The sequence below is a fragment of the Argiope bruennichi genome, chromosome 9 (assembly GCF_947563725.1).
Source record: "Argiope bruennichi chromosome 9, qqArgBrue1.1, whole genome shotgun sequence".
NCBI lineage: Eukaryota > Metazoa > Arthropoda > Arachnida > Araneae > Araneidae > Argiope > Argiope bruennichi.
The window spans coordinates 74,021,313-74,227,751 of NC_079159.1; the positions used below are offsets into that span (position 1 = coordinate 74,021,313).

The 206,439-nt window shown below is 28.2% G+C and overlaps 4 protein-coding genes across 12 annotated transcripts; 3 read left to right on the top strand and 1 right to left on the bottom strand.

Moving 5' to 3' along the window:
* The first annotated feature begins 16,815 nt into the window (after positions 1–16,815).
* On the top strand, positions 16,816–102,760 carry LOC129983811 (formin-binding protein 1-like). 4 transcript variants are annotated; one of them, XM_056093456.1, is made up of 15 exons: positions 16,816–17,114; positions 83,479–83,594; positions 84,437–84,487; positions 85,359–85,506; positions 86,397–86,459; positions 86,925–87,029; positions 88,237–88,365; positions 88,496–88,642; positions 88,803–89,006; positions 93,948–94,066; positions 95,474–95,606; positions 95,922–96,088; positions 99,254–99,411; positions 100,536–100,713; positions 101,672–102,760. In XM_056093456.1, the coding sequence occupies exons 1-14, from the start codon at positions 17,091–17,093 to the stop codon at positions 100,691–100,693; spliced, it is 1,722 nt and encodes a 573-aa protein (XP_055949431.1). In that variant the 5' UTR covers positions 16,816–17,090; the 3' UTR covers positions 100,694–100,713; positions 101,672–102,760. The 4 variants fall into 4 exon arrangements, with proteins under 4 accessions (XP_055949431.1, XP_055949429.1, XP_055949430.1 ...); XM_056093454.1 differs by lacking the exon at positions 16,816–17,114 and adding an exon at positions 25,002–25,103; XM_056093455.1 differs by lacking the exon at positions 16,816–17,114 and adding an exon at positions 25,002–25,103 and having other exon boundaries at positions 93,969–94,066.
* Positions 102,761–108,408: 5,648 nt separating this feature from the next.
* Positions 108,409–172,017, top strand: LOC129985161 (uncharacterized). 2 transcript variants are annotated; one of them, XM_056095086.1, is made up of 8 exons: positions 108,409–108,817; positions 159,765–159,953; positions 161,074–161,160; positions 161,263–161,326; positions 161,788–161,914; positions 165,479–165,716; positions 168,898–169,043; positions 170,562–172,017. In XM_056095086.1, the coding sequence occupies exons 1-8, from the start codon at positions 108,769–108,771 to the stop codon at positions 170,730–170,732; spliced, it is 1,071 nt and encodes a 356-aa protein (XP_055951061.1). In that variant the 5' UTR covers positions 108,409–108,768; the 3' UTR covers positions 170,733–172,017. The 2 variants fall into 2 exon arrangements, with proteins under 2 accessions (XP_055951061.1, XP_055951062.1); XM_056095087.1 differs by lacking the exon at positions 108,409–108,817 and adding an exon at positions 133,379–133,507.
* Positions 172,018–173,648: 1,631 nt separating this feature from the next.
* On the bottom strand, positions 173,649–178,721 carry LOC129984258 (N-alpha-acetyltransferase 20-like). Its single transcript, XM_056094102.1, has 6 exons — positions 178,324–178,721; positions 177,816–177,840; positions 177,008–177,098; positions 175,679–175,808; positions 173,996–174,132; positions 173,649–173,894 (listed from the first exon to the last, which is right to left on the bottom strand). The coding sequence occupies exons 1-6, from the start codon at positions 178,374–178,376 to the stop codon at positions 173,809–173,811; spliced, it is 522 nt and encodes a 173-aa protein (XP_055950077.1). The 5' UTR covers positions 178,377–178,721; the 3' UTR covers positions 173,649–173,808.
* LOC129984256 (tyrosyl-DNA phosphodiesterase 1-like) lies at positions 178,641–199,477 on the top strand. Of its 5 annotated transcripts, none has more exons than XM_056094097.1 (17): positions 178,779–178,887; positions 180,016–180,141; positions 181,511–182,029; positions 184,031–184,189; positions 185,819–185,862; positions 186,511–186,566; positions 187,403–187,499; positions 187,718–187,752; positions 188,024–188,116; positions 189,576–189,743; positions 190,267–190,345; positions 191,309–191,491; positions 191,856–191,971; positions 194,502–194,609; positions 196,114–196,216; positions 197,148–197,247; positions 199,282–199,477. In XM_056094097.1, the coding sequence occupies exons 3-17, from the start codon at positions 181,528–181,530 to the stop codon at positions 199,353–199,355; spliced, it is 1,917 nt and encodes a 638-aa protein (XP_055950072.1). In that variant the 5' UTR covers positions 178,779–178,887; positions 180,016–180,141; positions 181,511–181,527; the 3' UTR covers positions 199,356–199,477. The 5 variants fall into 5 exon arrangements, with proteins under 5 accessions (XP_055950076.1, XP_055950072.1, XP_055950073.1 ...); XM_056094100.1 differs by having other exon boundaries at positions 178,832–178,850; XM_056094099.1 differs by lacking the exon at positions 178,779–178,887 and adding an exon at positions 179,269–179,325.
* Positions 199,478–206,439: the final 6,962 nt, after the last annotated feature.

Sequence of the window (206,439 nt, forward strand, 5' to 3'; positions counted from 1 at the left end):
TTTCTAATTTACTTCATTCACATTTGATGAAATTTCTGATAATTTTGAATATGCTTAGAAGGTTTTAAAATGTTTTCATAAATATTACATGGCATTTTTTTTACAAAATCTTATCTAAATTTAATTAACGTAAGTAAACAAACTCCTATTGCAAAAATAACAACTGCTATAATGCTAAACTTAGGTGGAAGTGAATATTACTAGCTTTCTAATTACATTTGCAGATTTGTGATGGATTCAAAGTGCATTTATATCAAACATCTTTTCTATTGTTCAAAATGAAATGTCAATAGTTTATTGTATTTAAACTGAAATTCACTGTTATCATAATATCCTGTTATAACACTGTGCACCTCAGTGATTTCTGTTGTAATAAATAAAGGTCTTTTCATTGAAAATCAATTTCCATATCAGCATTTATTATATAATTTTTATTCCCAACTTCATTGCTACATGCATGTTTCACTTTTTTTTTTTTTTTTTTTTTTTTCTATTTCTTTAACATATCAATTTTGAATTATAAAATTCTGTGAAAGCATAAAAGTGTTTCTTTCAACTCCTCTTTATACCCTATTTAACTTCTCTCTCTATATATATGTATATATATCATGACCTTATTGTTGTTTATTAAATTTACTCTATTATATGTTTTTGCTTTATTTTATGATATTCCTTCAATTTAATTTTTATCAATGTAACTTTAGCATTTAAAAAAATTTCATAAATGTTCTGCTTTAAAAGTATACTGTTCAACATTATGTTTTTATAAGTGATAAAAAAAACTGTTCTTTAGTATCTAGGATGTTTCTGTTGAATAAAATTGATTTCGTCATTTACATTGACATTCTTGTCATACTGTGTTTATATTATTTCTAAGTGTCTAGAAAAATAAATGTTGATAAATAGTTAATAGTTTTTTGTATTAGTGAGTACATTGAAACATACATTGGATCATATTTTTTCAAATAATTATCACATATATTTTATATATCTCTCTCTCTTATATATATATATATATATATATATATATATATATATATATATATATATATATTTGTAATATGTAAATAAAAATTATGCAAGCTTGATTTTGTTTGTTTTCCTTTAATGATTTCTACAAATTAAAATGAAATTATTTATTCATAAGTTGCATAGATTTAAAAAAAGGTATCCATACCTTTTATATTTCCTAATTTGAAATTGTAAACATAATTTATTCAATATATACTAATTTGAGTTTCATGTTCTTTCTTTTAAGCAAACTGAAAACATCAAATAACTAACTCTCAATATTTATAAAAGTAATTACATAAGAAAAAAAAATACAATAATTTCATTAGTAAGCTTTAAAATATTAACTTATCTAAGAGTAATAATTATTTTTAAAAAGAACTAACTGGGGGAACTATATTCATAAAATTCAACATTCAATACTATTTAAATAATATGTAAAAAAGAACATATGTAATTTTTCAAAAACACTGCCATAGTCATTTGTCAAAATGTATCCTTCGGATGAAAAAATGGGGGTGGGGGGATATGGGAAAGGAAAGAATAAAGCAGCACCAGACGAATTAAAAAGCGATGTTAGTTAATTTTGCATAAACAATAATTCTATTGAAAATATTAATTAAAATTTTAATATAAGAAATAAAAATATATAACTAAGAAAATTTGGAGAAAATAATTCAAAATAATATCTTTAAAAAAAAATCAGAAGTTTTTAATAATTGATCGGCTAGCTTAATATTTACTAAACAATGTCAACAGCAATGTAAACAGTGTGAACGTTATCGGCAGACATCACGACATGCGCAGAACGGTTGAAAATTGAACAGAAACGGTTTGTTTGGTACGTGACCGTGAATTGACCCCATTGTTCTAGCAAAGCATTTTAGATTTTAGCGTGTTGATTTTTTTCTGATTTTCAATCACCTTCTTTCTACAATGACTTTTTTGATCATTCAAACAAATAAGTATGCCTCAATATTTCTAAGTGGCAAATATTTGTTGAATAAAAAACTGATTTTTACCAACAATTTCAACTGTTAATACTGTTTCAACTGTTAAGAATAATAAACTGATGTGTTGCAGAAAAGTATATGATTAATTTAAAACTGTTAATAAAATTATTTTTACTTCAACAGAAACTACTTGTAGATTAGGAAAATTTAAATACATATTATATTTATAAATATTGTAATATGAATTTAACGTTATTTCACATGTAATGAAAACCATGAAAAAAAATGCAGAATGCAAATTTTTTTAAGAGAATTACTTCTTTTTGATAAATTTATCAAAAAAGTGTGTTAAGTTATTTTGCTGCGGCAGTATTCACCAACACGAGTTAACCTTGACTTGCAAGTTAAAAGAGGTTAACTCGCAAATTTGTTATTCTCTTCGCCAAAAGAGCGGTTTAATTGTCAGAAGTTGACTCCGTTGACAAATATCTGACCCGCCCGAATTTGGTGTGTCAGACATTGACTCGCAAATTTTCGCTCTCAGTACAATAGAAATCATTTTAGTGGAATATTTTGGATTTTAGCGCGCTTCAATTTAGTGTATTTTTCAATGAAATTCTTCCCACTACGACATTTTTGATCATTCAAACAAATAATTTTTGATTAAGAGTCGTGGCCGAAGACAGAAAAAACACTTTGAATTTTTAAGTTCATTTTATTTCCATCCTGGGAGGCACAACAGCGCGGACAAAATAAGTCCGCTCACAGCTAGGCACAAAAGCCGAAGAGCGTAAAAGAAAGAGAGAGAATAATTTTCTCAGTGCTATATATACTATGGGACTCTGATAGGTATTTCTTAATGTGTCGATTCTGATAAAGGAAACAGAGGGATCTTTTAAAAAGAATGTGTTGGTGGAAAATTTTTATCAATTCACTCGCAGCGTGTGAAAATGCAACTTTAAGCATTTTCACGGCGCTTCTGTTGAATTAATTAAATAGAAAAAGTGGAATGGGGTCAGGAAATAAGAAAACATTTTAGAATGAATTTAAAATTGGCTGAATTAGATAAAACTTTTGGAATTAATTAGGGTATAAATTAGATTTAAAAATATCATTACACATTATATATATATATATTATGCTATACAAAGTCAAGACTTTTTACTTTTAAAGTAGGGATGACGAATATTTTACGAGCGTTTATTACGTAACCAATATCAAAAAGTCACAAATACCAGTGATCAATACTTTTCAAAGAGGAGTGTGATTCAAATCCTTGATACGATCTTACTTGTGATATTTCGATTACAGGTTTTGGATTACGATAGAAAGTAACAATCGATACGATATCACTGAAATTTACCGGAGCGGTGACTTCACTGGAAAGTAACAATCGATACTATCTGTCCAATGGAAGCTCTCGAACGGAAATCTGTGAATGGAAAGTGAACGGACCGGTTATTGGAATTGTATCGTTGAATTGCATGTCACTGAAATTTATCGGAGCGGTGACTTCACTGGAAAGTGTGACGTCGCAGCTCCACTTCATGAGAGTAACTTTGACTTCCCGATATTCGCATTTGATGATGCACTATTCCATACAAATCCTTTTTAATTGTGACTTAACTTTGCATATAATTTGTTTACTGCTGGCGCCATCTATTGATAGAATATAGAACTAAAGTAAACAATTTAAAGAAATTATATATTTAATTCAAATTTTTCAGAAAATGGTTTACTCCAATAAAGAAATTAAATAAACAATTTTGAAAAAAATAAAATTTAAGAAGTAAGCTGAAATAGATAAATTAATTCAATCACACGTTATTTAAATTAGTAAATTAAGCATTAATTACAATTAATAAATTTTATATTTAATATCAAGTAATAATTTTTAATTAATAATATAATTATAATAACAGATATTTTGAACAAATATTTAAAAATAACAATAGCAAAATTATTTGTTATTCAAAAAATCGTGGATTATGCATATCTATTTTAAAGTCAAGTTTCTTTACTTTTAAATATATGAAATATACAAGCAATGAAAAAAATATTATAGTTGTCAAAAAATATGAATAAATTTTAACGAATCTCCATTTTTAATATCTTATCGAAAAATGCATTGTCTATCTGCCTGTCTATGAAAAAGAGAACTCGAAATTGCTTTCAGCTAACCAGATGAAATTTGGACTAAATTATTTAAGCTAAATTCATAGATTTCCGTCAAATTTGGAGCGAAATCGTTTCGCAGGAAGTGTGTCTCTCTGTCGAAATACAAGTGAACACAACTATAAACCACAAAAACATAAAACAATGAAATGTAGAATGCAGTTTTAGCGTCTAAAGTATGGATTTGTATCAAATCTGATAAAGGGCATCTGTAGTTCTGTACATTCCCATGCATGTAAACACTTATTTCAAAATACATCCACTTAAGTTAAATTTGATATGTGATCTTGTTACTGTTCTGGCTTTGCATTAAGTTTTCATTTGAATCGAAGCTCAGGATCATAACATGTTTTCTTCACATTTTTTTTCTCCCGCTATATGAAGAGCAAAACGCAGTGCGTTGCACTCTGAAAATAAAAGTTTGAGCATTCATGGCATTCACTACTTTGCCCAAGGTCAATAATTTTTATACACTTAGAGGAGAGATAACAATATTTTTGGATAGTACGGGAGAAAATTTTTGGGAGACCATTCTTGCTGGTTTAAATTTATTTCAAATTTGAAAATTGTGAATTTACTGAAAACTATAGCTTATATTATTGCAGCTTATGACACTTGTCGTAGACAACAGTGGTATAGTCTGGACTTTGTGACTATGACAGGTTTTTGGCACCACACTTGCATCACCCGGCGGGGTTCGAGCTCGCAACCCTAAGGATGCGAATGCAACGCCCTACCAACCGGGCAATATTTAAACATTTATAAGCTTTTCTGTTCCTTAAGAATCTTAAAGTACTGTATGACATTAGATATTTTTCTGCAGTCATGTATTGTGCAAATATGTATAATATTTCGGTGAAACTGATGAAAAATTTTACTAATAACTGTAAACTAGAAATTTTAAAAGCTAAACTTAACTAGAAACTAGAAAACTATTTTAAACTTAAGTACCAACTAGAAATTTTAAAAGCTAAGCTTAATAAGCGAAATATTTTTTAAATTATCCTTAAACATCTTAAATAAAAAATAAGAATAAAAATAATAAATCAATAAAAATTAAAAAATAATTAAATAAAAAAAGTACCGTAAATACCTTAAATAAAATGTAGCCTCGAATCCTCCCCTCTTGAGTACCTTTATTAGACTTATTATTATTATGTTGTTTCTTTTTTCTGTTGCGTAACTCCGAAAAACTGTTGATAACACTGCAGGGCATATTTTTCAATTTTAGGTAAATTCTTTTTTAAATCATGGAAAGTTTATAATTTTAATCATAAATATCTTCGCCAATTTTACAGATTACTCCATGAAACTTTTTCCTATGTTTTTATTACGACATAGCATATATTTTACTAATTAGTTTTTTTTTAAAGATCTTAATTTTTTTTTCCTTGTTCAGTCGCTGAGGGCTCAATAACTTGTCTCAATAAATTCAGCATAGTCACGTTACTTCCCTGGATGTACGAGATGTTGCTTTAAATTTGTAGAGCTTAAAAGGATTTTACTGATCACCCGGTATATCTATGCAACTTATCTCTTAATTTAATTTAAATTTTGATTAATTTCTTAATTTTTTTTCTTAAATTATTTCATGTTCTATTATTTCTTACTTCAAATCCGAATTTTTATACAACTTTTTCTAACGTCGGCTCTAAACATTGTTGTATGTGGACTTCCCAAAATGATAATATTCCCTAACGCCTGCGGCATTTTTTCAGAGATATCAACGATTTCTTTTCCTAAATCGATATGTGTCAAAAAAATTCCAGAATCTCTAAAAGCTCTAAAGTTAAAATTAAAAACAACTTTCCCTTCTGATCTCGTGAGAGTGGATTCATTTCCTCTTTGTCCTTATGTATAAATCATGCCCACCCGTGGGAAAATAAACCGAAGCTAAATTCCAAAAGTGTCTTCTCTTCGGCCACCCATCTGCAAAATTATGTTGCATATATATATATATATATATATATATATATATATATATATATAATGATATTATAATGATATTTTAAACTCTTAATTTAATCCAAATTAATTTCCAAAATTTTATCTTAATTTAGCCCATAGTTAAATATTCTCTTATTTTCTGATCTCATTTCAACTTATGAAGCTGTGTAAAAATTACTGCACTATCAGTTTACGTCTCAAATGAAAGTGATCCCTTCTGTGCCCTTGCAAGGTATCAAAGGTCAACACGTGTGCGCGTGGCCGGAAATCCTATGTCATATAAGACTAGTGATCATTTGTTTCGCGTTTTCAATCTAATTTAAATCTTACTTAATTTAATTATATTCATCTTAATTAAGTCCATATTAACATCATTCTAAAATGTTCTTTTATTTTCTGATCCATTTCTCACTTTTTAATTATTCTATACACGCTCTCTAGAAAATTGATTACTACAGAATTTTCTAACGTTCCGAGTTAAGGGATGAAAATCCGTAATTCTTACAACATTCTTTTAAGGATGCCTAAGATTCCCTTTTCTAAGTCGACACTTGTAAAAGAAATCCCTATCAAAATCTCATAGTAAAATCACTGGTGTGAAAATTTTTTGTTTGCTCTTGTGCGGTGTAGACTAATGTATCTTTTATGGCTTTTCTCTATATAAATTATGCCTCCCCGGATGAAATAAGTAGAAGTTAATATTTCGAAAGTTTCTTCTTTTCGGCCAAACAACTTTAAAATATGTTTACATATATATGTAGGACGACGTCTAGGTGTAAAGTGAATTTTTTGAAAAAATGAATAATAATATCGAATTAACAAACATTTATTAAGACTATATATAATAAAGCATTTCAATATTTAGATTATGTACAGTTATGGGAATAAGTGTTAATTAGGAGCAGGATTCACCTGAGAGATTAGGACGCCAAACATGGTCAAGCCCAAAAAGGAGACGCAAAAGGAGCACGTTAACAACGTCAAACCTCACTCGTCCATCGCTGCTGGAAGAATCGAGTGTTACCTGTTTTGATGCCTAGACGCCCCGACGTCACATGCGCGCAAGTCTCTCCTACTGGATACCAAAACCCAACCAGATCCGACTTAACATGATTGGCGTCTCCATCTCTTACAATCGAAACCAACTAAATACTTCAGTTTATCACCAACCCTGAAGCAAGTTTACAATCAATATCACTTCTTGCATACTTATGCACATATGCTAGACTAGCTGCAAATAAAAACTTTTTAATATGAACATAGTAAACTCTAGAATGATAAAAGCTGACATTTTCATTTTCGCAGCACACCTCACATTGTCATTCAATAAAATTCAGCGATATTTATAAAGAATTTTAACAAGCTGTTTTTATCACGCTCGTCTTTAGTTTATTGAGCTGATTATAAACACCCTCCTAACAAGTCTCGCAGTCTACTCTTCTCATCCGCGTAACTAGGTTTAATTACATTAACGTCACGTTTTTAAAGCAACATTAGGGTTATTTTTGGAGGGACCTTGTAAGTTTGAACCGCGGTCAGGTGACGAGGATGACACCTGAACTGGCACCCCCTCTCCAAGTTCCCAACCCCACCAGCGGGAAGACTTTAAGCCCTGACTAATTTAAGATGCGCCAGACTCGCTTACATGGTGGTTCTTCGGGTTTGGAACATGAAAACTTCCAACTCCGTGGTCAAAACCTTACCACCAGGCCACTGCGGACTACTGCGAAACTAAGACAATTGACGTAGGATATATGAGCGGGGCATCATCACAAAAAAATTCTAATTTTCCTAAAATTTCGAAATTTTTCACTTTCATTTTTATCTGTAAGTGCTTAGAAAATTTTAAAACGGTTTCAATCAAATTTGTGAAAAATTGATGCATGCAATCTCTTCATTACAGAATGATCTTGGATTCTGGCAGGATTATTTCAAGATGACTTTTTTCAATTCAAATTTATTTTTTGTCTAAGTTTGTCTCTCTATCGAAATACAAGTGAGTACAACTATAAATCACAAAAACATAAATCAATGAAATGTAGTACGTAGTTTTGCGTCTAAAGTATGGATTTGCATCAAATCTGATAAAGATTTGAGCATCTGTTGTTCTGTACATTCCCATGTATGTTGACACTAATTCCAAAATGCATCTACTTAGGTTAAATTTGATATGTAATCTTGTTACTGTTGTAGCTTCGTATTAAATTTTCATTTGTATCGAAATTCAGGTTCAACAGGATCATAACAGAAGTTTTCTTCGCATTTCTTCCTTCCGCTCTATGAAATTCAAAACGCAGTCAGCTTCATTCTGAAAATAAGGACCTGGGCATTCATGGCATTCACTTCTTTGCCCAAGGTCAATAATTTTTATGCACTTAGAGGTGAGATAACACCATTGCTGGGTAGTATGTGAGAAAATTTTTGGGAGATCATTCTTGCTGGTTTAAATTTATTCCAAATTTGAAAAGTGTGACTTTACTGAAAACCAAAGCTACTGTAGTTGCTTATGACATTTCTCATAGACAAGCCCACTGATTAAGTAAGCGGTTTTAAATCGAGTTTTAGCTTCTGTTGTTTCATTAGCGCCATTCAGGAAAAGGTGTGTGAATTAAGTATTCATGTGTCACAAAACTTTTCAAGGGGCGGACTTCATTTGTACATTTCATTCACAGATCGTAATTTAGACTTTAATCAGAGAATGATCACCTCTGATCCTGTGCCTTCAGTGGTATTGTCTGGACATGGAGGAATTTGTGACAATCACAGATTTATACATGCACCGGCCGAAAGGTACAGGGAGAATCTTCGGCCGGCGGGTTTCGAGCTCACAACGTTAGGGATGAAAATCCAACACCCTACCAACCAGGTTATCCCGGCCTCTAAAGCTACTAACTAACATTATTTCCAAATGGACATGGAGCCTATGGAGGCTTGACTGAAAATTACAATTCAATTTTAAGAATATTGTTTTTTTTTATTTCTTACATCTATTTACAAGCGTGATTCTACTCCACCAAAAAAATATTAGATATATTTATTTTGTGAGTAAATATTGTACTTAGAATGAAATTTTTGTTAAAAGTGATTTAAATCTCTAGTCCAAAATATCACAGAATAATGAGGTTTTAGGCTTATTCGTCTAACATATTATTTTAAAATCTATTCAAAGTCGAAACAGCAGCGATAACGTGCATACAAAAAAATATTATAAAAGTCTAGAGCTAATGTTAAAAATAAATCCATTAGCATTATTCAAACAATGAAACAACAAAATTCAAACCAAACAATGGAAAATATTTTTGCAAAATATTTTCAAGAATATTTTTTCAAAAAAATATTCAAATTTTATTTTAAAAAATTGCTTTAAAATGAATAATTGAAAAGATTTTTTTTTTTTTTTCAGATTTTACAATGTCATTTAAATGACATCTACGTAAAAATATGCGTCAAAGGAAAAATCTCAAAACTTCCATTAATTTTTAATAAAGAAATCCAATTAAAATTTGTAAAACTCTTTCCTGGTGAGTATCTAATGCACACAAACGTAATTAAGAAGAAATCGATTTTAGTAACCTTATGTTCAATGGATTGCCCTGCAAAAGTTTCAAATGATAGCTATTATTATTTTAATTTCTTCAGTTTTTATAAGGGAAAGAAAATTAAAGAAATTCGAAACTTTGTAAAATAACAATGTAATGTAAAAATGTTTTCGATATGATTTATTAATCTTTATAATATTTAAAAAATACTACTTCTTAATTACAGTAGCGATGACGCACAAACAAAAAACATATTTCATATAGTCTGAAAGAGCGTGTCTATAAATGGAATAACAAAGCAACGAAAAAGTACCGTTTTAAAATATACCTAAAATATATAAAAAAAATAACTCATGGAAATTAAATTTACATTATTGAAAATCTAAGATTTTTGTTCTTAAAAGGACAGAAAATTCCTTTTTATGGGATAATATTCTAAGGAATTATTGAGGAAAGATATCAAAACGTAATTACTTTTTTTATTGAAAATCTGATTAAAATTTTGTAAAAAAAACTTTCTTAGTGAGCATTTATTGACAAGAACCCTAACGTTGCAAGTCCGAACCTCAAAACTTGCACATTGGTGACCCTGGTTCTGAACAACCGCATCCTTCGTTCAGCTGTCGTGGCTCCATCTACCGGCAGCAACCACTCATACACGCTCGCCGTCGACCACCATAACACTTGGCGCGATAAGAACGTTCGTCTCCCGCCATAACGTTTGGCGCGATAATCTCGTTCATCGCTCGCCATTACTGGTGCGATAAACTCCACCGACTCACTTGTGGGGGAGTATTGTGGTGGTAACTTCATAAGCCAGATAACAACCTCCAGGAAAGAGTATACACTTTTATCTAGTGGCTTTGTTACTCGGCTTTGAACCCTAACGTTGCGAGTTCGAACCTCAAAACTTGCACAAACAGGGGAAATCAAATTTAAGCAGCTAATCCTCTTTTTTATTATATCGTGACACAGGATTTGTTTATTATGGTTCATAGTTTTGCCATCATCACTGTCGACATCAATAAGTTTTGCAATATCAACCAACACTGGTGAATGAAACCAAATCATATCAAATGGAAATGCTTACTTAAATTATACTTTTGAAATAAGCGCAAACTATGTTAGCTTATGTTAGCTATGTCTGCAAAGTAGAGAAATTAAAGATGAAAAAATCGGTAAATCAATTTAGTTTGTTGTAAGCTGTGTAAAGATTTATTTTGCAATATCTCTCAGAAATGGAAAGAGACAGGCGATCATTGATGGTGTATCTAAGCGCTGAGAATGGCCGTCTGAAATTAAAATTGCCGATATCGATTCAATAGTTAAGGCTGGGACTAAGCTATTCTGCTGTGGTTTTTTTTTTCCTACTGAGAATGCACAATGAAGTAGTGCTTTTGGTGAGGGAGGACGACCATTGTTGATTTATCTAGAAGTCATGAATTTTCATGTAAAATAAAAATTTGAGAAATCAGATCAGCGGTTGAGACTGTAATACTAAGGTTTTTATTTCCCTATATAGATGCTAAAACAAACCGTAAATAAAAAATGGAATTTGGAAAATAGTCAAAGGAATTTTTATACTATTTGGGAAAATTTGCTTGACTAATGAACGTGTACAATCATTTTTATAACGTAGTAAGGAGTTCAGGATGCATTTAGATACTACATTCAGATAGCTACAAATTTCACGAAGATGATGGATCAATTTATCTTGTGCTGTTTAATAGGGGAGATTTGAATTACAAAAATCTTTGTTCGCTAAATCCGTGAATCTAAAAAAAAAAAGATCGAGTTAGTAAATTACAGCATCGGCCATGTGTTTTTTCTCTTGAGAATATATATTCCCCATAGGGAATGAGATTTTTTTTCTTGGTGAGTAAGAATAATAAGTCTCGTGGGATAGTGACGAAGTACAAACGCCACCAGAGTTACTGCACTTGGATTTTCACCAGCATGCGAGCGAAGCAAACACATGGAAAGAAATGGAGTTAAACGGTAAGTCACCTCCAAAGTATCGAAAACTAATCTAAGTTCTCAGCGTTCCATTCCAGATGGAGCCTTTTCCTGCCCCCCCTTTTTCTCTTGAATATTTCGGTGTTTATGTGTCGGTTTAATAAAGATTAATAAGGTTTATCATTGTATAAGATGGGGGTGGGTCTTTACCCTCAGGAATTACTACACCCTCTTTCCGTGGAAAGGCGGACATGGCATCATCATCATCATTATATAAGATTAAGACTACAGTAAAAATTTATTATATATATATATATATATATATATATATATATATATATATATATATATATATATATATATATATATATATATATATATATATATATATATATATATATATATTCCTCTCGATTCCAGGGGGGCGGTTTGAGAATTTACCCTATGACATCCACGTGGGTCGGTTTGGGGCGGCTGTTAGCCGTTTTAGGGGAGATGGGTATTAAAAGAGGCTACTCTACTGAACACTCCAGGAGGTCCTCGTTATCTTCGACAATCGCGGCTTTTTCACAGTAGTTTCCCCTTTGCCTTAGGGCGGTAGGGGTTGAGGAGGAATTCACGAAATAGGTTGTTGGCGTACATTTTGTATTTTGAAAGGGTTTTAGTTTCTATTTTCACGTGTTGTTAGCTCAAAATTGGAAAGATTTTATGGCCATTTATAAAAGAAATTTTCCACTGAAGTTCTCTGGTAACGATGAATGATATATAAGGATACCGACACGTTGTTTATTTTTCGGACAAGCATCAGAAGCCCTTTTCAGTAGTAAGACTATTGTAATGATATAAAGACAAACCATTGCATTGTGAATGCGGCCTATTCACATCGTAGTTTTCTCACAAAATGGGTAGCGACACTTGTTACTATGAAAGGAAGTCGTTTTACACTCCAAGCATCTTATTCTTTCATCAAAGGACTGTTGGATATTCTGAGGCCGTGTACAAATTACCGCTTTTAAAATAGAATAAAAAAAAAAGATTGGGAGTATTTTTTATCGCTCTCTTCAAAGAGTGAGATAAGTTATATAAATACTGAGTTCCTTTTTAGAATGCCATTCTGAAAATTTCTCTTCAGTTGTGAATTTCTACTCTTTATTTTATGTACTGTGAATCGGGTGTTTGGATTATCAGAGTAATTTTTCTGTTGAAACGCTTATTATTTCTTCATTATGAGTAAAAGAAATCGGGAACACACTGAAGAAGAAATTAAATCAATTTTACTTGATTCTGATGAAAGTGACAGTGATCTATCGGCGAAGATGATGGTTGGCCAAAAAATGATACTTTAGCTGATCTCTCATTTATTCTAAGCAAAGAAGCAGGAGATGAAACTAACGAGTGTCAGGTGAACGAGAGAGATAGAGATTAGGAGTAAAAAAATGTTATATAATGTATATATTATCAAAAATTTGCAAATGATTCCCTCGTGTGTAAATTTGTGGAAGTTTAATATGAAGCTTTCGTTCAAAAATTTATCTTGTCTTAGCAATACTATAGAAAACTTCACATAACATTTTAAAATCAGAAATTCAGCTTGAAAAATTCAACATGACAGTTCATACTAAAAAAGTAATATTTATGATTAATGCAATTTTAAATGTGTTAAATCTTCATATTTAGTTTATGAAGAATGTAATGTTTTAGTAAAATGTCCAGGCTGAAAACTGAAGGAATGTATTTTTGAAATATATTTCGCTGAGTAATTTTCCCCCCGAATTTTATTTCATAAATTTTTGTATTTCATTATTAAATGAAGTTTTAAAAATATGTTATCTCATCTATCAAAACAATTCGATAGATGAGATATATAACGTTTGACGTAATATATTCCCTTGGTTAGAAAAATTTTTTTAATAGTTATATTTTAAAAGATTAGTAAAAATGAGTGGCAAAATAAAAATATTTTTGGAATTTATATTTACCCTACATTTTTTTTCGATTATTTAATGTAAAAGCAAGAATGCGTAAGGTTTTGGGGAAAAAAATGTGAAAACTTCTTTAAAAATTTAATTAAAGTTCTAAAACTTTTCTCTTAGTATCACTATCGAAAATGAAAAATAATATTTTATATTTAAAAATTCTATAAAGATAATCGTTTATACTCAAAAAAAAATGCTAAAGACAATAAAAGAAAAAATCTTAGCTGAGTGTTGAAAGAACATATTATTTTCGAAACATCTTTCAAAAAGAGCAAGAACATTTTTTTTTATCCAACGATTGTTTTTATTTCGGTATTAAATGAAGATTTAAAACATTATCTTGTTTATCACTGAAAAGCATTGACATCTATACTATGTAAAAAAATCTACTAATTGCATTGATATATGTATAATGTATGTTTTACATTACTATGTAAAAAATTTTTACATGGTAATATATGACATATTATTTAATTTTGGCAACAAAAAAATGTAAAAGCCTATTGAGAATTAAATGAAACATAAAGATGTTTTTGAAATTGCTAGTAAAGCCAGTTTTTATTTAAATGGTTTGGAAGCCTAACATGAATATTTACAAAAAAAAAAAAAAAAAAACTATTTTCTAAATTATAGAATAAATTTCAAATTTTTTGTAAAAAAAAAAAAAAAATACCCCACAAAGATGATGAGCGAAACACTTCACACTAAAAAATATAAATACATTAGAATAAAACTCTTAAGCTGATGGAAAATGAATCTCGTTGCCGAAAACCGCAAGGCAATTATTCAAGGTAGAGCGTCGACAGTTTTATTACTTCAGAGTGCGGGGGTAACTGCCCCTCAGCTAGGAAGAGTCCATGTCTTTCAGAGACACGCTGAGAAAGTCTGGATGTTAAAGGGAGTACCACTTGAAAAATGCTTGGATGTTAAAGATAGAATTTTTAGCAATTCAAATTTTTCTTCATATAAGGTAAAATACTGTTACGAATCTGTGATGCGGCTTCCCAGCATAGTTGGTTCCATCATAAGAAAGAATGTTTACAGTCATCTGCATTGCACTGAGTACGGGTGTCGCGTCGGAGGTCTCGGAGCTTGGGGACCATTTGGCGACGAATTCGGCGACTTTGGCGCCAAAATAGATTATACCCGAAACATCAAGAATTTTCCCGATCCGTCCAGTAGGAGCCGAGATACGCCTCGAACGTTCCTGATTGGTTGAGAGGCTTATAGTCCCGCCTCCTGAGACCTATAAAAGGAGGCAGAGGCGGCTGACAGAGTAGTCGTGGTCGGAATCGACAGAGAAGAGTAGTCGGAATCGACAGTGAAGAACTGGTCTCCCAGGGATTAGCAGAGCAGCGACGGAGTCAAGCTAGTGCTGAAGTAAGCTGTGCGCTACTGTCTGCAGTAGAGTCTTATTGTATACTGTTGTATGCTGCACGTCTCGGCTGAAGATAATCGTCTTCTGTGTTGTATATAGTTGTCGTCTTTGTGCTGTCCTGTGTGTCTTCATGTAAAAAAACGTCGTTGTTTTTTTTCTACTGCCGCCTGCTGATTGAGCGTTCTCCACACCATATAACTTTTACTATCCAAACGAACCCCGGAAATTTCGTAACAATACGAATGAAAAAATTTACCGTCTATACAATAATGAAAAAATCATGGCAATATTAGCAGAAATAATGCAAGGAATAAATAGATAGAAAATCTACAAACTCTCCACCACTATTCTAACCAAAATAAATAATTTTTAAAGTAAATTAATGAAATCGATGGAAAACAAATTTTTTTGGAAGAATAAGAATCCTTATGTACTAAAAAAAACAACAATAACACCAATTCAGTAAAAAAAAAAAAAAACATTTTCTTTTATATTTGAAAAGTATTTTAATTACTAAACGTTCTGCCTTTGATCTTTAAAGTCGTTCGAATGATTTTAATATTTCCAGCATTTTCGAAATCTTTAGAAAAATGACTTAATGCATTAAAGATGGCTTTCAGTCCTATTCAAAGAAGCATAGTCAATATTTCTCTTTTCTTTAGGAGACAGACTTGGCATAAGTGATTTTATAAACAAGTAAAACGCTGTACATCAAAAACTATTTTAAAGAAAAACTCCATCAGATCTCTTATTATTCATAAAAATAAGTTGTATCCTGATAGAATTTTTTCTGCTTATAACATTAATGTATTCTTTTTAATTTGTTATCAATATAGTGCTAAACAATATAATTTCATAATTTTTAATTACAATTATACTTAATCGAAATTATATTATTCTTCACAGTTGAGCACGTTTATTAATTAAACAACTTTAATTTTTTTTACTTTAAGACCCCAATGTTCACCAGTAGGTCATTAGGTATTGTTATAATATTCATAGCGAAGCATATAGTTCTTTCATTCTCTGTGGCTATATTATTCACCGACAAATGAGATGCTCTTTCCGCCTTCGAACACGATGCTTAAAACCATTCCCAACTAAAAAATAGAAAAAGATCCTGGACCATTTTAAATTTATGGTTTTTCTTCATCTCCTTTCAGTTCCAGCACTTCTGATATAAAAAGGAGAATGTCAAAGTAGTTCAAAAGATCCATCTATGATGATAGCTTTATTTGCTATTTTTTTTGTCTTGCTGTTATCTGGATAATTATGCATTTGATGATATGTTTGAAATATTAATAATAATAATAAATAAATAAATATAATTTAAATAAAACAGAGAATTCTATTCTTGCAATTTCACGATGCATACACCATATTAAAAAAGGAACACGCTAAGATCAAATTGAGAGAAACTGATGTTCGCTTTTGTGGGGATAATTAGCTGCACTTAGTTTTCATAATTTTTTTAATAATTTCACCGATCAATTTTTGTTTGCCATGATAAATCTATGATTCTTTTCATTCTTTCTACTTCTTATTCACTGTTATCCATGATTATGACAGAAGGGCGTTTTAGTAGTAATATAACTCGATATATATGATGCAGTGAATAAATTCGATACTTCTAAAAGAAAATAACAAATTTTTATTCCATGTAGATCTACATATATAAAAGTTTCGTGTAGTTTAATTACAAACTCGTTTAACAATCCAACTGAATAGAAATTCAAGCATTCCGAAATTCTTGAAAGTCAGGTGTTGACGTAGGAAGAAAATTGTCCAATGAAAATTTGGATCTGTTCAGACCTTAATGCACAAAAGTTCGGCTAAGAATGTTTACTTTTTTCGACCCATAGATGTCGCTTCGCTTTTCAGTGGATTGCCGTGCGATTTGTCAGTCTAGACCTGTATGTAATTCATTTCATGTCATTATTCGAATCGAGTGATTATTCGAACTTCGGCATTAAAAATCTTGTAATTGTTGATTCTTTTAACATTCCTGCAGTGTAAATAAAGACTTTTGCAGAAGGAATTCTGATTGGATTTAATACGTGTTTTTGAACTGTCATGTGAATTTACATTAGTGCTGTGAACATTCATTCTGCATTTTAATAGAACGTTGAATGTACATATAGGATACCTGTTAGAAATGAGTTGGGGAACAGAGCTTTGGGTAAGATTTTACGTAATTATTTTTTTTCACGACTTCGATATAACGCTGTATATAATTCTTTCCATTATTTTTCTAGATTTTGGATTTATTAAGATCGATTGTTGTGTAATAATATTTGTTTTATGATAAGGAAATTTTGAACGTGCATGTGCGGGGGGTGTTCGTTTGGAAATTATATCGCACCTTTTCCTCTGTTGTGTTACCACGAGAATCATTGTAAGAAAAAAAGTTATTTATTGTTAAGCTTGCGTAGTTTTTAAAGTTTTCTGGTTATCTGAGTGTATTTGAGAATGCAATCCGATTTCTTTAAAAGTGCAGTCGCGAATTATATTTTATTGTAATTTTTTTCTAAATCCAAGTTAAGCAATTTTATCTTTATTATATACGTATTTCATTTATCTTATTTTTTGGAGGTATTGACAGTATTACTATTGTTTATTATCAGAACGTGTAGATATTTAAAAGTATACTATAAAACTTTTTGTATGATTATTTTATAAACGGATCTAATTATTTTAAAATAATGAGTATTTAAAGTAAGTTAATCCAGTCGCTTTTTCATTTCTTCACAAACTTTTTCACAATTTTACGGTTTTAAGATAAACTATGAGAGGAATCGTTAATACGTCTTATATTTAGCTAAGAATTAAGCTGTTATAGACATGATATTTTGATTTACTTTTTGTGATAATAGATTTTATGTAGAATGCAAATAGAATGTAAATAGGTTAGATCAGCATTAATAGTTTGAAATAGAATGCGCGATCGACAAAAACATTTTATACTGTGCAATTTAAAAAAAAATTACTAAAGGTAGTTTGAAGAGCAAATCATTTTTAATTTCAGTTGAAGACTATAAGTGTCATTTGTAAATGGTTTTGTTTATAAACAAAGTTTCAACTGAATTTAATGAGCTATTTTCTTGAGTTTATGAATAAATTTATATTTATAAAAGGTAAATATTCTACTTCTTTCCTGAAAAATTTATTATTCTATATTCTTTCCTTTTTAATATGGGAAAAAAACTTGCATTGTTTTTGGAAATTTTGAAATTAAATTGCATACCTAAAGAGTATTTATTGGATATGTCATTTGATGCTTTTTATGAATCTGAAGCATGTGTGTGTTCGGGGGGGGGCATCTGAAGTAACCAAACTTTCGTATTGTTAGGATTTTAATGTTTCAAAATAGTATTTATCATGTTTTTTGTTAGAAGTAGAGAATGATTACTTTTATGTTGTGAAAATAAATTTGTATATATTAGATTTTATAAATGAGCTTATAAAATCCTTTTATATAAGTACATTATAAAGTGCATCCAGTGAGATAAAATATAAAATTCTTTATCTATTATTAATATAGGATATTCATTATTTTCTAAACAAATTAAAGGCAGTTTTTTTTATAAGTGGCTATATATTTGGGATTAAATTGTATTTTGTTAAAGGAAAGGAAAAAGGAATAAGCTAATATTGTGTGTATAATTCTGATATCAAATTAAATTTTTATTAGTACAATCCTAAAAATGTACTATAAGGAATTTTAAAAATCAATTTTATTATTTTCTATTGTGTAGATCGATTTTTATGAATTTGCTGTGTTCTAGAATTAAGTGACTATTTTCAGGATTTTTTAATAAAATTCCCTGTGATCTTTTTTTTTTTTCTCTTTTGTAATCATTTTGCACTTTCTTTCTTTCTTTTTTTTCTGATTTCTTTTTAAGTACATAACATAAACTAACAATAAATATGCATAAAAAATATCTAAAATAAACATTATCAATTATCAATTTTACCCTTGATTTTAAAAGAAATTTTATTTTCTCTTAATTTCACTGATTCAACAATGCTTTAATTCTATTCAAGCAAATAAGTTATATCAAAATATTAAATTATCACTCTAAGCAAACCCTTGTACCTTTCACAATTTTAGAAGAAATACAATATTTACAATTAGAAAATAAATTGGATTACTCTTTGCAAAATATATATTGACTTAAAATACTAAATACTTCCTTAAGGAATTTAGTATTTTAATATTGTCCCTGAAGAATTTTGTATAAATTAGGTGTAAATAAATAGGTAGAAAAAATGGTTAACAGTTAGAGAAGAGGTATCTGTTAAAAATTCAATTTAAGTGTATCTCATAATAAGAATAACCTAATATTTGAAGACAGTAAAAATTTTATTTATGAAATATGTAGCATAAAAGAAGATAAGAAATGGGTATATAATAATGATATTAATTTTGATTTGCAAAAGTTGAATATGGCTCATTAAAATTGAATATATGTTCTGTATTTTTTTAACCAATGAATATTTAGTTGCTAAATAGATATAATTTATAAAGTAGATTGTTAATGGTAATGTTTAAGTAAGTTTACAAAGGAAGTATGCAAATTGTTCTACAAATCATTGATTGGTTAGTGAATTTGTTTTCTATTATTGAATAATACTATTACTTTGTTATGTAATGCATTAAATAGATTTGGATTAGAAAATCAGAATTTTTGAATCAAAACTGTTTGAAGGATTGAAATATTATTGATACATGTGTACACATTGTATCCTTGTGTGAAATGCTATCATTTTTATTTCTCTTAGAAATATCCATAACTCTGTTGTGAACAACTTTTGAAGTATTGCACATTTAATGACATAATAACAAAATTAATATAAATAGAATCATTAATGATAGGTATTTATGGGGGCAATACTTCACTTCAATCCATGAATCATCATTTTTTTGAAACATATTGTTGAATTAGTATTTAGATAATATGTTTATTAGAAAGTTTAACTAGTTAAGAAATCTTTTAATAGTTTTTAACTTTTTCTTAAAATATGTTGTATTTCTGTGGTATTAAATATGAGCATTAAAATGAAGCAAGAGATAGAAAAATGAAGAAAAAAATCAGCTTTTATTGATCATTTAGCTCAAATGAGTGAAAGTGAGGGAATTTAAAGTAAATAAGAAAGTTTAAGTATTTTCTCTTTCATTGATATGTCATAATTTAGTTATAATTTTTCTTAGAAGTTAGTAATGCAGTTTGCTGCTAAAATAAATAAATAAAAAAAACTGGTATATAATTTTTTAATTATTTTCTTAGCAGAATCCGACATGAATGATATTTTTGATGTCTAAGTATTGGTATTTAGATTAAACTTATATACATAGTATTAATTAAAACTAAAATTTGAAGAAAAAGTAGAATTGCTTTAATTTTCATTTATGAATTAATGGGTCTGTTCCGTTCTAAAAATTTACAAATTTTTTTTTATTAGATATGTTTTATTAAATTAATATGAACATTTAAATTAAGGCATTTTTGCTTCATTTTTATTTTGCAAATTTTATTAAATAAAAAATATTCTTGATTTTTTTTTAAACTGGAGAATTGTAAAAATATATTTAAAGAAGAAATTTTATTTGGATAAGAATGTTTTTAATGCTTGATATGAGGAAGAATATTAATTTCTAAAAATATAGGTAATGGATTTACTAATTTTATGTTGTAGTACGTCCATGGAACATTTTGTTTACAGGTATAATAGTTTATTAGTATATGAAGATTTACTTCATGATCATTTTATTTTTTACTTTTCAAGTTAAAAAAATCAGTTATTTAAAATTTCTGATTTACTTAAAATTTGTTCTACAGCAAATTCAAAATCAATTAGGGAAGAAAATTGCATTAGAAATTATTTTTATATGTTAGAAACTTCAGGTGAAAGCGGAAGTTGACTAAGAAAGCGTCTTAACTTTGGAATTTCTTTTTATATTAAATTGAAGGGTATTATTAGAAATAAGTAATGAGTCCTTTAAAATCTTCTTTATATTATAATCTATAATAGAATTGGTCAGTGAAATCTGTAACACTGGGTGGTGTAAAAAATATATCTATCATAATTGGATACACAAATCACAAATTCCTTTTTTGGCATCATCATCAGATAGTTTTTTTTTTAAAGTTTAAATTGATAAATTTATTGGCATGCAAATAAACCTAAGTAAGAATATAAATTAGTTATGGGATTATGAATTTTGTATTTTATTTACATTTTTTTTTTAAATGCTGGATTGTATTACAAGTCAATGAATTGAGGTCTGTTCTTCTTATTATTTTATATGTACTTATTCATTGAAGGTTATATTTTTTATTAGTATTATTTTTATTTTGTTTTAGGCACTATATTTTTTCATTAGTAGATCATTATTTATTTCAGTTCGATTTTATTGATTAGTTCTGATTCGAGTATTTGAGAACATTATGAAGACTCTTCTAATGTGCATGAGATTTTTTATTACAACTTTTGTTTTATAATCTTTGACAATAATATATGAAATATTGTTAACAGAATAACAGGTGGGCATAGCTTCTATTTATTACATTTTAATCGCAGTGGTTGATTACTAATATATTAAATTTGATTACTAATTTATTAATTTTTGGTTACTAATATATTAATATTTGATTACTAATATAGTAATATTTTTAAATTAACTTTCCAATTTATTTCTTTATTCTTTTCCATTTATTCATTTAATCTTTTCCTCCTTCTCTCATTTTATGTAGGGAAAAGAAATAACTGCAGTTTATGAGAATATATCGATTAATGGAAAATTTCGTTTTCTTTCTGTTAATTGGCAGAAATTATTTGTATCTCTCAATCTTTGCTACTTTCATGATCTTTGAAATGACATGTGGATGTTTTTAAAACCTTTTCTTTGATGTTTAAACTCTTAACAACTTTATTCTCACTTTGGTAGTGTGGTAATTACGTCTGCAGATGAAACAAAGTTAGACAAGTGAATAATTACAGAAGGAATTTGATTATTCTTTTCCTTCATAACATGGTATTGTCTGTGCCATTGTTTCAATCAGCCGGTTGCCGATTTGTTTGCTGATAACGGCACGCATTTTTAAACAAAGAATTGTTTGTGTATCCACAGCAGTGCAAGCTCTGCTGACTGTGTATGAGAAAGTTTTTGCTTTATTGTCTCTTAGACGAGAAGAAAGCGAACTCCATAGTTGATTTCAATGCTTAAGATTTTAATATTAACTTATTTTATCTTTAAAATAATTAGAATGAAATTTAATATTGACTAATATTTATACCAAACAGAAACAGCCTAAAAAGCAGGACCTAAAAATTAAATTTTAAGCGATTAAGATAATATATAATTTATTTTTGAGTTATTGAAAAAGTTTTTTTTTCAATGATGAATTAATTTAGTGGATTTTTAAATTTGAAATCTGTGAATTAATTAACATTTTACTAAACCTATTCTGAGTAGCATTTTGTAATTGAAGTCCTGCTGATTGCTCTCCTTTTTCTATCAAATTGTATTCTTTATTTATAGTGAAAATTGATTCAAATGTCAAATCAGAATGGAATCATTGTTAGCATAATTATCGTTGGTGGCAGGATTTCGATATCGAACCTCTAGTTCGAAACATTATGACAATAATTAAAGCTTGATTCGTCTGTCTTTTTATTTTTATTTTATTTTTAATATTTATTTGTGATTATATAACAACGATAATGGCCACGAAAATGTATATTCCCTTTGTCTTATAACAGTAGCAGCAATTGATGAATTTATCTTTTAATAATAGTTGCGAAAGAAAGAAAACATAGATCTCAACATTTATGAAAAAATTAGATAGAATTAAACAATGAATCAAAAATATTACTTCTAATTTTTTTTCTTCAGTATTCAGATAATTTTTGGGTTTTCCAACAGTTTCGTTCATGCATTTTGAACATATAGGTAGAATTTTTGGCTGCGAAACTTTGCTTACTTACTCTTTTCTGTGATAGATTGTTTGATGGTACTTGAAATTCGTTTTGGAGGTTTTCTTTTCTTCCAAATTTGGAATAATGCAAATTTGAAAACTTCAATGGCAATAATAAACTGCTGATCTTAAGGTGTCTTTTCTTCGAAGAGGAATGCATTCAAGTCTTTTTTCCTGATCTTTCATTTACGTCCACAATTTTGTTTTTTACAAAGAATCCACATTAGCGTAAGATTCACCTTGACAATTATTTTCGTAAGCACCTTCCAGATTTTCATTCTGTTGCACTTAAATTGGTTTGTAGCTAATGTAATCCCAACTTTCGGAGCTTTTCTTTTTATGCAGTAACAATTGGGCAATGTTAATTCAGTATTTGCTTGAAAATTCTTTTTTCATCTTATTTTTACAATGGGTTGATATTCAACAGAATAAAATAATTCCTTTCGATCACTGGGTGAAATTAGAATAATAGTTATGATTCCTAAAATTATGTTAACATAAAAATTGAAAAATGTAAAAATAAATAATAAATGTCTTGGATTGAAGGTCTCATTGGAATGGAATTTGTAATTTTATGGCGCAAAAGCCAACACCCCAACAAGTGGTATGTATATATTCCTCGTAAAATTCATTAACTAGTAAAACAAAGTTTCCTCCAAATTAAAATATAATAAATAAATTTATGCCTGCGTAAACAATAAAATTGAATTATAAAATATGAAAGAAATCTCAGAATGTGCTAAGGAAAAAAAAAAAAAAAAAAAACTACAAATATACTATGCCTAAAACTGTGAGATCAGCTTTGCAATCTGAATACTTCAGTGCCTTCTCGCTAAACAAAAAGGTTTAATAATTTGTAATAGCATAACTTACATTTATTATAATTCCTATTTAAGTATGCACTTGCTACTACTGCTATGGAACATAGAGAGTATTTAATATTGTCGGGCTGTGCATACACCCACTAAAAAATGAATGATTTTAATTTTTAAAGATTTTAAAGTCAAAGAGAAAAAAATGTGCGGAAATAAAATTTGTATCACTAAAAAGTTTATTTTTTGAATTTTAAGCTGGCATAGAAATTTTTGTGCAGTCATATGTAACCGAAATAATTGCTAAAAAACGTTAACATTTTGATTAATTTTTAACTAAAAATCTATTTAAAATTTTGAAAACAAAATATTTTCTCATTGCACACCTGATGCTGAAAAAGATAATAAATGTTCGAAATTTCATAGTTCTATCTATCTGCTTGCCATTTTGAATGATTTTTACATCATGTGTGGCGCTTGACGGCAACTACAGCTATATGCTTCCTCATAAACTTTATAATGGTGAAAACATCATTTCATAGTTTACAAGGTTCTTTAGAATCCAAATAGAAAGTATTTATAAAGTTAAATTTCTTCAAAAAATTTTTTTTATTGATGTTTAAATAAATTATTTGTTCATTTTTTTCTGAAGAAAAGTTGGGAGGGGGGGGGACTGTATTGAACACTTTTAACTATACTTTTTAGTTCAGAATTTATATTGTATGAATCGGAATTACTGAGTAAACACCTGATGTATGTTGTTTGTATTTCAAACCTTTTGTTATCAAAAGTTTTCAAATCTAAATTTCTGTTGTCATCGCATTGAAACTTTATATTAGGAAGTCTAAGCCTTAAAAAAGTAATCAACATAAAATTATTTGTATTTGGGATACAGTGAGTTACTTGGTTCTTTTTCCAGTTCATTAGAGCAGGCTCAGCTTATCGACAATAAAGGACAAAAAAAAAAAAAGTGTTTGTCTATTTCACAATTTATATTCTTAAGCTCTCTTTTTTTAATATTTCGCTAAAGAAACCGAAATCTCTAAGAAATAGTCGCGCTTTGTAATTTTGAATGTTGAAGGCCATCGCTGACCGTTTTTCAGACCGGTTTTCGAAATGTTCGTTTACTCTTTCTTATTTACCATCATCCCTTTGAGAAGGAAATTCAAATTTTTCTTCATATCTTTTCCCCGTACTGAGCCAAGAACCGCTCTGATAAGCGATATTTAGAAATGCTCTGAAAATTTTCTCACATTCTCTGCGAGATTTTCGTTTTCAACCAGGTGTCTTCACGTTTTATTCAGTTCGTTAAGTAGCGTAATGAAAGTTGTGAACAGTGTGACAGCGTTTTTGAGGATCTTGTTTTCCAATAAAAAGGTAAAGATCAAATAGTTATTTTTAAATTTTCATTTAGATGCAATTTTAATTTTCTTTAAGATTGTTGGAAAATTTACTTTTGAATTTAGGAAAATTACTTGGTTTTGATTGGTTTGTGTTGTAAAATTATTTGGATATAAAGAGAAAATAGAGTTTTTAAAAAACTTGATTATATTGTTCACATTATTTATTCGTATAAAATTTTCGTCGTCCCCAAAATTTTGCCATTTATTTTTGTGAATAATTAAAAAAAAAATAGTGACGGCTTATGTTTTTTTTTTTTTTTTTTTTACAATAATTGGAAATTGGTGTAATAATTGGAATACTGTCCCCAATGTAATGTATCATAGTTTCGGGGTGGAGTGGGGGTAGGGGAAGATACCAATCTATTAGATAAAATCAAAAGTTATTTTGTGTAGTAAACTAAAAATATTCAATAAATTTTAAATATCTAATAAGAATTTTTGAGGAATCGTTTGCAATTTTAATTTACAGTATTGTTGAGTTGTATTTGCATTTATTTAATGCATTTTATTAAAAGAACGAAAGTAAACTGGATTAAAATCTAATAAAATTTCGCTTTCTGTCTGTAAAACACTAAGATAAGACAGCCCTAGAGCATGACTTTTCGGCTCTTAATCATGAGTCATCTAGCAAAGGTAAATAGCACCTAAAGCATGGTATTATTATTTTTTTTCCCTTTTTACCAGATTTGACTTTAATAAAATAACATAAGCGCACTAATATTTTGTCTGCATCTGCCCATAGCATCGTTATTTCTTTTGTGCATCCTTTCGTTATGTCACTGCTCCATGCTGATGTATTTTAAGTAAATAAATAAATAAAAAATAAATAAATAAAAAAAATCAGAAATAAAATTAATTTTTGATACGGGTCTATTGTCTTCATAGGTGATTTTCATTTGTTAAAGATCAAATTTAATTTTTAAAAACGAATTTTCGAAATAGGAAGGAGAGCTGCTGAATTTAAATATCATCCAAATTAATAAAACTTAATTTTCCGAATTGAGGAGAGAGATGCCAAATTTGGATCGTCGCCTTTATTAGACGGTGTCGTAACCACAGTTTATAAATAAAATTTACAAATATAAATTATGACAAAAAATATTTATTTTTACGTATTTCTGCCCATAAAACAGAGAATTTATTTCGAAAAGAATGTAAATGCTGTTTGTTATCAAATTATGTGTTTTGGACTAATTATTAGAAAATATGTTTATGGAATAATTTGTTAGAGAAAGCAGTTCGTGTTTGCAGTTTGACAACAATTGTTTACATTTATTAAAAATTAGCCACGGCTCTGCCTGCGTTTATTTATTCTATGTATGTGTGTGTGTAAGAAAAATCAAAATGCATATAATTTTACGTCATAAATTTTCGAATCTTTTTATTCAACTTCTAAAAGCGTTTTAGAAATTGAGTATAAGGATTTTGGATAAACGAACACTCTTAGTCTTTGTTTGTCTCATATATGTATATAAAACTTGGGAGTTCCTGCTCTAGAACTTGACAATACATATTTGACCATTTGAGAAATATGTAGTTTCTAAGCTCATGCTGGCAACTTTAAGAAATTAAATTTTAGCTTAAGAAAATATCAATTTTAAGAGAAGAGAGCTTAAATACTTAATACCTTGATTTAGTGCTTAATATAATAATACATGTAAATTTTATAAATAATTTTAATTGCAATTGAAAACAGAATTCCAATTATTACAAAATTCAAATATGACGCATGAAAATACTTAAAAAAATATTTCCGTTATGTTTATTTTTGGTTTACCGTAGAAATATGTATCTTTGGTTTCGAGCAGATTTTATAGCCTGCATTCATACTGTTTTCAAATCTTCCTTAATGTTTAATCAAATATTTGCAATCCAGTATTTGAATTTAAGCCCTCAACATATGACATATTAACAAGAATGAGGGGGAAATGGCTAAATTCCAGATACTACGAAGTTAAAAGGAGACCAAAAAATGTGTAGTTTATCAAAGTTAGAAAAAAGTATCTGTTGATATTTTTTTAAAAAAATTTTAAAATCTTCGTGATAAAAAATATATAATAATTCTATAAAAACTGACAAACTTGTCGAGAAAAATTAGCGAGGAAATTCATTGAGCTCAAGTTAAAAAAACAGCCGAGAAGAAGACGGTCGAGAATGGTATACCAAAATGGGACTAAATTACTGTGTTCATATATTAAATGATATAAGGAATTAAAAACAAAAATAAAGAAAAAGAAAAACTAGAAGGAAGAAAGAAGAAAAAGAACAAAATTTAGAAAAATTAAATGGAAAAAAAATAACCTATATAGTGATCTCTTTGGATAGATTCTTATATTTTCAATGTTGATCGTTATAAATTGAACTGGTCGAATTTCATCTTTATCTTTAATCAATAGAGAAAAAATTTAGTACTTCAAATATTTATGTTTTGATTGTTAAATAGTAGGTAAGTCAGCCATCTGACTCTCCGACCCGCCACGAAGGCACACGGATTTAAACCATAAAAACTGAATGACCGGACCGCCGCAACAGCAACATTGGCGGGAACTGTAGTTGAGTCCTAACGGCCATCACCGGCCACGGTACAATCCTCCCCGAAGGAAGTACGTCCCGTCATCGATGGGAGGAGTCAGATCCCCCCCTCCATTTGTGTACCCTCCAGGGTGGCGAGATCCAACCACCATGCCGGAAGCATCTCATCCTCATTTCGATGCGCCCCTCAGGGGTTTAAATAGTAGATAAATAATAACGGCAATTAAATAGCTATTTAAAAAAAATTGACGATATTATTTTTTTCTCATAATCCCAAACACATTACATTCTCAAATGACAATGCTGATGTAAGTGAGTTCTAGGGAGTCGACACAGTGACGACATTTAAGCATAGAATCAAGTAGGAAGTGTTATTATGCAACAGTTTGTAATTTTTAACAGTTTATAATAATTTGCTGAATAAGTAACTAATTTCGAATTTCGTGAAACGGTAAAAGAAACTGAAAAAATCCCTCCCCCCTTGTTTTAAATGTACGAAACTTTCAGTATTTAGTTAATGCGTATAAGCACTTTGGAATAAGGAACGAAGTTAGTATGGTATTTAGTGCTTTTGCATTGTAAATGCGTCAGTATTAGCTCTGAGAAGCAGCTGAGTACATAGAACGGAGCTATTCGCATAAAATACTGTACGATAAATCTGTAGAGATTTAAAAATTGCACTTACTTATTCGACGCATTGTTGAATCAGAAATTACTCGCAATTAGTTCAATTAAATAACTATAGTTGCAATTATATTGGGTGTCATTTTATCTTGATTTATGTGTCGTAAAATACTGCTTATTAGCCATCACTACTACCATTTTATTCGAGTTAAAAAGAATAAGGAAATGCTTTAACAGAGGAACTGCACCTTGTTTGTATCAAAGTCCTACTTCTCACGGCTATTGACATCTACTACAGTGAAAGCATAGAAGATAAGTAATAATGTTACTTTTAATCCTATCTTTAGATCGGCATACGCATAGGTTATTTGAGCTTGCTAGGTGCGTGCATTGTCGACACAGATTTGTTAAAAAGAACCATTCTGTTTCCTTGATGATTTCTTCAAGTACAAAATAGAAAAGCTGAAATGTAGTTTTCGTGTAAAGCTGTTATACTTTTTTTTTTCTTTTCATCTTTCAGAGCAGAATCTTTTTAATAAAATGTATTGTTAATTATAGTAGACTGACTTTATTATGAATTTACAGTTTTAGTGAAAATAAAGTGTCTTTTCTATTGAATTGATGTTTATAATTATCAATGACAGTTAGTTGTAACATCCATTTTGAGCTCCAAATTCAAAAGCTTTCTAATTTTGAAACTAAAGGTATTTTTAATTTAGTTGTGTTAATTGAATCTGACCGGATCCCACAGTTTTGTTCTCAAAGGCACTCAGAACCGATATGGAGAATAAAAATGATGGTTTACATGCGTTTACTATTAATTTTCTATATAAAATTGAAGAGAATCACCGATTTCGGGGGCGAAAGTTTTAATTTTATATTTTAATATATTAATGCATATATAATTAATTCATATATTTGAAAAAATAATTTTCAAAATTCATTTTCTGATTTCTAAATATATGCAACTTTTGTAAGTTTATAAAAATTGTTATTCCCATAAATTTACTAGCAGTGTATTGACAAGGTTATGACAGTGTGTCGGTTTAGAAAGTTATTTATTGATTTCAATTATCTTTTTAATTCTAAATATTTATATAAAACTGAAAATTGAAATTGTTATTCCCATAAATTTACTAGCAGTGTATTGACAAGGTTATGACAGTGTGCCGGTTTAGAAAGTTATTTATTGATTGCAATTACCTTTTCAATTCTAAATATTTCTATAAAACTGAAAATTGAATTTCTTTAATTAAGAAAATGGACAGTATTTTTGTAATAAAATGTTTAACATTAAAAAAATTTTTTTTAGCTCCTTTGATCTTTACGAAAATGAATTTCGCTTAGATTTTTTTCATAATCTGAGAAAATTCAGCTATTTGTTGTTAAAATTCTATTCATACGTAGCAACATTTACATTTAAGTACTGTAGAAATTTTACTTCGTAGTTGGTCAATGGCATTAAGACATGTTGATTGGTAGGGTAGTTGTGCAATGCAGATATAGATGTCCCAGGAATCAATCGTTTGAGACATCATCAATTCAGAATATTTCTATATTTATTTATCTATTTAAAGGCTTTATAACAAAGGGCGAAAAAAAAATTCTTTGTCTTCGGTTTGCTATCTGACCTTACTACATCATAGTAAGCTGCAATAAAAATTTAAAGTAATATTGATTCTTTCTCCTCTCTTGTAGAAAATAGTCTATTTATTATTTTCAAAATCAAGAAAAAACTTGATATGAATCATTTTCATGGAAGTCTATTCTAATTTTTCATAAAGTCTAGTATTAAGGTATTATTACGGAAACCAATTTTTCTAACATAACAAAAGATGTCTTGTAAATATTGACTCGACATAATTGTGTCTGTAGGGAAAACGACTCCAGTCTCAATGGATTTTACTTTCACTTTGTTATGGTTCTTGATTTTTCATATTTCACGAGAACAATCTTTGCTTTCTTCCCGAAAATATATAATTTCTCGCTACATAAGAGGATCATCTCGTAATCCATTTTAGTAGTCATTTTGAAAGGGAAAAGTGACCGTTTAACATCAGTAAGCTTCTTAGTGCCGACTAATATGGTTTCCATTGCAAACCTAGTTACTTTCCATTTAGGTTGACTCCATTACCACGCTTCGTTTATTTTCTCGTAAAAAGAAATACTGAGAATCGTCCAACTTATTTGAATTCAGCTTGTATTTCATTTCAAATAACATAATTTGTGTCTGGGCGATTGTTTTTGTTCTTGAAGAGCTTTATCTAGCGCTCGAGAAAGATTTAGTCCACTTATTTTAAAAGGACTTTATACTTTTTATTTTTTATTTTTCTTCTAGGAAAGGAAAATTTTAAAAAGAATCATCTGTATCTATGTATCTATTGGTATTGATATTCGCAGTAGAGTTCAAAAGCATTTTAGATGTGTATTCTGTTACAGAAGTGCTGGCATTTAAATTTTATGACTTGACTATTTAAAGACTATTTCTTTATAATTAACAACAGTTACAAATTATTAAATTTTGTTGACAATTATTAAATTTGTCAACTAAAGATATATTCAGACTTATAAGTAATAACTGAAATACATAGAAGATAATATAAAGCTAGGTGAAAGCGTTTCACATGACATATTAAACTTATAGCCTGCTACTCATACTGTATCACAAATATTATTTAGAAATATTCTTGATTGTGCCATCTCTAGTTCTAGCGTAATATAAACCAATCCTTGCAAGAATAAAAATGCAGTAAGAATGAGTTATTAAATTTTTAGTGAAATAAATATATTTTAAAACTATAAGATGTCACTAGAAAAGTTGGTTTTTAGTAACGGCGTTGATCATACGTGAAAATATCAAATAGGTATTAAATCTAAAGCTCACAACGAATTTGTAGTCATCTTTACTCTCTTCGGACAGTCTGGTTTATGGAAGAATTACCAAGTTTTATCTGACTAAACCTCTCCTAAAGTTTTATTTTAATAATTGCTTTATTACCGTGAATTATGTTTTCGCTATTTTTAAGAGTATTAGTTAACCACTATATTCGTTTTATCTAAATCCATGCGATTTCTAATTATAAGGCTACTTGAAAAATGCGATGGACAAAATTCTAGAATGCGTATGGAACTGAGGTAAATCATCAGTTATGAATGTGCAACTGTATCGTTACTGATTGGTGTGAATCGTTTCTACCAATTTTGTACTTCGTTTGCTCTTTATCATCTGATGTGGACGGTGAATATTTCAAAAACATTGTCTTGCGATTTTCAGTGAGATTTTTTGTACATTTTGTTGTTGATTTATAAAATTTAAGCTATCATTATTTCATGACTAGATATTAGATATTCATGGCTTACTGAAAGTAAAATGGATGGGATATATTTTGTACTATTTTGATTTGAAAATGGTTGCAAATTAACTTTTGTAACGCCGTTCCGTAATTGAAAAATGATTTTAGGAAGTACTATATCAGAATGATGCTATACAAATCACAAAGCTCAGTCAATTTTGATTGTAGACGTGCAGAATTTATTTAGTTTAAAATATTATTGCGGCTAGAATGTTTTACTAAATACTGAGAAAATGGGAAAACTGTTTAAGAATTTAGATTTCTGAATATTTTATCAGTGCATGTATTGACTTAAACAGCATAATATGTATATGTGTCATTTAGAGCATTTTGCTAACGGTAAATATGCTTTTCCTCTAACGTTTAAGAAATTAGCTGTAAAGTAATTAAGTTGAATATCCCACTAAAAAGTAATTGAATTTTCAGAATTAAGTACGCATTTTCTACATCTCTTGAAATTATCTCAGCATTTCCATTTTTAGAGGATTCTTATCTTGCTATTCAAGCATTTTGTCAGCTAGGTATCTCTATCAGTACTGACAGCATTATTATATCTTCAAACCAAGTTGTTTGCATTACCAAGGACAACGAGTTTTACTTTTTGAATAGGTTTCTTCGTGTAAATAAAGCAAACGTTGATAAAAAACTTCCAAATTTATTAAAGCTATTTTGTACAAGTGCCTGCTTTTCAGTATCCGGTTACATGCAAATAGTATCCAATAAGATTTTTTAAACCTTCAAAGTTTTGTGATCTTAAAAATAATTCTTACAAACTTTAAAGCATTATGTGGATTCCATACTGTTTAAAAATATGTAGTGATAATGGGTGGTTTCAAGTTAATGAAAAAAAGGGAGGATTCGAATTTATATCAGTAAATAAGAACATTAATGAGATTTATAGAATTTTTTTAAAAAATCAGCTATTCAGCGCGGTCTTTTGCTATTCAGCCTTAAGATCTTATGCAATTAGTTTCATTTGATGCGCAAGGCCTTTACCCATTTGCATTTATTCTGAAATTCAATGGTTAAGACGAAACCGAGGTCAGGTGAGTTGCATATGTTTTCTTTTTACAATTTCTGATAATTTTTATTACATTGAAATCAAAACGCATGTAGGTATTGAATTATAAATCTGTTTCTAATTAAATACATTGCATTAGATTTTAAGTTAAATCTGCTTCGTCATGTCACTCTCATTTCAACGAAATTGTAATTGGTTTCCAATAATCATTTGGTTGAATTGGCAATTGTAAACTAACTAAAACTTATCTTTTCCTCCAGCAATGTATCTGTATCAATTGTTTGAAATTTGTACTTTTGTCAACGTATCTTATAAGGATAATTATTTAAAATGAATATTATTCACTATATTCTGAATTCACACTGTTGTATTCTGTCGTGTTTAGCCTATCATCATACAGATTCAAGTTGACCCCCTCCCCCCAAATAACAAATTTATAAACCTGGCATAAGAAATATATTATTCTTGTAAAGTTTTTTAGCAAAACGAGCTATTTTGAAAGACACACAATTGTGTTTTTACTACTTAGTAGAACTTTAAATAAAGCTGACATGGATCGAAATTGCAGAGAGAATATCCCCTGCAAACTAAATATTTTGAACTATTATCAAAAATTCAAAAGTAGTGGTGGAGGAAGCTTAATACTGTTACAATCCATCAAATACTAGTCTTTTTTCCCGAAAATTGCAAACGCTCTTAAATATAGACAGTTTAACTAAATTTATCATATCACAAAATTCATTTCCAAATCCAAAGATTAGTTATTTATTTTAGATAATCGGATATTACATTCTTTTTGTCGAGAATCCCTTGAAATCCTTATAAATAAACAGGGGTGTTTGTGCTTCGGGGAAACCCCGGAATTCCGGGGATTTTGAACTTCGATACCCGGAAATTCCGGGGATCGTCGTTCAAAAGGAAGTAGGAATAATAATGAATTATTTATTTTGATCTGGGCGATTTTGTTTGCTTTGAAAGCAGAAAACGCAAGGTCAGTGTGTGTGGTGAAAACTTTTCCTTTCTTTCTCCAAAGGCAGTGATAATGCGTGAAAAGGGGGAAAAAACTTCTTTTTTGTTCTTTCCTTATTGCGAGTTATGACTCATTCCCCCGTTTCTCGGACATTCTCTTCTGGATTCTTTTCGGCAAGTAGGCGCGGCAGAAAAAAAAGGGAGAGACTTCGCGACCAGATGTGCGATCACGTGACTCTGGGTTCAAAGGTCTTATCTCTCCGGGCGTGGCGCCAATAAGTAGAGAAGGGGGATTTTTCGCCGTATTAGCTATTTGTCATTGATCGCTTCGCAACTTTTTTTTCTCCGCTGTGTAAAATTTTCGTTTAATTTATTGATGCACGTGTAAATTTTTCGTTTCTCTTATTGAAATATTTTTTTATTTATGTACGCAAGAGAATTTCACTTTGAAATTTCAGCATATGAAACAGAAATTACCCCTTAAAAATTCATATCTAATTAGTTTTACAGCATTAGATTCAGAGCTAAGAGGTAAAACTAGTACAATATTAGCTTTTGAAAAATTATCATCTTTTATGTCCCATATTTTTAGTGATAATGAAAAATGAAAAGTCAAAAGTAGAAGCTGAAATAAGCTTATACCAGAGTGATATTGATATCACCAAAGAAATGCTCTACACATCTGATGAAAGTGGAAATCAAGTCAAGTGTACAATTGATAAATATTGGTCTAAAGTTTTTAATTTAAAAGATGATTTCACAAATGATTATAAGTATCCTACATTGGCTAAATTGGTCAAAGCCTGCCTTAGCTGCTTCCATGGCCCATTAGTGGAAAGTGCATTCAACTTAATGGATACACTTGTCACTGACTATAGAACCTCTCTTAAGATTGATTCCCTAGATGCAGTGCAGACTATTAAATATGATTTAATGGCTTCTAAAGAAACCTCATGGGAAAAATATGGCTCAAAAAATCCAATGACTGATCCAATTCACAAAGATCTCTTACTGAATATGAACAGAAGTTGGAAAACATATCAAGAGGACTTAAAAACATGTATTTCAGATGAGTCACCTATAAAAGTCTCTGAAAAACCTTATACATTAGCAGAAAAGCAAGCTGCTTCTACCTCTGCATGTGCTGTTCTCGAGGAAATTTCTTCAACTGTAAATGAGGAAAATAAAAGTCAATCTTCCTGCAATTATGAAGTTCACCACAAAAGAAAGACAAGCCCACAAACATCAGAAAATAAAAAAAAGCAGCAGAAATTAGATAATTTTTTTCAAGAATTAATTCAGGTAATTTAAAATATTTGCATAAAATGTAGTAGTTTATATGTTTGAAAATTTATGGTTATTAATTTTGCAAAAAAAGTAATTCATTGAACTTTTATAATTAGGTCATTCAATATTTCATAATTGTAATTTTTCATTTCTCTCCCCCCCCCCTTCTCGAAACTCCAAAATGCCGGTAGTAAGTCCGTAAAAGTTTCAGGGGATTTTTTGGGGTCCCACAAACACCCCTGAATAAATAATTGGTCGAATTTACATGCTTTAATTTTTTATTTTACATTTAATTTTTTCTTTTACAATCACATTTATAGCAACAGTATATTTGTGTTTTTACACATTAAAATAAATACGCAAAATAAAACTATACATATATTAAAAATGTTTAACGCTTCAATCAATTTACGTTTACTAAACCATTCTATTCCATTTGCTTGCGACATGAAGCTTGTATGAAAAATACGGAACTTAGTGTTACAGCTCTTAAAACTTATGCATTTTCATCAAGAGATAGCATTAATTTCCACTTAAGAGCAAAATAGCATGGAAAGGACAATCAAAAAAGAAAATAAATTGTTTGAAGTGGAAAAAAACATGAAATAAAAAATCGTTAGAAGCTCTCTTCTACCCTATTACTACGTTGTTATTGTAATTGTATCGTTAGATAAGTGTTTTGTTAAGAATCCCAGCTGCGTCTATGCAAATTCGAGGCCAAACGGTGGCATTCGTTTGAATGCCTCGCTTGTTGGATTTATGTCCATCATTTTAAGATGAATATTTTCAGAGATTGTTTGTATCGATTAAGTTCTCTATTTCCATTGGATTCTTAAACATTTGTTATTCCTTACGTAATCGTAGGGAAGCAAATTTAAGTCGTTGTTACTATAAAATCTTTCAACCAAAAACTTTAAAAAAATATGCTATCAATTCTTGTTCAAGCGTTTTGTAAGAATTCATAAGAAAAGAATAAAAAATATCTGCTTCACATTAACATTTTATAAAGAATATTGAATAGAATATACAGGGACCATTTGGAGTGAAAATGGTTATCACGCACGCACGCACACACACACACGCACACGAAATTTTTCTCACTGATTTTTGAGCTATATCTTTTCATATTTATTAAAAAAAAATAAAACAAACTTCCATCAAAATGTTTATCTATCTGAGTTTCGGAAGTAATCAATCGTGGAATATTAATGAGTCTGCCTCAAAAAAAAAAAAAAAAAAAAAAATAATCTTTTCCTGAATTGACAAAAATAAATAAACCCTTTTTTGATAAGTAAAAAAGCATCTTTTCCTTATCATGACATTGTCTATATTTTATTTAAAAAATTCCGAATATATATATATATATATATTTCTATTTTGGTACTTGCTATTTGTAGACTACGCGTGTGGGAAATAAAATCTAGGTAATTATAGAGCTGAGCAAGTTGAAGTTAAACAGATATAATTTACATCAAAAAAATGTCTCTGCCATGAATGTCATTTTCATGTGTTTTCTTTAGTACATACCATTTTTTTTTTTTTTTTTTTTTTTTTACATATATAAATTTATAAATTGAAACTAAGATTTCATCCAACTCTAGATTCCTCTATACATGTAGTAATATTTATTCTAAATTTCTACTATTATGTTCCCACATGTATTATGACTAAAGTTGTCCTGGGATAAACAACTAATATAAAAAACATTAAAAACAATAATTTAATTCATTTATCATAAGAAGATTTATAATTTTTATTGGCCGAAAGTAAGTGGAGGTATGTAGTACATTCTGTTTGTTTTATTGTTCCATATACAGAGATACCTTATAAAGTCCACTGTCAACTTTTCAAAGGCCTTTTCACCAAAAATGAAATAAAATAATTAAAAATTAAACAAGTTTTAAGTGTTTTTCAGCTTTGTCTTCCGAAAATATTATCCAGCAAAAATTATTTATACAGTGTCTAAAAACTTTAAAAAGGTGTTTTTAATGATTCTAATTTTATTTTTCGTAAAATACTTTTCTCAAATGTTTATAAATTTTTGAAATTTAATTTGATACACAAACCATAACAATTAATTTATTATTATGATGGAATTCAAATTAATTTCGTTGTCCCATTAAACCATTTAGTTTTAAGTCCATCAAACCATTTTTTTAATCATATTTTTGCCATTCTCAAAATTATAAAAAATATATATAATGTTTTCTTTGGGCATTTAACTCGGAAGGATTTTCACATCCGCATTTATTTCATAATATATGCACTTTTAAATTTGCTATTGCTGTAATTTATGTAGATTATTTTCATTAAATTCATCTTTTCTGTCTTATGACATAACAAGGTGAAATTTTAAATAATTGTATTCCATAGTAATAGTTTAACAGTCTGGAAAGTTAATACCCCGAGCTAACAAGCTGATCGCTTAAGGCGGTCTGTTTACTATAAAATAACCCATTTCTTGCAGTTCATTCATCTGGGTTTTTTTTTTACATTACGCTAAATATTGAGAAAAAAATTTACGTCAGGAAAATGCAGTCAATGGAATTCATTTGTCTTCCGATACATCGGAAGTTCCCCGTACTTTCCCTGTTTCTACAACGGACGTTATTTCACCATTCACGGAATAATTTGCTGTAATTTGAGTAATGCGCTGAAATGTTGCTTAATAAAATATGCGTCAAAATTATTTTTGAACTCGAACTATACTTTAGAAATAGTTTCCCATCATTTTGAAATAGTCAGTCTTTGTTTTGACTATTAGTTTACTAGCCATTAGTTCCAGTCTTTTGACGTTTATTTTGATTTACCGTCTCTAGAAGCTGCAGTTATATAAAATTCACTTAATTTTTTTCGTATGAACTGCAATCATTTTATTATTTTAAGCTTTGTGCCATTTGATTGATTTTTCATTCTTCTTGTAACATTTAGTTTTTTTTTTTGGCCGAATAGATTATGGTTTAATAAACAAGGAAAATATATTTAAAATTTTCCTCGTGCTGACAGAGTCATGAAGGTGAGTTATATTTCTCGTATTATTTTTTTTCTTTTATTCTCATCATGTATTTATGTGTGGTGGATAGAAACTTTTTATTAATTATTTTTACTTTGCCAATTGAAATGGATTAAATGTATGAAAACTATAATGTCCTGTATATAATTATATATTGAGCTTTAGGATCATTTCCGCATTGTTTCTGTAAAAGCTTTAACGGAGCTGCTTTGACTGAGAGCCGACGCAAGTGATTAAAATTGTTTGCATTTAAAATTTGTATAATTGCTGTTAATAAGTAGGAAATCAGAAAAACGAATTCACATTTGTCACTTGAACGAATTTTGATTGAGTTAATAAAATATGTAAATTCGGAGTGATATCTAAAACAACAAATTTAACAAAGCAGATGTGAATGTTTGTAAGAAGTAAAGTCAAAGCGGCTTATAACTTTTTTGTGTGTTTTGTTTAAGGTGAAGGTGGGAAGAAAATTATTCATAGAAAGTCTTTAAATTGTTTGTTTAAAAGAACTTGATATTTTTCCATGATTATAAATTTTTGACTGAAAATTGTATTTTGTAACAAATATATAAAATCAATTTTTATTTTCATTTTAATTAGCACATTAAATTTATAAACCTTTGGTGTACTATCCGTGATGTTAATTGAAGACAACGTTTAAAGATGGAAATAACTTTAAACGTGTAAAGAGAAATGCTGTTTTTTTTAATAATGAATTATTGCTAATACTAACGAAATTTATGACGTTGACTAATTGTAGACTTTCTTTAATGAATGAAGAATATAGAAACCCTCTGAATATCATTATGGTTCGATTCGAGACCAGAGGAAGCGGTTGAAAAGTATTCAGATTATGAAAGAAGCAAAGAATATGGACTTGGTCTGATTATTATATTTAAAAATAAATGAATGTGTTTTGCTTATTCGGAAGTTGAGAGACAATTTTCTATGATGATTGTAATTAAGTGTAACAATTATTGCACCGCATATAGATTTACAAAAAGAATTTTATTAAAAATTGATTTTACTCTCTTCTTCCTTAATAGTAAATTTTTTTTGTAAAATTCAGAACTACGGATGACGCACTTCCTTTGCTGTCTTGAGAAGTTTGCTGTATTGCCTGTATATATTAAAAATAAAAGCTCATCGGCACGTATTTTTTGATTGCCGTGAAAATGAATATATTCGCACTGCTTTCAGTAAACTTAAATGCATACTATCTGTTTGAGCACCGTCCTATTTTGCGACTTCTGTGTAACCTACTACTTTCTCCTACTCGTAAATACTTTTCAAATTTTTTAGAACATCAAGGCTTTTTAACACCTGACTTTATCAGATTAAGAACTATCAACATCCGATTGAGGTCGATTCTGCGCGAAATGAATTCCCGGAGATTCATGTTTCTACCTCGCATTATTATTATAGGGCGCGGTCACCATGTGGTCTGTCTCCCTGAACATTCTTGAGTAGGCTTTCCTCAGCCGTGCATTGACTTCTGTTGGCTCCGTTATCGGCCTGAAGCACCAGCGTGCGCCACTGCACGTGGGAATGAAATGCTTTTCTGACCATGCCGGCCGCCAACGCGATCTCGTTTGCTCTTGTTTCTGTTTTTCAACCTCCCACCTTTAAATGCAGGGCAATTTCACTTGCTTCATGCCCTTTTCTGATTATCCTCAACAGACGCAGCCCGCAAAAGGGAAATGGGTTTTCACCGGGCAATTTTTCTTTTTGGTTCCGTGCATCTTCGGTAGTCGTTGTATTAAGAGGGACTACTTGCTTCGTCAGTTCTCCAAAATGGTTGGCAAGTTTTATGTTTAGAACACATAAATCATGAAAAATACGTTGGTGGTTGTCACACTGAAATCCAGTTGTTGATGATGGCGTGGACGTTCTGGTTGTGAAGGCCGTTCTGAAACATAACGAAGAAATTTGCGTGAACATAAGGTTAAAAAAAATTTATTCTTAAAAAGAGAAATTTCAAGCTTCAAACATTAATTTACTGAAACGTTTTGATAAAATATTTTCGAATGACTTGTTTTATTTGTTATTAATATTGTGTTACCAAAGTTGGGATTGTGAAGAAGTGTTAGTCGAATTATTGTGCGCTGTGCATTCGATTTGTTTTTCTGCTTATCTCCAATTTATGAACATATTGGTTTTTTTTTTTTTATGGAATCGATGTTCTTTTAAAATTATTGTTGAAGAATTTTTATTGTTTACATTTTTGCGAATTGATAAAATTAATAGTCCAATATAGTTTCGTACATGTCTTCTCTTGCTGTGAACATTTATTTATTTATTTTTGAGGGAGTAAAAGTTATTATGCTGTTTTCGGTTTTCTTGTTCAGTTTATATAGTTAAGCTAGATCGGTGATCAGGTGCTATCCTAACGGGTGATCAGGTACGTGGATGATTGGCTAGTGGTGACTTTCTATAATTTGGTTTACCGAAAAATATGCTTTTGTCATATTGGATCATATGAACTTGTGAAAATGGTCAAATTTCTAATATGCGAAATTTTATTAGAATTAATCTCTTACTTATTCTCTTTTACATGTATACCGCCGGTAGATCGCATTGAAGTGATGCATCAGACTATATCTGTCACCAGTGACTCAAAGTTTCAAATCAATTCTATCCATATTTCGATTATTAAAAATATTAGAAAGTAAAAAAAAAATACCTATTTTTATAAATTTATTTATTTTTTTGAAACAATATTAATTGACAATCTCTTTCTCAATAACGAATCAAGAGAGCTCCCATGTGGAAAGGGCCGTTCATTACTTTTGCTCCTTCTGCTTTTTAAAGAATACTCTTGGAGCTATGTCAAAATTTCTGGAACATTTTGTATAGGGTTTATAATTATATTTGTTAGAATATTACTTATGGAGCCGCAAACAACAATTTTAATTTTAAACTATGCATATTACAGTGTTAAAAAAAAGTAAATTATAATTATAATTGTGAAATATAGGTGATGATAAACATTTTTACCTATAAATTATAATTCAGATTTTTTATTTTAGTGTATTGAACTTGAATGAATAATAAATTTTAAAAAAACACATCTTTCATAATAAATAAGAACAGTGTATAGTTTCTGATACTGAATCTGTCGGGAAAGTTTGTCAAAATTCAATGAATATGATTTTGCTTTCATTTTCAAACAAATCGTAAACTTTTCTGCTGATATTTAAGAAAATTCGTATTTGAAAGCATCTGTTTGTAAAAATATAAGTGCGAAAATCGGCATTTTCTAAATGCACAAGTTTTTAATTGGAAATAAGAATCGGTTAAATTGTTCGAAGTACAAAAACAACTTGATTTTACATTTTGAGAGTTTTTTTTTTTTATATCTCTCTTTAGTAAAGTTAGATTTCTGCCTCTTTAAAAGGATTTAGAGCTTTACAAGAATAGTGTGTCTAACTCTAAATTTTAATAAAATATTTTAAAAATCATTTTTTAAACTTAAAATTACATTTTATTTTATTATTCCAATATTTGCTAAGACACATTCACACTTATACACTATAATCACCACAGGTTACCCAACCTTGGATTATAGAATTGATTAATTTATTTAGGGTTTTTGTTGATTATAGTTGAATGAAATTATCTTATGTTTTTCAAGTATTGCACGCTTTGCCGATTACAGTGCGATTTCATAATGATTAATCAGTTAATAGTGATTCTTGGGGTTAATTATGAGATTTCTTAACTGTTTTGAATTAGTTTGCGAAAAAATTCATCTGAACATATTACAGCATTATACTTAACTGAATTCATTTTCATAATATTATTTTGCGTTCGTTTCTCAACGACGCCATATCCATCGTCATATCCTCTTGCATTTTATCAACTGTTTTAGCTAATGCATAATTAAGATGGCACACATCTAAGTATTTGTAATAAGATCATATTTTATTTCTTTTTAAAAAAATTTAGATTCATATTGCGTAGTGTGTCAAGTTGCAGACTTTCATCAATTTGAATTTTAAAAAAGCTAAGCCTCGACACACATACAGTGAAGGAAAATTTAACAGGATATAAGTGTCCATTTTTTAAAGACTTTTTAAAGACATATTTAAATATTCATGCATTTTTCTGTAATGAGAAAAGAAGATACCCAGTTTCGAAGTGAAAATTTAGCATGTAATATCTCTAATGAAAATAAAAACGAATGTGTATGTGTTGCATATATGTATGTTTCTGTAATGAAAAGCAGTGGACTTAGAGCAACTAGATTTTGTTCAAATTTAACATGAAAGTTTGAAATGTGTACTTCGGTTTTTTAACATTTAACTAAAAAAATTAATCAATTAAAAATTAAATTTCAAGCGTTTTCCCGCAGTAAGTTTTCGAAAATATTTGCCCATAATAAGGGTTTTTACATCATTTTAAAATTTAAAAATAGCATATTATTTACTTCAGTTTAATTATCGAAATTAAGAAGGAAAATTTGTCATTTTTAAAAAAAAATATCTGCTTGTATAATTTGCAACAATACTTTTCTTAGTGCAGTGAAATTTAAACTGTTTCCATTGTTTTTGCAAATATTTCATCGCGATTTCTTTTCAGTTGTTGAAAACTGAGGAATAAAGACTTTTTTTTTTTTTTCATATTTTTTTGTGATGTGTTAATGAACTTTATTCCATCTCGTTTCATCAAACTCTGTGGTATCTATGAACAAAGTCTTTTAAGATATTAAGTAATAAAATCGATATGTTGAAAACTGATGATTGCTGTTTTCTTTATTTCTTTTTATTAGCATGTTTCACTATAGATAAGTTAGTCATGCTGATATAATGTACATAGTGTGTGCCATACCTGTGTTATTTTGGAATCAACTGTACATTTTACAAGAAGAATTAGAAAATTGCAACACCTCTGAAGACAATGCGCGGTTAGAGTGTAGTATGACGCGTCAGTTACCTTTTCCATGCAATTGTGACGAAATGTGACCGACTCCATTAGGGTCCGCAAAAAACAGAATAGATGTTGTTTACTAAATAACATTGTATAAATATCTATTACAATTTAGTAATATACATTTATACAATAAGTAAAGTATATAAATAATTTAGTTGGTGAAATGATAAGTAAAAAATTATGCATTAGAGTTTGAATCGAGTTAAATACAATTTTTCGATGAACTAGCTAGTCACTCAAGGCATCTTGTGTAATGTAAACACAAAAATTTCTTCTTTTTTCATGATTATTCAATTTTTTAAAGAACAGTGTTTGAATGTCATTAATATTTAGAAGCTTGTGAATGCTTACTATTCAAAATAAGTGCTGTATATTTCGGCGACGTCAATCAAAATTTTAACAAATTAGAACATCCATACCGAATGCCGATAGTAAAAAGTATGTTAAAAATAATATATTCGTTGCATTGAATTTGACATAATTAACTTATTTACTGAGAATTTTAATTAAGATCATTCTATTTTAAGGAATTTCATATTAATTTAAACGAAATTTAAACAAAATGCTTTTGATTCTGCTATTTATTTAATAAAAGTTAAATAAAAGAATTTATAGATTGTAGCATTAGTTCGTCCCGAAAAATCTTAGAAAATATTTTTTCTTTCACATATTTTGACATGTAAAAACAATTTTGACTGAAATAATTTCATTATACAGCGTTAACGAAATCTTAAACAACAGTTCATATTTTTAAAAGCATGTTTTTGTATTTGATTTATTTTCCAGTTATGGAGCGCTAAATTTTTTTTTAGTTCAGAAAAAAAAAAAAATTGCGAGATTAAATTGAGGAAAGAAATCCCAATTTAGCGGTGTGGTACTTAATTTATTTTCTGCATTATACTTTTAGTTTTATTTTTGAATAATTTAACTGACTGAAATGTATTGTCCTTCGCAACGTTCTTGATCAGCTGTCATAGTTTTATTTGTTTGAAGAGCCTTTTTTGTATTCTTATACTTGTAATTGAACAGCCTCAGCGACAAATTTTATGACATAAAAAAATGTATGCCGTCTCATTTATATCGAAATGTTATTCTAATGAGACTTGTTGGAAGGCAAGCGGTAAGTTGCTGCGTTGGAGGCGGCCATCTGTGATAACGATTAAGAACTCATTAATATGTATTTTTCCTCCTCTTGCAAATGCTGTTGTGTGGTTTTGGATTCGGAGATGTTGAGTACTGTCACTGAAGTAGAAAATAATTAGTATTTAATCTAATGATTCGCTTTTTATTTTTGAATCATTTTTACCTGTCTGGTTTTACTGACTCAGGATTTAATTTATTTTAATTTATAAGCTTTCGTTTTTCTTAATATTTCTTAGAAAATCTGTTATGAACTTAAAACCGTGAATCATCAGATATGTGACTTTTTATTTCAAGAAAATTTCAATTGTCTTCTATTTTTAAATTTTTTTTAGGTAGTGTTCTTTTGTGAAAAGTTTAAGAATAATATGTCATTTGAAGATGGTTAATGCAGCATTACTAATAATTGAACTAATTTTTTATATAGATCAGCATAAAATTTTTATGCATATGCCTATAAAATCAATTAAAATATTTTATATGTTCAGTTGAATCAGTAATACAATAGACGACTTTATCAGTTAATCCATTTTATAGAACTCCAGTCTAAGCATTCATCTTATCTTTTCGTATTAGGTCCGATCATTAAGTTCAAACTAGCTTTGAAGCGAAAATATATGTAGCGATTTTTAAATTAGGTTGTATATTTCTAGAATGGACGAATGGGAAAGCAGTTTTAGTAACCATTCCATAAAAGAAGACTCTCATTTTTGATGAATGCCTAAAACGAGCATGATTAAAGTATTGATGTATTTCATGTTCTCAGAGTAACCTCTGGTTATAATAGATAGGGGAGGGCGACTTCATTAAACACTAAGATCTTTAGAGTATTTTAATATAAATTTGAAGATTCATCAAAATTTGTGTATTTTCGTTCATAATTGTAAATTATTAGAGAAATTTTCAGCAAGTCCTAATTATTTTAATGTCATAAGAAATGTTTGTTTGAATATTAATATGAAACTATCATTTTGAAAGTAAAGTAGTGCAATGTGAAATTCAGCATCGAATTAATTTGAGTTCTCTGGGCTTTGATGGGGGGAAAAATCGCCTATTTATATTTCCCCCTGAAAATACTAGATTTGGTTCCGTACATTCCTTTCCCTACTGCTTCTTTATTTTTGAAAAAGAAATAATAATAATTTTTAGCTGAAGTTTATAGTATCATATAAAATATAAAATTGCTGCAGAAATTTAAAAAAAATTAAAATTTGTACTGTATTCTGGTAATTGTAATGTAATTTGTACTGTATTCATATTGTCTGGTAAATTTACGAATATATATATGTAATATTATCAGTGCTCATTCAACTGCCAATACGAATTGTAAAAGATTTACAAGTCCAATCAGATATGAAATCTTGACTATCGTCTCCTACAGGTCTTATAATTTATTCTCACCGTTTTTAATGACCTCGCGTTTTCTTGACATATAGTAAGATTCCTCGCCTTTATTTTCAAAATAAAATTCTTCGATTTCTTCTTTTTCAACCATTCGTTCGTTCCAGGGCATGACCGCGTGCCGCAGTTGAGAATTATTTTAGAATTCCTCTACAGCAGGAGACCATCTAGCACGCGATGTTGTGCATCATACTTATTCTCACCTTCACAGGTCATTAACTTATTAATTTACGAATAAATTTTAAAGAGAAAGTGTTAAATGTGCACCACTTAATTTGCCTAATGAATCAAATTTGTCTCCTGATGTGTTAAGTTCGTATTTCTTAAGGATTGTCGCCTGTTTTAACTGGAGAGTTTATTTCGAGTCGTCTTGTTTCTTTTTCCGGGCAAAATTTTCGACCTCACACGTACTTCCTTCTTCCGGAGTTCGACCTGGGTTTTGGAGCGAGCAGCCAAAAACGAGGGAAGTTTAGGAAAAACCTTGAACGCGAGCGTTGTTTCATTAATGAAATCTTTCTCGTTTCCTTTGGCATTGACATGATTGGGTTTTGATCATTGTAGTTGGTGTTGGTTAATCGGCTCGTTTGGGTTTCGTTTTGTTTTTCCAGAGCGGATGTTTTGGAATGGAGGCATTTAATTGAGGCCTTTGTAATTTGAAGTGACTATTTTTATTAAATTTTCAATCTGTTTCGAAATGTTTTTTAAGTTTTAAATTTTTTAAATTTCAGTTATCCACCTTCGCCAACTAATTGTTCCTCCACCATATTAATATTTATTTAATCTTGTCAACAAATTTTGATGTATTGTATTTCACTATATCTAATTTTTTTTAAAAAAAATTTAGTTGCACAATAAACTTTATGCATTATGATTGATTAGTTATGCTTGAAAAGTGATGAAATTAATTGACAAATAAAATTGGTGAAATCGGTTCAGTTTTTGATAGGCTGGGGGCTCTGCCAAAGTTTTATTTTTTGATATCTCATAAGCGGTGAACGGGGAGAGTAGGCCACCATTGATAATTATTTAAGAGTCTTGAGTTTTTACATGACATAATAATTGGCAAAATCGGTGCAGTGGATATGGCTAAAGGACTTTGTTAAAGCTTTTTCTCTATTGAGAAAGTGTAGCGAAGCAATGCTTTTGAGATTTTATTTATTAGTTTTATATGAGCTTTCATATAAAACTAATGAAATTTGACCAGAGGTTGGGGATATGGAATTGGTTCTTTTTAATTGATTATTTTAAATATAAAAATAAATTTATTTTCATTGTCTTTTTTTTTTTTTTTTTACTTTATCTAACAGCAATTGAGACGAACCGACAGACGGTTGATACGGTTAACATGGTTCAAACTTTTATATAGAGTTACAGTTCTGATGGTAAAATCATATTCTAAATTTCAATTCACTAGCTTATTGCATGTTTAAGTTATTGCGTCCATATGTGCACAATGGATGGATATAGATTTATCGTAAATGGATTTCGTCCAACATTTGACATACAATTTTTGGTGTAAAGATAACAGATTTCATCTTTAACTTTTTGCTTTTTTGATTCAGTGTGTTTACAGACAAACATAATTCTTCAAATCGGTCTTATATTTGATCCGTGGCTAACTAAAAAGTGAAAATTCACCAAAAAAAAAATCGAGATCGAATTTTTTTTTTTAATGATTGTAAATTTGTGTACTATGTTTGTTAAATTCTGTATACAGTATGTGAAATTTCTCTTCTTTCCATTCTTTACAAAATAGATTATTCTTAGTGAATGTTCTCCCCTTTATAACGATGAATTACTGATGATATAAGTATTTTGCAGTGCATAATGACAATTTTTTTTTATTATTTAAAATGTTTAAACAGAAAATAAGACAAGCAAAATTCATGCCATTTTTTGCATTTGAACCTATTGTATGGAAAGAAAAGTGAGCCTTAATGAAGCTTTGATAATTGATATGAAAATTCTAGAAGATGGGATCTGTGATCTGAAAACTTTGCGATTCAATTCGAGACCACCATGACCTAGTATAGTCTCAGTCTCAGAGTTAGAGGACTTCATATTCGAAACCCGATTCCACTAAAGATCCGTCCGTCATGTATACAGTATGATATCTGCTATACTTTAATCCTTTAAATTGCCATTTTTTTCTAGTCATATTATGTTAAAATATTTTTAATCTTGAAATTAGAATAAGAAAAGGGATTCATTTAGCTTATTAGATAAATTTAATTTGATTAATTAATTTGGTTAATTAATAATTAAGTGACAAACCAAGATACATCATTTTGTGTGAGATAAAGAACTAAAGCATCCAAGTTTCTGTCTTTCTAAAAAAAAATTGCCAGAACTTATGCCAACCTACATAATTTCATACAAAGATTGATAAATTTGGTGGGAAGCATACTTCCCACGGCCTTAGAAAGGGTTAAATCTGGCGTCCATCTCCTCCTATTAATGTGGTGTGAAATTTCGGAGTGAGAGCTAAGTTTGTGGGCTTCGTCATTTTCTGGGGTTGAAAATTATGAGGAGCTTCCAAAATAGCCTTAATATTGCTTTCAAACGGTGTGTTAATATAACTAAACTAAACTAAACTAGCAAATAAAATTTCCGGTTTTGGGTAAAATCTTGACACCATATCACATCTTGGAAAAAGAAGTGTCAAGATGTAGTTCAGAATCCATCTGTTCAGTATATCGAATAATTGCATTCGTTTTACTGAATAGGTTGTTTCGTCATTCAAAATTATGTAACAACAATAACAAGCTTAATATTATTTGTATTTAGATACCAATTAATTATGGTGACGAATATTTAAAAAATGAAACGAAAATATTTAAAACTAAGTACGAAAAAAAGATTAATTTGCATTTGTAAACTAATTGAACATAAGTCAAATAGAACATGATTCAAATAGCAGTATTTAACGCTTTTATCATACCCACTATCTGAGAAGGATTTAGAAATTTTGTAGTCTTAATCAGTGAATAATATGAAACCGTAACTTAAACTTGTCAATTCAATTCCACACTTCATTACATTTTAAGCTTTAGCTCTATGTTAATTATTTGTTTTGGATAACCTTTTTATTTTAGTAACTTTGAGAAAATATATTTACTTTTTACTATGAATCATGTCTCTATATTTGTACACAATTTTATATACACAGATGCTCGGTATTTATAAATACTAAAATAATTTATCTAATATAATGAAATTTGATAGAAAAGTCAATTATATTTGATAAATTGTTAGTACTGCATTACTATTTTATAATTCATAGTGTATTTTTCAGAAATTTATTTATTTTACAAATAAACTATTAAAATGTTTTTAATCGACCTGCTTGCTCCATAGGCCCAGGTTTGCTCCATTTCCAGCTATAACCAGCTGTCTCGAAAATCATCTGGAAACTTAGTAAATATATATTGAAACAGGAATACTTTGTTGGATATTGTCATAAGTTGCAATTATATTTTACGTTAAATTCCATTTGCATTTCCTTCCTCATAATACTGCAAATGTGTAATCAAGAATTCGTCTAATTCGTGTTTTGGGATTTAATATCCCATCAGTAAATTCTTCATGGTTTTTTTTATTTATTATTATTATTATTATTGTTGTAATTACATATTGTTATTCTCAATCCACGAGACGCATTCTTTTATGATGGTGCAAAATAACGAAATTGAGGAGGGGGTGGAGAGAGAGAGAGAGAGAGAGAGAGAGAGAGAGAGAGAGAGAGAGAGAGAGAGAGAGAGAGAGATTATTTGAGAAATAATACAAAATTGGGGGGGGAAAAACCCTATTATTTGAAAAGGATCACGGTGGCCTGGTGGTAAGGTCTCGGCTTCGGAACCGAAGGGTTTCAAGTTCGAGACCCGATTCCACCGAAGAACCGTCGTGTAAGCGGGTCTGGTGCCTGCTAAATTTTATTAAATAAGGGTCAAATGACCTCTTGCTAGTATGGTGTGGAAGTTTGGAGAGAGGGTGCCAGCTGAGATGTAGTCCTCGTCATCTGACTGCGGTTCAAATTTACGAGGTCCGTCCCAAAATAATTCTAGTGTTGCTTTGAAAACGGGGCGTTAATATTATTAACCTAAACTAAATTATTCTTTGAAAATTATATAAAAGTTGAAATCTGTAAATACAAAAATAAAACGCCGTCCTTAAAAAATATAGATGAATAGTAAAAACAAAAAAAGGTATTTCGATATTTTATTTAAAATTCCAAAACTTATTAGGAGGAGCGTGCGGAGAAAGCAAAGCTAAAACTTAGAAAAGTTTTTTTTTTTTTTTTTAAATTTATTTAAGGTAGAAAATCACCATTGAAAAGATAGCTGTTTTTATTTATTACTCACCTAAAACTAATAGCTGTGTTATCTTACCTCGCAGTCATTAGTGAAAACTGCCATGTGATTTTTTTTAAAGCGATATAAATCCCGACAGTCTTACAGACCTTAATTCGAGAAAAACCGCTTTCGTTTTTTTTTTCTCTGCAGTCTAGCTCATTGAACGTTTCACTCAACTAGGGAAAGCTATTGATTCGATCCTATCTAAGTGGGATAGATCTCCCTTTTGATCCCCTCTTTCTTTTTTACAAATCGATTTTGTAGTAAAAAAAAAAACATCTCTCCGAACAGCAACAGGTGTGCCGTGTGAATCGGTACACGTCACGCGATTGCGCAATAGAGCGCGAAGGCTGCACGGTAAACACATTCTTAACTGTCGGCGAACGGGTGGTTGGTTTGAGAAGGGAAATAAAATAACAAATTAAAAAAAAAGTAGGAAGAAATAAAGAGCTGAATTCTTCTCTTGACCCTTTACGTAGTTTTGCAAGGTGCACTCCGCTCTGCTGCTTTACCTGCCGTCGAAGTCGAACCGACCTTGGTGGCGCGTTTATGGCTCAAGGTACTTTCTCTGCAGATATTTTTAATGTGAAAGGGACACGCGAAGGAGTAAAGATTTGATTGTTTTTAATTGCCACTTAGACAATCTATGGGCTATTCTGTGGATTACTAGGGTTGATAATGTTCGAAGAAACTGCACGAATCACTATCAATGTTGTCTTAAGCTGTTTTATTCTTGTCCTTAGATATTTATTGCATATATTGTTTGCCAACGGATTCTAAAACCCACTGTGCTTTTGCGCATGCGTTAGGGAGGGTTTAATTCGAGAAAATAGACGTGAGAGGAAAGATGAAAAGAGGATATGTTTACATTTAATAATGTTAATTCTGGAAATCGCATCCTTCCGCATCTCACTCTTTAGTGAGATAGAATCGTCGAAAAGTGGTTCTCTCAAGGTATTCTGTATTTATACCATATAAGTATTAACTGACAAATAAATAAATAAATGCCTCTTTCTTGTGCAATTTTTTTTGATAATCCGCCCCAGAATATCGAAAGCAAGTTGATGTAAGACAGGAAAGATGTAATGTCATCAGTAGGGAGAAGGGTAACATGTAATACTAGACCGTTCATTTTAGAATAAAAATAAAAATTTGTTTTCATTTATAAGGAACAATTTTTGATATTGTTTCTACCATTCTGATTGTTTGGGCTTGTCATTTGATATTCTAACTTGACCGCGTGACTCCTGAGTAAATAGTCTGGCCTGATTCTTTGTTGCTTAGGTACAGTTGCCATTTTCGAAAGTAGAGGAATTCTTGATATAAAGAAAAGATATCTAAATCCAAAGATAAACAGGGCATCAAATGTGTTGCTATTTCTTTGGCATTATGACAACGATGAGAATTCTTATTCATGTAAATAGGTTCGCTAAATAGTTTTAAAAATCTAAAATCGAGATTTTATTCATCGAATAATGTAATTGCTTCTTATTAATACAATTGCGCAAAATAATCCGCAAAATGATCTCCCCTTCAAAAAAAAAAAAAAAAAAAAGACATAAAATACCATGAAAATGCTTTTGCACAATTTTTATTATGGTAGGTGTATAATGTTTTTAACGTAATAGGTAAGCTGCAAGTACAATTTTGATTTTAAAAAAAACTGGAAATTTTTTTTAAAAAGGCCATTTGATATGTGAATGTTGTGTGCTGAAACTTTTGTATTCGATTTAATTATTATTCGTTGTTGATTTGTTATTAGTGTTTTGAACAGTGTCGAAATCGGTTCTAAATTTATTTAACAGGAATAACTTATGAGCACTTTTGCAGAAGTTACGACGAATCTGGAATTGCGGCTCCAGTTGTAAAGAAACCTTTGACGAGATAAGGCATTCTTGGAAGTTTTAATTACTCAAAATAACATGAACTAGAATGGCTTTATGTTTCCAATACTAAACAAAAGTTACTAAAGCTCTCTTTTTTTCTGTTTTATCTTTCACCCCCTTTCATCCGCAATGAGCCGTGCTTGCTATAAAAACAAATGATGCTCCAGTCTAGAGAAGGGATTAAAAAAAAGCAAAAGAAATTTCGCTAATGAACAAACAGTATTGACAATTGTTCCAAAATGCTGAGAAACAAATACTAATGTCAATAGATTCTTTTTAATAGTAGTTTTCAAATTTATACAGCGTCTTACTTTTTGTTGCGTTTTAGAATACCCCCTCCCCCTCTTTTTTTTTTCTTTTTGTATTTTGGAGCTTTGCACCTGATACGCCTGCAAATAAAGTCCCCATTGTTGAAATAGCTTGATGGCCTTGAATGTTTTTTGCATGTACATTTGTCAACAATGTGTTTTTCATTTCTTATTCGAGAATATTATCTAAAGAGTGAAGTACCATTTTCAATTGGTGTTGTAGCAGGTGTTAGCATGATTTTTCAATTAAATTATGTATTTGAATTGACTATAAACTACGTGTTGAAATCCATCCACCGTATATAGCTTTAGTGATATAATTATCCGTAGAATTCACCAATAATAAATATAGCATACTAAAGTTGAATTAAAATAATTTTTATCCAATCTTTCACTTATTTTGTATTAGCCGCCTTTATCAACCTGCTGATTCTACGAGATTAATGGTTGCTAAAAATTTCAAAGAAATATTTTATGTCACATGTTTTAATGGTTCTCTCTCCAAAATATTTTTAAATTCGAATTTTGATACATATACAACTTATTCTGTTTTGGAAGCCAAACATCATTTTGTTCTATTTGTTATGCTTTCCCCGTAAAATTCTGTCTATATCTTTATTTACCCAGTTATGCGCAGGAATTAACAGCAATATTTTAAAATGGCCGCATTCAAAAAATTTGTTACCATTGCTTGATATTGACGTTACATTTAAATTGTATTACAACAAATTTATAAATGTATCAGTGATGTTTGTATTAGTGATACTAGTTTTCCTATGCTTACTTTGTATAAATTTTTATACATACTGTGCTTGCTCAATGGAAGTTTTGACAGCTGCAACAATTTTTTCTTACAAGAATAAAAGCTATCAGAATGTCTTCAAGTGAAATGAGTTGTAGTAAAATGTCACTAAAAAAGCCATTTAAAAGTGTAGATGCTAAAGGAGATTTATCTTTTCTAGATCTCTTATTCCTATTTAGCAAGGTCAAATCTAAGTCATGGGTTGCAGATATAAAATCTTACATGTATGGGTCATTGTACAGTAGATGATACTCTGTATTTAAATATTTCATATTTTTATTTTTTCTGGGTGGGGCTAGACTCCTTTCTTTACACCCCCACCTATATTCTAGACGTGCCCCCCCCCCATATTTCTATGAGGAAAAAAATATTTCTTCCACCATATGATTTTAATTCCTACAGCCGTCCCGTTTCGCTTGAAAAACTTGTCTTCGACTTGACTGACAGCTACCGAAGACTGCTTTGTGCGAGTCGCGAGCCAACGTTCATATGGCTGGAAGAAAGCTTTTAAAATAGTAAAGCGTGTTCATCAGATGGATGAAATTTATCGTCTATTTTTCCCTGTCTGCCGCGGATAATTGGGCTGAGATTTGATTTGTCGACCGTTTTTCCACGCTTTGTTTCGAATGATTGCGATACTGAGTACATTGAACGCATATTTGAAGACTTGTTTTCTAACGAAAGGGAGGGGGGGGGGGAGAGTTACCCTCCTGTGCTCGTTAATGGAATGTGTAACACAAATTTAAATCTTTATGAAAACCTTTCAGAATTACATCCTCGGATTATGGTGATGATTAAAAAACAACTTTTTCTTATTTATTTAATGAAAAATAAAATGATGTGCTATTTCTGAAAGACAAAATAAGGAATGACAGAGGTTGAGATTAATTACCGTCCCAAATTAAGAGAGAGCAAATAGTACGTGAACTGGTGACTTCACTTTTTCATTCCTCCTATAACCTAACAACTTACCGATTGGCAGATTAAGATTCAATTTTCTTTCATGCTTCGCTTCATTTCCCACTGTATGACATGCATTCTTCTTCTTTTTCTTAAACTGAAAGATAATGCATGACAAGCTTAGATCAAAGAAAAAGTTTGCCGGGAAACTTGAACTACTGCGCCTTCCTATCAGATTCCTTTGCTGCTGATGTACACTCACCTTATTCGTGGGAACTCTTTATGCGCCGCTTTTCCTTTTATCTGTTTTGAAAGGAACTGCAGTCGTTGATCAGAATATTTTTCTGACGTATATCCGCGTTTGAAATTATGACGGGAACTACTAGCATTTGTCCGTCGTAGGTGGATATCCCTTGGAAAATTTTTGCTAGTTTCGGTTTCTGGTTATTAAGTTTTCAAGTTTTATTTCTGAAAAGGACGCTTTGAATATTTGGACATATTTGAGTACTGTCATGTTAAATTTGAATAGTAAATCTTATTTTATTTATTTTTGAAATAACTTAGAACTAAAGTAAAAAATATTTTGAAGATTTAAAAAAATATCTGTTTTGAAAAATTATATGACAATAAGATATTTACTATTAAGATTAGTTCTGATCTGCTGAATGTAAAGTTTTAACATGATAAAAATTATAAGCTGACTTACTATTTGCAACAGTAGTAGCCCAGTGGTAAACTCTCGACTTTGGGACCTGAGAGCTCTGTGTTTGTTATCCTATTCTACTACAGGTCCATCATATTTGTGGGCACGATGCATGCCAAATCCGACTTCGTTAGTTAAAAGTCATCACGATGATGTGGTGTGCACATTTAGAGAGGGGACTGTCGTTTCAGCTGCCATCTCCGACATTTGACTGCGGTTTAGAATTACGAGATTCGTTTCAAAATAGCCTTCGAGTTGCTTGAAAATCAGATATTAATATTTAACCAAAACTATTTGTAAACTGGGATATGAATTATGCAAAAATCGTTCAAAACGCTCTATCGTTTAAATTGCTAGATCTAAATATACCAAATTTGGGCTCTAGTTGTTTCTGGAATAGTAAATACAAGAAAATGGAAAATTTTAATTAGATTTTTAATTAAAAATCAGTCGAAAATTTTGTTTTTTTCCTCAATAGCTACAGAAATACCGCTTATCATACTCATGTTTCACTGTTTGATATGATAAATGTACAAATTTCATTCTTTTCTGTTTCAGGTGTATTTAGTTAAGATTAAAAGGTATACTGGACAATGACAACACTAATACATGAGGATGACTAACACATGTTGGCACAATATAACTTTTCCTTCCCTATTATTTCAGTGCTTTAGTAAATACAAATGACGCTCGGAGCCTGGCGGTATTTTTTTTTACCTTTTCATGATATAAACATGTTAATGTTTTGTTCTGAAGGTGCCCCATAAGATTAGCTCTAGGACAAAAGTACACTCCTTGCACCCCAGTCGCTACTCTATTAATGCTGGGCATATCGCGTTGCAGTGATACTTAAATAAACTAGAAGGGTAGGCAAGGACGGATTTTTCAGAGGGCAGTCGGGCGCCTCACGATTTTTTTCTATCGCAAATGCCGAATTAAGTTATTACTGTCTTCCTGTTCTGCGTAATTACGCTGCTTCTTCATATCATTGTTCTGCATTTTTTTCTTAGTTTAATTATTACACTCCAATAAGAGATCAGTTCAGGTGGCTATAGAACAAATTTTTTAAATGACCGTGAATCTCAAAACTAGTTTTTGATAAACAAAAAGACCTTGTCAAGGATGATTTTCATTATGTTTTACTCACTTCAGAAGCATTCTGTTTTGATTTAAATAATCCGTATGTCCTTGAGATGTAATAAGAAATTCTTAACATATAAAGTGTCAATCTGTGGTGCGCCGTACCTTTTGGTGCATAGTAATCTGTTTTTTTTTTTATTCATCAGTGTAAAGAATACAAATATAGATTTCGTAGTGTAATTATTTGTTTTACTGCTTTGTACATTTTAAATATATATCTGATAATCAGTGATTGAACTTTTTCATGCTCGAAATAATAATGAACGAATGAAAGTAAACAGTAGGATAAAAAAAAATTAATAGTTTTTCTTTTTCAGTTATTATATCACTTCTCATTATTTATTCCAAAGTAGTAAAGTTACTTGGAGGGATAAATCATAAAATAAGAATTATCGCTATCGCTGCTTCGTATTCATTTTTAACTGCATAGCTTTATTGTCCAGACACCACAATCCCCCCCCCCCTTATGTTACTTGTTTTCAACTTTGGTGACGCTTTTATATATATTCCTATAATAAGGAATGCTACTGATTTTGCGTTGGTAAATTTTAAAATTCTTCTTTTTACGGTTTTAACTTAGTTTATTTTCTTATATATATATCACCCCATCTTCTACGATGGTACTTTATATATTTTTATATTTGATTTATATTGTAGTCATTATATATCAGTTATAACTAAACCTAATAAAACATTGTGTACTAACCTTTGAGAGGGAAGGTATAAAGCTTGATCATTCCTTATACTGAATTTTGTATAATGAGAATATAAAATCTCAAACCCAGTATACATTATGAAAGGGGAGGGAATGTTAAAAATTAAGAGTGCTAGTGCATCAATATCTTTATTCAGTTTATTTCATGACTGCTTGAAATATTCTATGGGACCTAAATTGTGGCTTTATTAAAACATTGCTAATATTAGCTTCTTCCGGATTTTTCTAGAAGCTGCAGGGGCCTAGAGATTAGAAGGTCTAGCTTTCGGGGCCTAAGAAGTGTTTGTTTGAAAACCTAGCTTTATTGAAAATCTAGATTTAAAGAATACTATGCCTATTCAGGTATAGATAGTGCATATTCAATCTGGTATGATGGGTGAAACGTCCTCTCGTTGTGATGCAGAAGTTTTGAGAGGGGCTGTCAACTCAACTGTCGCCCTCGTTATCTGACTGTTGTTCAAAATTACGATACCTAAACAAACCTCGTATTGCTTCAAAACGCGATGTTCATCTAGGCTTTTCTATAGTAGTCCTTAACAATTTTTAATTTATATTTGTATTCAAAATTCTTAATTACGAATAAATGTATATAATTAATTTTATTTATGATTAGTCGATTAATCAATAATTTTTATTTTCTTTATTAATAAATATTTCACCGGACTTTTATTTTTTAAATACTTTCTAGAAGTTTTTATTTATTTTGTTTCCTCATTCATAAGGCTGGGAGATGTTCTTTTTCTACTGTTGAAAAGGGTTTGCAGGCGAGAAGAGGGCATTTTAATTTATATGCTTGCGTTTCCTAAGAAAATAGAACCTATTATTTATACGCGTTTTATTTCGTTTTGCTTATATTTGAGTTCACAGTAACGGCTTTATTGATTTGTAAAAATGATATAACAGATATGCTCACATTTATTTGAAGCATGAAAGATTAAAAATCGTTACTGTAATATAATTGAAATTCATCATCTATTTATATTCTGACTGCATGACTCGCAAGATTTAGAATGGCTGATTAGTGTTAAGTCGCAAATAGTTTTAGTTATGCTTGAATAAAAGTTAACAGCTCCTAATGAAAAATATGCGGCTTTTAATCCTATAAGAGATTTTGTAAAAAAAAAAAGAAAAAAAAGATGAATAATTAAATATTTTAGACTTAGTCATAGTTTGCTTGGCTATCTCTGGAACATCGCCTTTAAAACCTGTGCTGTACTTTACTACGCCGTAGAACCATCGTAACCTAACCTAGAAACCATGTATGCGTGCAACTCTGTAAAGTAAAAATAAGTGTAAAACCAACCGTGAATCATTTCTTTCCCATTCATGAATAACCTAATGAGATCTTGCGTCTCCTGTCTCGAAAATTGCGCATTTCCACGAAACTCACTGAGAAAAGACCAACGGAGAATCCCCAAATGGACCTTACGTCTGGCGTTCGCCCAAATCAGCTGATTTCGTTCGCTTTAAATTAATTTATCTCTTAATTCGTTGTGAGGGTTGCTACGTCCTGCTTGTGCGATTTCCGTACGACGACAGCTGCGTCAGTTTTGTTCAATAAATGGCCATGGTACCTTTACTGATGGCTGTTGACTCATCTGCGGCGCGAGGGGGATGTTAACATTTTTTTAATGGGTGACTGACCTTTCTTAAGTTCTCCTCTTAGTCATCCCCCGCTCTTTAAAGAGACATTAAACCACGAAGAATTTGATCTTTTTCTTATATTTCCTTCTTATAGTTTTTTTTTTTTTCCCCTTGATGAAAGCTGTGTTTGAATCTTTGCAACAGTCTGCACCAAATGAAGTTTTGTCAGTGTTTGACAATGAGATTTAGAATTGGTGAAATGACGTTCCCTCCTTGGAACTGGTATTTCATATTTCTTACTTACTATTATTTGTTGCTGTTTTCCTGTGAATAGTGAGTTGCGTTTCGACGAAAAACCAGTCGTGATGGTTTGTTATCAAAGATAAATTTCGCTCTCTATCAAGTAATAAGAATTTTCTTTACTCACTAAAATACTTGGTAAAAGGGATCGTTTTAAATGAAATCCGGAAACGTATGAGACGTACTTCCAAATCCTGTTTATCTTTAGATCCCTTTCTTTATAACTTTTTATCTAACAAATAAGTTTCTCTCCTTGCACTGACATGCTTAGTTTTTGATCATTGTAATAATGCATGTTATATGCAGATTTGTTTGAGATGGTCAAGAATTCATAATAGTGAACTTTGTATCCGACGTACTGAGTGCGATTTTTTAAAACAATTTTAGGGAAAAAAATAAAAAAGCTTGTGTAAAATTTTCACTTTGTACATACTGTATTAGTTTGGTTGTAGTAATGGAATAAGTCAATTTCCTTTTCTCATTTTGGTGACCTTAATTACTTGTTCGTGTATTGAGAAAATATTGTAATCGTCAAAAAGATTCGAACTCGCGATTTTAACGAATCATTACATTTCAGACCTCCCTTAGTTTGGAAAACACATTTTTGTCGTCATCTCTCAGTATGTCTGTCTATGAACACGATAACTCAAAAAAGGTTTGAGCTAGATAGATGAAATTTGGTATACAGATTAAATTCGTAGATTTTTTTAAAACAAAATTTGAACAAAATCTATTCAGAAGAAATCTGTCTGTTTGTTCAAGAACAAGTAAACTCAATAAATACAAAATGTAAATAGCTAGATAGGTAAAATTTGGTACCTAGGTTAATCTGTAAAAGGGTTGATCTTCTGTTGGGATGTACTTTCATACGTGTGTAAACGCGGAGACTTAAATCAATGAAATACGATGTGTGAACTTGTAACCACAAATGAAATTCCTTGTCAAATTTTAAGTTGGTCGGAGGAAAAAAAAAAAAAAAAAAAAAAAAAAGGTTTGCAAAATACATATTTGCACGATAGATTTTAAAAAATAATCTTACGTTCATACCAAAGATTTATAATCGCCAACTGTTGTTCGCCATGCAAAGCATTCGCGGCATTATCCAAGTTAGTCATTTTTTGGAGGGGGGGGGGGCTGAGATCTTTGTGAGAAATAGCACGAGAAAATTTCAGAGAGAGCATTTCTGCTGATTTTTATAAGGTTATTGTTTATTCTTCATGGAGCTATAATGACATCTTATAGACATTTTAAATGAATATTTATATACTATTATGTTGTCATCATTATAATCAGTAACATTTCGAGTTAGTAGTGCATGATGATTCATTACAATCAATGAAGTATTCCTGACTTGACCTTAATATATATAAACGGATTTGTGCAGTTGAACGAGATTTGGTTTCAGATTTCAGTACTTTATGTAATGGAATGTTGTGTTTAAACAAGAATTCTTTACAATCATTATGATTTTTATAAGTTAAAAAGAAACATGTATTAAGCCATTCACATGTATGGGCTGTTACCCTATCTTTTCTATTTATTGTGGGTTTGAGCTGTCATTGGCTGCATTATGCTCGATATTGCAAAAAGGCGTGGGGCGTTGGTTGCACTCCATAGAATATATTTAAAAACAAATGTGTTAAAACCCCATTAGAAATAATCGGTTCTGTCTGAAAAACCTTGGTGAAATTACCGTCTATAATGTAGGATATCAAAAATAATTTGTTTTCTGTTCGACGTGTATGCCCGTTTGAACAATAATGCTTTTTTTCAGCTTAATACTCGTTTTAGTTCTGTGAGTTGATTCTGGATTGTTTTTAGATTTTGAGCAAAAAATAGAACTGTTCGTCTTGTTTGACACTGAAATTATTGAAATAAAAGAATTCTTAGTACCTTAACTCTTCAGATCGAATTTGGTGTATTATGAATCTGTATAATGATTCGATATTTCATTCTTGACAAAACTTCTTATTTTTGGTACTTCTTTCTGTTATTTTTCACCGAATTTTATCCATCTAGTTCTCTTCGTTTTGTAATTATCGTGTTAACTTAAATTCGAACAGCCGGATAGACAGATTTCTTTTGTACGAATTTTGCTCAAAATTTGATAGAAGTCTACAAATTTGGTACAAAGATTATATACCAAATTTCATTCGTCTAGCTCAAAATATTTTTGAGTTATCTTTGTCACAGACAGACAGAAGGACATTTTCTAAAAATGTCTTTTTCGAAAACAGAGAGGTCTAAAACGTGGAGATTCGTCAAAATCTTGAGTTCGAATTTTTTAACGATTCTATTCTTTCTCTATACTACATATACGAAAAAGTAATAAACAAACCAGCTTTCTTTACATATCTATTGTCATATCTGTTTGTACAGATTTCCAATCATACTACTCGTTACTGGAGGACAAATTCATTGAACTTGCGACACTGTATCCGTAAAACGAGTATAAAAATTTAAATTATTTCTACTCAGAATTTTTCTTTGGTGTGTCATAGTGTTTTGAAGTGCCACATGCGAATTCGATCGGCGAATTAAACGTTATCTTGCGCAAATCTATTGTTCACACGTGACACTGTAGTAGTGCGCGTTTATCGCAGGGTGAACGAGTGCTTACCTTTTGAAGTGGAAATAATGGCGATTGATAGCTGTTTTTATCTGCGGTAGAAAAGACCTTTTCCGAATATTCATTGCGTGTTTTTGAATTTGTTATATATTTTTGTTTTTACATTTTACTTTTCAACGTGAGCTGAATATTAGATTTCCGGAAAATTGAGACCGCATTGGGTGGGAGGGTTGGAATCCGAATTCACTTTTAATTTAATCACGGTCATTGCTTTTTTTAAAAAATTATTTATCGTATATGTAGAAATTTCAAATTTAAAAAATTATGAAGTTTGCCTATTTACAGTTTTGGCAAATGTTAGGTAAAGCAATTGTGCAATTAAATACTTTCTTTTTATTAGTGAATTGTGTTATAATAAGTACCTTTAGCAATGGTCGAGAAAATTTATTTTCCGGTCATTCCTGAATATTTAACTTTTTTTTTAACTCTTTGGAGCTAGGGGGATTAGAAACTACCTCATCTTTTTCTTAACTTTTGATACGTATTGGGATATGCTTTATTTGACATCGAAAAGTTGAAGTTACTCGTAATCAACCAGTTTAATATTTTGTTTAAAGTTTCCCATTCAGTTGGAATGCTATGCACCAACTGCAAATGCATAAATAAGTGAAAAAAATATATACAAATCTAAATGTTGTGTGTGTTGTTGTGATTAAGGTTAGCACATTGTGTGATTCTGTGAATTTTTGTTGTTCATAGCGACAAAATTGTGTTTAATTGCCTACTTCTTGAATTATTATCTCTTCTCCACATACCCCAACTTATTATATATCTCTTTTAACATCTACACTAATTTTGAAAGCAAGTTTTAATCATTAAAAACAATACTATTATGATAAAAATTGAGAGACAATTCAGAGAATCCTCTTTACTAAGGCACAGAGAAGTGCACATCCCTTCGAATATTGATTGTAAGATGGCAGTACAAACAGTTATCCAATTATATTTTCTGGTAATATTTATGAGTGATCTATAAGTAATTATAAATTGTAAATATTTGAAGTTTGCATATTTATTTATAATATAAAGTTATAATACAATGTATATAGCATGTCCAGTTACAGTATATAAAATTTTATCATACGAATACTATATCTATAATAGCGTTGCCAACTTTGAGACAAAGGAATGGACAAATTGCGACCATCCCGACGACTAACGTTGACATTATCCCAAATTCTTTACATAAATAAAATTTTATTACAGAAAACGATGTCGAATTGCCATTTACTTTGTATAACCATCATTGAAATAATATCCTATTATTGTCAAATGTCGGCCTGTGGTTCTATCCCTCTGGACAAGTATGGATCCTGCAGATTGAATATATGCTTAAACTTCTTATGATCACTTTATTTTTCAATGTTCACTATTGCACCTTTTTCCCCACTTAGCCCTTGAGACCATTTTACGTGCCCCTGACATACCACAGGTTGAAAAACGCCATTTTAAAAAGTGATAGCTGTTCTTTATGAACAAATCTTAATAAGTTAATCGCAAATTGAAGTCAATTTTATTGCAAAATGCGCGCAGAGTTATGCGTCATTCACTATTTCCAATGTCTGTCTTCACGCGGTTGCGGTGAGGAATTCTTAGCAGTGGGGAAGTATCGGCCTTATCTGATCTTGATTTTTTCCAAGTTGCTAGACTCATTTGCAATAATTCCTGACATAACTTTAAACCAGGACGTTAATCTAAGGTCAGATCCTTTCAAAATGATAGTTAAAATCAATTTCTGCAAAACAAATTTTTATCTTGTTTTTCATTGATTCGATTTTAATCTGCTGTAATTTCAGTCAGAAATTCAGGACAGTGATTTGGTACATTTTTCAACGGCTTTTCATTGAAAATTTATATTCAGTTATTTGTATGTTGATAGATTTGATAGTTTAATGACTAGATGGAAGGAAACTAAAATTTCTGTTGCTAATACACTGAAACGAATATCGATCATGGAGTATTTAAAACAATCGGTCACTGAATTTTTATCTAAATAACAGTAGTCTTGAGCAAAATTTGCTGATGTTATGCAAATGTAAAAATTATCTTTGATTTGTTTTTGGTTTCAAAACAGCAAATAACCATGATTTCCTGATAAGACTACATATCGATTGTTGAAGTGTTTGCATTTACTCAAGGACTTTTTTCTTCTTTTTTTTTCTTGAGTATTGCCACCTGAAAGTAATGACTGATAATGAAAAGTCTAATATAAGGAAGAATTAAAATAATCGTCTGCAAGATCTACAAGTGATAAATAACAAATATAGGCCATTTGATAGATAGAACAGCAAATGCAAACTATAGCTGTTCTGGACACAAAACACGAGCAGATGCTTCATGTGCTATAAGCTGTTCCCGATCTGCTAATTATTTCGACCAATATTAATCACTGCCTTTTCAGACGGACACAGACGCCAGGTTAATCCAATTAATGTAAGGAAAATGCAGCTTGGAGTCGTGCGACCCATCCCTTCATCGATATGCCGCACAGATACATGCCCGCAGAAAGAATTCCAGATCGGCTTGCTTCACTTTCCTTACCTTAAACTCGTTTGACGATAAGAAGGAAATCAGCAGTCGTTAGCTACCATGCCATTTTTCTTTTCTTTCTTTTTTTCTTTTATATGTATGAAGCAAGGCTGGTGTCTGAAGCGCGATGCTCCTCACCTTGATCCGATTACCCTGAAAAAAAAAAGGAAAATCGCTTCTTTTTGGGACACCTATAGCTTCCAGACAAAATGAGGAATGTACGCATGTTTGTATTTGTGGTTGTTTTTGCTCGTTTTATGCTTCATGCAGTATGTTTACGTGTAAATCGTGAACTTGGAAAACAGTGGCAACGGTTTGTAATGAACTTGATTGTCTTGTAATAAATACATTTGGTCTGTTGTTACTGAATATATATATATATGTATATATATTTTTACTTTTGAGTTTTGTCGATGAATTGTAATTATAGAAATCTCAGAGCATTTTTTTTTTTCCCTCTTCATTTTTTTCGTATTTTAGTCTTTTTCTTATTCAAGAAGAGTTATAAGCCATTTTCGTGAAGTGCTTTAAAAATAAACCCATAAACTAAAAAAAATTACAAATCTGAAACTAACAGATGCTTCAAATTGAAATTTTTTAACTATTTAATAATGATATGAATATTCATAGTTTTTAAGAATTCTGTAAAATTTCAGCAATGAATATTTTGAACTATTTTTAAAAGTTCATAATTTGATAAAGAAATCTTGTTATTATTTTAATTGAATAATTTAACATCTCATATTTAGAGCAATTTTAAGATGAAGAATTAAGGACGTACAAAGAGTTTATAGTTAAAGAAATGTTTTAATCTAGAATCGAATTTTCAACATTTTGTGCTTTTATAGAATTATTATTATTTTAAACAATTTTGGTTTGAATATTTTTTATTTAATATTTAACTCTAGCAAACACTAATGACTGCTCTGTTCAAGAACATGATATTTAAATAAATCCGCTGTTTTACATTTGTGTATGTTATAATTAATATAAATCTAAAAGAAGAAATATATGCTTTTTTGTACATGTTACGATTGATCGTTTTTCGTGTATATTGTATTATCTATAATTAAACCTTACAGTACTGATTAATTTTGGATCTAAAACCCATTTAATCATTCCTTAAATTTCGGCAGATACTCTCTAATTTCATTAAATGACTGCTTTACAAGTAGCAGTTTCGACCTATATTGTATATGCAACCCAAATCTTGAAGTTTCAATCAAAAATGGGTTAAAAAAAATTAGTAATCTACAGTAAAAATTCCTCATATCATAATGAATGCACTATAACACATGAGACATAATGTCATTGATAATGATCTAAAAATTGATAAAATGAGAGGTCACGTCCAGAAGCTGTCTTGGAAATTCTGCAACCAAATCATGAACCATTTTAACTTGATCATCACCTGTTGAATATTCTTCGTCTTTAATGGCTTGCTTAACCATGAGACAGTTAACTTCCATGATTAAACGTACATACCCATATGAGACAGTCTGAACTGAATTCTTTTGCTTGAAATCTCTTACTGCAACCTCAAAATTAGTTAAACTATTTCCAATTTACTTTTAAATTTTATTCTAAGCAGCTCATGTTGTTAAAATTCTTTTTAGTTAAATTTTCAAAGTTTTACAGGGTTTTATTTTACATTAAAGAAAAGTGCATAAATACTGGCACTCAAACAAAGATCTAAGCCAAGGTTGCAATAACTAACTTTCTATATTAAGTATTTTCTGTTCGAATATTAATTTTGTTAACGGTATATTTAAGTAGTTACAATTGCCGAAACCTTATTGGCTAGGAATAATTCCAAATTCTGTATTTATTTTTTTTCTTTTCCTTTTAATACCAGTTTCATTTGTTTCCCTTCATATTTTTTCTCTCCTTGTTCAGAATGTTGTATGTACCCGAAACGTGTTGAATTGAAAGTTATCATTAAGAAAGGTTGTTTGGTTCGAGCGTGCTTTAATGTATTGCTCAGATGTATTTCTAATAATTAGATCACGAATTGCAATAGAGTGTTAAAAACAAATTAATCAAGGTGTATTAAATCCGGTTTGATATTACATCTGCAAATTCAGTTCCGTTTCGTTTTTTGATAATTAAATTTTTATATTCATTACATTGGCTGCATTAATAAGCATTTCTGTTTGCTTTCATGACCTGTAATCTTTAAAAGAATAGCTAGGGAATATTTATTTTCACAAGTAGCATGACAAAACTGACTTATTTTTCCTGAGTTAATCTTCTTTTTAATTAATTTTTATGCAATGATTTTTTATTACTATTTATATGGAAAAGCGATTTGGAATAGTCATTGAAGAAAGTGACGTGTTCGATTTAGATTCTTGACAAAATTACTTAAATGAAATAACAGATATCTGTTCTATTGCTCTTTTAAATTTATTTTGACTGAATATTTACGGAACTATATTATATTTTTTGTGTTATTATTATCTATTGTTAAATGTTTGCTTCGCAATGTTTAAAACGTTTTCTTTAATATAAATTGTAAAAACTACTCCAATTTGCATAACGCAGTATTTTTTTTAGAGTTGTTTTATAGAATATGAATCGCAGGTTTCAGCATTTTATAGACACCTGTGATTCATGCTATTCGATGGTAAATTGTCGCCTAGGGCCGCTGGTTTTAGGGTGGCCACAGGTAGATAGATTAAACATTATTATCGAAGTAATTGCCGTTTAAATAAATTTGTAGAAAGTATAAATTTTGTGCATTATAAGAAATTATCATTGGAATGTACGACAATCTTGAATTATTAAAATTAATATTTGATGAATTAAAATTGATTATTTATACTTATAATAAAGCTCAATGTGTGTGTGTGTGTGTGTGTGTGTGTGTGTTGGCGCTCTGCAGGCCAGACCGTTTGACATACAGCTACCAAATTTGGTACATGTATACCTTGGAGGTTGGGAATGTGCACCTGGGGTTAATTTTTAGAATTTTTAATTAGAATTTTAATTATTAATTAAAAACTAACTTTCCCGCCAAAAACATCTTCCATTTTCCCCACCGCCAACTTTTCCGCCAAAAAAATCTTCCATTATCCCAAGCGCCAAACGAGAAAGGCTTCAGTTTTTTTTTTTTTTCTCACAACAGTAATGAGGCTAGGGTTAAAATTTTTCGGCGGATTATTTCAATCGTTTCTGTTTATTTTCTTAATGTTTGATGCATTTAAAATTAAACATTGTTAAGGAATCAATCTTTCAGATTCATTCTGAAGTACTTTTGAATTAAAATAAAACAGAATAAAGGAAATTAAAAATTTCTAATCCGCATAGCGTTACCCCAACTGGCGTAGAAAAAAAATCACGTATTTGCGTTACGTAACCGGCGAAGAAAATTCACGCATGCGCATTCTGTTCTGATTGTTGCCATGACAACGTTGTTAATGGATGATTTAAATTATTTTTGGGTTAGTTGCATGCTTTTGTAAGTAAATTGTATTTATGTTAGTTATATATTTTTTGTATATGCTTATAGTTTTAAGTACATCGTTTTTTAAGTAGTTTTTTTAAAACCTGTTTTCAACCGTTTATTTTAAACGATTCGTTTTATTTTCTTAGTGTTTGATGCATTTAAATTTAAACATTGTTAATTAATCGATCTGCTCATAATGAATCTAAGAAAATTTTGTTGACCAACTCTTGAGATATTACATAAATTAAAAAAGATATTCTTTAGTGCCCATAAAGTTTAAACGATGAGTGACTCTATTTTCAGTAATCAGATTATAAAAAAAATGCTTTGTTTCAGTAAAAAATATTATTATATTAATTGAAGATTAATTCTTTCCACTTTAATTTAAAGCATAAATTTTACGGGTGCTAACAGAAAATTAGAGAGATACATATTACGTTATGACTGAAGGCCTTTATAATATTATGAGTGAATTATATGATTATCAAAATTTGAAGTTTTAAAATATTTTGATGAAGAAGCTATTAAAGTAGGAATTGCATAAAATATTTAAATATAAAAATTTTAACGAACATTAAAATTGGCAAACCGGCTGGTAGACAAATTCTTGAGATATTACATAAATTAAGAAAGATATTTTTTAGTTCTCATAAGGTTTAAATGCTCAGTGACTCTGTTTTCGTTAATCATGTTATTAAAAAAATTAACATTTATTGACGAACACGAACACACTGATATTCACCGTTACTCTGATTAGATGTTATAAAATCTGAATAGACAAACATAAACGTGTAAACAGCTGTGCGCCGGTTTCTATGGCAACACAGCTGGAAAGGGAAAAGAAGTTTCTAAGACAGCTTTACACAATTTTATAGAATAACTTTTCCCCTTTTTCGTTTCATTTTTTTAAAAAATTACTTATTTAATAAGAACACCTGCTTTACCCAATTTTTTAGAATAGCTTTTTTCCCCTCTTCGCTTGCTTTAAAAAAACATCTATACTTATATATAAAGTTCAATGTGTGTGTGTGTGTGTGTGTGTGTGTGTGTTGGCCCTCCACAGAAAAGACCATTTGACCTACAGCTACCAAATTTGGTACATGTATACCTTAGAGGTCGGGAATGTGAACCTGGGGTCCCTTTTTTTGAATTTTTAATTAGAATTTTAATTATTAATTAAAAGCTAACTTTCTCGACAAAAAATTATTCATTTTCCCTACCACCAAATGAGTAAGAGTTCAGTTTTTTTTCCCAACAGTAATGAGGCTAGGCTTAAGATTTTTCGGCTGATTATTTCAAAGGATTCTGTTTATTTTCGTAATGTTTGATGCATTTAAAGTTAAACATTGTTAATTAATCGATCTTTCAGATTAATTCTGAAATACTTTTCAATTAAAATAAAACAGAATAAAGGAAATAAAAATTTCTAATCTGCATAGCGTTACCCCAACTTGCTTAGAAAAACTCACGCATTTGCATTACCGTAACTAGCGTTGTAAATTCATGCATGCGCATTGTGTTCTGATTGTTGACATGACAACCAATATCAACGGACGATTTAAATTATTTTGAGATTAGTTGCATGCTTTTGTAATTAAAGTGTATTTATGTTAGTTATATATTTTTTGTGTATGCTTATAGTTTTAAGACCATCGTCTTTTAAGTAGTTTTTTTTAACCTGTTTTCAACCGATTATTTTAAACGATTCGTTTTATTATTTTTTTTTTAGTGTTTGATGCATTTAAAATGAAACATTGTTAATGAATCAATCTGGTCATGATGAATCTGAGAAAATTTTGTTGACAAATTCTTGAGATATTACATAAATTAAGAAAGATATTCTTTACTGCCCATAAAGTTTAAACGCTCAGTGACTCTATTATCAGTAATCATATTATTAAAAAAATGCTTTGTTTCAGTAAATAATATTATTATATTAATCGCAGATTAATCATTTACACTTTAATTTAAAGTATAAATTCTATGGGAGCCAACAGAAAATGAGAGAGATACATATTACGTTATGACTGAAGGCGTTTATAATATTATGAGTGAATTATATGCCTATCAAAATTTGAAGTTTTAAAATATTTTGATGAAGAAGCTATTAAAGTAGGAATTGCATAAAATATTTAATTATGAAAATTTTAACGAACATTAAGATTGGCGAACCGGCTGGTCGCCAAAGGCGGCTAGTTTATAATATATTAATTTAATGTTATGATAGTTATCATATTATTAACTTTATTCCACTTGATAGATTCTATAAAATAAAATTTTTTATACTATATTCATTTGGTCATGATAATTAAATGCTTTTATTTGCAAATAAGGAAATCATTAACTATTAATTAAGGTTAATTTTTAAGAAATTTATTACTTTATTAATTTTTTCCATGATACGCATTAAAAAAAATGAACATATATTTTCATGAAGTTACTAAATTGAAGTAATAAAATAACTTATAAGCAATTTCGATTATGTTGAAAAGTGAAAATGAATTGATTAGTTGTCAAGAAAGAGGGCCTTACAATGCCATTCCCTGGAACGAGTGATGTCTGCATTTTATTGAATTACAATTACATATCAGGTTGTAGACCTTACTGGATGTCAACAAAAGTGCATTATCTGTCTGTGTTTGCTTTTGCAACACTTTAAAATGCTGAGTAAATTTTGATTGTCCAGTGGTGCATTTATGGATGTTACAGTTACCTGTGTTATGTTTCTTAGTAAAAAAAGTGTGTTATTACACTAAGTAGTTCGAAAGGAAAACTCTATTAATGTCTTTTTAGCGTTTAAACTCGCATTCACTCTTCAGTTGATTTTTTTTTTCTTCTTACGGTTCGGGTCGTTGCCATTTATTGTAAACCTTTTTTTTTTAAATATCTTTTTTCGAATTCTTGATTTTTTTTTCTTTTTTTTTTTCTGACTTTTGCTGTGGATCCGTGGTCGTCTTTCTTCCCATGGTTTTGAATACATTTCTTTAGTTTAGATATTTGAATTGAAACTAACAACTGAAAAATTTCCTGCTCTGATTGATGTGATGACCTTTACTTCATGCATTTTTCCATCTGAAATTCTTGATAAAAACCTTAGCCGTTTTCATGAACGATTATTCCCTTTTTTTATTATGCGATCATAACTGAAACGAAAAAAAAAAAAAAAGATTTTACTGTTGAAACCTGTATGTGCCCACTGTCCACAGGTATTCATAAATATGCCCCTTTTCTTTATAATATACTTTGCTCTTCTCGTTTCTGTTTGCTTTGTTGGTTTATGCGGTCGTATAAATTTCTAAGATCATGGATAATAATCGAATGGTTTAGGAGTTAAAATCTAATTCAGATAGAAAACATACCCGGCCGTATATGAATATACGATCGGAATATGGTTTAATAAGTTGACGATTTAAAATTAGCATTTGTTATTTAGATATATGCAATAAACTCTTAGTTATCCTTAGAAGCATTATCTCTGTTTGTTATCCCAAAATGTTGTAAACTATTTTCTTCTTCAATTCACAATTAAAATAAAGAAGTCCTTTAATTCAAAAAGTCAAAAGCAAACAGTCAATTTCTTTTTGTAAACCAACAAATGAAGTACAGTACAGAAATGTACTGCTTATAAAATCATAACTATATTTGTAAACCCGTCTGCTATAAATAATAAATGTTCAGATCGATTTTCGTATTAATTTGTTGCCTTTTTCTATCATTTTGCGAATTATCCGTAGAATTCGCTTATTCCCAGTTGATATGCCACTCGATTCACGGATAAGTGGGGGTTTACCGTGTCTATTAAAAGTTGATTTTTAAAAGTTGGATAATTGATCACAATTTTTACTTTTTTGAAATTGAGAATAAACATTCATGATGAAAATTTTAGCTCAAAAATCACAATTATATGTTATATGTTTAGAAATGGCTAATTTTTAAATGATTATTATAAAAATAAATGTTATATGTGCAAAGGAAGAAAAGTTCCTTTGCACATATAACATTTATTGCACAAACCTAAGCATTGCATAATTTCCATTAAGGAAATTATGCAATGCTCAGTTTTGAATTTTTTTTAATGTATTGAGTTTTTTTTTATAATAAAAAATGAAAAATTGAGCCTTTTCTTTTAAATTTTAAATAAAACGATTAATGTGGGAATTGCCGATTCTGTACTTGGGAGGAAAATTACATGCGTTTTTGAAAGCCATTTCCTGTTAGTCAAAAAGTGATGTAGCGTAAAAAACAGCTTTAAGAACTTTGACTGTGATAAATGTATTGGAGCAATAAAATTTCTTAGAATTCAAACATCTTGACTTTAAAGAAATTTCAGCATGGCCTGTAAAACGTAGTGACTACATCTGTGAATCATGTCACAATCAAGTAGATTGTGAAAAGCTTTCCGTAACATCCGTCTTCGTAATATTTGCGTTAAATGACTGTGCTAGGAGTTACTCAATATTTACAGAACGTATTTTGATAGCAGTAATCGATTGTTTTTCCATTTTGAAGCAATTTCCTCCGCGTTTTTCTTTTTAAAAAAATGTGTGGTATTTTATGGTGATCCCTTATATTTTACTTGAACTTTGCTCCTGCCATCTACGACCTTTTTTTTCAGTTCAGGTGTCTTCTTTGCATTTCCCCACGTCGTGTTGTTGCTGTCTTATCTGGCTCTTTTCAAGATAACTTTTTCGTTTTTCTTCCTTTCTTTATCGCCTGTTCGACGGGAAGCATACACCCACTACGTTGTACATCCGTATTGCTGAGGCACATTATCGTCTTTGGTTGCCTATCTACAATTGTTGTTTGGAAACTGTGAGTGTGTCGGGAATGTTGTCTTAGTATGTTTGGAACGTCTTTATCTGGCATTCGTTTTTATAAATTCCATTGTGGGCTCTAAATATATTGTTTTTCCTGGATCATAGGTATCAGTTTAGAAAATTTATTCCCAGTCTTGACCGTAGTCTTGAAAACAAATGAATATAAAGTATAGATTAATCGATAACTTTAAAACCTCTTTTTGATTTAGAATTTATTCTGAATTTTCAGAGCATTACAACGTAGTACAAAAATTGTTGATTCCGGTTTAGAAACAAATTTATTAATTTTATGGTACATTTTTAATGACTGTTTATCAAATAATATTAATAGACATGTTTTTTATATTTTTTAAGTTACATTTCGTTATTATTTAAATAAAACAAGAGCCACATTAAACTAATCATAATCAAGATTAGTCTTTTTGTAGAATGCTACATTTTACTTGCTGATAAATTGATCATGTATGTATAAATTGTTTTGGAGACTTACGATCGAATTCCTATTAAATATATTAACATGATATTACTTATAGACTGGCATACAGGCTGTATAATACGTTATGTGTCTTGCATAATTAAAATGTCTGCGAAACGTCTTGCAGGGCAGGTTATTGGACCTAGAGCTAACAACCAAAATATTCGGTTGTTAGCTTCAAATTTGGCAAACAATTACTTCTTGTGGAATTGTACGCCTATTAAGAAAAAGTTTACATCATTTAATTTATCAGACTTTAGTGAGATAGTGAACTCTTATATTAATGTAATATGAATAAATAGTCACTCTATATTGATATAAAGCTTCTTTACTGCAAGGCTTGTGCGGGTATCTGCTCCACTATGTTAAGTATCTCCAAATGTATGTATTTTGCATGCCAAGGAAACGTTAAGATACGCGAATAAAACTGAGTTGAATAACGCGTGCATTCTTGGATTTGTGACCGCATTATTCGATTTTGTTTTAGCCAGGTATTGTATTGCCATCTGTTACACGGTGATTAGCTACCTAAAAACATCGCATGGCAGCAACCATTGAATGGATTTTATTTCCCTTACCTATTGTTTCTGTTGTCTTCATTAACATAAGTAATCATGATTCTTCATTGTCTTAAATCCATCGGGAAAGAATTGTTTTTTTTACGGATTAATCTTTAATAGGACCGCGGATTTAGAGGAAAATCTTTTGGTTGGTTTTATCTGGGGGGAAACCTTCACTGTTGTGGTGATGAATTTATTTGTCCATAAACCTCGATATATCCAACAGTGCAGAGTTTTGATACGTTTCGTTCAGTGGTGGCAGGGTGGCAGGCTGTACACAAGTGCAGGGATTTGTTTTAAAACTCACAAAACTTTTACTTTCGGGTTGTTTTAAGTTCTTGATGAGTTTTAGTTCTTATAACTCTGCATATACGTTCACGCGCGCGCGCACGCATGCACATACACAACCAAACAACAACAAATATCAGAGGGAGTTTTACCATGAAGTAACCTGAAGTTGCAAGTTATTATTGGAAACAGTAGCTTAAATATTGCAATATGAAAGCTTGCGTCACCTTAGCATACAATCAGAGAACGAGAGAGGGCAACCAAAATTCTTAGCTGCAATTTAAAGAAGAAAGCTATGCAAACAAAACCAAAATGCAGGTTTTGTTTGTTTGTTTGTTTTGTGCGTGTGCGTGCGTGCGTGCGCGCGCGCGCGTGTGTGTGTCTTTTAAAAATGGTTTTCCATTCTCAGTTGCTGGTCTTAATATGTATAATCAAATTTTTTATTATTCTGCAAAAATCAATAAATTGAACAAAAAAAAAGCTTTATTGTGATTTTAAAAAATTGCAGAGCAGTATGTAATTTTACGATTTTAAAATTCTTTGATGCAACATATTTTCACAAGTTGAAAATAAAGTTATGAACGATAGACAGATTTTATTTTGTTATTCTTTTAAGTGCTAATATTAAATATATTTTCCTTTATAGGATTTTTATATCATGTAGCTTTCAGTATATGATCACGATTTCAGTATTTGTATTTGATATATGATCCCTTTAACATTTTCTGTAAATATTACTTCACATTTTTCTTACAAGTACTGTAAAAATTAATGAAGGTTTTGCGACAGTAAATTATTAATATTCAGTTATTTAAGAACGTAAGAATAATTACCTCCCAAGCAATACTGGAGCTGTCAGCTAATCTGCACTAAGTAAGAAAATTGGCAATTATAAATTCTGCTAATTTCAGAATTCCTCCATTAAAAAAAAATAAGTTAAAACATAGTACTCGAAATCGAACATTTTATGATTCGAAATTAAGCCACGTTTTGTTATTTTTAATTCACAGCACCGGATTTACATTAATATTACTAAATCTTGTTTTAACCTATTATTCTTTGAATTAGTTAAATGCTTACTCTTCTGCAATCTTTAACCCATTCACTGTTAACCATGAATATATTTGGGGATCGTGCATGCATTTTCTGTAATATATTTGTTGTATTTTAAAAAGAATAAAGGAATTTAAAGGCAAATAAAAGCATTCAAAATAGAAATGGCAATATCAAGGAGGTCATACATTTGAAGATCGTACAGAATAAGTTAGAGCTTTGAAGTAATTCGATTTAGTTTCTTTTTTCTATCTGTTGGTTTGAAATATAAATATTTAATAATAGTTAAGTAATCTTATTTTCAAAATTTAATTCACTTTTCCTTATTATGAGATAGTTATGATCCCTTTTTTCTCTTTAAATTCAAATTAATTACAGGTTTTGTGTATTCGTCTAATAATGATCCTTAAGTAGCTGAAATTAGACAAAATGTTTGTGAAAGAACATTTTGACAGAATTCTTAATTTATTGTGGAGGTACACTCAAGGGGGGGGGGGAATCTATAGAAAAAATTATTCAATTTTATTAATTATAGATAATAATTAGACTATTGACACACACACATAACTGAAGATTCCATTTGTCTTTAACCTCAAGTGATTTTAAATATCCGAATTTATGTTTTTGCAGTCTTTTTCCAATAATGAAAGCAGAAAAGAATTCAATATATTTTCTGCATTTGGGAATTTAGTAAATCAGTTTTTAAGTTTATCTTTCAATATATTTCCAATCTACATTTATACCACTTGTGTTTCGTAGTTATAAATTTAAATTAATTGAAATAGTCAACAGTTTAAATAGCCATTACAAGTTTATGGAAGTTCAAGATAGCAGTGAAGCATTTTGACCAGCAGTTGTTTAAGTAAACATTGTCTTGGATTTTGGTGAAGATTTTTTTTGTTCATAATCACTCCAGTTTTAGCTTTGTAAAGTATTTGCATTTACTAAAATAAGTTGATTACCTTGAGTTTGGTATTGATTCATTTCTTTAACCCATTTTAGTAGTAGTTATTCAAAATCTATTAGAAAAACAAATGCAGCTGAAATGTATAATTTTATGTGGAATGCATTTGTCTGTATCGGTCATTTAAAAAACATTTAGAATCGCTTAGTTAAACATTTAAAAATTCTCCGTCTTCGTTTAAAGGGGTGAACAATTTTTGGGACGTAGGAATTAGAGCGACGAAACAATGGATTGATTCCATTTGTATGAAAATCGGAATTTGCAAGACAGCGTATATTTTCATTTTTCTTACTTTAACCCTGGATGAACTTAAAGAACATTGCTTTGAAATACTTAGCGCCGGAGTTCAACTGCAACAGCCATCTTACAATTGGTATTAAACAAATCCATTGTGTTTATTAAAATGTGACAGGGCGTCGCTGTGAGCTTTTCTTACAATGTCCTTAAAGAGATTCATGATCAAGGTTACTCAACATGCATATCGCAATAAATTTTTTTTCTTAAAGGAATTGATCTGACCATTATTTGTGGAATAGATGTTATCGCTGCATTTGCGCGATCTATAATGGGCAGGTATCTTACGTTTGACGATATGGATTGCCTAAATGTTGTATATAATATTGACTAGAATTAAATCAGTTACAAATATCATAAAGACGGTTTTTAAAAAGTATTATTAATGTGCTAATTCATGTTTACAAATATTATAAAAGTTTATTAATTTTTTCTGCACAATCGGGTTTTTGTCTCATGTTTGTAAATATGGAATTTTGCACTTATTTTCTGCTCACTTTCTGATGTTCTAGAATTTACAGATTTTGTTTTTTATCAGTGCTCTACATAAATATTTTTAGAATTTAATTATCAATTAATCATCTAATTTAATTAATTTTTGACACCATGTGAGTGTTGCCACCTGAATGGAATTGAAGAAAAAGATTATTGCGTGTATCCATAATATATATAATAATTAGAACTTTTTAGTATATTAACAAAACTGTTCTTTCAAAAATGTTTTTATTCCATTTAATTATTTATTAAAAACTGAAGTTGGTCATCAATAATCCTACAACTTAGAGATCGCTTTTTATTGTGTTATATTTTAACAAAGATGCTGTTATCTTTAAAATTGCATTCTGATTTTGATTTCCTATAACCAAAAGATGATTACTATTTTTCATTAATAGATTTTATCTTGGATTCTTTCAGTAGTGTAGTTAGGGTAAATGCCGCTCGTGGTGTAGTAGTTCTTATCTTTTCTCATCCTGACCATTCCATTTGTCGTCTTCTATATTAAAAAAAACATAAAATAACTTCATAAAATTGCTTCCATGACATCTCAAAAACCGAGACACGAATAATTCCCCCTTGTTTTGTCCTCATTATATTCTACTAAACTCTATTCCTTGATTATATGGATTAATAAGCTTTGTCTACCATTTTTCTGGGTTTATTTTAAGCATTTGTTATTTCATTTCATTTATACTTTTACCGAATTCATTGCGGTTATTACATTTTATTTATTATTGGCTGTTGAATATTTTCACATGTAGAAATGGCTACCTTTCAATAAATTCCGTTGTACATTTTTTCCCTTAAAATATTTTTCATCCAGTAATGCTGATTGTTGTTATTTCATAGGTGTTAAACTTAGAATCATATTATTTATTTTATGCAGGTTTACTTACCAAGTTTGAAATTTCAATTTACTTCTGCATTTCCCCTCTAATCCTGAATGTTTGGTGAAAATGAATTTTGTAATGACATTATTTTATAAAATTGGACATTAAAATTCATTATTTTTAAAGAGATCTTTTCTCTCTTAAAGAAGTCCAAAAGGGATACAAATGAATTATTTATAAAATTTCAAAAAATAAATAAATAAAATCTAGTTAATACTATTGTTCAAAATTGGAGCGTGTGATATTTTTTATTTGAAAATATCTTTTTTCTGATGTGAAAACACACTAGCAATGAAATTATGGGTTAGAATGTCCTGTGCTTTTTCTGCCGCATCGAATACTCGTGAGAAAACATTTACATTTTCTCGAGACACTTAAGAAAAATAAATTTAGACACACTTGCGGCGGCATGCATCCGGATTCTTGACCGCAACTAGGAGGGGCTTTTATTCCCCCATCTGCTACTTAAAGAAAGAAAGGAAAAGAAAAAAGATAAAGCGGGATTTTGCAATATTGATCTGCTCTTTCTTTTAGTCCTGAATGCATCAATATTTCTATAAATTTTACAAAATATGAAATTTTTTTTTGTCCAATAGTGATGCTCCATTAATCATTAATATCACTAATTACATTTCAAAATTCTCTTTTTAATTTAGTGTTATTATTCCAAAATGATAAATATTGATTGCCTATAATGAATATTGGAATAGTTAAATTGATTGTCTGTTGGCATATATTTAGGAGAAAAGAGTTTTATAGAGATATGACTTATATTGAGTTCAAAATTTACGATCCCTAAAGATAAAATATTTTATATAAATATATTTCAAATGTGGTCTTCAGATATTTTTCACGTGATGATACCAGCGAATTATATTTTTGATTATTCAATAGCCAAATATCCAAATTCTCTATATATTTATGTTAATTGTAAATTGGATTCAATCTTGGGCAATTTCTAAAAGTAAGTGAAATTTATTTGAATAATTTATGCAACTCAGAAAAAAAAAATCAAATCACCAATTTTTACTACAGCTATTAATTAACCCATTTGTGATCCGGCTTATTTAGTTCAAGACAGTGGTTTATATATTTAGAATTTTTGCTTGAATTAAAATTACAAAACGAATGCTTGCTGACATTTATTTTATCTATAAATATGTTTAACATACCAGCCTTTTCAGATTATTACATCGATTTTATACATTACTAACCTCTTTTGCAATCGTTTGTTGCGTCGTAATCGACGATTGCTAAAAATTTAAATTAAATATTTTGTGAACTTGATCTTAATGGTTTCCTTAACAAAATATTTTCAAACTTTAAAATTTTATAGACATATAACTATTACTATTTTTGAATCATTCTGTTCATTTTGCTGTGCATTTTCCTAATTTTTTTTTTTTTGTCTTTATCTCTATATTTATATATCCAGTTATATCACAGAAAAGGACAGCAACGCTTATAAATGGATGTACTTTAAAAAATTTTTAACCGTTGCAATGTTTTGAAATTAAACCTTAATTTTAAGTACGATAAAAAATTTTAAAAAATATAAAAAATATGCCTTATTTTGAAACCTATTCAGCATGAAAAAATAAGACGAATCTTCGTATCTTGATCATCAACATTGGGGAGGGGGGGGGGAAGAAATATTTGGAGCAACAGTGAAAACGATTTGAGTTTAACTTTACAATTATGAGATGCGCTTAAAACATTTTTTTAAAATTAAAATATTCAGTATAAATTAAATAACAAAAAATTGGTAAAATTAAAAATATAATAATTTTTGAAGTTTATGATAATATAAAAACATTTCAGTGTTGCAATATGTTGAAAAGTTATCGCTGAAAAACGCTAAATCTCGCTTAATTCTTAATTAAAATTTCAAAAAAAAAAAAAAAAAATCTTTGCTAAATGTACGTTTTTATGTGCCTCCAAAATGTATATGTGCCATGCTTGGGAGTTCTAGGTCTAAGGATCTGATCTGTAGAGTATCAACACACACAATGAGAGCAAAATACACACATTTTTTTATTAATAAAGATTTTTAATTACTCTCTATCTATTATATTTACCCAGTTCGGATACAAATCTATTTCCGAAAAAAAAATTTCAATTTAAGCAAATAATTTTTCATCTAAATTTTGATGATTTATTCATAATTGAAACAATTTCCCTTGCCAAACAAATTCTGCCTTAACCTGGACGATTAAACCTAGGGAGAAATGAGCTTTCTTCTCATCTCGAAAAACCGTTACCTTTTAGTTTGTTTTCCAAAGTTTGTACATCTGCGAATGCATTCGAAAGTCGTTAGCGGCAGTAAATGGGGAAATGAAAGTCATCGAATAATCGCGTTCAGGCTTAATCTAGCGTTGCGATGCAGAATCTCCCGCTTCAGAATCCAATTAAGTGATGTTCTGTGCATCATCTAACGAACGTAATAAGTGAAGCATTGAGTTACACTCTTGAACATTGCAATTTATGTTTTAAGTAAACAAAATAGTGTGTATGGGAGGTGTGAATTTGGGATTACCATTTGCTCATTGCATTCAGTCAAGCAATTCGTGTGCATACGACTTATATCGCCGTGAACTCGAGTTAAATGTTCTTGAAACAAAATTAGTTAACTGCCTAAAGAAATGAGTATATTTGCGTGAAGAAAACTGTTGAGTTTGTTTTTTGTATTCATTGTATGCTCATGTGCAATTAAGCGGTCATACAAAAGTAGTGGCATCTTTAGATGTTTCAATTTTTGTCAAAATCTGTGTTAATAAATGCAAATTTTTGTTGTCGTTGTCACATTTCAGTTTCTTTATTTAGAATTTCATGAAATCAAAATTCGGGTTGAAAAACTGTATTTGTTTGCGCATACTAGTCCTCAAAGTAAAACTGTTTTTCGTCCGGAAGTGTTACAGTTTTGGGACGCATAAGAAAAATATTCCTGCCTTTGCGAACATTTTCTGGTTTTATTTAAATATACGAATGTTTGTCTTATTAGTCAAGAACGAATGTAGTCACAAGTTTTTGTGAACCATGAAACATTCTGTTAGAATCCAAAGTTGACGAGAAAATTTTATTCTCTCTGGACTAAATAAATGCAGTTAATGTTTATCAAATTGATAATCAAGACGTGATATTTTTTAATTCTTAGATCTAAATAAAATATCCCATTGATATTTAAATTAAATTGGTTCTTCATTCTTTAAATTTTAACTGTCTTTTTATGTTTCAGATTGCTTCATTGTAACTTCTTAAATTTATTTGTGGATAAATTAGTTTATTTTTTTGCATTCTATTGGCAAGGGATTTAAAAGCATTCGATTTTCTTTAATATTTGATGCCTTAAGAAATTTTACGCAAAATTATTAAATATCATACGACCAATTTTCTTACTGTCTAGTGTCCACCAGTTGCACAAACTCTTTTTGTCATCTTCTGAATAAATGAAAAAATTCTGAACGTTTTGGATTACATTTTAATTATTAGAGAAACCAGAATGTGTTGAAAAATTGTGGGCATATGGGCTTTATAATTTTCTATTAGAATTTAATTCAAAATTGTGTTTTATCATTTGTACACTAGAAACAAATCATTACAATCATGTAAACAGTCCGCTTAATATGTTAATAATAACTGCCTTATTTTGAATTGAGCGTTGTGTCATGTTGCTTTGTGGTAGTTAGAAGTTTTTCTCATTAAATAATGATTATCGAGCAGCTCGTACAAATATGTGTCTTATCTAATTTTTCTTTCAAGATTTTTAATACCTTAATATATTTTAAATCGATGAGATATTCTGTTTTTGTTCAAATTTGATCTTTATATGAAATTCCAATTGTTTAAAATAAAATTATCGAAAATAAAAACAAATTATCAGAATGAAGATTTATCAGATATCGCTCCTTTTATACGAGTACGAATTGGCCAGTATTCTGTTATTCATTATCTTAGTACAATTCTTAGGTTTATCATGCCATTACCTGCAATATTATCCGTATTCACAATTTCTTATCATTGCGTAGAAAATTATGATAAGAAGACTGCAGTCTCAAAAATACTGGTTGCGTAAATTTTAGCTGTTCAAAGTATTTCTAGATTATTTCAAACGATTTCGCTGGTGAGATCAAACCTTAAATGTTTTCTTATTTTTTTCATGCACCATTGATGGAAACTTCCTCTCTTGTGCCGGATTCACTGTTATTCTTTTTTCGTATGATTCATAGATAAGATGATAACTCGTGGAGTAACTCGCGAAAATGACCATGCAAAGTACCGCCTTTGTAGTGTCTGGCTGCGAATGCTTTGTTTAATTACGTTTGTGACTTAAGCAGCCGTGGCAATGTCTTTTCTTTTTTCCCTTTTCCTTCCTTCCTTCCTTCCTCTCGCTTTTTTTTTATACCGTTGAACTTAGTTTTCCTAAATAGAATTTTATTCTCGATATTGTCGTCTGAGTTCGAATTGCTTGTAGATCATAGCATTTAGAACATGATTCTTGTAAATGTAAGCCGCGAAAACTTTTGTACAACTTTTTTGTGAGAAAAAAATTAACGTAATAATCTTAAATACACAGATTTCTTTAAAACTTTTAAGTAAGTATATTTAATTGAATTTTCTTTTGGTTCTTTCTAAAGCAGTGGTTTCCTTTCTGAATTGTCTTTTTCAGAATTTTCCTTTTGGTGTGCGGTGCTCTTATAAGTGATCTGTTAGTAAAAAATACATGTTCGAATATCTAACGAATTATTAAGAGGGAGTAGGAGTGTCCATCCTTTCCAATGAATTTATAAATGAATAAACTTTGATTTCACAAAGAGAAAAGGAAAAGTCGTATGTGTTTCTGAAATACACATTCGATTCTTTTCATGCCTTTATTCTTCGTTGCCTTTTTCATTTTTCAGCCATTGAATCAGTGTGAAATTTTTCTGGTCTGAAATTACGTTACCAATTTTTTTTTTTTTTTTTTTTTACATCTTTATGAATCATATATGTATGAGGTTGATTTAAAATTGAACGATTTGCAGGTGCATGCGCAGGTGGTGAATTTTGTGATATAACTGAAGCTTTTTTTTAATGATCTTACGTGATTAGTAACCTGATTCAGATGATTATCAGACCATCGATGGAATATTTAGTATATGGAGCCTCTCCCTGCTGCCTATATTAATTTTTTCCCAAAGATAGAATTAGCATAATGTATTAGTTTTGGCATAATAGATATCTAGTTTAGATGCAATTGTACTGTAGCTTAAATACACAATAAAATTTTAAAAAGAATAGCTTGTTGCAAAAGTTTATAATAAAGTATAAATTTTTAAAAGTATTGTGCTTTCCCTTCTACCATTATATTATTAAATATAGGGAATCATAATCATATGAGGTTGATTTAATATTGAACTATTTTCAGGTGCATGCGCAGGTGGTGAATTATGTGACGTAACTAAAGTTCTTTTTTTCTTTCTAATGATCTTACGTGATTTGTGATCTGATTTTCTAGTGATTATCAGATCATCGATGGAATGGAGAGCCTCTCCCTGTTGTCTATATTCAATTTCTTTCCCAAAGATAGAATTAGCATAGTGTATTAGATTTGGCATAATAGATATCTATTTTAAATAAAAATGTACCATAACCAAAATACACGATAAAGTTCTTAAGAAACCACGTTTTGTTTCTTGCAAAACTTGTATATCTATAAAGATAACAAATTGTATATCTATAAAAGTGTTTTGTTGTCCCTTCTAATTTATTAAATATAGAAAATCATAATTGCAACTAATCAAATACAATAAGAAGTAGCTGATTAGATTTTGAATTTTTCATATATTGTCCGGTTTGGAAGTTTTCATTAGTGCAAGGAGTTATTTATATTCTTAAAAAAAGAAAATATATTTTAACACTTCTGATCTATTAAATAATCATATTTCCTAAATAGGATTCCATATAAGTCGGTAATTCTGTAAGAAACTTGATGCATCCTTCTCCCACCTCGCATAAACAGACTTAAAAAATAATATTTTGTTTTCATTATTTGAACTCTTAGTCTTAGTGTACTTGATCACCCTGGACATTGTTTTACATCTTATACATTTCTGTGTATTTTAGTCTGATCTACTAAAGTCAAAGACAATTTTATCATTGACAAAAGTGAAAATTTTATTATTGAAAAAATTCCCTATTGGTTTTACTAAATGGGCATAAAATTTAACCATTGAGTCATCATTTCTTAATTTGTTTTTCTTAGATGCTGTTAGAAGTCTAGATATTATTATCTAGTTGTTTATTTTTTTATTATGCTCTTATTAAAATGAAGTAGAATTTATTTTTAAAATTTATGCACAGTCTTTAAATAAAAAATAATATTAAATATTATATCTGTAGAAAAACATTAAGATGTAGACCTCAGCCCATATTTATTTGATTTTTAAGTTAATTTAATTGAATTTTTGCACCATAACTAGATTGATTTGGATGCTGGATTAAGAATTGGACAAGAAAGCTCATAATGTAATCTCATATATTCAAAAATCATTTAACTGCTAATATATGAATAGACTAGATGCTTTTTTTTTTTTTTTTTAATTTTTTTTTTTTTTTATTTAAGCATTTTAAAATTCTGAGTATACATAGTAAGCATAATTGAAAACGGTATAATTGTTGCATTTCAAATCTGTCACTTTTGAAAAACTACAAGTCTACAAATATTACCTGCGTCAAGTTGTTCCAATAGAAGAGAAAGGCAAAGATTGGAAAAATTAGGATCTTTCTGTAAAAATTTTGTGTCGAATAATCATTAATGTATTAATCTAATTCTCTGTGAGTAATGAATTATTAAAATGTTTGTATTGCCTTTCTGGCTCTTTTTATCTATCTTGTTAAATACAAACCAAATTTTTATGAAATATCACTTTTAATATTCTCATTGCTTTTATATTTCTTTTGTAGGACCAATATGACAATTTAGGACAGCACACTCTAAAGGGCATAGAATTTCTAGAAAAATATGGTTCATTTTTAAAAGAGAGGAGTTCTATAGAAAGTGAATATGCTGCTAAACTCAGGTATACCTGCAATAAAATAGAAAATTAAATCCCTGGTTTTCCTTGTGCACATTTTATAGTACAATTTTTAATTGTTACTGTGATCAAATGTGCATTTGTGCAATATTATAACTGCTTACATTATTTTGCTACATGTTTTTTTATTTGTTGCAATGAAATTGAGTTTATTAGATTTTATTTATTTGTTCTTTGTTTCTGTTCTAAATCAATTTTATAGATTGTGAAAGTAGAAATTTATTTATATAAATATTCTACATCTTGATATGTTCAAGAAGTTTTATAAATGGTAGTATCAGTCAGCTGCCAGAATTTTGATTTCATGAATTTATTGTCTTTAGTTTAGTACGTAGTTTTAGAAAAAATTACTATTGGAAAATGTTTATTTTTACATTCCAAACATTCATATGCTGTTATTGGAATTTTAATAATGAGTTAATATATTATGTTAATATTGTCATACTTCAAAATTAGGATGCTATCTCCTTTAACTCAATAAGCAATTTAAAATCTGCATTTGTAAAATAAATTTAATACATACTTTTTTAATTAATTGAATATCAACAATTTATTTTCTGAAATCGTTAGAGGTCTGAAAATCTTTTAAGATAACGTATGTACACACATTTATTTGAGATCTTATCTTAGATATTTTACTATAGTATTGATCTGATGTAAATTTTATCCAATTAAATATTCTGATTATTATTAATATAACATGCTTATTTAATTATGTTATGAAATATCTTTTTTTCAATCTGGAATCATGTAATACAATAATTTATTTTACATAAAATTCATGCAAAAAGATACTTTTTATCTTATAACAGGATTTTTTTTTCCAGGAAACTTGTTAAAAATTATCGCCCCAAAAAGAAAGAAGAAGAGGAAAATCGGTAAGCTTTATACAATTTCCTTTTTCACTTCTTTAGTCACCCCCTCCCCATTCTTTTTGAGATTCATCTCATTCATTTGTATAATATGATTTTGTTGGCATTCATTACTAAGGGCATCTACTGTATATGATTTTTTTGTATCTTATTGAAAAATATTTAATTATTAAAAGCATTACACTATATAGCATTCAGAATTTCTTCATTCCTATGTCAGTCTTTAAAAGATAATTTTTGTTTCTCTGCAGTGAATTTTTAGATAACTTGGTTTACATATCATCTTGGCATATCATCATATATTTATTCAGTAATACTTTAAGTGGAATAATAAAATAATTATTAATGATAGGGAGAATTTCATATTAAATAAGGAAACTTTCAGATTTATATAGATTCTGATTGAAACGAAAAATTAAGTATTTAGTTAAAGGATTTTGAATGATTTTATATACTGGACATTTTTTATTGCTATAAAGTTGTAATCTTAAATATAATTTTTATACTAATATGTATTAGAATAATTTCTACATAAGATCACAGTTAATCAAATTACAATACATAATTACACTTATAACTGTTAATAATCTAGGTAAATTGAAAATATAATACAAAAGGAAGGTATATCAAAGTTATTTAACTTTATATGTGAAGCGGTTCTTATTATGATATAACTTGTGTTTATAACGTATTAAATTGTTTTTTAGTTTTAAAAAAATTATTTTTGTGATGTACTAATTTCATTTTTCATCTGGTAAAATATTTTGTCTTCAAATTGAAGAGAACCTTTGTTCTATATGATCTCATGTGCTTGTCTACTAATACTTTAAACATATTGAGAAATATCTTGGTCTTATTGTTAAAATGGCTTTTTCAGATTTTCAACATCATTAGGTTTTGTAAAGATGCTCAACGAAGTCAATGACATAGCAGGACAACATGAAGTAATATCAGAAACATATTCTGATCAAATATGTAAAGAAATTACTGACTTAGTCAAAGAGCTGAAAGATGAAAGAAAAAAGGTATTTATTTATTTCTGAAATTTTAATCAATATTAATTCTATTTCTTTTTTATTTTGTGTAACAACTATTAAAATTAATTCTTTATATATATATGACTTAATTTGTGTAACTATTTATTTGCAAAATAATACCTTAAAGACCCACCTTTAATTCAAATAATTTAAAATTTTAAGCTAAAAATGTCAAACACATTAAAGCTTGCTTTCATATATTTTAGCTATTTAAATGCACACAAATTTATAGCTTAAATACTATTTTGTTCTTAAAAAAATAATTACTGGTAAGTAAATAATGTGAACACAAAGATCAAGGATGTTATCTGTAATTTATTACCTACTGAATAAAACTGTACAACATTTATATGAAATAATAATACAATGAAAGAAGCGAAAAATACAAATAAAATTCTGATCACCATTTAACATGCATTAACATACTAAGGTCATCATATGATCAGCATACTTTATTCCGATTTAATATTTGATATTCCATTTTTTTTTTTTTTTTTCATTATTATAACCTTACATACTCAATAAACTTTTTTACATTTTCTTTTTTCTTTTATTAAACTGGAATTGAGTTTCAAAGCTGTAATTGGGTAAAGAAAAGAAAAGATTTTAATTACATATGAGACTGTTTAGAAGAAAGGAATTTATAATAACAATATATTGATTCATTATCATTATATTTCATCATCGATTTTTCTACTTATTTAAAAGTTATTTTAAACAGATGGCATTATAAAACAAAAAAGCATTCCTAATTATCACTCATGATTTCATTTTGGTTCATTTCAAATGGGAGTAGTTTCACAGTATTTTTTCTGTTAGTTTATTAATTAATGTTTCTATCTCAAGTTTAATTTTGCCTTTTCTTTTTTTAATCATAGCTCTTTCACGATGGACAAAAATACCAAAGTGAACTCCAAAATTCCAAATATATGCTTGACAAGGTAATGACTTAATTACTGATGATATTTTTATTGAAAATTTGTAAATTCTCCATTTGCATTACTGTATTTGTCTAACATTTTTTTTTTTTGTATGTCATGTTTGAAGGGAGGGGGGGGGGGATTATTTTCTGTATGATTATACAAGTTGAAATATCTGAAAATTATTTCTGCAATGACAATTTATTTCACTTTTCTTGTTTTTTAATTCAAGCAAATTTTATTTAATATGAAAAATTCTGGAGTATAATACTGTTTAGAGAAAAATCAAAATGTCACAAGAATTATTTTTTTAATATGGTGTACCCGTACAAATTCAAATCTATTATCTTAACATAACAAGTGATATTTATTTATATATAATATAATAATTTATAAATACTATTTTTGAAATATTGATTATCATACATTGATTTATTTATGTACATGTTACAATGAACTGAATAAAATATTGCTTCTCTATCATAGTATAAAAGAGCTTATGAAAAGTCCTTCAAAGAGGCAGAGAAAGCAAATGATACATTTGTGAAAATAGATGCTGATATCAATCTTTCCAGAGCAGATGTGGAAAAGGTAAAATATTTTTCATTTCATTTATTGATATAGTTTGCTCTTTCTTGGCCTTGCCCTATTAAAAACATTATCAACTGTCTAGTTTTTATGTATTTTTACATAGTTTTACTTTATTTTGGATATATTTTATTTTAAATATATAATGCATGCTTCTTTAATGATTTCATGTATTTTGAAGGAGTAAAGCAATTCAACTTTGTACACCACTAATTTACAAGATGTTTCTAATAGTGTAAATGAAACATTTTATATTCAGTTTTTTATATTATCTATATTGTTAAAGGCAGCTTACATCTAAAAATTTCTCTTTTCAGTTAATTATTTTTTTTGTTTATATTTATTACCTAAAAAAGCAATACATTTATTCCATCATACATTATAATTTGGTATTTTGCTAGTTCTGAAACTATGATATTTGTTTCACTGTTCTAGAACTTTGCTAATTTTCAGTATTGTAAAGCACCTATATAATTAAACAGCATGATTTTTTTCCCTGTTGTTTGAACAAAGATTAAATATAGGTAAATTCATTATTTTGTTGGTGTTATATAAATTTCAAGTAGTATATTACTGTATAAAATTTTTTAATTATATTTATCTAACATCTGGAATTTCTTTTAAATACAATAGAACCTTGATTGTACAAGCTGATTGGGTCTTTAACTTAGATAATGAGGAACTTGGTTAATAGATACCAAATTTTGTATCACAGCCTGTTCTTCCACTTTTCTTTTCTTGTTATTTGAAATTACAGAAATACGTTTGCAGATGCTACCATTTATTCATGTTGTAACAAATTCTTTTATTAAATATCAAATTTCTTTGCATTTTTACACTGTTTATTTAGGGTATTTTCTTGCTCAACAGTGCTAGATTCCCCCCTCCCCCCCAATGAAAATACATGGACTATACTGATATTATTATTAAAATACTTAAGAATGGAGTTCCTCTACCACCCCTGTAACTTCTTGAAATAAAAAATACATCTTTCATAAACAACTCCAAGAAAAGGCCTTGAATAAATTGGATTAAATAATTGGATCAAGTCTTTGCATCATAAAAATCAGTTCTGATACCAATGTGAAAACTCTTTTCTGAAAAATCTGATGGCTTAAAAAAATGAAAAGTATGGTTTGATATTCTGGTACTAACATAGTTAATGGAAGTCCAGATACTTATTAATTCATTTAAATTATTTTTACTTTAGGCACGGACTCATGCTCAACAAAAGAGTAGAAGCTGTGAAGATTGCAAAACAGATTATGCCAACCAATTACAGAAAACTAATGAATTACAAAGGCTACATTATTCCGATCTAATGCCCAGTATATTTCAGGTAATTAATAATTTTCCTTCAACAAATTGCTCACACAGTTTTGAATTGTGTCATAGATTATGATTTTAATTCATTGCATATAATATAAAGCTATATTTTTATTTTGTAATTCTTGACATTTTTTTTTCAGCAACTGCAAGACATGGAAGAGAGAAGGATAGCATGTGTACAAGGTGTGATGAAAAGAACTGCAGTTATTCATAAACAAGTTATACCACTTGTGGTAAAGTGCTTGGATGGCATAATTACTGCTGCTGAAGCAATCAATCCAAGAGAGGTAAAACTAAAGCAGTTTTCTAAAGAACATGTTGAAAAACTTTGAATGAACTTTATGAATTTTCAATAAACAGCTTTCAAAAAATTTTATTTTTAATATTATATGTTTCATTTTTGTTAAGCTGTTGAATATTTCCTCTCATATTTATTTTCCGTTATAGGATTCATGCTTAGTAATAGAAAAATACAAATCTGGGTATGATCCTCCTGAAGATATACCTTTTGAAGACTTGAGCAACCCTAGAAATGGAGATGTTTGCAACACCATTTCTTCGCACAGAAATGACACTTTGACAGTTAGGGGGACTATGACTGTCGGAAAGAACAAAAAAAGGGGACTTTTAAATATATTTAGTAACACCAAGGTATATTTATTGTCATTTTTAGTTAAGCTTAAAAGTTTAAATTGTGAATAACTCCCAGAATTTTATGGTTAGAGAATTCTCTAAAAAATCACTAACTTCTAATATGTGAATACTAACAGTTTGACTATGAATTTTTATCCATTAATTTATTGAAAACTTAGTTTTGTCTTTATTCATTTAGAGAAAGCAATAATATGTAATCTGAAAATAGGTTTTTCTAACCTCAAAACAATTTATTTGAAAATACTCAATTATTTATTATGAACTCATACAAGAAAAAACTATTTTAAAAGTTAGTTGTTGTAATTTTATAATAAATAAATACAAGACTGCTTGCTTAATTTTTTTAGAAGTAGAACTTCAAAATATATAATAATAATAATTTTTAAAAAAAGCAAGTTTTTCTTTTAACCAATATCATATGATGTATGAATAATACAAATATGATTATTTAGGGTTTTTGGATGGAATTTGTAATATGAGCATATCTATGCTCTGTTCTTTAGAGATTAATTGTATGATGAGTAAGATGCTATTAATCATTATTTCTGTTTATTTTAAAGTTAATAATATTGTATCCTTCAAAAGTTATTGAATAAAGGGAATGTACTTATGTTTAGAAATAATAAAAGATTCTTATTTAATATATATGTAATATGACTGTCATTTTAATTTGGTTTTTCTGTGGAATAAAATATTTTTTATGAATAAACTACAAAATCTTTATACTCATCGAATTGAAATGTAAAAACTCATAGTTTCATTTCCAATTAACAATCTGACAAGCTCTATATGCTATATTTTATGTAACCACAATCAACTACAAATTCATTTTATGATAAAAAAAATAATTTGCATTTGACATGGATATCTTGTCCTTATTAATGAATCATTCTATAAACCTCTAAATTGGCACACTTATTTTTTGTAAAATTTAGTACCCAGAAGAGTGAAATAAAAAATTGTCACAAGCATGTACATGCTCACATATCCAGACCAAATTAAAAATAAAATTTAAAAAAAACTTTTACAGAAGTTTAGATCTAATACAATAAAAATCACATATTATTATCAGCTGATCCGTACCAATATCAACAGTGCTATATATCTTTTAGTAAGTTATTATCATAAAAATAGTGTTTTATCTTTTATAATTTTCTTTTGTTGTGCACTTATAGAACTTTGTCTTCTTATGTTTTTATGTTTTACGCCTTGGAGATGAACAAGTTTTTATAATTTTCCCCACTAATTATACATTCTTTTTTACATGGTGTTTTGTTGCACATGTCTAACCAACTAATTTTCCTGTGATTTCTGGTGATATGATTTTTGTAAGTATTAACATGGGTAATGTCTTCTTGCATGTCTCTGTATATAATCTTCACATACTTGATGAATTTATTAACATTCCTGATTATTTCTCTTCCTTCTCTATATTTCTCTTTAACTTATGCACTTTATATCGTGTTGTCCTCTCTTATTTTATGTGGATGAAAATTGAAATGTTCTATGAAATTCTCTGAAATCTCGTCAAATTTAATATAATCAAATCAAGAGTTGTTCTATTTTTCGTTTTGCTATTATATTTTTAATTAAAGTAGTTAAGTTTCATAGAAAATACATTTTAATTAAACAAGTATACTTTTTTAATTAATTATATTTTCTATATTTCATATTTGTTTACCAAAATTGTAATTAGAAAAAAAAATGTGCGGTATAGTATTAAATTAATGAACTTTTTTTGTAACTTTCACAATGAAAAAAAATTAACTCAATTTTATTTTTTGTATTATTTTTATACAATTGGATAAAAAAAAATGAGATTGAATAATTAAAATCTATTTCATTTGCATAAAAATTTACTTTTTTATATTTGTCTTGTGATTTTATTGTCATTTTTAATAAAAATATTATATATTAATAATACTTTTCGGAAGTGCCTTTAATTTGAACATAGTTTCCTGTTTTATGTGGCTGAATGTGATTGAAGTTATGGTTTGCTGCTATAGATTTCTGGTATTCAATGAAATCGCTATCTTGTCTGCCAAATAAACTTAAAAGAATGTCATTTGCTTTGTTTATAAATGACATTCATCACAAATGAATAAAATTTTTATTTGCAATTGTAATCTAAATCCATGAAAGTATCTGATTTAAAAATAAGTTCAGAAACTTTATTTCAATATATGTCTTATAATTTTTCATAATTCCTCTTGGTTTTTATCCAGATGATCTGTTCTCTATAATTATTTCCTATAAATATTTACTGCATACTCATTAATTTTGTGCAATTGTTAGCTATGAATGTAGTAATTCATATCATAAATGTATTTGTACCTATTTGATTAACTTTTATTGTTGATGAGATGTAATTATAACTAGGTTATTTGTTTCATAATTGAACAACTTTTTAAGTTTTTTATAAATTATAGTGTGAAATATATATGAAATTTTTATATGGAAGAATTTCTGAGGTGTTAATAAGCTTTTGTACTAAAATAAAATGTCTTTTGCAATGCAAAATTTACAATAACTCAAAGGTAGCTAGCTACAAATGAATTCAATAACAATAAGAATAAAATCATTAACAAGCAGATACACTAGAAAATTTATAATCTTTTTTATGGGGTATAGCAATAATTTGAGTGAATGTAAAAAATATCTTCAGGAATTTAAATTTTTTCTTGAGCAACCTGGAGTAAATATAAAACAAAATTTTGTATTTTGTGAATGGCTGTTTAGAAATAATGTGCATACATGTGATGATACATAATATCCAATGAATTTGAAAATGAAATCTTTGAATAAAGACTATTGTATCTATTATGTAACATTTCTTTTAAAGTTGCACCTCTCTTTCAAGTTATTTTTTCAATTTTTCTTGTAAAGGTGAATTTATTTCCTTGCTTGTAAGATTAAATACAAGTTAAAAGGCCTCATAATTATCATTTTAATTTAGGACCTTCACTGTTAGTGGATATTCTTCATCAGTCAATGCTTGCTTCTTGACTGAGTCATTTTTCTACAATTATCTTGTTTAAGAGAAAAAAAGTTTCTTTCAAATTTCACTATTCATACATTTTTCCTTACTTTTTGCTGCCCACTCTTTACTTTACATATTCATTTTTTTTTTTTTGAAAAAAATATTCATGTTTTATCATTTCAGATAAATAAAGCTTCAAAATCAATTTCAATTCTGTCTGAAATGTAATTTTAAATAAATAAATAAAAATTTATTTATCATTTCTTTTTTACTGCTTCTGTTTATAAAAATATTTGAGTGACTATAAATTGGTTTATCATCTTTATATATAATTTTTTTTTATTACTCTAGAAATGTACTAGTATGTAGGTGTTATGTTAGACTAATAAAATAGGTTAAGTAACTATTTATTTTCCAATTCTGTGGCCTTATCTTTATTTCTTTTAACTATATCCTTTCTTTGTCCTGCTATAAAATAAACCTTTTTTCTTAACAAAGGCTGGATATTTTTCTCGTAAAACATGTACTGTTTCTACTATTCTACCAAATAGTCAACAGTGCTTTTTTAAATTGTATGTTTGTTTTCCAGGCTTAATTGGGAGAAAACAATTATTTTTAAAATTATATATTGGGGAGTATCATAAAGAACCAATTTCTCTTCTCCTTTCTTATAATGTAAATGTTACTATGTCATATCTGCAAATTACAGATTAGAATGATTAGATTTGTTTCCTTCTAATAATATGTGTAGAATTCTTTTTTTTTTTTTTTTTGTGATGAACTCTTTTTTTCATCATATAAATTGTGGTAATACCACAAGTTTTTGGATGAGAACTTGCTGTGTAACTAGGCAGACTCTTACTTTTCTGAGGGGTATTATAATGTGATTTTCTTTTTTCAGTTAAATATCATATCACTAGCAAGAAGGTTTGGGCTAAGGCTAGGGATTGCTGGTATTTCAGTCATGATCATTAAATTTGTTTAACTCTCAGTTTCTGGTTAATTTGTCACAATGACAGTTATTATGATCGTTATCATTGGATGGAGTAGATTTAACTTAGCCCTTGACTATCCAATAATATATATTTATAGGTAGATGGTGAGGAGCATTATGAGTTTTTCTGATGAAGTTTGCTATATGAGCTAGCAAATTCTCACTTCCCTTGTTAGTAGAATAATGGTCCTACATGTTCAGGCAAGAAGGGGATAGCTCATTTTTATCTTTAGTTCTTCTGCATAGTTTATCTAATTTCTGCCTTCTTTAAAATATTTAAAAAAGAATTTGACAGAAAATGTAAGAATTTACTCATAAAACTAAACTTAGTAACCCATGTGGGCCATGGCTACAGTACCCATATCTGCTTTCTTGAACGAGGATCCTGTGGTGCAAGGCATATGTCCCGGTTAGGTGGTCAATCTAACGCAGAACCCCCAGTGTTTAGTTCTCAAGCATGCTTGGTCCTCAGTTTATTGACTCACTGAAGAGACAAAAGGCTGAATTGAAGAATTTTCTCATAGTGATTTATAAAATAAAATTTTAAAAAACATTGTTTTTGATTTTTAAAACTATTTTAAAAAAATATTTTACAGCATTTCCCCCTCAAGTCCTGAAATTGAGCCATTCTATTTTTTGATACTCAATAGTTATATCCAATTTTTTTGGCATTAAAAATGATAGAAAATATGATTATTTGTTGTGTAGCATATATTAAAAACAGTTTTTGTTTCTTCCTACAAAAATTAATTTTTTTGTAACGAATGTCTTATAATTTTCAGTAGTATTCCATAGATGTTATTTCGGTAACTAGAATTTTTTAAAGAAGCAATCATTTTATTAGTTTTTGAAGAGATCTAATAAAGATGTAATCTGTGTTTTAATCAGCTAGCTTATATGGTTAAGAATATTTATAAAAATGTAACATTTGAGCATGCCTAATTAATTTCTAATTTGGTTTTAGAATACTGTTGATGAAATAAAGGAAGATTGCAGCGACTTGCCTCCTAATCAAAGGAAGAAAAAATTACAACAGAAAATAGATGAAATAAAAGCAAAAATACAGCAAGAAACAGCTGCAAGGTCAGTTTGAAATATTTCATTTTAGTAGTGATTTTTTTTCTGTTTTATATAAGTATACTCATTAAATGCCATGTAGCATGCTGATTACCATATTGGCTTTTGATTGTGCTGTAGAATTTCAATTATTTTTATATTTTATTATTTTTACCTTCTTTGTTTTTTTAGAGATGTGGAGGCTAAAACTAATAAACTGGATATTTATCATTCAGTTTAGTGAATGGCATATGATATTACCCTTTAATTTGTCAAATGATTATAGTTGCTTGTAGGGCTATTAGTAGCCTTTTTAAAAGATTGTTTTATTAAAAAGGTTGAATTACATTGTGTGTGTGTGTGTGTGTGTGTGTGTGTGTGTGTGTGTGTGTGTGTGTTAATTTGTCAAATGATTATAGTTGCTTGTAGGACTATTAGTAGCCTTTTTAAAAGATTGTTTTATTAAAAAGGTTGAATTACATTGTGTGTGTGTGTGTCATTATCCAATATTGAACTGAATCATTGGAATGAAACAGACTTTTGCAGAAATCTGGAAATTACTGCAAACTAATGCAGTTGAAGTTTTTTGAAATATTGCATTGGAAATGTTCCATTTATTTTTGAAATGTTATAAAAATATTTTTATTAATATAATTTCATGATATGTATTAGGTCAATTAAGCTGACTACTTCAAGATTTAATATAAGATTATTATTCACTTAAAAGCACATTAATGCATAATTCTTCTACTCTGTAATTCTTATATTAATACTACTGTTTTAAAAATTGTAATGAAAAAAGGGAGTTAACATTTTTATTTTCAGTATTCAATTTTTTTAAAAATTGCCATCAAAATTGTTAGTAAGTCAGTCATTTTTTTATTAAAGAATTACTATTTACATCTAGTGTGAAAATATGAGCATCATGGAATTGCTATTATACCTAAACATTAACCAAGAATTGCATGTTTTTACAAAAATATAAATTAAAGTATTTTCAGAATTGAATCTTATCATTCTTGAGAATAATAATAATAATTTTTTTTGTAATAATTCTAGTATATTTTTAATATCTGAAGTGTTTTTTCATGTAAAATTTATTTTATTATTCACTTAATCATGCTTATTTTACTTGTTGGTGTTTACGTTTAGTACTATTCTTTATTTTATTATTCATTATTTACATTATTTTCAGCTTTTTTTTACATTTCAGGCTTATGCCATGTCTGATTAACAAATATAAAAAAATCAATTAACCAAGAATTGAAATGTTGTTAGTTAATTTAAGTTAATGTAAGTTAATTTGAATGGAATTATTTAAAAAAAAATCTTATTTGTTGATATAAACTTTGGAAATACACACTGTTTATTTTTTAAGTTTTTATCTATGAATCTACCTTTTCCGTAGCGCTGAAATCTGCTGTATTTTTTTAGGGATGCTCTGATGAAAATGAAGGGTGTTTATGAACAAAATAATGCAATGGGGGATCCAGCAGCTGTTGAAGGACAACTGGCAGATAATGGAATAAAATTAGAAAAACTGCAAAATGAACTTGCAAAATTTCAAGTTAGTGTCTATTTATATGTATATATATATATATATAATTTTGGTGTCTTAATATAGTTTATGTGAAAATATTCTTATGTTGAATATATACAGAAGAAAGAATTATTGAAAGAAAACCATAATAGTTCAAGCCTTTAAATTATCATGCAATGTCTGAAAATTATTAAATAATTATAAATATAGTGCACAGAACATTTTATGTAATTAAAGTTTATTAAATTATTCTTTCTTTTTTTCTAATGTTTCAAGTGATAATTTTTTACTATAAATTCATTATTTATTTGATATTTTAAATATTATTTTTTGCTGTTGTAGGGTTATATGGCTGAAGCAGAAGGTCAAGGCAGTGCTCTCAGCTTGTCACGAGATAACCGGAGCAGTATTTCTGAAGATTCTCTTTCTAGAAGTGCCTCAGATTCTAGTGTGTGTAATCCCATGAACTATAAAATTTCTGCCCCTGGAACACCACAGCAAACACATGGGTAAGTTCTGATCTGTGTTCTAAAAATATGTTAAAATATATGTTTATGTCCTCAATTTCAGTTCTAAAAAATGTTATTGATTATTTTATATTTTATTGCTTCTGTTCAGAACTATTCTAAATCTTTCTTGATATGCTCTAAAATTAATTTCTGTTGACTGAACCCAATAAAAGACTCATTTTTATCTGGAAGGTATGTATTAATGAAAGGTATTTTTGAACTGTTCAAAATCTTTCATAAATTTGAGCTGAAATTAAAAATTTATTTGTATTTTATTGTATCCAATTGGATGCTCATTTTCATCTGAAAAGTATGCATTAATTATATTTATTAAAAAAAAAACAGTTTTTTCATTACAAGAAGTACATTGAAACACTTAACAAGAAGGGCAAGAAGTGCATTGAAAACAGTATTAAAAATTTATAAATGTAATAGACTTTCTTTTTATTATTTAATATCAAGTATATAATATTGTATATTGAGTTATTTGCCATATCATTAGTATTTTCACCATATTCCAGATTACTGAAATGAAAATGACTTTCTTCTTTAGCATTCAATAGCAAACATGTAGTATTATGTTTTAAGTCATCTGTCACATTATTAGTGTTTTGAACATATTCTAGATTTCTGAATTAAAAGAAAAAGAAAAAAACTTATTAAAGTGTTAAAAATTTTCATTAAAAAATTTAGAATATTCAAAGCATTCATGTTTATCTTTTTATTGCAATAAGCATTTCATCTGTAACATTTAACTTTTTTATTGTTGAAATAAATTTTAGTTATTTTTTTGTCGCATTTGTCCTTACTAGTGCTAGTTTTTTACTAATGGATTTTTTTAAAAAAAAAAGTTGATTAATATAATCAAAATGTTTCTGCTGAATGTATATTTTCCTATCATTATGTTCAAAAGGTAGTCAGTAAAGTCATGTAATATTTCAAGCTTGTGAGTATTTTGAAAAGTAAAGATACAATATGTAGAGGAGGAAAGAAAAAGCTTTGGTGAATATAATGTCAATGCTGTCTTTAATCTTTTGTTTTTTCCTTGAACTTATTTGCTGTTTTGTTGATAAATTTGGTTTGAGAAGTACCTTTATAATGACTGTGGCAATTCAGAATCCTACCAAATATGCAATGCTCTCCCTCATATCTTTTCTGTAAAAGATGAGCATACACAGCAGATATGATATTGAAACTTCTTCAGAAGTAAACCATGTTCACGTCAAATGCAGTACAAGAAGACTGTCTATGACCTCTGATGCACTTCTTTAAAGGAACTGAGGAAGCAGTTCATGCAGATAGATGTCTTTCTTTGATAGAATTGCATAACATCATGCCAGAAATGCTTATGAAAATTCTATATGATGCTGTGACTGACTCTGTAGTCCAGGAAATTATATCCTAAAAATTATTAATTATTAAATTATTATTCTAAAATATTAAGGACACAAAAAGAAGCTGATGGATTTGCTCTGAGTTTCCTCATATATTTTGCAGAAGCAGATACTGAGTTTCTCAATCTCATTGTAATGCAGTTTTCATAAACCAAGGAATGTAAAATTTCAATTTCAGTGAAAGAAAAATGACTTTTGTTTTCTGGGACAGACAGGGCATCATTCTTCTGAATGACTTCATTCGTCAAATATTGCTGCTACTTATTTCCAAAATTTGCAACAATATTTGAGGGGCAATTCAAAATAAATGTAAAGGAATGCTGACAAATGATGGGCTGATTGTTCCATATCAAAACTTAGCCTTTTATAGCATTTCAAATCAAAACTTTTGTTACTTGTGCCTCATGATTTCCATTTATTCCCTTATCTTAAGAAATGTTTTGACCAGGAACAGGATTTGACTGGGGAGCTTGAGCATTAACTTTAATATCCATTTCTTAGTATTGCTGTAAAGAAAGTGACATAACATAAATAGCCTAATTTGTAGATAGTAGTCGATCAGGAGAGAAAGAGTAATGCCATTGGGAGAGAGAAGAAAAATTTCTTGCTGGGCAAAATTTTTTCGATAATGGTAAGATTAATCAGCATTCTTGCACACTTTCTAATAAAGGTGTTTTCCACTTTCTTCCCCATACAATTGTGGACCTTTTTTGCCCACAATTGTATGGCCACAAATGCCTTGCATGGCATTAATGGGCAATAATTGCAAAATAGTATTCTGTAACATGATTTAACATTTTTAGTGAAAGTGATTAATTCCTGGTATTTAGTATTCAGAACCTAAAAGTCAATTTTTGTTTGTTTCCAATAGACTGAAATTAAAATTTGACTCAGAACTATAAATGTAGTCACAAAATCATATGCAAAATTTCATATATTTAAATTACTGGGTTTTTGAGTTTCATATTTACATACTTGTTAAAGTACAGACTGAATGGAAGTTAATCCTTGACTGATTTGACTCCATATTTGTTAGGCATGTACACCTGCTATGTAGATGCCTGTTGTGTGCCAAATTTAAGGGATCTAGATCTCTTCAGTTTGTAGTTAACATAACTTATGTTTAAATAGCCATACAATCAGACTCTCTCTGACAGGATTTCACTCATAATTTGATAGAAATCTACACATTTGTTGTAAAGTCCATATATCTAATTTCATTAGTCTAATTCAAAGCATTTGTAAATTATCTTTGTAACGGTAGCTATAATGCCAAAAATGTGTTTTTTCCGATAAAAGGGGAGATCAAAATCTTGAGCTTGAATTTTTTTGTCAGTTACAATGTTTTCTCTATACTTCATATATGACAAAGTAAAATTGAAATTTAACTAAGATTTTGACAAAAGGAAGTAAAATTCTACAGTGTGGCTTGTTTAATCATAGAATTTTATTTAAAGTTTGTATCAATATCACAAATGCTTGAATAATGGTAGCAACTATGTTGAAAAATGAAGCATGCATCATTTATTAATGTATCATGGACTTTTTATCAATTAAAACTGTTTTAAACTTATAAATTTCATCTTGACATGAAAATCGTTGTCTTTTTTATGCTATAACAGATGAATTTCATTTATTTCTTAGGGCATCTTAAATGAATGATTTTTTTGTCTTATTATTTATTTCATATTTTGTATATTACTAACCTTTATCTGACTTTCTTTAATATTGTAACATTTTGTTCTTTTTGTAAAATTAACAATCATTATAGGTCTTCAAACAGTCCTGAAAGTGGAATTGGAACTAGTCAGCCCAGCATAACAGATGATGGAGAAAATTTTCCTGATCCAGAATTTGAAAATGAATATGAGTACAATGATGAATTTGATGCTGTTTTGGGGACTGGGAAAGCTCTTTATCCATTTACAGGTACTTTGCCCTGCATTTAATCTGATCTGAAAAAAAAAAAAAAAATGAAAACATTACATGCAAAATATATTCTTGCAGTATCCAAATTTTATAACAATAACAGAATATTGTTTATATTGAATTGAAGATTTTGTTAGATTTTTAATATATATTTCCCAATTTGAAATATGCATGCCTTGTTATGCTTATAAAAAAGTACATTGTCATGCTTTTCAATTACCATTGTTGGTTGTTAAGGAATATAATATACAAGAAAAAATTAATATTTAAGATTATAATAACAGATCTTTATATTTCTTTGAATTAAATTTATACTATATTATGTAAAAAAATGTACATTTTTAACTGAAGATTTCCTAATTGTTGTGAAATTCATGCAAGCTTTACATAATATTTAATTTTTTCTCTTGAATCGCAAGTAAATTATAAATTATTAACAATCTTCAAAAGCATTATTGTTTTAGTAATATCATCTGATTGCCTATTAATAGCTTAAATTTTAAGTTCATTTTTAAAACTTTTTCATGGTATAAAGATCTTCTGTTCTTATTTTAAATTTAATAAAAAATATAATAATTCTGAATTTTTTTTTTAATTTAAAATATTTTTCATTTAAAAACAATATGCAGAGATGCTAGTGCAGAAATTCTAGCACCCCTTACTTTTTGCATATATCCATAAATGACCTTGCTTTATTCCTTTTAGAATTTTGAATATATAGCAAAACTTCAGAGGAAAATAATATTTCTTACTTTATAAAAAAAAAAAAAACTTTTAAAAGAATGCTATGACATTTAGTATTGCAGATTTTAGATATTGTGCACATACAGTGAAATAATTTAGTTGTTCTGTTACACATTCATTATACCATTCTTTAGTGAAAAATGTTCTATCAAAAATCACAACTGATCTTCCAGATACATGAGATGCAGAAGTTTTAACATTTTCCTGTTGTTTAATATAAATTTCTTTACAAACATTTTATTTTCTTGCTATGAATCAACTTTATTTCTGCTTCTCTTTTTCTTTTTTAACTGACAACATGTAAATATTGCATTAATCAAAAATCTTCTATGTTGCTCATACTTTATAATTCTTGGTTCTAATTTTTTATCTTCTTATAGGTCAGAGTGAAGGATCAATTGGTGTAGTGGAAGGGGAAGAATTCGATATTGTTGAATTGGATCAAGGTGATGGTTGGACTCGAATCAGGAAAAGAAATTTTGAAGAAGGATTTGTTCCCACTTCCTACATTGAAACATATCTCTATAATAACTGCTGATTATCAGTTAGAATGACAAAGTGAGTTTTGTATAAAATGCTTGAATGAAATGTGTGCATGTATGCGAGTTCTAATAAATATTTGATTCTCAGTTGAAATTGACATCTAAATGCAAATATTTACTAAGGATCTTTCAGAGACGTAGAGTATTGAATACATAATATTTCAAACAACATGCACATATATATAATATATTCAATATTGTTTACCTGTTGCTTAGAAAATTTTGTGGAATTTTGGAAATTAATAAACTGACACTGACAACAGTATCTCTGCATTCTGCTATGACTAGTATTTTTTTCTCTATGGAATATTTCCAATTCTAATAAAAGTTAGAAGTTAGGCCAGATTATATAGGTGGATATTTAAGACTCAGTAAATTAGATATAGTAAGTAAATCTTGACTGCTGGCCTTACTTTTGAAGATCTTTTAAGTAGTTTAGATTAATATAGAATGGCATATCAAACAGATAAATTAAAATAAATATATTTTTAGATTTCTTCTATGTTTTTTTTTAATGCTAAGAGATGAAATAGTTGGAAAAAATGGTGAAAATACATTACTAATTATTTACTGTTGTTTAATTTGTGTATGTAGAGTTTTGTAATTGATTTTTCACTCTCTTTTTTGATAGAGTTTTAAAATCTTGATCACTTGGTGACTCCTTTTTATAATATTTTTAATACCTAATTATCAGTTAATTGCATAATTTTGCTAAATTTTGATTTTATGCAATGGCACTAACTGGTTTAGAATTTTCATTTCAAAAGTTTATAACATTTATACTAAATTATAAGTAGAAGATGAAAATGTAAAAGAGATAATTAAAAAAATCAAATTTATTTTCAGTTATACTAATAAAAGTGTATTTACAAAATGTATCTTTATTCAATTTATTTATTGCAACTTATTTGCTTATTGAGTGCAAATTTAATTATAGTAATTAATTTTTTTGTACATATTTTCCCCTCTTTTAGGAAGGAACGACTGCAGCATATTACCTAAGTTGGTTGAATTCCTTATGATGAATTATGATGTGCGTAATTTAATATCCTTTGAAGATGATGTTGATTGACTTGGAAATTTCTTCCATTGAGATTAGTTTATATTTAAAAGTGCTTTCAAGTGCAGAAAAGCAATTTAGTCATGGAACAATAACTTTTTGATGCATAGAAGCAAAGCAGATCAGTGACAGCTTTAGTTTGATGAATATATTTGGAGGCCATGTGTTTTTGAGTCTTTCATTAACTTGTAATTGCATCCGATGTCAGTGGTACATTTTAGTTCCAACACAGAAGAAAAAAACTGTTATTTGCCTTATATTCACTATTAGTGTTGCAAAGGATTTTTAAAATCGCTCAAATATTTTTTTTGTTAATAGTATTATTTACTTTTTCTTTATTGAATTGAAGAACACTGTGCACTATATTAGTGCTACAGATTGTTTATGTGTTACTAATGTGATAAATTGATTTTCTTTGAATGATTTCAGTATTTCTAATTCCGATGTCCCAACTTATAATAACTTTTTTTCCTGTGTATACTGTTGCTCAAAAATGTATTTTCATTTCATTTTGTTGAGTGAGGGTAATATTTACATGTATTTTGTATCTAATGTATATATTTAATAACTGGATATTTTCTTGAAGTTTGAAAAATTCTAAGGTCACTCTTTTCTATCACAGAGTATTTTTATTCGCTTCTTATACTAGGTGAGGAGATATTTTTGTACACAGTTTTTTTCCCTGCCCTTTTCTGATTGCAAATATTAAAATTTTAGTGCCTTCGAAAAGTATTGATTACTTTTTGTACCTAACGATTTTTAAATAAAATTAAAATTTTTTATATCTCACTGTTTATTTTATAAAGGGATATATTGTATGCCATATACGTTTTGTTACAGAATGTATTAAGACTGTTTCCTATAGTTCCTGGTTGTACATTTTACCAGAATTTTAGTGCTTTTCTACGTTTTGTAATTAAAATGTTTGAAATTGTGCATGCTTTTATACATGCTGTTTTAGCCAAATTCTTTTATATGCTAAATAAAGCTTTGATGCACACTACCTGTGTTTTTCTTTCATGTTTCTTCTAGTGTGTAAATTTACTATGATTTTTGATAGTAAAGCTATGGATTCAGATACAAAAAAAAAGTACTCAAAATTAATATTGCATCTATTTTTAAATAATTACAAAAGAGTTTGCAAATTAAGAGTATAAATGATAGCATTCTGTCAGATTAAGCAGCAGTGAGAAAAGAATATATATATATATATATAGTATAAAATTTTGATTTGAATTGCATCTTTCATTTATTTATGAAATTGTAAAAATTTTTGTGAACTATAAATAAAGAGTTTATATTGTAATTTAAGATAAATAATTATCTAATTCAACAGCATTAACAACAGAGGAACTTCTAAAATGTGCAATATGTACCTGCACATAATACACAAGATGGATAATTTGCATTGTGATAATGTTAATGTTGTCACTTATATGTATTTGTAACTTTCTATTTATTTTAATGATTTTCTTGGTGATTTATTTCTATTATTCGCAAATGGATACAAGTGATAAATTTTGAAAACTCTTTCTTCATAATATGCTTCCACTTTTTCAATGTGATAGTTTTAAGGAACTAATCTAATTGATTGTCCTGTTCAGTTTGCTGAATATCAAATATTATGTAGGGTATTTTAACATAACATTAAATATAAAATTTGACAATTTTGTTTAATTGATAATCATAAAAACTATTTCAAATAAAATTACTAAATTTATGCTATGATGTGATAGCAAACAAATATTTGGTTAATTTTAGAGTTTGCATGTTTAACTACAAATATAGCTCAAAAAGCTTATAATATTATTTGTCCAATTGATCTTGTATGATATTTCAGCTTTGAGTTTTATATTAGTTTAAATATTGAATTAATTTTGTGTTATTGCTGTATCAATATAACTATTGCTAACAGTATAATTTTGAGCATTTTGATTATAAAAATTGCTTTTCTGAATGCTATTTTTATTGTAAGTGTGTAAAAGAACTTCCAGATATAAGTTATCTCTTCTTGGATTTAAAAGTTGTACTGTACAAGTCGTGGACCAAAAATTGATCATTCATTTTTTTGGTGATTACTTAAAGTACATTCGGATAATTTTTTTGCCTTATGTTTTAAGATATTCGATTGGGAAGAACATTTAGCTTAAAATTCACACTGCATTTAATTTGATAAATTTCGATAGAAAGTCCTGAATTTACTGTGATGAGATTTTTTATAATTATTAGCAGATATTTTATTTCTTTGCATGTTCACATCAAGCAGTACAAATATAGGTATTCTTTAATATTCTAAAAATCTTTTTAATCTATTGAAAATCTACTTTTAAACTTTTGAGACTTATTAATATTTTGAAGTAAATTGACTTATAAAGAAACTATTAAAATTTATTCCTAAGCAGTACAGTTTTATTAGTGCACCAAATCATTAAAAAAAAGTTTTTTTAGTTTTTAATTATGAATCTCAATAGTTTTTATGCATATTTTGAATTCTTTAAATTTGTTTATCAAATTCATTATTAATACTGCCATTATTATGGAATAAAAATATAATTATATTATTCAAAAAAAAAATTCTAAAATTATTAAGATAGTGTATGCCCTTGAGAATATACTACGGTACAGTATTTCAGAATTCCATCTTTACAGACATGAAACAAACTGTTAAATTAAAATTTTCTTGCAAATTAAGATATTCCAGATGATGACTAATCATAAAAGATTTTTTTGCTGAATCAATGAGGAAGGTATTGATTACCGTACATTACCTGTATAATTATCTCTAAAATATTAGATACCTTGATAGTAAAGCAGTATTGAAAACTGGAATTTAAAAAAAAATTAGTGGAAACATACATTTTTCTAATTTTTTAAAATTTTTGTTATTTAGAAAACTTTTATTAACTTTTTTTGGTCCATTAAATTATAACCATAATTGAACCGACATCCTTATATGGAAATATCCAAAAAAACCCTGACAGGTTCTAGTTTTTTTGTTTTTTTTTAAAGATATATTGTCACTGTTTCATATCACGTTAATGTTAGTAATGTTGAACATTAAAAGGTACATGCTATTTTGATGAACCAGCTAGAATTGCCAGCCATATTGGGCATTTTTTTTTTTTTTTTTTTTGGCAAAATGTAATTAATCTAAAGTATTTTACGCTAATAAAAAGTTTTAGAAAATTTGATACGCAATATTTTGATTGCAACTGTCACGAGTACCAAAATTAACTCCTATGTAGCATGCGAAATAAAGTCACTTTTTTTTTAAAAAAAAGGGCAGTATTTTTATGAATAAAATTTTAAAATATTAATTTTTAGAATGAAAATAAATAAAGCCAGTATAACTCTATATTTTGGTTTTATGTAATCATATCATAGAAGTATTTTAATTGGAGAAACGACTGACTGAAATTAAATTCAGATAGAATCTTACAATAGCAGTGATGATATTTCAAATTTGTAATTTTGAAATTATTGAATTGAATCAAAGTAGAATAAAGGCCAGAGAAAGTGGTTGTCAAAAACAAATATTCTGGAAGAAAGATATTCATATGCCTATTTTCAAAATCTTAACAGACCATTGAATGTCATGTTTCTTAAATGCCAAGTTCAGTAATAAGGAAGTAATCATCCGAATAATTTTTTCAGTCACATTAGAAAAGAGACTTATTTATGCAAATTTTTACTGCTTCTAGTATATATTTTGAGTTAACGGAACGCATCTTTGTACAAAAAAAAAAAAAAAAAAAAAAAAAAAAAAGGAGTGACATTTTTTTATATAGTTATAAAGATTAAAATTCATATATTTTTCTGTGATTTTCAGTGTTCCTAAGAACTCTGACAACGTGTCATAAAAGAAGTTGCTATTATTTCTTTTTAGAAAAGATTCAAAATTTATCATAATCGCGAGGGAATATAATATTCCGATAAAATTCATAAACTTAATGAAAACGATCATCTCAAATCTCACAAAAGCTTGAAGATTTTTGCAAAGACGATATTGATTCCGTTGGTTAATTTAATAAAATCGGAATTTATCTTCAAATTGCAACGGAATCACATATTGAATATTTATATACAAACAATTCATTTGGATTGTATCTAAAATTTGTTGTCAATCTTAAAATTTTATTGACATTATTAATTACCATAGCATTTGTAGACAGATTTTTCTCATGATAAAAAATGGGGGGGGGGGGGAATACTGGTTTGGATATAAAATTAAACAAAAATGATTTACTTTCTTTGGCACATTATCTATCGGATCTGAAATAGCTAAAAAATTAGTAAAGATATCAATGTATTAGCTATAAAACAGGTACGAAAATGAAGCAAATATCATATGATAATAATTAATAATTCACATACCAAATTATATTATATAGGTTTATGATGCAATTACTTTTATGATTTATTAATGATTATTTGTATGACTAAAATATTTTTATCAAAATAATTTATAAATTTTCATTGTCATAATTTATTTAAGTCTTTATTATATCAATTTATGTTAGGTTATAAATAGTTAGTGTTTTAAATAGTAGTAAGATGCAATAAAACATTATTTTGATGTATGGAATTTCAAAGTTCTGCAACCAATTTTAAACTAGGCCACACCTTTGTATAGGCCGGTATATTGGTAATAATGATATATCATCTCATTTTTACTATGCAGTGAACGAAATATAATTCGGTTGGTCACAAATCTTTTTTTTTTTTTTCCTTCTCCTTTTTAAAATTTGCAGATTTTTTATGCCACAGCAATTATTTCTTCGTTTTTATTAAGGGAAAACATTTCCTGGCTGGATGATAGGAGAGTAGCATTCTTTTCCTGTCTGTTATTTAACCCTTTAAAGGGCCATTTTTTTCTAGTTATATTATGTTAAAATATTTTTAGGCTTGAAATTAGAATAAGAAAAGGGATTCATTTAGCTTATTAGATAAATTTAATTTGATTACTTAATTAATAATTAAGTGACAAATCAAGACGTTATTTTGTCTGAGATAAAGAACTGAAGCATCTAAATTTCTGACTTACTAAAAAAATTTGTCAGAACTTATGCTAACCTACATGATTTCATACAAAGATTGATAAATTTGATGGGAAGCATACTTCTAACGGCCCTAGAAAGGGTTAATTAATTAAAGCGTTTCGGCGTGAATTTAGCATTTTTACTGAATCTATAGTATGGTCTTTGGCTAGTTTCTCGACAATTAATCCCTAGTATGAAGCAAATAACATCCGAAAATTATTTTCTTTTAAACTCGTTTCCTTCAATAGATGGAAGCAAAAAATTGACAAAGAACTACACTTGTAATCACAATAGCCCAAACTAAGTTTGATATATTTAAGTCATTACATTTTTGAGTCATCACGCTTACATATTTCTAAAATTATATACAGAGCCACATGTGGGCATTCCAATTAAAAATTTGACTCAAATTTTTATAGGTGTCTTCACTACAAATAGTGAATCAGCTGCCACATTTTATCCATCTAGCTCTCTTCGTTTTGTAATTATCGTGTTAATTTATAGTCTAACGGCTGGGCAGAAAGATTTCCTCTGAACGGGGGTTGCTCAAAATTTGATATAAATCTACAAATGTGGTGCAAAGACCATATACCAAATTTCCTCCGTCTTGCTCAAAGCGTTTTTGAGTTATCTGTGTCACAGATAACAGAGATATTTTCTAAAAATGTGTTTTTCGAATTCAGGAAGGCCTAAAACATAGAGATCTGTAATAATCATTTTTTGACGGTAATAATATTTTCTCTATACTTTGTCTTTTTTCGAATTCAGGAAGGCCTAAAACATAGAGATCTGTAATAATCATTTTTTGACGGTAATAATATTTTCTCTATACTTTGTATGTGAGAAAGAAAAATACATAATTCAGTAACTATCATAACTTCTTTTCTCTTTTTCACCTCACCCCCCCCCATAACTGAAATTATAATATTCCGTGGACTGCTGTAAGTTACGTAGATTGCATTCAAAATTTCCTGTGTTTTCATTTAAATTTATGTAAAAAAGAAAGGGCATTTTTTTCATAGATTTCATGCCCTTGAGTGAAGATCGTAAGCTTTAAGAGTCTTTGATATTGTTGTATATAAGTACATATGATTCATTCATTTAATAAAGAGGGTATTTGCCTGTTTACGGATCCTGACATAATATTGCACCTTTTGAACCATTGGCAAATTCGAATATGGAAAATTTATGTGATTTTCTGTTCCTTTTGATGTCTTATGAGCATATTTGCTTAATGGTTAATTTATTTCTGCTGATAAGTGATGAATCGAAAATGATTGGAGCTTGGGTTACAACATGATTTTTTTCATCCCTAGCAGATATTTAACTTTAAAAAGTGATATAAACTCTGAAATTTATTCTCACGGCACCTTTTTAGACTAATACTTTTGACATTTATTTATATCCTATCTCCCCTTCTGAGGTCGTTACCCAATTGCTATTGATAACCACCAGAATAAAATTCGTAATCGTCTCACTATGCCAACAAAGTGGCTATTTCCTCAGTCAGGCACAATAACGCAGTGAAAGCCCATGCACCGGAAAAAAAAGTTGGCTTTGACTCGCGCATGCGTCTTCATGATGAATCATGCTCTCCTTACGGGTTGTTGTTTGTAGCACAAGCATAAGTGATTGCTCTTGTGATTGTCAATGAAGATATTTTAAGCATTTTTCTATTAATCGTGATTTTACTAAAAGACTGGTTTGTAGTTATGGTTATTGATAAATTAAAGTGCCCAGACTGGTTTTGAGGTAGATTACCGAGATTTCATATAAGCTTGCGAAAATGTTTAGATGCTAATTTTAAATAGTTTCGGTATTATGATTTTCTTTTCGTCTGCAAAGTTGCTGCTTTAGCATTTGAAATGGGAACAGTGTGCTTAAGCATTACTGTGGATAATTTATTTTTGTGGGTATTATGAATTCAATCTAGCTGTTTATCAATGCTGTGAATTCAACCAAAATTCAAGCAATGCCTGTCCTTTTGGATACATCTAATACATTTGATGATGATGATTCAGGTAAACACACACGATAGCTACTTACTATTTTACTCTCTTTAAAGAATTGGTGAACTATAAGAATTTTTCTAGTTTATATAATATATTTTTCAGTTATTGTAGAGTATGTTTGTAATTCACAATTGCCTGTAAAATAATATGAACAACAGTTTAATATAATACATTGGATTAATGGCCCAATATGGCTTTGGTTATTTTTATTAGTGATATAAATCGTTGTTATGTGTTACAATTAATCTGTGAAAATATTAGTTTCATGTATGATTTATTAATAATACATAAATATTAAAATTTTTGCAATAGGATTTGTAATTTTTTAAAATGTCCCAAAATATAGGCATTTTATTTTCAAATAAGCTTTTAAATTTTAAGGAATAAATATGAATTAGATCTGATTTGTTCGAATTCTAGTTTATAAAGTTGTAGATGCAGCTATAGATAAATTTTGATTAATACACTGTTTCTTTTAAATTAAAATTATTTAAAATTAAATCTTATATATATATGCTATGGTCCTATTTTTTTAACAATAGTTTCCAAGAATTCAGTAAAATGCTTGGAATTTAAAAAAAAAAATTCTTTTTACTTTACCAGAAAAATTCCTATTTTAAAATGTTTGGGCACCGTTTTGAAATATTTTGAATACATTTGCTGGTGATTCATTTTGCATTTTTATTTCTGTTGTTTTTTGAGAATTTTATTCTTATTAATAATTACCTGCATTCTGAAAATTCTTATAAATTTGGAAATTATAATATAATTCAGATTTTTCACAAGATTATAATAAATTATTTTAAAGTTTAGCTTTCCTTTTCTTCCCATCTAAAAGTTATTAATGAATCTAATTTTGAAATTTAATATTAATTTTGACTTTGAACTTCTCTCTGAAAAAATTAAGAAATTTGTATCTATGCCCTTATTAATCTATGCTAGAGATATTTTTAAAAATGTATTTCATTTTTGAATTGGAAAATTATATTGCTTTTTATTTCAGCAATAAAGAAATTTATAAAAAAGAAAAAATAAATTATTACTTTTAAAGATGAAAGAAATATTAGGTTTCATAGAAGGCAACATTCCTTTTTTAGGTAACATTAAAGACGTGTATTTGAAAGTTTGAAGTAATATTTTAAATATTCTTATTAACTTTATTATTTCTTGGTCAAAAACAGTTGACCAACATAGATACATATAACATATATTGAATTAATGAATCATTCATGGTGTGAATAGTTTATTGTTTATGTTTGAACAACTGTGTAATAATCTATGCATCCTTTTGAAATAATAATTACAATAAAATTATAAATATTAGATAATTTGGTTAAAGTTAGATGGAATTAATAACAAACATTTTATTCTTCACTGTAACCATTTTTCCCTTTCTTAGATAAACATTATGTAACAAAGTTTTTAACATTTAAGTAGCTTTTAATTTTTACTGTTAATAGTAATTTACCTTTTCATAAAATTTTTTATTTTCGTCATATTATTATACTATGTAAATTTGATACCTCAAAAATATTTTAGTTAATACAATATTTTATTCCTAAATATTGTTTTATTTGAGTCAGCAGTGTTATTTATTACTTTTAAAATGAAAATTTCATCATCAGAAGATTAATTACATAAATCAAGTAGTCCGTGTTAAGTAGTAACTTATTTTCCTTTGATAGATATTTTAAAAATATCATATAAAATATCATTTGGGTTAAATTAATTGTTAAATGTCTTCATTATTAATAAGTGCATAAAAATAAAGAACTAATCAAAATATTATTATAACTATACACTATATCAGGATCAGATATATTATATAAGTTGTGCTATTGTAGCTTTGTTGTAAAGAGCTTAAAAGAATTGAATCTGTTAATAAAAATGTAGCATCAAGGATTTTATGTGTTCAATATTTAAATTTTAGAAATCTTACAATGGATACTATTTAAAATTTTTTTTACAAATCTGGTTACAGATTAATTTAATTATAAAAAAAAATGGATAAATTGTAAAAAAAAAAAAAAAAAAAACATATATATATTTATCTGATTAAAAGTCATATGATGGCACATATACTTTTGAACATGTCTATTTATAGGTATCCATATGTATGTTTCAATATATGTATTTTCTAATGTGTATGTAGAAATTTTAAGATGTGCTACCATTCTAATAAATTGCTAAATACTCTCATTTCACATATTCTAATTGTAATTATGTTTTTTTAAATTTATTTCTGGATTGTAAAAAAATCAATAAATGAATTATCTGTACATATTTTATACAAAATTAAAATCTTTTTTTACTTGTTATTATGAATACTTGTATTTTGATGAACCATTTAACTTAAAAATTAATCAAATATTCTCATTACAACTAGTAGAATGCGTAAAAATTTTAATCTTGGCTGGTTAAAAATTTAATATTAACATAAATAAATGGAAGAAGTTGCATATGTGTGAATATGTGTCTGGTAACCAAGAAAATCTATTGCTTTTTCAAACATGAAATTTAGCATACATGTAATCATAAAAAATATGTTTTGCATCTCTGACGTATGAATTTTGAGGAATTTTTTTAAAAAATAGTCAGAATTTTTTCTAAAATTTTAAGTAGGATTTTTAAGATCTTGGATCTTCTAAACCCTTTTTGCCCATCCATCTCAGTAATATTGGGAGTGCAATGTATAAATAAAGCTGGGATACTTTATCACAGGTTAAAGAAGAAATCAATTCCAGTATAATAATTACTGTAATTGGAATTGTTCTTTAATAGTATTATCTGAAGAAGTAACTGATTTCACCACTATTAATGTTGCAGCAGTATTACTAATCACTAACGTTATTTATTATTTTCTCGTATTTGTAGTATAGAAAAAATGCGTTTCTCGTATACACGTTGTATAGAGAAAGGATAGTTATCGTCAACAAATTCAAATTCGAGATTTTAAAGAATCTCCTCGTTTTAAACCTACCTGAGTTCGAAAAACGCATTTTTTTTTAAAAGGAACTATTCGTTCATGATCTCTCTGTCTGTGACAAAGAAAACTCAAAAACGTTTTGGAGCTAGATGGTTAAAATTTGGTATACGGTCTTTACATAAATTTTGTCAAATTTGCTTAGAAGTCCTCCTGTCCAGCTTTTCACATATAAGTTAACACGATACTTACAAAACGAAGAGAGCTAGGTTGATAAGATTTGGTATAGATTTAACATCTATAGTGTAGACACCCGTCAAATCTTGTGACAAATTCAACTATGCGTTGACAGTCTGTCGGTCTGTACTTTCATAAACATGTAAACGGGATAATTCAAAAACGCGATGACTTAAATATATCAAATTAGGTATGGGAGTGTGACTACAAGTGCGGTTTTGTGTCAAATTTTTGTGTCGTTCGGTTGAGAAAAACGTGTCTATAACTCAAATTTTTGATTTTTGGGTAGTATTAACGTGTGCTGGGATTAATCTCCAAATAATCCGCCAAGGAAGACATGAGAAGTTTAGTAAAAATGCTGAATTCACGCCAAAGGTTAGTATTACGTAACTATTGTACGCCAATGCCAATGCATTCTTTGGCATGATAAGTTTATTAGAGAATATTCGAGAAAGTTTTGGGGAAAACACTCCCGTTAGTTTCTTAGGAGTAGTTAAATTTAAGTATAGTTTCTTATTCATAGTTAGAGGTAGAAATTTTTTTTTTCTTTCAACAAAGTGATGCATCTACTGTCATTTTACAGATCTCTTACCCCCATCTCCGCAATGAATTTGAGGCAGTCTTTATTGTTATTTACTTATTGATTGAATGTTATTTTTTAATCTTTTTTGGAAAATTTCTTATTAACTGATATCAATGAGAAAGAACATTGATGTAAATTTCGACGAAGGGAAATTTGAAAATTGTATCCTAATATAAATGTATTTCAATTTTTAAAAGCAGATTTAAAAAATCTTTTCGAATTTTTTCTTCTCAACATTCCATTAGTTTTTGATATTTTTATTAAATATCAGATCCATTATTCCAAAATTGATAGACCGCAGTTTTTGGGGTTAAAGTTTTGGTTTCTGGATTAGATGTTTACTGGTTCGAGATTCGATTTTATCTAAGACCCGCCAGGCACGTTAAATTTGTCAGGGCCTGTTGGAATGTGGAAATTAGGAGAGGAGTGTTGATTTTGTCATTTGAATACATTTTAAAAATAACAAGTCCATACTATAATATCCTTCGTGTATCTTCAAAAATCAATGGATTTAAAATAATTAGGGAAAATCAAAGAACTAGGCTTGCAAGTCCAACTGTTTGTTCGATTTCATCAATTTTTATTCCCTAGAAAAGCTCATAATTCTCCACAAAACCTATTTTTTTGGGGAAAAAAAAACGCCAAATCGCTACTTTACTGTACATACTATGGGAGAAAAAAATATGACAGAGTTCCTCTTCCTCAACCGTTGTACCGATTTCGACAATTTTTCAATTATTTCACTTGTAAGTTAATGGTATTTTAATACGTCATCAGTAGTCTCATCCCTCCCATGACCCATCATTTTCATTAGATATTGCATGATAAAACTTTGATCGAACCCTCAACCTCAACAACTGAATTGATTTCGCCAATTTCATATATTGTTTAATTTTATCACTTTGTAAGTATAGCTAATCTATTAGCATGCTATGTATATATTTTGCAAGTATAACTATAAACAGTATTTTCATTTGCCGTGATAAGATGTATTCATGAAAATTTGTTGATATTAGTAAATGAATGCTATTAATATTATGGGCAAAAAGTTGATTGCCAAAAGCTCTAATTACCCATTTAAATAGGACAGCAATCTAATCAAAACTTACTAGTAAAATGCATCTCATCAAAAAATTAAATTTTCAAAATAATATATATTTAAACACGGTGTTATCTGATTTTATTTTAAAGCTGATTGCATTAATTTTTAATAAGTTTTTATTGGCTTTTGTGAAAATAAATTATGTTAAATAATATGTATAAATTGCTTATACATATGTATCTCTATCTGAGAAATTTTAATGGTTTCATTTCTATACCGTGAGAGCATAAAAGGAGGTTCGCGGTTAAGAAACAGCGTTAGAACCTCAGTAATACAACATGAATTTCCAAATCTTCTTCCATTGTATCCGGAAGACTAAAAATGCGGGTCAGACAGTTGACGCTAAGAAATTAGGCGCCTCGCAGGAATGTCATTGGCCTCTTCGTGTTCTCGCCAAATGTTGGAGATGAACGATCTGTTGTATTGGGAAGATGCCAGGAAGCTGCTGTTTCCGTCAGGGATGAAATAAATGGATGGAAAACAAAAGGGATGATGGTCAGTCTAGCGTGTTGTGGATGCCAAGTTCTTCTTCTTCTTCTTATTTGACAAAGTTTCTTTGTATCGTGCGAAGGATACATTTGTGGGAAAGTTTGAAGTTGACGCTGTGTGTGGAATATGTTTACCTGCGAAGTCTTCTGCTCTGATCTTGAAAAATTCTATTATAAATTTCTGGAATTTTGCGAATCAGACAATAATTTTTCTTGTTAAATAACTTACAAGGATAATTTAATTGGAATTTTGGAATCAGAACATTAAATTATAAAATTCTTATTTAGTTTTTCACTTTTAAAGTATTCGGATAATGCTCTTTTATTTTGGAATTTCGTTCTTTTATTTGCTGTCTTACAATCCTTGTTAATATATTTGCAATTTTCTCACAATAGATATCTCTTAAAACTAAGTAGGAGTATCTTACGGGATCAGTTGTCTATTGAGTTCAGAGTTAGACATTCGAATACAACTTACAGTGTCTCTTGCTTTGTTTCCTAAAATCACCAGAAAAATATTGCAGTTCCTATCATAAATAAATTTGACACATTTTGTGCTTAGCTTCATCTATAATGAAAATAATTTACCCGTTGATCGTCTGGTTTCAAAAAATTTGGCTCAGATCTATAATTTTAATAATAAATTATAGATTACAATATGCTGAATTTCCTGTACTTAGTTCATTACGTTTTTAATAAATGTTTATATAAATGGAGGTTAACAGATAGATTTATAGTAAATGGGTTTGATCCAAAATTTTATTTAGATTTATGATTTTGATGGTAAAATAATTTTCTAAGTTTCATTTTCTAACTTGAAATCCAATTTTTACAGACACTATTCTTTACGCATAATGTGTATATGTGTGCGTTGGTGCTCTACAGATCAAACTGGTTGACATAGAAATACCTAATTTCGTTTAGATTCACTTTGGAGAGTAAAACTGTGCATCTCGGAGCATTTTTTAAAATTAAAAAACAGTTAAATTTTGATATTTTTTTTCACAATAATTTTTGAAAATATTCCCTCACAAAAATGATTTTTGCACTGTTTTAAAATTCAAAAATTTGTCTTTTCGATGAGGCCAATTTAGTTGCTGTAAAATTCTTTATTACAGATTTAATTAAGTTCCAAACATTTTTTAAGTATATTTCACAATAATATTTTCATTGTTGTGAATGAAAGCGAAATTGTTTTCTTGTTGTTTCTAATGGCACTTGTCATAAACAAGCCCACTGACTTGAGAAGTCAATGATTTTAAGCCAAGGGTGCGTCTCTTGATTTTTCAGTAGCGCCATCTAGGACCCAGAGTACGACTTAGCTACACACACGTCACAACTCTTTTTATGGGCGGACTTCATTCATGCATTTCATTCACTCATCCACAGATCGTAATTTAGACCTGACTCAGACAACGATCATCCCTTAACCAGTACCCCCCAGTGGTATTACTCTCGACATGGAGGACTTTGTGACCACGACAGATTTATGCATGCGCCAGCCACCACACACACGGAGAGTCTTATGCCGGCGGGGTTCGAACTTGCAACCCAAGGGACGCGAATCCAACGCCCTACCAGACAGGCTATCTCGGCCCCTAATTGTTTTCTTTGTTTCATCTAATATTTTTGATCACTTGATTTTTTTCCATTATTGAAAACTAAAGAAAGATACTGCTTAATATTTTTGTAGTTTACAGGACGAATGAAAAAGTAACGTTAGAATATCGCCTAATTTTGAAGATAAATGAATCTGACATACTAGTTGCGCTATGATGTCATGGAACTGGTCTTCAGTAGAAAGGTTCATATACACAATGAATAGAATACATGTAAGATTATTAAAATAAGAGGGCTTTAATGTTTGACAGAACCATGGAATGAAGTTTTATCTAATTGATTTAACTGAAATTAAGTATAACAGCTATCTCTGGCTAACCAGCTGGTCGCTAAAGGCGCTAGTAATTATATATATATGCATATAGCCACAAAATCGATTGTTTTGATGATAGATTAATAAAAGATTTAAAGAAGATAAATCAAAAGTAGTAAAATGAAATAAAAGCATGATGAATTAAAATAGAATTCATATACGAGAAAATAAAGAGAAAGTTGAAATATACTGTGTCAATATTTTAAATTGTTTTATGTGAATAAATTGAAATAATGACTTCAGTGTTTTGCTTTAATTGTGAAATAATTATGCCACAAATTAGTTAACGGAACAAAGCAACAGCACTTTCACTTAACTGAGTTAAAATTTCACAGCTTGTCAGAATGAGTAAGATTAATTATATTTCGTCTGGAGGCACCAAATCTGTGAAGTTTATTCGAACATTTATTATATGCGCTTTAAATAATTCGGCGTGGCTGTCAACAGAGGCAAAATAATATAATGCTGGGTTCATTTGCATATTTATTGTCTATTTGGTACACATTAATCAATCTTTTTAATACTGGCTAAATTGCTTGTCACTGTTGCTCCAGTTTACGAAATCTGCTATTTATAACTTTCCGCATAAACGAATGGAAGAAAACGAAAATATTAATATTTATATTTTGATCAAAAACAGCTATTTTTAATTGAAGTAATGAAACCAAAGCTGGAAAACTGTGTAAAAAAATCAACCACAAAAAAAATATATCTGTATGTATCCGGTGTTGTACAAGATTGATAATTTGGCTTAGGGTTAATAAATTTGGTACAAATATATTTTAGAAAGCGAGAATGTTCTCCTCGAAACTGTTTTGTTGAAACATTAATTATAATTTTAATTAATTAGAACAAGTTAGAATTTTTAATTAAAATCAAACAATTTTTTTATCCTTTTTTTTTCTATAAAAATTATTTTTTTCTGAAAATATTATAGTTCGAATTTGACTCTTTCGCCATTTTAAAGTTTTAAAAAAATTGTCCTTTTACCGATACTAATTTATTGTTGTGTTTCCCTGAATTTTCGGCATTTAAAACAAAATATTTTTGCATAATTTTCAATCCTACATTTCATTCTTGCAATAAAATTCAAAGCATTTCAATTTTTTATTAAATATTTAGTCTCTTGATTTTCTACCATTGTTGAAAATTAAGAACGAATGATTCGATTAATAATTAATCAGAAAGTGAAATTGTATTATTGTACCGTAAAAGACAAAACTCTGTTTGAAATAAATAACTGATTTAGGTCTTAATGACACTACAATATCGTAAGAGTTGACTTTATTAAGTTGACTTCTCCTTTTATTGCGAGCATCAAGTTATGCATTACAAATTTAATAAAAATCAAACACAACTAAGTACCCCGGCGATCTAATTGGTCTCCAATGTAGCTAGTCTTAACTATAGATATTTATTGTATATTTTGCAGATGTCCGTAAAATAGTTATATATTAATCAATAAATGTGTTTATGACGATGCGATATACAGTAAAACACAGTTTAATTATTCTTATTTATATACATTGTTTCATCACAGTTCCGATTCACGTATTAATAAAGTATTTCGTTTGTACGGACCTTAAATTTAGGTTTTACATCGTTTTTTCGATTGATTTTCGCTATCATTTTCGGGGAATACTGGATTTGTGTTATCGATACCATGATTTCGGAATCATTCACAGTTGATGAATTGACAGAAGAGAAAATGTTGAAGGGGTAAAGAAGTTATTCCCTTTTCCTTTAAAGATGCAGTAGACACATATGGACAACTTCGTATACTCAAAAATATTCAATGTATTGTTAAAGTATCGTTAAAGAATGATCTTGAGATTTTGGGGAATCTTGATGTTTTCAATCTTGAATGAGAGAGCGATTTTTTTAGAATTAATTCTGGATGTCAGTAAATGAACACAATGAACACGAAAGATGGGGCATTATAAGTTTTATTATTAGAATTATTGAACCAATTTCAAAGTTTTAGTGTAATCCGAGGATGGATAGATTGATTCTTGTGTGTATGATCGCGGCAACTTAAGAATGCAACAAATTAAAAAGTTGAATTTGGATTGAATCCTTACTCCGGAATTCTAGATTTCTATATATTTTCGAATTAAATCTGTCGAAAAGTAAACAGCTTGTTTGCCCCTGTGTATTTAAACATGATAAATAAAAAAAAAATAACAAGCTGCATGTATGAAATTTGGTGAATAAATTTAGATATTTTAATCATTTGAAATCTGTCATTAAGCCAAAATACAAATTTAGGTTTGTTCACTATTATTGCGAAACAGTAATAATGTTTCCTTGCACAATTAATCTCATACTAGATTTACAGATATTCTTAATGGTTATTGAGCAGATACCAGGACAATAACTTCCAACATTTCCGATAAAGTTAGTGACCGTATTGCAACTTGACGATTTTGGCGACAAAAATTAAGCTTTTAGAAAATGCTGGATTTTTGGCAATGTCTCAGTTAGGTCTCGAGATTCCACGATTTTTCTAGAAAATTTTATACCCTGTCAGAAAACCTATGTAAACGTCAGAGAGCTAAAGCGCATCAGTTGAGTGAATTATTTGTCTGCATTGTTGTTTGAGCTCTCTAGCGCATCTAGAGCATTACTGTTCTGTTGTGATTATTTAATAACTATTTGTTTGTCTTTTTACTTGTGTGCTGTTGGTTTCTGAATGTGTTATCTTTGTATATGCTTTGGCTGTGTTTTGCTACTATTCGCTTCTTGTTGTCTTGTGGAGTAACGCCTAGTTATTCGTTATAGGATTTGTTAGACTTTCTCCACAGAAAAAAAAAAAAAAAAAAAATGGAAAATTCTCCATAAAATCGACAGGTTTGCTGTAGTCATTTATGGTGACACAGTCAACAGGCCTCAGTAAGAAATAACGACGTTTATTAACACGAATGCGCATGGGACAAAATACAGCTGAGACGTGCATAAACAATAAAAAGCAGCACTTCCAACAATTAGCAGAATGCAAGCAGCATGGTAATGATAAGCAGTACGAAGTACTCATAGAGAAAGAACTCGTTCAACTAATAACTTGAGTTGAACTCAAATGACTGACTCAGTTTGGTCTCGCGGCCTTTTATTGTTCCCAAGGCAAGGGAGAGTAGGTTCTCGAAAGATTACTTTAAATCGCATCCGAATGGACCTATTGCCAAAATTCCTGAAGATTCTAAAAATTTTCCATTTTGTTGCCAAAGTCGCCAAATTTGTTGCCATGTCGGGGATCATTGCTACAGCAATCGACTGAACAATCTGACAAACTGTTTTTCTTGCGATGAAACTATCTGTGCATTACAAACAGGATTATTCCTGTTGAGCTTGTTGAACTCCCTGCACCGTATATCAAGTGGATGGGATTTCTTTACATTCTATTATGAGGCTAAATTCAAAACGTTTCGTTTCATATAAATGTACAAAAAAATGAAGATTTCATTTCCGCCAGCTCATATTATGAATTATCTCTTTTAAAGTATTTGATGGTGCTTTTTTCGTTAATCGAACTGTCGACAGAACCCGCCCAATCTTGATAGCTATAAGTTTCTCGGTGACGAATGTTGGCGCCAAAATGAAATAAATCCAACATTTCAACTTTGTGGGATAGGGGTTCCACAAACGGGGAAACAAAAGTATTTCTCACGTTACCTTTGTCCTTTAGGTTGAAATATTAATAAAGCGAGAGGAAGAGGAAATGAAAGATTTGCGCGAAAAGTAATGGAATTAAAGGGGGCCGTAAACTTCTAATTAGGATACAAAATTGTATCCCCTAATTGTTTGAAAATGTGTTAGACTCACTCACATTGAGGATGAATTAAATTCATTATTTCGCAACTGAATTTTGTTCTTGTATTTGTAATTCTTCGTATACATTGTATAAAGGAAGTACTGTATTCGTAAAAAAATTCGAAATTGAGATTTTGCCGAATCTCCACGTTTTACATCTTTATAAGTTCGAAAAATACAATTATGGAAAATGTGTGTGTGTGTGTGACAAAGATAACACAAAAACGTTTTGAGCTAGATAGTTTAAATTTGGTATATGGTCTTTTCACCTAATTTGTAGATTTCTGTCAAGTTTTGAGCGAAATCAGTTCGATTTTATTTGTCCTTTTGGCTGTTTGAATAGCTACAAAGCGAAGAGATCTAGATAGATAGAATTCGGTACGTAGATTTCACATTATAGTGCAGGCACCTATAAAATTTTGAGTCAAATGGTTGACTATATGTCGGTATGTACTTTCAGAAGCATGTAAACGCGATAATACAAAAACGCATATTAAGTATGTCATATTTGGTATGGGATTTTTATAATTGCAAGTGTAGGTTTGTCTCAAATTTTTGTTTCAATCGGTTGGGAAATCGATTTAAATCAAAAAGTTGATTTTTGGTTGCCATTAGCTGCATGACAGAGATTGATAGCTAAAACCCTCACCTAGGATCGCACGATATAATCTGTATGAATGCTAAATTCACGCCGGTTAATATTTCGTAACTATTCTACGCTAATACCATGAAGGGCACTCTCTGGGGAAACACTTATATTAGAAAGTATGCAAAAAAGTTTAGTGAGACCTCTCTCGCTAGTTAAAAAAATTAAGCTGAAAGGTCTTTGTAGCGTTTTACATTTGCATGTGTGATAATTTGATGTTGATTTTTCTTGATAATCCAGTGGGTGTATATTTTCAGATAATTGCTTTACATGGTAAAATTGCTCTTAGAAAAATCCCGTTCTAATCATTGAAGCTAATTTTCCCTTTGAATAACATATGCTGTTGACGGTGAGCCATGTTTTGTTTGATTTATCATTGTTTATTAGCATTCATTCAGCATTAGTTTATTGTTAGCATTAATCTCCCCTCGATTTCAGTATCTGAAACATAGAAAATATGCCTTTGCGTATTCTTGTATCCTTGTCCTTGGGTGCAAAAAAGTTTTGTAACAGAGTTTTGCTTGGTAACAACAACAACATTAAAAAATCGCAAAGGAATTATCAAAATCAACCAATCCAAGCGGATGTCGCCTAATGACCTAAAAATGGATTACGTGATTATTTAATCCTATCAAATTGTTATGAAAAAAAAAGCAAAGTACAAATATATAGCAGCAATTAGTTTAAACTGTTAAGCTGGCGATCTAAAACAGGTCTCTAAGTTTGTAGCCGGATACGTTATTGGATAAAGGAGTGAAGGAGGTTAAAAGTTTTAAGACCTGTTTCTTGGGTATTAAATGAAAAAAACTATTAATTCGAGATAGGTTTAAGATTAAGGTTACTAAGTAGTTGTAGGTATTAAAAAGATCTAAAGATTGATGAATTGTAATGATAGCTTAATTAAGTCAAGATTAAATTAAAAAAACAAACATGGAAATTAAAAAAAATATATTTTTTAAAAATTTATGATAATTTTTGTAATTTTATTTAAGAATATGATATATGGATAGAAATATTTAGTAAGATTTTAAAATTATTATTGTATTATTTTATAATTTTTTGAAAAATTCGACGATGTTAAAAAAAAACAATTTTTTGAAAATGCCTACTAAGCACTTTTCTATAGTCAGAATTTGTGCAGAAAGAAAAAAAAAATCCTGTTCTAAATGTGTTATTCTACGATTTCAAATGATATCATACTTTCAGGAAAAAAAGTAATAAAATTTAATTTTGTAAACTAAAAAAAAATCTTACTTAATGGCGATTGATTCTCGAAAAACGCACAACAGTAATATTACGAGCATAACGATCATAAGAAAAAGAATTCAGGTTTATGAATTAAGACAAAATGTTAATTTCAAACTTCATTTTCGACATTTTTTTTCCATCAAAATAGACTATTATGGTATCATTTGAAATCGTAGAAATCGTTTTCTGGAATTCTGACAGACAGAAAAGTACTTAAGGTATTTTTCGATGTTCTTAATATTTCCAACAAACTCGAATTTTTTTTTAAAAAAATTAATGTAGATTTTGACCTGAAAATTTAATGTTATTTCTTACTTTATATCATGTTCCTAAGATGAATTTTAAATATTTTCTCAATAAAATAATAATAAAAAAATGAAAATCCAAATTTAAGCGTTTTTAAATTTACTCATGAACTAATTCAGTTATCATTACATTTTATAGTATCTTTATAGTCTTTTTAATACTTACACCTTTTAATTTAATGTGTTTTCTCAGGTTAATAGCTTTTGTTTAAAGCTTATGTTTAAATTTCACCCCTTTTCTTACACATTCGATGTGCTAAATTTAAGAGGCCTACTTGGATAACCAGCTCAAGAAATTAAATCCATAAAATTGTAATTTTGTAATTTTTACAGGAAAAAGTATCATTCGACTGGGACTGTATATGCATATGATTTTTTTAATGTACTGCTACGTTATGACACTCTTTCCAGCAAATATGGATGAGTACAAAACTTGAATCTTCGTCGTCATAAATAAGACCAGACATATTCCAATAATTTGAGTGGATTTTGAATAACTAGTAGACGTGCAAATGGCAGGTGTCATTTTAATTCTTGTAAGCTACCATATCTAAATATAAGTTTATTCTGAGTCTTTTGCAGCTTGACTCATTTCTTCACGTTGATTGATTGGAATCTACTTTAATGTGCCCTTTGAGTGTGTTTTTTTGCTTGATTGCATTGGGAGGAAACCCATGCAATCAAATGGAATAGCTCTGCTATAATCTTGAAGCTTTTTTGTTTTGTTTTATTAAGTTGTACACTTGTTACGCGAACTTTAAAAGAATCGAAAACTAAAGGTAATAAACACTTGATTGTTGATTAAGAATTAGATGCAAATATAAATATAATTTCTTAAAGGCAACACTGTACTTAAAAAATCATTAAAAAAAAAAGAATCGAATTTTTTTTATTGGCTCGTATGGGGAATTGAGTCTTTCTAAATGTGCCTGCAAAATTTTAGAGCTGTAGCTTTATTTTTTATTAAGTTATTGAAGAATTTTTGATGCATGACAGGAGAGTAAACAATGTTACCACTCCTACTTTTCAGATTCAAACACCTGTAAAAACTCATTTGGCAAAAATATTACCAATTCACCAAAGGCTTGCATCAAATGAGCTATTAGAGCGATGTATTCGGCGCATGAAACAAAACTACATGAGACTCTCCACAGGATCATTTGTAGTAAATGCTGAAAAGTTACAACTGTATCGATCAAGCAGAATAGCAGAAATATATATTTAATCAATTTTGATATGCGTATTCATTTTTTTAAAGGTGTTATGTTAAAGATTTGTGATTTTTCGTTAGTTTTTCTTTATATCTTCAATATACAAATATACTATTTTGTTTAAATAAATTTTTGCATTTTTTAACTTTAAACAATTTAGAATAACTTGAATCACATTTTGTAAAAGTTACAGGCAAATTGGATAGATTTTATATTATGATTTAGATGAATCAAAACTTTAAACGCATTTTTCTCTATGTTGTGTTTTTGCTTATATGCTACATTTCGAATGTCTAAGGCTTTCTTAAAAATGGAGGTAGAGGTGTGAAATTTTTTGCGAATGTTCAGAAATATATGTTTTATAAAACTTAGTATGGAATTAACTTTAAGGTATGTAGTAATTTTTTTTAAAAAGGTCCAAAGTCAGAATTTCTGCATTTTTCAGATTTTTGTGTGTGTTTTTTACAATAAAAAATAATAAAAAATTAAATACTGTTGGCAGGAGGAAATCCATACTAAGTTTTATGTAATATGTTAATTACTACCTGGAAAAAGACTTCATATTTAAAAAAACCTTAAAGTTTTAAAAAAAGCTCAAATTTTTTTTTAAAAATTAAATTATTTCAAAAATTTTTTTAGGGTAGAGTTATTGAGCACTTATTTTACATTAATAAAAGTAAAATGTAATTTTAAACATTAAAATAAAAAAATTGAGTTACTGTGTAGCCTTAATAAAGCTTATTTTGAATTATCATAGCATTTTACCTCTGTTTTTAAAACATATTCAGAAAATATTTTTTTAAACTAAATTTGCTTGGTATTTTTTTATTGCTTTTTATTTTTTCTTTGAAAAATTTTAAAATTTATTGTTTTAATAAAAATTGGCTGCTGTCGTGCTTTTTGAACTTGTATTAAAAAAAGTCTTAAAGTCAAAAAGTCTTATTTCGAGTCTTATTAAAGTCAAAAAGTCTTATTTCAAGTCTTATTAAAGTCAAAAAGTCTTATTTCAAGTCTTATTAAAGTCAAAAAGTCTTATTTCAAGTCTTATTAAAGTCAAAAAGTCTTATTTCAAGTCTTATTAAAGCCAAAAAGTCTTATTAGTCGTTATTTCAAGCGACTTCTGTAGCCAGATTTAAAATGTTCTAAGCTAAATTTATATTATAAATAAATTTATATTATTTTATATTCAAGTTGAGAAAAAGTGCATGGCATTGGCACTTCAAATGAATATGTAATGTTAAGCAAAAAGTGATTTATGATTCTCATTATTTAGTTTTTTTTCTCCTAATATTTTCAACTGAATAACTTTTTTCTCAAATAATGATATTACTTTAGCTATCTTTAAGAGGCAAAATATTGTTATGTGCATGTATTTGTTATTATTTTTTGAAATCAATAAGAGTTCAGCTGAGTTTTTGATAACGATAAAATTGCGTAGTATTTCGAAATTTCTGTTGGCAGGAAGTAGCGTTTAAAATGAAATTTTCCGCTTGCAATAATTTACCATTTTGATTTTGAAATCCGTTATGCTAGTAGAATACGAGGACAGTCGAGTCGATCGAGTGCATTGAAGTTAGTAATAAACTTTTTAGAAAAGAAATAGCTAAAAAAATAATTTTAAAACATTACTCTTGACGCGTAACACCTTTGAAGTTTTGGATGTTTCCATGGTTTGAAATTGCCTTGAAATAATAATATATGACGTATTTCTAAAGTCTTCATTTGCCAGCTGAGTTATATAATGCAGTTTTAAAAAAAGATTCAGCCAATTGTCATGGAAAATAAGATTATAATTTCTTAATTTATTTAAAGCAATCACATGGTAGCAAACGTTGCTAAGAAAAAAAAAATAATAACCTTTTGTATTTTTGTATACTTAGTATAGAGAAAGTATAGTAATCGTCAAAAAAATTCTAACTTGAGATTTTGCCATATCACCACGTTTTAGGCCTTCCTGAGTTCGAAACACACATTTTTTGGAAAATACCCATCTGTCTTTGACGAAGATAACTCATTGACACTTTTAGCTAGACATCTAAAATTTGGTATACGATCTCTACATCAAATTTCCAGATTTCTATCAAATTCTGAGTAAAATCTGTTTTGAGGTATTTCTTCTATCTTGCTGTTCGAACATAAGTTAACACGATAACTGCAAAACGAAGAGAGCTAGATAGATAAAATTTGGTACACAGACTTAACATCTATACTGTAGACATCTGTAAAATTTTGAGCCAAAGTCAACTTCGCGTTGATTGTCTGTCAGTTTGTACTATCAGAATCGTGATAATTCAAAAGCGCAATGGCTTAAAGTGTACGTACACGCTAGATTTTTTTTTTAAATTTTAACTTTAAAAATCCAGTTTTTTCACAGTAGGTCACTAATATATGTTTAAACTCATTTCAGTGAGAAAAAACCATATTACACTAGTTATTAATTAATTAAATAATATTTAATGAGCTAATTAGCATTTTATTCAAACATGATATCTTAAATTCTAATTTGTACAGACACACAATTCTAGTTAGAAATGATGCCTAATATTAGTCTTCATGTTGTCTGCCTCAATCAAGTTATAAAAATATATAGTTTTTTTTAACAATTTTTCATTAACGATGTATAGAAAAAGCGAGATTTTTTCTGTAATTTTAACTTTTAAACAGCTATTAAAAATTTATTTCTATAAATATAACTTTGATTGAGGCTCAAAACATCCACTGTTTCATACAGAATATTTTGATATATAAATAATTGTATTTGGTTAATTTCTTGTTGAGTTATGATTGTTTGAATGAAACAACACAATGGGAAAATATTTTTCATAAAATGAGTTTTAAAAAATCCTAAACTAGAGTTTTTAGTGAAAGTACCTCCAGAAAAATAATTATAACTCGAGAAATATTCCGAATATTGACAGCATCTTGGTATCGTTTGAAAACTAAAGAATCAGAGAATATTTTGAAGCAATAAAAAATATTCGATATTTTGAACGATTTTCGAAGTTTCAAGTGTGTATGTACATCTTAAGTATATCAAATTCGGTATGAATTTTTGTGACTACAAACGCAGTTTGTTGTCAAATCTTTGCTCCTTTGTTGAGAAAAATGCATCTAAAGCACAAATTCGATTTTTGGATACTATTAACTCCATGCCAGGGATTGATTAATCGCCAAAAATCTCGCCGAGAATGACACGATAAATTCTGTAAAAATATTAAATTCACGCCAAAAATTTATATTCTGTAATTATTGTACTCTAATGGCATGTAAGGCATTCTATGGCACAACAAGTTTATTGGAGAGTATGCGAGAAAGTTTTAGGGAGTCCACTTCCGCTGGTCTTTATTTCATGCGTTTAATGGATTCGCTTTAAATATTTGGTTGTGTTTAATTTCGGTTAAATCTTTTATGAATAACTTAAGTAGTGAATCCATCAACAAAGTATTTTTAAATATCAAATTCTCATATACTTTACAGTCGTGTTATTTTATTAGTTTTATATCTGTTCTGTTAATTGTACGTATGGACTTTATCCTAATGGAATCGAGTCCCACGATATCACAGTAACATTACAAATTAAATGTTCGAGTATATTATTTCGAATAGCCTTTTGTCTTTCCCGTGTTATAATGCAATTAAACTTTATGATATTGCTTTACTTTTACTGCTTTACTACTTACTTTAACTTTCTGAGGAACTGCTTAGAATTAGCAGAGTCTAGTTTCCTTAGCTTTCAACAATAGAAGAAAATCACGTGATTAAATATTTGATGCAACAATGAAAGTCTGTTATTGAAAGTACGTTATAAAATATAAAATATTTTTTGAAAATTCCAGAAATTAATGGAAAAATATGATAAATTGATATCATTAACCCTTTGATTGCTGTAGGCGTAATATGCATCCGGTGCAAGCTATCAGTCCAGTCTGCAGCGATCGTTATTGCCTTCCTTAAGCCGCTCATGCGAAACGATTCTGTTTAAGAACAGCTAGCAATCAAAGGGATATATATATATATATATATATATATATATATATATAAGTAAAATAATCGTTTGATACCGTAGAACATTTAATAATATAAATGAATAATTAAAATCGTTTGCAATAAAGTTATTGGATTTCTTTGACAAATATACTGCATTAAAATAATGGCATTTATTTATATAAATCATTATTTATTAAGAAGTTATAGAGAACATAGTATATCGATGTTATGTACTTATATTCATATCGATCCTTTTCGCATCGCAGTTCCTAATCGTAGTAGCGAAGCAGCATTAAATGTTTCCGCTTTCCTATTACTACTCAATTCTAAGGTCCACTTAACACATCTAATTCGCTTCGTAATCGTGAATCTTAGTCAAGGTGAAGGTTATGTAGACCGTGACCTATTTTCGTGACTAGTCATCTGTTATTTTGTCGCAGAAGTGACGTTTGATGAATCCATGTTATCGACGAAGACTTAATTAGTTATTTCATTTGAAAATAATTTATTGCTGGATGTTTTGCATTAAATAGTGGATTTTTTTCATATAATTGCTTGAAGTTAAAGTTTTTAATTCTTGTATGTTTTTAGTAGACAATTCAAAATCAATTCTTAATGGTTGCTTTATTTTATATTGTTGATAAAGGTTCTTAACCCTTTGAATTTGTATGGTAAGCTTATCGAATTGCTATATTTTTAAAAGTGGTAAATTAAGTAATTCCTTTACATTACAATTCGATACAAAAGTGACATGTTATTCATTAATATCTCAGAAGTTCCGTTGATTAATCCATGTTATAACATATTCCGATGGCTGAAGGTGTCATCTGATTAGATAGTGGAGGAAAATAATACAGTTAAGGGGTTAAATGTAAATTTTTTAAAGTTTAACATGATAATGATTATAGACAGGATACTGAAGTTCGTCAACGGTTTCTGAGACGACCACATTTTGACGACTCCATCTCATTAAGGGGTGAGACGCGGAACCATACGTGCATTTCGGGTATTCCCTTTGACCGTGGATTTTCGCTATTACCCCTATTTTGCTATTACTATAGTTTCACCCCTATTTTGACGGATTAAACCCACCCTAACGCATGCATAAAAAAGCGGAGGGTATTACAATCCGTTTCTGAACTATATCTGTAATTTATACATCATAACATATATAAGGTAAGCAAAATCTTATCATTATCACAACATGTGTAATGTAAAACGAAATCTTTCTACTGTCTAGACTATTGGATTTAGAGATATCATATTTGGCATGCAGTTGCTTTTGGAGCAGTAGGTGTTCATTAAGGAAGAATATTTAAGAATTTTTATTATATTTTTAATTAAAAATTAATCAATATTTTTAATTTCTCCCCCAATAATGTCAAAGCAATTATCACAAAAAAAAGTACTTTTACAGCTACTTAAACGAAAAAAAGAATTTTTCAATGATATCTATCTATTATATAAAATTTTTTTCTGTTAATATTGTTTTTTATTCTCTTTGTGATTGGTAGATAGAATCTGAAGTTTATTTTGCCGGTATTGTTTGAAATATTTAATAAAAAATATTATTACGTCTCAGTCAATATTTATATTGCACTTGATGATAAAAATCCCCGGAAAAGTAAAGCTTTAATTAACACCAAATGAGTTTAAAATAAGATTTTTTGTTATTTCTACTTTGGAAACACTAATGAATGACTTTTCGGTTTGTTTAACTTTTTCAAGAAATGGAAATTTTTTGTCTCTCGGCTAGTAATCGTCAGAATACTTAAACAATACACATATTAACCTTGCATTGTTTTTTTTAAAATAATAATGGAGCATTTAGCAATATCAGATGAAGGGAAAAAATGCGAAGAAAGACCAAACGATAATCTGCCAATATTTTTTTAAAAATAAATAAATAAAAATAAAAGCGCCGATGGCAGCAAAATGTGATAAATTGAAACAATATTTAGATATTGGAGATCTGAACAAAGAATGTTCTCATTGTGAGGTTTTGAGTTTTGATTCGGAAGTAGACCGATCCGTAAACATATATTGTCATCATGGAAAGATAAAGCTGCCAACATTGAACGAACGGTAAAAACTTGCTAACTGAACCTAACGGACATCAGTTATAGTATCGAACAATATTGGGTTTGTTCGAGAGAAAGCGAGCAGAGAGTGAAGCTTTCTAGTTTATATTTAAAACAGTTTTAAATATAAACTAATATTATACTGTAATAACCGTCGTTGTATTAATGACTGCGTTTATATAAACGCTTGTTGCAACGATATTGAATACATTTTCTTTGTGTGCATATTATTATTTCTATAGCTAAGAATACATTTTTGAAAATAAAATAAGGGTAATTGGAATAAAGCTTAAAGCATTGTAATGCTACAACTTTGGACTAGAATTCCGAATTTCTTAAATTTTTTTAAAATAATAGATTAACGAATACATAGATAGTTACCTAATTCATTTAAGTCGACATGAATGTAATTTTCGAGATGAACCGTTCTCAGATGGCAAGGACCGAAACCATTGTTAACATTCAAATTTTTGCAACTCTTAAGTATTAAGAGTTTTTTCCATTGTCTCTTCGTCTTTATTCACGGGTAAAGAATCTCCTTGTCTTTTTTATCCAATGTTCTATTGAAAAAATGATTTGTTTCTATATACTTCACCATCATTCAGATTTGTAAGTGATTTTTCGGGACATCAAGTGTATTGGACTTATTTTAAATAAAATGTGTAATTTGTTATCTTATGTTGATAGAAATATTTATTTGATAAATTAAATATTTCACTCTCATTTTTGCTTTCTGGTATTTCAAAATTAAGGTGAAAATTTTAAATAACAACATATTTTAACATTGGAGGAAATATTCAGTTATTTGGGGGGATATTTATCTAATAGAATATCTAGAACTCTGGAATGGCATGCCCAGTTTCTAAACAATGTCAAAATAATATTTGGGACAAAGTGAGGAGTCTTTATTATTTCATAAACGCTTCACTTATCCACAAAATTTTCTTATTTTGAAGACGGCTTTTGGGTAAAGAAGTTTAATGGCTTTTAAGAAAGTGTCTTTTTTTTTATCGCTTCATTCGTAAAAAGAATTTTGAATGATACCTTTCGTGGAGTCCCATCGTAAATAATTTTATATCCCTTTAATAAGCACGTCTCTCGAAAATTTAATCATCGCAGTTTATCACCAGAGGGTACTTTTTTTTTTAAAAAAAACTTTTCCATGGAATTATTTCCGTTCCTCCTGCCATTAATTTCATTTTAAGAATAAAAATATATAAAGAAAAAAGTTGCGTTTTCCCCGCTCGTAGCAGCAAAAAAAAAAAAAAAAAAAAAAAAAAAAAAAAAGTATTCCCCTGTAATTAAATTTCTCTTTATAACACGACAGTTGATGGCAACTTCCCGCTTCTCTCGTTACGGTTGATAAAGAGTCATTTGCATAAAGTTGAAATCCCCCATCCACGTTTCCCTTCATTCGATTGATGATGATGCATATTTTTGCGGCTCATTTAATTACTTGCGATCTTTTTATCCGATTTTGGTGTTTTGATTTCTTTATTGCTTTTAAAAATGAATTTCTGGGGAGGACAATTATTCTAATGACAGTTTGGATTAAAACGCTTATTTTATAACATAATGAGATTTGGATGACATCCCTTTAAAATCTTATGCTGGAAAACTAGAGTAATGAGATCCGTGTTTCCTAAAGTGACTTTTCAGCGCAAAGAGTGTGTGGAAAACATTTCCGAAGCCGTAGGTTCCGGATTTCGGCCTTTAAATAACTGTAGGGTGTTCTTAAAATATGTTATACTTTGAAGAATTATCACAAAAATGCATAACATATATGAAAGTTTCGTAGTTAAGATTGATTAATATAAATGTATAATCCCGTTGGTTAACGGAATCTAAAGATACTGCTATAAATGTTGACTAATATAATTACAAACGTCGCTTAGTATATCAGCTGGTATTTGATCACATTCTCTTTCTAAAATTACTTCAATTTCTCGAATTAAACTTGCTTTGAGCTATAAATATTTTGAAGTAAATATTTTTCCAATTACCGTGTTTGCACGGTGAATAAAGTACAACAAGCTCCATAGCGAATAATGATGTTTTATTCCACAATAAAACTCGAAATATGGGTTGCTAAACACAGCTGAGCTGTTCCTAAATCCAATATTTGCAAGAATCAACAACATACTGACAGAAAGTAAATCGCTAATTAAATGGGAGCATGGCAGAACAGCTCTCAGAGTAAAACATCTTGTGAGCTCCTCTGCCGTTAGTACCTCAAAGAGAGAAGTCCTTGTGTGCACGCCTCCGCTTATATAATCACTGTGATATGATGTATATGAAAATCGGCTTCTAGTAGAGATATTGCCAAAATTTTTCTGCTTACTAGAACTTCCATATTTATCACTAGTTTCATTGTCAAGGGTGCAGTCATTTACCTGATATTCATTAAAAATATCTATGAATTTCTCTTTCTTACTATGATATTAACCGTTCAGAGAAAAACTAATTTATCTTAATATCTCTTAAAATAATTTATTTTATGATTTATAAGCAACAAAAAAATCTAATTTCGTCAACTTCTTGAATTTACTCTTCTGCAGATATGATTTAAAACACTGGATATGGGAAATCTCTCAAATTAATAAAGAAGAAAGCATATTCAAGTATGTGCATGTATTTCTATCTTTTGATGCTATACAAGCCAGACCATTTGTCCTAGAATGATCAAGTTTAGCACAAATATACTATGAAGAGTGGGAATGAGCACCTCTGACAGATTAATTTTTTTTTAAATTGGAATATGAGTTAGTTTAAAATGAAACGAAATATTGACATTTTATTATGATAACTTCCGGAAACATTGTTAAGATTATCCATAAGCCATTTTAAGATTTAAAAAAATTGTCTTTTTAATTGTCTTTTTTGTGAATTGCAATTTATAAAAAATGCTTAATCTGTATAATTTGTAATTGTACATTTCCTTATTGCAATTATTATTCATTAAAATAAAAAAAAGATTTTATTAGACATCATCAAATATTTAATCGTCATTTCCTTCCATTATTGAAAACTAAGGAAGAAATATTCTATTAGATACTCAGTTTTTTTACATGGATATGAGGAATAAGAAAGTGAAATTAAAGTACTATAAAAGATATTATCCACTTAGAAAATAGATTACTCGGACAACTATGATTTTAAAGGTACTCTGATATCGTCATATGTCTTGATTCCATTAGGACGGTTTATGCACGCAGTAATTAGAATAAATATAAGGTATTAAAATAATATGGTTTATCACAATTTGATTTTTAAAAATATTTTATTGTGGAAAGCATGGGCATCAAATTATACATTAGAGATTTAAATGAAATGAAACGTAACCACTATTTCCGACGAACCGCCTGGAAACCGAAGATGGCTAATCGAAAATAAAACATAGAATTACTGCACTTCGATGCGAAAAATATATGACATATATATTTGATTTTTTTAAGAATAACATGTTACTTCTATATTAACGAAATGTGCATTTCCTTCATTTTGGTTACCGTAATAAATTTTTGTTTTCATGTAATAGCATATTCTCTTTCCATGCGTTTCTGGACTTACTGAAATTTTTTTTAAAATGTTAGGTTCATTTTATTTTACAGGTATTTTAGACAAATATTCGAACTGAAACCCGTGGAATTTATAAATTCTTTGCGGCTGGTCTTAGTTTTTACTTCTTCACAAAACACTGATGAGGTATTTTAGGATCAGTCCTGACAGATTCCTGGGCACTTATACAAATGAAAAGCGGACATTAAAAGCCCTGGAGAGTGAGTGGTCTTCATCCATCCGTAAAAAGACTCCAACATATCCCGCCGACGCTCCCGGCAAAGTGGCTTTCCAGCCGTTGTCTTCCTGTGGCAGGAAAGCGCGCGGATAACGATTTCCTTTAGACTTAATCGATAGAACTCTACGTGTGTGTAAAGACGAGCTTCCTCATTGGTCGGTGGGCGAGGCTTAAAAGATTTTGTATTTCGTAACGTTTATTCATATCGTATCGCCGTAGTGACGTACGCGACCGACTGCATGAGCTTCAATCGTTAAGTAGGAGTATCAACTGTTGTAGTAGATAGAGCACGTCTGAGGGTGACTGGAGGGGATTCATTCGAGTCATCTACGAGACCGAGTTCAAAATGAAGGTAAGAAATATTGATACAATTTATCAGTTTCTTGCTTCATATGGGGAATGTTTTATACCTAATAAGTCGAATTTTCTAGGTAGAAATAATGCGAGATCTAAAAGGCAGGGGGGGGGCGCTTTTACCAGATTTAAAATTGTAAATGTACATTTTCACTAATGACACTGGCACCAAATGATAATATGTTTCAGAATTTAATACCAACCGGAAATTGTTTTTCATTACAAATGTTTGTTTTGATGTTTCAAATCACTCAAAAATGAATTTCGTTAATGATTATAGAGGATATAATTATGGTTTGTTTTACTATAAAAAACTATTTATAATTTTAAAATTTTAGAGCTATTCTTTCTAAATTTTTCCTTAGATTCTGCAAAAGTTATTTTTTCTGTGGAATTAAAAATTAAGAAAAAGTCCATCAAATTAAAAAGAATCTGTCACAAAATGTGATTGTTTTTCAAAACCCGAACAGAAATTTATTTTGTTTGTTTCGAGTTTATTTTCATTGTCTGAAAAATAGTAATCAAATAAAAATCGAATAAAACAAAACAAAAATGTTATATAAGCAGTTTTTTTATAAGTTTTTAAATAAATAGCAAGCAATGAATTAAAAATATACTACATTTCTTCAACCATAGAACTAAAATATATAATTATTTCAACTGTGTTTCCAGTGAGAAAAACCAAAAATTGATGAAAGAAAACTAATTTTATTTAAAAGAAAACTTAAAGAATTAAAGATAAATTTGACATTTATAAAAATGTTTTTCAATAATTGTTTCTTTAATGCTGAAATTAAACTATGACGTAAGATTTTCAATCAGTTAAGAATTGTAATTGAATTTTTTTATGATTAAGAAATATATTTATAGCTTTCGGAGCTTTGCTTTTGAAAAAGAATTAATTTCTATTTTAAATTGATAAAATTTATAACATATATATACAAATCTTTAAATGTTATTTTATTAAATAAACGTGTTTTGCGTTAATAATTTCTACCACAACTGTGTGATTAATTTATTTTGAAACTGGAACAGCTGACTAATCATTGTTTTGTTAGAAAATAAAGAATTGTGTGCGGAAATGATGAATATGTCCATTGTGAAAAAAGTAAAAATAGAATTTGTTTAAAAACAGTAAAAAACAAACAAACAAAAAAACAAAACAAAAACAGTCTTTTAGAAGAGATAAAGTTTAAACATGGAATAATATTATTCTTTTGTGGTCATTTATTTATTTTGTTTTTTCCTTTTCTTTCATTTGGTATTTAACCTCAGACGATTTCATAACTCACTGCCAATTAGAGTTAAAAGATCTTTCTTTTTTATCTTTAAGATTTCTCACCAAATAAGGTGAGAATACTGATCCACAAACTAGTAACCTCGATGAAGATTTTTTCTTTTTATACTTTATTTATTTTAGGATGGCTGAAAGGTAAATTATGAAACCTTTCCGATTTTGACTTTTTTTTGGTGGATCACTGAATTGGATCAATTGAATAAATTAAATCAAAAATCATTATTGATATGCATTTTAATGTTACATTCTGTTTTAAATTTAATGCTTGTAATTATTTTTCAAATTACTTTATGTACTTTCAAATGTAATTATTTAGATCAAATTTTCATTAAAAAACTGAGCGATGTATAATTTTTTTTTCAGAAAATATCTTTCATATCGCATTTACTCAATAATTACTGATTGAGCTGCTACGTTGTGATTGAACATCTTAAAATATATTTCGATATATGTGAAAAATTTTTCAGAATGTAAAATTCAGATGTGTTTTTTTGCATTAATTAAGCGTGTTTCGTAATTATATCAATTAATTAATCTATCTAAATATATTAAAATATACAAGAATGAAATTTCAAAATGAAATGATAACATAAGCAACTTTTGGGACGTGCGTTCACTTTGCTAAATTTTTAAAAAGAATATGGCTTGAACTCAAAAAGGGATTTCTGTAAACTTGCTCTTTGCTAATTCATAAAAAAAAGCTTTTATTTTATTAATTGAAATGAAAATAATTTTATAGATACACGTAAAAAGGAATTATGCATAACCTTTTGCGATACTTTTCCATTAGTTCGATAATATTTCATTGTTATTACATCAAAATGTCTGATGTCAAATCTGCTAAAACATTTTATTGATTTAAAACACTTACATAAATTATCCACATCTGTCTCTCAAATTACTGTATGCCATATGTAATTTTGTATTCTGTCACAAAATGTCGTGTGGTTCCACAAATTACACCAAAATTTCATACGCTTTAATATGTGTTGTTTTTGATTTACTGCATATTTATTTATAACAGTGATAACATACAGATACTTAAACTAGCGATTTTAATCAACTTTTCTTGTGCTTGGTATGTTTAAGTACATATTGGTGGTTCCTAAGCTGATAGAATAATGACGTTCCATTCATAAAATTGTGTTTAGTGTACAAAGTGCTAAGTTTAGTTTAGTCTAAGGGAAAAGTACACATTTTCTCGTGTATGAATATTCTGATAAGTTTTATTTAGCAATTGTTAAGTGTTAATGATTGTAAATTCTGAAAACACTATACTGCAAAATTTTATGACATGTCAAATATTCATTACTGTGCAGCTCTATTCAACGAAATAAGCATGCTCTATAATCTGAGGTGTATTTTCTTGTTCACCATTGAACTCTAACTAGTAATCAAAGTTAAAAATATACCACTTGTAAGGTATTGTTCACTAGCTCATGAATGTAATTTCGTTTGGGATAAGTTGAAGACGGAAAGTTTCAGTTTTAATTTTTATTTTAATTTTACCCGAATCTTAAAAAAAGCCTGAAAAAATTATGTGTACATAATTTTAATTTCTTATTCAGTGAAAAGTAATTCTATAATTCACTCTAGCAATTTCTGAAATCCCTACGTGGGAGAAATGGCGGTTAAAGTTAGATTCTTGATTTCAGAAAGCTGACAAACTTGCAGCTTTATTCATATCACCAAAAATATTTCCAGTTACTTTCTTTCAACATTATAATGTTTATAGACCAACATTCTATCTGAAATTTTGCATTATACATTAAAAAAATCGTTCAAATGGTTTTACAGGACTAGCCGTTAGACCTAGAGTTAAAGTTTTTTTTCAAAATTTTAATTAAATTTTAAATTAAAATTTATTTTAATTTTATAATTTTTTCCCCAGCAATTTGAAAGCATATTATCGCACAAAAAATCATATATAGAATATTTTAAAATTCAGTCGTTCAGTTGATCAAAAAATTAGCTTTTCAGAGCTTAGCTTTATTAGAGATTAGCTTTTATTTTATTTCTGAAATTTGCTCACTAATTTTATTAAAATAAAAATTAATTAATTATGTTTTAATACAATTCTTTTTATTGTTTTAATAAGTGCTTTATTTGTGCCTCGGCCTTGCAACGATATTAAATGCATTTTTTGTATGCAGGTTATCTTTGCTGTAATTAAGAATAAGGTTTTAATCAGTTAGAAAATCTTAGGCTACGATATTATAGATTAAAACTTCGAAATTTATTTTTTTACTACAAAGTTTGTGAAATGTTTACTAGACCTAAAAGAATGTCAATACGAATCTTAAAGAATTGTTTTCATTAAAATTCAGTATATCTACAGGAAGATATATGTTCCTGTATCCTGTATTTGGTTTTTCCTGTATTTGGTAGTATATCTACAGAAACACGGCTTTTAATTAAATTATTTTCACATTAATTATTATAATTACTTCATTTTTGCTTTTATTTATGATAATTTACAGTACGAATTGTCATAAGTTCGGTCATATTTACATACTTTTTATTTATTTAGTTTCGCATTTTATATTTGTAAAGGTGAAATTTTGTAGCTGATTTTTCAGACACATCCTCATTTGCCAGAATTTTCAAATTTTATACACTTGTTATCAATGGCTTTACGCTATTTAAAAAAAAATTGGCGCTTAATTATCAATTAGTTGATTAATTTAATGAAATTTTGATTGCATATGAATGAAACTAAAGAAAATTGATTGTATTTATATCATATTTACAACAATAAAACATAAAATTCCATTCTAATAAGCAGTATTAAGATTAAAAAAAATTCTATTTTAAGAAGATTCTTATTTTTTCGTTTGCGACGTATGCATTAAATTTTGCAATTGTTTAATTATTCAGTATCCAAAATTTAATAAATTTCCATGTGTTAGATCTACCAGAGTCTCACTAAAACTATTTTCTTGATAGTATTTTGTGTTTGCTTGTTCCTTGAAATGATAACTAGACACAATACGTTTGTGGACATAATTTAACACTTAACGCAAATTTTGCATGCGGCCTTTCCTGCAAAATTATAGTTCTGCATTTCAAATTTAGAATCAAATCCATCATTGTGAAATAATACTTTTAATAATTTATTCAGTTTGTTTACTGCAATATGAAAGGAATCAAAAACACCAAACTGTTTTCCTTTATATATTTTCGTAATATTTTTACTTAAGAATATCAATTAATTATATGACAAAAACGATTGTAATTAATATTATACCAAACGATTTCAGATAAAAGAAAAACAGGAAAAACTGATTGAATGAAAAGAAAACGAATTACTTATTTACACGTGCGTTATCTGTCAATTCAATAATGCTATTAAATACATTTATTTAAATACAGATTATTGTATAAATTTTGAAAAATTATAAAATTCAGGGAAAAGATAAGATAAGATAAAGGTGCGGGGAGAATGAAAATGCCCCCCCCCCAGCCCACAACTTTTTGGGCTGAGCATAGAAATCTTAGTAAGAATTTATATGCGAACTCATAAAATGATAAAGACTTCCTGATTATTTTAATTTATTTAAATTATTATTAACTTATAATTAGAAGTCTGTTTTTATCTTAAGCAAAATAAAATTTCAATTTTCAAAATTTTTAAAAAAATGATCTGTGAAATTGCGAGTGGATGAGTGGAGTTCTTGAACTCGGGTTCTTAACCTTCGGATATTGCATTTGGATGGGATTTTGGAATGAAATTATTTAGCGTGTGGTTGTGCATGATAATTTCAAGCGTTCTTATCTGGTAAGTTAATTTATAAAATGGAAGACAAAGACAATAAGATAGTTTTACATTAGAGTTTTATCGGTCCTGAGTCTAACGGGTATGGTAAAACTGTTGGTAATATTTTAATCACAAATAAGTCGGTGAAGTCTCTTAGAATTTCAAAGGAGATTGTATATTTCCGTCTCCTTTATTGCGATCTTGCCGCTTATATATAATTTTTCAGAAAACCTAGTTTCTTGCGAAAATCGTTAATAGTAGAAAGATAAAGGTCTTTTCAAATATTATTGTTCCGGCAAATTATAGGATACTGCTTATTTGCTTAAGCAATTTTGTAGTTTTCCCAGAACTGTAATGTTTTTTTTTTGTTTTTTTTGCGGAAGTCGATTATATGAGGGATGCGTAGGAGATTAATGGCCTCAGCATTGATTTTATAGATTAAATGGTCTTATTCTAAAGTTAAGAAAATTGCTTCGTTTAATTTTTTAAAAAATAGAATATAATAATTTGCATTCTTTATTATTTTAGATACGTAATCTTTTCTTTGGAAGGTATTTTAAGAAATTTTAATAATACAGTTATTTTAAAAAGATTATAATGATTTAATTACCTTGAGTGTAATGAATTTGAAAACAATTTTTGACTTTTTATATGCGTAAAAAAGTATTTTTCAGTCTAAGTAAGAATTGATGCCTGCTTAATAGTCACTTGAGTGTATGATGTGAAATCCTTTTAAAATGTTATGGTTAAAAAAGAATATTCCTACTTCCTTTTTTTAACAATATACTATATCTTTTATATATTTTTTAAGTGTCACTTTTATTTCTTTTCCAAAACTGTCAAAGATGCGGCAGATTGTTACATTTTAAAAAGCTCTCAAGAATTTAAATGCCGAATGTGTTGTCATAAAATTAGAATTGCAGACGATTTTCTGCTCTGTTTCTACTTCAGAAAGCGTCCATCAAACTCGGTTCAGTTCCACTGGAACTCATGCGGATGGATGTCTCTCCGAGCTACGGTTACGGAGGACTGGTTTAAAGACTTACTCCATCGAAAAATATTTATTAATCCGTTTATATTAATGACAGATATGGAATTAGATTCTTCTCAGTTTGATATTTAGGTTGAATTTTAATGGGTTTTTTTTACTGTTACTGTTGCCAGTCATTTAATGTTATAAAAATATCTATTGGTGCAACTCAAGAGATCAAAATTTTTACTTTTTGATGTTTATTAACTATTGTTTGCCAATGTAATTGTAAAATTGTCCGCGCTTTTGCGTATGGGTTAGGATGAATTTATTTCTTCAAAATAGGGGTAAGAGGAAAGATGAAAGGAGATGTTTACACTTAAAAATAAAGTAAACTCGGAATACTCGCAGATTAAATTAAAATAAAATAATAAATTCAGAAAAGACACGATTCTCATATACATTTGAAAAAGAAATAACGAAAAAATATCTAATAGGGCAGGAATCAAGGTCAATGAATGATGGAGAATTTCGGAAATATGCTCATTCTTCCACGTCTCACCCCCTAGTGAGATAAAATCGGCGAAAAATGGTCGTCTCAAGATATTGAAACGACCAGTAACATACTGTCAATTTCGTCATGTGGTTAATAACGATGAAAAAAAATCATTCAAAATACTTAACAGGGCAAACCATTGGATCTTAAATAACCAAATTTGGTACTATATACTTCTTGAATAAAGGGTGCTATCCGTAAAAGGACTTTTCAAAATTTTAATTTGATTTTTTTATTAAAAATTAATCTAATTATGTGTATAGGTAAAAAGGTAATTGATTTATAAACATTATGCAGTTTATATAAATGAAATAAAACAATCATCTCGAGAATTGGCAAAAAATAAAGGAATAAATTTTAAATAGAGTATGCCTGAAATTTATCAAAAACTAAGTGAAAATGTTAAACATGATGTATGATAAACATAAATAACATGATAGCTCGTTTCAGATTCTTTTCAAAACGTTCAAAATTCAGTTTCTTTTTGCATTACTTGATATCGTTAGAATTGAGAGTTTTGAATTTCTAATTCGAGACTCTCTCGTTCGATAGAAGGGAAGAAAAAAAGATAGAAAGGAGGGAGGGGGAATTAAAATTGGCCTTCATTGACGCACACATTTGGGTTGCGTGTGGCTTTTTGAGCGATACCACATTTGTGGTTTTTCTGGAATTTTCGTTATAAGTCTTATTTTTTTAATGCTAATGATGTGCGAAATTCGTAATTACGAGGGATATAAACCGCAAAAGGAAATAAAGAAATAGAGGCGAAAAACATTAATCATATTAGTAATATATGACATTTAATGAGTGTTTTGTATTACATTTATTCGAATACTGACAGGGAGGCGACTTACAAAATGGTACTGCTTTTTGGTGTTCCGTGTCAAAGAAATTTCTTCAACTTTCCTTTTAGGAAATTAAAAAAAAAAAGTTAGCATATATATATATATATAATATACTTTGTTGTTGAGAAAGGGTAATTTTAATAAAATACCCAAAAGCTCTCTGATAGAGGAGTGGGGAAACGAAACAATTCGAATTCGAAAATCTAGTCTGACATATCGAATCATGATAATGTTTTAGTTTGATTCGTCTGTCTTGTTTTAATTTGACTGCATCAACCGTTCCTTTTTACATGTAACGATTTTCAAATCACTAAATTTAGAAAGAATGCATGCCTGAAACTGTTATTATGTTTAAAAAATATACACCGTGTTTGAAATGTGTTAAAGCAACAGTTTGTAATAAATTGAGAAGGTAAATTTAAAAATATCTGATATTAATTATTGCTAGTATCATGAGAGCTATTAAAATATTAGTATTGATTATTCGCGTACTGTTTTTGATTCATTTTGTTGCACAAGGTTGCTATGCAAAGAAAAACTATTGTTATAAAATTTTGTTTAAAAATAATCTTGAAAAATTGATTAAAGATAAAATTACGTGAAAATGAAATTAGTATGACTGAAAAGCTAATTTTTGAAATTTAGGTTGGTATAAAAAGGATTTTTATGCTCCAAAGTTATTGAGAAAAAATGCTAAAATGTTTATTAGTTTTTAATTAATTAAAAATTTAATTAATTAATTTCTTAGACAGCAGCTACTAATCAAGAAATTTTAGGTCCACTGTTCTGCATTATAAAAAGTTTTGAACAATTTTTAAATTAACATATCTAGCCTATAAATATTAATAAGTGAAAAGTCTTAGAAGGCAACTCACTATTAAAAATTCTACTCTTTACCTACCAGCATTTGATAAACTGCATAGTTTAGTTCTATTAACATCAAACAAAGATGACTGGAATTTACAGAATCGCCTGAAGTGAGCTGAGTATTATTCATGCTTAAAAGTCTACGTACTGAAATATAATCTTCTTTGCCTCTGAGCTTAATCTTCTGAGTATTAGCAATCACGGAAAGTAAATACTTGAATAAATTGTGTTGCTTAACCCTTTTGATTGCACATTTTTTTTTTTTGAGAAATTGACCATGGTTCAAAGAATTGGCTTAGAGGACTTTCAAATTTGACTAACCCTTTAAAAACTGTTTGATCAAATCCTTGAAGCATCTTTAAATGCCCATTACGTGACGTAAATGAAATATTGATTAATCCAGATTTAAGTATCAGGAAAGGACCTTTAAAATGTTTGTTCCAGATCTTATAACATAATAAAATTTTTAAAATTAATCATATTTGATTTATAGCAATATACCTACTTATTTTTTAAATTTGGAAGTTGATTTTAATCTTACTGATATTTGAGCTACAACCCGCAAATTGTGACTGAAAACATAGTTCAACCTAGAAAACATGGAAAACCTAGTTTTGCATTTTTACTTTCACGTATTCAAAAGATAAAGAAAGAATTGTTAATCATCAAAAACTTCGTCTTTTAGAAGAATCTCGCCCTCCTTGAGTGATAAAAAAAGTTTTTTTTTTTTTTTTTAATTTATCGCCGTTTATTATCACGATTCGAAAAAACAAACTGGAAATGAAATTTATGTTGGTTTTATACCAAATATCAAAACCCTGCATATTTTGAAATAAACGAGAGAAAGGAGGGGAGAATTCTCATAATTTTATTGTTTTAAATCGTAGGTTAAATATTTATTTACTAAATACTTTCATAGATTAAACAATGAAAAACTAATTCTAATATAATCGGAATCGTAGACAGTATTAATTCCCAAAATTTAAATTCATTATTAATACAAAAGTGGCAATCAATCTTTTGATTGTTTTTACAATAAATGGAAAAATAAGCATATCTAAAATTACAATTAAATTGACTAAATCTTGGCTGTTTTTCAAAACAATTTATCGTAATTCCGTTTCAAATTTAATCAGTAGATTTTTTTTATTGCTTCCAAGATAATATATTATAAACTGCAAGCTCCACATAGATTTATATTTAAATACTTATGAATTAAATAGCATGCAACTTGCATTGCATGTTCATTTTAATAGAATTAAGAAATATTTTTTTGAATGCAAAGCTTTCAAAATTGATTTAGTACAGAATCTATCAAAACATAATATTACACATTCTGAACTAAAAGTAATTTATTATCTTGTGAAAGTTCTGAAAAATGAACTACGGGCAATACATATTTTTGTAGATTAATCGTATTTTTTATTTCATATTCTCTCACGAATATACATAAATCATTTTTTCCTACTCTTGTTTTGATTCTTCAATGTTCTGAAAACTGCCAGCAAAAATAATTTAAAGCAATAAATTGTTCCCCCCGTCATTTTTTTTTTTTTTTTTTTTTTTTTTTTTTTTTTTTTGTGTGTGTGGTGTAAACAAATTATTTTTCAATTTAATGTAGCGACTTAAAAGAGATTAATTTTCGGTAAAATATATATTCAAACTATTTTATTTCTTTGAAAAGAATTGTTTCATCTCGGAGATTACGAAATATCATATTCGATAAAGGGATGCACAAATTGAATTTTTTCGATTTGAGCGTGATTAATCGAATCAATCATTTATGAAATCTGACAATAAAAATTCAAATTTGTAATATTTTGATAATTTTTAAATAATGTAACAAAAATGTAACTGATTGAAGATAGATTATTTTTTTTAAAGTAGCAAAATGTAAAATTATGGAATTAAATTAGAACGATTTTTTTAAAGATAAAAAAAAGAAATTAATTTAAAACTCGAAATTTGATATCTTTGAATGTGAACTTTTATATGAAATTTCAATCATCGATTTTATTTTATCAATGACAAATTTAAAAAATCTAATTGATTGACGATATATTATTTTTTTAAGTAGCTAAATGTAAAATTAAGGAATTAAAGTAAAACGATTTTTTAAAAGTTAAAAAAAGAGAGATTAATTTGAAACTCGAAATTTGATATTTTTTATTGTGAACTTTCATATGAAATTTCAATCATTCGATTTCATTTTATCAGTGACAAATTAATTTTTTTAATCCATTTTCGCTGTTATACTAAATGCTTCTGCTGAATAATTTTCTCTTATCGCAACCAAATTAAAGTTCTTTCAATTGTAGGATTCTTGGATTTGATTTTTCAGATGACAGAAATTGTTTGATGAAAATTTCAATTTTTATCCGAATGTGGATTCAATTGAATACTTTGCTCTTTTTGATTGACTTTTCTGATTTTTTATTTCTTCCTAATTTAAATTTCTAATCCTTTTAAACAGTAAGGTTTCCACTGAATTTTTTTTAATGGGGATATTTTTCATTTATATAAAATTTGAAAACGATTATCATTTGCGGATAATTTAGAAATAAAATCATGGAAATATCACTGCAAAAGTTAGCTGATTTAATTTTGCTAGTTCGTTTGATTTTTGATAAACCTTTTTCTATCTATTTTTTTTGATGTGATGGCTTTGATATAATTTCTTTCATATTTTCTGCTGTGATCTTGGTTTCATGTGGTTCATATTTTCTGATGTGATATCGATTGGTCGTGCTCCAATAAGATTTTCTGATTCGTCTCTTTGGTCACATTATATTCCAACTCCTTGACGTAATCTTTTTCTTCTCTTTCTTCAGATTTATTTATCCTCTTGGTCCTATTTTATTATGTTTTCTGATGTGAATACGGCTATGTTTTATTCAGAGTTTCTGAGATACTGGATTTCTTTGTACATCACTCACACTTAAATTGTAGATTTGTGTCGAATTTTGGACCATGTTTGTCAAAGAGTAGACTGTTTATCAATCCACGAAGTGTGAACTCAGTATCCCAGAAACTCATGGTTAGGCAAATCAGTAACATGCCGTGATGCAAAACTACCTTCATGAAGACTTTCACAAGAAACTGTCAACAAGTTTCTTTGAAAAAAGCCGACAAAAACGATAATCATCAACAATAAAGGATAGTAATCGCAATAAAAAAAATTGATTACTACCTTCTCTTCCCAAAAAATGTTAAGTGATCCCGTCATCTCCTTCATGTCTAAGACATTACCATAGCTTTGCCATTTACTTGACTCTGGACCGAATTTGCCGAAATTCATTTACGTAAATTTTCTTTTTCTTCTCTTCCTTTTTCCTTTTACTATTTATTAGTTAATTGTTATCTAATATGTTAATCCCTCATTTTTCTTGCACAACCACTTCCTATATAATTTCATTTCTATGTCATTATAGGGGCCGTTGTGGCCTAGTGGTAAGGTCTGGGCTTCGGAACTGAAAGATTTCAGGTTCGAGACCTAATTCCACCGAAGAATCGTCGTGTAAGAGGGTCTGGTGTACATTAAATCTGTCGGGGCTAAACGTTCACCTGCTGGTGTGGTGCGGAAGTTTTGGAGAGGGGGTGAGGTGCCAGCTCAGGTATCTCCTCGTCATTTGACCGCGGTCCAAAATTACGAGGTCCGTGCCAAAATAGCCCTAGTGTATCTTTAAAACTGGACGCTAATATAACTAAACTAAAAGCTATGTCATTATTCTATTCACCTGTTATATCTGGAAGTTAAGAACCCGGAGTTCAAGCACTCCGTAACAATCCCCTCAAATCAGCAATCCCAGAAACTTAAATGTGATAGCTAAATGGAGTTCAGTATGTAGTGTTGATATTAAAAAATAGATTTGTTTTATCTGATACATCAACTAGAAGAGGTCATAAATGATATCTGATTTTGTTTACTATATGATAAAATTAAGTAAAAACCGCTCTGTATTGTGTAAGTACATGAAAGAGTCGAGGGAAGAAAATTCAATTGGTAGTATTATGAGCCGAGTAAATGGCATACAATAATTAGCATTTTTAAAATGATAATTCGTGAAGCGCATTCCAAATTTATGAGACATTGAATCATGATATTAATATCGTTTCAACTACAGCAATAAATGGATGTTAAGACCTCTAATTCCTTCTAATCAAGTAACTCTCAATTCTTTTCTTTGTATTCTTTTAATTATGTATGAAACAGCGAAAATGTCAACGAGCATCTTTGAAATATTAGATGGGTATATGTTGTACTATGTATTAGAATGTTCATTTTATTACTTCTAATGAAATTTCGCCATGTGGATAATTCCATGTTTTGCATAATTGCTTCGGAGACCTAATTTAGGTTTTCTTTCATCGCTGTTCTTAATTCGTTAGTACAATTTTACTGACATTTTATAAATTATTTATCATTTCGGAATGTATTAAGAATCAATTGTCGTTTCCAGTGACTATATGTCATGCAAAATCCATTTAGAGATTTCCCTTTTTTTTTCCGATTGGATAGAAGAAACAGCTTTTTATCACGGAAGTCGGTATCTTTGCTGGCTTCTCTTCATTCAGAGCTCTGAGAGTAATGAATGGGGGGAAAAAAAATCCTAGATGGTGTTTTTATCGATTTATGGTTTTAGCGGGAATCTTGTTTTCTTGAAAGGTTTTGCTGCCAAAATTTTTGCGAATATATTTTACTTTGTAGTACGTCGATAAAACATCTGGTGTATAATTTGCTTCAGCAATGCATATACCAAAATTGGAACGTCCATGGAAGTCTATAAATTTTCATTCTCTTTAGATTTTGATATAAAATTCTTTAAGGGAATTTGAGTGGATAAATTGCATTGGTAGAGCGTAAAGAAGGGTATTCCAAAATAAAGTAAGGAATTTTAATAAATTCTTATGATCTTCAATATGGGTTTATTAAAAAGCATAGTGGATTTTTTTTTTTTTTTTTGGCATCACGCTTTTCACTATTTTTTGCTGCATCTTATTAAATTGGTATGCATTTTCTTTAGAGTATTTTGCTAAGAAAATAAACTTATGTTGTGATGTCGGTTAATAATGTCTATGGAGATTGTTTTTTCCCTTTTCTTTTCTTTTGCTCCTTTTTTCTACTTCAAGTCGTTATTATTTCATGTTCTCTATGTTAAAGTTTTTTTTTTTTTTTTTTAATAAAGTGCTTTAAAGAAAATTAAAATTATCTGACAGCTTTCAGTGAATGCTGCATGATTCGCTTCTTAAATATTAACTTAATATTTATCGTGTAATGAATTGATATATTTCAGTCTCTGTAATTTAATTGTTTTAATTTGTCCTCACTTCACTTAATATTTATCATGATATGAGTGATATAACGGCAGTCTCAGTAATTTAATTGGTTTGATTTGTTCTCACTTCACTTAATATTTATCCTGATATGAATTCATATAATGTCATTGTTACTAATTTAATCGGGTTGATTTGTTCTCACTTCACTTAATATTTATGCTGATATGAATTGATACAACGTCAATCTCTATATATTAATTGTATTTGTTCTAATTATTTTCTGAGCGTTATTTTTTTTTGTTATATTACAATGAAAAATTAAAATGCCGTAATGGGATTTTTTTAAAAAGTTTGCTATATAACCTTAGTGGTTGTATTTTTCAACAAAAATAAGGCAGCTTTAAAATGCAATTCAGTGCAGGGAGGGGATTGTAATGGAATTATTTGCATCCTTCGTTTTGAGAACTCGAAATATAATTTTCTTTTCGGGTACTGAAATCTTTCATTGCCCTTTGTATTGAAAATATATAAAGTCTTTTTTTGCTGTTTGAATAAAAGACGACATATTTCTTACTATTAAATGATTTTCAATAAATGTAAAATTCACTACAAAATATTCAAAAATTTTCACTATAAAACTGCGGAGTTATTATTATATTAAAGGGATTTTTTTTATTAGCTTATATTAAAAAGTATTGGAACAGAAAATTATTGAAACTGAAAGATTCCATTCTTTTCTATAATTTTTTCTAAGCCTTGAATTCTGTTCAGTTTCTCATTTTTTAAAAACTTTCTCGTTATAGCAGCTGATTGAAGTAAAAGGAGATTTGAATCCCTAGACCGAAACATAGCATAGTAATGCTTTAGCCTTAAATCGTCTATCTTGTCACCGTTTCGCTTGCTTGCCTTTGCTGTTGCATTCTGTGCGCAATGTTTTTTTAAATCACGTAATTTATAATAATAACAAGCCTAAATGCATGATCATATGAGAAAAACATCCGGTGTTCTGTCAGAAAAGCTATAGGTATTTTTTTAAGGTACATAGTATAGAATTTTTTTTTAGAAGAATTGCCTGATCTCAAGTCCTAACTGGAGAATTTTCGTTGGTGTTTTTTCAATCTCCAAATGGTCGCCAAGGCTGGGGCCATTAGTGTGACACTATTTAGTATCCATTAAGAATATCTGTAAACCCACCTTCTGTAGAAAAGAAAAAAATATCACCTATTTATAACAATATATAATAAAAGGTGCTTGTTTAAATTTTCTTGGTATATTAACATATGTTTATATTGATTAATATTATTATAATTTTTTTCAAAATACTTCTCTTGTTTAGAGAATTGATACGTTCTCAAAGCATTAAAATTTGAGCTCTAAACAAAAGTTCATTTTAAAAGTAAATATTATAATTTATGTAACATTTAATACAGGAAATATGAAAGGAGTGTGCTATTTTTATTATAGAACAGTATAAAAACATTTTAAAAAAAATATTTAGTTTTTAATTGCAAGTTGAAAAATTCTTGTGAGGCGATAATACGCAAATTCATACTTTCAAATCGGTACGTTCCGAGGAAAAAATATGTAGAAAATTACTCTAAAAGTTTTATTAAGTTGGAATAAAACTTCAATATTTACAATAAACTTATTTTCATTTTATTATAAAAAATAAAAATTTTGAAAAATATCGAATGTCATGCTATTTGAAAAATCTGAACATTATGTAATTATTTTACATTATAAATATTCTTTTAAAATTATATTACATCCCAGAAATAAATAAAAAAAAGTGTAAACCATGCTTAATGTTTGTAATTATTATGTTATAAAATTCTATACACACGCAGTGGGAAGAATTTTATATATGTGTTCCGAACGTTAAAAAAAAGTTTTCAGAAACATATAAAAGGACTCTTATTAATCATATTTTTTAAAGCTCATATTTCAATTCTATGCTTTTCAGACTTATTTATATTATTATAAATTTCAATAACCGATGAACTATCCACTGTTTTATAAGAGAAAAATTACAAAATAGTTTTTGAGCTTACAAACCTTCCTAGCTCCCAATTAAGAGTGTGCGTGAAAAATTTTGAACCTTAAATGGGAATTATATACAAAGATTTGCAGATTTGAAATCTTTGAAGTGATAATTTCTTCTCTTTTACTCTCTAAGTAAATATAAAATTCGTATCTCATCATATAGATCTGGGAAGTAATCCATTCTAGATCTTACCTTATTAACGAAATTCGTATCTCATCATATAGATCTGAGAAGTAATCCATTCTAGATCTTACCTTATTAACGAAATTCGTATCTCATCATATAGATCTGGGAAGTAATCCATTCTAGGTCTTACCTTTTTAACGAAATTCATTGAAAAAGGGTGTGTCATTTATGACGACATTACCAGCTAGGTTTAAATGACGCAAAAATTAGCATATGAAATAACTTCCATGTTTAGAAGTAATTTTCATCATAAGTAGCTACTCGCACTTGACAGAGTAAATTAATCCGCCCTAAGGTTAAAAAATACTGTCATTCGTTTTGGTCAGTTTGAAAATGATCCTTGAGAATCAAGTTTCTCCAAAACAATAAAGGGTATCGAGCATCGGGAAAAATGCATTGGGTTGAAACGTGTATTCTTCCTATTTATATTGTGCATTTTTAAATAAATATGCTTTTCGTTAAGAATTGAAATTTTTGTGCAGATTTATTTAGAACTTGTTTATTAAGCTCATCTTAACTTTTGATTTTGACTCTCTCTTTTAATGTTCATTGCAATCATTCAACATCAATGCTTTGAGGCAGTTTTCATTTTTTTAACGTTTTTTGCAACAAAAGCGTCTTTTGAGGATCAATTTGATATTAAAAGGAAAAGTGAAATCAATACATTGAACTTCATATACTTTATAAATCAATGCATTGAATGTTTTTTTTTTCTCGGCATGTCATTTATTATTGCTTTCAAAAGCTGCTTTAACCTAGGATGAAATCCAGCTGTACGCCATGTGACGCATGAAGATCTTTTATTTTTCAATGTTTTAAAATATTATTTGTTGAGTCTTATGTGTCATAGGAATAAAGTGTATGATTGCAAACAAGTAAAAATAAATAAATAAAAACGTCACCAAAATTAAAAATATTAGGTGCATTTCCATTTTTTTAAATATGATTTTACCCGAAAGTCTTAACTTTCATTTGTCAGTTGGGACTACACGATCTCTAAAGAGGCAATGCAGTCCTGCATGAGAATTATAGCAAGTTTAGAGGCAACAATATTTTAATATTAGTTATTATTAACTATTATAGAAGTTGTTTAGAAGAAAATGTTTTTTTTTTTCCTTCTAAAGAGGGGGAAGGGCGGCGATAGTCTTGAAAAGGATGGGAATCCGTTTATAAACTATAATATATAAACTCTCTCTATATATTTAATATATAACTTTATAAACTAGCTCTTATGTTATATAAAATTTAGAGAAAATTGGTTTAATTTCAGAATTGGAGAAAAGCCGTAAAAAAATATTTCAAAAGTTTATTTCAAAAAAAAAAAAAAAATGTTAGACTATACATTTGAAATATACCATCATATAAATGCAGAATTTTGTTACTATAAAATACTTTTACTTACTTTGTGGCATTACCTGATTAATAAGAACTATGTGTCGGTTTGAAAATTACTCTTAGGATTTGTTACATTTATCTTTTTTTACGCATCTCATTCTAGTAAAAAGCAGTATTTAAAAAGAAAAAATCCCCACAGGAATTATTTTATAAAAGCTAATCTTGTTGAGTTATTCATTTAATTACTGAAAATCATATTATAAGCATTTAGATACATTTGTGAATTGACAGACATCGTTTCTCATGTGCCAAATGATTAGTTTGACTCAGCATCTGAGTGAGACAGTTTGGCACTAGATTTGCGACTATTGATTACATTTTTATTTTTATTGAAATGAGTCAGTTTAACTCGTATATAAAAATATCGTCTTATGTATGACTCATTCGCATAAGACGTCTTATATATTAGGAAAAATAAATCTCATTTAAAATAAATCATTTATTAGGGAAAATTTTACTGTATTTTTATATATGTTTTTGAATACATAAACATTGAAATGCATTTTCCTCTGTCATTTTTATTGCATTTATCAGAATTGTTCTCTACAACTTACAGTAACATTCTAGCAACATTCATTTACGTTATTGGAATGGAAATTCTATTTGTAATTAATTAATTAAATTGAATGCTTATGCTTCAGTTATTTTTAGAATTTTTATGTATCAGCTGTTGGAAATTCATTTCTTCGAGACATAACTTTTATGTATTTAAAACAATTAGCCATAAAATCATTTGGTGAGTGAACCTGATTCATACTAGTAAAAATAATTTTATCACTTCCGGAATTATGAAATTAAAGAGTAGGTGTACAGATGGATTTTTATTTGTATATATTTCATTTATTTAATTAAAAATCAATATATGCTTTTAAAAATAACTTTAAAGTTTTCTCTCTCTCTCTCTCTCTCTCTCTCTCTCTTTGTCTATATCTATAGCTATAAAATTTCGAATGAGTCAAATTATCCCATTCCATAACTCTGATATTAAATTGTGCATTCTTGTCACTTAATTACGGTTATAATCGTTTGGGGTTTTTTGTATGCTTTCAAATTTAATATTTTATTGTTTTTAAAGCGTTTTATATTTTCTGTTTGCTGTTATATTTAATAGTTTTTTTTTATTTTAACTTGTTGCAAAAAAAAAAAAAAAAGTCAAAATAATTTGTATTTCTAAATTTATCTCTGGAATTTCGTAAGTTTGCGAAAAACTCATACTTTTATATGTATTTTTAATGGCCTGTAATGTCTGAAATAAAGAATTTATGACCTCTTTTGAATTTACCTTTTGTTTTTAAAATTACTCCAATCTTCAAAATTACTAGAATTTTTTTTCTTATACTTTTAATTTTATTCGTTTATTTTTATTTGTTTGTTTTATAACTCTAATTACTTGATTCCTTTCAACAGTTTGTATATTACTGAAAAAAATAATTAATTTCATGAAATTTACTGCATTTACATACTATTCATTGCATCTCCAAAAAGAAATCCTCTTTTCAGAGCAAAATAGTTTTCAAATAAAACGGTATCCAAATGGATAATCATTCACATTTCCATAAGCCTAAAAATCTGGATTTCATTTTCTGCGAGAATAAAGGGGATTTGGGATTTGATTTTAGAAGAACTGTGTTTTTGTGAAACAAAAGAAGTAAAATATTTCTCATTTTATTTGAAGATTACGTGTTTTTACCCAGTTTTGCCCACTGTATATCATTTGGTAATTCTCTTTCCCTGACCCCTCCCCTTAGAAAGAAAAATCGAACGATTTCTGTTGTCAGGCTGAATGACACCTGCCAGTCTAGGGTACCGCGCCCATTGCTTTACAATGGCTGTCAGCGTTCAAAAAAGCAGCAGGTCGCTTTATAGGAAAGGGATTTTTTGTTTAGAAAAATTGATTTTTTCTCCGATTTTTCTAGAAATAGTCGTCTAAAGAGAAAGTACTGTTCTTGATATAAATTCTGCTATTGCGTTCTATTTTTGGATTTCATTTGTTAATAATGTTTAAAAATTTATGTCAGCGATGATTCATTTGTTCCCTTTACTGTTTTGATGTTATTTCTGGATATAAAGGGGAAACGCTGGATGTATTTGATGCTAAATTGTGATTAACTCACAAATTTTGAAATCAGGTTTGTTATCACTCTTTTCATTTCATAATCTGTAGTTTTTATTGCAAACTTGAATGAGTATCTTTGATTTATTGATTGATTTGATGGAATCTTTTTGGGAATTGTACAAACGGTTTTTTTATATAGTTTAAGGATTGTTGCAGAATCTTTTTTAGTTATTGATATAATTAAATGTAAGCAAGTTTTAATCAAATTTAATGACGTTAATTTAATATGTCTAAATTTGTTATTACATAATTTGTGTATTAAGTAATATTTAAGAAAAATATTTTTTTAAGACTAGAAGCCAATCTTTTTTCAAGTTACAAGAATATATTTTCTAGATTTAATCAGCAATATTTAATGAATATATAAGCAAAAATTATTTAGGTATCAAATATTGATCCTCTTAAAGTATTTGTAACTTAAGAATTTCTTCTTCTTTTGCATATCGATTCTTTTTTTTTTCATTTCAGATTTACTTGTGAAAATTGACATACCGTAAATAATATTTACCTTACTTAAACTTTATTTAAATTTCTTCGATTTTTTTATTAAAATTTTGTTTTTATTGAATAGGTTCTTAAAGAATTATATTCTGCAATGTCAGACCTAATTTCCTTTGCAAGAATAAATTTTAATTTAAAGTTATATGAACACTATGGTCAATTGAAAGGGACTTCGTTATCTTTTGAACTGTGGCAGACGGCTTTGATGTTAATTTTTCGCTCTGTTAACTTCCATGCATGGGAATTTTGATTTGGGATTATATTCATTAATCACTGGGTACAACATGCATAATGGTTTTGTGTAATAGAGATTTGAACCCATGGTTTAAAAACACTGTTATTTGAAGAAAAAAAATGTGATTGTTCAGATTGTATTAAATTACATCTAGCGGAGTATTTAATAAACAGTTGATTAATTTTAATTCATAATGAATCATATTATAAGTCATATAGTTTCTAAATAACCATTATCACCATCTCTATTTGGATGAAGAATAACTATTTGACAATTACTGAGGGTGCCTGTATAATTTGACCTTCTATTTAACATTAGATATTTCTTGATAATTTTATGTATTTTCCTGAGCAAATTTTTAATTCTGACAATTTAACGAGCATATTGTTTACAGCAGATACGAGTTGGCTCTTTTATTGTTGCTGTCAACTGGTTGTGTTGACTATTTGGCATCTTTTCATACATACATTTGCGAGAACTGAAATATGTTTTTTGTATCATGCTACTATCAATTTGTTTATAAGATTTTTATATTATTATATTTGTTAATTTTATAGCTTGAAATAAATATTATAAAAAGAATTTTTTTCTTAATTCCTTACCATTACGAATTATTATTGTTCCATGTTAGCCTTTTAATTGGCTGTGAATTGTAAAATAGTTTTTAATGTGAGAGCTTACATATTCCTGTCTTCCAAATCACAAAAAGTGTAAGAGACATGTCCTCCCTATCTCTTTAAAAAAAATGGATATTCTTCTAAATCCATCACCATTTTCTTCCACATTGAGAAAAGGTCAAAGTTTAATATGAGAAACTGAATTTAAACAGTTGACCGTGCATTTTAAAATTTTTTATTATTATTATACTTTTTACGCATGTATGTATACTCGGCTATCATGTTTTATGATATCAAATGCTTATGCCATATTCAATTTTACTTCCTCATTTCACAATTAAGTTTACAAGTCCGAAAGATTTTGTAATGATGGTACTTGTTTTGTTAACCCTTTAAAGGGCCATTTTTTTCTAGTCTTATTATGTTAAAATATTTTTAGGCTTGAAATTAGAATTAGGAAAGGGATTCATTTAGCTTATTAGATAAATATAATTTGATTAATTAATTAATTTGGTTAATTAATAATTAAGTAACAAATCAAGACACATCATTTTGTGTGAGATAAAGAACTGAAGCATCTAAGTTTCTGTCTTTCTAAAAAAATTTGTCAGAACTTATGCCAACCTACATAATTTCATACAAAGATTGATAAATTTGGTGGGAAACATACTTCCCACGGCCCTAGAAAGGGTTAAGCTAACAACGATTTCTTCAACTAGTCAGCAGTGTATAGTAGAAATGTCAAAAGTTGATAGAAATAATCATTACCGTCATCTTTATATTGCATAAGAAAATTTGGGGAAAAAAAATCACTCTTTTCAGCATTATTTTTTGACTTTTGATTGGATATCAAAGACACAAAATACTACTGATGTTTTTAATTATTATCTTACTTTGCAATATTAAGACCGATTAATTTAGTTTTACATTGTTATTATATATTTCGTAATAAATAAATAATAGATTTCTTGACTTTGAAAAAAATATCAAACTTCAAATTTTGAACAAGTAAAAACGATTATTCAAATAATTGAAGTTAGAACAGGGAGTATATTTTTGCACAATTTTAAAGTTCAACAAATTATCTTTTTGATACCAGTTTATTTGTCAGGTTTTTTTCAGAAGTCTTACAGTTTTTAAAATATTCTTTAACACTATCTTCAGAAATATATTTCATTTTCTGAATCATCAAAATCAAGTTGTTTTCATCGTTTAATCAATATTTAATCGCATGATTTTCATTTATGTTTGAAAGTTAAAGGAGGATTCCATTTATTATCTAATGAAATGAAGTTGCCATACCTCAAAGGATGGCATGCAATTAAAAGGCAGATTACTGGACACATTGTGACGTCATCGTAGTTGACATCGTAAGGAAGATTCATTTGTTCAATAAATAGAACAAGTGTATGTTTATTAAAATAACTGGGCTCTAATATTTATTACTGAATCCTGAATATCAATATTATGCTTAAGGTGGGAATTTAACACAATCAGTATTTTAGGCGAAACAGCTGGTCGCCAAAAGTGGGTATTATAAAATATTTTACTGAATCATTGTTTTATAATAGCATGTTATTACCCATATATTTTGGTTTATTCACATAACTGATATTCTTCTGAGAGTGACAGCTTTCTTTGTTCTACCTGCTTACCTGAATGAGTATTGTTAACTCTGTACTTGGGAGGAGAACAAAGTTTTATGATAAATCAAAATTCCCTATCGTTTCTGCAAAGGTTTATAGCTATGAATAGAATGGAATTTTTTTTGACATACTTTACGATTGGTGATTTACTTCACTAGTGTGCTCCATTTTTTCGACGATGTAGGTCGGATTTCTATAGATCGATTGTTAAATTGAGGTCTAAACCTTTGTGGAATTCCACAAGGAATCTGTGTTTGTCTTTTAATTTGTTATTGATTAATGGTTTTGTGAGATGGTAACGAAAGATTCTTTGCAATTCTCCATATTTCAGTGCATTTGTATCAAAGAATATAATTTATTATTAAGATTATTGAAATGAAGAAATTGGGACTGTTAGCAATAAATGCTATTATACCCTGATGTCAGAGAGTCACAATTGGTATATACGAAATAAAGAAAAAACTGGTGTCTTGCTTTAAGTTACAGAGAATGCTTGAAGTTATGAAATATTAACCAAAAATGCGATCTTTTTCTTATCTTTTATTAACAAGAAATCATGAGCTAGATTTTTTTTCCATTATTCATTTGTTTAGTATAAGGATTTTGACTGATATTGTGTCTTACTTATATAGATTTTTAAATATGAATATTTTTTAGTGTATGCTCGAAATTAATTTTTGTTTTATTAAAATAATTATGCAAATAATGTATTTAATGATAATTTTGACAGTTTTTTTCTATGCGTATAATTCTTTATTAATAATGTTTTGTATAATTAATATAACTTTTATATTGGAAACCTTTGAGCATTATTATTGTAATAATTTTTTTGTTTTAAAATCTTTTATAAAAAAAAATTTAGTAAATCTAGATTTGAAGCAAAGATTTCATATATATATATATTATCCCGGTAAGCATAATTTGTGTACAAGAATACGTGGTAAGAAATATGTCAGTCTACGTCGCGACACAAGAACAAAAGAGACTAAAATGTTTCCCCTTCGTTGGTTTTACAATGAGATTTTGATGGACATTTCTTTGACACGTGTCGATTTAGGATAGGGAAATCTAGATATTTTTAAAAGGATGTGGTAAGCATTAAGAATTTTTATCCCTTCACTCGGAACTTGAGAAAATGCAAAACTAAGGTATTTTTATAGAGTACGTGCAGAATTAATTAAATAAAAAAGTGGGCATTGGATCAGGAAATAAGAGAGCATTTTAGCATTAATTTAATATGGGTGAAATTGTGATAAAAGTTAGGAAATTTATTAGGACTTAATTTAGATTAAAAGATATAATTACACACACAGACATTGTTAAATGTTTATGCAGTTAGAACAATTTAAAGTTTTACAATACATAAAAATCCTTCTATACATATATATAAATTTTCCTTTTCTGTATCAAATAAAAAAAATTCCAGTGAATCTTGCTAAATTCTTTTTAACAACGAAAGAATAACATAATGAAATTATTGTAAAAAATTCTGAGCAATAATTTGTCAGTTGATGAAATTTCTTTTGAAATTCATTGCACCCTTAAGAAGAAATTACGGAAATTATTTTATATTTGTGATGTGCCCAGCTTTCTTAGACGAATCGAAGATGTATATTCTGAAAAGAAATAAAAGATTCGAACACACACACACACACACACACACACACACACACACACACACACACACGCACGCACGCACGCACTATATACTTCTAAATATTTTCTCTTAACATTTTTTTGTATTTTTTATACAAATTTTGATTTTGCTTTTGTGCTCAGTTAATGTTACAAATGCATTCGAAGTTAATGTTACAAATGCATTACAAATGCATATTTTGAATTCTCAATTATTGCAAAATCGTTATTAGAACAATTTTTTTTTAAAAATATGATTACAAGTACTTATGCTGTTTTTATTTTATTTATTACTAAATAAAATATGTAATATGTAACTATATAATTACTATATAATAATAAGATTATGAAAATAAATATATATATTCAGTAAAATTTTTATAACGTTCAAAATAAGAGACATTTTATGTATTTTTCAAAATTTTGTATTCATCTGAACTTTTATATAGAATTTAATTCATTGCGTCTCTTTATTTCATTTCTTATCTGTATCATAAATTAATTTTACGATATTTTTGAATTAATTGAAATCTGCCGAATTGGGTACAGTTTTTAAAATATAGTTTTTTTTTTTTTTTTTTTTAAAGTCAACTTATACAATATAGATTTTTTGTCTGTTACATGTAACATTAATTCAAGATTTATTTGAATTATTTATAAAAACTTCCAGAGCTTTCAGTTTTTTTTTTGAAAAAAAATTAGCCGAGATATAAATGGATTAAAAATTCCTTATCCAATCTGTATAATTAAATAAAATTATTGTTTAAATGATTATAAAAGAAAAATAAAACAGTTTTGTTACATTTTCCTTTTTTTCCTTTCCTTTCCTACCTCTTCAAATGAAATTACATATTCCGAAGAATAGTATCAAAATAGTAGATTCATTTGAATGTTAAAATATAAAATGTTAGTCATTTATTTATAACAAACAATTTAATCTAAAATTTGGTATAATTTTTCGAATTAATTTCTTTTTTTTTTTCCCTGTACAATATATTTTTTTCACATTTTTATTTTCATATTGATTCCAAGGATAGAAATTTTTTAAAATAAAACAGTTCAAAATTTAATTAATTATTAACATAAAAAATTATCTCGAATTATGCTCATCAAGTTGCATATTACTGATTTTATCTCATATTCAGTCATTCTGCAGAATGTCATAGAAAGAAAAGAAGTATATTTTATTTTAACGTTTTCCTTCCGCATTTTCCAAAGTTTTATGCAAAATACCTAGGCGTCAATCAAACCGGGAAGATTTTTTAATAAAAAAAATGTTTGAAAAATTGCATTTATTTATGTCAAATTTAATAATATAAGAATTGCAAAATGAAAGACAAGGAATTTTCCTTACAGAAAACGATCAATTTTTTTTATTAAATTACTTTTTGAGAAGGTAGAGAAAAATTATATTTTGGAGTGATGTGAAAATTTGAGAAGCAAAGTTGTCTTTCTCTCGTTATGTTTTTATGATTCCAAGTCCATATCTAAATAAACCTTGAATAGCATAAACGCAAGACATTAAACTGAATAAATAAACATTTTGTATTCTTAAATACTTCAGATTTCACACAAATATTTAATCACGGAAACACTCTTAAGCAAAGGCTTTTAGAAAAAAACTTGCAACGGATATTTCCTACTTTGGCTGAATTCTCTATGGCAGGCTTTTTAATAAACATTTTCCATATCCATTTTCAGGTAAAAATAATATTTCGTGGTCTCACATTTTGAAAATAAACAAGAAAAGCATTTTTAATAAACTACAGTTATAATAAAATTCTATTAAAATAGTTTATTTTAAAAAAATAATCAAATATTTTATGTCAAGAATCTTAACAAATAAATAGTGAGGAATATCAGATGAGGAAGGAGTTAGGAATTTACATGAATTTTGTATCTGAAAGACCCAAAATTTAGAAGTCCTGTTCTGTAAAAAGCGTGAATTGCATTTGTTGTTTAAAGCATACCAAAGCAACTCCGTGTTTCCTTTGTGTACGGGTAACAAGACGGTAATGGGTTAGTCTCCGATCAATCTTTGTAAAAGTGAATTCTTCTACCTCAATAACAATGAAAACACACGGGCCATTGTGCCTTATATTCAGCTTGTCAATGGCCATGATACGAGGGAATACCTTAAGACGAACTGTGTTTCAAGCACTTATATTCAGGGCAGTGAAGTAATATGGAGATAGCTCCCACTTTTGCAATTGCGTATGATTAGGCATTTAACCTATTTTTTTTAAAAATTATTATAATGTTTGTTGATGAAATAAATAATGATTTTAATGGTAGAATTATATTTTTATAGGGGACCTTGAAGAGGAGGCATCTGGTTCTCACGAATATAGGGAAATAATTCTGCAACAAAGTGTTACGATGTTGGCCTACATGGACAGAACTACCAACAGTTCCTCTGTGTCTTCGGGTATAGCTGAACCGAGGATGCTACTGGGATTTAGTGTTAATGATCTCACCATTTTAATTGGAGCTGCTATAGGTAAATTGCTGAAAATATTTTTTCGTTTTAACGAAAAAAATGTTTTAAAGTTTTTTTTTTTTGAACTGAAGTTTCTTTTTTTTTACCTGCAGACATAATGATCGTAATTGCCACAAGATTCTGTTTTCTTCCTTGTTGCAGAATTTGATTAGAATTTTGCGCGTTAACTTTTATGGTTTTCAGGAAACTAAATTAACTAATATATGTTAATTTTTTTTAAAAAAAAATCGGCGTTAAAAGGATTAAATATATAGATTTTAATTTAATTTTTTTTTGTCTAAATTTTATTTACCAAGGTAAATAAGTTTTGTGTAAATTTCACAAATATATTTAATTGTTTATGAATTGCATATATAGCTTAGAATTGTAAAAATTCGATAATTTCTAGGCAGCTGATTTACTATGCAAGCTGTATTCACATGGAAAGGAGATAGCGTTTCGATTTGAAATGCCTTTATTTATATCGTTCATTACTAGCGAGTTTTAGAATGTTCTGGAACACTTGCAAGAAAAAATTTAAAATTTACTAGACATTTTGTTCTAGCGTTTTTGAATTACTTCTAAGATCGAACATGATGCTTTAGAAAGCAAGCATTTTTATTAGCGAATTAGCATGCTGTATTGCTTAAGACTATATTTTCTTAAAAGAAATTACAAAAATTCCATTTTTTTTTTCTGTACTGGCAATATATATAAAAGATGACAAAAAAATGCATCCCTTTTCAGCAATAAAATCTGTAAATAAAGAACCTAAATTTATGGAAATCTTTTTTAATATAAAAATTGTCTTATTAAGCAAGTTTTTATTCTTTTATATTGAGACTAAAATTGCTTCTGTGATGCAATGGGAAAACACATAGTAATATACTAAATAAATATACAGTTGTGGTTAATATGTAAGTGAGGAAATATTATTTTCCACTTTAAATAAAAACCAATATCAATTAAAATGTGCAAAATTAGCATGAAACTCATCTCATTATAAAAATGTAAAGAATTTTGATGATTTCAAATCTAGACAATACTTATTTCTAATTTTTTTCCACTTGATATGTTTTTTAAATCCGATTTTCAATTTGAGCAATGGGCATATATTTTTTTTTCTTTAATACTAAATTAGGTGCAGCTGGCTTAATTATTGTGATTTTAACTGCACTCATTGTTTGGCACTGTTGTAAACTCAGAGGAAGACCTGAAAAAGCTTATTGTAAGTGCTTTTCTATTTATTGGTTATTCTTTATTTGTGCTGCAGAGTGTATGAAACTTTTTATGAAAACTTTTGTGCATTATTTTTTACTCATCATTGCAGGTCTTGATAATTCTAGTCCTGATGACAGTTCTATGAAACAAGGAAATGGAACAATGCTCCATAGGTATATTCTAAATAATTTTTTTCTTGTTATTTAAAAATGTGTTAAAATTGATTTAGTATTTTGTCACAATGTTTACTGAAAAGAAAGAATAGCTAAATGCTGTTTAATTATTCAATTCTATATATTTGTTCAATTATTGTTTATCCCTTTAAATTTGTATTCTTTGAAAATTATATTTAATAGATTATTTTTTCCAAAATGAAACTTAATTTGTATTTCATATGTAGAATATTTTATTATCAAATAAAATTTTATATAAAAGGAACATATTACTTCTCTTTTATGCAGTTTACAAATTTTTTTACACTGAATTTTAACAATAAAAGCAGTTTCTTTAATTATTGAAAACTCGTTAGGAATACGGAAAAATTTCCTTATTTAGCTAATGTTCTCTTTGTATGTAATACAAATTATATTGGAAAGTTTTATTCAGTGATATTTTTTTGTTTTTATTATTGTAGCGATTCTGTGGTATTTTTGGGTACAAAACCAAATCAAGTATCTACTCGCACAATTGGAATCAAAAATGATATCTGCCAATCAATCCTTACTCGATCACAATCTGTACCCTTAAAAGAAGGCAAAGAAGTGAGCATTTTTTTTATTGTTGTTTCATGCTTGTAAAAACTTGATTTTTTTTTTTTTTTGAATTTTGTATTCATTTCTTGAGGTTTGAAACTTTGTACTTGTATTACATCAATATGCACATGCAATATATCTCAGTAGATACATGCAATACATCTCATGCATATACAATAATTTAATATTTTTTAGAACTTTCTAATTAATTAGTTATTAATTAATTTTTCATTAAATACCAATAGAGCCATTAGGTAGTAAATTTGAGAAATAACAAAACCCAAAATAATTTTATTTTATTATTTGCCATGTTTGAAAAAAGCAAACATGTTATTTAATACAATAATAAAAATGTATTATTAATTAAATTTATTATGTATTATATAAATTGTACATAATGTAATTTTTATTATCACGTTATTATCATATTACATATATGGTGTCAGTCAAAAGCAGGAATTTGCCATTACAAGTAGAATTGGTTATTTCTTAAATTCAAATTGTCATCAAAACCTATAGATTACAGCCTTCTTTTAGATTATTTGTATGTTTTCAAGCAAAAATATTTATAAAAATTTTATTAACTGTTATTTTTAATGGACTTTCATTTAAACTTATTTAGCAATGCTTTCTTTTTGAATTTTTTTTTCAATTTCTTTGAGGTAATAGTAAAATTTTCATGATTGAGTTGTAAGAAACAATGCCTGCAAAAGAGGTTGAGCATGAAAAAAAAAAATAAATAAATAAATAAAATAAAATAACAGACATGATATAAATTGCAGTTTTTTGTATTTTTCTTTCTGTAATAACATTGTAATTATGAATTGTAAAATATCTTAATAAAAACATTCATATGTTTTAAAATCGATTAAGTTATAATAATAACTATTTATTAAAAGATCTTAGTTAATGTATTAACATTGAGAATAAAAAAAAATTTATACATAATTGTGTAGTTATATTTTGAGTTATGGATGGATGATTGAGTATAATTTACATTACACACAATGAAAATGTTTTCTGTGTCCAAAAATACAGGAAAGCATTTTGAAAAGCTCAGTATAAAATTTTAAATTAAAGGATAATATAATGTAGATTATTTTATTTTTAAAGAATTTGTTGCTGGTCTTAAAACACTAACAATTTAATTCATATATAAGGAAGTCTAGAAACAATAGTTTAAAACAATTGAATTAATGTGCATTATTTGCAAAAATGTTTTTAATTCACATTTAAGATCATATTTAGGATATAATTTGTTTTAATGTTTAGAGTGTCTTTTTAAAAGTTTATTTAAAATATAATATTTTTATTAAAATAATTTTTTTTAATACAAATAAAAATAAAATAGATTTTTATTGTTTAAAGTGATAATTATTCTGTCTCTGAAAAATTTATAGTCTAGTTTTTGATCCCGTTTGAAGTAACGATTGCTATCCATATAATCGAAAGAAAAATTTGTTTCTAAGAAAGTGTTTTAACTAACAAAGTGTATGCGTATTATTTTTATTTAATTGTGTTTTAAAAATAATTATTTTCTGGTCACTGAAACACTAGTGTCACTTTAATTTCTTAGTTGTGTGAACTTTTATTTCCTCATAGTCTTCACATTGTACGGTCATGAAAGACATGGCGTTTTCACTTAGAAGTAACCCCGGGGGTGCTCTAAACCCCCAAAATTTTGGATCCATTGCGCATGAGCAGTACGGATTTTGCTTAATATTCGGTCAAATCAATGTCGGATCGATACCATAGAGTTCCTATGGGTCTTGGGATGTCGATGACGTCAGCTTCCGGTCAGACGGGAGTTGTTATATTTTGGATTCTATGCAACGTAGAGACGAGTGCGACACGTCTAAACACTCGTCTCGATGATTAGAGTCGAATGACATTTTTACCGAAACTCTGGTCTCGATAGGTTCCGAGATCAGGTCTCGAAATTTACAAATTCGAGTTGCATTGCATTTGCTGGTACTTGCTTGGATAGTACTTGTCGAAATGCACTTAACGATACGAGTTTCACGTTGCTACTCCGAGTGATTCGCGAATTACGGACTCTCAAAGTTGCAAAAATTTGAATTTTCGAGCGAGGTTTTTGACTAGTTTTTGCAAAAATACACTCTACTCGATGTCTTCTATCAAACGATACCACATTTGCGTCGCTTACGTTGTTAGGAGCCTAGAACCGAAAACAAGAACGGAAAAAAAAAAAAAAAAAAAAAAAAAAAACATGATGTTGTTTTAGTTGGGGGGGGGGTGAAGCTTGAAATCGCGTTGACTATGAATAAATCATAAATGGGGTGTCCTAAGCTTTCTCCCGATGAAGACTTGCAAAGAGAAAAAGAAAGGGAACGAAAGAGCAAGCAGAGGCCGGAACAAAACCTGCAATCAAACCTTCAGGGACAAAACCTTCAATCCACAAAAACGAATGAAGAAAATTTAAAATTAGAAGCTGATCGAATTAAACATGAACGTAAAATAGCTTTACAACGAGAACGAAGAAAGCGTAAACGTATGCAGTGTGTTCCAGATTCTCAATCGCAACACTCAACTTCAAACACAGAACGTTGCGATTGAGAATTTGGATTCTGAATCACAATCGTCAACGTTCAACGCAAAACGCCTCCGTTTCGATTCTGAGTTTCAAATATCGCTTTCTAGCTCTAAGCAATTCATTGAAAAAATGTTCTCACATGATAACTTGAAATTTAAGATAGCAGAATTCAATTTTTTTTCTTATTTTATCTTTATTTGATTTGTAAACTACGTAGATATATAAACAATATCCTTCTTTAGTTTTCAATAGTGGAAAAAATCATGTGATCAAATAATTCACATAAAACATTGAAAACTGTTTCAGTTTCATTTACAACAGTGAAATTATTGTTGTGAAACATACTTAAAAACGTGTTTAAAGGTTAATTAAATCTAAAATAAAGAATTTTACAGCAACTAAGTGGCATCATTGGATTACAAAAATTATTTTTGTAATTTAAAGCAGTGTAAAAATCATTTTTGTGCTAATTTAAATAAATAATGTATAAATGCATAGATAGATATAGATAGTAGATATATTTATAGTATTAGTAGATAGTAGAGATATTTATACATAGATTTTCGATTAATGAACGCTCTAATATATAAAATTTCTCTTGTATACATAATATTTCTAATTCCATTGTCTGAGAGATAAAATAATTTTCGCATCTATCAATGTAAGAAATATTGAAGATAATAGAAGATCAAATCTTCATATAATGTACCTTGGAAGTTGCAGAATAGAATGCTAGCTTTGATACTGACTTTTTCATAAGATTGAAATCTCACCGCTTGCATTCAATACCTTTCATATGTCTTCAAAATAAGAGACGATATTAGATTATTTGGTTATTATGCATGTGAAAAGCTTTTTTCTATTTAATTAAAAAACTGGTGATCATAAATAAATTATATCATGGAATGTTATTACTGACAAAATTGTTTCACATTTTAGAATGATAAATAAAAAATAAACATTCTTTAAAATTATCTTTCTGAATTCATTTCTATATTTAACATTTGACTTTCCTATAGTTGCCAAAGGTTAATCCTGTCAGCAGACAGTTTTCTAGAAAGAGACCTGTCAGTCAACCTGTTCATTTGCCCGTCGCATTTCAGCCAGGGTCATATTCTCCTAAAAGAGTTCACCCCCAAAATTATCGCCATTTAGAAGATCCATCTTTGGGCTTACCTAGCATACCTGAAATGGCATTCAGAAGCTCTGATATTATTCAAGATGCACCTCCACAAAACCTGTATGCATCTTGTAATGGTAAGTTTAAGTGGAATTTGTAACGCTCTTTAATAGTTATGAATTTCTTGTAAAGTCCATCAAAAGAGTATTCAAATGCTGCCTGTTTCTCTGAATCTAATTACTACATATTAAAATCGATATTAGAAAAGTGGTCTTTAAAATTGTATGCACTTTTGTTTGTACTTGAAGTCGCAATCGTATTAAAATTCATATTAACTCTATTTTTTTTAAATAAAAAATGATAATGCAAAATTTAGAATACAAATTCAAATTCTCCAGAATAAATTAGCTTGCATATGAATATACATGGTGATTCAAAACTTATCGTTCAAATTTCGTGTGGAGGTAGGAAATACATCAGGAAACAAAGTATGTCCACAAACGTCATCTGCATGTACAAAATGTACTGAAGGCAATACAAGGAAACAGTACAGTTAGGTGGTAACGAATGTACTTTTATTCCAACTAGATAAAATACATGTTCACAGTAGGTCCTCAAAATTGTGACCATTTACACAAAAACAGGATTCACTGTACCTTGCATTGACAACATTTTCAAAAACGTTGGCATATCACGAACAATACCTGCAAGTTCAGTTCACTGTCGACGAGGGTCTCGTAGATATGGTCTTCCAAGATCCAGTTCAAAAAGAAATCCATGGGTGATAAATCAGGTGGCCGGTGACCAAAGGATCGATCCATTGAGCTCCGAATGTTCGATTCAGATAAGCACGCGCAACAATTTTGCCATGATCTGGAGCTCTGTCATGTTGATACCACATATCTCGGCGGATATGACGTACGCTTTGTCCGTAATATGGTAGGCATTTTTGAAAATGCTTGGTGTCGATGCAATGGCATTGTGAATCCCGTTTCCGTGTAAATGGTCGCAATTTTGAGCACTTACTGGTGACGAATGCACTTTTACCTTATTGAAAATAAGATAACATTCATTGCCTCTTAACTTCACTGTTTCCTTGTGTTCACTTCATTTGTCCAAGTAGATGAAGTTTGCAGACATACTTTCCTATGTGAAATTGATTTCCTGAGAAGTGAATTGATCCTACAAAGATATATCCTGAGATATATCCACGAAATTTGAACGATTAGTTTTGAATCACCCTGTATGTAAAACTTTGCTATTCCAAAAAAACAGGTGAAAAAACTGAGGATTGCTATTGGAAAATTTGGAGATGATATGAAAATAAATATAAATAAAGCTTCCAACACCAATCCAATTTATATGTATTTAAAAAAGAATATATATTTAATCAAATAAAATACATTTTATTTGATTTTAATAATTGTAGACTGTGAGCAATGAGAAACGTTCATATTCTTTTTTTTGATAGACTGCACTTAATCTTTCTAATGTAGTGCTTTTTGATAAATGTTATATATTATTTTCAGCATTAGAAAAGTGGACTGTTTTTATACATCCCCAGAATACATTATTTTTACATGTTTTAAATGGGAACCATTGATATTTCTCACTTATCTCAAAAATATATTACAATATTGTTGTAACACTATTTCAAAAGTCTTGAAAAATATCAACAGTTTGTTTACAATTTTTGAAATAATTCAGGATATAAACGGGCATACATATACATAAGAATGACTAAGCAAACAGTACAAAAAGTAAATTTATTTACTGTATATATTCAAATTATTTATTGAAGTATATTTTATTAAAAACAAAATTTGATTTAAAAAATTGATTACTTGTGTCATAGCATCATTTCATAGTTCCTTCAAGTTCAGTATGATCTGTAAAGTATTTTGATATAGGTAATTGCTTTATCCCTTCATAAGATTTGAAACTGAAGTTTGTAATATTAACTAGTGTTAAAATTGAACTGGTGCTGAAAGGTAATGGCATGGCATATAATTAATTAAATTGCCTAGCTACTCAATAAATTATTTCTAAAATATTTAGCACAGGCAAAAACCTTCTCAATGGAGTTTTGAGTGGGATTTTTTTTTGACTTAGGGTTTTACATATATTTTTGTTAAATAAGAATAAACAAAATATTGTAGTTTGTATTGCATTTAGGTTAGCTCTATTCAGAGATATTTATACAGTTTTTCTTATTAATTTTTGAATAATATAATTGTTCTAAAACGAAATTCATGAAAGATGATAGGAACACTTTCCAAATCTGGAAATATCCAACTCATAATCACCTGCTAATATTTAGTGAGACCAAATTCTTGTTTTTTTAATGAAAATATTTCTATTTTCTCTTCTGAATTTTTATGTAACTTTCATTACCAATATGTACCATTTTGGCACAGTTATGAAATAATTAATTCTAGCATATTATTTTTATCTGTTTTAAGACATTCTTCAATGATAAACATTATTAAAAGAAACAAAGTTGGAATCAATTTGCTTCAGAAGCATTCACATGATAAACGTAATGAAACATCATAAATGAAATCTTATAAAATAAATTTCTTAGTTAAAATATTTAATGGAAGGAAAAAATTTTTTGAAGAAAAAAAAAAAAACCCTTTACAATCATTAATTTTATTACATTACTTTTATTATTTTCTTCAATAAAATGTAACATTTCAATTGGCTTATATATTGTAATTAGATATAAAACCTAAATCTGATAAATATAATCTTAACTTATATCAAGATATTATAAAGTAATTTTCATTTGCCTGAAAATAATAGGCTTATAGTAAAGTTATATTGAATAGCAAATTAAAAAAAAAAAATTGTTAGTGATTCAGTTTAGTATTAATATACATATTTTATCCATTTGCTTTGCTATTTTATGAGAGAAGATATTAGATTATTCTTTTTGGTAATGATATTCAGCTTCAGAGGATTATTAAATCAAATTCTGATCCTTATAAAGATAATTTGTAAAAAAAAATATATATATACTTTTAAATTTATTTACAAAACTATTTGTATCATGATTTTATTAATGATACTAGAATATTCTGATAATTTAATTATAATTCATTATTGTAATATCAATACTAATTCATTTAGAATAGTGCAAAATGTAGTATAAATGTATTAAATAAATTTGAGTGAAAAATAGGTATACTATAAGTACAAAAACCACTCCTTTATTTTTAAAAGTAATTTTGTATTTTTTTTGCATTTCCTTTTGAACTTTGTATAAAATATCAATTTTTAGTGACTACACTTATATGGCGATTTTAATATTTTCAGCTCTTGATGGCCCTTGTGTTTATAGTTCCTTATATACAACAGTCAGTGCTAATACTACCATGAAAACTCGTAGTCTACCTTTGTGGGGTCGCTCAAAACCAAGACCTCTTTCAACAGAAGATGATTTAAATGAATTATATGCAAAAGTAAGTAAAATCTCATAAGCCACTTTTAATAATTAATAATAAATTGTTAATTAATAGTTTAAGAGTTATTTAAACAAAACATTTTTCAGAAATATGCAGTTTTTATCAAAGGTACATCATTTAATTGTAGATTATTATGATTCAAAAACTGTAAATTGTTGTGTTTGTCATAAATATATTATAGACCTGAAAAAAATGTATAAAGGATCATTATTAAATTTTAACAACTACTATAATAGGTTTCAATCATTTAAAAATGTTAGAAGTTGAAATAAAAATGATTTGTACTAAGAATTACAAATTTTATAGCAGCCTCTTAGTTGTATGTATGACATAAAATGGAATCAGTTGTTAGTTTTTGCCTTCCAATAAATAGACTTATCCATTTAAATCTTAGTACAGGCACATAATAAAACATTGCAGGTTAGTCTATAATCTAAAGCTGTACAAAAACATGTTCTATATTTCTGTTTTACATATTCTGAAAGATTGCCTTGGTATGGGGGAAAAAAAGCAATTATGATAGATTTCTATTGATTAAAATGCTAAAATAATTTAGCTGCAAGGAAAAAATAGAGTCAGGACACTCATTGTAGTGCACAATAGAGCTTCAAAGCAATAGACTACACCATTGAAACGATCAACAAAATTCTGTTCTGTGTTTTCCGTAGCATTTGTAACTCGTATAAAATGCTATTGTTTCTATCAAAGACCCAATAAACCTTTCAAGTAAGTCACTATGTAGTATCAATTGTAATTATATAATTGCTATTATCGATTCTAATAAAATATATGGCAAAGTGTTCAGATTAAATTTCTGTAAATTATGAACATTCATTTCATGCCCTTAAAGTTACTTGAATCAATACAGTTCTTGAGCTTTATAAATAATATTTCTTTACATTTATACTAGTATTTTTCCTTATTTATTTTCTTATATAATGAAATCTTTATAATGAAATCTTTCTTATATAATGAAATTTTATGATGAAATCATAAAATTTCTAATGTTTTTACTGGAATCGTAACAATTTGTGTGGCTTCCTAATAAAAAAATGTGTAAATAACATCAAATAGAATTCCAGTGATATGCATTAATAAGGGCCATACCTGATTCAGGTAAATGACAAAAAAAAATTTTTGTTTCTTAAACTCAATGAACTGTTTCCTGTATATTAATTATTTTAAAAGCAGTATTGTTTATATTTTGTATATTTACACATTGTATTAAAATATCACTGCTTGAACAAACATATCATAGTCAGTGTTTTATTGCCTTTACTCAGGAAGATTCAATTTGGAGCAGCATTGGTCTCTATTGTAGCATAGTTATTTTAGATAATGTATTGCTGGGAATTAAAATGGCTTTTTAAAATAACAAAACTCAGAAATATTAAAAGTGAAGTAAAATTTGTAATTCATTACCTAGGTGTTTAAAATAAACAATTTTACAAATTTGTGCAAAAATATATCTTGTGGCATAAAATATCATATATAAATACTGTTGAAATTTTTCAGGTCAGTTTCAGCAAAAAGCGCAAGAATCGTATGCGGAGCGACAGTGCAGCAGCTATAGCCGTCAACAAGAGCCGTACCTCTTACTTAACTATTCCATTTACACACAAGGATACCGATTCACTGGTTGACAATGAAGCAGTAGTCGTGTATGATGAACGAACTGCTCTTTAGTCTTTTCACAAGCCAGTGTTGATCCGTCTCAATATTTTCTACTTCAACTTTCTCACTTAAAAGTTGATCAATGTATTTTCTGGATAATTGCATTTCTCATACTTAAATATCATATTGTAGTATAAACATAAGTTTAGGATGGAAAGCCGCTGTGGTATTAAGGCATTTTTTTAGAAAAAGAATATCATTTTGTTTTTAATACGGCATGTTTTGTATGCTTTTTTTCCCCCAAGATACATTTGAGTGCATCACTGTTTCTTTCCTGATGTATCATTTAAAAATATTTCTGTATTTTTTGGGTCTTCTGATATACTTAACTAAATGAGCCTAAAAATGTGACTTAAAAACTTTTATAGTCCTTTTTTAAGCTATATTTTAATACATGATGATTTGTATTCATGTTGTAAAGAGAAAGAATGGATATTTCTAGGCTATTTTCAGTGAAGTAGTTTTTGATGTGAGCTTTTATTAACATATATAGTTATACTGCAACATTTCTTAAAAAATTCATCTAGCCATTTACTATTTGTAGATAAAAATCTGTGATATTACATTTATTACAAATCGGTGTCAAAATTTGCATTTGTTTCTGTGACTTTTATACATAACTGATAATATTAAATTGAAGGGAAAAAATCAAACCAAATGTACATAATTTATGTTGACATCTGTAATAGTCACACGCAATAAAATTATCAAATGTATTCTAAAAGTATGAATAACATCAATCTTCATCAAATGTAAATAATTATTAGCTAGCATGTATTTGTACTAGTCTGTGGTCTTGGCTTCATCTATGTGATGTATTGGACTGCGTCTTTTATTCTTAATAGTTAGAGTTGAAGCCTTTTGTACCTCTCTCTCTCAAGTACTCTGCATAGCACTAAATTATGAAAGTTATGCTATAAATTGTGAAATAACTGTAGAAATATGCAAAGCTCTCCACCACTTTTAACTGGTAGAACAAATCAAAATGGTTGATAACTTATATATAATTGTCTTTGAATGCTAACAGTTTTTATCAAGTGTTAATACTGAGTTAATTAACTCTACTTACTGATAGTTGCTTGCATTTAGAGAATCTCATTTTTTTTGTGTACTTGTAAATCACAGGACTTTGTAAGCACTTCAAGATTTCAGTAAAGATTTTAAAATTTTATGGATTTAATTGACAGCACTTATTTTAATTTTTGGTAGAAATACTTAAGATTCTGTAACATGTAAAAGATGTTTACTGCAGGTCAGTTATATATCTACAATTAAATCTGTTCAATTAAATTCAGAGTGATTTTGTAATATTTAGAAATAAAAATTATACATGTAAAAAATTGTACTTGTTTTTTCTTTCTAAAAGATTGTTATTAAAAAGGTTATATCGTGTTCATAAAATTATCTATTTCCTAATCATCAATTAATCTTAAATGGCAGTAAATCATGTTTCTTTTAATGAAGTAGTTTCTCTTTTGCATTCTAATTTAGAAGCAAATTTATTTTTCCCAAGATGACAAATTTTAGTTAGTAAGCTTAATGCACCTAAGTCCAGGTAATCTTTGTGAGAATATTTGTTTTTTTTCTTGAAATCAGTTGACAGTGGTTTTGTATCCTTTTAAGTTATCTTCATAAACCTTTGAGAATTTGTGAAGTTTCAGCTTTAATTGCCCATCACTAAAACCAAAATTCTACATTTCATAATAGCTTTAAAAATGTATAATCTTAGTGATAAAAACGATTTATAAGGAAGGTGTGGTAAAATTTATTTTAGGTACATTTAACTGTAAGAATTAAAAATTGACACATAGTAGGTAAAAAAGGGGGTGGGGAACTTATGTTTTGAGAGTTCACTGCACCTAAGGAATGAAAGATTAATGAATGCAACTATAGCATCTCAATCTTAAAATGTTGCATAAGTAATAATAACAGTACTCTGATAAGAACTATACATCTTGCTTCAACAAATGAAATTTTTTTACATTTCCTTTTACTGTCTGGAAATAGTAATAACAAAAAGATCTCGACATTTACATTGCAATTAACTTTACTAGAATAAACGAGAAATGCAATTAAAAAAATAAAAGTAAACTGCTAAATGAATAATAGACATGAGAACTTGAGTATTATTCATTTAGTTTTTTGCTTATTTTTGTTAGGCCAGCAGAAATTATGACTGTGGTTTTCTACTAAATTACAGTTTAGGCAGTTTTCATATTTGATTCACATTTTTTTTCTCTTGTTCTTTTATGAATATATTTAGGGATGTAAATTGAAACAAATTTTTTAAATTCTGATTCAATGATATTTTTTAAATGCAATCTTCAAATAATGGTTTTAATTATATGAATATAATAATGCCACATTGTTTCAGGCATTTTTTTAGCACACTGGCACAAAATTTTATGAAGAAATACAAGGCAAAATGCTGCCCCTCCCCCCAAAAAAAATCAAGTAAATGCTAATTTATGATTTTAAATAATATTTGAGAATGACTATCTGATTGAACCTGAATATGACAGATTGTCAGTCTATATCATTAAAATCGAAAAATTTTCATATCAAGCTGATTTATTTAGTTGAAAATTATGCTGATGCGATTATAAGTTATTTATATATTAGAAAAATATTATTCAATATAATTTGTAAAGCATATATGCTTGAGATGAAAGCTAGTTGAATTTTAAGGAATTCATTCTCCAAAGTTAGTTGTAAGGAAATCTATCACCTCATTTACTGGAACTGCAAATATTTGTAACTATCAGTGAACTTTTGATTTTAACAATACTCGTCAGTTTTTATTTGACTGACTAATAGGTTTCTTCAATCAAGTAGCAATCTCAATTTTCACATCTTTAAAACAAGTATATTAAAAATACAGATTTAATTAATTTCATTTTCCATATTTTATTCTAGTGAAATGAAACATTGCAATGAAAAGATATTAATACATGCATGCATACATGCAGTGATTATGTAGTATAAAAAGGTTGAAAATACAAAAGTTCTGATTAAAAAAATCTATATTCTAAGTTCACCCAAAACGGTTCTCATATGAAATAGCTAAATTTTTTTCTTTTTGATATCTCTATTCTATATCTTCAGGCCGTACAGGATGTGTCAGAGGTATAACGGACTTTTTATTTACATCTCTTGATAAAGCTTTTCTCATATCTAAAAAGAAAATTGGAAATGATTTTGCATTCCAAAATCATATTCAAATATGTATTGTCATTATTAATTTGAAATATATATATATATGAGACATAACATACCAAAAGCATCTTCATCTGGATCTCCTGAATAATATTCAAGCACTCGCCTATATACACTATATCCTAATCGCTTATACATATCCACAGCAACTTTATTGGAAACACGAACAAACAGATCCACAAAATATGCCTTTTTTCTAAAATGAGGACAAATATACAAATCATATACATGCATTACATTATACAAATGTAAAAACATGAAATAAATAAAAGATGAATATTAAATCTTTTTAGATTAAATTATTTTATGATTTTTGAGGCCTTTCTAGAAAGTTATAATCAATTTTAAAACAGCTTTAAATAAAGCTTATTACTTCCATTATGCACTAACTAATTAAATTATTATTTCCTAAATATTTAATTGGAGAGATGGACTGAAATTATATTTGTATTATGTTTTAATACACACAAATACATTGAAAAATAGTGCATGAAGAAATGAAATTTAACCCTTTGCCTGCCGTGGGTGTATATATATGTCTCTCTAAGCCAATGTGTTAACTGCCCCTGGTGTATATATGTCTCGCAACTATATATGTATATATATACGTGGCACTGGGGACCAAATCTCGCAAATTATCCTCGGCAGGTAAGGGGTTAATACACATAATGATGCAGATGTGATTTAAATGGATCCCAAAATAAAGATAATTAAACAAATACAATATATAATCAAATAAATGCCGTGCAATTTCAAAAGCATATTGGAATACTTTCTACAATATCTGCCAAAACATGTTCCAGCATTATTTTGAATAGATCTCTGATATTGTCATGAGGCAGATGAGTGTTGAACCACAAATCTTGAACAGTCACTTTCAAATCATGCACACAGTGACAAGGCAGCATCTGGTCCCACACATGTTCTATAGGGAACAAAAGTGGAAGAGTCTGAACATGATGTGGGAAGTCTTGAGGATGAGTTATTTTCTAGCTGGAAAATTGTCTCCAGAAAACTATTTAGGACACATGGAGTCAAAGAATGGTCACAACATAATGCTGGCTCATTATGGTTTTACATGACACAATTCAAGTAAACTTGCTATCATAGGCTATGGCTCTTAAACCATTATGCTTTCTGCACGGTTAGTGTGTCACTAGACAACATAGATAGATCTGTACTGTTCAACAGAGTGCTTTCATGTACATATGCAGAAACTGGTGATCAATATGTCATGTTGACCAGCTAATAGTTTTGATACCAATAATGAGGTTTTTCTCAAACTCATTTAATTGTGAAAAATGTCTTATACATTTGCTTGGTATTCTTTGCTTACTAAAATGCTCCTCAAGTTGGAATGCGATCATGAAGTTTATGATTTTTTCAATATGTACCAGTTTAATATAGGGCTCACTTCCTAACTGCAACACTACTGTAGGGTGTGTGGTCTTGCACTTTGGCAACAACTGTATTGGATCATTTGCATATTAGATGTCACCGTACTTATTTAATAAATTTCACGATTGTATCTTTCTTCATCCTTGGTGCACTATGGTTACATTTTCAGATTTTTTATTTTTTGCATATTTTACAAATAAATAGAAATTTATAATTTTATTTAAAGACTAAAGTTGGAAATTAATTTGAACTTCTGGTACACTAAATTTTCTTGTTTCAATGAAAAAATAGGAAATACAGATGATCAATTAAAAGTTGCCAAAATTTTATCATTAATATCATACTTCTCAGATATATCTTCTAACCCTGCCATCAAAGTAGCAGCTAGACCCAAACGTCTGTATTCAGGTGCAACTGTTAATGCTGTCACATGTCCATGCCAATTTTCGCTATGACCTTCAGCTTTTCCCATTACTGTAAAGGAAAGAAATCATTAAAAAAATATTTGCAAAGTTTTATCTTGCCTTTTAAATTTAAGGGTGATTTCAATCTGATTAACTTAAAATACGAAAAGAGCAAAACTTGCTTTCAAGGTTCCTGAGAATTATAAATGAATGAATCAAAAATAATTATTTTAGTAAGAAAATAACTAAGCAAAGCATATTCTATAGGACTCATTTTAAATTTGAAATATTGGCAATTTAACAAAATACAAATTTTCTTTGATTTGGCAAGATTAATTTCTCATAAGGCTATACTTAGATGGAATTTAGAATTCTGAGTCATGGTCAGATGATGAAGTAAAAGATATGAACCAACATTGTACTTCTAAACTTTGGCTATAGAAGAAGTATGCTAGACTTATCACGCATCATACCACCAGATGAATATTTGGTGAAATATGATTTTGAAGCTATCTATACTCTTAAAGCCAAGACTCTACCAGTATGCATTATCTGAAAATTATACTTTGATTTAAAAATATTTTTAAAATAAAAAATACTTTTAAAAACGGAATTTAGCAGAGCATTGCCATATTACACAATGAAAATTATCAATTTTATCAACAAATTTGCATTTTATGTTGCATTTGGTAATCTAGTTAAAGCAATAAAATTAAAGGAAGGAAGAAATATTAAATCAAGAATTTTTATACTGAAATGTACAATAACAAATAAAATTTTTAATTTGGATAATGGTGTTCAAATTTAAAAAAAAAAAAAAAGACAACAAAACTATCAAAATTTTACATCGTTACTTTACAATGTTATCATGATGATGATAGTTTTTAACATAGTCGAGCACTGCTATCGAAAGAACAAGCAATGTTGCATAGTATGTAAAGAATGACATAATATTCGATAAATATTATTGTTTAGATTTTCAACAATATTGTTTCTATCTGTTTCTCTTAAAGAACTAATTTTCCAAATTTAATTTCAAAATCATCATATGTATTTGTAAAAAATAAATAAAATCAAATAAACAAAATTATTATATGTATTTGTAAAAAATAAAAAATAATAAGACATTAATAAACTTATTATATGATTTTGAAGAATTGCTTTTTTTTTCTTGAGGCAAATTATTTTGAGAAAGATATAAATATATAGTAAATATATAAAATCTGAAAATTATCCAACAGATATAGTATAGATAAATCAAATACTTACTGTAACCCATTATGTCTCCATTTGGAGCTTCAGCAACTTGGAAGTATTCAGGCCAATGAGCTAAATACTGAAGATAAAATGATAGGCCATACTATGAACAAGTTAAGGATAAATAAATAAAGGCACAAAAATCCCAATTTCCAAAGCAAGTTTCTTTTCTCTTTAAATTTTATTTTTCCGCAATATGATTAAGTAGTCAGAAAATAGACCACACAAAGATGGACAATCAATTATATAACTCCCAATATAATTGCTTGGAAATGTAGTCTTAAATTGTAATAAGCTGCAATAAATTTTAAAATAAAAACATAAAATAATCATATTTCATTTTCCAAAATATCATATATAAGACAAATGAAAAAGAAAAAAAACTAAAAATATCTAACTATCTATAGTAAAGAATACTCAATATAATTGTTTTTGGATTTAAAAAAACTGAACATAAAACTAAGAAAATAAATTTAATTCAATATTCAATTACTTTAACCTTAATATAAAAGCACTAGGTTGTTCTTATACTGAAGATATCATTCAAGTAAAATAATTTTTATTTCTAACCTATGATTATACTGCATGTGATATAGGTGTAGTATTTCTTTAAAATGCAATCTAATCATCTTTATTGTTATCTAATTTTCAGAATTTTCTTTTTAACAATATTGAATGCCCATTTTCATTAGCAAAAATATATAAGGAAAAAAGAGAGAAAATAAAATAAATGTCATAAAGTCCAAACTTATAACACCTATGCAAATTTGAAAAAAAAAAAAAAAATTATGTAAAGCTTATCATTTTGTATAAAGGATACTGTCTCTGTCAAAGGATCCAAATTTCTAAAATTAAGAGGAAAAAAGTTTACCACAAGTTGATTAAATATAAAATTAGAGAGTATTGTAAAATACTAAACATTATTAGTTTTATGAAAAAGCAACTATTTCATAAACATCAGTTAAAAAATATTCACAAATTACTCGACAAATTTAAATAAAGAATTTTTAAGTTAAAAGAAAATGCTAATTTATTAAAAATAAATTTTAAATAAAGAAAACTTTCAAAAATTGAATGGAACAAAATGGATAAAAATGATTTTGTACATAAGATACTAGTAATAATTGTTTGCAAAAATTATTATATAGTCTTAAGTAAATATAAAAGTCAAATTTTAAAACCACATAAATACATTTAATAATGCAATAATTTCGTCAGTTTTTTTAAAACTTCCTATCAGATAAATATATTTGAGAAAATGAGCATATAATAAAAAAAAGAGAAAATATAAAGCATGGAGCATTATAATTATCGTAAAATCATCTTACACATTATTATAACGAAATAAATCTTCACAAGTGAATGGTCTAATAGTAGTCATATTGGCCAATTTAAAAAATAAGTTCACAAATAAGGAAATAAATAATAATGAAATAAGAAACAAATATCCTTATTTTTATTCCCAGATAATCAACTTTTCATAGGCTATTCCTTGAAAATATTTCGAACTTTAAAGAACCAAATAACTTCGCTATGATTTGTTTTGATATTAAAGATGCCACCAATCGCAGAGAAGGGGAAAGCATTTTCTTAATGCTACAATTTGCAATTTGTAATTAATAGAATTTAGCGACACCCACCTTTTTAAATATCAAATTTTGTTGTTATTTTTATTATTCAATATTTCTGAAATCTTATCAACCTCTTCAGATTCAAAGCATTTACACTTTAAAAAAATTTCCGTACTTAATCTCAGTATCTCAAAGGTAAGTTTTAACTGTACACTGAAACACATGGTCGAATAAAATGTATTTGTTTACTTTCGAAATCTGCCGTCTGTTTCCGCTTTTTAATAGTAGCGCTTATATGCAATTTATTATTTGATTTACCCTGTAAGCATGTGAAATTACGTTTAACAGAAAAAAAAATATTTTGCCGTTTTTGATTATAATCTTCTTCATTTTAAATGTTTTATAATATTAAGTTCTAGTTTATTTGCAACACAATTAGACTAATATCAGAATTATTAAATGAAAATTTATTTTCTGCGTAACCACTTAAAACAAATTAATGAAAAAATTTAAATTTTTGATTTTGTTTTTGTGTGTTGCAGTGAAATTATTATCATGAAATTGTGAATTGCATTAATAATTTGTTTTTGTGTATACTTATTTGTTTTTTATGTTTAAATGCCTAATATATTATATTTGCTAGTTAATTGTACTACATAACGCATACATATTCATCAAACCTTTTCTTAATTGGATTCAGATGATAAAATTGTTCAATCTTTATGAATAATCAATGTGCATATTTAAAAATAATCTGTAGTGAGTATTGATTAGTACAATTAACAAAATATATGCTTTGATTAGATGTTGCAAGCTATTTTTTTTTAAAAATTAGTTTTATTTATAGGTATATATCTTTTATTGATAAAAATATTTAAAAATAGAAATATATTTTTATAAATTTCTCTTATATTTAAATATTTTCTTCAATATAAGCATGCTAAGTTTTGAAGAATTTATTAATGTTTGATGCTTTTATTAGGACTTGATTTCTCAATCTTGTATTTATAACAACATATAGAATTAATGCTAATAAATGTTTTACTTTATTACTTTTGAAGTTTTTATATAATTATTTTAATAATTTAGTGTAAATTATTAAAATATAAGAATATTGAGAAGAAAATCATTTGTAGAGCCTTAACATATTTATTGCCATAATGAGTAAGAAATAAAATTTTTGGTATTTAAAATATTGTATGTATGTTTAAGCATAAAATAATTTTAGTGAAAATAATATTTAAATATCTTTCTTTTTGATTAAACTGAGATTTTAGTATCATAGCAAAATTTACAATGATGATTTTTCCAATTTTAATATTACTTTCATGCATGAAATGGCATAGTCATGAATGTCTTACTTTTATTTGAATTATTTATGTTACATTTAGGTATTTGTAAAACTTGTGGAAACAAAATTTTAATATTTTATAATCCTTTCTTTTAAAGCACAATCTTCCATGCTTCATGAATTCAGCTTTTTTAAAGTAAAATAATAAAATTCGTCCTCCCCCCACTTTTTAAGAAACTGAAATAAAAATAATTAAACAGGAAATGAGCACTTTTTAATTTCTAGTAAGTTGCTTTGTTATTTAATAATATTTTGACTTTTCTGTTAATTCAATTATAGTGCTTTATTATATTTTTAAAATGTGCTTAGTTAGTAATGAATGATAAAAATTATTGCACTGCTATATAAGAAGATGATGTTTATGTTCTATTTTGGTTGTTTCAGAAAAGCACCTTTATTTGAGTGATTTATACTAGTGTCATTAGCTAGAACCCTTGGCAGAGTCCAAAATAGCACCTTGCTTCTTTTATTTAAAACTGTAATGCACATATTCAGACTCTTCCCCCCTTTTAAATATTATGAAATGGAGTACTATGATTGAAGTTGTAGTTAAATCTAATTGATAATTTATAAAAAAGCAGTTTTGAATTGATATGATATAGCCACTTTTGTCAATTAGCTGATTTACTCAACAAATTATTTGTATTAATTTCAGTTGTATAATATCTATAATCTTATTTTTGGTATGTTGAAAGTGATAATTTCTGTAAACAGTGGCAATAATTATAAAAAAAATTGCATATTATAATTTTTTTTAGAAACTCTTTAATATTGACAATTTGAAATGGGCTCCATTTATTCTATAATGAACAAATAGATATATTTCTTTGTGCTTTACTTTGGACTTTGAAAATTGGAAAAAGACTTTAACCTTAATTATCTGCCATGAATTAAAGAAGAAACCAATATCCAAACTATTATAAATATGGATGGTTGAACATTTTATTTCCATTATACCAGGGAACCCTATAAAGTACTCTAACCCCTACATAGAATATTAATAATGCTCTACTTATGTGTAAAGGATGTATATAATCATTATGTTTTCAATAGTCAAATACCCCCCTTCCCGCCCCCACCCAATGAGACACAAATCTTTGAAGACTTAACATGCTTCCTGTTTGATAGAAGGACTTTGGGCCATTGGATCTCTGTAACATAACACAATTTCTTATTTTATTTTGAGAAATCTAGTTTGAATTGATTCCCAATTTGTTAAGAGAATAATATTCTTATTTTGTTTTCCCATACTTGATTGGAGCCATTTTAATTTTCAAGACACTAAGAAATAAGTTTAAAATTTCAAGAAATAGGAGTTAAATGTAATTGATTCCTCAGTTTTTTCACTCTTTGATAACACTGTCCAGAACACTTGCTTCTCATACTCTTGTTAGGCCATTTGACATATAATGTGTCCTAAGTTGATATTATGGTAAACAGAATTCAATACAGAACAAATATTTTTTACAATATACATTTCAATTTTAATATTATTGTGAACTGAATTGAATTAAGAATAAGTGTTATTTTCAATATCTATTTTCTATTTTAATATTCATGATTAAATTATATTTTTTAATAATTTTCTTAAAGGAATTTCTTGATTTACAATGGACAGTGATTCTGATCGCACTATTGATTCTGATGAATTGGAGGAAATTATACGGCGATCACAAGAAAAAGGATCAAGTTCTTCTACAAATGCCAAAACTTCCAAGAAGAGTCAACGTAGACCTAGTTTTCATGATTTATCTGATACAGATTCAGATGATCAGGTTTCTCCCAAAAAACAAAAACTTGTGAAATCAAAACCAAATATTACTCGACCAAAATGTGAATATGGTCAGAATTGTTATAGGAAAAACCCAGATCATCTTCGAAATTTTGATCATAGTGGTGATATTCAGGATCCAGAAAAAACTTCCCCATCTAAGAAGAAACACAATAAATATGATATAAAAATTACAAAAGAAAAGACACAAAAAGAATGCTCAGATCCAAATCCAGATATATCAAGAAAAAGGAAAGAGACGGATAATCGTCCAAAATGTGTATATGGAAAGAAGTGTTATCGCAAAAATCCTGATCACATAAAAGAATTCAATCATGAAAGTAAGATAAAATAAATTTATTTAAAATTTTTGTGTCTTTTATTTTAATTCTTCTTTTATTAATAAATAATGATTATGAAAAGGAAAATTTATCAAATGTAACTATACAAACTATCATGATTATTGGATACAGAAATTAAAATCTTTCTTTTCTGCAATTATTTAAAACCCTTTATGTTTTCATCAAAACCTTTGCATACAGAAGAGGATAAGATGCATACTTTAAATTTTTTACACTATGACTAATTTTAAAAGATTTTAAAAATATAGTTATGTTTTAAAAGAAAAGTAATATATATAGTGGCTCAAAAAATTGAGAGTACACCTTACTTTTACTTGATCCGATAAATCTGACTTTCAATATAAATAACACATTACCGGGAAGTGCAAACATCCTTTTATTTTTACGCATAACAAATGGTTTAATTTAGAGTAAAAATAAAGAAAAATCAGCAAAAAACTTCTAAATTGAAAAGTTTTAGAAGCAATTTTAATAAACATATGCAGGATTTTGCTTCAAAAAATTGAGAATGCACTAATGTAATGTAATATCTTGCATAGAAAGAACGTGTCAGTATTTAGTTGTATATATTTTGGCTTTTATAATGGCCTCTTTACGTCGTGGTACTGATTTGATCAATTTTTGGGGGAATATGAAGATATTTTACCCCATTCTTCTTGAAACACATGTTTTAAATGGGTTTTGTTTCTAATTTTGTGTTTTTGAACCACTGCTTCGAGTGTGGCCCACAGATATTCAATGGCATTGATGTCGGCGTAATGTGGTGGTGTGTGTAACTAGTGTTTACAATGAAAAAGGCACCATGTTTTGAAGTTATGTGTATTCTGTTTGGAGTTGTTGCCCTACTGGAAAATGAAATTTCCATCTAAACCCAAATTTTTAGCACTTTCCTTTAGATTGCTGTGAAATATATCCAAGTAAACAATATCATTTATAATGCCATCTATAAAAAATAATTTCCTACCCCGGATGAAGCCATGTAACCTCAAATCATGACGGAGTCACCATCATGTTTAACTGAAGGACGTAAATTTTTTGGATCCAAAGCAGTATTAGGTTTTCTTCATACAGTACGATGGCTGTCACTGCCAAAAATGTTGAGTTTTCTTTTATTACTAAATATAGTTTTCTTCCAAAGGTTATTGGTCCTCAATTGATGAGTTTTTGCAAACTTCAAATGCTTTTTCTGAATTCGCAAGCTGATGAACGGTTTCTCTCTAACAATGCGACTTTTATATCCAGCTTTTCTAATGGCATTTAGCACAGTTTCAGCACCTACACTTCTTCCTATGATTTGAAAAGTTTCTGCAACAAGTTGGATGAACCATATGGTAGCAGCAATGTGAAGGAAAGTGTTAAAAATTTGGGTTTAGATGGATATTCCATTTTCCAGCAGGACGACGACCCCAAACAGAATGCCTGTAACGTCGAAATATGGTGCCTTTTTCATTGTAAACAGCAGTTATACACACCACTACAGTACCCGGACATCAATGCCACTGAATATTCATGGGCCATACTCGAAAAAGTGGTTCAAAAACACAAAATTGGAAACAAAACCCATTTAAAACAGTGTTGAAAGAAGAAAGGGGTAAAATATCTTCAGATACCACCAAAAATTGATCGAATCAGTACCCATAACATTTAGAGGCTATTATAAGAGCCAAAAAATATGGAACATCATAGGAGCACTTTGTTTCTATGTGAGATATTACAAAAATTTCATTGGTGTATTCTCAATTTTTTTAGCCAAAATTCTGTGTATGTTTATTTAAAATGCTTTTACAACTTTTTAAAAAATTCACGAGTTTTATAAAAAGATTTTTTATTATTCATTTTATCATTATTTAATTTTGATAGCAGGTCATTATTATGCTGATATTGTAAAATGTTTATCTTTTATTTTCACTGTGCTCCTTTTATATTTATAGTATTGTATTGTCTTCATGTTATTTATTATTTCAATTTCATTTGCTCAAGGTGATGAATCTGAAGATTTAAAAAATCATACACCAAGTCCTGCAAAATCTACAAAAATCCGACAGTCACCTCTTCCAGAGTGTCCTAATTATCAGTTTTTTCTTACAAAAGTTACTGGTATCCATCCAAAATATAACATGTTGGCATTGGATATTAAAGGTAATTATTTTTTTACCATTCCTCCTACATAAAAAAGAAACTATAATAAATAATTTTCATTTTTTCATTATTAGCAAAATTGACTTCATTTAGATAAGACATTATCTTTTTATGATATTGTAGCATTTCATCTCTGTTTTGATAAAAAGATTTTTTTTTAAGTATGTATAAAAAATATGTGCATCATTTGCAGAGTTATAGTTGAGCAGACATTTTGATCTTACCATCTGAATTTTGTATCAAGAACTATTGATCTTTAATTTTGTTAATATCTAAGGAATCAAATCCCTGATGATTAAAGGGAGTGCAGCTATCCTCTAAAATTCTAATTTTGAGCCAACTGTTTTTAAATAAATGGTAAAAATTTCACTGTCTATTGTTTATGCAAGATTCCTCAAAATTAATGTGGCAAGTATATAGTGATATAATCGAACAGGCTCAAAAACAACTAAAGACATTTATTCAACAAAGGGATACAAACATTCAGTTATCAAAACATAATCAAGCACATTCAAGAACAGCACTTAAGCAGCACACAAATGGAGAATTGGTAGCAAGCAATTGTGAGACAGAATTCAGCAGGTAGAAAGAAGTTAGTATTATTATAACTGCTATTCTTCACTGTCTATTTGTTTTAGCTGAACTTCACTGCCAATTTATTACTGATTTGATTATTCAACTGGCTATTCAGCACACGATGCTGGCTTTATACTTGACAAGAAGACTTGGTATACGATTGATTGATCATTTGATCTCCACATAGCTATTCCACTCCACATCGGTTTCCTAGTTTTTTATAGCTTTCGAGGTGGGGCACAGACATTTTTAGAAGGATTTATACAATTCACATCTGAATGGTTTTATTACCAAAATTTCGGTTGATTCTGGAATCTTCCATTTTGCCATCAAGACTGAATGTCATTGATCCAGCATCCATAAGTGCTATCTGTAAAACTGTCTTCTTTACAAGAGAACTAACTGCAACATACAAATTTGTGACATTATTATTATGTTTTTAAATTTACTGTTTGAAGAAAGATTTCTATTAGATTATTGTAACTTCAAACCAGAATACTTTGAGATTTTTTTTCAATAATCAAAATAATGATTCCTAATTGTTATTTAAATATTCACTCAATATGTGAAGCAGTTATCTTGGTATACAGCTATAACTATGCAGTGCATCTTTTTAAATAAATATGATCATTTAGGCTAATCTCTAATAATAAATCTTTAAATGCTGGAGACATTTCTGAAACCTCATTATGCAAAAATCAGATGATTGATTAATTTCATCATTAATGAGCTGTATATGCTGCAATAAATTTAAATATTTAATAAAAACCTTTTTATTTAATATTATTGCCATTAAAATTATTCTTGCCAATAATAATGTAAATATTGATATGGGTTTAGTGTATTTGCTTTTGTTCTTCATAGTAATAAGTTACTCAGTTCTTTTATAATTATGCATTTATTATATTAATGATTACATTTTACTTTTATTATTCAATTATACTCATTACTTATAATTTTCTCCTTTTAAAGAATTTCAGTTTATTTTTAAAATCTTCATAAACATACTTATGTATGTTTTAATAAAATTTTACTTTATTTTTTTTTTATTAGATATATTATCTTTCAAAGATGGGACATTGGTTTCTTCTGCTCAAGTATGTACATCAGTAATCAAGATTTCCTTTATAAATTTTTCCTTTTAAATTTAAAACTAGCAAAAAATTTTAATATATTTTATTTATTTTAACATGTTTACTTAGAAGTCTTACTTTTGGAAGTTATTATTATTATTTTATTTTTGTCATCCTATGAATCCATTTATTATAAATTATATTTTATGTGACTATTTTTTTTAAAAATATTTTAATGTGGTTGTGAGCATTTTTATTTAAATATTATACATATTTCAAGATATATCAGACTTGTTTACCTTATTTTTTGAGTTAGTTACAGTAATGTTTATTTTATTTAAGTGAAAAATAGTGTTTTGAAGCCCCCAATTTGACTACTGTTATGCATAACAAACTTAATCTTTGAATGTAACTAATCAAAAGCTTTCAACAATTACTTTAATTAAGTCACATTGCAAATTTATTTTGTTATAATGTTGTGGCTGTTGAATATTTATATTGAATAATGTCAGGATTTTTCAAAATTAGAAGAATGTATATTTCATATGAAAGTACTTGACTTTGACTTATTCACTTTGTAGATCAAAGAAATTTTATGTAATGAATCAATTAGAGATGGTGACATGAAAATTTTTCTTTGGCATTTAAATTTGCTTTATTTGTTATTTTCAGTTTAATTATATGTTTGACATTGAATGGTTGATGAAACAATATCCAGAACAATACAGGTAAGTTGAACAACATTGAAAAATTTAAAAAAAAATATTATTAGAGGAATCAGAGTTTAAAAGTAATAACTATAGATAAAATAATGTTAATGGATCATATTATTTGAAAATATTCATAAAATTATGTTTATTTTTTCCTATTTTCTCAAAAAGTATTAAGTAAATGCTGTTATAATACTATATTAATTGTTCAGCAATTGTTTGTATTATTTGAAGTATCAATTTTGAAGGGGTTTTATCTGCAATTTTGTTAGTACCAAACTATAAACTAATTTCCATTGAATGTTAAATAATTTTTTTCATTTTGGTTTTCTATATAAATTTAAATGGTGCAGCTTTGAATCAAAATACAGGCTTAGATAAATCAGTTTTTGAAAAATTCATGCATTTATTTTTATCAGTTTCAGAGAAGCAAGAACAGATTGCGTAAGATCATTATTAACCCTGTGATAATTCAATTATTTTGATTTGTCTGGTTTGAAACATTAAAGTTAATGAGCCAAGCTTTTTCTTATTGAATCATATTTTATAAAAAAAATTCTAAGAATACCTATTCCATGGATGTGCTAGAAAGTATGCTTATAAATATGTGTTAGATGCTTTTAGAGTGAACATGAAAAATGAAGGAAGCTACATACATTTTTCAGAAGGTTAAATGAACAGTAGCAATTACTGCAAATAAAAGTTGCTTTAAAGATTACACAATTGTTTTAAATCATTATCAAATTGAAATTAATATAAAGGTTAAATGGTATTTAACATTTCAATATAATAACATAATCATAATTTAATTTATTGTGAAACATGTTTTAAAAATTTATATTTTCTGTGTGCAGAAAATGCCCATTAACAATTGTACATGGAGAGCAAAGAGAATCTAAAAAGAGACTAGAAAATTCTGGAGCAAATTACTCAAACATAACTTTTTGTCAGGTAGCTCAATTTATATTTTATGATTTTTTTTTTTACTGTTTTGCTGCATGTTTCTGTTGGTTAATACACATTTCAACTATTCAGATATTTCTAGTTATTAAATATAGCCTGATTTCTATGTTTGAGACCTTTTTTTGTTTTAGTTTTTGATTTTTAAATTTTTAATTAATTATTCTTTTATAATTCAATTTTTTTTTCCTTTCAAAATACTGGTTTAGGCAAAACTTGATATTCCTTTTGGTACCCACCATACGTAAGTAATTTTTCTTCAATTTCAAATTTAATTCATCATTATTCCTTCTAACTTTTCAAATGTAAGTGAATGTTTTTCTAATTTCATATTTAATCAAAATCTTCTTCTCCATATTTATATGTATGATCAAACCATTAAAAATTTTAATTAAATTGAATTAGCCTGTACTTATAACTAAAATCTCATAGCTTTGTAAAATTTTTAATATTCTAAATTGATGTGCTACTGACCCAGTCCAGTCTTTCTTTCTAAAAATTATTCTCTGTTTCAGAAAAATGATGTTCCTATTATATAAAGAAGGTTTCCGAGTTGTTATTCATACTTCAAATATTGTGGATAGTGATTGGTTTCAAAGGACTCAAGGGTATAATATTTTATCATTTGAATGGTTTAAAATTCTGATTATGTTATTTTGAATAGTTATTCATTTTTATTTAAGGTATTTCTTAAATAGAAATGTCATATTTGTTATAATTTTCTTATTGTCGTTTGTTTGTTTTGAAATTACTGTCTTTTTAGAAATATTAATTTATTTAATTGTTTTGAATGCAAAATATCATTGACCAGGGAATATTAGAGGAAATATAATATTTATTTATTTTTAAGCATTTAGTATTAATATAACATGATTTGGAATAACTAAAATATTTCCTATTCATATAATATAAAGGGGGAAGAAACATGTTTAAATGATCTTAATTTGTGCAGTTTTTCAGCTGAAGGCACAGTCATTCAGAAGAAGCACTAAATATAGTTTAATTGGCATGTTTGTTTCAGTGTTTTTTCAGATATAAAATTATTTAGTTGTTTCAACATAGTGACATTTTGCTGTTTTTGAATAAATAGTTATTAACACATTTATTGCGATGCCCATATTAATTTTATTCCACTATAAATGACTTATTTTCTAGTAATTTTTTATATAGATTATTTTTAAATGTATATATTTGCCCATTTGAAAGTGTCCTGGAGTACTTTTCGTACTTATGAGGAATACTAGGAAATTTGCCATCTCTTAGAAAGATAACCACGATTGTTTCAGCATTTGTTCCATAGTGAATATTTTTCGTATTCTCATTGTAATTATTGACAACTCAATTTAAATACATATTTCTTATGTCCATTATAAATTTATTTCAATAAGGATAAAAAATCCTATTATTCTACTTAAGTAATATTTATACTATATATATTCATGTATTTTGCATTACTTAAATAAAGTATATTAAGATTTCAGTATAAACAGTTTTTAACAATTGTGTGTGTAAAACTTAAGAAAAACATAAATAAAAATAAAAATATAAATACACATAATATATGTGTGTAAACATAAATGAAACAAAAACTGTATTCTAAAGTCAATACTACGGACATTATGCTAACAGTTAAGCTTTTGATATTAATATATTCCTTTGTTAAGCTTTGATATTAATATATTCCTTTACACAGATATTTATTTGACCAGGACAATTTAGTTGGGTTGTAATTGCCATGATTTTTCTAATATTTTTCTCACCATTTATTCTAATTTGTGTGAAATTGTCCCTAATTATTTTAATGCTTGTCTTAATTTTTAATTTTACTTAATATGTATATTTTTTATTGATGTAATATTTAAAAATGAATTATTTCCTATAATATATAATTATTATTCTCTTGCTTTTTTTATTGATATAAAATTTATTCTCTACTTACATTTGCTAGGATTTTTAAAAAAATAAATATAATGATTTTGTGATTAATAATTTTAATGATACAGTTTTAAATTATCAGCCAGCTACTTGATAGTTACTGAACTATCATATTTAAAACCTGGTTTTTAGGATGTGGGTAAGTCCTGTCCTTCCTAAATTGAAAAGCCCATCTGCTACTGATGGAGATTCACCAACCAATTTTAAAAGTGATCTATTAGAATATGTTTCTTCGTATGGTGCTCCAGGTTTAAACGAGTGGTTACAAATTATAAAACAGCATGACTTTTCAACAGTCGGGTGAGCTACTATTTTTTATGATTTTATATTTAATTGATAGTTATTTAAGAAACTAATATAAATGTATAAATCTTAATGAATCTTTTGATGAGATGTTTATAATTAATATCCCTATCCTTTGCAGTTGTATTTCAATGATGATAACTTCAACTAACTCTAACACTGCACTTTTCAAGTCCATTTTGTATTTTACCAATTATTAAAACTCATATTAGAGAGAAATGATTAAGGGAGTGGGGTTGTATTTTTCATACAATGTTAATGGGAAATTTTAAATTTAAATCCATTTTTGTTTAATTAAATAATATTTTTTAGAAAGAATATTTTTAATAAATTATTTTCTTGACAAAATTGATTATACTATGATAGCTTATTTCTTTATAAAGGAATCCTTCCTTTAAACTATGTAACAAAAAAAAGGAAGCTTTAAAATAGAATTTATTATTGTAAATCTTTGAAATATTAAAAAAATTATTTTTATTGCTTCATTAGTTTGATTATTTTTTAAAAATTTAAATTTTAGAGTTGTTCTGATTGGATCTGTTCCTGGTCGTCATGTAGGATCTAAAAAGACTGCATTTGGACATTTAAAGTTGAGAAAAGTAACGTATAGTTTTAAATATTTTAAGTGTAACTGCTGTATATTTGTATATGAAATAAAGTGTCAATGAGTCAATATTTTTACTACTACATGTTTTCCATTTTTAATAATCTTGTGGAGAGTTCCCTTTTTCTAAAATTGGTTCATTTATTACTTAATCAGTTATGAAATATATTGATCTGACTTTTAATCTTTACACGATTTATGTCATTGTATAATATCTAAATTTTCATTGTCATATCTAATTTTTTTTTAACTTGATATAATTTCTTATATATATCATGTGGTGATTATTTTAAAGGACAGTCATGCTTTTTATTTTTGGAAATAGTTTTTATCATTATTTTCAGATTCTGTGTGAAAAATGCAGCTGATGTGAAATATGTTTTACAGTGTAAGGGTTATTGGACTTCATTAATAACAACCGTAAATGAAATATAGTCCTGTTCTGCTGTTGAGTGTGCTTTAGTAAAAGTTTTTTTTAAATATTTATAGACAAATGAAGGTATTTTATTCACGAATGTGGTATTCAGAAAACATAAGTTTATCTGAATTCCAGTTGTAAATTTCATGTGAATAAAGACCTCTTATAAATAGGTGCAAAAAAAAAAAATGTCACTAATATACTGTAAATACATTTATTAATCAACTTGCAATAAAGTGAGTTTTCCAACTCAGGCTATTTACATGGTCATTCATTTTGTATATTATCATAAACAAATATTTCTCGCTCCCAGTGGCATCAAGGATTCGTTTCCAAATGATTAAATTTTTTTATTTTCATTGTATATATGGAAATTCTGTCACTTTTTTTGTCAAATCAAATGAAATATTTTGAATTGATTAATTCCGACTTTATAGATTTATAAATTTGACATTTTCCCTGTTAATAGTATAAAAAAGGATGTTATTCAAATAAGAAATAAAATTAAGTTCTTCATTTAATTTTAACTAAACTATTTAGGTTCTTAATCTTCATGGAAGCCCGAAGGAAGTTGTTCAACCTGATTGGCCTCTAATTTGTCAGTTTTCCAGTATTGGTTCTTTGGGTGCGTCTCCTGATCAATGGTTACTAAGCGAATTTTCCACAAGCCTTTCTACTGTTAAAAATTCATCTTTAGGATCTCTATCAACCAGTGTGAAATTGGTTAGTAGGCTTCTTTCTAACTTCCTGATTTTTTTTTGTTTTCTTTATCATATCTAATTTAACTATTTTTTTTTTTTTTTTTTGAGGGACGGATTGTTTGCTGGAACCATATTGTATAAAGTATTAGTAAAAATGTTCAATTATTAAATTTTAATAATTGTAATCATCACAAAAATTTGTATGATTTTCTATATGAATTTTGTAATGTTCGCAGATTGCATGGTAATAGGACTAAAACTAAACTTCACTTACATCTTAATTTTAAATTTTCTCTCATTTTCAAATTTGTTAGATACATATGATTTATAATATTACATGGCCAGCTGTTCCTTAGCTTTATTTGAAATCAAACAAATTTTTTTAGATATTTCCGACCGTAGAGAATGTACGCAAAAGTCTTCAAGGCTATCCAGCTGGTGTATCTTTACCTTACAGCATAAAAGTAGCCCAAAAGCAACCTTATTTAAAAAATTATTTACAGTAAGTTTATACTTTTGCATTTTTCATTATTCTTAAAAATTACAGAATTTTCCATATTTACTGGATATATTATCATAAAAAAATTGATAATAATTTTCCGGTCTTCCAGCAAAAAAATTTTTTTTTATTGAAAAAAACTGGAAATTTTAGCTTTGCAAGGATTATTAGTTCTTCCGACTTGTTTTATTTCTTGTATTTCTGTTATTATTTAAAATATTTGAAAAAAAGGAAATAAAAAAAAATCATTTAATATTTCTGAATTTAGTAATGGATGGTTTAATTGAATAGAAAATATATTTACCAACTGTTAAATTCATAAATTAATTATAATGATAGTTATTAAAAAATAAGTCAAAAATATATGTATACACTCGCACACTTCACATCTGTGCTTGGATATGTTCTAACCACCTATTCTGCCCCATGAAAAAGCATCCATGAAGATCCTTTGATGAGTATTCATATGTGTTCTCTAAGTTATAGGTTCTCATCTAAGCAATCTCCAGGATAGACATATTACTATTGATCCACAATACATCATAGCAATGATTCTTTTTGTGTACTCAAATAACTGCACTATCTAATTAATTATTTCAGCTTAAAACTTGCATATTATTATTAGTAAACTTTAAGAAAATGCTATTTAACAAAATAATTTTTTTAAAGGTAAAAGAAAAAGGGGACAAAAAGAAATGCCCACAATGTCACTTTTTAAATCAAAATTAAGTATAAAAATTCAAAAATGAAAGTTCATTGCATGGCTTTTAGGAGCTTCCAAGCAATCTCTACATGATGCTGCCAACAAATGTTACTGTCCCTTTTTTTTTTTCTTCATCCAGCCTCTTTGATCTCACTGTTTTCAAGTAATTAAACCGCAGACTTTTATGTTTAATCATTTTTGAAGTAAGAAGTTATATTATTTATTTCGTAGAATCTTCAATATATTTTTTTTTCCAATATGATAATGTATTTTATCTAACGACTATTCTATCTTCTGAAAAAGATTCATTAGGATCTTTTGAAGTGTAGCTTTAATTAATGCAATCCTAGACTTAGGTCCTGATTTTGAATAACATTACATCATTAGTTGCTTTGTCTTCTATGGTATTTTCTACACAATTAAATTAGTTGTGAATTACTACAGCTAAGAATATAAGCATGCATTCTAACACCCAATACCAGATTTAGACATTTTATGTTATAGGTAGAATACATTATAAGATTTCTATTTGGGAGGCTATTTAGTTTCTCCTTTCTATATATTTTTAACTTGTTCAATATGTCTATTATTTATTTTAAGCTAATTTTTTGTTTCAGTAACTATGTAAAATGTTTGTGTTCATTTTTTAAACAAAAACATGGACTTTTGGCCACATGATTTTCATGTTTGTACTCAATATTATTTAACCAGAGGAAACTTTTATTTATGATTATGAATACTGAAATAACTAAATGAGCATAATTAAACAAATAGGAACTTTACCAATTATACTTGACAAAAAGCTAGTACTGTTTTTTTATATGTTTTAATTAACAGAGTTTTTTTACTAATTTATTTGGTAATTAAACTAATAATAACTTTTTAAATAAAACTATTAGGGGTTTCCTAACTGCCAACTGGCTCTAGGCAGTTTTCTAATCAGAAATTTGCCTCTGTACTCTACTAAATATCCTGCCATATAAAAAAAAAAAAATGCATATAAAGGTCTTCCAAAACCCAGGGCCATTTATGCAATCAAAGTTTAAACCATTGTTATGAATTATATGGCTGAAGAGTTCCACCAACTTCTTTTCCTCTTTATCTTAATATACTTTCTGTGCTATCTAGTGACTTATTTCTGCTAGAAACACACTTGTGTTGTTTAGGAAGGTTTGTATTAGTCTTTTTCATCAGAATTTTTTGTTTTTTATACCATTTTTTTCTAAAGATATCATTCTTTAATATCCTTAATTTGTAGGCATATGTTTTTGAAATATATAATTATCAACAACTACACAGCACTTGAATTAAAATTACATGTAGAATAACTGAGAAGAATTTATATAACAAAAGAAATAGAGGAAGTTTTTTTATTTATTTAAAAGTTTAATTTTTCTGCCAAAATCCACTTATTTAGCAGTAACAAATTACAAAAGAACATTGGTTGAATTAACCTTTGTTTTAAAATTAAATTATCGATGTTGTTGAATCCCACTTATAGCAATGTTCTTACAATTCAATACATTTAATATAAAAATGTCTGCATGGGTTTTAATTAAAAAATAATAAAAAAAGAAAAGCCATATTTATTAGAATTTCAACTTAGTTGCAGTTTAGTATTTAATAAAAAAAATCTCAGCCAAGAAATGAACATTGTGGAACTTAACTTAACCAAAATTTATTATATCTTGCTGTTATTTTTATTAAAATGTTTTTATGATATTTCAAAATTTTTTTAAAAAATTGCTTGTATTTTGTATTTATATATTATTAATTTATTTAGTTATTATTGTCTTTAACTAGTTGTATATTATTTATATAATTTTGCAGCCAATGGAAAAGTGATAAATTGGGACGGACTGAAGCATCTCCTCATATTAAAACCTACATCCGCCTATCTCCTGATAATTCTAATATGGCTTGGTTTCTTCTGACTAGGCATGTTTTTTTTTTTATAATTATAATCTATTGTTTTTTGTTTTTTTCCAAAATAAAATGACTTGGTATGCAATTATGTTTTTCAAGATTCTAAGTTTTAAAATTGTGCCTTACAATATTTTTCATTATTTTTTTTTCTCTCCCAAATCTTGAAAAAAAGTTGTTTAATTGACTGATTATTATTATTATGTTAACATAATTTCCTATTTTTTAAAAAAAATATATAAACTATGAATTAGTAGAACTTAAAATCATTGATTGAAATTTCAATCTATAGCGACTTATCTTTCACCCTTGACAAATTTCATTGCTTACTATGTTCACATATACATGTTATTTGTAAAATTATGAGGCACACTTTAATGGTTAGTTAGGCGTACAAAGATTTGTCATTTTTGCAACAGAACATTGGATGCCAAACACAAAAGATGTAATTACTAATCACTTTGGTCACTTGCTGGTTTGCTGGAATATGTTGGTGGTGTTTAATTCAATTAAATCTCTTTTACATAAATTGACATATAAAATATTTTTATACTTGAAATTGTGATAGACATTTTAAAACTTTGTTCTTTACTTGTTCTGTTTATTATAAACTACTTGAATAAAGTCAAGTCATATTTACATACAATCTTAACTAACAGTGCCATCTAATATCTTGTCACACATAACATAGTGTCTAATGCTGTGCCTTCACTATCTTATTTTTCTTATAAATTGTGCAGTTGACACCAATATTAAAATTATACAGCACATTTTATATGTGTTATATGAGACAACAATAGCAGATTAGCTGGATTGAAACATGTGAATAAGATAATTAAAGAATAATTAGTGTAATCTTTCAACATGTTGGATATGAAGCTAACATCTCAGATGACTTTTTTTCTAGATTCCTCAAAATATTTGATAAAATTCAATGAAAAAATAAATTCATAGCACTATTACTAAATAATAATAATAATAATAGTGATAATAACTTAATTTTTTTCAAGAGTGAAAGTATAATATGCAATAAAAAATAATTGAATCAATAAAAATGGTTTAAATTTGAATTGAAAAATATTTTTATATATAAAAATATGAAATATAAATAACTATACTAATATTTAAAAAAATCTTTAAAATTAGAGGAAAATCGGACAACAACTAAGTTGCTATGGTGTTTGTGAAAGTGATTGTTTAAGAATGCAAAAGTATTATTTAACTAAAATTGTAATAAAATTAAAAAAAAAAAAAACTCTCTTTGAATTGCTCATTTGTATTCTCTGAAATATATTTGTGTTAAATTTAATGGCCCTGAGTTAAATAATCTGATCTGTATAGCAACAACAGAAACATAGATACATGTATACGCAGATATGTATTCTGCTTTATTATTGATAAAGATAATATTCTTTTAAACTTGCTTACTTGGGATGAAATTTTATTTGAATTGCAATTTTGCTTTTGTGGATTTTTTTTTATGTAGAATAATTAATTTTTTAAAATTTTATTTTTATAGTGCTAACTTATCAAAAGCTGCTTGGGGTGCTTTGGAGAAGAAAGGTTCTCAATTTATGATAAGATCATATGAATTAGGAGTGCTATTTTTACCAAAATTCTTTGTGAGTTGATAATTTTTACAATCTATTTATTTCAATCTTTTGTATCATTTTCTAGATATACATTCTGTATTTTTATGATTTTTTTAATTGTCTGATTATATAGATCTACAAAGAGGGAAATATTAAGGATATTTTTTGAAGTTCAATAACTGATTTTGTGCGTTCTAGATATATATGGATTTATTTTTTAGTACTTTATTTTTTTCAGAATATAAGACTTACTATTTAGATGAATATTACATACCTTCTCTTAAAACTGGGATGTACATAAATCATATATCCAATAAATGAAATCACAGAAAAATGGTTATTCACTTGTCTTATTTTTATAAAATAGTTCGAAAAGATCATAAAACTCATAAATACATTATCTATACATTTTCATAATATATATGTTACAAAGCAAAATCATTAAACCTACATTTATATCCTTTTTTTTTTTTTTTTTTTTTTTTGCAATCTTTTAAACCTTTATCACATTTTGAAAACCCATAGATTATTTAAAAAAATATTCAGAACATTATATCAGCAAATTTTTTTAAGCCATTTTTGTGGAGTCGTATAATCTTTTTCTGTGTCTGTTGTCCCATTCATAAAGATAATATTAGTATTTGGTGAATACTTTATGTTTAAAGAAAGTGCACAAGAACTGCAAATTTATACAAATCCTCTATTAATAATAATTGTAATTTATTTCTGAATAGTTATTCAGTATTTTCTTATGTTTCTTTAATACATATAGAATGAATTAACTATTAATGTAACAATGTTTCCAATATGCGGCAAAAACACTTTAAATATTTCTTTCTTGTGTTATTAGAAATGTTCTTTTATATGTTTTGTAATCTACTCCTATGTAGTATTTTCTTTTGATTTTTATGTATTTATATCATTCTCAAAAAAACTTCTCATTACTTATGCAATTTCTTAGGAAATGGAATTATTTTCAACACCTGCATCAGTTAAAAAGGATTTCAGTAAGCTTTTTCCAGTTCCTTATGATGTACCTCTCGCACCTTATTCTAAAGATGGTAATGTTATTATTCAATACATGTTAGCTATCTTTGTATATCATTATTTTAATATTTCTGTTACCACCGAGAGTTCCCTTTTTTGTTTTTGTTTATGGCATCATCAAATAGTTTGCTGTTTTGATATACGACTGTTTTATCTACATTCCCTCTCATTTCATTAATATTAAAGTTCACTATAATCTCAAAAGTAGTAAAAAGTGTAATTAAGTGATTATTAGTATAATTAAGTTGATTTTCAAATGTTATTATGAATTATTTTAATCCCATTAATGTAGAATTATACAGTGGATCCCATAAGTGTTTGTTCACTGATGAATTTTAATGAAATACTGTTCTATTCATTACTAAAAATTAGTATTTCAGAATGAGAATTTAAAAAATAATATCTATAACTATATCCTAACAAAATTTAATTAAATACTATAAGAGTATATAATTGTTTTTGAAAAATTAATAATCAAAAAGAAACAAAAAAAAGTTATGTCACAAAAGTCTTTGCACATTTGAAAGAAATTTATATATATTAATGAATATTATGATATTTTGATTAGTTAATACTAATATAGTTACAGGATAGCATATCCTGTTGCACTCAAAATTTTTTAAATGTCTGGAGTTAAAGTGCATAGATTCTTTTTTTTAAAATTATTTCTGCTCCATTATTTATCCATTTTCCCCCCTATTATTACTAATTTTAGTTTGATTTTCATATCATTGCAGTTAAATAATGGATATGATTTTTTTTATAATGCCAGTTTACATTGATCACTGAAAACAATATCCAAGTTTTAATGGCAAATCAGCCAAAAGGAATTTGATAAGCCAATTCTGACATGGGGTTATTTGAATCATCAATACCTTAAACTCAACGCAGATCTTTGTGATTGTCAACATATTCCTCCCCTTTGTGAAATTAAAAAAAAGTAAAATATGATGAAAATTATCTTTTTCTCAGGCCATGTCAAAAGCAGTATCATTCAAATGGATTTAAATAATATTGTATGCAATTTACATCAAAAATAAGTTTAAAGTGCCAAATTACTAACATTAAATGAAACACATTTTACAAATGATGGAAGGTACATGACCGTTTTTAGAAGTCACAACTATTTTTGCACCAGCCTAATAACCTTGGGTTATCATCAAAGGTTATAAAATGTCTTCTAGCCATTTCTGTCATTAAATATAGATGAAATCAAATCAATCATAAAGGTCAAACAATCAAAGGTTGTATGCTTCATAGAATGCCTTATTTCTATCATTAAAGATAAAAATGGGACAGTGTATGAAGCATACAACATTTGATTGCTACTTTCTTAACAAATTTATTTAATGTAATAATATGGAGTAAAATTATTTACAGAAAGATTATGAGTACTTAAGATTATTATAAAATAACATCAATATTCATTATCATTGATTGTAATTGATTACTATGCATAATGGAATAATAAAAATGAACTTGAATGAAAATGAAATTGGGTTATTTGTGTACTTGTTCTACTTCTGAAAAATTTCCACAAAAGTTTTAGTATTTAGCATAAGAAGCAAAGATTATCTTTTGACTTTTTTTTTTTTTTTTGAAATATTTACAATTAGGTCTTATCTGTGTAACAATATAAGAGTGGACCCACATATATCTTTTCAGTAATACAAATTGATCCTGAAATTCAATGTAGATCTTAATTAATGGCTTCAATTGCCAAAATTTATTTTCAACTGTTTTTTATAAATTGCCTATTAAACAGTGGAAAAAATTGTGCATCACATTGAAAAATATCCTTAATATACTGTTAATTTATGATATTGAAAAAAAAAATAATAAATTCAGGAAGCATCAGATAATAATTATTTCTGTGTTTTTTGTCTGTGAATTAAATGTTCCAAATTACTATAAAGTTTTAGATGAGATTGGGGAGTTAATTTTTTTCTTATAAAGGCCTGAGATATACTTTTTGCATGTTATTGCGTATTTTTTTTTCTTCACATAGTCAAATTTTACTTCATTCCACCTTTTTTTTTCTATTCCAGATGAACCTTGGATATGGGATATTCCACACATAAAAGCACCCGATCGAAATGGAATGATGTGGTGTCCCCCGTAGGTTTTAAAATCATCCAAACAGCTGCGAATTTATGAAATTCCAATTTATTTTTATGTTAATGTTTTTCTTATTATTGAATTGTAAATTTTTCTTGTAAATAAAAGACTGCTTGTATGAATCAATTTTTGTATATTTGTAAAATCTGTTTTTATATTAAGATGCTATTTTTCTTTAAAGAAAAAAACTTTTATTTTATAGTAACTTTGTGAAAAAATCTGTTTTATATCTATCTATCTATTTAAAGAGAATAAATATATTTTATATTTCTGCTCTATTTTTGCAATATTAATTTATTTTTTTAAAAAAACTCTTAATTCCTTCCTTAATTCATTCATTGATCATTTTAGCTGTGGTAATGTGTATGTCAAAATCTGTATTAGCTGTGGTAATGTGCTGTATGTCACATGTTTCAAAAGAAAATACAATTAACTGCATGGTATAATCAAAATTAACATTATATATATATGTAAGTATTTTATGTGAAGCAGGATGCAGTTTTGAAGACATGGAAAAGACTTTTTACATTTTTAAATTCTTTTTAATCCATCGGGAAAGCATAATTATTTACAAGCAGAGACGTGGACAAGGCATGCCTGCTGCCTGCACAGCGAGCACAAAAGCCGAAGTGGAGAAGAATGAACAAAATAAATTATCCCTCGTCTTGTATAACATGAGGTATGGATAGGGAAAATATTTTTTTACAGTGCTAATATATTATTACGATTCTGATAGGGATTTCTGACGCATGTCAATCACAAGTAAAGGAAACACAGGGATCTTTTAAAAAGAATGTGCTTATTGGACAGTTTTCTATCAATTCACGCTGAGCATGTCAAAGTGTTGGTGTTTAGCCGATTCAGCAATTTTATAAAGCTTATCTTGAATTAATTAAGTAGAGAAAGTGGAACTGGATCACGAAATACGAGAATATTTTAGAATGAAGTTACTATGGGCTAAATTAAGATAAAATCTTGGAAATTAATTACATTGAAATTAAGAGTTTAAAATATATATAAGTTCAAGTTTTTATTGCATTTTAAGTGATCAAAATTATTACATATAATCTTTAGAATAATTTATGTGTCTACAAAAATCTTTAGCTCTTTATCGAATTTAAGATACATTTTTAATTCTCTCAATGAAAAACACTTTATGTGTTGACTTCTTATTTTTTTTTCTGTATGAGACATAGATGCTTTTATTGAGATAAATTTAATTAATCAATTCTTAAAAACACACTATTATTATTATACTGAAATCTAAAAATATTTAATTAAAATTTTTGAGTCATCAATTCAACCCTGTATGTTTGTTCATTTTATTAGAGTGCTGGTAAATGAATTTATAAATGCGTTCAAGTTTATAAATATAGCTGTGTGAATGAAATTTAAAAGAAATTTAGAGGGAATCCTTATAAATATGTCAATAAAATATATCCAGTGGCCTGTTCAACAAAAATATAATGTCATGTGATACTGGATGAGGGATTCCAAAGATTTAATATACAATATCTCTTTTACTAATATAAAAGAATATATGAATATCTGTTTCACTTTGCAAGAGATCATTTGATCTAAAGCTGTTACAATCGGCACATATATATGTTGGAGATTAGGATGAGCTTCTTGATGCGATTAAAAAAAATTACTTAGAATTTTAATCAATTGAAATGAAATGTTGACATTTCTTCCCCAATAACTTTCAAAAATATGGTTTAAAAGTGATCTTAAAAATATTTTTTTTTTCGTGCAATGTAATTTCAAAAATTTTTTAATCAGTGTTTTTAAAGCTTATTTGGCTTTATTAGATTTCATAGTTGAAAAGGAATTGTAATCGCTTTTATTTTTCCAACTAATATTTCATCCTTTTTCTATTTTCTCATTGTTTATTATTATTAATATGAATCAGATTATTTCTCCCTGTTTACTTGATTTCAGTATATGCTTCTTAGTAAAATTTTTGAAATTTTGTAATATTTATTATAAAAATTTAACCTGCTAATCAAGCAATGCATAACATTTAAAACATTTTTAACCGCTGATGTATCTTCGTGCAATATAATTGGATGTATGAAAATATAGAATAAATATTAGGGAAATGTGCCTTGCACAATGGAACAGAACAGTAAAAAGCTTTTCTAATTGTATAAAAAATATGTCTTCCAAAATTTGAAATTTAAAAATATTTTGCAGAGGTTGCCATTAAAACAAGCTACACAAAATATTTCATTGAAATGTTTAGCAATTATTAATTCTAGTTTATCAATTGGTCACCAAGACGGCTATATATATAAATATTATAGAATTAGAAATTTTTTTCTGGAATTCTCTTTGGATGAAATGAAATTAATCAATACATTGACAAATACATTGTGAAAATATTAAAATAGTGTATCGTCTCTGTGAACACACAAATGTACTCTTATAAAATTTTCAAGCTTGGGTCTATCAAGAAGTGCTTGAAAGTAAATTACAAAATTACTGGTTTATGCTTCTGATACTATTATCTATTCAACTGCATCGCAATCTACAACAATAAAATCACTTGACTGAATTTAGAAATTTTTTTGAAAATGCTTTTAATTAGTTATAAGTTTTCTTCAATTAGTTCTAACATTTCAATTGTTTCGTATATTTAGACGTTCCTTTCAGTTGTGCTTTCTTTTCTATTTTTCTTATATCCTCCTCTGCATCCCCTAAACATATAGAAGGGAAGTGTAATGGAGGCAGGGAGATAGCAAACTCTCGAAGATCATGACAATCCATTCTCCAACTTCCACATCTAGTGACCAGCATGGTGCGTTTTGTGCTTTTTAACATAATAAAGAAAACTGAGTATATGTTTTTGGTGTATTCCCATCAATCGATTGAGTTCAAAATTTTAATTAAATCTACTATTCTGCTTACAAGACTGCATGTCAACTTCTCTATATCCAAGTCCTGACATTTTTTGAGATATATAATTTTTACACGTCCGCAAATACCATATTTTACCACACGTTTACCATGCACGACTACTTTGATAGATTTGATCCAAAATTTAATGCACATCAAAATTTCTGATGATAAGAAGATGTACCAAATATCATACATATAGTTCTTTCCGTTCTCATGTTCTTACTTATTTACGTTCAGGCGTGTTTTTCATTAAAACTTTTCACCCAAATTTTGATAGAAATCTACAAATTTAGTATTGAGGCTACTTTAGAGTTCCATGGCTTTAATTCCATGTATTTTTGAGTTAACGTGTTCACAGATAGGCAGATATAATAGTGTTTTTCGGAGGGGAAGTCTGCAATTGGGAGTTTCTTAAAATATCGAGGTCGAATATTTTAATGATTTTAATACTTCTTCCTTATATACTCCGTATAGGAGAAAGTAAAAGAAATGAAGCATGAATGAAATCACTTGTTGCACATAGATGAATAAAACGAATGGAATCTTTAAATGATTCATGTTCATAAACTACATTCATGTTTCAGCGTTTGTTAGATCTATGATTCCTATGGTAGATCTATGATCTATGATCCCATATGGTTGTGAATAGAATAACTCACAGAATCAATGAGCTAGATAGGTAAAATTCAGCATTTGATTTCATTCCTAAAATCATTGATCTACCTTGATTGATATAAAGGTATTCACCGATGTGTTTTCCTCAACATTAATGGCCTTAATTGAACTTGTAAGCGAAATGCCATCGAAGTCCCCCTTCATTCGGAGTCAATTTGATTCTTATGCTAAAATTAGTCAGTTGTGAAGTATTAGTTACTTTAATTCAACAAGATTTATTTTCATACATTAAAATACTAACACATGTTGCAGAAATCATGTTTTCAAGGTACAAATTTGAGTTTTCTATTGTTATTTTTTTAAAAGTGTTCTAATTATGATATTTTAGGTTATAAAATGGCAGGTGAGGCACAGGAAAGATGATTGTTTTTAAAACGAAAGCAAAAATGCATGGCATATGTATAGTAAAATCGAAGTATTATTTAAACAAAAGTTAGTTTACTATACCTGCTGCTAACTATGTATTGTTATTTTTTAAGAGATGTAAATTGGAAAATTGACTTTCTGATTTTGCTATTAGAAATAGCCGTCATGAAAGAAAACAAGGCTAGGTAAAGCGGCAAAACATAATATGGTAAAATCCTAGATGGGCCCACATCTTGGCGGCTTATTTGAAATCTCGCCAAGTTGACTTCTAATTGAATATTTGTTATTATTATTAATTTTCAACTGAAAAACGATACTTAAAGGCCAGATATAATAATATATTTTTTAAAAATTTAAAATTCTTTAAATAATTAATAATATAATAATGATAATAAATAATTAATAATAATAAATTTTAAAAAATTAAAAAAAATTAAAAAATTTATTAGAATAATATATAATAATAAATATTAATAATAAAAAAAATAAAGATTCTAGGCAGTTCTCCTCCGTAATCCATCTACATACATTGGTCGCCACAGTGGCGACGTTATCGCCACTCGGTTGGCGAGAATTCAAAAAGACGCCAAGAGTTGGGCTGTGCTAGGATTCACCTCATAATATAATGGTATGGTAATAATATAAATATGTCACTACGGGAAGATAATAATAAAGATAATAAAATAAAAATAATACGAAAAATAATAAAATAAAAATAATCCCAATACTACTGATTAAATAAAAAGCAAGTTTCTAAATTCTATGGGGAGAAAACTTTTGTTTCTTAAATAAAAGTGGCAAGTTCAAAATATTAAGTTTAAGACAATAGTGCTTTTAAACAAGTTTTGACTTGGGAAAAAAGAAAGGGAATATAAATTAAATATCTATAAAATGATGATCAGTTTAGAAGATATTGAGGAAAGCTAGCCGCAAAAAATTATAAATAAAATCTTTATCAAAATTTAATCTTATCAATCATTAAATTGCTTTTCATTTCGGTCAAAGGATAAGAATTCTTCTGGTTTTGAAGGCTTCATAATTTTACTTTTTGGTATACATAGTATAGAGAAAGCATAGTAATCGTCAAAGAATCGAACTCACGATTTCGGCGAATCTCCACTTTTCAGAACTCCCTGAGTTCGAAAAACATATTTTTAGAAAATGTCTATCTGTCTGTCTGTGACAAAGATAACTCGAAAATGCTTTGAGCTAGATGGTTGCAATTTGGTTTACTGTCTTTATACCAAATTTTCATATTTCTTTCAAATGTCGAGTAAAATCTGTTCAGTCCGTCTTTCTGGCTATACGAATATAAGTTAACATCTTAATTACAAAATTAAGAGAGCTAAATTCGGTCGCGGATTTAACATCTATAGAGCAGACACCTGTTAAGTTTTAGGCCAAATTCAACTTCGAGTTATGTCAGTTAATAGTCTGCCTGTACTTTCAGAAACGTAAACACGATAATTCAAAAACGCATTGATTTAAATATATCAAATATGGTATGGGATTTTGTAGTTGCAGTTTGCAGTTTTGTGCCAAATTTTTGTTCCAATCGTTTGAGAAAAACGTGTCTAAAACACAAATTCGATTTTCGGATACTATTAAAGCATGCCAAGGCTTAATCGTCAAATCGCCAAGGTTGACACGATAGATTCAGTAAAAATGAAATTCAAGTCCGAAAGTTAATATTTCGCTAATATTGTATAACATGTAGGACGCTCTCTGGCATGACAAGTTTATTAGAGTGTATGCGAGAAAGTTTTTCGGGAGAACTCGCTGGTTTTTTACGATATTTTCTTTAATAGAGAATTAAAATAATGTACATTAACCCTCTGGGTGGTTTCATTTTACGTGTGAAACTTCTGAAAAGCGAGAGACACCAGACTAGTAATGTATCGTAAAAGCGCGTCGGTTTTCCAAACGAGATGCACTGAAAGCGTTAGCCGAATTTTTGCTTTCCCCCAAACGTCATGTGGGGTCAAGAGTCCCTAAGGGTAGGAACAAGTTACCGCTCATTCAAGTCAAATTTTATTGCTTTCCTTTATTTTGTACGGCTACAAAAATCAGAGGATTTCTAAGAATAGTGAATGGGAAGACTTCTGTTTCTTTTTAACCCCAATCGCTGAAATAACACTTTGCGAATCGTTGCACAGCAGAATCGTTGAAAAAAAATTTCATTATATATTCGATCTCATTTCATTATATATATATATATATAAAGAGAGAGAGAGCAGTCAATGTAGGATAAAATTTTCTTCATATTTCCTTATTATTCTTTTAAATAAATCATTGTAATATTTTTGTATCGAGCAATAACATTTGCAACGCTGTAGCATATGTCTAAAATTAGAACTAATCATAAATAGTTCTGTTAATCTGAAATGCATAAATAACAATAAAGAGCTGATGTATTATATTTTAGAAGAAATGGCATCATCTTCTATTATAATAAAACATACAATTTTTGAGTGCAAATCAGCAAATTGGTTGGACAGCTGAAAAAATATATTATTTTAGAGCCACATAATTGACTACCTAGGTATTAGTTATCCAGGCCCTGAAACATCTCGTAGCAGTTTTATCAGAATTCAATATTGTTTATAATCATTATTTTTTATTGAAAAATAATGACATCTTCGTTTTTAAATGATTCAAAATAATGAAATATACAATTTAAAACCTTATAAATTGTGCCAGTGTAAATGCACATCAAATGTTTTTATTTAGAATTTATTTTTGAAGTTGTATACTGTTCTAGTGATTTTAAAGAGTTAGTGAAATTTAAAACAATCAACATTTATTTCTATTTTTTCCCTCATCTATTTCCACCATTTTGTGTTCACATTCAATGAAATTGTCATTTTCAAAAACATTCAAAGGCAGCTAAAACAAACAAACAATTCTTTTAAGATATTATGCAGGAGTATATTATTACTCATAAATTTCAATATGTTTATAACGCTTAAAATTTTCTTTCAAAAAATACAATATACATAAATGTTTTTTCTAATTTTCATCTAATCTGAAAAACTAGTTTGATACTTTTCATTCAAGCAGTTTTAAACTTATTAATTCAAGATATCTCCTACTGTACGATATTTAAAAATTGCACGTATCACACACCTGGTTTTTGCAAATTTATC

Bases quoted from the DNA above. Each gene is read 5' to 3' on its own strand.
- LOC129983811 (XM_056093454.1), top strand. From the start codon at position 25,047: ATGAAAGTTGTGAACAGTGTGACAGCGTTTTTGAGGATCTTGTTTTCC. The intron at 89,007-93,947 runs GTATATTTATTG...ATTTGGTTTTAG, and splicing joins ATATATTTAGTAACACCAAG to AATACTGTTGATGAAATAAA. The intron at 96,089-99,253 runs GTAAGTTCTGAT...CAATCATTATAG, and splicing joins ACACCACAGCAAACACATGG to GTCTTCAAACAGTCCTGAAA.
- LOC129984256 (XM_056094101.1), top strand. From the start codon at position 181,528: ATGGACAGTGATTCTGATCGCACTATTGATTCTGATGAATTGGAGGAA. The intron at 187,500-187,717 runs GTAGCTCAATTT...ATACTGGTTTAG, and splicing joins CAAACATAACTTTTTGTCAG to GCAAAACTTGATATTCCTTT. The intron at 189,744-190,266 runs GTGAGCTACTAT...TTTAAATTTTAG, and splicing joins CATGACTTTTCAACAGTCGG to AGTTGTTCTGATTGGATCTG.
- LOC129985161 (XM_056095086.1), top strand. From the start codon at position 108,769: ATGCCTGTCCTTTTGGATACATCTAATACATTTGATGATGATGATTCA. The intron at 161,161-161,262 runs GTAAGTGCTTTT...TCATCATTGCAG, and splicing joins AAGACCTGAAAAAGCTTATT to GTCTTGATAATTCTAGTCCT. The intron at 161,915-165,478 runs GTGAGCATTTTT...ACTTTCCTATAG, and splicing joins CCTTAAAAGAAGGCAAAGAA to TTGCCAAAGGTTAATCCTGT.
- LOC129984258 (XM_056094102.1), bottom strand. From the start codon at position 178,376: ATGACTACTATTAGACCATTCACTTGTGAAGATTTATTTCGTTATAAT. The intron at 177,099-177,815 runs GTATCCTTTATA...ACTTGTTCATAG, and splicing joins TGGATCCTTTGACAGAGACA to TATGGCCTATCATTTTATCT. The intron at 175,809-177,007 runs GTAAGTATTTGA...TTTCCTTTACAG, and splicing joins TGGAGACATAATGGGTTACA to TAATGGGAAAAGCTGAAGGT.